Source organism: Lonchura striata, chromosome 23 (assembly GCF_050655825.1).
Source record: "Lonchura striata isolate lonStrDom1 chromosome 23, ASM5065582v1, whole genome shotgun sequence".
NCBI lineage: Eukaryota > Metazoa > Chordata > Aves > Passeriformes > Estrildidae > Lonchura > Lonchura striata.
In genome coordinates this window covers 6,213,222-6,495,483 of record NC_140725.1, presented here as the reverse complement: position 1 = coordinate 6,495,483, position 282,262 = coordinate 6,213,222, and the positions used below count along the sequence as shown (strand labels likewise).

Genomic DNA, 282,262 nt, shown 5'->3' with positions numbered 1-282,262 from the left:
AGATTGTAGAAAGTCTCTGTCTTTCTGCCCCGCTGCCAAAGCAGAAGCCATAATTGGTCTGTGCTGGTTTCCAGGTTGTTTATTCTGTTTATCTCTCACATGTTCTGCTGCCCTGCCCAGCTCTGTCCTGCAGGGCAGCGTGTGGTGCTCTGCCCTCAGTGGGATGTTACAAACATTAAATACCAGAAACTCCCTGGGCTGCATTTACAAGAACGTGCCAATATCTGTCACCTACGTTGGACAGTGTGTCCCCAGCCTGAACCAACAGAAAAATGCCAACACCACAGTGAGACATGGAGGGCATGAAGAAGGAGAAAAAGGACAAGGCACACCCAATTTCCTCCATCTTGTCCCCTTTGGACCCCTCATCTAGAATCCTAAAATTTTACTTTTGCACCCGTGCCACACTTAATTATAACTGATATCAAACACTCAGAGCTGGTAATTCATCCTGTAAGATTGAAAACTCTTTTCCATGGACAGAGATCACAGCCAGTGTCTCTGGGGTCTCTGTCCAGGGGGGTTCCTGACCCCTGCCAGGGTCCCAGACCTCCCAGGGCAGCCAGAGGGAAGCCCTGGATTCCCACAGGTGCCCACAGGGGCATGGGCTGTCTCTTGGCATCACTGACTCAACCGCTGTGATGGGGCAGAAGAGAGTCTGGGTTATCAACTTTGGCTCATCATTCACTCTGATTTTACTCCACTTTAAGGCTGTTGTATTAGCCAGGAATACTGGAGCCTGCTGCCTTCAGAGCCCTTCTGCAGGGGTTGCTGGAGGCACAGGGATCTGCAGTGCTTACACATCATTAGGGATCTCATACAGCTCAATATGAAAAGAAAAAAAAAAAACAACCAACAAAACCAAACCAAACAATTTAAGCCTGTAGCACGAGGAAGAAAGCTGCCTCTATGCAAATATAGCCAAAAACTCCCCAGACCATATTCCTGGAGGCACTGCAAAAGGTGGCTGAACATAAAAGCCGTGGTTCTCTTCTTCCCCCTTCTCAGTGGTTAGTTTTGTGTGGTTGGGATTAGCACAGCATTGAACACATCAGTTAGGTACAAAATGGTTGTCAGCACTAGAAAAATCACTTGCCCTGTGGAAAAGCTTACTGCACAATGAGCTGCTGTGGTGAGGGCACAGATTCAGCATGTCCAAACACAGGGAGCTCCAAGCACAAGAGCTCCTCTCTGGGATGAGTGAACTACAACCAACACACTCCTGGCTGAAGTGCCCCAGAAAGTTTTGTCTCACTGCAAGTGGAGATCTGATTTACACTGATAAAAAACATGACACTGAGTGTGCACAGAGCCCTGGGCCAGTGTCAATTTGTCTTTCCCAGTCCACGCTCAGCACCATCACATTAGTGCTCCTCACCAAGATGTGGTAACCTGATTGAGAGGGGAAAAGGGCAGCAGTGAACAGATGCCATCTGCCAGGGAGCTGAACCTGAGCCACTCTGCCCTGGAATAGGGACTCCGGTGTCAGAGCAAAGCTCTGCTTGCAGGGATGAAACCAAGCAATTGACCTTAAGGTGACAGTTTGCAGGATGTCAGCTCGAATGACACTGTAAGGAGAGGGGTGGGTGTTATTAAAGTATAAGATACCACCCACAAACAGCAAAATAACAAAATCCCCCTAGGAAAAAAAAAAAAAGGCCTGTGATTTGTCCCTCCCCATGTTAGACTTCTTGGCTCACTGCTTCACAGATCCTCTATTGGAGACAAGAGCTTATCACCAGGATACCTGCATTTCTTATAAGAGGTAAATTGCCTTTTAACTCCTCCCCATTGCTTTATAAGCATCCTGCTTAAACCTAATGATGTGCAGAAGTTTAGAAAGCATTTTCCATGACCTGCAATGCTTGGCAGCTTGTGAGTAGAGCAAATAGCTTAGCTGGGATAATAGAGAGGAAATCCACTGAAGAGCTCAAGTCATTAAGATGTTTGCATTTGATGAGACAACCACTACCAAGGGCCAGAGCAAAAGAAATGAGCCAGTGGTGATAATTCGAGGTGTTTGGAGGCCTTTCTGCAGCCATTACCCCTTCCCAGCACCACCAGAGCTGCTGGCTCAAGTCTTTTCCCAGTGCACCAGCTTGATTGCTTTCTGCCCAAAATCTTGACATTCGAGCAATTCTACACAAGGAAATAAATAACAAATTAAATCCCACAGTGACAACAACTGCATCACTCCCAAAACTTTGAGGAGAAGGGCTGAGGCAGCAGGAACTTCACTGGAGATCTCTTTGGGAAACTTCATCAACCTGAAGTTATAAGGTGGAGTTAAATACCTCTTTGTTCCAAATCTCCATTTCTTAGCTTTCATTTATATTTTAAAATTTTAGGGAAACTGGGTTTTTGGTTTTTTGTTTTTGTTTTTTGTTTGTTTGTTTGGTTTGGTTTTGGTTTTTTGGGTGGTTTTGTTTGGTTTGTTTGGTTTGTTTTTTTTTTCTTTATTGATGAGTTAAATGCATCTTTTCCCCCAGGATTAACTGGGAGCTGCCTAGAGAATGGGGAGGACCATTGCAGGAGGACAAAGTGTTGGCACTATGAACTCTGAGGGGTCAGGAGGAGGCTGACACAGGAGCCCTTTGGACTCTTTTTGGCTATGTCCATTCATGCCACACACCTTGGAAAAGGAAGCTGAGGCAATAACAAACACCTTATGAGCATCAGATGGAAAGGAGGATTTCATCTTTGTCAGCCTCAGGGACACACTCAAATGGAGGCAGAAGGGATTCAAGGGAAGCAAGTAGAAAAGGTTTTTTCACACTGATGGTTTCTATGAGGAGGCCAGGAGTCAGAACCTTCAGGCAATGTGGTGCACAGGACCTTGTCCCTGCCCAATTCTGAGCCCTACTCTGAGAGACCCTGTGGTGCCATCAACTCTTCTGCCCACTTGTTCCAAGACACTTCACCTTCCTCCTCTGTCTCCTACTAGGTTGTTTTCTCACTGAAGAATCCAGTTCCAGGAGCACAAACAACCAGGGAGTTTCCAGTGCCCATGTGGGGGATGTCACACTGGGGCAAAAAAATTTGTTTTACCCAAACTGTCAGAACTTCACTTGAGGACTGACACTGGTGGTTATATCTGAACTAATCTAGATAAATCCTTGCTTTTTGCCTCCAACTGTCTGTGGCAACTCAGCATGTCCAGGTGCTGTCTGGAAGGACAATGACCCCCCTTGCAGAGGGATGTTAAAGTCATCCCTAATTTGGCTCATTATCCTCTGAGTCCCTGGGTGTCATTTCAACAGCTCATGAGAAACAAATTACTTCAGAGCATTGTACATTGCACACAGTTGCATGGAATTCTTTCCCAACCCTTTTTCCTTTCTAGGAATCACAAAAAATGCTGGGCTTTTAATGACTAAATGAACACTGTGACAGCAGCAATTGTCTGCCATAAATAAATGCCAGGACTAATTAGATTAGACACAGGTACAGCGATGAAGTCCTCAAAATCCACTTTTCCATGGGGTGTCCTCTTGCAATCTCACTCTTTCAGACGTGACCCTCTGCTGACACAGCACAGGTGCTGTCCCAGGGCTATGGAGTTCCTTTCCCTGCACCAAAACACAAATTTTTCAGACAGGAAATTGCTGGGGTTCACATAAAACTGTGTTAGTAACAGTTTCACGGGTGCTTAGTGGATGCTGGATTTGCACATATCCCTCCCGCCTCACCATTCATAAATATATGCACAAGCGTCATTTTATTCACACAGATTTTGGCAAGAGGCCCGTTGAATTCAGCAGAGAGAAGTCCATTGACTTTGGTAGACTTTGCACATTGCGGGTGAGAACAGATGGAGGCTCCATTCACCAGTTGCCACTCGTTAGTTAAAGCTTATTATTGCTGCAGAGTTTTGTTAATGCTTTTCCAAATGGAGCATGAGCCGAGTGATGCAACCACTGCTGAGTGCTGGAGAGCAGCAGATGTGCTCTCCCAACACAGTGGAGGAACAAAGGGCACCCCTGGATACACAGGGCTTACAAACTGGACTTTACTGGCCCACTCTTCTCTCAGCCTTCAGAAAACAGCAAACCTGCAGCCAGGCTCACAAGGAAGAGGCACTGCCCAGCAGTCCCAGCGTGGCACAAGGCAAGCAGAAACTGTGAGCACAAACCTTCTCTGCTGTCTGAGGAAGGTCCCATGGGTTTGGGCAGTGTCAGAATCTGAGGTATTGATGATTCCAAGATTGTAGAAAGTCTCTGTCCGTCAGCCCCACAGCGAAAGCAGAAGCCATAATTGGTCTGTGCTGTTTCCAGGTTGTTTATTCTGTTTATCTCTCACATGTTCTGCTGCCCTGCCCAGCTCTGTCCTGCAGGGCAGCGTGTGGGGCTCTGCCCTCAGTGGGATGTGACAAACATTAAATACCAGAAACTCCCTGGGCTGCATTTACAAGAACGTGCCAATATCTGTCACCTATGTTGGACAGTGTGTCCCCAGCCTGAACCAACAGAAAAATGCCAACACCACAGTGAGACATGGAGGGCATGAAGAAGGAGAAAAAGGACAAGGCACACCCAATTTCCTCCATCTTGTCCCCTTTGGACCCCTCATCTAGAATCCTAAAATTTTACTTTTGCACCTGTGCCACACTGAATTATTACTTCTATCAAACACTCAGAGCTTGTCATTCATGCTGTAAGATTGAAAACTCTTTTCCATGGACAGAGATCACAGCCAGTGTCTCTGGGGGCTCTGTCCAGGGGGTTCCTGACCCCTGCCAGGGTCCCAGGGCAGCCAGAGGGATACCCTGGATTCCCACAGGGCAGGAGCTACACTGAGCCCTTCCACAAGCTACAGTCATGCAGAGTGGAAACTCTCCTTGCTTTATGAGGGAACAAGAAATTACATTTCCTGAGCACAGTCAGGGGAAAGGATGTCTTCTAGAGGAAAAAAATCTCCCTAGCTTTGGCCAAGATCTTTCCTCCTGGGACCCATGTCATTGTGCTTCTCAAAGCTGGATCTTGTTTCCATGGAGCTCCACAGCTCCATGTGGCAAAGGTAAGGTGGGGCTGCCCAGTGGCTCATGGGCAGGCACTGCTCTGCAATCAGCTTTTGCAAAAGGCAGGAGAATTTACATTGCCCATGGAGCCATAACAGCCTTAAAATCATGTGTGAGTCTCAGATTCAGTCCAAGAGGGAAACTGAGAGTTTCTATCCAGGCAGAAGCCTGGGAAAGAGTTGGAAAAGAATGTAAATAATTCTCTATCTCTCTTGTTGTTCACATTGTTTGCAGTTAAGTTCTACCACTGTGCATCAAGCACTTTGCACCAATGCTGTGCGTTGTTTTCACTTCAGGACCAATGGAGTTGGTCCTCACAAAGCTCTGTATAAAAGAGCAGGGTATTTTGAATAAATCGGAGTTTTACTCTCAGCAGCCTTCTGATCAAAGTCTCTTCTTTCCCATCCTGCCTCGACAGCAACAATCATGTAGTGCCAGGATGGCTTGGGTTGGAAGGAACCTTAAAATTCATCTCCTTCCACCGTCTGCCATGAGCAGGGACACCTTCATATCCAAGTTGTTCCAAACCCCATCCAACACTTCTATTTGGACATTTCCAGGGATCCAGGGGCAGCCCTGTGCCAGGACCTCACCACCCTCACAGGGAAATGTGCCAGTAGTCTGGCTGGGACAATGTAGAGCTGGTCATACAGCTCTCAGTAAGAGCTGGCTCCCCAGAAAGCTCCTCATGAGGTGTGGATGAGCCAATAAAAACTTGTTCCAGTGGTCAAGCACTGGCACAGGGGCCCAGAGGGACCACAGAGGGTCTGTCCTTTAAGATTTGCCCAACTTGCCTCGACAAACACTGAGCAACCTGTGCCAGCAGGGCAGTGAGATCTGTCTGATCTGTGCTGTGATTTTGCACTCTCCATTCCAGGGGTGCTGGAGCACATCAGAACTGAAATCCTTGCATGGAACAATGCCAGAGTCACATAAAATAAACAAAACCTGCTCTTTCTACACTTCTTAAAATGGTTCAGGGAAGAAAGTGAACATATATGGGTTATAGAGGAACTGAACCTCCCATCCCTGCTTTCTCTTTCTGCTTCAGGGCTTTTTGTCAAGGCTACAGGAACAGCATCTCTTGGGGCAGAAAATGGCTTGAAGGGCTTATGTTGGGTTATTTTTTCCATCTCACACATATCCTTCCAAGGCTGAACTTTGTGTTGTGTGGCCTCAGTCATGGTTAATGAGCACACTTCCATGGAGCAGATGTGTGTGAATGCCTTTTGTACAATAATAGAAACGTGGATCTCTCAGGCAGACTGTAACTAAGCTCATCCTACAACAAAACTTTTGTATCTGGGGCAAGTTACCTTCACCTCAAGTCTCTTCAGGAATGAGCTCTTTTTACAACATCTCTTTTAACCATTTGGCTTGACCTGCTGCCCTCCCCCTGTGCTAACCCACACATCCTGCAGCCCACAGATGCATCTACACACATCGTGCTTCCCCATATGAGCCACCCTGGTGAGTTTTGGAGTCTCTGTCTTGCTTTTTTCACATCTGTGGGCAGGTCCGAAAGCATTACTGAGAAAGCCATGAATTTCTACCCAGGATTGATTCATATGCTCAAAAAAAGGCCCCTCCTTTGGTCTCTGAGGCCACGTCTGGCCCAGGACTCTCTCCATCACATGTCCCTGTGCTCTTCTGCACCCAGTGCAGCTACTCAAAACACTCACTGGTATCCTCCCAATCAGCTCCTGAAATAAATGCAGAAGAAAAACTGTTTCTTCTATATTTCAATGCCAATTCTTCATAAACAAAGCATACAGAAATTCTCCATCCCAGTCCCATCAGTGAAACCAGTTCAGGCAGGAGAGGGCCACAAGCAGCTTTTCTCCCAGAAGGCATCATTGTGCCAAGCTCAAATCCAAGTAGTTCTCAAGTTGTCAGGTTTTGGGTGGTTGGACTTAGTAAACAAAACTTGAAACTTTCTGCTACAAACAATTACCATAAAAACCAAGGTGAAATCAAACTCCTGCAGTTTTGGGAGAAAATGCTGCAAGCCAAAGATGGCAGCTAATGGCTGTGCAGAACCAGCCCTTCTCACCCAGGTGCCCTCCTGCTCCAGCACAGGGGGCAACGTGGGCAGGGATGACGCCCAGGCACAGTGGATGTGGACTGGCACAGCTCCTGGGCTGGGCAGGAGGGTCACATCTCCATCCCCACCTCCATACCCATCTGTGAAGCCAAAGCAGACCCAGGGAGCACCACTGAGCCAGGAGTGAGGCTGAGCAGCTGTGGCTGCCTGTGGAAGAGCAGCCTGGTATCAGTTAGTGTGTGCAGAGCCTAAAAATAGAGACCCTCTTCTCTCACAATGACTCAGAGATGCAGAAGGGAAACCCACAAGCTCAGTGCTTGGCTGTCCCCTGAGCTGACTGAAAGTTTGCATCTAAAACTTTGTTTTGACACCAAACGGCTTTTTGAAAAACAAACTAACAAAAAAAAAAAAAAAAAAAAAAAAAAAAAAAAAAACCAGAAAAGAAAAGAAAAATAAAAGAAAAACAAAACCTCCTGTCTCTCCACCAGAGTTGCTGGGAGTTCTTCTCATTTGGTCTAAGTTTGGAAGAGGTCCTGGCCAGTAAAACATGACATTTTGTAGTTTTTAAATGCTAGCTGGCATACCCCCTGCAAGTATTTACTTGCTAAGCTCTTTCTTGGCAACCTTTGAGACCAGATAAAATGGTGCAAGGTGTGCCAGTCCTCTGGAACTTTCATGGGCATACAATTCCTTTTCCAGACAGCTCTGGTTCCAGCTCAGGAGGAACACATCCACCAGCTGCCTTGCTGAACCCCATGAGGAGGGGATCCTTTAACTCCCTGTCCATCTCATGCACAGGGTGCTCCAGCCAGTGCCACCCAGGTTTTGGCCATGCTGAGGGTGATTGTGGCCTGGAGGGGAGGCAGAAGGGATCCAGGGTCCCAGGGGAGGTCCATCACTGCTCCTATCCTGCCCATGATAAGAACAGGTCCTTCCTCCCCTGTGTCTGTTTATCTGCCCCATGGGCACAGGTCATTTTGGGTCTGGATGAGCAGCTGTATATAGTTATGGAGATGTAATCCACAGAGATTTTCAAAATTGCTGGACAAGGCTAGGAACATCCTGCCCCATCTTTTGTGGGAATCCAGAGCTTCCCTCTGGCTGCCCTAGCAGGTCTGGGACCCTGGCAGGGCTCAGGAACCCCCCTGGACAGAGCCCCCAGAGACACTGGCTGTGATCTCTGGCCATGGAAAAGAGTTTTCAGTCTTACAGGATGAATTACAAGCTCTGAGTGTTTGATAGAAGTAATAATTAAGTGTGGCACGGCTGCAAAAGTAAAATTTTAGGTTTCTAGATTAGGGGTCCAAAGGGGACAAGATGGAGGAAATTGGGTGTGCCTTGTCCTTTTTCTCCTTCTTCATGCCCTCCATGTCTCACTGTGGTGTTGGCATTTTTCTGTTGGTTCAGGCTGGGGACACACTGTCCAACGTAGGTGACAGATATTGGCACGTTCTTGTAAATGCAGCCCAGGGAGTTTCTGGTATTTAATGTTTGTCACATCCCACTGAGGGCAGAGCCCCACACGCTGCCCTGCAGGACAGAGCTGGGCAGGGCAGCAGAACATGTGAGAGATAAACAGAATAAACAACCTGGAAACCAGCACAGACCAATTATGGCTTCTGCTTTGGCAGTGGGGCTGACAGAGACTTTCTACAATCTCAGAATCATCAATACCACAGATTCCAACAATCTTTGCCATGGGAGGTTGGATTCGTGACCTCCAGGGATCCTTCCAGGCTTGGTGTTTCCACAATGTCTCCTCTCAGGCTCTCTCAGCTGCTGGAGTTGAGCAGGCACAGCCTGAGAGCAGAGGAGCAGAGCTGGCCAGGCCACCAGCACAGCCTCTGAGCCTCCTCTGCTTCCACCTGAGCCACAGCTGGGCCCATTTGGTCCTTGCCTGCTGGAGGTGAGGGAGAAGAGGCAGCACTGAGACACTCCACACAGGGCCAGGCCCCAGCACAAAAAACACTTGCTCACAGAGGTGGGCCCTGTGTCTGCTCTGGCAGCTCCACCCCTGCAGAGGACCCGGCCACCAGCCAGGATCTCCATCTCCTTCTGCAGTCCTGGAGGGCCAGGTGGGCTCCGTGGTGGAGCCGTGCTGGGCTGTGGCTCTTTGAGAAGCTCATCCATCCCCATGGCACACATGGGGCTGCAGAGGTACAACCCAGCTCCCTGCCATGGCCAAAGAGAGGGGACAGAGACCTGAGCTCACAGAACTGCTCCAAAGTTTATTCTGTGGGAGATGTCAAGCATTCACTGGGCAACAGCAAGTCATGGGTGTCCATCCTGCCCTTCACCCACCCTGGGACATCCTCGCTGCCTTCACTCCACTCTGTTGTACCTTCAGCTCCAGCACACACACCCCAGCCCCAAGCAGGAGCCCACGAGCTCACACACCTGCAGGAGGTCTCAAAAATGCTCCATTAAATCCCTGCACTGCCAAGAACTGAGGGGCACCACAGCAAGGGTCTGGCTCAACCCCTGTGAGGGGCAGCCCAGATGTGGCACCAGAGCCAGTCTGGGCAGCCCTGATCCCCCAGAAAGCTGTCCCAGCAGGAGATAAGGTGGATCCAGCACTGGAACACCCTCCCAGCTCCCTTGGGAACACCAGCACATCGCCCTTCCTCAGGCACCTGTGACAAGGGCAAGGGGAGACAGTGAAAAGGAAATAAACCCACAGTGATGAGCTGCCAGTAATTCCCACAGACAGCTCGGAGGAGAAAGACCTCAGAAGCCTCCCCCCTCCCCTGCCAGGATCAGCCCTACCTAAACTAATGGACCATCTGCCTGCTGGCTTGGCCTGTGACCCCAGCAGGGCTGCTAGGGATGGGAGGGGAATAGTTCCTGCAGCTCAGTCCAGAGCTCCTGTTGTAAATGCAGGTAAGCCCAGTGGGAAGAAATTATTATGCTTGACTCCAGCTCAGAAGGCTGAATCATTTCTTTATTGTATTATAATACATCAATATTCTATTTAAAGGAGATACTAAAGCTACAAACCTACTTTTCTAACTACCATATCTAACTAAAAACTTGTTACCCTCCCTTGAGAGTCCAGCCCCAGGTGGGTTGGATTGGCCATCAGGTTCACACAATCCTCACCAGAATCCAACCAAGCACTCACCCCAGGTAAACAATTCTCCAAACACATTCCACATGGGAAAAACAAGGAGCAGAAAGAGAAATTGTTTTCTCTTTCTTCTCTCTGTGCTCCTCTATGAAAAAATCCTGAGCGAGAGAAGAATGTGCCTGCCACAAGCTCCCATGCTTGGCACCAGGAGCTGAGATCTCTCCACTGTTGGTTCCTGCTGGGCCATTCCCTTTCCAGAAACCCATTCCTGCTTTAGTCACCCCTGGCTCGTGTCCCAGGGAAGGTGATGGAGGCAGCATGTTGCCCCTTGTCACCACACACAGAAGTTTCCCCTTGATGCCTCAGGTTTAGTTTTTCTATTTTTCAGGTTCTGTTCTGCTTTAATGTGCAGGTCTGGACTCACATTACGGGATGGTGAGCTCTCTGCACAGAACAGGGAGACAAAACAATTCCTGCTCCAGCTGGGCACCAAGGACAAATGATCCAAATTTCAAGCCCAAAAGCAGAAACAATGTGGGCTGGAGAGAGAAAAACAAGCAGTATGGGACTGCCTGGGCTAAAGCTGGAATGTGATAATTAACTCCAATATGCAAATGGAGCAGAACTTTAAAAAGTGAGAGATCCTATGACTGGTTGTCCTTTTTTGGGGACCATTTTGGCTCATCTTGGGTGCAGCCCTGGCTGGGCTCTTGTGCTGCCCAACGTGGATCCATTGAGGCATTTTAATAAATCCCTGCTTTATTCTTTAACTCCATCCAGCCTCTGTCCTAGGTCAGCATCACCCTGTGTGGCAGTGGTCACTGCTCCCATGACTTTGGTGTGGGCTTTTCCATGTCCTGCTGAGCTCCACCTGGAGCTTCAGCAAGCCTGCCAGCAATGAAATGGCCTGTCCTGAGCTCACCTGGGAGCTGACACTGCCACAAGCTCCTGCCACTGAAGGAACAGCATGTGGTGACCCCAGCTCTGGCTGGGGAGCAGCTGCAGGACCCGTGGCCACCCTTCAGCTCATTTGTGTCAGTGCCTCACAGCCAGGACAGGCTCCAGCCCATGCTACCGTTGGTTTGTGACTCTATCAATTAAATAATTGAACCAGAAAATTATTTCATTTTCAATTCAGATCTAGTCACTTTTATATTCCCTTTTTCTGGCCAGAAAAGTGCTGTGTTTGAGATTAGTCAGGAGCATTTTGTTCCACTGAAAAAAAAAAAATCTGCTTTTATGGCCTCAGTACCAAAGTGAGGTCCTTGGCCCTTGGAGGGTTGGTGCAGTTCTACGTGAGAGCCCAGGGCTCAGGCTGCTGTAGGACACTGGCCTTTTGGGCTGGGCTCTGTCCCATGTGTGGCTCCCTCCTACATGGCAGCTTTGGAATCCCTCTGGGCCCCTCACACCTCTCTCCTGCAGAGCCACCATGGGCTGACTCTCACAAGCAGGAGCAAGATCCCTGCCCCTACAGGAAGGGCCATAACCCCCAGGACATCAAGATGTTCTCACTGTCCATGGGCCACTCAGTATTTCATTATTCTTCACAGAGCAGAGAGGACAGGCCATTTTCCACCCCTTGGCTCTGCACACCCACACCAGGACAAAGGCACTTCACAGCCCAGCAGCTGTGGGAGTCCAGCCCCAAGCATCTTACTCAGACCAAAAGGTCGTGTCCAGTTTCCTGTGACTATCACTGGCATTTCCACGAATGCCACACACTCACTGAGAGAAAAGTCACTTTCTGTTAATAACGATACTTGAGTTGGTGGAAAACACTGGGAATTTCTCCCTTGTGAGATGAAATGGTATTTTGTTTTGATCTGAATCAAGATCTTCTTTTAATTTTAGTCTGAAAATTTTGGAATTCATGGCTCTGTTACATTCTCAACCACTTGTCTCTTCTTTCTCTGAGTTGCCATCCCCCAAGGTATCTTGATTAAGCTTTGGAAATTTGTCAATACCGGCAGGATTTGGACTGTCAGTTGCACTTAAATGCAACATTTTTACAAATAACCAGAATAGATGTGTGAGGATCTGCTCTGAAATAGGGCACTGGGACAAAGAGGAAAGCACAGTGTGCCCAAAGTGTTCATGATGAATAACAGTGCAGAAATGTCACAGCTCCTACACAGCAGCCCATCATTAAATACTTCCACTTTAGTGAAATGGCAAAAAACCAGTTGATGCTTCCAGCACAGAACAAACCAAACTCTATCCACATCTGCCTTACAGTGTCAGATTCATGCAGGAAGCAGAAGTGTTCCTGTAAGATTATCATCTCTGACTAGAACATGCTTGTGAAAGGTGAGAACACAATGCCAGCACAGTGCTATTCCTGGGCATTTTAATAGTGATATCATTGTTAAAATGAGATATAATGATCTTTAGTTCCCTTAAAAAAAAAAAAACAAAACTGACTCAAGAGAGTTTCTAGGCACTTGCTCAGAAATTTATTCTTCCTGGACCTTAAAATAACCCTTCTAAGTCAGTCCTTCCAGACCACAGAAGAGCATTGCTGTGTGATTGTTAATGCCCCTTTGGTAGCACTCAAGGGGTTTTATTCTGCCACCACATTTTATCTAAACTCCCACAAAGAAATAGTGAATTCCAGCTCTGAACAGTGCACAGTGTGAAAGCTCAAAAACTTGAAAAGTCTGCTTATTTTTAGGAGGAGAGGGTCCAAATTTCCCAACTGCAGGAAAAGGAATCTAGGAAGAGCAGCATCAAGGAGAGAAGTCCTTCTTTCACCCTGAGAGACCAGAGGGGCTGTTCTGCCTCTCCCACCTTCTCCTCTGGCTGAGGGCAGGACCAGGACCTCCTGGGGCCACTGATGTCCTTTTTGAAGGGCATAAGTCAGGCTCTCACCTTTCCACCATGGCTTGAGGATAACTCTCCTCCATCTAAACTCAGTGGTTGAGAGGCCACAGTGGGACATGCGGAATTTGGGATGATGTAGAAACACTCATTTCCAAAGAGCTGCTCCAGAGTTTTGGCCAGGTGGGTGCCCTGGAGTGTCTCAGAGCTCAGATCTCACCACTCTCTCTGGTGCTTGTGGCAATAGCAGAGCCACGAGCACCTTTGGTGGGTTTAGCTCCACCTGCAATGGCCAGGAAGGTGTGCCCAGAATCAGAGAAGCTGCTGTCCCATGTCAGTAATCAACAGGAGTACCCAAGGGGTTGACTCCATGTCTTGCATTCTTATTCAGGCATCCCCTACCTCCCTGGCCTGGCTGTCAAACCAAACCAGTTTTAGTCTTTGCAGATCCCCAGCACTGGGCATAAGGAGAGACCTTGGATTCATCCTCACACATGAGATGCAGTGTGGGAAAAGCCAGGGGTGCCCTCCTGAGCATTCATCACCTCAGACCATCATTTGTCTCTTTCTTAGGCTGCCTCATGGGAGATAGGAGAGAAAAGCACTTATAGAAGATATCCTGGGATTAGTTTAGGAGCCATAGATATTTTATCTAGAGCAATCAAGTGGGTTAGGGAGGTATTTTGGTTTTGTAGGCAGCATTCATGGACTGTGCTGCCAGTTATGGTGCCCGTGTTTCACAACAAACGTGGACAAATTAGAACTTGCCGGGTATTGTTGGATTTCTTTGAAAACTTGCAGCAAACTTTTGTTTTTTTAATCCTGCATTCTTTTTCCATAAGAAAAAACAACTTGATGTGGCACTCTGACGCCTGCTGAGTGGTAAATGACCTGACTTCTTGTGGCTTTTCCCCAGATCTGCTGGTGACTCAGTTGTCCCACACATGCCAGAAAGGACAGCCAGCCCTGAACTCCCTTCTGTGCTTGGCTGCCCTGCTAAGCCCACTGAGCTGGAAAAGGATTCACTGGGAAGCTCCTGAGTGCTGCTCATCCAGCACCAAGCAGTCGTGCTGGTCCCTCTGCTCTGCTCTTTCCATCTCAGCACCACAACCCCAGAGGAAATGGGGTTGCATCAGCCCAGAGGAGCTGAGATGATGCAGCTTGTGGCCAGCCTGGCTGAGCAGGGCAAGTTCCAGTGGCATTTGGCCACATCCAATGGTCACAGCCTGGCACAGAGTGTCATTGGCTCTACCATTTCCATGACCTTCACTTCCATCCATAGGCAGCTCCTATATTTAGTAATTCTGTTGGTGGCAAAGGCCCAGCCTCCAGGATGTTGATTCAGACACCCAGACACTCAGCCACTTCCTGTTTGGATGCACTAAAATTATTTGCATCATTTAAAAAGTTGTGTTGGTTAAGGGAAACAAAGTGTTATTGTCAGAGGAGGCTGAGCTGGGTTAAGTGGCCATGCACAATGGAAAAAAAATCAGAACAAAACACCTGCATCTCCCAACAGCAGCACACTCAGACAGTGTGTCCTGGGAGCCACTTCCACCCCTCCTCTGGCCCCCTGGCACTGCTATTGCCACAACAGTGCAGCAAATCATTGGGATCCCCTTCCCAGCCTCCTCCCAGGGTGACCCAGCACCATCTGTACCTAAATCCAGGAGCAGAGACATATCCAGGAGCTGTGCTGTGTGCTGGAGCAGGCAGCAGAAAGCACCTGCTTGCTCTGCCACCCAAGCACTCACAGCTACAGACAAACCTTCCCACTGCCACCCCTGGGCAACCCTGGGCATCAATGTGGCACCCAAGATCTTCCCAGACTTCTGGTGACTTGAGGACCACCCTGTGGGTGGTGGCTGTGCCTAAAGCTGGACTCAGCTCTGTCACCCCTGTGCTTCGTGTTTTGCCAGGGCAGCTGCTGAGTGAAAGGCCTGACAGGACTGACTGCTGCTGGGTGAGGGGTGATGGGGTGTGGGAATCCAGAGCTTCCCTCTGGCTGCCCTGGCAGGCCTGGGACCCTGGCAGGGGTCAGGAACCCCCCTGGACAGAGCCCCCAGAGACACTGTCTGTCATCTCTGTCCATGGAAAAGAGTTTTCAATCTTACAGGGTGAATTACCAGCTCTGAGTGTTTGATATCAGTAAGAATTCAGTGTGGCACGGGTGCAAAAGTAAAATTTTAGGATTCTAGATGAGGGGTCCAAAGGGGACAAGATGGAGGAAATTGGGTGTGCCTTGTCCTTTTTCTCCTTCTTCATGCCCTCCATGTTTCACTGTGGTGTTGGCATTTTTCTGTTGGTTCGGGCTGGGGACACACTGTCCAACGTAGGTGACAGATATTGGCACGTTCTTGTAAATGCAGCCCAGGGAGTTTCTGGTATTTAATGTTTGTAACATCCCACTGAGGGCAGAGCCCCACACGCTGCCCTGCAGGACAGAGCTGGGCAGGGCAGCAGAACATGTGAGAGATAAACAGAATAAACAACCTGGAAACCAGCACAGACCAATTATGGCTTCTGCTTTGGCAGCGGGGCTGAAAGACAGAGACTTTCTACAATCTCGGGATCATCAATACCTCAGATTCTGACAATGGGGGACCCCTGCCCAGCTCTGGCAGGGCTCTTCCCCAGGGCCAGGTGTTGTGGTGTCACCCAGAGCTCAGCCCAGGCACCTTCCAGGCACCTGGAGACATCCCCTGCCCTTGCAGCCTCTCATCCCAGCCTGTGCCTGCAGCCACTGCAGCTTCCCCCCTCCCAGGAGAAAGCCAAGAAACAATTTGCAAAATATTTTTAGGGAACACTTGCAAGTGATTCCTTCTCCACTGCCTGCAGACCTGCATGTCTGATGACGCCCAACTGCTCCCTACTCAGCTCCTCACAATCTCCCAGCCATACAATGCCCCCAGACATTTACATGAAGGGAGTTGTCCTGGATGCTTCACATCCCATCCCCAAAATACCATCAATTTAGCCGTTCTCCTGTTTTTTTTAAGCCTTACTAAGCTATTCCCAGTGTCTAGGAAGGCTGATGACTCAATATGTTTTTCCACACAGAGTCTGGACAAGCAATCTCTTGGCAAGGATTGTTTATGACTTAGCAGATGGATTTACCTATCCTGCCTTCTTTTTAGCAGAGATGCAATTAGTCATATGCTCCAGGAACTTTAAAAGTAAGTGGGTATCTTAGTGCCTTGACTTTCATCCCCACATTAAAAACACCCAGCTGGGCACCTAAAAGAGAAGGTAATCCTGTTTCACTGTCCTTTCTAAAATTCTTTGTCAAAGTGCATTTTCTAAGCCCAAGCCAGGTGAGTGCACTGTTTAAGCTAAGGAAAAAAAGGCAAATTACAAATAACAAATCTCAAACAGTAGGTTCTGAGTCACCCTCAGTCTGTGACAGCAGCTCTGCAATCAGCATTTAGGTCATAACTGCATTGCTATTGTATGTCCAGGAATATCTTCTGGCACCCACAGCAGTAGCTACGTTGAGTCAGCAAGGCAAACAAAAATCAAATATAGTTAAAGTTACTGGATTTAGCAACTGTTTCTGACAATCTGTCACAGCAGAGCAAACCTGCAAAGTCACATCCCTGGATTTCTCAGAAGAAAGTTGCAGTTTGATTGTTGCAAAGTATTTTAAACCTCAGGTCAAAAGTTCCCAGTTTGTGGCATCCCAGAGCTCTTCAGGTTTGAATACACTTTTTGATTTTAGCATCTGATAGCAAAATGTCATGTAAGCACTGACCATAACAGAAACTACCAGAGTGAGAAGTCAAGGTTGTTTCTCCAACACGAGACCTGGAGCAGGGCTTGTGCTTCCCCTGCAGCTTCAGCTGGCACAAACACGATGTTTGGCAATCCTGAGCAAGCCTGGTACAAGTCAGGGTGTTCACCTGTTGTAGTTGAGATGGTCACAATGCAAAGAAACACACTCCATTTTCAGAAGGCTTCAAACCTGTTTTTATTATAGCATGCATGCTTTTTATATATTCTTACATGATGTTTCACGTTTGAACTTTTCTACTTTTCAGATTCTGCTCTGCTTCAGTCTGTGGGTCTGGACTCACATTATGGGATGGTGAGCTCTCTGCATGGAGCAGGGAGACAAAACAATTCCTGCTCCAGCTGGGCACCAAGGACAAATGATCCAAACCTCAGCCCAGGAGCACAAACAGCGTGGGCTGGAGAGAGAAAAACAAGCAGGATGGGACTGATGGGCTGAAGCTGGAATTGGACAATGAACTCCAATATGCAAATGGAGCAGAACTTAACTAAAAGTGAGAGATCTCATGACCGGTTGTGCATTTTGTGACCATTTTGGGTTGTGCTGCCCAAGGTGGATCTATTTGAGGCCTTTTAATAAATCCCTACTTCATTCTTTAGCTCCATCTAGTCTCTGTTCTAGGTCAGCCTTCACAAGGTATCATACAAAACTCCTGAGTTTACACTTTACTCATTGGTCACAAGAGACAAGCAAAATACTTATTGGAATTGGCAGTTGCAGGTTTCTCTTATTTATCCTTCTTTCTTTCTTGGTCTCTGTGTCAATGACCTTGGTAGGAAATTCTCTCGGGGTAAACAGGAATCCTCTTATCAAGCTTCTCTCTGGCTCACAGCAGTCGCTGTAAAACCTCTCCCACAGTGGCAGAAGGAAGATCCTGAGCTCTCTGCACACAGAGGGGCCCTGTGCCCCCTCCCTGGGACGAGGTGAGCACTGCTGCCCTTCCCAGGCCCAGCCGGGAGCAGATTTCCCCAGATCCCAGCACTCAGGAGGTGTGACAGCTCAGAGAGGTGCAGTGTCCAACCTCAGATTGCCACATCCACCCCAAACAGGCCCTGAGAGCTGCCTGCACGTTTCCCTCTGCAGCGATCCTCTCTCTGTGGGATGTGAGACTTTGTTTTCAGCTCCATCTGCTTTGCCTTCTCCTGGCACACACTGGAGCTGAGAGCATGCAAGCTGACCACGCTGCTGAACAAAGATAAGCCTTTGGTTACAGCGTTGAGAATAAAGTTAAAAACATGAGAAAATAGAAATACAAGGACACAAGGCCAAGGTCATTGCTGGTTACTGCCCAGACTGCGTTCTGGGGGATATCCCAGGCTGTACTCCAGCTGCCATGCACCTGGAGACTGTCTGCACGAGCAGGAACCTAGAACACCACCCTGCTGCTCCCATCACTTCTCTTTTATTAATTTCCTTTCTGTTTGGCTCGTTTGATGCCAGTGCACAAGGGACTCCTTTTTCTCCACTCAAGTCTCCCTGCCCTTGCAGACCTCCTGATTTCTCTGCTGAGTTCACTCCTTCAGGCTGAAAACACTTTATTATTGCCTGCAGGACGGTCACATTATTTAGTGACTCTCAAGGAGCCTGCAGCACTCTCAGCATCACTCCAGGTTCCTCCAGAGTTCTTATCTGCGCCCACACAGCTGCATCAAAGGCAGCTACACCAGCCAAGAGCTTTTTGTCAAACAGCTTCCCCCTCCTTCTGCCACTTTGGGGGCCCTGCTCACACATTCACTCCCCAGCAGGCTCAGGATGGAGGAGCTGGGGATATTCCTGTGTGTTTTGAGCAATTAATCCAGGACTCCTGGGCTCAAGCAGCCCAGCAAGAACAGCACAGAGAGGCCAGCCAGGCTTGCCAAGCTCCCACAGGCAGTCCAGCAGCTCAGGCTGAGAGCTGGGGAAGGAGCTGGGGTTGGACAGGACCTGGGGAGGTGTTGGCTGTGGGTGGCACAGGCACTGGTAGATTTGTTTGTTGAAAGAATTTGCAACGACTGCAATTGATTAAGAAATGGAGTAATTGTGAAATCTGCTGATTACGGAGAAAGGGTTTATTAATGCTCCAGACAGACCTGCTAAAGGCCCCGTCAAAATATTAGGGAAGATGCTGTAAGGAAGAAAAAGGGCATGTTGTGCTAGTCACACCATACCTGACTGCCAGCTCTGCTGCACAAAGGATTAAACTCATTCAGCACCTGATTTGATCCAGACACCCCCTGAGAGCACTGGTTTGGGATTCATCTCCCTGAGGGAGAACCACACCACCCGAGGGTGGTGCAAACCATGGTGGAGTCAGCTCACCCCTTGAGCCTGTTAAGAACTGGGCTAAATCTGATATTTAGACTCCGATGTGCCTGCATCAGTCAATGGAGTTTAGGGGAAGCTGGAGATGCCAGCTTCAGGGTGAACTGACCTTCTCTTATATCTCTGCTGGCTCTGAATTAATCAGAACCTCCTGGCTGATGGAAGAACCTCTTGGCTCTCCGAGAACCTCCTGGCTGATGGGAGACACTCACCCTGACCCCTAGATGTGGGTGTGATCACAACTTGAGTCTGATCCCAGATGTCATGGGAGATGAAAGCACCTTCCCAGCCTGTGTCTCTCCTGCCCTTTTGACTTTCCCAGACCCTGAGATATGTTGTCAGCAAAGCTCCTGTTCTCACCAGCAGGCACAAGCTCAGGGCAGAGGTGCAGGCTGACTGCTGCCTTCCCCTGAGCCTTCTCTGGCTGTTTGACACCCTTCCTTTGGCCAGTCTCTCCAGGCAGGAGCAGGGATGCTCAGCTAGAGCCCCACAAGCCCCAGGCTCCCTGGGTGCAGGCAGAGCATCCCCCATCACCCCTCTGCCAGAACGACTTTGTCCTCAAGGCTCACACAGCACTGGCTGCTCACAGGGACCAGGAGGCACCTGAAGACAAAAGGAGAACCCAGAGCCACCCTGGGGACATCCTGAGTGGCTGAGGCATCTCCAAGTGCTGGCTTTAGCCAGCACTGGGGCATTATCCTCCCCTGAGCAGAGCCTGGCAGAGCAGGGCACAGCCTGCCCGGTTAATCTGTGCTCAGTTCCTTTATCCTGTCTGCCTGGATTTAACCTCCCTGCAGCCACCTGCAGCCACGGGCGGGGGGAGCACATGGCACGGCTGGGGGAGGGCAGGGGGGACGTGCAGGGAGCACCTCAGTGCCAGCTCAGCTGCTGGGCACGGCTGGGAGGTGAGGAGGTGTGAGCAGTGCCACGTGCCTGGCCACAGAGGTCAAAACTGGTCACACCTGGTCACAGAGGTCACACCTGGTCACACATGTCAGCCTGGTCACACCTGGTCACACCTGGTCACAGAGGTCATACCTGGTCACACAGGTCACACCTGATCACAGAGATCACACCTGGTCACACCTGGTCACAGAGGTCACACCTGGTCACAGAGGTCACACCTGGTCACACCTGGTCACAGAGGTCACACCTGGTCACACTTGGTCACACAGATCACACCTGGTCACACATGTCAGCCTGGTCACACCTGGTCACACCGGTCATACCTGGTCCCACCTGGTCACATGTGGGAACCCAGCACATCCCCCTGGCTGCCCTGGCTGGCCCAGACCCTGGCAGAGGGCTCAGAGACCTTGGCACAAAGTCAAAAACAACTGTGGCTTCAATTTTAGCCCATGGGAAAAGCTGTCAACTCTGGATGAGGAATTACAAGCCACAAGGGTTTGAGAAGTGTGGTAGTTGAGTTAACACAGGGTGAAAAAGTAGATTTTTCGGGTTTTAAAATAAGGGGTTCAAGGGGACAAGATGGAGGGATTTGGGTGTGTCCTGACCTTCTTCTCCTTCTTCTTGTCCTCCATGTCTTGGTGGGATGGTGACACTTTTCTATTGGTTTAAGGTAGACACACACTGTCCAACATAAATGATAGATAGTGGCACAATATTGTAAATATAGCACAGGTAGTTTTTGGTATAAAATGGTAACACCACCCCTAGGGGGTGGGAGTCACAGACTGACCTGCTGGACAGACTGCAGCTCCTTGAGAAAGCATGTTGTATATAAGAGAAAATAAACCTTGAGAAGCCGACCCTGCACATTCCGACTCCTTCTTTGGCTACGAGACTGGGAGAAAAAGACTTTTTACAATCTCGGGGTCATTTCAACCACCAGACCCCCGAGACTCACACAGGTCCCACCTGGTCACACCTGGTCCCACCTGGTCACACAGGACACACAGGTCATACCTGGTCACACATGGTCCCACCTGGTCCCACCTGGTCACACGTGGTCACACAGGTCCCACAGGGGGGACCGTGGTCTCCTCTCCTCCCCAGGCTGGTTTCAGTGGCATTGCTCAGTCTGGGATGAACCATGGACAACGTGGATTTGGCATTGGGGACAGTCTCAGAGCAGGATGAAGGTGGAATGAGAGATGCAGAGCACAGGGGACTGGGGACACTTGTAGGGGTAAAAAATCCATGCAGACAGGAGATTTTTCTTCCCACAGAAAAGCTGGGAGTGACAGTTTGGGTAGAAATAGAGGTTGTGATGACCTGGCAGGGAACATTGATGGAAACTATCCCATTGTGGTACTGCTGGGCAGGACAGAGGGACACCCGGGCCAGGCTGGGCAGAGAGCGTGGCTGGGGTGGGATGGGGGAGGCACAGGTAGGGATGGGTCTCCAGCCTGGTGCAGAGGAGGAACTGGGGTCCCACAGCAGGATATGAGCTTTCCTCACCTTTGCAGGCCCAATGTCCAGTGCAGACCAGTTTGGATCCTTGCCAGCTGCCCACCTCCCACTCCAGCCCCCACCAGAGGCTTCGTGGCACACACTGCTGAGAACCAGCTGGGAGAAAGCCTCTGCTCCCAGGGTGCTTCCTGTTGGAGGAAGAGGAAGAGAAATGACAGTTCTCCCTGCCGTCAAGATGGAATTTTAGGAAATTCCCTTTCATCCTCACAGACATGCTTTCTATTTAAATATTGATCCTCCTGCTTTGAATGTGCTCTGTAATCACTTAGCCTGCCCCTCTGATAGACTTGAGACAAAATGCTCAAGGCTCATCTCTTAATATGCTTTAAAAACCCCAAACCCATGGTGCTCCTTCCCCTGGGTCCATCAAGGGAGGGGAAGGTGAGGCAGGGGAAAGGCACCGTGGGTATCTGGGAGCTCTTGTCACAGCCTCACTACAGACCACAGTGGCACCAAATCTTCTTTTCTTGCACCAGGATTCATGTAGGGTTTGTGCTGCTGGTTTAAATGAATTTCTAAAATCCAGGCAGCACCAGGGGGGCTTGGTGTGCCCATTCTGACAGCCCTGTTTAAAGTAAAGAAGGTCTAAACTGCAAATTACCCTCACAGCATGGTAATTGCTCAAAAGACAGGAAACCCACCAAAACTAAAAAAAAAAAAAAGAAAGAAAAAAGAAACAACAACAAAAAAACCCAAACTAAAAACCACCAAAAACAAACAAACAAACAAAAACCCCAAACCAAAACAAAAACCCAAAGAAAAAATATGTATTCAGATTCTTTGGAGATCAAAAAGTTGAAACTTTCTCTATAAGAATCACTTCCTGGATTACCCTCTGGTGCAAGCAGGCATCTCCCCTTAAACAACAATAAATTCATGGGTATTATATTCAAAGGAAAATAGCCCATTAAACTAAGGAAAATAAATCAAAATTCTATAACCAAACACAGTGCTGCATCCTGCATCTTTTTCATCATTCATTGCTTATTCTACCAACTACAGAATTGTAAGACTTGCAAAAAAAATCCTGTCCACTCAAATCTACATTTTTGTCTTTGCTTAAATCAAATACTTGACAAGTGGAAACAACACAGGTTTACAAGTGGTCAGTGAATATTGTGCTTGTTGCAGTAATTTATTTTAAAGCCATTTCACATGAGGCATTTGACATCCTCTCCCCTCTTAGGTAAAATTTACATTTGCCCTTCCTCAGTCCTGCAAAGCCAAGACCCTCCAGCCTGATGGGATGCAGTTGGTCTTTGTATTAAGGTAAACTGGAACACAATCCTATTTAACTCAGGGACACTCAGATCTTCTGGTGGCAAGGGCTTATTGCAGGGGGATTTGTGGAGTTTGACACAGATAGGAGTTCAGCTGGAGGGGCAGGGAGGGGGCAAAAGGGCCAGGCAAACAGGATGGATGTCTGTTGTAAGTGCAGGTGAACCCAATGGGAAGAAATTATGATGTCTGACTCAATTCAGAAGGCTGAATGATTTCTTTATTATAACTATGTTAAAATACATTAATATACTATATAAAACGAGGATGTTAAACTACATACTACTTTCTCTAACTCTCCCACCACTCATGACCCTCTCTCTAGTCCAGCCCCAGGTGGGTTGGATTGGCCATCAGGCTCAAACAATCCTCACCAGAATCCAACCAAGCACTCACTCCAGGTAAAAAATTCTCCAAACACATTCCACATGGGAAAAACAAGGAGCAGAAATAGAAATTGTTTTCTCTTTCATTTCTCTATGAAAAATCCTGGAAGGGAGAGAAATGTTCTTGCCACAGATGTCCTGATTGTGCCCTCGTGCATCTGCTGGGGATGAACCAGAGGGTGCTCAGACACACAGCCCCTGCTCCTGAGGGGGCTCACACACCCCAGGCTCCCTGCTCTGGGGAGAAGGAGCCTGGAAGGAACCAGAAGAGGGGTGGAGGGGTGAGGACAGCTGAGTCTACCTGACAGAGAAACTAGTGAAGGGGATGGGGAAAAGCAGGAGGACAGGAATACCCAGGGCTTCTGCAGCAGCAACAGCAACCTGGTCTCAGTGCTTGCTGTGCTTCTTGCTGAGCAACTTGCCTTGCACAGTGAGCACTGAGCCCAGGAGTGCTGGGAGTAACAAGAAAAGCAGTGGCAGTGCTGCCCCAGCAGTGCTGGCTGTGCTTTGCTGGTGGGTCTGGTCTCAGGAAAGCGTGGCAGGGAGCAAAGCCACGGGTACAGACTTGATGTTCCCCCCCTCACACAGCCCTCTGAATATCAGGCTAGCCCAGAGATCCAAGGCTGTGAGGGGAGGAATATCAGGAGATGGCAAAGATTTCCAAAAGAGGCTCTTACCCCAATATATGTTGGTCCAACTCTCTTTATTCTGTGATGTCCATGTGGAGAGTGGGGCAAAAGAGCAGAACAGGAAATGTCAGGGGTCTGTACAGACTTTGGACAGGGTGGGCTTCCCTGGTTCTCCACCAACCCTGTTGGGGCAGGAAGGAGGGTCCAGGGTTATCTGATCAGAGTCACAGGGTCCCAGGGAAGGGGAAATAGAGTGCCCATGAGCTCACTGTAACACAGACTCTGCCCCAAATCTGAGGGCTCCCAAACCATCTTCGCAGCTGCTGGGCCTCTCCAAATGCTCCCAACAAGTGCCAAAGCCTGGTCAAGAGGATTGGACCATCACCTAGTCCAGGAAGACCTGTCCTGGTCATCACATCCCAAGGTGGAATGTTTGATCTGGTATCTTTTTCATTATTCATTGTTCCTGAGCATAAGATAAATAGGATTTTGTTCCAGTTTGCCTTTATACAAAGACCAACTGCATCTCATCAGCCTGACTTTCCTGCTCCCTGAGCACCAAGGCAGGGGGCAGAACCTGTGCTTCCAGGAGAGGGCTGGGACATGCACTCATCTGAGCTGCTCTGGTCGTGGCAGGAGGACAGGACCTGGTTCTGTAACAGATCCTGGTCACGGCTGTAGATTTTTGATGAACTACTGATGATCTCGCAGAGACACCTCTAATCACCAGCAGGATGGAGATGAATGCAGGTCAGTGGTGGCTCACCACAACTCAGATAGCTCACAGAAAGCAGAGGGCAAGTGAGGAAGCCAAGCTCTGCAGTTCAGCTGAGCTGGGGCCTCCTCTGCAGAGATGAGCACTGTGCTCCCCAGCTGCTGCCACAAGAGATCCCTGTGCCAGGAGCTGAGCCAGGCTGCCCTGCTCTGGACATGGAGGATGAGGTGCATTATTCATGGGCTCAGAGCACACCCCTGCCTCTGGCTGGGCCACGTCTGCTTTTGTGGGAATCTCTGTGCACAGCATTCCCTTCCCAGGGTGAGATGGGCCAGCACCAGACAGGAAGAGACCCTGCACTGCTCAGAGGGGTGCAGGGTGGATCAGAGTTACAGAATCATGGTCCCTGCAGGATGGGCTGCAGGGCTTTTATCACAGCCACATTCCAGGGACACATCCCAGGACTATCTGGTGCCTGTGCAGCCAGAGGGGACAAAACACACCTGGACAAACCACAGCAGGATAAACCACACCAGGAGAAACCACACCACACCACGACAAACCACACCTGGACAAACCACACCACACCTGGACAAACCACAGCAGGAGAAACCACAGCAGGACAAACCACAGCAGGACAAACCACAGCAGGACAAACCACAGCAGGAGAAACCATACCACACCACACCAGGACAAACCACACCTGGACAAACCACACCACACCTGGACAAACCACAGCAGGAGAAACCACAGCAGGACAAACCACAGCAGGAGAAACCACACCAGGAGAAACCACAGCAGGACAAACCACAGCAGGACAAACCACAGCAGGAGAAACCATACCACACCACACCAGGACAAACCACACCTGGACAAACCACAGCAGGAGAAACCACAGCAGGACAAACCACACCAGGAGAAACCACAGCAGGACAAACCACAGCAGGACAAACCACACCACACCTAGACAAACCACACCACACCTGGACAAACCATACCTGGACAAATCACACCTGGACAAATCACAGCAGGACAAACGACACCTGGACAAACCACAGCAATGCTCAGCATTGCTGTGAACACACTGTGCTGTGCAGACACAGGGAGGCAAATTATTTCATATTAGTGCTCTGAAAGTTGCTGTGCCCCATCAGGAAGAGGGACAACTCCAATTAACTGCATTGGTCCAGCCTCCCCACTCCCCACATGCTGCATCAGGCCATGTCCCTGTGGCATCCACATCATCCTACCCTCCTCTCTTTAGGACATTCTGGGAAAGGAGAGGTTTGGTTATTTCTGATAGCCCAATCCTTTTTCTTGCCTTTCAAGGAACCCACCACCACCAATTGCCTCCACAGATGCAACCAGGCAGAGCTGGCCATGGATCTGTGGCACATAAATGGCTTTGCTGACTTTGATGCTTCAGAATTTACAGCCCGTGATCCACACAGTCCCAGGACAGCCATTCTGCTGAGCTCACTGATGTTAAATTGTTAGACAGGCACCTTGGGAACTGACACAAAAATGCCTTTGTGGTCCTGTCCTCCTGCCACAACCAGAGCAGCTCAGATGAGTGCATGTCCCAGCCCTCTCCTGGAAGCACAGGTTCTGCCCCCTGCCTTGGTGCTCAGGAAGCAGGAACGTCAGGCTGACCCATGAGCAAGTGCTGTGAGAGGGTTAAGCAAGAGGTGCTGATGGCATCTGTCCAGAAGGCAGCAGGTAAGTCAAGAATTTCCCCAGTACATGCCTCAACCTCAGAGCAGAGCAAGCCAAAGTGTTGTAACACCTCCTGCAAGCTCAGGAGACACATTAAAGGAGTTCACAGGATGGAGGCACTTCTAGGCCTGTTGCATAATCCAGATAAGTAGATAAGTCTGTAATATTTGCACACATCATGTCCCTTCCTTGGCCTTGTTACTGGTCTCGTTTTGCAGGACTTAATTCAGGGGATCTGATGGATTGAGGACATCTTTCAGGTCTTCAATTCCTTGGGAGGTGACTGTGACTCAGCTCTAGCATTGTGACACTGTGAGCATTAAAGGGACAGGGACACCTGGACTTTGTGCTTTGCAAAGGCATTTTGGAATTGCACCATGACACCCATTGGGAAGCTTTTTGTGGAAAAGACACTGGTAGTGCAAAACCATTGCGGAAAAAGAAAGGTGTCCTGCCAAGGATGAAATAACCTTTACATAAACACACAAATACACCCAACTTGGCATATTCACAATCTATTCACTTGACCCAACGGGTGCAGGATGTAGGAGTTGAGCAGTGGCAGGACTCAGGTGCCAGGGAAACACTGCTGAGTGCATTGACTGAGTACAGACATGGTCCAGAGCCTGCTGGGATCTGTCTTGCTTCAGTACCTCCCCTCTCTGGGATTTACCAGGCAGCCCGAGGCGAGGGCACAGTAGCATCTACTCAGCTAATGAATGGCATCACCTTGCACTTATCTTGGGACTGTGGGTGCAGGGAGGATGCAGGCAGCAGGCTCCAGGGACATGCCCTGAGCACAAAGGCACAGAACTGAGCAATCAGCACTCTTATCTGGGCACTGCACAGTCCTACAGCAGGACAACAAGCAAGGAACAATGTTGTGCCAAATGCCAGTGCCAGCCTTTCCCCCAGGAGCTTTCTGCACACCTCACACTGGGAGGGACTGGGAGGTCAGAGCAGGAGGTTCAGGGCCCTGCTGATAACTGCCCAAGCCCACACACTGTGCACAGCTAACAGGCTGAGGAGCAGACAGAGCTCCATGTGCAAACTTTCTGACCCAAGGACCCCAGCCTGCTTTCAGGTCACACCAAATGGATTTTCACCTGCCAAGTGAAAATCTTGTTCAGAGCCTGGGATGATTTGTTCTTGAGTGCAGATGATCTTCTCCAGGGGTCCACAGCATTTCTAAATTGCTGCAGGATCCCAGGAGGGACCACATGGCTCCTCACATTCTTTTCAGACAGATTCCCTGTGCCTGTGGTTATCCCAAGGCCACCAGCCGCAGCCCAATCTCACACCCTGGGGAAGATCCCAGCCCCTGCTGTGCTCTCACTCCTCTGGTCACCTCATGCTGTGTTGAAGACCACCCTAGGTCACAGGGTGGCTTTGTGTGGTGGAAAAATCTCCTCCAACCCGAGCTTCCAAAGAAAGGCTCAGCAGTCTCTTGTTGTTTGGTCTCAAGGCAGTTTATTGCAAGTTATCTAAAAGATTTTCTTCTGGGGCTGCTGTGGTTTGCTCACAGCTCAGGCAGAGGCACACACACACCCTGACATCCTCTCTGACCCTGACTGCTTCTTCTCTCCAGCCCAGGGCTGCTGCTGTCTTTTATATGGGACATTACGTGTGACATGGTTACAGTTTTCCCCAATGCCTGTTACCTATATTAAATGGTGCTTTTCAATCTTTTATATGGTACATTACGTGTTACATGTTTACAGTTTTTCCCCAATGCCTATTACCTATATTAAATGGTGCTTTTCTACTCTAAACCAACCTGTGAGTGCCAACCAAGAACATGGAGGTAAGGAGGAAGAAAGAGGAAGGAGGGCAGGCCCAAGTCCCTCTATCTTAAAAGCTCTGACCCCCATGGACAAAACCAAAAGCCCCCTGCACAAGCATTAAACACCCCCGTATAACACTAAAAAAATTCTTCCCTCTACTTTGTAACTACTTCTACTATAATATCTAAACTTTTGTGACTTCTTGTTCTTCCTGCAAGGTTGGTAAATCGTTCCATGGTTCAAACCCAAAATCACAGCTGTTTCCAGCTGCCTGCCAGGGTCTCAAATGCTTCTGACCTGGGCCTGGAACCTCCAAAAATGTCTGAGGGACATTCTGAGTTCCGACAATGCTGGTTTAGCAGTGGAGTTCTCCTCTCTCTCAAGGGTTTCTTGGACTCGTTCTCAGGGCACAGCCCTCTGTCAAAGTCCATTCAGAAATTCTCCCTGGGGTGCTCATGGGGCTTGCAGGGAAAACAGGCAGCACACTCAGGATCCCAGGGTCGGGAGTGGCAGGGCAGGAGCAGGGCCAGCAGCACCCCTGAGCTCCTGGCCCTCTGGGCTGAGCCACCCCACACATGACACCAGTGCCAAGGGGAAGGCAGGGACACCTGGCCCCGGGGGAGGGTTTTCCATGTTGTGCTCCCTGCCTGTGAAACCACTGCCCCTGCCCTTCCTTCCATATCCTAAACATGAAGCCCCTCTTCTCCTTGCCCTGTTGCCCACCTCAGCTTGATCCACCTGCCATGGGCACAGCCTGATCCTGGAGAGATGTTCTGCCCTCTTCAGCTGCAGGAGATGGAGAAAGGAAGCAACAGAGCTGCCTCATGGTGTGGGTGCAGACAGCTCAATATCTTCCCCAAAATCTCTTCCTGGGGCAGTGCCAAGCAAAGACCAGACAGGAAGAAGACTAGAAAGAAAGGAGTTGGCATAAGTGATGGCAAAAGACTTTCCACTTGTTGCTTTTCCTTCTTAGTAGGGATTGTAGTGCAAAAGATTGCAAAATCTATGCTTGGGATTTTTTTTAAATGCTAATTCTGGATATCCAATCTTGAGCTGGGCAGGGGGCCACACTGAAATAATAAAAACCCATTTGTTTCCCTGAGGGGGAAACTAGAGGCTTGTTTGTTTTCCTTCCACATCAGAAAGTCAGATCTTGTGTGTCTAACTTTCTGAATATGGGATGAAAAAAGGCAGGTGGTTTTGTAGCACCAGATGCACCAAGAAAACATAGTCCTATTGCTTGAGTTGTGACAAAATGGTTAAACATGTCAATCATTGTTGTTTGCTTCACTCAATAACTAAACAAACACTGGGGGAAAAAAGTTAGTCCTCTTAAGTTTCAGTGCTCATCAGTGAGGGTCAGATGAAGCTCATTTTCTGCATGTGGGCCCTCTAACAAGCTCTACAGAAAACCCAAAAAATGTCAGCTGTGACCTTCCTAGCAAATGAAATGTGAAAAACAAGGAAGCCATCCTAGGCAGGCTCTTTAAGGAAGTAGAAAATGGGCACAGCCTATTTATTTTTCCTCAGCAGATCTCTCTGAGGTCATTATACTCCTGTAAACTACATCTCAGTTTGGCTGATAAGAGAATTGAATACTCTGTGGCATTTGTTGTGCACGGGTCTAAGTTCATCTAGAGGAGAGCAGAGCCTGGAGAAAGAGCCATGAACCTGTGTTTGGCTGTGGGCAGCTGTGGTGGGGAACTGAGCATTAATCACAACCTCCTGGTCCTTGCCTCATCCAAACCCAAAAGACAGAGTGTCTGGGACTAGACCCAGTTAAAAAAAAAAAATACAAAATACTTATGTGTTCAGAGGAGCCAGAGGTCTTTTATGGCTCCCCCATTGTGAGGATCCAGCTCCAAGCAACCTGGCAGAGGGGTGCAAAACTGGGTGTCCTGATTAACTGCCCACATTGTCTCCCCTTTCGGCCATGTTCCTTCTCAAAGCCTCCAATGTGTCAAGATGCTTTGTGGTAATTAAAGTTGTGGCAGTCCCATTCCAGATGTAAAAAGCCCAGAGGGACTGTCTGAGTCACCCCTGAACCACAAAACAGCCAAGATGGGCACAGAGGTCATGGAGCCAGTGCAGGAATCTCCGTGGCTGGTGCCTGTACCTCAGGGGTTACTCGAACTCCTGTGGTCACACAGAGTGTGGGGCACTGAAAGATGTGCCCAGCAAGGGAGAGATGGGCTGTGTCCTACACTGCCTGTGTTGGGAGGCTCCCAGAACCTCAAGGAGAGCCCCACTTTGCCAAATGAATCTCATGTCCTGCGTGATGTGCAGCCAGCTTTCACTGCCAGGACACAGCGTGGCTGCACTCTGCCTTTGCCAGCTTTCCTCTGACTCCTACAGCTGTTGGCCTCATTTTCTCCTGCTGGGATTTAGCAAGAACAGTTGTGAGGACCAAATGTAGGATTCCTGCAGCTGGAGAGGCTGTTGAGATAGACAAGCAGTGGGAAAACTCCCTCACCATTGTGAGCTCAGCCCCAGGGGAACAGAGAGCTGCAACAGGAGCAGCACAGGCACTGCCTGGCACAAAGGAAGGGTTTGCATCCCCACAGAAAGAGAGTCTGCCTGGCACGATCAGCCAGAACCAACAAATGACCAAAGAGGAGGGAAAGATGCAATACAAGGATGAGGCAGGAAGGAAGAATGGTGCTCTGATATCCAGTAACACCAAGGCCTGTTCTCAGACCCATGAGGAAAATTGCATCTCTTCCATTTGGGAGCATGGCCAAGCCAAGCCTGGAGGCTGGGACAGTACAGCTGTACCAGAGGAGACACTGGGTGTGGGAATCCAGAGCTTCCCTCTGGCTGCCCTGGCAGGTCTGGGACCCTGGCAGGGGTCAGGAACCCCCCTGGACAGAGCCCCCAGAGACACTGGCTGTGATCTCTGTCCATGGAAAAGAGTTTTCAATCTGACAGGATGAATTACCAGCTCTGAGTGTTTGATAGAAGTAATAATTAAGTGTGGCACGGGTGCAAAAGTAAAATTTTAGGATTCTAGATGAGGGGTCCAAAGGGGACAAGATGGAGGAAATTGGGTGTGCCTTGTCCTTTTTCTCCTTCTTCATGCCCTCCATGTCTCACTGTGGTGTTGGCATTTTTCTGTTGGTTCAGGCTGGGGACACACTGTCCAACGTAGGTGACAGATATTGGCACGTTCTTGTCAATCCAGCCCAGGGAGTTTCTGGTATTTAATGTTTGTCACATCCCACTGAGGGCAGAGCCCCACACGCTGCCCTGCAGGACAGAGCTGGGCAGGGCAGCAGAACATGTGAGAGATCAACAGAATAAACAACCTGGAAACCAGCACAGACCAATTATGGCTTCTGCTTTGGTTGTGTGGCTGACAGACAGAGACTTTCTACAATCTCAGAATCATCAATACCTCAGATTCCGACACTGGGAGGCACTGGGAGCTGCCTGCAGAAGCCCAGCACCATCCTCCCTCCTGCCAAGGGAAGAGTTAAACTGTCCCTCTCAGCAAGAGCAGCTCACAGTGTGCCCTCTGCTCTCACTCCCATGTACAGGGCACTGCTCCCTTTCCCATTTATTCCCATTTATTCCCATTTATTCCCATTTATTCCCATTTATTCATCTGGGTTGTTTTTTGGTTTGTTTTTTTTTTTTTTTTTTTTTTGACAAAACCAGAGCTGCTGAGATCCTGCACCATGCAGAAGGGTGCTTGGGGCATTCCCAGTTGTCTTGGTTTGAAAAGACAGGAGTCTGTGAATGAAGGCAAGAGCCTCCTGTGAAATGGAAAAGGTAAACCCCCTCCCTCCCAATTACCACAATTTTAAAATTAAAAGGCTCTCAGGCAAAGATATGGGAATGGGAATGACAGTTCTTTACCAGAAAAAAAAAAACAACAAAAAACTAAATTTAAAAAAATGTAATTAGTACAAACAAAACTAGTGATAGAGTCAGAAACCTGACACCCTGAGGAGTCAGGGTGTTGGGAACAGTCCAATGGTGGCTGCTCCTCCTGGAGTGGCCACATCATAAACAGCACAAACCCCAGAGCCATCCAAGACACCCCAAGAGTCTGCACTGAACCTGGCCAGCTGAAATGTGTTGTTTTAAACAGGCATGAACAGGAATTGCCATTGCTGGAGGGCAACAACCCAAGCCTCACTCAAAATATTTTTTAAACGACCCATTGTCCTAAAAAATAAAAGCATTCATTAGTCAAAAATATCACTTTTCATGTAGACCTTTCTGGCAATTTATACTTTAAAAGATTTATTTTTAAAATATATATATGCATTAATATATTATATAGAAATATATAAAAATATATAATCATATCATATCATATGTCATGTCATATCATATATATTATTTTTATATAAACATATGAATAGATAGATAAAATATGTCTAAATTATTCAAATGAAATGTATATGTTAATTCAGGGCAAACCAAATCTTTCTTTAAATGGCCTCTGTGATTAAATTTTCAATGATTTGCCCTAATTCAAGTAGGAAACGGTTTCAGATACTCATGAACTATGGGATGGGAAGTGAGAGCTAGTGAAAATCAGCTGATAATTGCTTGTCTAAATCACTTGGCAAGGCCTTGTGAAGAACCAAGTCAGCAAAAGGAATGAAGATGGGCAAGGCAAGGCCCAGCACTGCTTTCACAAGGCACTCAGGATGGATTCTGGCCTGCAGAGGCTTTGGTGACTCACAGGATTTCCTCGTCTCCTCTTTCTGGCTCATGCCAATCCAGTTTGTGGTCTTTCCCCTGCCCAGGGTTTGTTCTCTGGAAGTTCTGGCTCTGCAAACAGCAGGGCCAGTTCCTGCTCGGGCTCTCAGAGCTGAGGTGGTTGCAATGGGGACAAGCAAAATTTAGAAAGCTGAGGCACAAAGAAGAAGCAATGGGGGCAGGGAACACTCCTGCTGCTGGTTTCCTCTGTGTCTCATGAAAGGAATGAAGGATTTGTCTTTACACACTGTAGATCTGCTGATAAATAAAACTGGATACTGGGAGATTAAAGAATCAATGGGAAGAACTGTTGATTCCATAGGAATTCTGCTGATTGGCATCAGGAAAAGAAAAAGGGGGGTTTACATTAGAAAGGGGTCTGTATTAGGTGATTTGGGAAGTCTGTACCTCTCAAGTACCTCAGGCAGTGGGGAAAGAGAGAGGGAAATGTGGCTGGGAAATTGGGATAGAAAGGAGGATGTGTGCTCTAACAATCTGGGAAATGCCCCATGGCCTCTCCCTTTATTCAAATAAAGTTACAGGGCACCCCTGTTTCCTTTCTGGATACAAACCTCTGGTGTTTGTGGATTAATTTTCCTGATACTCATTGGGCAGAGCACGGTGCTGGTGGGGCAGAGGGAGCACTGATGGTGCCAGGAGATCCCTCACTGAAGGGACACCTTGGTGGCATCCCCCACTGCCCCCATCTCCTGCTCCTCCTGCTGGCCCATCATTCTCCTTGGATCCCCCTTGGAGACCCCTTCCCATTGCATTTTCCATCTGCAGACTACAATCATTTCTGCATTCACTTCACAGGTTGGGGGTGAATTTCTTCTAAGGAAAAACAGGCCAAGAGATCCCAGAAACCCATTTAACCTCCCTGCATCCACTGCAGAGGTACTTGAGAGATCCCCCTGGCAAGGTGACCCACTGAGACACCGTGGCTGCTGCCTTGGTTTGCTATCCCTGGCAGGGTAACTCTCCCTGCTGGCTGCTGGGACCCCCTCAGCTCTGTGCTGAGTGTTTTACAACCCAGACATTGCAGCAGGAGAGCTGTGCCCAGGAGCAGAGCCTGTGCCAGGCAGGGCAGCCCTGCACTAGGTGCCCTTGTCTCACTTAATCCAAAACAAAGCAGAAAGGGAGCTTCAATGGGTGGCAGGTCTTCAGCTACAGCCTGCCAGCTCCCACATGGAGGTTTCATTCCCCACCTCCACCCTGGAGTTCCACAGGGAGATTTTAAACAGTCCCAGGTATTGACCCAGGGCATTGATCAGCTGGAGGTGGGCAGACAAATTCTGTGCCATGATGCTGAGCAGTCACAGATCTGACACTGAGACCCTCATCCTTCAAATCCTGTCCTTCCAAGAAAAATAAACCACAGCAAGAGTTTACATGACAGTACCTCTGGTTTAAAAAGCCAAACCATAGATGGGATAGTGGCTGAGAGCAATGAATTTTGGTTAATGGTTGGATTCAGTGATCCTAAAGTGGTTCTGTATTCTATGATTCTAAGATGTGCAGAGCCCACAGGAGTTTGTTCCTGTGTACCTCCTGGTTCCAGTATTTTTCAGTTAATTCTATCTACAGGGGATAGGAAACAGCAGAGACATCTGGGCACTGCATTATGTGTAAAAATGAAACTAATAAACCACATGTTTTTAATCAGAGAGTAATAACAGCAGGTGAAAACAAAACAGTTTAAATCTCCTTTGAGACTAAGGAACAGAATTTGCAGCACTGACACCTGAGAGACCCAGAGATGCTGGCTGGCATCCAGTGATCCCCATTTCAGGGGATGCAGACATGGACAAGCTCCTCAGGCCACAGCACAGCAGGCAGCACCAGGTGATCCTGGATCATTCCCAGCTGGTTGGAGCTCACAAAGTCCTCTGGTTTCACAAGGAGAGGCAGTGGGCTGTGCCTTACCCACCACCATCACCTCACACTTCTGGTGGAGATGTAGAACTTCAATCAGTGAGAGCCCAAGGTCAAAAGTGTAAAATATTTGGCATCATCCTCACTGGGATGAACTATCCCTGCTGATCATAGTACCCCTCACTGCTCTGCTGGTGGGATGGGATGGGGGGGTTTGACTGACTCTTTCCTTTCTCTCACTGGAGAGGGAATATTTGTCTTGCTCAGCAAAGAAAATGCTCAGCTCTCCGAGGTAAGTAAATCTCAGAACTGCACAGTGAAAAGGAAAGGGGAAAACCAAGCCAGGAAGTGGCAAATTATTTTCCTGTGTCTCTGCAAGTCATCAACAGACAGAGGGGAACATCACTGGCCAGTGGCCAGCACAAGTGGAACTGCTCAGCCCACCAGCTGGAGAACATCCACATTTTTCAGAGAGGCAGGACTCAAACCAGGCTGCCCAGAGCAGAGCACAAGAGCTGCTCAGCATCTGACAAAGCAGACAAGGTCAAGCCCTGTGTAGGGGCAGGAACCTCAGAACATGGTGAGTGTCAGTGGAGCACCCATGGCACCAAGGAAAGGTTTGTGCACCAGCACCCCTGAGAGCTGCTGGCCTGGGCACTGCTGGGGTGAATGCAGGGTGGGTGGAAGGCAGAGAGCCCCTCATGTCTGAGGGGATCTGGACACTGGAACTGTGTGACAGCAGCCCTGGAGGAGTATCTGGGGAGGAGGAGGCTGTGAGGTCCCACTGGGGTGAGAGGGCTGAGCTGCCTCTGAGCTGAGCTGCTGCCTGTATGGCCCAGCTGATCAGAAGAGATGCAGCTGTGTCAGAGCACCCATGGCAAGGTGCCCTCAGGGAGGAGCCAGGACCAAGCACTTTGGGATGTTGTCCATGGGATGGAGAAGATTCCAGCAGTCACAGGAGGACAATGATGCTGTTGTCCATACCACACTTTCAAAAATAAGCTGGATTTCAAAAGCTCCAAGCACTTGTCAGGATTCATCTCCCTGCACTGGTGGAGAGGGGCTGCCTGGCTCAGTGCAAGAGCACTGCTGGTGCTGCTATTGCCCTTTCCCCTACTTCTAGAGTTGCATAGAACACAAAATATTAAATAAATACATAATAAAGTGAACGTTTTCATCACAGGAAGAGGACAGTGAGGGCACATCTGGTACCAAATATTTTTCTGAGCCTGCTGTGTCACTACAAGTTGGGGCAGGTGCATTTAGAAAAACAGAACCCGTATTTGTGCACTTTTTAAACTGTCATTGAGCTGTGTTTAGGACTCAGCAGGAAACTGAAACTCCTTTTTCTGATGTGGAGGTTACAAGTGTGTAAGTAAACCACATATTATCTAGTTAATAACATCAGAGCCAGGGACTCCAGGTAAGTCTGGGTTAAACAGTCCAAACAGCAATATCCATTTAATTACTATAACATTTGTTGATGTCAAGATCACAAAAATGCAGGGAGGCTGCACGTGGGTGAGGGCTGTCTCAGAGTAAAGAGGGCACAGGGGTGCCTTGGACTGCAGGGAGATGCACCAGTTACCCCAGCAGAGACACCAAAGGTGTTGGAATCTGTGGTATTGATGATCCTGAGATCGTAGAAAGTCTCTGTCTTTCTGCCCCGCTGCCAAAGCAGAAGCCACAATTGGTCTGTGCTGGTTTCCAGGTTGTTTATTCTGTTTATCTCTCACATGTTCTGCTGCCCTGCCCAGCTCTGTCCTTCAGGGCAGCGTGTGGGGCTCTGCCCTCAGTGGGATGTGACAAACATTAAATACCAGAAACTCCCTGGGCTGCATTTACAAGAACGTGCCAATATCTGTCACCTACGTTGGACAGTGTGTCCCCAGCCTGAACCAACAGAAAAATGCCAACACCACAGTGAAACATGGAGGGCATAAAGAAGGAGAAAAAGGACAAGACACACCCAATTTCCTCCATCTTGTCCCCTTTGCACCCCTAATCCAGAATCCTAAAATTTTACTTTTGCAACCATGCCACACTGAAGTATTACTTCTATCAAACACTCAGAGCTGGTAATTCATCCTGTAAGATTGAAAACTCTTTTCCATGGACAGAGATCACAGCCAGTGTCTCTGGGGGCTCTGTCCAGGGGGGTTCCTGACCCCTGCCAGGGTCCCAGACCTTCCAGGGCCACCAGAGGGATGCCCTGGATTGCCACAAAAGGGGTTTAGCAGGCAAGTTCCCTGCAAATCCCCATCCTGCTGCACGCTGGCAGTGAGAGCAGAGTGATGCTGCCTGGTGGGACATCCCCAAAGCCCACCCCAGCCCACAGATGAGACCCCAGCCATGTGCTGGCAGAAGGGGCAGGCACACAGCCACATTCTGGCCTACCCATGCAAATACATCGTTTTATTACAGGAAACCCTGGCCAGCTGAAACTGGCCACAAACCATTTAATCTCTGTGCCCACAGGGTGTCAGTTAATGCCTCTGTCCTGAGCACCCATGGGAAAACACCTTCCCTGCCAAAGTCCTTTGCAGCCTGCCCCGTTTCCTGAGGTGCTGGAGGACATGGCTAGGATTGTGGCTGCCCAGAGCCAGCCCAGCACTGCAGAGCTGACCCTGGGGGGCTCAGGCTGTCCTCTGCAAGCATTGCAAAGCCTTTGGGCTTTGCTGTACCACCACTAATCCCTGGTGCACCCTACCTGCACCTGGGGTTATTATCCAAACCAAGTCAGACTCCAGCAGCACCCACGGGGCCAGAGCTGTCACCTGAGTCCTGTAGAAACACAAATGCAACAACCACAGTGAGAAACGGCCCTGGAAGTCACTGCAGAATGCACAAATTGCAGTTGCAGCAAGAAACTCAATCCAGGATCGTCTCAAGAGTGGTTTTTATTTTTGACAAAGGTGATTTTTTTTTACTTGGCCTCTCCCAGGGTTTTGCTCACTGTTCCTTCATGCTCACATACAAGAGATGTGTGTCCAGGCAGCCTGGCCAGGACCACTGGAGGTGACCCAGGACATGAGGGACACCAGCTCCCAGCTCCTCACCCACCACGGTGGGTTCTCCTCAGCTGGGTGGCTGTGCTCTGGCTCTCCATGCTTCTTGTACCCTGTGGGAACAGACCTGATTGTCATCTTTAGCCTCTTCCCTCAGCCCTGCCTGTGAGTCATGAGGAGCAGCTGATTTACTCAGCTGGTTGGGCTCCTTGGGGTGTGATCTCTCCTTTGTTTTAGGCTGTCCTTTGTTTTAGGGCTCTCCTTGTCCTGGGAAGCTCAGGCCAATTGCTCTGCTCTCCGGACCTGCTGATCAGGCAGATCAGCACATGCCATTCCTTTAACCCTTCCTCTCTCTGTGCCTCCTGCTGCTCTCACACCCGGACACCTCCACCCAGGGCAACTTTTAAGTTTTTGTTATAAATCTGCACAGCCTGAGCTGGATTCCAAATTGCTGACACAACGTTGCAGAGACTCCTAAAAGCACAGCAGGCTTTGGTCTCTCATTGTGTTGTTTCTACACACACACACACACACACACCTCCCTCTTGCCATCCCCTTGGAAAGCCTCAGCAGCAGCATTAAAAACTGAATTTAGCCATTCATTCTCTCTGCAGAAGGATGGGGGGCACTGAGTGTACCACAAAACTGTCTTGTTTGCCAGGACATTTCTTTTTAAATCACTCCTTGTACCAGTTCAGTAGATTCCTGAAGTAGTCCCACATTTTCTTTGCTGTATTTTCTTGGAGCCCTGCAGCTTTGAAACTGGATCTCCTTCATGTTCAGTTGGATACATGGAGGGACAGGGAAGATCTCGTTTATTTAAAAAGGATGAGATCTGACACAAATCTTACATCCAGGAAAGGCTCTGAAAGCTCATTTACAGCCTGTTCATTAGATTAGGCTTTTTCTGTGTGACACCTCCTCTCCTGTCTGATATCACAGAATCATAGAAAACCAGGTTAGAAGGACCTCAAGGATCATCTGGTCCAACCTTTCTTGGCAAAAACAAGGTGTAGACAAGATGGCCTAACATCCTGTCCAGTTGAATCTTGAAAGTCTCCAGCACTGGGGAATTCACCACTTCCCTGGGGAGATTATTTTCATTGTGAAAAATTCTCCTCATACATCCAGTCAGATCTTTAAGGTCCCTCCAATCCAAACAAGTCTGTGATTCTGTGATTCTGAAAAGAGGAGGGGCTGGAATATCAGCAGAGGAAGGGTGTTCACTGGAGGAGAGGCAGGGCTGTAAGAAAGGAGCTCACAGGATGCACCAGGAGATTGAGGCTCATGGAAGGACACCCTCTCCTCCAGCTTTTTAAGGGCAGAAGAGCAGCAGTCATCAGTGGGCCAACTCAAGCCCCATCAGAAGAGCAGAGAGCAGCTCAGAGCTGCAGGCACAGCACCCTCCATCCCCTGTGCCCTCAGGGCTGGCACAGAGGTCAGGGGCTCTTTGATCTTCCTTTCTGCTTGAGAGTGGAGACACGGGACTGCCAAGCCCATAGCAAGGTGGTGGATCTCCAGGGCTGGTGTCCTCAAACTAACAAAGGGGATCCTTAAACCAAGTTCTCCCTTGAACCTGACCTGGCCCAGTGCTCTTGCAGCACAGCCAGGGCATCTCTGCTGGTCTGAGCAGCACAGGGACCGTGTCTGTGCCATCAGCAGCTGCTGCTCACGGAGCCACCGAGGGCCTGAGCAGCTCCCACACCTCCAGACTGAGCCAGAGCTGCCGGAGCTGGTCCAGCAAGCCAGCCTGGGTTGCAAATCCACAGCTGACAGGACAAGCCCAGAGCAGACAGGACAGCATTCCTGGGCTCCAAGCAGAGCCTCTGGCACCCTCCATGAGCTGTTCTCCAGGAGATTATGCTTGCAAATGAGCTCAGCAGGCTGGGACTCCCCACACAGCCCCTGTGCAGCCACGGGAGCATCCCCTGCTCCACTCCCAGCATTTGGAGACTTCAAAGGGGGCTGTCACAACCAGGAAGATCCCACCCTGACCCCTGCTCCCCTGGCCACAGTCATGTGATGGGTCTCACCAGGACAGCTCTCCTTCCCTGCCAAAGAGCTTTGCTCTTTGCCTCATGTCAGGTGCTCACACAGCTCTTTCAAGGGCAATTATCTTGTTTTTTTTTTTTTCATTAAAGATTTTCCTATTTCATTTAGAAGTTCTCCTGCTGCCATAGAACTTAGAGAAATGGGTCTCCTTATCTGCAGGCATGAGCTGATAGCACATGAACTCTGGCAGCTCTTCCAGGAGGGTGTGTGCAAGGTGATTTCAGCCATAAACCCATTGAGGGTGGGGTGGGATTTTTTGGTTTTTTACCCTTCTCATTCTCCAGTTAGAAAGTTGCACTGATTTACAGATTCTCAGTGCCCCCGTGGGTTTATATGTGCTGAGGGACATTTGACTGTGAAAGCACATGCTCAGAAGGGCTGTCCTCTGCAGGGTGCATCCAGTGACTTCAACTCCATACAAGCAGCCCTGCATGATACTGCAATTTTCCTCCCCAGGCATTGAGCCTGATGCTGTGATGAGATGGGGGACAGGGATGGGGAACCCACCATCCCAGGGCTGTGGAGATGGAGATCATGAAGACCATGGAGATCCCTGCTGGAGGGGCAGGGTGAGCTGTGCTGAGCAGGACAATGCAAGGGGAGGGCAGGAAGGCACCAAAGAGCTTTTTTTGGGGAGTGAGGGGTGTGAGGATGGGCTCTGCAGGGTAGCAGGAAGGGTCAAGGCTGCTTCCTGCAGAGTGGGAGCTCCAGCAGGGCCGTGGCCACCCAGACACCCCCTCTCCCCCTCAAGAGGATGGCTTTGTGCACAGTTTATGCATAATAGATCTTCAGAGGAAAGAGATACTGTCTCCTTGCTCCAAATACAATTTCAATTAGATGAATAGCAGCGTAATCCCATAGAGGCACTCAGCTGGGAACTGACCATGTGAGAGGCAGCCAACCCTCCCCCAGCCGAGTGGTGAAAGGGGATCCCCCCCTCAACCTGCTGGCAAAGAGGCCCCGAACCCTCCAACAGGGACCATCTGCTCCGGCAGCAGCCCCTCCTCCCGCAGCCCCAGCAAGAAAGAGCCAGGGCTGCCAGTGCCTTCTGAAACAAAGGCAGGCTGAGGGACCGCTGCCTTCAGCCCCACGGGACCGAGGAAGAGGAGAGGGAGAGCCCCAGTGGCTCCCTAGGAGACCCCCTTGCTGCAGCTGTTTGGGCAGGTAGAATTGGAGGGAATGCTCCAGGAGAAGATGGGACACTGGAATGGGGAGAAGTTGTTGTCCCCCTGCAGCAGATGATGCCAGCACAGGTGAAGAGGAAAAGGGAAGGAGGACAGATCACAGGGACACTCCAAACTCCCCTCCTTTCCCTCCTGCTCTGCCCCTGGCACATCCCAGGGTAGGGACTTGCTTCCCCTGCCATCCTGGCCAAAGGGCAGAGCTGCTGCACCATCTGCCAGCGATGAGACAGCAGCAGTGCTGCTGAGCACTCTCTTCCCTTTGAATATCTCTGGGCTCTTGGAGGGAATTTCCTCTTGCATCGAAATTTTCAGAGTTGTCCCTTAATGCCAGAGAGGTAATTTGGGGAAAGTCTTGAGAAACCCTTCCCAGTTGTGCAACTGGGAGTTTAAAGATATTTTCAACCCACAAGACAACTGACACCAGTTTTGTCAGCAACTCTTAGCAAAGCCCTCTGTTACAGCAACCCCTTCCCAAGCAGGAATGCACTTCACTCCCTGCTCCACAGCAGATGTGCTCGCTGGTATCAAACCTCCAGACCCTTGGCTTTGTGGAGTCCTACTCCACACATCCCAACACCCTCCAGAGCAAATCTCCCTGTCAGGGATGCCCTCCATCTCCCTGCCTCAGGACAGATGGGAGAGCAGTTCTGCAGCACATGAAGGAGCATCACTCAGCAGAAGGGGCAGCCTGGCAAGCTCCGCAGGGCAGCAGCAAGTCATTTTCTTGCTAAAGTCAACAGCTCAGAGCCTGAATACACACAGCTGGGCACAAAGTGGCTGGAGATCACATCTGCTGAATAAGAAGTGGCCATTGTTATGCTTTGTCACCCGTTTCAGAGCAGATAGCACTTTAAAGCCATTTGGTGTTGCACTCTGAATAGTTAAAAAGGTCAGGCTCTGAGCATGGGCAGTGGGGTGTTTTCCCAGCGCTGGAGCGTGATGAGAATATTCCCAGGTGCGAATATTTGTCTGAACATCCGCTACCTTCCCAGTCCCTCCGCTCAGGAGGGGAGAGCTTTCATCTCTTCCCCAGCTGAGACCTGGAGCACGTTGTGCTTTCTCTGTCCCCACTCACCCTCCCTGCAACCTGTTGCTGCGGAGCAGGATAAAGGCAGGACTAAATGCAGGACTAAATCAGGACTAAAAGCAGGACTAAAGGCAGGACCAAAGGCAGGACTAAAGGCAGGACTAAATGCAGGGCTAAAGCCAGCACTAAAGGCAAGACTAAAGGCAGAACTAAAGGCAGGACTAAAGGCAGGACCAAAGGCAGGACTAAAGCCGGGACTAAAGGCAGAACTAAAGCCAGGACTAAAGGCAGGACTAAAGCCAGGACTAAAGGCAGGACCAAAGGAAGAACTAAAGGCAGTGACACTGAACACAGCTCTGCAGGAGATACATGCAGGCAGACCCCGGGTCCAGCAGCAGGTTTAGCCCAGCCTGAGCCTGCAATGAATGCCTTAACGTGCTCTTGATGCGAGATACAGCAGAACGTGCTCACAAAAGGCCGGTTCTTGGCTGCCAGTGAAGGGGGTGCTGCTTTATCCTGCTTTTTGTGTCCCGGGATGCTGCTGGAAGCACCCAGGGCTGGCCAGGCGTGCGCCCCACCACGCTGCTCCCACAGTGCAATCACAAACCCAGACATAAATCGTGGTTAACCTTTGCTCTCTTCTCCTATGTTTGTCCAGAGGCTACAGAAATATTGCACAAGACACGTGATAGCCAGAGAAACAAAAATAACATTTATTAAACTGTCCCAGAGTGGGAGCGGTGGGGAAGCTTTTGGTTAGCCAATGCTTCTCAGAGTGAGGGAATGCATTTGGGAAAATAATGCAGAGCAGGTAGTCCTTTATCAGCAAGCAAAGGTATGTGTTGGGATCTCAAAAAGGACAGACCCCTCATGACTCACCTGCGTTTTACTCTGGCTCTGACTTTGACATCTTTGCTAAAGCAAAACAACTTCTTTCACATCAGCTCAGCTCCTTCCAGCTACTCTGGCTTTAAAAACTCCTGCTAATTCCATTTTTCTTCCTTTCTATCACCACTGCAAAACAAAGTTGAACACATCCTAATGCCTTGTTATGACTGAATGACGCAGGATTAACCAGAAGAAGAGAACCTGATTTTGCAAAACCGACTGAGATTTCAACTGCCAGAAAAATAAACACCTTGCTGTGCCCAGGACAGAGCTGACTGCGAGATGTTTGTCTACCTGCAGAGAGAGATATCACCCAGCTGTGCGTGTATTTGTGATGCTAAAACTGGCGTCATAAAGGCTGATAATCACGGGAAAGAACATTCCTGTGGGCTGAAACCCATGAAAGCACCAGAAAAGGTGGTAGAAAAGCCGAGTGAATATCCAGGCTGGGTTTATAGAGAGGAATCATCTGTGCTAGAGCATGCAAATACAGCCTCATGCAGCTTTTGTATTCACTTGCCACAAACCTGCGACTGAATGAGTTTTACCAGCACAAATGTTGGAGGAAAGTGAAGTTCAAAGCTGCACGCATGAGTAACCATGGAAACAGAATTTTAAATTTGCACATGCGAGTATTTGTATCCAAAGTACTTTGTAGGGCTCGGCCAATGCGGGAAAAGGGACAAGCCCATGTCACAACTGGCCAATCGCGACTCGGAAACACGGCTTGAATTTCAAATATCACCTACTTACAGCAAACCTCCGTTCCGAGTGGAGAAAAAAGGAATGTGAAAAAACCTGCCTGGAATTGCCATCTGCTCGTGAATATTCCACAATTAGCAGGGACGGGATTCATTGGATACATTATTCATTGTGGATTATTCGCCCAGATCTAACAGCAACAGTGCAACGGGCATTTAAATATTGTGATGAGGAGCCACGGCAGACAGAGAAGGTGTATGTGACTGTCCCCATGTATGAATATGGATGTGCTCCTCTCCTCCAGGAATTTTTGGGAACAATAAATGTGTGGCAAATACCTTGTCTTCTGCACCAAGAGAAAATCTAGAACTCGGTGATAAATTGCATTTTTTTGGTTTTGATCCATTTTCCTGCTCATTTGTCCTCTGCCTCAACCACTCCTCCCTCAACTGGGCTACTCATGCCCCCAAAATCCACTGCTGTTTCAGCAATAAAGGCACTTGCTGTTTCCCTTGCCGTGGCTCAGGCTGTGGAAGAGGTTTGGTGAGACAACATTTTTCCCATTTGCTCCCCAGCCTTCCAGTACGGCCTGTGTTAGGCTGTGAAAATCATAAAAACAAAACAAAACATAAACCTCCAAGTTCAACATCATATTTGCACTCATGGCTTTCCCAGGAAATCTCCATGAGCTGCCTTGCAGTTTGCACTGGCCACAGCACAGATGGGCTTTGGGACCCTTTGCAGGTTCAGCTTTTACAGAACAGAGCCAAATAATCTATCGTCATCAGATTGACCCACGCAGACCTGTGTGCCAAATCATGGCAAAACAGACACCCCAAAAATCTCCTCAGCTGAAATCGATGACCAGCAGGCACAGAAAGAAACAGCCTTGGGAGTGGGACAGGTTTGGAGGGTTGTGTGTGAGGCTGGAGTAGCACAGAGCTGCCACACCTGAGCTGTGCCAGGTTTGCTTAAGTAGAAAAAACACAGAGAATAAGAAAGAGGAAAAATGATAAGAAAAAGGAAAAAAAAAACCACAAAACATACAAATCCAATGAGAGAGTCCAAAGTAGCAAAGGATGGGGTTATGCAATTTCAATTTGTCCAGCGCTGCTCACAGACAAACACTCCCTGCAGCAGCAGGGACTTGTGCAAGCGAGGGTTGTGAAATGCCCATGCCCTGCCAGCTGTTGCCCAACGCTGCTGGGGAGCAGAGCAGCACTCCAGGATAATCCAGGATCCTACCAACACCACAGCAAGGCCCTGGCACTGTGCAGCACTGCAGTCCTCTGCCTCTGGTGGGGTCTCTTGGCAATGGTGCAACCATCCTGCAGGAAGAGGTGGTCAAGAACAGACAGGAGAACCTTTCTGCTGTTTTCAGGAGCCACTGCCAGGCTGCTCCTGATGAAGTCTCTGATGGGCCAGGGCTCCCCATGCAGGATGTCTACAGATATCATACACAGGCACGAGGTGACTCCCCAGGTGATTATTTCCTTCCCCATTACCAAAAAATTGTCTCCTGTGAAATCTAGACTGTGAGAAACTCCCATCCAAAAGTTCTGTAATGTCCAGAACTGCATGCTCAAAGCTGGCAAGGGACCCAATCTTCCCTGGGGTGCACAGGTACATCAAGGCTAATGTTTTGGTCCAAAGGGTGAGGCAGAGGGTTGATCTTGGATCAGTGCACAGACATCCAGATTTAAAACCTTGAACAGGATCTACTGAACCCACACAGGCCAGATAAGGATCTGGAGATGCTCCTGTGAAGGCAAGCATGTAAAAATCTCCACAGAGGGCTCCAGGAGCTGAAACACTGCCTGGGGGTTCCCATGGGAGGGCTGCTGAGTCTGGGGCTTAGTTAAACCTTTGTACTTAGATTCTCATGACTTGACTGGAAGGGTAATTCCCAAAGGGAGCAGCAGCTCCACATCTTGCCTGGTCCTGCTCCTTTTCCTCTCCAGTGCTGAGGTCTTCCCAGGTGCTGGTGGCATTTTTTGCTTCTCTTTGCTCACCAGCCAGATAAAACTCCAGATGATCTAAAAACAGCTGTAACATGCCCACAGTCTAGGAGAACCTCTCCAACACAAGGGCAAAAGGCACCAAACCCATCACCCCTCACCACCATCCTGCTCTGCCTAAGCTGCAGCTCCAGAGCTGTAGTTCATTTGAAACTGGGGAGATAATTACTCCATCATTTTGTCCCCCTCTTGGACAAAAATCTTTGACCACACCCATGAAGGTAAAGTGTTTGGGAAAAAAACAGGAAGAATGATGAGAAAAGAAACACATTCCAGAGAAGTTAAAGGAAAAAGAGGAAAGAGTGTGAGGGTGGGAGTGATGGGTTCACTAAGCACCACCTGAACTGCAACCACTTTCAGAGCTAGTTTAGGCCATGCCAGAGGGTGGACAGCAGTGAGTTCCTGTCTGAGACCTGTTCATCTCAATAAGTTTCCACTAGAAATACAGTTGGTCCAAAATAGAAATTCGTTGTTGGAATGTGTCAATTTAGATCATATTTTCTTCAGGAAAAAAGTCAAAATGAATCAGTACATTTTTTAATTCTCATTTCAGTGAGGTAGAAAGTTTAATTTGACTATGATTTATTTTATTTAAACCTTTAAAGCTAAAAACCTCCTGCACAAGAATAACATACATGAATCAGCATTAGATATTCACCATAATCTTGCTGCAATGAGCCACCAGTACCAAATTACTGAGTTCTTCATTCTCCTACACTTCGCAACTACTTTTTCCTTGAGGAAAGCTCCCAATTTGTGCACTGATGTGAACTCGTGTATTTTCTTACGGCTGAAGCAACCTTGTCTAATAGGATCTATCCTAAAACCCCACCAACGTGCACTTGGGATTGGATCACTTGATGGGCCTCCAGAGTGAGCAGCATTTGCAGGAGTTACCTGTGATTCAATCACTCCCCAAAGGCAACAAGGCAAAGACCCAGCACATAAAAAGGTTTATCCTTATTAATCCATCCTGCTCCAGTGCAGACTGAACCAGACTGGTACACAAATCACAGTTAATATCCTCAGAACTCTCATGGTATGCAAAAAGAATCTATTTAAATCTGGAACTGCGATTTGACTTTGTGGACAAAGACTTTCCAAGCCTTGGGAAGAAAAGGGTTATTGCTGTCTTGTAGGAGACCCTTTCCTTTGCTCTTTGATCCAGTTCCTCACCCATCCATGCTGCATCCAGCATTTCTGGGGCAGCTCCTCTCAGGGCTGTTCCCTACAAGGAGTGCAGAGGAGTCTGCCCCAGGTTTGGTTCTTTTTGCTGTCACTGTCTCAGACACAACCTGACTTGTCCTCCCTCACCCTCAGGAATTGCTGTGACTGTCCTGTCCCAAGCACATGCCCTTTGGGACTAAAGTTGTCTTTTCATGTGTGTCTGTACAGCACCTACCTAGCACAATGACCTGGTAATTATAACAGGAGCTAAATTACTGCTAAAATTAGGTGCTTATTAACATTATTGCCTCTGGGCACCACCACAACACTTAATAATGCTGCAAGTGTAAGAGGAACCCAGGACCCATCATAATCTTCATGAAAAACTGTCCTTAGGGACAGTATTTCTGTACCAGGTCTCAGTTTTCCATTAGGTCATATTTTACTCATGGAAAAAAATATCTGTTCAACTGCCTGAGGATTTCAGTTCAATAATTTCAACTGCAAGATGAAGGCATGCATGTGTTGTCACCTCTAAACTTTACTTTTGGTTGCAAGCTTTTAGTTACAGGTTTTGAGAACAGTTTGGGGTTAAGGGACTTGGACTCTGGCAGGTCCCACACGCCACCCCACACACACAGAACTGCAGAATCAGCAGCACAGAACCAAAACCAAGCTGTGTTCTCTCCTCTCTAGTTCCCACAGCCTTTTTCCTATGACCAGGACTCCTGGTGGGGTCAGGCCCAGCCCCAGGGTGAATTTAGGACCATGACTGGAATGAAGCAGAGCCAAACTTCACTTTGCTGCTGAATTTCAACCCAGTTAACGGAATTGTTGAAGATGAAATGTGGTCCACGGCGAGTCCCTCAGGAAATGCTGAGATGAGACCAAAGCCAGCTTGTTCAGGTGCCACGTGCTGAGGCAATGGGCAGGGTGAGCTCAGTATGCCCCAGGGTTGGAGGACAAGGAGGAAGAGTTTGGGGGCACTTCTTGGGTCGCAGAGATGTCACCTGAACTACACAGCCCCCTGGAGAGGACACAGACATCCCAGCAGGGACTGTCTCTGTCTGGAGATGCAGAGACAGGACTGGAGCAGAGACTGGGACAGACCTGAGCACCTGCTCTGAAGATAACCCCAGCAACAGCCTGGTCAGCTCTCTGTGTCCCAGGTAAAGTGTCTGAATCTGTGGTGTTGATGATTCCAAGACTGTAGAAAGTCTTTGAGCCCCGCAGCCAAAGAAGAAGCCATAATTGGTCTGTGCTGGTTCCAAGGTTGTTTATTCTGTTTATCTCTCACATGTTCTGCTGCCCTGCCCAGCTCTGTCCTGCAGGGCAGCGTGTGGGGCTCTGCCCTCAGTGGGATGTTACAAACATTAAATACCAGAAACTCCCTGGGCTGCATTTACAATAACGTGCCAATATCTGTCACCTACGTTGGACAGTGTGTCCCCAGCCTGAACCAACAGAAAAATGCCAACACCACAGTGAGACATGGAGGGCATGAAGAAGGAGAAAAAGGACAAGGCACACCCAATTTCCTCCATCTTGTCCCCTTTGCACCCCTAATCTAGAATCCTAAAATTTTACTTTTTGCACCCGTGCCACACTTAATTATTATTGATATCAAACACTCAGAGCTTGTAATTCATCCTGTAAGATTGAAAACTCTTTTCCATGGACAGAGATCACAGACAGTGTTTCTGGGGGCTCTGTCCAGGGGGGTTCCTGACCCCTGCCGGGGTCCCAGACCTTCGCTATCACTATCATTATCAATATTGCTATCACTATCGTTTTCACTATCGTTATCACTATCTCTATCACTATCGCTATCTCTATCGTTATCACTAATGTTATCCCCCCCACACCTTCCCTGCCCTGATCCATGAGCCTGGCGAGGAGGCACCGGGAGCCTCCTCCGGGCTCTGTCCCCTCACGAGCACCCCCACAACCACTCATATTATCTGTATCAAGCACATTTTTATGTAAATGGCCCAAGCATCCCTTTCAGAGGTACAATGGCAACCAGACTAAGCCCCTGAATGGCTCCGGCACATTTCCCGTGCCTCAGCTGCTGGCCCAGACAAACAGAAGTGTGGCTCTCCACAAAGGCCCATGGTAATGCCGAGCCGAGGAGGCTGAGGGGAGGGGGCAGGCAGGGGCCACAGCTATTTCAATGACAGAAGAAAAGCCCAGCTCCGGTATCTGGATGAGTCAAGGAAGGGACAGGCTCCACAGATGGATAAATGGAGCCCCACCAGGCAGACGGCTCAGCCTCCCAACAATGCCGCGGCTCTGGGCCCCGGAGCGTCGCTGTGAAGGAGGGGCTGCACTCCCAACCTGGGGTCTCTCCATGGAAACAGCCTACAGGGCAGGGAACGAGGGCATGGAGACACTGAAGGACATCACACGATGTCCCCAGCCTCTGCACGTGCTGTAGGGAACAGTCCAAGGGACAAGAAAAGGGGCAACATCCCACACCTCATCCCACCATAACTCCTTTGTTCCCGCTGTGGTGTTCTGCTTCCCCTCATGGGCTGGGGGTCACATCCAGCAGCTCTGCCTGCTCGAGGTGTGCAAGGGCCCTCACTCAGGGAACAACTGTTTCCTGAGAAGAAACCCATGTTCAATGAGAAAGCTTTGAAAGCATCCATGGACACCTCTTACCCCATGCTGGAGGCTGGTGTGCCCAAGAGCTTTTGGACACACTTTTTCTACCTTTAGACTTTGTAGCTGTAGCTGGTTCTAAGTTCTCTGTTCTTACTGTTTTTAAGGTTTGTTTATTCTAGCTTTCTGAATATCTCCTTACCTTTGCTATTTCCCAACACCCACCCAACCAGAGGGACTTTCTAGCTTTTCTCTACAGTGGTTTTGCAAAAAACCAGGTGCTATAACACATAGGTTGTACTTTCCCAACCATTAGGAACAACTGCATCAGAATCCTGATCAAAGGGAGTACCAGAGATGTGGCTTGCCTTGGCCTTCCTGTGTGATCCATCCTGTGCTCAAAAAATCCTCTATGGGGACAAGCCAGGATCAGCAGGGGTGTCCTGATGTGCATGGGACCCTCTCTCTGTTGTAGGGCCCAGGGTTAAGCTGAAGCTGCTGCAGAAATGCTGCAATTATGAGACACAGCAAACAAAACTCCATGGGGAATTGTCTGTGGGTGAGGTGGGTGTGGGAGGGTCAGCAAGGAGCCAAGGACAGATGAATGGACACCTGGATTTGACATTTCACCACCGCTGGGGCAGAGCCCTGAAGATGGGAATATGAGACCAATGTCTGTGCACAAATGGGACATTTTGGGGCAGCCCAGGTGTCTCACACCAATGTCACCTGACTCACAGGGCCAGCTCCACAACACCATCTGCGCTCTGCTGATGGACAGCAGACACACCAGACCTCATCTGGCAAGATCTTCTCCCTCTGCTGTCCTCTGCTGTCACACATCCCAATCACTCGCATCAACTGTCCCAAGAGAAACTGGGCAGGTTTGGCAGGGATGAGGGGCCAACACAGCATGGCTTTCCCAGCATCACTGCAAGCCAGAGCACTGAGAAAGCTTGAGAAGAAGGTCAGGATCCACGTGGAAAGCCCTGGGCAGTGTTTCCAGCTGCTTCTCATGTACAGAAATCCAGGCAGCACATGGCCTTGTTTTTGCTGCCAGCCAAGCCATGCACTCAGTGCATTAGTCTCCCGCTGCAAAACCAGGCCAAGGGCACACAGATATCCTTTCCATTGATTGTTCCACTCTGCTCTGGCAACTCACCAATAAACTGGAAGGAAGTTTGCAGTGAGAGGCAGGGAGAGCTGTGGGACACCCACTGGATCTGGCCCCGTGTGACAGGAGGGGCTGGTGCAGCTGCAGACAGGGCCAAGGGAAGGGCAGTGCCACATCCCCGGGGCTGCAGTGCCCGTGGGCACCGTGGGCACCACTCGTGCCACTCCCATGCAGCTTCCTCCTGCTCCACCAGCTGGGTGAGCTGGACCAGCCTCGCCCTCCTCCAGCTCCTCCAACATTTTTTATTCCAGCCAACTTTGCAGCATCTAATGCCCCACCAGCAGGACAGAGCAGGAGAGACGGGGCAGGCCTGGGTGTGGGAAGGAGACCCCAGGGATGAATCTGGAGTGGGGCTGAGGGAGAAGATCAGGATGTGGCAGCCTGGGTCTCTGGGTCCTGCTGGTGCTAAACAAGGGCTAAAATAAGCTTTGTGATTGTAACTTCCCCCTCACTCCCTCCAAACATGGAGTATCCTGGTGTTCCCCAAATCCAGGGCTTCATCCCACCAGGCTGGGAGCTGCAAACCCAAGCAAAGGGCAGCTGAGGTTTGGGTCAGCTCAGCAGCTCTGCCCTGCAATGTGGGCTTTGCAACAAACAATTATGATAATTGCCAGTGACCAAAACAGGCAGAAAACGTTTGTGTCATGGCAACTCAGGAAATAAACCCAGAGCAGAGCCTGTGTCCATCAGCCACTGCTGCCAGTGCAACTCATGCTCCATGCCCTGTGTTGTCTAACAGGCTCTGTCCCCACTGTGCAGCCCCTCAGGAGCCAGAACGGGGTGGGTTACACCATCCCAGAGCTGTCCTGACCTGCAGACAGCAGACACAGGGACAGTTGTCACTCATACAGGGATCCCTGCAGTGCTCAGCCCCACAGAAATACCCCAAGCAGAGTTAATCCTCCAAAATGGAGTGCGCAGGTGACCTCACAGGGAAGAGCCACTTTGCAAGCTGCACTTGGGGGTTATTCACCTCCTGATGGACACAGACCTCTCCCAGCCTGGGTGCTGGAGGTGCCTTGTGTCCCACCCAGCTCAGGCCTTGCAAAGTCCATGATGTCCAGAAGAGAAGTCCCCTCCCTGCCAGGGCTTCTGCAGGACACCAGGCATGTAACTCCCTGTGGGCCTGCCATCCCCAACCTGCTGTGCTCCCCTTTCTCCTCACCCCTGCTCATCTTTTTGCATAGTCATGACTGATGAGAATTTCCTCCAATTTCCCATTCTAAAAAAGATAACATCTGAACTGAGGCCAGAGAAATAAAACTTCAGCTCTACAGGACAGTGATTCAGCAGAGTATAGCCAGGGTTATAATTGAAGCTGCACTTACTCATCTGGTTTGTGTGCTGGCACCTGCTCATGAACACCAAACCATGTGTGTCAAATTACAAACCAGGGAGAGGGCAAACCTGGCTGTTCCTGTGCCAAAATCCTTCATCCCTCGTGTCCTCAGAGGCCAGCCATGCTCTGTGCTGTGGCTCTGCAGGGCTCACCCAGGCAGGGAATGGGCCTGGGAAAGCTTCCTCCTCCTCATAAACCAGCAGCATCCTCACCATGCTCCAGGTGCAGTCAGGCCTGTGTGGTTACCAAGGTGGATTCTTGTCACCAAGGATGGGCAAGGATGTTGTTTCAAAGGGGATTGGTGGCATTGATGTGACCTGCAGCATTTTTACTGCCACAATGATGCGAGGGAAGCAGACAGCAGAGGTCGTCTCTAAGATCCCAAGCTGACAGGTAGAAAAGATGGTGTCCCCTGCCTTGTTTGAGCTCCAGTCACAAAGTCCAAATATTTTAATTTCACTCTGTTTTCTGTGGAATTTGTGAGAATCTGGATATGTAGCTCTGCAGCTGGCTGCTGTTCCCTGACCCCCACAGCCCTGGGGAGTTCCAAAATTGCAGGTGAAGGTAACAGGGGGCCACATGTGGAGCAAGGGGAGGAATAGTGCCTCAAGGCACATTTGCTCATCAGTCTGGCTTTGATGCCAAGTGAAGGAGCAATAGGTACACCACTCTGTTAGCAATGAATTAAAATAGAACAATATAATTAGCACCAATTACATGGTTGTACAGAAACGGATTGTGTCAGATTAGCATGGTACTTCTTGAGGAGATTAAAAGATTGGATGATCATGGAAAAGAGCTTTTAGGTGAATTTCTGACAGAGGTGTCTGGGTTGGTGCCACTGAAACACTCTCAGGGACCAAGTGCAGAAGCCTCTTTGTGCACCATGATGCCAAATCTGGGGGTAACTTTGCTGTTTTCCAACCCAAGACTCAGCTTTTCACTTCTTTTGTTACCTGTTTCCTGAAAAAAATCAACCAGCAGAAGTATTGCCAGTGACAGGGGACCTCACCCATGGCTCTGTTGAGCAAAATCTTTGGAAGGCTCTAAAAATCTCCCACAGCAAGAGTCTCTGGAGATGTCTCTGGGCAGTGGGGCAGAGCTGGGCTGTGACAGGAGCTGAGCAGTCACTATGGACACTCTGGAGAGCCCATGGACTGCTCCTGGATAAGTACACGGGTCTCTGGACAGGTGAGGAGCCTGTGGAAACCAGGGCACAGTGCTCAGCCTCAGCCACGTGCAAGGTTTTCCCTGGCAGCAGGACAAAGCAGTGGAAGGTTTGGCAGAGGTGACAGGATTGCTGTCCTGGTGTTTACCCCCCACCATGGAGAACAGAATAAAGCCCAAAACATGAGAGGCAAACGAGGGAAAACAGAGAGCACTACAACTGGGAGTGGTCTCTGGTGGGCAGGTGCAAGGGATTCGGTCCATGGAAGGACTTGAAGGTGAAGAAAAACAACTTTTAGCTGTCAGAGCAGGTGGGAGGGTGTGGGGAAGAACGTGAGAGAGGGATTAGGCAGGGAAGCAGCAGGAGAGCAGGGTCCTTCACACACTGATCTGGGTAAAACAGGCAGGACAGATGACTGAGAGTACCCCAGTACCCAAGATGGTGGAGAGTAAGAGGAAGTGATCTTTGCTTTGAGCTGGCAGCTGATCATCCCAAGTTCCCAGTCAAGGCCTTTGGGACAGATCCAGCTTCCTCCCAGTGAGAGGAAGAAACCAGCACCCTGCATCCCCATTAGCTGCTTACAGCTCATGGGCCCTGTGAGAGCACAAGGTCCAGCTGCTCAGAGAGGGCCTCTCCCACCCACATCAGGGGAACAGGAGGGAAGAGAAGAGGAGCAAGAGGAGCTGCTGTCCATTAACCTCTTGCCTAGAGGGCAGGGAACGCTGCAAGGAAAGCTCCATCCCAGGGGGTGCAGCTTGAGCCCACCTGCCCCAGAGCTGGGCAGTCCCTGTGCAGGTGCCAGACACACCAGCAGTGTCATCTGCTGCATCCCCACTGCCCTTCCAGGCTCTGCTCAGGTGCAGCCACCTGCACGAGCTGCAGGTGAAGCAGGGCTGAGGAAGGCACCTTCAGCCCTGGTCTGAGCCACCCCACAGCTCTCAGACACAGCCCTGGGGCCAGGTGTGGCAGCAGAGGTGCCACTGAGGTCTGGCTCTGCAGGCAAGGGGGTGTGTGCAGCCTAAGGGTGCTGGTCCCTGACAGTGGCAGATGGGATGTTCTGAGGTACAGGCTGACTTAATCTCAGGGTCTGTGGTGCTGGGATGACCCTAAGAGTGTAAAAGTCTTTGTTTCTAGCCCGTGCAGCCAAAGAAGGAGTCACAGAATCACAGAATCACAGAATAATGAGGTTGGAAGAGACCTCTAAGATCATCAAGTCCAACCTATGCCCTAACACCACAACTAGACTATAGCACCAAGTGCCAAGTCCAGTCTTTTTTTAAACATATCCAGAGATGGGGATTCCACCGACTCCCTGGGAAGACAATTCCAGTATTTTATTATTCTTTCAGTGAAACTTTTTTCCCTAATATCCAACCTGTACCTTCCCTGACTTAGCTGAGGCTGTGTCCTCTTGTTCTGCCAGTTGCTGCCCGGTGGAAGAGACTGACCCCACCTGTGCAACCTCCCTTCAGGAGCTGTAGAGAGCAATGAGGTCACCTCTGAGCCTCCTCTTCTCCAGGCTGAACAGCCCCAACTCCCTCAAATGTTCCTCGTAGGGCTTGTGTGCCAAGCCCCTCACCAGCCTCGTTGCCTCCTCTGGACATGCTCAAGCATCTCAATGTCCTTCCTGAACAGAGGGGCCCAAGTTGGAATGTATAGGGTGCCTTTGCAGGGTTGTTTATTTTTCCTTATCTAGAACATTCTTTCTCTGACTTGCCGAGCTCTGTCTAGCAAGGAGGCCGTGGCATTCTGAGTGTCGCCTCAGGTGGAGTTTACATTTTATATTCAAAGCTATGTGTACTGTATTTACAATATTGTGCCAATATCTATCATTTATGTTGGACAGTGTGTGTCTACCTTAAACCAAAAGCAAAGCGTCACCATCACACCAAAACATGGAGGGCAGGAAAAAGGAGAAGGCCAGGACACGCCCAAATCCCTCCATCTTGACCCCCTGAATCCTAGTTTAAAAAACCCTAAAATTCTACTTTTTCACCCTGTGTTAACTCAACTACCACACTACTCAAATCCTTGTGGCTTGTAATTCCTCATCCAGAGTTGGCAGCTTTTCCCACGGGCTAAAATCGAAGCCACAGGTGTTTTTTACTTCGTGCCAAGGTCTCTGAGCCCTCTGCCAGGGTCTGGAGACAGCCAGGGCCGCCAGGGGGATGTGCTGGACTCTGACAATTTCATAGCAGGGCCCAGCACATCCATCCCAAAAAAGAGGAGACAACACCAGGAGAAAAGGCAGCTGGGCAGGGCTGAAGAAACACTGACTTCACCCCAAAGTTTTTTCACTGTAACATCAACTGAGCAGGAAACATGACAAAAACTCCAGGGAATCCCAAACACCTCTGGGATTTTCCCTTGCCAGGAGTCAGAAGTGATTCCCAGGGCAGAAGCAGTGTTGCAAAGGCTGGCAGCCCAGATGCTGAGTGGGGCTTTCACTTCCAGGACTTGCTCTGTGCCACAGCCTTCAGTAATCCAAACCCTGCACAGCAGGCACTTCTTCCAGCCAGCAAAGGCAGGAGATTTTCTCTTATTACACTACCTTGCACTGACAAAGGGAAAGGGATGTTACTCTCCATGAGGCTTTCAGCAGGGCTAAGCAGCCACGTGTTGTTGCTCACAAAATGTGGTTTTATCCCTTGATGTATGTTTATGGCCCTGCCCTGATGCAGAGGCTGAAACAGTTAAATCAAATCCTGAGGGGAAAAGGACATATCAAATTCAAACTGAAAAGGTAAGTTTATTTTCAGCACTACCAAAAAACTTAGACGTTAAGTGTATATTTATTTCAAAAAAACCCCACAATACAGTAAATGTAATTTATTGCACTATTTTTTTCAAAAATACATTTAATTGTCAGTACTTACGTAGATACATTTTGTGGAGAAGTGCCAGATTAATTAATTCCCTCTAAGATCTTTCTCTAGTCTACTGATTTGCTGTCATGGACTCAGACTGACCCTGTATCACTTATTTTTGTAATTAAATAGGATTTCATCCTCACTATTTTTGGGTTTGACTCCTGTGCCTTTGTCCACTGCAGACACTCACCCATTGTGCAATTCACACCTGCATGGGAAGGCACTTGCATGGCACTCCCATGCACTCACACATCTGCATGGCAAGCCACAGGCTAGGGGACATCCTTGGCCTGAGGAGAATGTTTTGAGGAAGGCTCCTAGTGTTCTTTTAGCTTTCCTGATGACTATGTCAGTCTGGAAAGCCCCAGAGTCACCCAGTTGATCAGCTCAGGAAATTAACTCAGGGATTTGAGAGCATCCAGGAGTTGGCACAAAGGGTGTCTGGAGGTCTTTGTCCAGCTTGCTGTCACCAACCCTCCAGCTTTTCCTCATCAAGCCCTGTGAAAGCCCAGAACCCAGCCTGAACCTCACCCCACAGCCTCGCTCACACCCTTTCCCCCACACTGTCCCCACCCTGGGGGGCTGCACAGCCAGGACCTGCCTCTCCTCTGCTGTGGGGAAAGGGCAGGACACGAATCTGAGCACCTTGTGGGGCAGGAAGGTTCATGGGTTCATGCCCTGCTGGCAGAAAGCACTGCCCAAAGTTCTGCTGTGCCCCTGTTGTGTTCCCCCAGTTCAGAGGATGCTCACACCATCATGCAGAGCTCACCCCATCCCTCGGAGCTCACCCCATCCCTCAGAGCTCACTCCACCCTGCAGAGCTCACCCCAATCCTTCAGAGCTCACCCCAATCCTCAGAGCTCACCCCAATCCTCAGAGCTCACTCCAACCCTCAGAGCTCACCCCAATCCTTCAGAGCTGACCCCATCCCTTTGGGCTCACCCCATCCCTTTGGGCTCACCCCACCCTGCAGAGCTCACCCCATCCCTCAGAGCTCACCCCAATCCTCAGAGCTCACCCCATCCCTCGGAGCTCACCCCATCCCTCAGAGCTCACTCCATCCCTCAGAGCTCACCCCAATCCTTCAGAGCTCACCCCAATCCTCAGAGCTCACTCCATCCCTCAGAGCTCACACCATCATGCAGAGCTCACCCCATCCCTCGGAGCTCACCCCATCCCTCGGAGCTCACCCCAATCCTCAGAGCTCACCCCAATCCTCAGAGCTCACCCCACCCTGCAGAGCTCACCCCATCCCTCAGAGCTCACCCCAATCCTCAGAGCTCACCCCACCCTGCAGAGCTCACCCCATCCCTCAGAGCTCACTCCATCCCTCAGAGCTCACCCCATCCCTCAGAGCTCACCCCATCCCTCAGAGCTCACCCCAATCCTCAGAGCTCACCCCATCCCTCAGAGCTCACCCCAATCCTCAGAGCTCACCCCATCCCTCAGAGCTCACCCCAATCCTTCAGAGCTCACCCCATCCCTCAGAGCTCACCCCATCCCTCAGAGCTCACCCCAATCCTCAGAGCTCACCCCATCCCTCAGAGCTCACCCCATCCCCTGGAGCTCATCCCATCCCTCAGAGGTCACCCCAATCCTCAGAGCTCACCCCAATCCTCAGAGCTCACCCCATCCCTCAGAGCTCACCCCAATCCTCAGAGCTCACCCCACCCTGCAGAGCTCACCCCATCCCTTGCATCTCCCCCAGAGAATCAGGAGCCAGCCAGGCCACAGCCAACAAGTGTGTTTTAGCTTGGGCAAGCTGGAAACTCACTCCTACCCAGAGCCACCCCCTTGCACCCTCCTCCTCAGCCCCAGCAGCCCCACTCGTGGCTGAGCCCTGCAGGGCTGTGGCACTGGCCACACCACGCTGAGATGACCTCTGCCAGCTCAGATAGCAGTTCAAAAGGCAAGCAGCCTTTCTCCTCACTCTCAGGCTCCCTCTCAGTTTCTTTTAAGCACAAAAACGGCATCCCAAAAAAAAAAAAAAAAAAAAAAAAAAAAAAAAAAAGGGAGGGGAGGAAAGAAAAGAAAGGGGCGATTTCCAGCCAGGCAGTAAAATGCCATCTGTCTCCAGACGGCTCATGTGACATTGACAGACGTCCACTGCCAGCCAGAGCCAAAGGCTCGGCAGCCCGTGGTCCCTGGGCCCTTTCCCCAGTCCCCAAACACAGCAAGGGCTCCAGAGGAGGGACAGAAAATGAACCAGGCTCATCCTTGGTGTCCTTCCCGCGGGATGATGTGCCCAGGGCGGTGGTGGAGGAGGCAGTGTTGGACTTTGGAGCGGGGCTGTCTGTGTCTGATGACTTCTCACCAGGCTGAGATCCCCTTGCATCCACCTGTTTTCCTCTCTAAAGCAGCTCCTAGAAAACAAAGGAGATGAACAGCAGGCACCCCACCACCCCCACACCACACAACTGCTTAATTGCCTCTAGGAAAAGAGCCTGGCTGACCCCGGGACCCTCCTGGGCCGGGAGGGCAGAGAGCAGAAGGGCTGCACAGGACTGCCCTGCTGCCCCTGACCAGCCACAGGCTATGCCTGCCCACACTGCCACAAAGAGGAAAGCTGCAGCTCTCCTTTCCTGGGAGCACAGATGTCTCTGGATGACACAGCCACATCCCACAAAGAGAGATGCACCTCAGGGGGGATGGCAGGGAAGTCCCTGTGCAGTGGGTAGAACAGGAATAGCCCCAAATGTTCCTGGTTTTCCTGTATTTCCCAAGAGTGATGGTTTCAGCAGAGCAGGAATGAGGTGGGTGTTGGAAGGTGGAACCTTCTTGCCTTACATCCCAGGCATCTGTGGCTTTGCAGAGCAGCACAGCCCCTGGGAAGCTCAGCACCCCTGAATCCTGTGATGGCACCAGCTGAGCAGCCCTGGCCAGGCTGGGCACGAGCCACACACCTGCCTGTGGTAGCCACCCTCGTGCCAGCCAGGCCAGCAGGGCTGGCACAGCAGCGAGGTGCTCAAACTGCCCTTCACTGGAGCACCAAGGAGCAGCAGGAGCAGCAGGACAGGCCAGCACACACCTCCTTCTGCAGGAACCTCCTGTCCCCACCCTGGGTGGCTGCACAGCCAGGACCTGCTGCTCCCCTGCTCCAGCTGGGATGTGGGGAAGGGGCAGGACAGGGCTCTGAAGGGCTTGTGACCAGGACCTGACAGGGCCCCCTGACAGGGCCATGCCCACCACTGATGGGTGGTTCTGGGGAAGTGTTGAAGGTGTTGTAGAACCTTGTGACATCATCCTGCTGGCCCTTGGCAGGAAGGGGAAGCCACCTCACCTCATCCCCCCAGCTCTGTGTGTGGCTAAGTGGCTACTCCAGCAGCTCTGCTCCCAGCAGGCAGGTTTAGGATATGAGCAGCTCGGCTCTGAGATGGACAAGGTCTCCTTGGACAAGGTCCTGACATGCATTGGGTGGTGGGCAGTGCTCTGGGCATGAGAAGGAGTTAGACTCATTGATCCTTGTGTCCCACTTCCATGAGCAGGACTCAGCATCCTGGCAGTGCTGCCAGCACTGTAGCCCTGTCAGGTGAAGCCACCAGAGAAATGACACCACATTTCCCACTGTGTCCTCCCTGCTGCCTGCAGAAACAGCCTTGATCCTTGGCATTGCCAGAGGGGTGAGAAGGGCTGAACATGTGGCTGTTCCTTAAGGATGAGCAAAGAAACAGCAAGGTCATCCCAGGGCAATGCCAGGCCTTGGGACACAGTGCCAGGGCAGCAGCTCTGTCCTTCACTGGCTGCAGTGGGTCAGTGCTGCCATCAGGAGAAAGCCCATGAGGAGCTGCTGCAATGATACCCCCAGAGCACACCCTGAGCTGGGGCTGTGAAGCCTGGACCAGCCTGGAATACCACCCAAGATGTGCCAAGGAGATTCCCAGCATCACTCCCCAGCTCCTGGGCACAGGTGTGCATTGTTTCACTTGTTCCTACACCATACCACCCAGAGATGGTTCTGTTTGACCTCTGCAGCCACCTCTGACCCCACAGGTGACTCCTATCCACATCCTACTCCCCTCCTCTGGGTTCTGCAGTTTTTCAGGAGGATGCACAAAGGGAACCAGGGTTCTGGGCTCTCTGGGGGATGGAGAGAACATCAGTATCTGAACAACCTTGAGCCAAGACAACAATGGTCACAGGATGCAAAAGGTCCTGCAGAGCTATTGTAGAAGTTCTAATTGTGTTGTGAAATGGTGGTGTGGCATTTCCTCAGCCTGCAGGATGGAAACAGGCATCACTGCAGGTGGGGCTGGCAGATGTGGGGCTGGGAAGTGTGGGGCTGCCTCCAGCTCAGCCCCACAGGAGCCACTGTCCAGTGCTGGGTGCAGAGAAACGCTCTGAAGCATCCAGGCCCTGCTGTGTTTAACCTGGCTAATGAGTAGCCAGGCAGGATGTGGCCATTCAAGGACACTGGATGACAACAGCCCTTCTGCCTCTGTTTACACAGCACACACAGCTGGGCCCTTCCCACAGCCCAGGATCCTGCCTGAAGCCTGCACATGGCTGCTGGGATGAAGAACTGCTCTTGGACCAGGCAGTGACTCCATCTCTGCAGTGAGAGAGCATCAAAACCTCTGAGAGAGCACAGTGTGGCTGAACAGATCCCTGCCTACCTGAGAAACAGCCTTGCTAAAACCCTATCTAAAGCCACCTCTGACCTAAAGCTGAAGGCAGCAGGTTCTGTGCTTCTCCCAAGCCAGCAAAAATATCAGGACCAAGAGGCAGGAGGAATGGAGAGAGTGCCTTGCCTGAATGCACACTTGCTGCACGTGGGATCACAGGGCCAGAGAACGTGGGTGTGAACAAGCAAGCACAGGAGACCAGGCTTAGCTGCTCCGGGCTCCTGCTCTGCTTCACATGGACATGTCCAAGGGACTCACCTCAGGAGCCATTGCACAGAATTCAGAGAATTCACAGAATCCACAGAATTCACAGAATTCACAGAATGACTAGGTTGGAAGAGACCTTAAAGATCATTGAGTCCAACCAATTTAGAAGGAGCAGTTCAGGATTTGTGGTGCTGAAGAAGGAGGGAAAATCTCCCAGTTTTTGAGACTAAACATAGGACGTGTCCTCTGGTAGGTACTCATGACACTGGGATAGACACACAGCGATGGGATGGACTCTTCATCTTCAGAGAATTTCAAAATTTTAATGGATTGGGCCTGAGAAACCCATTGCAGATTTTAAGCCAGTTATGCACAGAACAGGAGGTTTGACCAGGAACCTCCAGAAGTTCCTCCTAAATTAATCCTTACGGTAATTCTGTCAGGTCCCTGAACTTCTGATCTTTGCAGACCAGCCAAAAAATTTGGCCTATCCATAGGTTCCCACCTATGGCATGTTTGGGTGAACTCAAGAAGTGGATTTTCTTGGGTGTAAGTAGAGTTGGGTTATTCATGGTGTTTGCTTTGCATTGCTCTGGGAAAGCTAAGGCTTGACATGTCTCTCACACATGCCTCCCACTCAAGTTAATATTATTCTTCTTGTGAAGAGGAAACCACTTAAGGCTCTCACAAGTGCTTCTCATCAGCTTAAGTGAACAGAAAAGTGAGTATGAACTGATCTTAGGTAAATGAAGTCCACTTCAATTGGCAGTTAAGGGTTCAAAGCCATTTCATTAATACATTTCAGCTCCACCTCCCTGTACACAGACCCAAAGAGACACCTCACACCCACTTTCAGTGCTGTTCAGCAACTAACACCCCTACTCGATCCACAGGTACTTGGAAACCTTGGTGAACCTCACCTAGGTGCAGATCCAAAATCCCCCTCTGATTCAGCAGGACAATTTCCACCATTTTCTAGCCCTGAACTTTCCTTTCCTTTTCCTTTCCTTTCCTTTCCTTTCCTTTCCTTTCCTTTCCTTTCCTTTCCTTTCCTTTCCTTTCCTTTCCTTTCCTTTCCTTTCCTTTCCTTTCCTTTCCTTTCCTTTCCTTTCCTTTCCTTTCCTTTCCTTCCCTTTCCTTCCCTTTCCTTCCCTTTCCTTTCCTTTCCTTTCCTTTCCTTTCCTTTCCTTTCCTTTCCTTTCCTTTCCTTTCCTTTCCTTTCCTTTCCTTTCCTTTCCTTTCCTTTCCTTTCCTTTCCTTTCCTTCCCTTTCCTTCCCTTTCCTTCCCTTTCCTTCCCTTTCCTTCCCTTTCCTTCCCTTTCCTTCCCTTTCCTTCCCTTTCCTTCCCTTTCCTTCCCTTTCCTTCCCTTTCCTTCCCTTTCCTTCCCTTTCCTTCCCTTTCCTTTCCTTTCCTTTCCTTTCCTTTCCTTTCCTTTCCTTTCCTTTCCTTTCCTTTCCTTTCCTTTCCTTTCCTTTCCTTTCCTCTTTTTCTTTCTTTTACTTTTTCTTTTCTTTCTCTTTTATTTCCTAATTTCCTTCTTACTTTCTTCCCTTCTTTCCTTCCTTCTTTTTCTTCTTCCTTCTTTCCTTTTTTGTTCCTTTTCCTCTGCACTATTTGAATGACAAAGGTTTCTGATTACAGTCCTCCAGGGGAATCAAACACCAAGGCTGCTGCTCATTCACTGACTGGCAGATTAAGATGGATAAAGGGAGAGATTTGTATATTGACTCTGTGTTTATGTAACTCATGTGCAAGGCCTGGCCAGAAGTAAAGGGGGATCTGACCCACATAAATAATAACGAGCAGCATTTTTAAACTAAATCATCTGGAAAATTCACAGACGATTCCATCGGTTCCTTCTATTGTGTCACCAGAGGGTCATAAATAATTCAGCCTTGCTCAAATATTTATGGAAATCAATTTAGCCCTCAGTCCAATGCCACCTCCCTGAGAAACAGTTTTCTTTCCTATCACAAGTGCAAACTGACTGCCTTCTGTCCCATGAGGCTTCCCAGGGCCAAGGGCACCTGTAACTCCCACAGCACATCCAGGCACCAGCTCTGGAGCCACAGGACAACAGGGAAGATGAAGCTGCACATGGTCTCCCAGGAGAGGAGCAGGTCACCAGTCCAGCTGTGACCACCCTCAGCTCCACTGTGGGCATCTGCCCTGTCGGAACTAAAAATGTCCCTCAGACATTTTTGGATGTTCCAGGTCCAGGTCAGAAGCATTTGAGACCCTGGCACAGCTGCAAACAGCTGTGATTTTGGGTTTGAATCATGGAATGATTTACCAACCTTGCAGGAAGAACAAAAAGTCACAAAAATTTAGATATTAGAGTAGAAGTAGTTACAAAGTAGAGGGAAGAATTTTTGAGTGCTGTACAGGGTTGTTTTAAGTCCTGCACAGGGGGGTTTTGGTTTTGTACATGGGGGCCAGAGGTTTTAAGATAGAGGGATTTGGGCCTGCCCTGTCCTCCCTCTTTCTTCTTCCTTACCTCCATGTTCTTGGTGATGTTGGCACTCACAGGTTGGTTTAGAGTAGAAAAGCACCATTTAATATAGGTAACAGGCATTGGGGAAAAACTGCAAACATGTAACACAGCATAACACAGCAGCAGCCCTGGGTGGGGAGAGAAGAAGCAGTCGGGGTCAGAGAGAATGTCAGGGTGTGTGTGTGCCTCTGCCTGAGCTGTGAGCAAACCACAGCAGCCCCAGGAGAAAATCTTTTAGATAACTTGCAATGAACTGCCTTGAGACCCAACAACAGAGACTGCTGAGCCTTTCTTTGGAAGCTCAGGTTGGAGGAGAAGCTTTTCCACCACACGGAGCCACCCGTGACAGAGGGTGGTCTTCAGCACTGGCCTGGCCCAGGGTGGCTGTCAGCTCCAGAGTTGAGGAGCAGCTTTGGCAAAGCTGTGGGCACATGGAGAGCAGCTCCTGTGCAGGTGACAACTCGAGTCAACAACTCCTGCACAGGAGACACCTAGATGAGATCAAAGGTCACAAAACAAGCTCCCACAGGAGCCAGCAGCCCAGGGGAGCTCCCTGTGCCCACTCCCAGGGCAAGGTCCATGGCTGTGCCATACCCACCGAGGAGCAGCTGCTACACAGCCTGAGCCGTGACCTGGCACTCGCTGCCTTCCTCTCGGGCTGGCACATGGAAGGACACTCTTGCCAAAAGCAGAGCGGCCATGTGGGCTGCCCATCATGACCACCATCCCATGGTGAACCCATCATGCTCCTGAGCACCTTACTGATCCTTGATTGAAAACCCTATTTCCTGGGACCTGTGAATCTCTTCCGACAACTTTATTGCACACAAACAGGTCAAATTCCTGGGCTCCAATACATGCGCACTCTTTGGGGGTGCAACACATTCAGCAAGTAACTAAGCCACCACACAGATTAGGATCAAACCTTCTCCCAGCTCAGCCACCAGCATAGGAACTGGGAGCAGCCACACACAGCCCATGACCATACAGATAAGTCACAGCTCCTCCAGCCTCTGTTGCCTGAAATTCCTGATCACCCCTTAGCAGGTCATTTATCTGGCCTCTCTCCAAGTTTCTGTGCCCATTTCTGTCCCCAGGTGCACTTTGCCTGGAACATGCAGAACTGTGCAAAGGCACAATCCAGAAGGGTTCCCATGGCAGACAATGGGACATGTTCTCCTGTGGGGTGCCATGTCTGTCCCAGGCAGCAGTGCAGTGAGCTGGGCACACACTAGCTGTCGATGACATGGGCATCTGAGGAGACATGGACATGCTGCAGTGACCAGGAGCCCAGTGAGGGAGTGTTCTGGTGGTTTGGGAGAGATTATCCTCCTGTTTCCACCACAGGGGCATCTCTGCACCAAAAGCTCCAGTCTACAAACTTTGGCTGTGAGTACCTGGGGCAGGAGACAAGGCTGGTGGCGAGCTCAGGGCAGGGGTCCCAGAGTGTAACCAGGGTTACTGACAGCCAAGAGGTGAAACAGGAGTGCTCCTTCCAGCCATTCACACTGTTTGGGGCTCTGCAGGGTAAGGAATGCTCCGTGCTGCAGGACGAGGCAGAGAGAGGGAGTGGCTGGCAGTCAGAGGGGCTGCAGGAGCTGGCGGCACTGTGGGTTAAACTCTGCACCATCCTGGCTGAAGGAACAGCAGAGGCACACTCCAGTGTGTGAGGAGCTTTGTGAGCTTCTCCAGCACAGGAGACTTCCAGCCAACTCCCTTCTGCTTTCCAGACTCGCTTCTTTCACCCCGACTTGTCACCATCCCTGGAGGATTTTAAGAGCTGTGCAGATGTGGCATTTGGGGACATGGTTTAGTACTGGCCTTGACAGTGCCAGGAGAATGGTTGGACTTGATGGTCTTAAAGGTCTTTTCCAACCCAAACAATTCCATAATTCTACAAATCTCCTTGACACAACTGCTGAGGCACCACCAAGGCCCATATATAGCCCACATCTGTAGATGTCTCTAGATGAGAGCACAGCTGGTGCTCCCACACAGAAAAGCACCAGTGGTCCACGAAGGGGACACTTGCATGGGTTTACATGTGCAAAATCTTTACTGCAGGTGACTCTCCCAAAATCACCTCCCACTCTCTCTGCACACCAAGGAGCAGCAGGATGCAGTTGGCTTACAGCTCCCATCACAGGGGACTGTAAGCACAGTGCTTCCCCAGCACCCCTGGGCATGGGAGAATGGGAGACAAAGGATCATCAATATTAGTAAAATGGAAGAGCTTCACAAAGGGAAATAATTTGCCCTTGTTAGGAGAAAATCCTGGGAAAAAGTAAAGTAGGATCCTTTTCTGGTTTGTATTTTTCTGGTTTTGGTGGTTTTTTTTTTTTTTTTTTTTTTTGGGTTTTTTTTTTTTTTCCTCCTCTCTTGGCAAAGTCCCTCTCCTGTCCAGCATTTGTGATTTAGGAGCTTGGAAAGTGTGCTTTTCCTTGTCAGACAGGTGATTCATCACAGACTGGGATAAATGGATGTTCCTGGGCTGCAGGGCCCTGAACTGCCCAACATCTGGGATGCCATCTAAACATTACCCTTAATTCATAGTCTGTTGTACGAGTGTCTGCCTCTGCAGTCAGGGCAAGGACATCACCTGGTCTCTCTGCAGAGCTGTTTCCTGACAGCATGTGCATTAGTTGTGTTTTATTCAAAAAGGGGTTAATTTGTGCCCTCTTATCCCCCAAGCACAGGAACACAATCAATCTCAAAAGAGCTGCTTGGCTTTTTCCTCCCTTCTCCAGCCTCACTTCTTGGCTCTTAATAAATTATTCAGCTTTCTTAAATATGCATAGGGATCTCATTAACAACTAATTTTGCTTATTTAAACCAACTGCATAATCAAACCACTATAGTGTTTCCCCTTTCTTATAGCCATGAATTATTCATGTGCTGGGAATCTGCATACAAATTTATTGATTCTTAAAGGGTGCCTTTTTCTCTGCCTGGAAAAAAGGAAACCTGGTTATTCTGCTGTCCAACATTTTGGCCCAAACTCCCATGTGACAAATCATATGGTATTTCCCTGGGAACAGACAGCAGACTAACCCACAGCATCACCAAATGCACCTGGAATTCCTGAGTGCAAGGAAAGGGAACATTTCCAACACTGCAATTAATCGTTTGCAGAATCTCAAATTGCAGAGTGTGAAGGGCTTATTGTTGCAGCATCCATTTCACTCTGACTTCCTGGTGCCTTGGGGTTCTCCCACACAAGGCTGAAAAACACCCAGATAAGAAATGGACATCTTGCAAAGGCCTGCCAAGCCACCAGCACCCCCAGCCAGAAGCTGGGCTAATCCCACAAAGGAAGCACTGCAGAGGAAAACATGCAGAGGATCAAGAGGGAACATGGCCCAGTGTGTGCTCAGCCCTGTCATGGAGGGGAGCAGGGCTTTAGGGACCCACACATGGCCCTGCTCATGCTCACCCCTGGATTCTATACTGGCCTGGTACATTTGGTCTCATTGTGAAGCTCTTCTGAAGAGCTGTTTTTGGAGATCCCTGAGGAGGTGGTCCCATTCTGCTCTTAGGTTTACAGAATTACAGAGGAATTCAGGTCAGAAGGAGCCTCTGGAGGTTTCTAGTCCAACCTCCAGCTCAAAGCATGCTCAGCTGTGAGATCAGACCAGGTTGTCACAGCTTTACCCGGTGTTGTCTTGAGAATTTCCAAGGGTGGAGACTGCAAAACCTCTGAGGAACCTATTCTACCACTTGACTGTCCTCATGAGACGTTTTTCCTCCTATCCATTCTGAAACTCCAGTTTTCAATTTGTGTCCATTGTCTCTTGCCCTTCTGTAATTGATTGACTCATCTTTCCCAAGTGCTTCTGGCTATCATTACTCTCCAGCCTTCAAGGCCTGTCTGAATCTCAGGCTGAGATCTGAAGGAGCAATGTCCATAATGACAACCACAGCACAACAAAGCTTCTACAAACATCTCCTCCTCAAGAAGAGCATTTTTGGAGAAGGCTTTTACAACCTCATCCCCTGAAAAGCCAATGTCAGAAATGGAGCCATGAAGCAGTGACCTTCAACTCATTGTAGAGAAAGGAGGATTTGGAAACATCTGTGCATCTTCTTGTAGGTACCCCCAGGTTCTCAGTCCCTGCTGGTGGCTGGGACAAAGGAGAGGTGAGGAGTGTCTCCATGTTCCCCAGCTGGAGTTCTTGGTATGAGCCCAGCACAGACAGCTCCTTCCTGAGGTCTGCTAGGAGCCCAGCAGCAGGTCCAGAAATGCCAGGCACAACCCCAGGGACTGCACACTGCTGCTGCTTGCGGGGTATTAGCTGTGCTCCCTCCACAGGAGCTGCAGGTGGGTCCACCTGAGCAGCACTTGGAGCTGCAAGAGCTCTGATCCTGCCTGTGTGGGGGCACTCCAACCTCTGGACAGTGCTCACACCTGCAAATCCATTGCACCTGCAAAGAGCCCAAGTGGCTGCAGCAGTGTTCACAGGGAGTCTGGTTCACCACAGGATGGAGATTTCAGCTCATCTGCTCCAACACTGTCACCAGCATCAGGGCAGCAGCACACACAGCCCAGGGACATTGGCAGTGCTGCCATCAGAGAAGCCTCCCTGGCAGGGCCATCCCTAGGAACTGTCCCTGGCAGCCTTTGGTTTGGTGCATCAGTCTGATATGTCTTGCACAGGGCAAAGCTGCACCTCTGTAGCCACATCTCTCTCCAAGCCTCTGCTGACCAAGCCATGGCTTGTCTGCCCCACAGGCCATCAGTGTTTCTGCACTGAGTGAACATCAGATGGTTCATGCTGTTTGTCTTTTGAGAACTGGTGAGGCTCTTCATTTGCTTGCTTTGTAAAGGAGCAGGTTGTTGTGTTTTAATTTGTCTTCTTGCTCCTTCATGATAAAAAATAACCCTAGCTGTGGGAGGAACATGAATCTGTAAATGTTCTTTTATAACACAACAGAATCCTGACACAAAATCTCCAATTTTTTCCTTTCCCTGAGCCTGCATTGGTGGCTGGCTGGTTCTCTACTTACTCACCTGCTCAGCTCCAGCTTCTGAGTGTCCTTCAAAGCAGCCCCGTGTGGAACAGCTTGAGGAGCTGATCCAAATCACAATTGGATTTAGCCAGGACTTGTTCAGGGAGGACCTGGTGGTAAATCACAGAACCATTTTGGTTGGAAAAGCCCTCTAAAGTCATCAACTCCAACCGCTACCCCAGCTCAGCCAAGCACAGTATCCAGAGATGCAGGATGGCCGCTGCGTACCCAAATTTCACACATTCAGCTCGAGGCAGTGGGGTGCTGACCCACCCTTCAGCAAGGGAATGGATCTGCTCCTTGCCAGCCCTGTGGAGGTGCCAGCACAGGTGTCACAGCAAGGTCACCCCAGAGCTGGCAGGACAGCACACACTGCTGTGAGTCACCCGTGGCTCTGCCAGAGCTCCTCACATGGCATTTGGAGAAGGCAGTGGCACTCAGGGTTGTGGCAAGCACATTTCTCTCCCTCTCAGGATTTTTCATAGAGGTGCACAGAGAGAAATGAAAGAGAAAAAAAAAAAAACAATTTCTATTTCTGCTCCGTGTTTGGAGAATTGTTTACCTGGAATGAGTGCTTGGTTGGATTCTGGTGAGGATTGTTTGAGCCACATGGCCAATCCAACCCACCTGGGGCTGGACTCTCAGAGAGGGTCACAAGTTGGGTGAGAGTTAGAGATAGGGTCAGAGAAAGGAGTATGTAGCTTTAGTATGCTCCTTTTATATAGTATATTAATATATTTTAGCATAATTATAATAAATAAATAATTCAGCCTTCTGAATTGAGTCAGACATCATCATTTCTTCCCATTGGGTTTGCCTGCATTTACAATACAGGGTGACCTCTGCAGACCAAGGCACTGAGGACATGGCAGGAGCTTTCAGGCTCATGTGGGTGTCTCCTCAATGAACCCACATTGCTGTGCACCCAAAAGCCACCTCTTCTCCTCACAGCCTGTGACACCCCTGATCACAGCCCCACTGCTCTTCCTCAGCCCCGTGGTCCCAGAGGTCAAGACACGGAGAGCAGGGGGGAGGAAGGGCAGGGAATACTGAAAGCAGAGATGGACAGGCACTGTGAGGAAAGGGCAGGAGAGCACTGGTGAGATGCTCCTCACAACCACCAAGCTGAAGCAGCTGAACTGGTTGTTTGTAAACCCAGCTCCTCCAAATCTTTGGAAAAGCCTTCAGTAGTTGACTGAGAGAAAACCTGCACAAGACAGAGCAGCTATCACCCCTATTCTGATCAAGCAGCTGAATGAGGAGGAAATTCGTTTAATCAGAATGACAAAAATCAGGAACTTGACAAAAATCCCAGCTGGGCACCAAGGGCCACATCAACCCAGCCACTGCTGTGGCCAGCAGGCAAAGCCCTGCAACCCTGGAGCAGCTGCATGGACACCAGCAAGGCTGCTTGAGGCACAGATGAATACATGTTCTCAAGAGCTAATTTTGTACACACAGCAGTCCTGAAATAGCAGCTTCTGGGAAACATGGCCAACAGGCAGGGAAATGAGACCGTGCCAAGGGTGCTGAAGGAGTTCTTGGCAGTGTGGCAAGGAAGGTTTGGTTACTGTTGAACCAGAAAGTTTGTGCTCTTGTCTTTTGCTCAGAGTTCTGAACCAGCTAAGGGGCATCCACATGGCTCCAGCTGGGAGAGTGCTCTGGTGGGGATTGCAGGATGAGCCACTTGGCAGAGGACAATCCATGAGCCACATAGATCCTATCCTGCTCCAAGAGTCCCACTCCTCTGTGCAAAAAGCTTCTGGGTCAAAGAAGTCACATTCACTACCTTGAGATTGAAATCTGCCTTCCATGGCCCCTTTTCACCTTAAGAGGAGAGGGGAAAGGTGCCAGCATGCTGGGTTCACACTGCTGCTGGGCACCAACAGGGAGTATCATGCAGAAGTTAACATGCCTCCAAAAAATCAACCTGCATACATTTTATCAGGGACAGTTGTCTCAATGTAACTTCAGGCACATTCCTAGAAAAACTCAGAGCTTTTCCTCCTCTTTAAGATCAGGCTTCTTCTTGTCTGTGTCTCTTCAGTTAGCCTATGTTCCTTTGTTCACCTGCACATTATAAGAGCTAAATTCATCCTGTGATCCTGCTGGTAACCAGGATGCCTGGGAGAGTGGAGAAGACAGAAGACACTGTCCTTGACTTCTCTGTGAGCATGAATCAGTCACCTTCTTCTTGCAGACCTCATTTTCCCAGCTGGAGATGGTTCTATTTACCCACACTTGTCAATACAGTTTTACAACCTGGGTTAATATTGATTTCCAAGGGAATGCATTAAACCCATATCCAATCCTCAGCACCCGTTTAGAGCTCCCCTCTTTCCCAGCATCTCACAGGTCAGCTGCAAAGCAACTCAGATGCATTGAGAAGCTTCTAGCAAAGCACAGCTCTTTGCTGCAGCTGCTCTTCAGAATGATCCCTGGGACAGACCCCTCACACAACACCCAGGAAGGAGATAACCTGGCTTCTCTGGATGCATTTTACTCATCACAACTGTGCCTCCTGGCAGTTATTCCAGATCTGCTCCTCAAAAACAGGTGGCTGACCTGCTCTTGACAGTGTGTCCAAGCAGAGCCCAGCACACATCCCCCATTCCCCCCTACCCATGGTTTAGCAGCAGCAGATAAAATCTGAAATGTTGTGAGAACAAATATACAAACAGCTTATGTTTTGTTTACATCTTTGCACATGTCTGAGCAGCTCTGCTAGGCTCTGTGGGTGTGTGCATGGTGCTGTCCCTTCCCAGCCCACCTCCTCTCTTGCCCACAGCCATCGCTGCCCTCTCTGCCTGCCCCGTGGAAGCAGGGAGTGGCACAGAGAGTCTGGATTCCATAAGAAGCTGAGATCCTCACATAGGCAGCATTAATTGCAACTTTTAACCTTTAATTATAGGTTCCCTTGGTTTCCACTGTGTATTTTCAGCGGATTGCCTCTGTGTTTCCATAGCTCAGATGTGAACTCACACTCTAGCAATAGCAGAAGCACTCTAAGTGACCCAGGCCAGTTTGTGACCTTAATGATCTGTCATCCATTTATGGGCACCTGGAGAGAGCCCAGGTGAGGATCCCAGTGTTTCCCACTGACTTCATCCCCTGTCAAACAATATGTCCCAAAAATGGCCTCATATGGTTTAGGAGAACAAGAGTTTCCTTCACATCAGCAGAGTTGGGGAGTTGAGCCTTTGGGGCCAGCAATCCACAGGGAAATTGGGATCTTCAGTCACACAAGACACTGCTCCAGTGGAGCTCCTTCTAAATGGACTGCCAGAAAGATTTGATCATATGCAAAAATATGCAGATTGAGTTGATTACTCTGAGTCACACCCTGAGTGCTTCTCCCAATGCCCACAGTTTCACAGGAATGTGTGCAGCAGGGACAGCACAGGGACTTACCTGTGAGAACTGAGTCACATCATGGCATGTCCCATCCACATCCCCTCCCTGCTCCCTCCCCAGTCTCTGCTGTATGGAGCTGCCCTAGTTTTGGGGTGATACAAGCTCCCTGTGGAACAGCAGGGCTCCAGGCCTGGAGGGAGCAATGGCAGGGCACAGCAAGAAGGGAGCATCCTTGTTTCTGCACTAATCCCAGCACTCTTCCAGGAAGCTGGACCTGCAGATCTGCTTTAATTAGGACTTCAAACACCCCTGTGAGCTTCCTTCAGCTGAATGATGGGTTGTGTGACCCAGGAACAAGAGCCCGTGGTTTATTTTATAAGATCAACCATTTTCCCCCGAAGATCCTCCCTCAGAGCTTGCCAAAGGGACAGGTCTGACTGGACAGGAGGCACCTGGCCATTCCCAGAACCAGGTGTGATCTGTGTGAATGTGCCCTGTCCTGCCCTCCCAAACACAGGCAGAGCCACTCCCTGCCTTCCCTGGAAGGGAGCGAGCTGCCATGGCCAGGATGTGCCCGTGGGTGAGGGCACAGGAGCTCCACGCTAGCAAGGAGCTGGATCCACCCTCAGAAGGCAGGAAGGAGCACCCGGCCTCACCCAGCTCCCCGGGCCAGGCCCTAGCCTCTGTATGCACTGGGCATCACAAAATCCCCTCCAGATGCTTCCTCCAGTCTTTTCCCAGGGGTTATGTCTTGGAAACCTCCTTCTATCTTATCTCATGCACAACTGGCTCGAGGAAAACAGCAGCAAAACAGCCCAGCTGCCCATGCTCCTGACACGTGTTCCTAGCCTGGCAACCTGCTTCCCACAGCAAGACCCCACAGCAGCCCTGGGACTCCCGTTCCTCCCAGAGCTGCTGCATTTTTTAGGGCAATTTGGAAAGGGAAAGGACATGGGAGCTCATCTCATGGGGCTGAGTGCTCTGTGGTTCTGGGCCCCTTGAGGCCTGCACATCCCAGCACCAGGAGTTATAAATATGGCCTCGTTTCTTTGAGGGAAGGAGGAGGATACGCCCAGCACGGTAGAAATGTGACCACTCCCTGCTGCACTCTGCCCTACTTGGAGACAGACAAGATAAATCCCACTGATTCCCAGTTCCTTCTCCTGCTGCCCTGAGTTTGCTCGGGCTGGCACACAGCAGGTCTGCCCTGCCTGCTCACAGCTGCACGAGGCTGGCCTCAGAGGAGCCACGAGATCCCTGCAGCCTTTACCTCAACTACCTGACACACCACACGAGGACCCAGCCCTCCCCAGATGGCAGAGGACGAGCCCCACCACTGGGGATGGAACAGGCTCAGTCATGGGAGTTGCCAGAGTTGTATGCTGGTTTAGCCCTGAGCAGTCAGGAGTCCCTGAACCCCTTCAGAGGGGTCTTCTGGCAAAGACAGAAGCAAAAGCTTGAAGGGTGTCAGACACCGCCCACCCAGGACAGGTCAGGTCAGGCTGCCCATGACTGAGGGATTGAAAATGATGGTTGAGCTGGGGCCTGTCCCTGCCCTGGTCAGTGCTGTGCATTTCTGAAAACTCAAGGACAGTAAAAAAACCCCATTTTCCTGCACCTCACTGGTGCCTGTGCTTGCCAAGAGGCTCATGTCTCTTCCTAGCTTCACCTGATGAACAGCTGCCCCTTCCCACTCTGCTTCTCAGCAGCACAAGGACAGCAGGTGATTTGTAATAAAGGAATTAAGGACAAGATTTTTAAGTGAGCCAGAGGGAATTCGCAATCCACAATCCACTGCAGTTCAAACCTGTTGCTTTCAAGCAGAAAAGTCCTTTCTGCAGCACCAGCACAGTGTCTGACTTCACTCCCCAGTGAGGAGAAGCCCTTTGCTTTCCCCATGGGGGTCAGTCCCACCACAGCTACGCCCCAGCTGTGCAATTGGGGTTCAACCTGTGCCCGACTTCTGCCAAGTGCATTCAAAACCCACATGATAAAAGGTTTAGATGTCATGTTCTGCTGCATTGCATCACATTAAGTCATTTGTTGTCACCCCACACTATGTCAGCTCAGAAAGCAGCTGTGTCCTGGTGACTCAGTCATTTAGGCTGAAATACAGTCCCCTCTCCCTGCTTCCTCTCATGTCTGGCTGACACCTGAAGAACACATAATATTCCGTAATTCTCTGAGAAACTGTTTTCTAGGTGCAAAAAGGAAATTTCTGAAAATTTACAAGAAAATTATTAGCACATGAGATAACATTAATGCAGAGAATACCCATGATAAAAGTGGTGTCAGGGAGCTTGTTCACCACTGATGCCATCAATGAAGCAGCACACAGTCTCAGTCTCTGATACAGATTAAATTCTCTAAAATCTCAGGGAGACATCACATTTCAAGAATACTTTCTGAGCAATAACAGGACTTTCTGCCTCTAGCACTCTGGAATTTCCTCAAGCAGCAGCACTTGCTCCTCCTGACATTCACAGCTGTGTCACTCCTTCTGATTCTCAATTGGCATGAAGCCATGGCACTTTTATTAGGAAAACTCTTCTCTTGGAAGGGTCACTGCAATTTAAACCTAACTTTGGCCCTGACTTTCCCATTTGCTACAACTGAATATAAATAACTTCTGAAAATGTTTTGCCATTAATTTTTGAATCTGGGCACCCCATCTAAGCAGACTTTCCTGGTTGCTCCCCATCCAGAGGTCTTTACACCCCTGCTGTTTGCTCTGGCCTGTGCACTGCTGCCTTCACAGGTGGGATTGCTCTCTGGGTAGGTGAGAGTTGCTCATTTTTCACATGTCTGAGCACAGCCAAGGACCACTGGCACTGCTGATGAGCTGGAAAAGAGTCACAAAGCTGATTATAGTCTGTCAGCTTCCCTAACCACTTCCAGCAATTAGATATAAGGACTTTCTTACTAAATTTGCAGAAATTGCTTCCTTTCCTCCTGTTCCTCTGAGCAAAATGAGCAGAGCCTGATCCCAGACCTGCCCACTGGCATTGTCAGGACAAACAGTCCCACTGCACCCTGGCCAAACCAACCTCCAGACTGCTCAGGCAGACCCAGCACCAACTCCCCCAGGACCCTGACCTTTACAATAACCCAAGAAGAGAGAAAAAGGATATTTACCTTCAAGCCAGGTGCATGTCATTCAGCAGCTGAAGGCAGTGGGTGCTGGACTGGAGTCAGGACTGCTTGGATTGATGCCAGCCAAGTCTAGGGATCTGTGGACTCATTTCTTCCCCTTTCTTCTCAACCCCATGCAGTCAGTCTTCCTGCAATTTAAACCCCTCTAATTGTGCCAAGGCAGGACCTGCCTTCCCAGCCCAGTGAAACATCCCTTTCCCCTGCACCAGGCACTGTCTCTGGCCATGCAAACAGCCATCACACAGGGCTGACCTGGCCCAACACAAAGCACATTTGCAAGGTTATTTTTCCCCAAATTAGCTCAGCCAGCTCTGGCACAGGGGCAAGCAGGAAAACACCATCAAGGGCAGGAGCCCTGGCAGGGTCATGGAAGCCTCTACTCAGATTAGCTCCAGCCATGGAGTGAAATGGATGCATGAAAGAGAAGATCTGTGTAGGGGACAGTTCATCCCCTCCCTGCCGCACTCGGTGTTCCTTCCCTTCCCTCTGTCCTTGGCATAACACAAGCTGTGCCTTTCCACTGCAGAACACATATTTTTTTCCTCTTGCAAAGAACCAGGCAGCCCTGTGACACCAGGCAGGAGGCAGGAACTGTACCAGAGTCCTTGTGTTTCCCAGAGGGTCCATCCCCAGGAGACAGACCAGCTGACACCCTGCAGGAGAGTGCAATCCATGGTGTGTCCTTTGCATGTCACACACAGAGAATGAAGAAACAGAGCTTCCAGAAACATTCCCAAGCCACAGGGATGGCAGAAATCTACCCAGGAGCTTTGGGGACCTTTTGGGCTAGAGAGAATGGGTAGAAACCTAAAGGTCTGCCCTCCTGCTCAGCCTTCTCCCAAAGAAACCTTCAGGCTTAACAAAGCTATCTCTCTGTTCATCCTGTTTCTTCAGGGAAAGCCAGGAGTGATTTCTCATGCACTGTTTTGCCATTAGCTACTCTGCAAAGAGGAGACAAAGGATGTCTGAGAAATGTGGCTGTATGTGCAGAGTGCTGCACCCACATCCCAAAAGAGAACTCTAGCTGCAGCAGTCCTCATTATTTGCTTTTTAGCTGTTTTACTTAGCACACATGTCCAGCTGGCAGGAAAGCTCTCCTGCTATCACAGAGTAACTTCCCTCAGTGATGGGCTCAGAAAATTTCCCATCGTCTGATCCAAACACAAGAAAAGACTCAAATTGCCCTTCTGTCTCTTCAGCTTTTCCCTCAAAAGGAACTTGGTCAGGGGAAGGGTTCTGGATGTTTTCTTCACACCTCCCTGGCTCCTGTCCCCATCCTACACATTTTTCCTTCTTCATGGGGGAGCACAATCAGGCTGGGGATAGTCAAGAGTGAAGCCCCAGCACAGGAGCTTTCTCCCCATGAGGGCTATGCTGTGGAGCAGCTTTTCTCTCTCCGTGCCACTTCCTCACATCCCCTTGTCTTAGGAAATGCAGTACTTACAATTTAGAAACATTCTGTCAATACATATCAATTTTGGCAATTTTTCAATTTAAAAATCTGTCACCTCCCCCCACCCCCACCTCACCTGATCCCTGCTCCCATGTCAAGTCTGCTTTTTAGCTGTAAATACAATGCTGCCACTTCCAGTCAAACAAAAATATCCTCCATATCCTCAAATTGGCTCAAAGATAATTTAGAGCATAATTTTTTAAAATGATGGGAAAATTAGCTTGGTGTACTTTGCCATCTATTCTTGAGCCTGAAAAGGTTCATTTCTGTCCAAGTGTCTCCACCCAAGACCCTTTTCCAAGGTGATAGCTAAGGCTCAGTGTGGCATCTGCTCTGAATGGAGCTTCCCTGGGGACCAGAGCTTGCATGAGTACAGATTTTGTTTTCCAGCTGAGCCCTGGGTCTTCCCAAATGCAAAATCTCTGGCAAGTTCCTCTCACTATGGCATGCAACATCAGCTGGGTGCTTCCTTCTGACTTGGGCTCTGCCTGATGTAGGAGAACCCAGAGCACACCCATGCAGATGTGGCAGACCTTGAACTGGAGAGCAGCAGAGATGAGCCTGGCAGGCTGAGGAAAGGGATTGTCTGCCCTGTGTGGAGCTACACCTGGGATATGGGGAGCAGTGGCCCTCAGTTCAGAGGGACGTGAGGAAACTGGGGAGGGCCAGGTCCCAGGAGCCAGGGCTTGAGGAACAGGCTGAGTCAGCATGGCAAAGAGAAGGCTGAGGGCAACCCAGCAGCCCACATGGAAAGAGAGATCTTCATCCCATCCTCATCTCAGAATTTTTCAAAACTAAGTGAGACACAGCCAGCTTCAGCCAGTGCTGTGACAGTCCTGCTCCAAGTGTGAGGTTGGGCTGAAGACCTTCAGACATTTGACACCAGCACTTGAGTGATTCTGCAAGCCTCCTTGTCCCTGCTCTGAACCACTCAGAAAAATGCCACTAAAAAATGTTAGAGAGGAACCCAAGCAGCTGTGTCCCTCAAAATGCTGTCAGGATTGTATCAGTCCCCCAGGCTACAACACTGCTCAATGGGTACAAAACATTGTGCAGGAATATTGGAGAGGCATGAAGAGTACAAAAACTTTTTTTGTGGTGTCCACAAATGGACCAGGCGCATTTCCCCAGTCTCTGGGGGATGAAGGGCAGGGGAGATGACTTGAGGAGCCCAGGTGCTGCCCACAATCCCAGCACATGCTCACCTGGGCAATGCAGCCTGAAACACCCACAGCAGCAGCACCATGGGGACAGGGCTCTGGCCAGTCCTTCTACCCACCCCATTTCCCTAGAGAGAGATCCCATTTGGACATCCCCAAGCATGGGTGGCACAGTGGGGCCCAGTGCCTGCCCTGGAGTGTGCCCACCTTTCCCAGGCTGCCCAGAAGCAGGAGAGCTCCTCCACAGAGGCCAGGGGCAGCAGTAACAGCTTCCCCTGAGACCCCAGGTGGGCTGCTCTGGCAGCCAGGACATCACTGTAGAAACAGCTGTGCACAGCCAAAGAGCTGGCAGCACTGGAAGCAGACAGAGGAGATGGCAGAGACTGTCCAGACCCTGGATAGAGCCTTCATGGCCCTTCATAGCCTTCATAGTCTGCTGAGGGCAGCCCAGGGTGGCCTGTGGATGTCTCACCAGGTACTTCCATCACCAGTTTGTAGGCTGGGAACAACCACCCCTGACAAATTGCCTGTTCCTGGCTGGGTGAAATGCTTCCTTGAGTGCTGTCAGAGATATCAGCAAGCCAAATGTGGGAATCCAGAGCTTCCCTCTGGCTGCCCTGGCAGGTCTGGGACCCTGGCAGGGGTCAGGAACCCCCCTGGACAGAGCCACTGTCTGTGATCTCTGTCCATGGAAAAGAGTTTTCAAGCTTACAGGATGAATTACAAGCTCTGAGTGTTTGATATAAGTCATAATTAGTGTGGCACGGGTGCAAAAGTAAAATTTTAGGATTCTAGATGAGGGGTCCAAAGGGGACAAGATGGAGGAAATTGGGTATGCCTTGTCCTTTTTCTCCTTCTTCATGCCCTCCATGTCTCACTGTGGTGTTGGCATTTTTCTGTTGGTTCAGGCTGGGGACACACTGTTCAACGGAGGTGACAGATATTGGCACGTTCTTGTAAATGCAGCCCAGGGAGTTTCTGGTATTGAATGTTTGTCACATCCCACTGAGGGCAGAGCCCCACACGCTGCCCTGCAGGACAGAGCTGGGCAGGGCAGCAGAACATGTGAGAGATCAACAGAATAAACAACCTGGAAACCAGCACAGACCAATTATGGCTTCTTCTTTGGCTGCGGGGCTCAAAGACTTTCTACAATCTTGGAATCATCAACACCACAGATTCCGACAGCCAAACCCTCTGCAGCCACCCTAAAACCTCTCTCCAGGAGTGTCACCTCCTGCATCAGTCAAAGCATCTTCTCACCCAGCACCCCTCAGTCAGACAGGGGCTGGGACAGCCCCCAGCAGAACCTTGCTGCCAGTTCCTGAATGCTCACCCTCCTCCCTGTGCCTTGACTCCCAGAAAGCCCCCATGGCTTCCCCAAGTGCTGCTTTCTAGAAATGCTGAAATATGGCCAGTCCAACGTGGAGCAACTGGGTCTGGCTCTGCCCCTGGGCTGGATGGGAGCAGCCAGTCCTGCCTGGGGAAGAGGGGGGCTCTGGCACAGTGTGCCCCCTGTCCCTGCCCCCAGCACACACACTGCCTGCACCCTGAGGCTGCTGCTGCCTCCTCCCCAGCGGGGAAACAGCTTCCTCCTCACAGAGCCCACAGGAAGCACCGTGGTATTTATAGAGCCCTGAGAGCGCCGTGCACAAACCCGGGGAAAAACCTACACTCAGTCAAAAACAACCTCCTGCAGCCAGAGCTGCACTGGGAGCTGGTGCCTCAGGACCTTTTCCCAGGCCCACAGGTCCTGGAAGGAGGTTGTAGGACTTTCTTCATCATAGAGATGAATTGTGGAACCTTTCCAGGACTATTTCTGGCCTTCTCCTCTGTCTCCTCCTCATGTGTCTCCTTCCATCTCCCACATTCTTAGTCATGTTCCTCCCTCTTCCATCTTTCTCTTCCTTTCTCCTCATGGTCTGTGTGATCAAAGCTGCTCCCACCTGGCCACATGCACTGAGGAGGAAAAGCAACCATCAAAACACAGAGAACACTGCTGCACAGGAGAGGAGAACAAACCTGCTGCCCTGCATGGGGTGAAGAAAAGCAGAAAAGCCAGAGCTGCTCACTGACATGTGCTCATCTCTCTGAGACATCTCTCTATAGGTGGTACAGAGTGCAAGGACCCCTTCCACCAGGAATTTCAGGATGTCAGTTTGATTTTCATCTCAATTTTTTGAAAACAAAATTTTGCATCTCCGTCTCAATTTTTGGAAACAAATTTTTGCATTCATTGTTTTTGAGAATTCCAAGTTTCTGTTTTTGTTCTGAATTTGAGATCATTTTCTGCTATCACAAACAGCAGGAAAACATTGAGATTTCAAAATATCCACTTCAAAAGGAAACCTGGAAGCGTTTCATTCTGAATGAGCTCTGAAAAAGTTTCAATTACAACCCTGAACTTTTCTTTCCTGAATGAATTCTGATTCATCTGGCCCAGTTCCATGACTTCTTAGTAAGTTTGTATAAGCTGAAGCAACAGCAGTTCCAGGAAATTTTTCCCAACCACTTTTGGCCCTAGCATGAAGTCCTTTTCCAAGCCCAGTAATGTTCATTTCCACCTGAGCTGGAGGTACCCTTGCCCTTAGCTGTGTCCTGCAGTCAGCCCTCTGAGCAGCCTGAAGACACAATGGGTGATGATCTTCCTAAATCTCACTGCAAATGACCCCACCAGTGCTTTTGCTCCCCTTCTCTCAGTCCTACAGCTAGCCAAGCATGCCCAGCAAAGCTTCCTGTGTCTGGGAGAGGCACACAGCCAAGATTATCCACCTTCCACTCCTGAGGGATACATGGTGTCTTAGTTTGAAAAAACAGGAGTCTGTGAAGGAAGGTAAGAGCTTCTTGTGAAATGGAAAAAGTAAACCCCCTCCCTCTGAATTACCACAATTTTAAAATTAAAAGGCTCCCAGGCAAGGATATGGGAATGGGAATAACAGTTCCTTACTAGGGAAAAAAAAAAAAAAATGTAATTAGTACAAACAAAATTAGTGATGGAGTCAGAAACCTGACACCCTGAGGAGTCAGGGTGTTGGGAACAGTCCAGTTCAATGGTGGCTGCTCCTCCTGGAGGGGCAGATGGAATGCTGCTGGAGCGGAGATCTGGAGAAGGGTGGAGTTTTCTCTGAAGGTCTGGGGATGGAGTAGCTGGGCCTGGTCTTCCTCTGGGGATCCAGCAGAGAAGAAGCTGCTCCTCTGGGAATCCAGTGAAGAGGCTGCTCTGATGTCCCAAAAATGCTGATTTTATGCAGGTAGGAATGCTTGGCTCCTCCCTCTGGGCGGAGCATCTCACCATGGGCTGATGGAACTTTCCCAGCCATGCAGGGAGTCATTAATGGCCCATTAACAGAAGATCTCTCCCCGAGGGAGACATTGTTCTTGGGAGAGATAAGAAAACTGCCCCACCTCCAACAGACGGTGAACAGAATACATGCTGATCTTACAAGCCAGGACACAGGGGTATGCAGAGCCCAGGCTGGATGTGCTCAGAGCAGCAGGGCCCTTGCAGGAGTTGAGCTGCTGGACCTTTCCCAAGGCTGTCCCTCACCGAGGAAGCTGCGAGCCAGAGGTGACCCACTGGTAGCTGGCTGGGCTGAATCTGAGCCTGGAAGTGTTGCTGTTACCTAAAAATCATGTCAGGGAGCCAGTGCTGCCTCAGGCACAGGAAAATAGAGCCTTGCTCCATCACTCAGCCAAGGGCAAAGAAGTGGTTTCATTCCTTATTCTACTTATTCCTTGTTCCTCCACCATGAATGTGGAATTGGCTCTCCCAGCTGAGCTGGGAATGGCCAGCAGAGGCTGGGTCCAGTGAAGCCCTGGGCCTTCCTAAGCTGTTCCACTGCAATCAGACCCATTTTTAGGGACAGGCAGGCTCTCATGTTTAACAAACCTGCTATGGCTGAAAATTCAGTCCATCAGAAAAGTGCTCTTTGCTTACCTCTCCTGTGTCCCTGCTGCAGCAGCAAAGGGAGAGCAGGAAGCCCTGAGGCTTGTGCTGCTTCAGAGAAAGGAGGTGGCAGATGACACAGTCCATCATCATCTCTCCACTCATCCCATCCCATCCCATCCCATCCCATCCCATCCCATCCCATCCCATCCCATCCCATCCCATCCCATCCCATCCCATCCCGAGTTTCAGGTGCACAAATAAGGAAACCTAGAAGAACTACACTAAATAGCATTTTACTTTACAGCCACAATGCATGAAATAGATATGAAATCTGTGCTACAGCTCCATATTCAGGATTTTTTTTTTGATTAGCAGAACCCATTGTCACAGCTGCAAGGGGTTGTCAGTTCCAAAACACCAGTAGGGGACATGGAAAAGATTTTTGATGTGACAGAACTCAAACTGGCATGGATTTTGCCATTTTGCTAGTACCATTCCTCAAAGCTGAGCCCACAGGGACTGGCAACAAGCACACCATACACCCTCCTTTAGCCTGGTGCCCTTCTCTCTGTGTGTATGTGCAAATGTGTTGTCTGAAAACTCCTGCTTGAGTCTGGAGCTGCAGAAGATGAAGCCCTGGAGAGCAGGAGCAGCTTCCCATGACCCCAGGTTGTGCTGGCAGAGTGCTGAGATGATCCACCTTTGCCTGTAAACCATCCTCTCTCCACCCTCTCTGGGAGGCCCAAGCTGTGGCAGCGCCTTGGAGATAACTTCTAACCCAGGAATATTTGCACATCTCTCTCTCCTGGAGCCAGGCCAAGCTGCCTGTGGTTTGTGGCCAGCAATTACAAACGTTACAGCAGAAGACAGTATTTATTTAACTGCTTGTCCTGTCAATACTGCAGCTTGCAAAGCCCAATTGCACAGCCAGAGCTGGCAACATGTTGGAAATCATCTGTTCTTGCACAAAAGAGTAGGGGCTGATTTCACTGCTCTAGAGAGCAAGGGGGATGGGATGGGATGGGATGGGATGGGATGGGATGGGATGGGATGGGATGGGATGGGATGGCATGGCATGGCATGGCATGGCATGGCATGGCATGGCATGGCATGGCATGGCATGGCATGGGGGTGTACCTGCTTTTCTTTGTCATGATGCACACCATGATCATGGCAGAAAGATCCATCCTCCACCTTCTCTGTGGATTTGAAGACTTCTGCCTTCCTCTGCTGTCTGTTCTCCAGGGTAAACTTCAGCACCTCCAACTGTCAGGGCTGTGGCGATGACTGCACGTCTCAAAACACTCTCCAGCCCATAAGATCCATATCTTTCCTGAAGTGCTGGAGCTTCAGGAATTCTCTTCCTGAGGGCTTCCTCATTCACAGCCATCCCGTCAGATCTGCTCCTCTGTGCCAGGACAACACTGAGCCAAAAATCCCCACACATGTTTGGGGGCTTTCAGCACTGCAGCACAGTTTGGCCCAGGTTCATACCCAGAGCAGGGAAGGAGCAGCACCCAGAAGCTCCAGAACAGGGCTGAGGCACAGGGTGAACACTGAGAAAACCTTCAGCAGACATCCCTGCACTCATTTCAGCTCCTGCTCTCTTGCTGATGGTTTCCTCAGCATCTGGCTGAGGTACAACACAGATCCAGATGGAATGTTATCCAGTGGTGTTAGCACAAAGCTGAGAGCCCTGGAATGGCACAGGGTGCAGAAGCAGAGGGAATCAGAAGCCGTGTGTTTTCTGGTGCAGCAGGTGTGGCAGGTAGCTCTGTCTGTGCTAGGATGAAGGTAGGATTTCTGGGGGAGCTTGGGAGTTCAAGAAGCATTTGGACAACACTCTGAGGCACAGGGTGGGATTCTTAGGCCTGTCCTGTGCAGGGCCAGGAGTTGGACTTGATGATCCTTGTGGGTCCCTTCCAGCCCAGGAGAATCTATGATTCTAGAAGAGTTAAGTGAGAGAGGCAGGCAGCCCCTGGCAGCCAAGTCCCTGACTCTGTACAACACTTCCATGGCCTGCTTTGCAGCCCAGTTCCCCTTTCCTCTTTGTGAATAGCTTCAGGTTTCTTTCTGTGATGGCTCAAGTTCGTTGTGAACCAGAATCGAAGCGTTGAGCTGGTCAAGCTGCTGGTTTCATTGCTCCTCAGAATAGCAGCTCTATTTCTTAAGCCTTATTTATAAAATGCTGCTGTTTGGGGTTTTTATGACAAAGATAGTGAGCTCAGGAAATCAGCAGTGGTTTCTGTTATCTGGAGCACAGCCACACGAAAGAGGGAAGAGCGTGTCATACTCCAGGAGCCTATTCATGGAAACTAGTATCTCACTGCTTTGCCCCTGGAGAGCCAGATATTTATAATCCCTCACACTTCCTCTTCCTGCTCCTTGCTGTCACCAGCTCCAAAACCTGCTCACACTTTTCACCCCACAAAAGGAGTAGTGGGGAAGGCCACCTCTCTTCACTTCCTTCACTTCCATGTGTAATTCATTGCTCACACATTGCACAGAACAACACAGAACAGTTGCAGCACCTCAAGTTGTCTCCAGTGGACCTTCCCACCTGCTGGTGTGCTTTCTCCTGGCCTTGGGAGTCCCCCCATCGACCCAGGCACGCCTCATGTCACTGCCCAGGCGCAGCTCAGGTCCACAAAAACCCTGACGTGCCCCAGACTCCTTGGGCAGCTCAGAGCCCAGAGCAGGAGGGTGCAGTGAGGAGCAGTGGGTGGATGGACAGCCCACGGGGCACCCCAGGGCAGGCAGACCCCAGGGTCATGGTGGCTGCAGCACAAGGACATGGGCACCCATGGGGGCTCCAGCTCCCTAGTGCAGATTGCAAAGATAACAGGGAGACATCAGCAGTACAACCGTCCAAGGCATTCCCAAAGGTCCTTGGAAGCCCAAGGAGATCTCAAGATCACTGAGGAGCAGTGCCCAGAAACTGCTGCACAAGAGAGAAAAGACGTGGAGTTACTGGAGCAGACAGGGCCAAAAAATGAAGGAGTTGGAGCATCTTCTATATGAGGAGAGGCTGAGAGAGATGGGACCCTTCAGGTCCAAGAGGCACAGAGCTGATGAGGACAGATGCTCTCCTGGCCCAAGAGAGGAGCCCATGGAGGCAAAGGACAAGGCAGGGATGCCACAGCAAGGTTTGTCAAGCTGGATGACTTTAGAGCTCACAGCAGGCTGCCTCTGCCTGTGAGACCTGTGCTCCCAGTCCTGCCATCACAGCCAGTGTGGGCAGCCCCAGTGAGCAGGGCAGACCTTTGCAGTGATTCAGACCTTGATCTGCAGGTTTGGAGCAGCTTTGTTCTAACACAATGCTCCGGCCAGACCACTCCAGGGTGCAGCCACAGACTTTACCACATCCCAGGTACAATATCTTAAGGCAGCTGCTCTGGGCACAACACCTGAGTGGGTGCCCTGAGAGAGCAGCAAGTGCTACCAGAAAAGCCACCTGTGCACAGCCCCCCTCACCTGCCTTGTCCTTGTCCTCCCCTTCCCCCAGCACCACCTGGTCCAGCACACACCCAAAGCTCAGGGACCCAAATGCTGCACAGTCCAAAACACGGGCAACACCTGCCACATTCCTGGGCAGTGACACTGGGCCACCAGTCACAAGCTGAAAAGCATTCCCCTGTGGCCATGGAGCAGAGGCTGTGAAACACATGCCCAAATCTAGGTGAGCCCGTGGAACACATGCATCTCCACATTGTCCCCAGTGAATGGTGATCATTCCAGGAGCGCCTGCAACGTCTGTGTGCTGTGTCACCTGCTCCCACACCTTGAGAAGGAACCTGCATTGCTCATATGACTTTGGGAAAGGGGATCTTTGTGGGTCTCAGATTCAGTCAAAGAGAGAAACAGGAGTTTCCAGCCAGGCAGAAGCCTGGGAAAGAGCTAGTAAAGAATGTAAATAATTCTCTATCTCTCTTGTTTTTTACATTGTTTATAGTTAAGTTCTATCACTGTGTGTCAAGCACTTTGCACCAATGCTGTGGGTTGTTTTCACTTCAGGACCAATGGAGTTGGTCCTCATGTATAAAAGAGCAGGGTATTTTGAATAAACCAGAGTTTTACCCTCAGCAGCCTTCTGGTCAGAGTCTCTTCATTCCCGTCCTGCCTCAAAAGTGACAGATCTTAGCTGGGAATGCTGCAGAAACCTGTGCAGCTTGGATCAGCTACTCATGTGGGGAGAGTAGCAGCAACTCTCTTGGGTTAATTTGCAGGGCCCACCCATCTGGACTTGCCAGTCCTCTTGAGTCCAAGCCCACTCGAAATCCTCCTTGCTGACAACATCCAGCTGAAAACGCCCAGAGGAGGTCCCAGACACTGGTGGGGCTGCACTGCCCTGGACAGTTTCTCCTCCTGGTTGCTCCAGCCCAGTGCTCCTCTTTGCTCAGCCTGGGGGAGCTCAGCTCCTGAGGCATGAGGCCCTTTGAACCTTCTCATGGAGACTCTGAAGCACAGCTGGCAGGGGACTGCAGTGCCACCAAAGTGGAAGCTTAAGGCTGGTCCACATTGTTCTCCAAGGTTGAGGGTGCATCATGAGATAAAGTGGACCAGATTCATGCCATATATCCATAGCTAGAAGGAGACCTTGCTTCCCAGCCCAGAGCCCTTCTTTCTTGTTTATCAAGAGCTCCAGCACTAGATGAGCTCCTGTGTGTGATGCTGGAAGTCCCTAAAGCATCAGAAAACTACACCAGTGAGAAGCAATTCAGCCTGCAGAAATGCAGCCATGGAGCACAGATCTAGGACAACAGTAACACAGCCACCTCACCCCAAGACAGGAGAATGTTTTCAAAGTTCTGCTGAAAAGTGCAGCACAACCAAGCCAGAGCTTGGAACACAAGAAGAGTTGTGGTGGCCAAAATCTCACCCAAAACCTCCAACATTGTCCCCAGTAAGAGGCCTGCAACTCCATGCAGAGCTGTCCCCCAGCCTTACACTGCTGTCTCCCAGGGACTGCAGTCTTTTCATGTGGATTTTTCCTATTTCTTATGCTCAACTTTTCCCTAAACTCATTTCATGCTCTCAACTGTAGAGCCCAACTCAGACCTTGCCGAGGCCAGAACTGGCAGCACTTGAGGTCACTGGTGTCAGGAAATGAGATATTTAAAGGATGCCAACATATGACTGGCACCATCTCATGCCTCTGCTGGGTGCATCAGGGAGACCTCAGTGACAGGAGAATTTCAGAGTCTAGCCTTGGTCATTTCTTCACTGAGATGCACAGGAGAACCCCTTGAGACAACCCCACCATGTACAGCCCTGTGCATAGATTCAGCAGCAGACACGGATGGATGGGGTAGGTGGAGGAGGGTGGGAGAGGAGGGAGGGATGCTGCTCCCACCCCTCCTGCATCCCCTTACCCATAGCACCAACGCTCCCAAAACCACTGTCCCTGAAGCCCAGGCAAGAGCACCATGCAGAGTGTGGAACTACCAACACCTTTCACAAGCCCACAGCCTGGCCGTGGCAGCAGCAGGAGCGTTTCTCTCCCCACCTGGCAGTCATCTACTTTCACCAGCTTGTTCTTTACACAACAGATGCCTTCAGTAGTCAGTGTTCCCAAAAAGGGCAATTGAGTTTTAATCCTGACAATGGCAGCAGCAACATGAGCTGTTTTCCTAACATCACATATGCCAACAACTCCCATGGATTTCAGTGGATGCTGGCCAGCAACGTGCATTTTTGGATAGCACACATTTTCAGTTTACTCCCAATAAATGAATAATTCACTTAAGCGTCCAGACAATTTTCTTTATGCAAAAAGAAAACCTGTCCACATGAGATCTGTCCTTCCTTTGGCCACAAACCCCTTTGCTCTGGCTGATGTCTACGTGCACTGCAGCAGGCCAGCAGTGCTGCTTGAGCCCCTGACACGCTGCCCTGGTGGCATGACAAGATCACTAAAGCTCAGGCAGGGCTGCTCAGTGAGATAGGCACAGCTCTGCTCCTCTCACCACAAACACCAACAGATGTTTTCTTCTGTATTTCTAAGATCACAGGCAGCTCCTGTTCCCTGTCAGCTTCTACCGCGATAAAAAGGAGAATGGATGACGCAAGAAGAAAAAACTGTTTATTTCTTCCACATAAAACAAATATTTTCATGGTTTGCTATTAAGCAGAAAGTTACCTATCAGTGAAATCCCTGGTTTAGCTGGCAGGTTTTTCTGCTGGAGTTTGGCATAAGAAGAAATGTCCTGCTCCAGAAAGACGTTGTTGCAAATGAAGGAAACACCAGAAGGCCACCAGAACTTTCTCCCCAGAACTCTGCAGCTTCCTGAGGTTGTTCAGGCTCTGTCAAGGGTCCTTGCACCAGCCTGTTGCCAGCTCTTTCTTCTCTCTATGCAAGCAGCAGTTTCTCACACAGCAGTGACTCTGGCCTGTCCTACCCCAGCCCCGTGGTGACTCAGGGACCATCATCAGCCTGAGCCAGGGGCCAGCAGAGCTCACCTCTGATGCAGGAGGGGACCAGCTGGAGAGCAAAACCCAGGGGGTTTTGTCCCAAAGCCCAGTAAAGGGTCTAAAGGAGAAGTAATATGAGGAGCAGCTGAGGTGACTTGACTTGTTCAGCTGGACCCGAGGAGGCTGAAGGCAGAGCACACTGAGAGCTACTCACGAGGGGCAGTGCAGGGGCAGCTCCCATCCCTGCCCTGGGCCAGGGACAGCACCAGGGCACGGCTGGAGCTGGGCCAGGGCAGGGCAGGCTGGAGCTCAGGGAAAGGTTCTTCCCCCAGAGGTGCTGGCACTGCCCAGGCTGCCCAGGGAATGGGCACGGCCCCGAGGCTGCCAGAGCCCCAGGGATGCCCAGGGTGGGGTTGGTGGGGGTCTGGGAAGGGCTCCATCATCTTTGGTCCCTTCCAGCTCAGGATATTCCATGATTCTACAACCCTACACTATTTCTATTCTCACTTTCCCTCAGCATCCTGAGCGTGGCACTGGAACAATGACAGCAAATCCTAAAGGAAAAAGCCCCATGGATTATAGGGCACACAGATCCCAGCTGCTGTCATCACATGTCTACAGCCCAGTCCGGGGCACAGGGATTCCAGCTTTTATTTCTATTTTCTGGGCAGGGCCTGGGGTTGGGCTTCATGATCCTTGTGGGTCGTGAGTTCTATGAAGTCCCTGCTGCAGGCTCAGCCCTCACCACACACAAAACCCAGGCACACATGACAGGGTCTGAAGGTCTCCTCTGCCAGCAGAGGCTGTGGGGCTTTGCCCTGGCTTTGGAGGAGCTGGTGAGGGGCAGGTCCCCAGGCAGCACCAGGGCTGCTCCAGGGGCACAGCCCAGGAGGAGCAGCCACGGGACTGGCACAGCTGGACATGGCCACAGCAGAGATGGGATCCAGCCACCCAAACAGGCTCCCCACGCCGGACACTCTCCACCTCTGACGCCTGTGATGCCAATCAGGTGACAACAACACGATTTGTTTTCAGGAATACTGAGCTAGTGAATAACAAATAAAGGAACCTGACAAACAGGTCCCAGCGACCTGGATCCCAGGCAGCTCTCCCAGGACAAAACTTTCAGTTGCCCTGAGTCACCTGCCCTGATCCTCCCCTGGCCACGCGAACCAGAGCTGCCAGCACCCAGCCCATTCACAAGCTTGCATCTTCCCAGGGCTTTGCTGTAGTCCCTGCTCATTTATGGAGTGGAAAAGTACTTGGGGATCCTAATACAGTCAGAGAAGGGCAGGTGTGACACTGGATGTTACAGCCACGAGGGTCTGGAAATACCAGCAAGAGTGTTGTTGCTACATCAGCCCTGGAAAAACAACCACTGCCATCTTAAAAGGAGGTTGCATAACACGAAGGAAAGAGAAGGCAGATAAACAGCAGCAGATATTCCTGATGATAATGAAAGAAACACCATTCTACAGCCCCTCCAAAGACTCACCACCACAGCCCCGACTAGCCCAAACTCCAAATGAAGTCAGTTGCATGAGGCAACAGCCGGGCAGAGAAACCGCCACAGCTAATCTGCCCCAGCACAGCAGCAGAGCAGGTGCCTGGAGATAAGAAATAACCCAAAGCCTCTCTGGCTCCCTGCCCCAGAGAACAATGGCTCTCACAGGAGCAGCACTGGAGCGAGAAAGCCCCACTGCTGTCCATCTCCACTGACCCCACCACCACACCAGGTCCTGGGAGGAATGAGCAGAGGGACAGGGGGACCCAAGAAGAGGCAGTCGTGACCTGTGATGAGACAGGACACAGTGGGCTTCTTGCTAGAGAAGCCACAGCCCTGCTCTGTCCACCTGTGCCTCAAATCCAGCCTGAGGGAAATCATGGTGATCAGCACATCCAGAAGGGCCATGCAGGGATGACCACAAGCCTGGGCAGCGACGTGAGCCAGGCCTTGGGCAAAGCCTTCTTACCCCAAAGCCAATCTATGGGTCACTCACATGAGAAGATTTCAGAATCTGAGGTATTGATGATTCCAGGACTGTAGAAAGTCTCTGTCTTTCTGCCCCGTTGCCAAAGAAGAAGTCATAATTGGTCTGTGCTGGTTTCCAGGTTGTTTATTCTGTTGATCTCTCACATGTTCTGCTGCCCTGCCCAGCTCTGTCCTGCAGGGCAGCGTGTGGGGCTCTGCCCTCAGTGGGATGTTACAAACATTCAATACCAGAAACTCCCTGGGCTGGATTTACAAGAACGTGCCAATATCTGTCACCTACGTTGGACAGTGTGTCCCCAGCCTGAACCAACAGAAAAATGCCAACACCACAGTGAAACATGGAGGGCATGAAGAAGGAGAAAAAGGACAAGGCACACCCAATTTCCTCCAGCTTGTCCCCTTTGGACCCCTAATCTAGAATCCTAAAATTTTACTTTTGCACCCGTGCCACACTAATTATTACTTCTATCAAACACTCAGAGCTTGTAATTCATCCTGTAAGATTGAAAACTATTTTCCATGGACAGAGATCACAGACAGTGGCTCTGTCCAGGGGGGTTCCTGACCCCTGCCAGGGTCCCAGACCTTCCAGTGCAGCCAGAGGGAAGCCCTGGATTCCCACGAGAAGGGTTGACTCCTTGGCTTGTCTTTAGAAGGGAAAGAACATGCTGGGGGGCCTGGACAGAACAGCCATGGGACTGATGGTACCGTGCTAGAGCAGAACCCCATGACTTGGTGAGTGGACAGTCCCCTGGGCACCAGAGGCAGCTCGTTCGTAGCCTGTGGACCACAGACTCCATAGAGAAACCTGGAAAACTCCTGGCTGGAAAGGAGGAATAGAAGTGGGAAACACCAACAGAGCACAAGCAAGGCCTGTGCAGGCTGGTGGCTCAGCTGTGGCCAGCACAGGACAGGGTCAGTGCCTCAGTTTCCCTGGCTGCAGCAAGGCACAGAACTGTGCTGGGGAGGGGTGACAGCACGGGGAAGAGGTGAGCGGTGACACGTGCACCACTCCTACTGAGGCACGAGCTGGTGACACTCACGGCCCTGCAGCATGGCAGAGGCTGTGCTGGCAGACTGCTCTGGCAGGCTGCCTGCTCCTGCCTCGCTCGGAGCAGCCCCTGGAGCCCTTTGGGCCAGGCTCAGGCTGAGCAGTGCTTGGGCTGCCAGCCCTCTCCAAAGCAGGACACATTTTGTGTTGGCAGACCCAAGGAGGTCCTTGAGGGCTTGAGGGAATCTCTGGGCAGCCCTGGGACAGGCAGCTGGCTGGGGCTCAGGTACCACACCACCCATGCTGGGTTTGACTCTGCCACAGGACAAGAACCCCTGTGGGCCTTTGAGGCTGAAGTGCAGCCCACCCCAGCCATGGTACAAGCCTAAACCCAAAGCAGCTGCCCTGGAAAAAGTCAGGATGCAGAGCAGGAGCTCACCAAGTGGCAGCTCCACTCTGCAGGGCACCAGTGAGGAGAGCCCAGAGCCCCCTGCCCCTTCTGCTTCCTGAGGCATCCTAGTCCCAGCCCACAGGGACATCCAAGGTATTGCAGGAAATTTAGGACTCTTGAACCACTGACTAGTATCATTAAGTAGAAGTTGTTGATTGTTTACATTACACATATATTTATAGATTTTACAAACTGCTAAGTACACAATTCTTGATTAGTGCCTTTGTCTTGTTCACTCGTTTTCTGTTTGCATTTCTCAGAGTATATGATTTAGATGTTTCATAGTTTTCTGTTATTTAGTTCTTGTGGTCTTGGTATTCGGTTTCTCAGCCTCTTCTTTCTTATTTTAATACAATTTATGTTCTAATAGCTGTGACAAATTTTTGATGCTTTGGTAATAAATTTAGAAGCAGGCTGGCTGGTGCACACTATGGCCTAACCCTTGCAAATACATTACAACAACAAGGTGGTGCTGAGTTTGCTCTGGTCACTGTCCATGAGATCAGGAACCAGAAGCAGTGAGCAGAGCAGGAAGCAGGCCCAGAGGAAAGCAAACAAGAGAAAGCAATTGAGGAAGCTCGTGTCTCATTCATGTGTATCTCAGCCAAAGTCCAAAGCAGGAGGCTCTTGCAAAGGACACTGGAAAAATTCCAGTGATGTTATCTGCCCCCACAGAGCAATATTAGCCTAGAGGAAAAAAAAAAAAAAGAAGTAAAGTTGTTTACAACCTGGGCAAGCCAGCTTGGTGGTTGGAGCACACGGGGCACTGGGATCAGCTGTGTCTGCCACTCCTCAGGGAGCACCAACCCCTCCTGCCTGGCTCTGCCTCAGCCACCTCTGCACCCTTTAGTGGCCCTGGCAGGTGAGATGCTGCTGAGGAGCAGGTGGGCCCCACCAGTGCACACAGGAAGCATGTGCAAGGAGGTTGCACACCCACCACCTGCACTTTTGGCAGGCTCCCACAGAGCTGAGAGGAAGCACAGCCTTCCCATCCCATCCGTGGCATCCCAGCAGGGTTCATGGCTCCCCAGAGCTGGCCACTGGCTGCAGAGCAGCCCCTGCACCCACTGGGGCTGTGGGGGCTCAACCCACCCTTTGTCCCCTCCCATGGGCTGTTTGCACCCCTTGGCTCTGCCTAGCACCTCCTGCTTTTTATGAAATGTTTCCATCCAAATGCAGATGAGAATTATGAGAATTACAGGCTAATTCTGCTGGATTCTGCTCTCCTGGAGGACCTTTTCACCAGACAGAAATCAGGGAGAGGAGATTTGGGGCTGCTGCTGGGTGGAGCTGCTGTTCCTGTGCAGTTACTTGTGCCCAGAGAGGAGCCACATCTGAGCTCTTTGTTTTTCCTCCTTAATATTCTGGGTGTTTTTTCAATCTTAATGAAAAGACTTTCCTGCTGCACACCCATAGCTGCTCACAGAGAAATGAGAAATGAGAAAACTCACACTCATCCCACCTCTCTCATCTGAGAGGCATTTGCTCAAGGAAGCTGGCACGAGCCTGTTCCTGCCCCGCACGTACTGAGGGATGGCACCGTGACTGTGCTGGGCAAAGTCCTTCCCTGTAAATCACCTGTGGGGTGCCAACTCCACAGACTCATCACCAGGCAGGCAGTGTCTGGGGCACCTTCCCAGGAGATGTTGCTCTGCCCTGCCCACAGCCCCCAGCGAGCTCAGATCCTCCACACCTCCCTGCTGGGCCATGCTGGCACCCATGGAACCACAGGCTCCCCACATCCTGACCAGTGAATGGCAGCTGTCACCTTAATTGTCCATGTCAGACCCATCTGAGGACAAGAAATAGGTTTAGGGTAACAGGGTGTCTCAAAGAATTTGCTGTTGGCAACTTCTCTTTGTCAGAGGCACGTGTAAGTGTAAACTCAGTGCAAAGAAAATTAATATTTCATTAAACTTCTAAATCTTGGCTTATTGGCATACCTATTTAAAGCCAAACTGAAGAAATTCCATCAGAATTTGCTCCTGGTTCAGTATTGATAGCACCATAGTCTCTCACCTTCAGAGTTGGGGTTTGCAAACTGTGATGGTCCTTAAACAAATGAAAAATGACAGTGCACTGCACTTCCTTCTCATCTCCTGGTTGTCAATAAACAAATCTGCTGGGAAAGCATTAGATGTGCAGCAGAGCCTCCCTAGGATCCTTCCAGATCTGGTATAGAGACCTTCAACAGCTGATAGTGACTATTTGATCAAAGTGTATGTCCCAAGATAGTCAAACATTAGGTAGAAAAACTTCCAAGCCCTTGGCAGTGCAGGGAGAGGCAGCAGATGTGTCCTCAGGCAGGACTTGAGGAAAAGCAGACCCTGTGGGGTGGGCAGTGTGGGCCCTGGAACCCTCCAAATCCAAATTACCCTCCCTCTGCTGGTTCGTGGTCCCTCTTTCTTCCCAGCAGCCTGAGCCTCCAGCAAGGAGCTGGCTATGGGCTGGGGAACCTTGCAAGGTGCAAGTCTTTGCCTCTGCTTACAGAAAACCCACACCCATGCACCTCTCATCCCTGGGGAGTTTGGGGGCAGGAGTTTGCACTGGAATTCCACTGCAGCTGCACAGTCAATGCATGATGAGCAGGCATCAAACGTGTGGAGGGAATTCCTCACCTAAGCAAAATCATAGGTGACACAGAGCTGTGAATCAGGCTGCCTCCTGAGAGGGAAAAGAAAAGATCTGCAACGTGCTGGTGGCCAGATCCCTGAATTTCTGCCTGCCCACATGGATGCCTCGACCTGGGACAAAGACCCATGGGCAGTGCTGCCACATCCCCAGTCACACCGAGGCAAACTGGTGTCACTGGAGCAACAATCTGACTAATCCCAGCCTGGGGAATGCACCCTTGATAACACAGGGCTGATGATACCAGTACAGTAGAGACCTGGGTGTCTTGGTTTGGAGACAAATTTAGGAGAAAACACTCTGAAATGAGTGTTTCCTCTAAAGAGAAGGGCTCCAATGATCCCTTTTTCCAATGAGAAATGAATACCAGTTGGTGAAAGTGAAAAAACCCCAGCAAAACTGTTTATTAACAAAAGAAAAAAGCCAACCGAAAAACAAAGGGGTGCCTGCAAGGCACAGAAAAGGATTGAACAAGTGCTAAATATTGAAATTTCAAAACCTTAACCCCCACCCCTCCCCAGACCGTGTGGATGGCAGCTGCCCCCCTTTGTCTCAGAGAAGGGAGGGAACAGGAGCTCACACAGCACTTGGGTAGAATAGATGAGAACCTTTCTGTTGTGGGTCTCCTCACAGCAGGCAAAGCTGGGTTCTAATGTCCCTTCTCGTGTTGGTTCATCTTCTCCAAGTTCTCAGGTTCAGGGTGGCTCCCTGCCAGCTCCCCAAACAGACAAAAAAAAAAAAAAAAATCAAAGCCAAAACAGTTCAAGGGAAAAAAAATCAAAAAAGCCATCAAGAGGATTCCCAGTACAGCCTCCAGCCTAGGGGAAGGGGGGAAAAAACTTCTTGCTTCAAGCTAGCAGAAACTCTAATCCAGCAAATGAACAAGGTAGTGTTCTGCTGCACACCACAGCCCAAGCACACTGGAGAGAGAGGATTTGAACCAAAGCACACAGGAGCTCAAGCCTCCCCACCCCACCCCAGGTCCATCATAAAGCTACAGCAGGCATTTCTGGGCATAAAACAAACGATCAGGGAATAAAGTATCACCAGAAAATCACCCCAAGACACTGGGGAAGCGCCATGCCAGGAAGCCATGGATGACACACTGATGGAGGTGGCTGATGTGGTGACTCCAATCTGGGCTCACTGACCAAGAGCCCAAGGGCTGGACCTGGCAGTTTATCTGCTTTCCCAGAAAGGCCAGCCTGTCCTTGGGCTGATGACAGATGGCAGGGCAGAGACACAAGCCTGGGGTTAGATGGGTCGCACAGAGTGTTTGTCAATATGGCTGCAGCAGTTTGGGTCCTTAATCCTCAAGACCTGAGCACAACAAGGACCCACTGGTTGTTCTGGGCCAAGAAGAGCAGAGAGAGATGCTACCAGAACTGGTCAGCCCTTTCCCAGCTCTGCTCTCCAGCCACCCGCTGGGGCAGTGTGAATTGCAGCAGGTTTGTCTAAGCTGGTCCCTGTAAAATAAAATATTACTGGTTCAAGAACAGGGAGCCCTCACGACACAGAGCACAGGAGATTGGCACACACATTGCAAACATGGAAGCTGTTGATCTCCAGACACCTCTGCCCCCTTCAATGCCTCCCATCATCCCATCCCCTGTGCCAGTCCCTTTCTGCAGGCACTGGTTCTTCTCAAACACCCCAGGTCATGCTGGGGAAATATTTTGGGACAATGGCACAAGCTGGACACAGCTTTATTTCTGGTTAAATTCTTCTCAGACTGGATGAGTAGCTGATTGGTCTTACCCTTGCAGGAAAATGGACATGAAGGAGGACAGGGATGGAGGTTCTGTCATCTGCTGATTTGTTTCCAAACTGAAAGGCAATTTACCACCTTTGGGGTCTTCAGTAATGCAAATGCTGCAGAGAGCCCTTTCCCACCTGTTACTCCTGTCCAAGAATTCCTGCCCCTGCCCAGGTCTTACAGGACACACCACACCTCTTCTCCAAGTGAGAGATGTTTTCATGGCTGGGTGCCTCTGAAAACACCAGGGCAGACACTCCCCTAGCATTTATTCCTCACCTGGGTGTGCATCTCCATGTGAACTTGTAGGCAGGCTGGTATATGTATGTGAGCATGTGTTTATTAGTACTAAAAAGGCATTTGTCAAAATCTCTAGAGTTAAAAAACAATCATTACATAATTATAATGAACAATTAACCAACTGATTCATCAGCTAGAGGCTCACCAACAACACCTGAAACCTATCCCAGCCGCCTAACAAGGCAGAAGGTGGCACAAACAAATGTAACACCCAGAATGTCCTGGAGATTTATGGCCCTGTGCTTTCTCCAGGTAAGAGAAGACACTTTCCATTCCTGGCTGCTGGCATCTTGGAGCTGAATGGTCCCAGGTGTTCCCTGCTCTGAGCTGCTGGTTTAAAGTGTTTTGATACAGAAATATTCCTTAGAAGTGACCCTTAGGGTCAGTATCATGGCTAAGAACTCCCTATAGGTGCCCATGCTGCCTTAGACCTTTCCTCTGCTCACAAGGGTCTGCAAGTACCATGAATATGCAGAACACTTAAAACTCCACAAATAACCTGCTCCAAGCCAGCAGAAAAGTCCTGTCTGTCACTACCAGTGCCATGGTCTGTAATGCTGTGGTTAAGAGTTGACTGGGAGAGGACAAAGAATGAAGTTGGGGAAGCAAGTTGAACTATGTCATACTGTGCCTTCCAAGCAGGTAAATATGCAACACTAATATCTTTTAAAAAGAAGTCTCTAGGTTCCTTCAAAACACAAAGCAGACAAGGAAGATCACCTCTGCTCTTTCCACAATTACTGGAATGCACCACGTCCTGAAGAGAGCACCAGAGCTGCTGCAGTCTATGCCCATGGTGATATAATTTGGCTACCAAAGCTCAGCAGGTGGGCACGGGAGACAGAGCTCACCTCAGAGCTGAAAAAGACACTGCTGCAGTTACATCAGCAAACGCCTGCGTGTACAACATCCTCAGTAGCATCTGTGCTTGGAAAGTTGGAGCACCCTTGCTAGGAAGATACTTCCTGTTGGAATCTGTGGTATTGATGATTCGAGATTGTTAAAATCTTTGTCTTTTTGCTTCGTTGCCAAACAAGAAGTCGTAATTCATCTGTGCTGGTTTCAAGGTTGTTTATTCTGTTTATCTCTAACATGTTCTGCTGCCCTGCCCAGCTCTGTCCTGCAGGGCAGCGTGTGGGGCTCTGCCCTCAGTGGGATGTGACAAACATTCAATACCAGAAACTCCCTGGGCTGGATTTACAAGAACGTGCCAATATCTGTCACCTACGTTGGACAGTGTGTCCCCAGCCTGAACCAACAGAAAAATGCCAACACCACAGTGAGACATGGAGGGCATGAAGAAGGAGAAAAAGGACAAGGCACACCCAATTTCCTCTATCTGGTCCCCTTTGGACCCCTAATCTAGAATCCTAAAATTTTACTTTTGCACCCGTGCCACACTTAATTATTGCTTATATCAAACACTCAGAGCTTGTAATTCATCCTGTAAGACTGAAAACTCTTTTCCATGGGCAGAGATCACAGACAGTGTCTCTGGGGGCTCTGTCCAGGGGGATTCCTGACCCCCTGCCAAAGTCTTAAGCCTTCCAAAGCAACCAAAAAAAACCTCTAAATTCCCACAACTTCCGACCGAGTAACCAACACAGCTGATGCCACCAACTATTCTTGACCACCAACTCAGCCCTGGGAGCACCTGACAAAGCATGAAGAGGGAGCTCAGCACAAGCCCCGCAGCGGGACCTGTGACAGCGCGTACAAAGACTTGTGCAGCGGCACTGCGAGGAGGAAGGCAGCGGAGCGGTGACTGCAGAGAGCTGCTGGCAGCGTCAGGGGGATGCAGTGACGGGACTGCCGAGCCGAGCCGAGCCGAGCCGAGCCGAGCCGAGCCGAGCCGAGCCGAGCCGAGCCGAGCCGAGCCGAGCCGGGCCGGGAGCGAGCCCGCCGCGCCTCCCTCGCTGCCGGCCGCGGGGCCGGGCCGGGGCCGCGCTCCAATGGGCGCCGGGGCCGCCCCGCCCGCCCCGCCCGCAGCGCTATAAGTGCGGGACGCGGCCGGGCGAGCGCAGCCCGGCCCCGCCGCGGAGCTGAGCGCAGCTCGGGAGCGCAGCCCGGCTGCGGGAGCGCCGGAGCCCCGGAGCGGCGCGTTCCGAGCGGCGCAGCCCCGCTCCGCCGGCACCCGGCCCCGGCTCCGCGCAGCTTCCCCGCCGGCCGAGCGAGCGGAGCGGCGCCTTCCCCCCGGGCGGAGGTGGGGGCTCGCCCGGATCGTCTGCCGGAGCCGGCTCGGCGGGAGCGGGACGCGGTGCCGTCCCCGGGAGCCGTGGCCGAGCCGCCGTCGTCTCGCAGGGACCTGGAGCCATGGCCGAGCATATGATGATGCCGATGAGCCACGGGGGCGCCGGGCTGCAGAGCTACCGCATGGGGGTGAGCGGGCTGCAGGGACCCCCGCAGCACGGGCAGCATGTGCTGAGGACGCTGCCTGCCGCCGCTCAGATGATGCCCTACGGAGGGGCTGCCATGGACGGTGCCATGAGGCCAAGAGCCAGCCTCAGCGGACAGATGGGCCACCACCAGATGCAGAGCGCGATGATGTTCAATGGCCCGGGTCAGCAGCAGCAGTACGTGGGGCCGGTGGGCACCCAGCAGCTCATGGCCAGCATGCACCTACAAAAACTCAACACCCAGTACCAGGGCCACCCGCTGGGCATGAGCAACGGGCCCGTGGGAGCCGGTGCCCAGCAGTACAGAGTGGGGCCGGGCCAGCACCCGGGCATGCAGCACATGCCCCCGCCAGCGCTGACGTTGAATGTTATGGACACTGATCTTATAGACGAGGAGGTCTTGACATCCCTTGTCCTGGAATTGGGGTTGGATCGGATTCAGGAGCTGCCAGAGTTATTCTTGGGACAGAACGAGTTCGACTTCATTTCAGACTTTGTTAGCAAACAGCAACCCAGTGCCATCAGCTGCTGAGGGGCTTTGAGCTCCTCCTTGTGTCTGGGTGGTTTTGAGTTTGTTTCTAACTTTTCCCCACCTGCCATCCTCCTCCCTTCCCCTGCCTTGTCCTGTCCTGGATTCCTGCCCTCCCCAAAGGGACAATCATCGGACACTGGCTTGCAATGGATTGCTTTCCTCTTCTGTGTGTTTTTCCTGTGTGGGAGTTTCTGGAGAGGGGGTTGGTGCACCCCAAACAGAGAGCAGATCAAGAGCTCCTGCTGCAGAACTGCCTCTAAATGACATTAACAGGATTTCTGGCTTAAGTAGAAATAATGGACTTAGGACTTTCCTCAACTAGCTTGGAGCACAAGCAGCGATAGGCAGCTGGCAGCCCTGCTGGTAGCTGGATTTGTTCGTGGATTCTGTGGTGCCAGTGGAGTTGAAGGATCCCGAGAGAGAATTGTCTCCCTGGTGCATGGTTTGAACCAGTTTTCCCTTGCAACCATGGGTGGGGTTAGTTATTTTTTGGGATGTTTTACTGTGACAGTAAGTAGGTCTTCAGTCATGTCTGTTCAGCTCGGGAAGCGGCACTTCCCCATAGCAGGCTTTTTTCTAACTCGCAAAAATAAAGTATGCCTTGGGGAAGGGTGTGCGTTTGTGCCTAAATGTTAATCTCCGTGGAACTTCAGATCTCGGACCTGTATTGCTAATCAGCTGTAAAATTTACCAAGTGTTTGAGGTTGGTTCAGGCATGAGGCTTAAAGCTGCAGTCTGGCTCCACTTTTTTTCCACCTCTGAAACCAAATAAAGACCATGTAACTGTATATTTCAGTTCTAATCTTATTTATTTTCCTGTGATTATTTATTTGCAAGGGTTTCTTTTGTTATTTGGCTTTGGGACTGCTGGGAAAGATGCCTGGAGAGTACTGCAGCTTTAAGATGCTGGCTTTGGGAAAAGCAAGCCTGGGATAGTTTTCAAGCTGCTCTGCAGAATAGTTACTTCAACTCGAGATCGTTATGCTGAACGCGCAGGACTCTAAATCCAACACCTTTCCGAATGTGATAAAGATGACTCGATTTCCAATTCCCTTGCTCAGAGAAGGGGAGCTGTAAGAGCCGGCGGGGTTTGGTTTCCTCCGCTGGCTCCTGTTTCCAGGGGAGCTCCGGTGACTCTGGGTTGCTGCTGCCCCCTGGTGCTGCCGGCCCCTGGCAGCTGCCGCTCGGCGAGTCGGAATGTACAGATGGGCTTGCGAATAAAAGCTGAAATATCTCCCGTGTGCGTTTGTTGGGTGCCCGTCTCCGGACTGGTGCGGCGCGGACCGCTGGGAGAAGCGCTGCCCTTGCTCCTGCTGGGGGGCTGTGGTCACTTGTGTGCCCCACCTGAGTGGGAAGGAAGGATTGGGTTTCTGGTTCAATGCTTGGAACTAAGGCCTTGAAATGTGGCTGGGAGGATGAGATGCTCCTTTTCTGTACTGAGAAGAAATTACAGACATGGATGGTGTTGCTCTGTTGCAGAATAGCTGCTTTTGCTGGCTGAGCCAGGTGATAGAATCATAAAATGGTTTGGGTTGGAAAGGAATTAAAGATCATCTAGAGTTGCTTGGATGAGTGGGTGGTGACTCCTTCCAGATCAAGTGCACCTCTGACAGGTGGGCTACAGCTCTGCTGCAGTCTTCTGTACCACAAAGGCTCTAAAAATCAAGGCAGCTGTTGCTCTCCTACTCCTACGGGGCTTGGATTTTCCTTTTTAAAGGATTTCCAGCCAGCTCCTTTGCAGAGTAGGAATGCACCCCAGTGTTGCTTTCCTGCCCTGTAGTAATGGGGCTGTGGATGCTGGTATTGCAATGGCTGAACCACTTTGAACTGTCAATGTCCCCTGGTCCTGTTGTTGCACAACTCAAGACCAGTTGTTGTGGTTATGCCTGTACAGCCTGGAGACCTGGCCAAAAAATAACTGCTGGGGCTTTTGTTGAAGGTGGGAGAGCCCTGCTTAGGCTGTCAGCTTTGTGGCAATGGGCTATTGGAGATCTAGAAGAACTTTGTGTAGCTGCAGGTTGTAGGTAAGTGAAGAGTTGGCAACCTCAGAATAAAAGTAATTCAACCACAAGAAAAGTATGTTCTAGGCTGACAGTTCTTGTTGGGGGGTGTAGGCTCTGTGGTACACACCACCGTGACCTACAGTGTTCCTGTTACAAGTGGGGAGCTGTGTCCATCCCACAGATGAGGACTATCAACTCAGCAATTTCTGCAGAGCTTCACCAGGACCAGGTGTCTCTGTGATAAGCACTTTGCACTTGATGGCCAGAGGAATGTGTCTGTACATCCTCTCCAAGGGCTCTGCACTGGGAAAGGTGCTGTTGATTTAAGTCAGAGTACAGGAACTGCTAATACCAGAGATGTGGAGTGACTGGGGGTTCACAGTCAGGATTTCCTTGGGAGTCTGTCCCATCAGGCTCAATTGAGACTATTTTAATGCTTCTCGAGTATGTCACCCCCATTCCACAAAAGACCCTGTTAAGTGTGGTCAGTCTGTGATTTTCTAGAAAATCCAGGTCAAAACTACTATCATTTCTGCTAGAAGCCTGGTTTTTCTGTCTGGGCTGGACTGGCCAAATGCTATGATCATTTCCATTGAAATGCTTTCTTAGTTCAGGTGGAGTTTGCCCCCACACCTCTGTGCTGCAGGCTCTGTATGCTTTGTATCAGGCACACAGGACCTGTACAGCAGCACAAGCTGCAGCTTGGACAGCTCAGGTCTCCCTCTCCACTCACCTGCCTGCCCAGGTCCCCTGGCAGGGTGACTGTGAACAAAGGTGCCAGGTGGCACAATGGGACAAGCCAGCCACCTGGGTCTGCAGGTGAGGTCCTCAAAGGTCACCAGGAATATAACAGGGCTAAATTCTGCTTTTCCCATGCAGCTGACACTGAGCTTTCCATCCCACAGCAGGATGACCCCCAAAGCTCTGGTAGGGACTGACAGGCTCTGCACACTGCTGCTGAGTGACAGTGCCTGTCAATTTGGGAGCTTTGAGGTCAAATAAGTAAACTCCTCACATGGAGAGCTTATTTACAGACAAGCATCTCTCCTCTGAAGTACCAGGAGATTATTTTCTGTATTGTGGAAAAAGGGAGTCTCTCAAACCCCACCCTATGCCCTCACCTAGGCTGGATTTTTTGTAACTTTCCAAATAGGTTTTGCAGCTGTTTTTGTAATGGCTAGGGCTTGAGGCAGCCTCTGGGAGCATGTGAGTGTGAAAGCACAGAAAGACAAGGCCTTTTTCCACATGCCTGTCTCTGACCATGTGCTCTTGGGGTGATGAAGTTTGTTGCTAGCTCAGGGTGATGTAGAGTTGCAAAGGTGGAAGTCTGGTGCAGAGCTGGTGAAGGATCTGCTAACAGTGAGTAGCCAGGCAATAACATGAGCAATGCCTGGTAAATACAAAATGATGGCTAGAGGGTTAATCCTCCTTGACTTCATGCGGTGCTGGGCTCTAAACTAGCTACAGCCACTCAGCAAAGATCTTACTGTGACAAAGTTTCTATGAAAAGTCTCAGCTTGCTGTTCAGGAGGAGCCAGACCAGCAAAAGGAAAGCTAGAAAATCATTAGAAGATGAATGAAAAGTAAAATCAAACAGTGAATGCCCTACAGAACCAACAGACAATTCAGACCCATGATGGTGAACTGTCAAAAATTCTGGTCTGTTTATAGAAAAATGATCATGTAAAACTAGAGAAATGGTAGAACAAGAACAATCAACTGAGGTGGAGTAATGTTTTTCGAAAGAAGCCACAAAATAGCTTGGGACTCCTCAGCCAGGAAGAAGCTGGGCAACAGAAGCTTATAATGTAAGTGAAAGGAGAAGGTGACAGGGAATTCTTTTTCCCAAGTGTGATGGGAGATACCTGCTGATCTCTGCAGATTTAGCAGAGGCCAGGGTCAAACCCGAGTGAACTGAGGTGTTTCTGCAGGCAATGTGTAGCTCACTGAAGCTCTTTTTGACAGTATAGGAGATACATGGACACTTGGGGATACCTGAATGTTTCTGTAAGTCCAAAACCACTCATCTGTGCCTCAAAAGATCTCCTGAAACAAAGGTTCCTGACTCAGAAACAGGATGTTTGTTTTGTTTTGGGTTTTTTTTTGAGGGATATCTGGGGGTTGTTTGTGAGGTTTTTTGTTTGATTGGGCTTGTTTGTTTATTTTTAATTCATAGATACATTTTCCTTCAGTGATGTCTTGTGCCAATGAAATCCACAGGGGAGAAATCAAGGTCTTTGTAAGAAGCTTAAGCTCTCTAAGCTCCTCTTTATTTAAACCTGCCACCCCCTCACTTTGTTCAGTGTCCCGAAATTCCCAATCATTTCTTGTCCATCTTCTCCACATTAATAATGATTTTGGAGCTCCTGAGATGTTCCCCCTTGAGTATCTCCCTGTCCAAGAACCACTGTGTGTTGTAGGTTGCGATCACCTTTTTCTGCCCTGTTTCTAGCTTTATGGGATGGGGGAGGGAACAGCTCTGGTTTAAGCTGTAGATGGATGTGTCATGGATTTTGCCAATGCTATAATTAGGTCTGCTTGTTCTATATTTCAAACATCCATCACAGAACCACAGAAATATTTAGACTGGAAGGGACCTTTTGAGGTCACTCAGTCCAGTCCCCTGCTCCAAGCAGGACTGCATTCAAAGGCAGGGCAGCCTGCCCAGGGCTTTGTCCAGGCAGATTTTGAAAACTTGAGGGGATGGGATTTGTTTGGAACCTTGTTTTAGCTGTAGGGCTCTGTTCCTTAATTTTTTAAAACCTGTATTGCTGGGTTTGCATTTGCCTCAAAAGTTTGGAGTGAGGGGTCCCATCTGCTCCTCTTCCTCATGCTGCCATGCTGGGACCTCATCGTTTCTGTCTCCTCAAGCCTTTAGAGAAAATACTGAGTTTCCTTGAGCAGGGGTAGGCTTTGCTCTGTTTCTTTGCAGCACACTTCTGGGGATGGTTTGTTCCTACTCAAAACAGCCAGAGTAAGAATACGGTTTGTTCTTGTGACATCTTGACTTTGCCCAAGAATCCTCTGGACTACCACAGGGGTGAGGAAGAAAGGGGATTTTACAATTTACCTCCCCCTAAAAGTCCAAAGCACAGTTACTAATAAATATTCCAATAGCTTTCACGTTCTTGGCTACAACAGAACTGTCTCAGATGTGGTTTTCTCCTCTAGAAAAACTGGAGATGCTCCTGGTCAAATACTGACAACTTATAAAAATAAAACTATGGCTGTGCCTGATGTCATCCTGTGCAGCTCCCAAAACAAGTCACAGCACCTGCCTCCAATACAAGCTGGCTGCTAAGGATGCCCATCCCACACACACTGGCGCCTGCAGCAGAGTCCAGGGAATGCTCCACACATCAGCTCCAGCCCTGTCTTACAGGTAAGTCCCTCCCTGTGTCCCACACTGCTCCTGGGGTACATGGCAAGAGGCAGAGGCAGGTGTCAGCTCCCAAGGAAAGCATGACTCCACCACCTCTAACTCCATCACACTCTGAATTTGGACAGCGCTGAGCCCCTTGATTATTGCTGTTAGCATGGGCTCCCTGACAATCACATTGCCTCACTGCATTGCCAAGGAAAAGGAGCAATTTGGAGTCAAGAAGCCAATGGCAAAGACAAGACAAAGAGTCTTAGAGCTGCTGCAATGAGGCAGAACGCCTTCAGATGAAGGGAGCAGGTACCAGGTCCTTTGCTGATCACAACAGAAACCAGAGTTATGTCTGGCTGTGTCATGTCAGAAACATCTATGTTGTTGCCTCTTCCAGATCCTCATGTCACAAGCACTTGTTGCTGAGGAGATCTCTGAGATCCTACATGTGATTTGTTACAGCTGGACTCTGCTCGAGTGCCTCTGCAGCAATATCTGAGGATCCCACTGTGGAATATTCCCACTTTGCTGAACCCAAGTCCCTAGTGCAGCAGGGATTCCCAGGAGCCTCCACATGTCTCTACATGAACAGGGATTAGGGAAAGCAGCTCTTTGCCAAATCCAAGTGATATTCTGGAGGCAAAGGACTAAGCCCATAGTAAAAGCTGTGCAAGTGACTGCTTTCGCAAGCATCTGATCCCAGCCCAATTCCCAGGTCAGCCTTTGCCCTGAAGAAGAGGGAAAACAGGGATCTGCACCTCAGTCTTTGCTAACATGCTGTTGTTTAGAAAGCCAGTGGTTGCACTGTGGTCCATCTCAGCAGTATTTCCATGCTGAGGGGCTCTTCTGGGGCATGTCCTTGTCGAGCACGTTACAACACTCCCAATTTTCAGATACTGGTTACAGTCTGCCGTTAGGTTGCTTCATAATTGCTACACCAAGGTATGGACCAAGTCCTGCTTTTCCTGTTTCAACTGTAAATACAAAATTCAGTTGATTGCAAGGCACTGTAGTGAGTTGAGGAAAGTTTTGACAAGTCAGCCAAGTCCCGTGCCTGTTGTATGTGTGCAGCTCAGAGGCAGTGGGACCTTTCCATGTGCAGGGGCTGTGCTGCATCCTGCAGCCTCCAGATGGATTATTATTTCCTTTCCAGATTTGCCAAAAATATCCCTGAGTTCACATTTCCAGGGAATTTTGAAAGTTCAGCCTGCTACAAACATTCATGACCTGCTCATGACCACTGAAATACCAGGGGGGTGAAGAGACCTCAATTCAACAGTTTTCTGATCTCCCACGCTGCTGGCTCTGATCCATGGTCCATCCTCACTGCTTCAGCTGCAAAAAGAAAGCAGATTTCCTCATGGAAATCTGTCTCTGCCTTCATGGCTGAAGAGTTGTGTCTGCCCCATCCTCTCCCCATCCCTCTGCACACCTCTGCCTTTCTTCAACAGCACAAAACAAACTCCAGAAGGGGACAGAGGGTTTTATTTAATTCTTTAATTCTCAGCCAAGCCCCTGTGCCAGGTGTTTTGCCAGGCACACTTCTGTGCCACAGCCACAACCAAAAGCCATCACATCCCTACAGATGGGAGAAAACAGGTAATGCTGCAGTACTGTGAGCAATGCCAAGAGCAAACCTGGTTTGTCAAGAGGGCACAGCTAGGTAAAGAAAGGAACAGTAATTTTAATAACTAAACATAGCTGTAGCTTCCTCAGAATTTCTGGCAGGGTTCAAAAGAGGATCCCAGTGTTCCTGGAGGAAGAGGAACTCAGCGCTGCCCACAGAGCCACTGGCCTGCTGGGGCAAAATACAGGGAGGGAGGGAGAGTGTTGCCCAGCATCCCAACACAAACTGGCTAAATTCTAAAGAAAGGCATTTCATGAAGATGAGATTTGAAGGTGCCTATTTCTCTCCTTTCACAGGTGTTGGGAGGAATGGGTTAAAAGATGACTGGTGAGGAGGATTGTAAATGCTCAATTGACCTTGCAGCTGGGAATAACCCTTGATAAAGCAGTGTAAGTAGCAGACCTGTGTTCCTCCAGCATGGACCAAGTTTGTGTACCTCTGCCTGGGTGTTGCTTTGGGGATTCCTGGGATAGCTTGGTAATAGGAATAAATCTACTCTTTGTCCTTGAGCAACGGGTTTGTGGCTGTCCTGCCTGCCTGTGCTGATTCACACAACAAAGAAGCAAAGCTAGCCAAGGCTCCAGGGCTGTGCTTTAGACCTCTTGGAGCAGCCACATCCCAGCTCTGCTGTGCGTGGATGCAGTGAACAAAGACAGAGCTACAAGTGCTTCTGATTTCTGCCCTTGCACCACGAGGATCTGCCCCTTTGGACAAGCCCAGCTGCTTCACACATTAAAGGCACAACTGCCACAAATGGCCAATTTCTCCTGCAAAGCCTTTGTAAGAATTCAGGCCTGTGAACAGCACCAACTGCACAGCCAAGGGATTTAGGGCTGAATTAGGTACTCAATGGAGTTTGACATTTCCAAAGAGTTACTACAAGCTGTTGGTACTGGAGCATGCCTCCAGCAGATGGGCAGCAAGACCTGCTCTATTCACTCCTGTCTGAAGGATCTCTGGGTGAGCTCAAGGCAGCAAAAGAAAAGCTGCAAGAGTCCCTGCCCCCCTGCAAGGGAAGGCTCTGCACCACAAGCTGTTTATAAATAGCCAGTTTCAGGAAAAGGCCCTTTCCGTTCTGGTGTCAGCATGCTGTAAAGAATAAACAGCTTTCAAAGCTGAAAAAAGCCCTCCTTATCTTCCCATGCAAAACCTGCCTCCATGGTCTCAGCAAGCTCCAGCATTTAGGGCACAGTTGGGGTCCCCTCAGCCATCGTGGAGGCAGGCAGGAGACCCTGAGTCCCATCCTCCACAGAAATGGAGTTTGGGGCAGTTTTGACGTGGCCACCAGGCAGAAGGCAGGCTTGTTAACACAGGATGTGCAATCAGGGCCCTCACTTCTGGACTGCTAGCCTGGGTTATGCTCAAGAGGGGTTGAGCATACTGGAATAGTGCCCAGGGTGTGAGGGCACAGCCTCTCATTAAAGATCATAACAACACTTCCACAGGACTACAGGTTAAATACATGGTATCCCAGAGGAAAAACAGGTGAATGCTCTGGCAACAGAGAGCTAGGAGCAATGGGAGGGAGCCTACAGCTTCTGCTCTGAGCACTGGGCAGCTCAGCCCAGCCGAGCCCCATGGGAGCTTCATTATGCACTCATCTAACTCAAAATAGTTCTCAGATCTCTCTAGTGAAGACACACTTTCTGGAATCTTGGCCCTTTCTGGACAGCACATCCTGACTTTTCTTTTCATCTTCTTCCCTGGGAACCCAGAACTACTCTGATGCCCAGTGCAAAATTGGAAGGGACAGAAGATTGCCTTTGGTAGGGGTGGAGGGGAAGAAAAGCCCTGTCAATAGCTGGGTCCATTGCCACCGCTGGATCTTGAAGTCAGCTCTTTGGAGTAGCCAGTGTAAAGCAGAAAAGAGTACAGATAAGAGTGCGATCAGCCTGTCCTCCCCATCCCAGCGTGGCTGTCCCCAAACGAGGAGGGACACTCAGGTGCTGCAGAGTGGTTGCTTGGGGGTCATCACTGGTGACCTCGCCCTGGTACGGGCACCGCTAATCAGCCGTGGTGCTGATAGAGCCGGCGTGGGCAGGAAGGGTCCCCGGCACCCGGGGCCACCCACGGCCACTCGGGGCCCCTCGGGGCCACCCGGGAACTCCCGCGGGGCGCTGCTGCCCTCTCGAGGCACTGAGCGAGAACCACAGCCCTGTTCGGCCCCGCGCTGCGGGAGAGGAGCGCGGGGAACGGGGAGAGGAGAGCGGGGACAGGAGTGCGGGGAACGGGGAGAGGAGGGAGAGGAAAGGAGTGCGGGAACGGGGAGAGGAGTGAGGGGAACGGGGAAAGGAGTGAGGGGAACGGAGAGAGGAGAGCGGGGAGAGGAGTGCGGGGAACGGGGAGAGGAGTGCGGGGAACGGGGAGAGGAGTGAGGAGAGCGGGGAAAGGAGTGCGGGGAACGGGGAGGGGAGGGAGGGGAAAGGAGTGCGGGGAACAGGGAGAGGAGTGCGGGGAACGGGGAAAGGAGTGCGGGGAGCGGGGAGAGGAGAGAGGAGAACGGAGAGAGGAGAGCGGGGGACAGGAGTGCGGGGAACGGAGAGAGGGAGAGGAAAGGAGTGCGGGGAACGGGGAGAGGAGAGAGGAGAGCGGGGAGAGGAGTGAGGGGAACGGGGAGAGGAGTGAGGGGAACGGGGAAAGGAGTGCGGGGAAAGGAGTGCGGGGAACGGAGAGAGGAGAGTGGGGAAAGGAGTGAGGGGAACGGGGAGGGGAGGGAGGGGAAAGGAGTGCGGGGAACAGGGAGAGGAGTGCGGGGAACGGGGAAAGGAGTGCGGGGAGCGGGGAAAGGAGTGCGGGGAGCGGGGAGAGGAGTGCGGGGAACAGGGAGAGAAGTGCGGGAAACGGAGAGAGGAGTGCGGGGAGCAGGGAGAGGAGAGCGGGGAACGGGGAGAGAAGTGCGGAGAACGGAGTGCGGGGAACTGGGAACGGAGTGCGGAGAACGGGGAAAGGAGTGCAGAGAAAGAGGAGAGCGAGGAGAGGAGAGCGGGGAACGAGGAGCGAGTGCTGGGAGCGGGGAGAGGAGTATGGGGAACGGGGAATGGAGTGCGGAGTGCGGGAAGCGGAGGGAGGAGTGCGGGGAGAGGAGTGCAGAGAACAGAGTGTGGGGAACAGGGAGCAGAGTGCGGAGGAGCCGGGTGAGGGGTGCCAGGTTCTAGGTACTGAGCACTGGGAGTGTAGCGTTGAGTGCGGGGTGTCAAGTGTGGGATGTGGGTTGTGGGGTTTGGGGTTTGAGGTTTCCAGGTGCTGGGTACTGAGCGCTGGGTGTGGGGTGCTGAGTGCAGGGTGTCAAGTGCGAGATGTGGGTTGTGGGGTTTGAGGTTTCCAGGTGCTGGATGCTGGGTAGGGAGTTTGTGGGCAGAGCACCAAGACCTAGGTGATGAGTGCTGAGGGTCCTGTGGTTCACAACACCCGGTCCCTTCTGAGAAGCAGGTGCTGGCCCCATCCTTCCCACAGCCATGCTGTTTCCTCCAGAAATGCAGGAACGTGTGGGAAATGTGTAACAGTGGTGACATCGTCACACTGTGCACCCTCAGAACACAGAGCGAGAAGCCAGAGCCCTGGGAATCCTCCTTGCTGAAGCAGAACACACTGTAAGCACAGCAGCACCATGGGGATCCCCTCAACAGCTACTGCTGTCACTTTAAATCCTCCTGCAAAACTCCTTTCCTGCCCCATAAGCTCCCCTGTCCCATCATCCCACTTCCATTAATGTAGCAGGTTGGTATGAGTGTGAATCCCAGAGTGGCATCTGGGTGGGCAGATGGGAAAGTTTACTTTTCAGGGCCTCACCACCTTCACAGGGAAGAATTTCTTCCTAATATCCCATCTCTCCCTGCCCTCTGACAGTGGGAAGCCATTCCCCTTTGCCCTGTCCCTCCATCCCCTGTTCAAAATCCCTCTCCAACTTTACTGGAGCCCCTTCAGGCACTGGAAGGCCACAATAAGACCACCCTGGAGCCTTCTCTTACTCTATTACACAAGTTTCATCCACGGCCCTGCTCCCTATTTACCATCATTTTGACCTGATGTGGATGCTTCTGAAATTAGAATTTTTTTGTTGTAACAAGCATTTTTTAAAGAAATATTTACGCTCCTACTTTACGCACACATACACTAATTTCTTAAGATCATACAGGGCATGACCCCAGTTTTTTTATTCAAAGATTGGATGTACTTTCCTTAAAATACTACAACTCCTGCAGCAGGGAGCAGAAAGGGATCTTCTCTTAAAATCCTTTACATTTGCATTATTGCTGGTGGGATTGCTCAGTGCTGGAAGCATGGCTCTTCCTCACCCTAGGCCAGGCTGTCACAGCAGCCCTCACCCTGGCAGGGCTCCTTTTTCCTGGACCAAGAACCCAGCAGGGACAGGGAAGTGCCTCTGCTGGGCTGCCATGTCCTAAAAATCTGAATGGCACAGGATGTCTCCCAGACTAAACCTGCCACCATCTACAACTCGGGCTGTCCTGGCAGTGCCAAGCACCTCCTGCAAACTGACATCAGGAACCTGGGATGGTGAGTTTAGTTTCCCATGGAAAAAGGTCGGTGTTCGTGTCCAGGGGCTGTGCCCTGAGTGTGCTGCCACCTCCTAAAGTTCCAAACAGCACAGGATCTCTCCCAGAACAAAGCTGCCACCACCAATAACTCAGGCTGCCCTGGCACTGCTAAACGCCTCCTCTAAATGGACATCAACATACTGTGGGGTGAGTTTATTTTTACAGGGGAAGGAGCAGCATTTGTGTCCAGGGGCCCATGGCTCGGAGTGGGCTGCCACCCTCTAAAATTCTGAGCGGTGCAGGATTTCTCCTGAAATTCCAAACGGTGCAGGATTTGTTCCAGACCCAGCCTGCCACCTGTGGGAATCCAGGGCTTCCCTCTGGCTGCCCTGGCAGGTCTGGGACCCTGGCAGGGGTCAGGAACCCCCCTGGACAGAGCCCCCAGAGACACTGGCTGTGATCTCTGCCCATGGAAAAGAGTTTTCAATCTCACAGGATGAATTACCAGCTCTGAGTGTTTGATATAAGTCATAATTAAGTGTGGCATGGGTGCAAAAGTAAAATTTTAGGTTTCTAGGGGTCCAAAGGGGACAAGATGGAGGAAATTGGGTGTGCCTTGTCCTTTTTCTCCTTCTTCATGCCCTCCATGTCTCACTGTGGTGTTGGCATTTTTCTGTTGGTCCAGGCTGGGGACACACTGTCCAACGTAGGTGACAGATATTGGCACGTTCTTGTAAATGCAGCCCAGGGAGTTTCTGGTATTGAATGTTTGTAACATCCCACTGAGGGCAGAGCCCCACACGCTGCCCTGCAGGACAGAGCTGGGCAGGGCAGCAGAACATGTTAGTGATAAACAGAATAAACAACCTTGAAACCAGCACAGACAAATTATGGCTTCTTCTTTGGCAGCAGGGCTGAAAGACAGAGACTTTCTACAATCTCGGAATCATCAATAGCTCAGATTCTGACAGGCACTGCCTGCAGCTCTGGCTGTCCTGGCAGGGCCAGGCCAGGCGCCGGCACTCAGCCTTGGTGAGGCCACAGTGCAAGCGCTGCGTTCATGTCTGGGCCACTCACTCCAAAAGGGACATGCAGGTGCTAGAGAGTGTCCAGAGAAGGGCAACAAGGCTTGTGAAGTGTGAAAAATGCAAATTTTATGATTGTCTTTTCACAAATATTGAAATGAATATTATATGTGTAATGTTAGAAAGTTATGCTGTATTAATTCTCTTAAGTAGTGTGTTAAATGTAGTTTCAAGTTCCAACATAATGTTAAAATAGAGATTATGTATGTGGGGGAAGTTTTTTTTTTAGGAATGAAATACTCACTTTGAGGAACACCTAAATCTTCCCAAGGAGAAGAATTTATGGCTTCTTATCAGAAGAAGCTAATTTGTTCAGGTCCTGCTCAGACTCAAAGACACCATGGGGATTAAAGGAACAGTTGACATACAACAGAGTTTCTTGTTTTAAATAGAATGTATAACCATGAAGGATATATGAATATGCAACAAGTGTATTGTTTTAAGGGTGATTCCTTTGTTCACAAGTCATGCTTGTCGTGACTTAGTGTGAGAGCATCCAGATGTCCGTAATTCTTTGCTTTTTATTGTCTTGTAATTGTCCTAACTCTAAACTTTATTACTCTAATTGTATTATTATTTTATAACCATTTTATTATTATTAAACTTTTAAAATTTTAAAAACCAAGTGATTGGCGTTTTTCACATGAAGGTTCTAGAAAAATATGTCTTACGAAGAAGCGGGTTTGCTTAGTCTCGAGGAGACTCAGGGGGGATCACAAGGGGACTCTACAAGTCCCCAAGAAGAGATTGTACTAGGTAGATACTGGTCTCTTCTCTTCTCTTCTCTTCTCTTCTCTTCTCTTCTCTTCTCTTCTCTTCTCTTCTCTTCTCTTCTCTTCTCTTCTCTTCTCTTCTCTTCTCTTCTCTTCTCTTCTCTTCTCTCTCATGCCTGTAGTGAGAGGACAGGAGGAAATGGCCTTGAGCAGAGACAGTGAAAATTCACATGAGATACCAGAAAAACCGTTCTTCCAACGAAGGGGCTGCCCATGGAGATGGTGGAGTCACCACTCCTGGAGGTTTTCATGAGGCAGCGGAATGTGGCGCTAGGTGATGTTTTAGCGTTTGAAGGTTACAATGGCAGTGATGGTCGGTGGGGCAGGGTGAGCCCCGGGAGGGGCCGGGTGAGCTCCATGTGGGACAGGGTGAGCTCCATGAGGGGTTGGGTGAGCCCCGGGTGGGGCAGGGTGAGCTCCATGTGGGGCCGGGTGAGCTCCATGTGGGGCTGGGTGAGCTCCATGTGGGGCTGGGTGAGCTCCATGTAGGGCTGGGTGAGCTCCATGTGGGGCTGGGTGAGCTCCATGTAGGGCAGGGTGAGCCCCGGGTGGGCAGGGTGAGCTCCATGTGGAGCCGGGTGAGCTCCATGTAGGGCAGGGTGAGCCCCGGGTGGGCAGGGTGAGCTCCATGTGGGGCTGGGTGAGCCCCAGGTGGGTCTGGGTGAGCTCCCTGTGGGGCAGGATGAGCTCCAGGTGGGTCTGGGTGAGCTCCATGAGGGGCCGGGTGAGCTCCCTGTGGGGCAGGGTGAGCTCCATGAGGGGCCGGGTGAGCTCCCTGCGGGTCTGGGTGAGCTCCCTGTGGGTCTGGGTGAGCTCCATGTGGGGCAGGATGAGCTCCCTGTGGGTGTGGGTGAGCTCCCTGCGGGTCTGGGTGAGCTCCCTGCGGGTCTGGGTGAGCTCCCTGCGGGTCTGGGTGAGCTCCCTGCGGGTCTGGGTGAGCTCCCTGTGGGTCTGGGTGAGCTCCCGCCGCGCCCGCGCCCTCACGCCGCTGCTCTCCCCTCACAGCGGCCGCCCCCGGCGCGCAGGCGCGGCGGCCGCGCAGGCGCGGGCGGGCGGGCGCTGTCAGCGGGGCCGGTGCTCGCTCCGGCCCGGCCATGTCGTACGGGCCGCTGGAGCTGCGCGGCCCCGGGGCGGCGCCGCCGCCCCGCGACTTCGGCGGCATCATCCAGACATGCAGCGGCAACGTGCAGCGCATCGCGCAGTACAGTGAGTGCGCGGCCGGGGAGGGACGGGGCGGCCCGGCCCGGCAGCGTGAGGGTGCGGTGGGGGCCGGGATGGGCAGAGCCTCGCCGGAGCGGTGCCGGGCCGGGCACACGGCAGGCACCGGGTGTGGTGATGCCCAGCCCGGCTGCAGGGCGCGGTGAACGCTCTCGGTGGGTGTCTGTGCCTGCCGCCGAGCCGCCCCTTCCCACCTCGGGCAGTCCGGCCGCTCGCTGGCATCGGGTGCCCGCAGTGAGGGCTCCGGGGCAGCGCCGGCTGTCACCGGGCTCGGGAGCAGCCGCGGTCCCAGGGATCTCCAATGGGCGTGGAACGGGCGGCTTTCCCCCTCGCTGTGCTGGCAGCGTCCTGCTCCCGGCAGGATGTCCCTAAGGACACAGGTGCACTTTTCCTGTCATTAGAGAAAGTTACCGGTGTTGTACGATAACTATAGAAATCTCAGTACTGCTCACTGAAGGCAGTAACATCCAGGAGAGTCTTTGATGTAATCCTTTCTGAAGATACAGGCTTTGCTAATTGTTCAATGCCCATGCTAGATCAGTTGAATATGTTGGTTCCTCAGAAAGCTTGTGACTTCTCTGATGATGCAAACACATTTATGTTACTGAAAATGTTTTGCTCAGTCATGTTCTTTTCTCCTTGGTGTAGACATTGCTGAATTGTTGGCCAAGTAGCATGGCTTGTTGAGGTTTTTTCCCTTTTCCCCCCTTTTTATTTTTTTCCTTTACACTCCTTCCTTCTTCCTTCCACGGGATTTCTTTGAGCCTCCTGTTCTAAGCAGCTCAGCTTCTCTCTCTCATGGGACAGGCTTCTGCTGTCTCATGACCTGCAGCCATCCTATCTCCGTGCACTGTTATCTCAAGTTAAACAAATAGCCGTACAGTTTTATGGAGGTGGGTGGGAACACTCAGAACATCTGACTTAATGTTACAGTAGTTAACTTCATTACACACCGAATAAAAGCTTTCCATTCAAGCCAAGAGAAGATGCTGTATTGAAGCCTTAAGGCTGTCCTCATTTCTTCTTCCCCTGTAAGGGAAAGAGCAGGCAAACAGTGTGCACAGCTGAGTATTACTCACTTCTTTGGGGAGTCTCTGGAGTGAGCATTTCACACAACAGAAAACTGTACAGAAAACATGTACAGAAAACTGGTGGCAAAGCTGGCAAAACTGTTGTTTGCTCAGGTAATGTAGCAGACTTGCAGCTAGAGGAGAGATTGAAGTGTTTCAAGAAATTTTAGCTGTCACATAGTAAGTATGAGGAAGGCTCTACAGCCTGAAATTAAAAGGGCTTGGAGATGGAAAGCTGTTGACTGAGGGGCTCTGTGTGTTGGTGCATACCCACTGTCCAAAGAATAAAGAGCTCCAGCCTCTTTCTTCCATTTCCTAGACACTTTATTCATTTTATTCTTCCTTCCATTTTCTAGACACTTTGTTTTGCATAGACTGTACGTGTTGCTGTTGGCTGAGATAAACTAAGCAAAGCAAACTGCTGAACCTGGCTCAGGGCAGGACAGACTTTGCCTGGCTTGGAAATGGTGCTGTGCAAGAATCTCCCCATGCAGAGAGAAATAAGCCACAGAATGTCTGGACATTATGGCACAAATGCTGTTTGCCAAGTCCTCAGCATCCGCACACAGAGTGCAGTCCTTGTGCTGTTTGTCACCAGCTTGACTGAATTTTTCTGACCTTCCTGTGTCTGACAGAACTGTGAAATATGTGCAGACTTGCTTGCTGGAAGCCAAGCTCAGTATATGAGGAGCTGCCAACAAACTCCTCATTGTATAATCTAATAGAAATCTGAAGTCCTAGGTGAGAATACACTTGGAGAATGTAAAAGCTAATTACTGGCTAATTACTGATTAACTCGTATTGCAGTCTTAGCTGCCCTTGTAAGCGATTGAACATCCTTTTAAAATAAGTGGTCATTGTAGGGATGTGATGCTTCTCCAGCAACACATTTAATCAACTGCAGAGACTCCAGGCTGAAAGCAGAAGTTAAACAGGAGGGTGTCTCTGAATTGGAAGAAACTTGTTAAACTCATGGGATAATTCAGTTCAATTCAGTTGCCTGTGGAACTGTATAAAGGTGATTCTTCTTGGTCTTGCTTCTCACTGCATGATGAGATAGCTTAGATTTCATGATTGATTTGGATCAATCTTTATACTGCTGTTTTAAGTGCTGAGCCCAGCACTTCAGTAATGATAAAATCTGTGCTGCTGCAGAATATAGGGGATCAGCTTCTTGATCTGTCAGAAAATAATTCTAAGGTAGAGGGACTGGGGAGAGAAAATGTACTTGCTTTTCAGGTAACCTAATGGTTTGATGTGATTCATTGTGTGGTTTCATGATCATGAGTGCCTACACAAAGAAAATAGTGGGAAAATATCAGAGATAAGGGAGAAGGAGGTCAAAAATACCTTTCTGTGCTACAACAAGATTTCAAATTGACAAAGGCAAAATGTGAGGTGCACATTGCTATCTGTTCTCGAAAGATCATTTGTGCCAGTATTGTGAAATCTTTGGACTATCATGAGTAGAAAAATTCAGGTCTGGGGCAGGGGGTTTTGAAACTAATAGCAACACTTGGCATTTTCTTTTTATTTTTTTTAAACAAAGCACTAATAATTGAAGTAACTTTAAAACAATGTAAAAGTGGCAACACAGCATAATGAAGTTTTTCTGCAGCAGTGGTAGCTTAAGATACTGAAATAGCAAGGTTGGTAGAAACAGCTCTGTTAGTCTAAAAAGGCTGAGGAAAAGGAGTGCACAAGCTCTCAGCACCACTGACTTCTCTTGAGGGTATCTATGCCTCACTGTCGCTTTCTTGTCTGAAAGTTAGTTTGTTAGGCTGGGTCATGTATAGGTGGGGATTTTGCATTTCACAGAACCCCAGAACTGTTGGGTTTGGAGCGGACCCCTGGAGATCACCTGGCCCAGCCCCTGCTAAAGCAGGTTCCCCTGAGCAGGTTGTGCAGGAGGGCATCCAGGCAGTGTTTGAATATCTCCAGTGAAGGAGAATCCACAGCTTCTGTTCCAGGGCTCTGTCACCCTCTCAGAAAATGAATTTTTTATCATATTTAGATGGAACTTCCCATGTTTCAGTTGTGGCTGTTGTCCTGTGTCCTGTCTCTGGACACCAGTGAGAGGAGTCTGGCCCCATCCTCTTGGCATCCACCCATAACATACTTGTATATATTTAAAGAATATAAGCAAAGAATGTAAGTGTTGCCTTACTAGGTTAAGTCGGATATTGAGATAAAGTTAGCTTTTAGCTTTCTTTTGGGGAAAGCTAAAAGAATACATTAAAGAAGGAATAAAAAGTTTAAACTTGTCTTACTAACTCATCTTGTGATCTCTTTATCTTTAGCTGCTCAAATAAAGAATTTGATGAGCCAGCTGGGAACCAAGCAGGATTCCAGCAAGCTTCAGGAAAATTTGTGAGTATTAAATGAGCAAACATTGGTATAGATGTTCTTTCTGTCTGTGTTCTTAGGGATGTGGGTTACTTGCTCTGGGGAGATGCTTTATTAGATAAATTTAATACAGTCCTGCAAACTCAGAATTACTAGCTGCATTAAGTAGTTTACTGGACAAATTAAGGTGTTTGTGCAGGACTCTGGAGAAGCCATTCAAAACTGCTGGATAGGAACAGTTCTTCCTATATTGTTTTTCTATATAATTTTTTAATATTTTCTTTTAATAGTAATAGTACCTCAGCCATGCATTAGCATTTGCTGTCTTCTGAGGAGCACTCATACTAGCTTCACACATGGTTCAGAAGAAATGAATGCCATACCAGGTATTTGGTGCTCCCATGACACCAGTAAGGAAAACCAGTCAGGGAGCCCCATAACTGGAGCAAAAGTAGCTTGTAGTACAGATGGATTTAGTCAATAGAAGGATTAGCAATCGTATATGGCAGACAAAATGTCATATGGATGACATTTGTATACAGTATGTCAGATGTAATTTCAGAATAATAATGTGCCAGTGGGGGACAATGTAGAAGACATTTAAACAGCTGTAATTCAAAGTGACCCCTGGAGAGACTCTACAGGCGCTCTCTGTGTCTGTGCATCTTTTACAAACTCATAAAACATAAATAGCACATTATGGAAGGAATAATTTCTGAGGTCATCAAAGAAAACTTAAAAGTACATTCTTCCACTCTCTCTTCATGCAACAGTACCTTGAATCTCTGAATGCACAATTATCCTGGCTTTTATAATAGCAATTTTTGGATAAGTTCATGACTTGTGGTGGAAGATACACATAGCACATTTGATGAGATCAGAGTCCAATTGGGAGAGAAAGGGATTTGTTTCCTTGAGCTGCTCAGTTGCCTAAATCTCTATTTAATCAGTAGATTAAAGAATTAATCACTGATGACCAAACAAATGCCTTCCCATTTAACGTCACTGCATAATCTCTCCTCTTCGGGGTGAGAGTGGCTGCACCCCACAAATTCTCAGCTGCCATACCAACTTGCCAAAATGCATGGATGCTTTGTTTAGTTTGCATATACAGCTTATACAATAATGGAGCCTGAATGCCTCAACTGTGTGTCCATTGGCCATGTAAGTGACTTTCACTTAAGCATCCTGTACCTGTTGAATGCAAAAGAAAGTTCTTCTGGTTTTAGTATTTTTTCTTCCTAGTTTACAGTATAGGATTTATATAATAGTATTCGATTCTTCACAACAATAGCTTCATATTGCAATGTTGTTGGAAAACATAAAGGTTTAAAGGAAAGCCTTGCAATTCCTGAAGCTGGATTGTTCTTCCTTCTGATCACTGTTTTTCACAAAAATTAGGATTTTGATATTAGAGTCCCTGTACTTTTATTAAATGTACATTTAACCAATGGAATTGGTGGTTATTCAAGTGTTAGATACTTATTGGTACCATAAGGAATTCACCCTAAAAGTGGGATTATGTTCACTCAATAAAGTTGTTTCTCTCTTATGCCATTGGAGACGAAGATATTTTTTAAGCACTGAATTATACTAGTTAGCAGGGAGCAAAGAAATTATTTTAATCTTTTTTAAAAAATGTAGTCCAGAGTCAAGTTGATTTTAAAAAATCAAAGTACATCTCTGGATCCTTTAGGTTGAAAAAAACCTATTGTGAAGCTGTGTGACCTCAGAACCTCTATTTAGTCATTATTCTGGGTGCTAAAATGATCAGTGGCTGCTTTTTAGGTAGATCTTGTGTAACTGCTCTTGAATTTCTGTTTCAGACAACAGCTGCAGCACTCTGCAAACCGCCTTGCCAAAGAGACCAATGAATATCTCAAGGAGTTGGGGTCTCTGCCACTTCCCCTGTCTGCTTCTGAGCAGGTAGGCAGGCAGAACTTTCTGGACATATTTCCAGATCACTCATTTCATGAAACTAGGGTAGACCACAATGTCACAAAGCCTGAACTGGCACAGCTGAAGAGATGCAATGAGGATGATGGTGAAGTTGAGAAACTCAGTAAGCTGGTGCATCCTGACTGCTTATATGACACTAGGGAAACCATGTTTCCCAGGAGCAAATAGGTATAAAACTTTCCCACATAAGAATAAGAGGCCCTAAATGTTTGGGGGGAATTCAGTATGCAATATTGGTTTTCTGAGTAAATTTCTGAAAAATAATCTTGTTTACAAAGTGTCTGGTGGTGCAAGGTAGTGTTTTAGGATAAGAATTTAGAGGAAACTGCCTATCAGTATGAAATGTGAGCATGCCAGAAAGCTTTCCCTTGCATGTGATTTATTATTGGTGGTGGTGGGGAAGCTGACTCACTTTGCTTATATTTGAGTAAAGCAAAATATGATGAGGCAAAGATGATGATTTTCTCTTACCAAATAGTAATTCATGCTCCCTGTGGGAAAGGGAGGGGACAGTCCTCTGCTGCTAGTGTCTATTCACCACTGCCTGCTTTTGGGGTGCTGTTGTAGGATGATCTGGGGATGTGGATCAGCAGATGTTGTCTTGGTCTTATTCTGTATTGAAGGTCTATATCCCAGTTGGAAGCATGGCCATGCTTTGCTGGCTTGTTCAGCAAATATTTTTCTGTTAATCTTCTGCGATGAACAAAATCCTGTCACGTGCATCTCACTGAATGCAGCCCAGGGAAAATTCAGTCAAAATCTGCAGAAGCTGGAATCAGCATGCTGAGGATCTGCTCTGGAAGAAGGGTTGTTGCTTCCAGAGGGTTCAGATGGAAGCTTCAGTGTATTATGAGGCTGCTGTATGGTTTGTTATAGAAAAAATATAATTGAAAATGTTTTTTTTTTTTTCCTTGAAGTGATTGTTGAATTGGTACAAGCTCATTGCAGCACTGCAGTCCTGGAAATCCCACAGTTTGAGCCATCTGTTGCAAATCTCTCAATCAGAAAACATAAAAACTGACCTAATGTTGTCCTTGGGACCAGCTTTTTCACAGTTTCTTATTTCCCATTGCAGGAACATCACAGCACTCCTCAGATGTCCTGTGGAGGCTAAATAAATTGACATTGTAAAATGAGGATGAAAAGGATTATTGGAACTAATGTATTTGAAGAAAAGATAAACTGAAATAGTTATCAGGACTAAGGATGTTATCTGATGTAAAAACAATAGGCTTATAGTGTGGCATGATTGGGAGAGACACCTTAGGAGATTAGGATAGTGGGTATTATCATTAGTTCTGGAAGTGTGTGGCTTCCTCTTTTTGAGATTAAAGTGTGAATTTTTGTGTATTTTGTTAAGTACTGTGAGGTTTGCTAAGTGAAGGAATGGAGGGAAAAGGTATTGTAGATAACTGAAAGATATGTAGTTAAATGTGGTGAATTACTGGAATGTAATTAGAATAAAAGTAATGGTGTACCTCAGGCTTTAGAACTAGATTGAAATTGGAGGGTCTTGTTGGACAAAGCTGTTCTGCAGTTGGCAAGGCATGGAGCATTGGTGTAAGGAATTAAAACGTGGTGGTCTTTTTGTTCTGCCCAGCACCCCAGACACTGGCACCAAAAGATCACTGAATGCCAGTTCATTGTTGTTGTTATGATGGTTTTTAAGAGTCTGACAGTCACTTTATAATGAATGGGAATGTCTGAACTCTTGCTTGTGTTTCAATTCCTCAGCGCCAACAGAGGCTTCAGAAAGAGCGATTAATGAATGACTTCTCCACAGCCTTAAACAATTTCCAGGCAGTACAGAGGCGAGTGTCAGAGAAGGAAAAAGAGACTGTAGCAAGGGCAAGAGCTGGCTCCCGTATTTCTGTAAGTATTTATGGGAATTTTGGAGTGATACAGTGAACTGTGAGACTTCTGAGAGATCTTGTACTTGCCTTCCAACCCCATACTTGTTTACTGACACCTTACTGAGTGAAGCTGATGCCTTGCTGCAGTAGTTTTCTATTCCAGATGTTGGAAGTAATCTCTCATTTCAGTTTACTCCAGTGTAGAGGAGGGAAGGAATCCTGGTAGTTGCAAATGTTGCAGGTGAGATGGGGAGTCAAAGCATAGTGAATAGCAAATTATTGTAGGCTGCTCTTCCCTTCATATCAGCCTTATGCTATAAAATTTAAGACTTACCACACCTTTAAGCTTACCACACCTTAAATTACATCTCAAATCTCACACTGTGTTGCTTTATATTCTTATAATTTTGTCCTGCTAATATCTCCAATGTATGTTCACTGTTATGTTTTGACAAATCCCTGTGGCTACTAAGAATTCATAATAAAACGGCCAGTGAAAACATTTCTCTCCTCTTGCCTCAGGAGTGCCTTCTTGGCATACAGTCTTAATTTCTGCAAGGGAACACATTTATCCATTGAATTATGCTCTTAAATTTTTGCTTCATGTTGGGAAATGAGGTTACAAATATTGACAGCTGATCCAAAAACATGGACTGGCGGCTTTTGATCATTCAGTTGCCTCTGATTTGCAGAGATAATCTGAATCTAAAAATTAAATATAAAGATGAAGCTAAAACTAACCTGAGCTAAATCTGAGGGCTGCAGTTTTTAGCATTCAGGAACACACATAATCATAGATTATCATTATATGCAGGTGCTTTTATTGAGAGCTCTGGGAATCAGGGGTACAGACCCAAATCTGACTCCGACACAGCTTTCGAGCTGAGCATATTTTATATTCTATCATTATATAACTTACATATTAATTATTAAAGTTATATTGTTCTATTGTATACATTGACTTTATTCAAGCACGAGTTTCTCGTGATCATTCTTTGGCCTCTGACCACAGTTTCTCATTATTATTCTTACGATTAAACAGTAATTATATTTAATTACTAAACAATCATCACATCTAGCAATTATATAATTTATCATGTACTACCTACACAGGTGCAGTTCTAGCAAGGTACAAGGCCTCCATGTACCTAGGGTATTTATTTTTTTTCAGGGCCTACTAAGCTTAATTTTCCTTTTAACCCTAAATCCCCATGATTTTAAAATCCTTTTACTATCCCAGTGACAGTGGCATCTCCAAGAAGTCTCTGGATAGTATATGCCTTGGTCTACAAGATACTGCTGGTGATTTTGTGCATGGTCCTGGCTGTCTGTGAGAGTAGTGACTCATTTATCTCTTCCAGGCTGATGAGCGGTTCAGAGAAGAACAGCTTGTTTCATTTGATAGGTAATGACTTCTTATACTCCTGAGGTTTTCACTACATAAAACTTAAGTTTTTATGGTGTGATACATTACTGTAACTTGGGCTCTGCTGGCTGAACACAAAGCAAAACGAGTTGAAAAGCAACTATTACAGCACGTTAATCTACTATGTAAAATCTGCATATGACAGTATTTTATCCTCCTTAAGTACAGATTGTGTGATTATTACTCTGAGGGGAATAGTAGTGCCCTTAGGATGTGGCAGCTGGAGCTCCTGGTGTTCTGGCTTGTAAACACAAGATTACCAGACAGGATTTCACTCACTGTGACTCTTTCCACAGAGAGCAGCATATTTATATCATGGGTTTGGATGTTCTCTAGCAGCCCAGTTGGAGTTACAGCAGAATTGCAGAGGAGGCTGCCTAAAATTCAGAAGTCCTGGACATTGTGCACTGGCAAACTAATCCTGGAATGTGCACAAGACAGCATTAGTGTCACCTGTCAGACAGTTGTACTGCTTCTGCAGTAACAGTGTGCCTGTGTGCTAGATGGCTTTGTAAAATGTTACATCAACTCTGCAGTGTGGTAAAGAGAGCCTGAGCCCTCCAGAAGTATCTGTGATTAATGTGTCAGCTGGGCTGAAATCTGTTGGCCCTGTCTGTATCAATCCTTTCACTTTCTGAATCAAGGGATCTTCTTTCCTGTCTCATCCTCTCTCTGCAAGCTGCCCTTCATCTGCTCAGCTGCTTGGTAGTGTCCCTTCGTTAGCCCTGGGCTTTCACTCTGTGCCAGAGGTGAAGCCCCAGGTGTTCAGTTATGCAGGGGCTGGGATGGCTTTGAAGGCTTGCATACTAAAGCAGTGGGACCCAGAGATAAAAGATGATGGCACACAGCAGCTATTCCACAGTCAAAGCTGTTCTTGTGTGCCATGTGTCAGAAACTTCTACTTTTGAGATTTGCAAACCCTATGATCATCTCAGAGCTGAATTACTGGAATGGTTAGCTGAGTCTGACCTATTCATGTAGTTTATTTTCATTGCTTAAGGCACTTTTAAGACCTTAAAACTTACTACTTAGTGTTGTACCAAACACTGATAACAATGTTTTCTGGCACACTTCTCTATTGAAAAGATGGAGATGTTGCCCTTGAAGAACATTCTAAGCTGAACATAGAGGTGGCTTTGTATTATAGATGCTGGCTCTACTCTTAATTGATTTAACTTCTGCAGCAGTTGTGAAGAACCAGCTCATCAGGAGAGAGGTAGACTGGGATGAAGAATTACTTGAGTTTTAATATCTCTTCTGGTGTGTAATTTAATTCAAAGTTCCTGCTAGACTAATGAATTAAAATACTAAAACACTTTAGTCTTATCTCCAAATGCCAGATAGGCAAGAGGCTTTGAGTCCAGATGCTTTTCAGGTGTTCTTCTGTTCTGTTAATATGCTTGCAGGCTGCTCTCTGTCAGAACTTTCACCCTGGTTTCTCCCTTTTGGAGAGATGGTAAGAAAGCAGGGATGGTACAAGTATATTTTTTTTTTTTTTAAAGCAGAACTGAAATGGGCAGTTTCTTCTAAAATGGTGTAGATAACTGTTATGTTCTAGAACAGGTGTGCTATGCATGTAACTGCTTTCCAGTGTCTTCACATTGCCTGATCTGTCCTTTTTTTCAATTGTTTCAGTTTGTGATTCTTGTCACAAATTGGTCTTGTCCTTGTACACAGTGACAGGCCAACAACCTGTGGGTTGTTCTGTAGGGAAGTCTTCAACTTTAACTCATTTTGCCATAAAATGCAGCATGGAAGTACCTATGCTCAGAGAGATACAGATACTGACTTTCCTTCTCTTTCCAGTGGTGAAGATTGGAATCAGATGCAGTCTCAGGAAGAAGATGTGGCAATAACCGAACAGGACCTTGAGCTCATTAAAGAAAGAGAAACTGCAATCAGGCAATTAGAGGTGACCAGTCAATCCTGCACAGTTAACAGCACCGGGAGATAAATCAAAGGATGCAGTGTTAATTAATGGGATGGGCTGAGGAGAGCTGATGGTGGAGGAATAGAGTTCCTCTTAGAGAGGATTGATGCCAAGATGATCTCCCTGCTCCTGGTGAAGGAGGCATATTTTCCCTCAGTGTTGGCTGGTGATCCTTCAGATATGGCAGGAGCAACCCATGTTACAGTGTTCATACTGTGCTAATTGCTGGTGTGATGAAACAAATATTCAGTAGCTGGAGCATTGTAGGCTCCCATGCTAATCCCAAGTTGCACAGGTGGTAACAGCAAGTCACCTCAGTGAATGGTGGTGCCTATTCTGACCCTTTGAGTGATGGAAGAGGTACTAAGAGTGAGGATTAGAAAATATTGTACCCAGTGTTCATTGTAACTTCTTAAACTGTTGTCTTCAGGCAGACATTTTGGATGTCAATCAGATATTCAAGGATTTAGCCATGATGATTCATGACCAAGGAGATATGATTGGTAAGTGTATTTGGGTAATAAGTTTTTTCTTGGTAGAGTTACTTGTTTTGCAAGTCATGGATTAAAATTTTCAGTACTTTGCATTAAAAGTATTATATTTTTAGTTATAATTTTTAAACACTGAAGCTCTGAAATATTTTGCAATGAGTTCTCCTGTTCTTTCCATAGATAGCATAGAGGCAAATGTGGAAAGTGCAGAAGTCCATGTGGAAAGAGCCAGTGAGCAGTTGCAGAGAGCTGCCTATTATCAGGTAAATTCTGTGTGCTTGCTTGATTGTCAGTGTATGGTTGAGCACTAATGAAACAGGCAGAGCAAGACACTGAGGACTGCAGCACACCAGACTGCTTATTAAAACCACTCATGCAAGCTGGCATTTATTCAAAATTGCCTGCAAGGAGTATATAAAGCACTTGAGTCAAAAACATGGTATTGAAATTCACCTTCTACTTTAGACTAAAAGAGTAGAAATAGGGTCTGGCCCTTCACACTCTGCAAGCCTAGATGTTTACCTGTCTTTGTTGTTGTTAGGAGTTAGCAGAAGAAACAAGAACAAATTCTGATATCGTATGCAACTTTTGAAGATATCAGCCAAGACACTGACATGCAAAAATCTGTGCCCAGACTTAGGTCTGGTCACTCTGGTGACCAGGATTTGCAGCACTCCTATCCAGCTGCTGAGCTTCTATCCCATAGTTTGTGCTCCATCAAATCTCTTGCAGTGGCTCTCACTGCTGTATGGGATCCAGTGTTTCCTGTAGGTTCCTGTCACCATCCTTGTCCCTCTAGCTCCAGCTTCTGTGAAGGGGTAAGGGTTCTGCTTTAGTCAGTCCATTACTGCTGGGACTTACACAAGAAAATACTGGACTCTTCCAAGCTGTTAAGTGGGAGGTACTGGAGGGCAATAAAACTCCAGTGCTGTTGAGTGCAAGGGTGGGAATGTTGCTTTTACCATCTGGCAGCATGTAGTAGCAGTCTCTCTCCATGGCTTCCTTGCCAAAGTTCTGAGGTATTTATAAATCTAAGTTTCAGAGCTGTTGGATATGTTTTGCATGGGATTTTTTCCTGGATGGAGAAAGAAGTGGTTATATATCAAATCCTTAGATGCCAAGTTAAAAATATTTGGTATATATGGAAGGCCTGTAGTTTCCTGTGATGAATAAAGTGAGCAAAGCTGTAAAATCCAAGTTCAGTAACTGTACATGAAATAATTTAAATTGTAGAAATGCAACACCAAGCCCAAGTGGCCAAGGGGAGATTGTATGTGAGAACTGCTTAGGAGTTTGATTAGGAAAAAATGTAAATAGCTAGAAAGGTTTGGCCTTCTCTGAGGCTTGTATTTTCATTAAGAGAAGCAAAACCTGTCAAATTTTGACTTAACTGCATCTCTTAGACCACTGCACTCCTAAAATTAAAAACATTCATCTGTAGAATCATGGAGTTTAAGGAACATGTAAAAGTGTTCAGACTACACTGGTTACTTCTCTCTAACTGTGGGGGTACCAAGGGCTCTTGTTCACCCAAGTTAGTAACATGAATGGTAGCCTTGCTTTTTCCTCAAGTGTTCCTGGTGTCAGTGGCTTCTTTTTTCTTCTCTTATTAGAAGAAATCCCGTAAGAAGATCTGTATCCTGATTCTTGGCCTTGCTGTGGCCTGTGTAATCATAGGACTCCTTATCTGGAAGTTGAACTGAAATCTTCCCATGGAAACCAGTCTCACAGCTGAGATTTTTTCTGTCAGAGCAAACAGGCTGACTGGTCTTGGAGCTGAATTGACCACCCTGAGAGAGCAAAAGTTGGAACTACTTCTAATAATAGATATTAGCAACTAACGTGCAGGTAACTAGTATTTGGAATTAGTAAACCATGGAGACAGTATTTATCAGTTTATATACAAATTATATTGTTTTATGTAACTAAAATCTTGTGGTTTTGCTTTCTGTAATGTGTTCTTCCCTGTCCCAGCTGTATGCTGAAATGTGATCAATAATTGGAGAGGTCTTGTTTTTGACAAGTCGCACAACTTCAACATTTTGTACACGTAGGTAACTTTGTTGGACTGGAATGCAAATGCCATTCAAAGACAGCCCACCACCAAGTCACATTATGTAAATCCAGCAGTTTCTAAAGTCTCCAGTATCTGCCCCATGGTTTTATTGTCTCCAAGTGGCTGTGGTTCTAGATTCTCTTGAAGAAAAGGATGTTGTCACAGATTTGAGAGGCAAGGAGGGTATGTGTGGATGATGATTTGAACATGCTGGTCAGTTTAGCCTTGAGACTCATAACTGTGTTTAATTTTTTGGGTGTGGTTGGGGTTGTTTTTTATTTCACAAAATGCACTTGAGGACAGAATGTTCTTTGACTTAGAATAACAGTGCAATCTCCTTAGACAAACTAGCTGGTTGCTTGCTAGTGGACAAATAAATCTCTTCCAATGCTGACTCAAGCACTAAATATAAAAAGTTTAGCTGCTCACTCCCAACTGTTTTTAGAAGCTTCCAGGGGAAAAAACACTTAAAAATGAGGAAGTGGGCACCTAAGTTTACAAGCTAGCAACATTAGTGAAGAGTGTTAGCAGAAATCTTGATTCTGAAGAAGTGCTCTTGAAGTTCACTTGTAGTGTTCTAGTAAATGTTATGTGTGGCTTGTGAACATTTGGTATTTTCAAATCTTTATGAAATAGAAAGTGCAGAAACTGGCTGAGTGAAGTGCTAGGTTTTCCAGACTGGGGATGTGTGTGCAAATGAAAAGGGTTGCTGGTTCCAGCTCATAGGGTTGGGCAGAACCAGCAGCCACTCCCCACTTCAATGTAGCTCTGAACTGACGTGCACTGGGAACAGTAATCTGTCCAAAACCCGGTGGGGGTGGTAAATGCAGTATACTGACCCATTTTGTATTTAATCCTTATTCCATGTCTCGTCTATAATAAAGTAAACATGAAAGCTGGGAAGAGTGTTCTCCCAATTGCACAGTGGTTTGCACTATTGCGCCGTCATTCCATCCAATAATTATCAATAAACACTTTTAAAAGCCTCTGTCAGAGCTCATTTCTCTTGCAATTTACACATTGGCACAGGTGTGTTTGCAGAGTAGAGGACGTTACATCAGCACAGTAGTGTTTCCTGCAGCTTTAATTCTGTGGTCCCTGATTTTTCAGAATGAAACTCCCTGAAATAATGAAATTAATTTCCAAGGACATACACAATACTTCTGTGCAGAGTCCTGTACAATAGGTGATCCCAGAAAAATGAATCTCATACCTCAGAGCAGCATTGGGTCAGCTCTATTTGCCTTTTGCTAGAACTTGAAGCCATTTGCAAGCCTGTATGATAAATTCTGACTTGAAAGCATGTGACCTTTGTGTTGTTCTGCTCCTTTTTTAAAGTTTTCCTTGGAAATGGTAGGAGCTATTGATTTGAAACCTATTGATTTGTGCATGCCTGCTGCCAGACAGAGTCCTTTGGGTGTCACACTGCCATAGAAGAACAAAAGCACTTAGCTTTAGTTTGTTTGTTAGGTCACCACACCTAAACAGGAGCATTATTTGTGTGCTCCATCCTTCTCCTAGCCTGTTTTAGTCCCCTGGAAATTGGAATTGAGGGTGCAGGGTGCTGAGCTCAGCGTTTTTGTAGCTGCTTGACTCCTTTCTCCCCTACACAGAGGAGGGAGCTGAGCTGTGTGCTGCAGAGCCCGGGCTGGCCCTGCTCACAGCCGGCAGTGCCGCACCTCTCAGCGGTTCGCGGCGCTACAACCGGTGATTTTAACGCTCTCGTCTCACGTTCCCGAGCCTGAAAATCCGTCTGGAGAACTGGAACCTCCCGTGCTTGTTACTGCAGCGTCTGGCTCTCGGATGAGCGTTCGACCCCTCCGAGAGTTTCGGGAGGCGTTCGGGGATCCCGGCCGGCCGTGAGAGCCGGGCAGCGAGCGCGGCTGTGCCAGCCCGGGGCGGCTGCGGGCCGGGGCCGGCCGGGACAGGGGCAGAAAGGCCGGTGTGCTCGTACGGGCCGTGCCCCGGGTTCTGCTCGGACAGAGGCGCTGTCCCCGCGGTACTCGGTACCGGCACTGTCCCCGCGTTCCAGCGTCGGTACCGGGGCTGTCCCCCTGTCCCGGGTCGGTACCGGCTCTGTCCCGGGTCGGTACCGGCTCTGTTCCCCTGTCCCGGGTCGGTACCGGCTCTGTCCCCCTGTCCCGGGTCGGTACCGGCTCTGTCCCGGGTCGGTACCGGCTCTGTTCCCCTGTCCCGGGTCGGTACCGGCTCTGTTCCCCTGTCCCGGGTCGGTACCGAGACTGTCCCCCTGTCCCGGGTCGGTACCGGCTCTGTCCCGGGTCGGTACCGGCTCTGTTCCCCTGTCCCGGGGTCGGTACCGGCTCTGTTCCCCGGTCCCGGGTCGGTACCGGCTCTGTTCCCGTGTCCCGAGTCGGTACCGGCTCTGTCCCAGGTCGGTACCGGCTCTGTCCCGGGTCGGTACCGGCTCTGTTCCCCGGTCCCGGGTCGGTACCGGCTCTGTTCCCCGGTCCCGGGTCGGTACCGGCTCTGTCCCGGGTCGGTACCGGGTCTGTTCCCCTGTCCCGGGTCGGTACCGGCTCTGTCCCGGGTCGGTACCGGCTCTGTCCCGGGTCGGTACCGGGTCTGTTCCCCTGTCCCGGGTCGGTACCGGCTCTGTCCCGGGTCGGTACCGGCTCTGTTCCCCTGTCCCGGGTCGGTACCGGCCGGCGGGGGCGGGGCCAGCCTCGGGGGCGTGGCCCCGCCAGGCCCCGCCCAGCGCCGCGCGGGGCACGCCGGGATCGCCGCGCGCCGATCGCGCCTCCCATGGTGCCCCGCGCCGGCTGAATGGGGCAGAGCCAAGATGGCGGCGAGCGCGGCCCCGGCGGGCGGCGGGTCCCTGTTCGAGTGCCCGAGCTGGTGAGCGGCGGCGCCGAGGGGCGGAGGGGCGCGGGGCTGCGCTCCCGGTGCCGCAGAGTGCTGGCCGGGCCGGCGGGGTCAGGGCGCGGCCCTCGGTGCCGCCATCGACAGCGCCGCGGGGGTCCGGGCCCTCCCTGGGGTGCCGAGTTTTTTCCTCAGAGCTCAGGCAGAATCCGTGGTGTGGTAGGAACTAGATATCCTGTTCGGGAGATGTGTCCGGTACATCTGTCAGCTTGGAAGTAGGCTGGGGTTTTTGTTAGCTTGAGTTCAGCAGTCAGGGCTGAGTGGAGTGCTGGAGACATCGCGCCCATGCCTTGGGCTGGGTCAGGGGTGGGAGAGCCCTCGCTGGAAGGGATCTCTGAAAACGTCCTGCCGCACGCCCCTGCCAGAGCAGAGCTTGGCATCAGGGTGCCCTTGTTCGTTTGTTCTATGTTTTGGTCATTGCTGAAGAAATCTTGGCTCTTCTGCCTTCTTTGGGTGTCGCAGCACTGGGATGGGAACGGAGGCACTGGGATGGGAACGGGGCACTGGGATGGGTACGGGGCACTGGGATGGGAACGGAGCTTTGGGATGGGTACGGGGGCACTGGGATGGGTACCACAGCACTGGGATGGGTGTCACGGCACTGGGATGGGTACCAGGGCACTGGGATGGGTGTCACAGCACTGGGATGGGTACCACAGCACTGGGATGGGTACCAGGGCACTGGGATGGGTACCAGGGCACTGGGATGGGTGTCACAGCACTGGGATGGGTACCAGGGCACTGGGATGGGTGTCACAGCACTGGGATGGGTGTCACAGCACTGGGATGGGTGTCACAGCACTGGGATGGGTGCTGTGGTATTTTAAATCACACAAGCACCCCATCCCACCCCACCTGAGAGCTGGAGTTGTGTGCTCCAGCCCTGCCTGGCCCTGCAGAGCCCAGGCTGGCCCTGCTCACCCAGCTGTGTTGCACCTCTCAGTGCTTTGTGACAGTGCTCAGTGCATGAGTGTGTTGGCATTTAGACCAGGTTTTTAAATACCTGCTTTAGTTGGTAAAGCCATTAAACTTCTCATGGAAGAGACTTCCTCATGTATTTTAGGGTCTTATTTGTGCTGAACATACACAATAATGATCATCTATATGAGACAGGATGGTGTTCCATAAGATGATGACACAATAAACCAGTTAAAGTCAAAGATTATTCTGGATATTCAACTTGAAATTTGAAGTATCATCCATTTTTTTCCCCCTAGTGTTTTTATACAACAGTGATCACAATATACATTATATTCCATGTAAATTTGAATTATTTGTACTTTTGAAAGCTGTAGATGGAGGAGCTGAGAGAACACAGCTTATAAAATGCTCAGTCTCAGTGTCTTGCATGCTATTGTAGAAGAATTCCTAAAGAAATCCCATCTGGAGGAGAGAACTGTAACACCTGTAATTGTGAGGGCCTCTTCAGATATCTGTTTTGTGTCTTACCTGCAGGGCAGGATCTGACAGAGAGAGTTTCCCTTTTTCCTGCCCTGGTTTGGTTCTGAAGCACAGTCTGTTTTGCTGGATGAGAAATGAGGTGGAATCTGGGAGATGATCCAAACCCAGTGGTCAGGGGGGCATGTTTGGGTGCCAGGTCCTGTTCTGTTCTCACATTTTTAAGATTTTTTTTGTAATTCACTTACTGCAACCTGAATCTTCTTTTACAATAATATTCCAAAATAGTTTTGGATACAGCAAAGTTCCTGTCTGGACTCTCTCCTGATACATTGTGAGGAAACTTTTTATTTTCTCTTGGACTCTGTTGTATCCTTACACATTGTAATGGTTTTAGGGACCCAGCTGGGCAATTTGTGTGTTTGTAGCTGTAAAGTAAAGGAGTGCCTGAGACAATTTGGTCTTGTCCAGTTGGCACATGCAGACATGGCAGCTAACACCACTGAAAGCTTTGTGTTTTTCCTTAATGTTGCTTTTGAAGCCCAAAAGCTGTTTGATAAGAGGAAAAATAAAAAAGTGAGCTAGCAGGAAGCCAGTCTGGAGAGCTTCCAGTCACAGTGCTTGTGTTCTGAACAGTGAACCCAAAATGGGAAGTGTTAGGTGATGTAGACTGGTGATAACCATGGCCTCATCCCTTGGTGGAAGTGGGGAGCTCTCCTACCAGCTGGATTTATTTATTTCTGTTTACTTTTCTGTTCTGCAAAATAAGTAGAGTATATTTGATGCTAAAGCTCTGGATGCCTTCTGCTGATATTTCTGAGCTGCAGCTTCCAGCTCATGGTTTTTAAGTATTTGCTCCTTTCAGAGCCAACCAAAGAGCACAGATATGATGTGGAATCAGTCTGGGTCTTTCCCAGGTAGGATTCTCCAGGCTGGAGGTGGTTCCAGGAGCAGGTTTGGATCAATACTGGTCTTATTGAAAGCTCTGGTTTAGGAGGATATAAAGGCACCCTGCAGGAAGCCTGGTCTTAAACGAGCACCAAAAAGTCTCCTGTGAAGCATTGTAGGGCTTCATTCCAAGAGCTTTGGGTGACCAAAAGTATGGAATTGCAGAGTCTTCACAGTCAGAAGCAGATTCTTCTGTAATAAATTATCTTCCGTCTCCTCAACCTCTATCAAAATCAAAATCAAAATCACAGTCTTTACCTAAATGTTTATTTTCCTGCTTCTAAGGAAAGCTGGCTGGGGCCTGTGAACACCAGTCATATAAGAAATACACCTTAGATGTACATAATCAAAAAGAGTAGTCTTTTTCCTGGCCTTTAATTTGTTGCCCATGCTTTTGAGGTTTGCCTCTATCATTTTACCTCTTCTTCCATAACTTGCATAGTATCTGAGTACTCCATTTCCAGAAAAGACTTCTGCACTGAAACTCCTAGTTTTCATCCAATTTGTGGCTTTGATTTAGTCTTTTTGCTGTTAAAAGTTGCTTCTTCATAATCATACAATACTTATTATTTCTTTCCTCGTGTTTCCAGCAGCTAAACTTAAGACAGATGAAAAACAGTGGTTGCCACCTGAATAATATTTGCTGATGCCAGAACATGTTTATGCATGTACTGTAGCTCCTCTGTACCTGTTAGCCAAGATTTGGGCTGTGCATTTACAGCTGGCATAAAGGGGGTGCCACTACTTCTTGTAGATTAAAATTCAGCCATTCCATGAGATCAGAAAATGTCTTTAGATAACAATTAGACATCTTAGTTTGATTAAGAATTTTGCAAGCTTTCTGAGCTGGCTTTATGTAGTAGAAGTGATTTCTCTGAGGTACAGGTTATCTGGTGTATAGTTTTGAAGTGACCATCAGATGTTTAGTGGATACTGCCTGCCTGTCCTTTAGTCCTAGTGTAACTTGTATTTGGAATTGTGACTCTTTCTTTACTCTCTTTGAGACATTAGTAGTGGGGATGTCAGGTTTGTCCTGGAATGGACATACATTAGAAATAGTTTGTTTGAAAGCAGCAATTGTTTATCTTTAGCTTCTTTGGCCAAGAACTGGCTATTCCTGGTGATGCTTTCACACAGATTTCTGGAGAGAATGAGCTCCAGAATTCTGCAAATTCCACCCTGTCCTTGAAGTTGAACATGAAGGTGTATACATGAGTCACAGAGGCCAGGATTGGTAGGAAGTGCCTAAATTTAGGTTCTGAGTCCACGTTTTGAAACCCAAATAATTGACCTAATTTTAAACTAACACAATAGAACTATGGCTGTCCTGTCTATGTCCTTAATGCAACAATTCCAAAATTCTTGTAGTGACTTACATCAGTCAGGCTGCTGAGTTTCAGCTGGATATAGATATTATAACCCTGCTGGCAGTCAGCATTGAATCTGCACTGTGGAAGAGATTCTAATTTGAAAAACTTCAGTTCTCTTACTTGGCACATTCCAAAGTGTTCATGGCCTTGTCCTTCTTTTCCAAAATGCTTTATCTTTGTTAAAGAGACATAGCCTGGCCTGTGGAGCATGAAGTGGAGAAAACAAGGAAACCCAATTTTCTGTTTCTAGTACAGAAGAAAGATTTTGTTGCTTGTAGGTATTTAAATATTTTAAAAACCTTTGCTGGAAGCTGGTTTTATTCAGTGGTATCCCTTGTGAGTATTTACTGCTGATCATTGTAAGCAGTTGATGCCTTCTGTGAGGCCAGCAAATCCATGTGTGCAGCTGCTGTGGGAAATCCCAAGCTGGGAATGCTCCTGCTCTCCTTGCCAATCAGCTCTGTTAATTCCCTGGAAGGTTTCACATCCCCCCCAGGAGTTTCAGGATTTGGGGGGCAGTCAGAGCATCCTTGGGTCTCAGTCAAACTCACTCAGCTAGTGACCACACAGTCAGTGCATTTGCAGGTGTTATTTTCGGGTCACTTGCAGGGTGCAGCCCTGGGGAGGCACTGGGGACTGTGATGCACCATCTGGAAGGTACAGAAAAAATTCCTTCTCATTTTCAATCACAAGCACTTGTGCTGGAGCCAAGGTGTGGTAGGAGAGCGTTGGCCTTGGGGCAGTGCTAAGGGCTCTTTGTGTTCTGTAGAGAGAACAATCTGCTGGCCTCAAGTAATTCTCCATCCTTCAGAACAGTGCAGGAAAATCAGTTTAGTGGATACTTTAGCACATAGTGGAATTAGTTTAGTGGAAAAGGACTTTTTTAACATTGGACATAAAATAGGGAAAAGCTGCTCTCCTGTAACAGCATAAGGCCAGCTTTCTAACAAACTTTCTTCTAGCAGATTTTTGCAAGAGATTTCCTTTCATATTTTACTCTTTGATCCATGAGGAGAGAGGTCTGATGGGGCAGAGCATGTGAAGGGTGACTGATACTTCCAAATCCAGGCATTACTTCTGATCTTTGGTGACTCTGGAGCTAATTGGTTTTGAATATAATACTGAAAAATCTTCCTACTTTTTTCCTTAAAAGGCTTTTCAGGTATCTAACTTGGGCAGCCTGAACTGTGACATTGGCTTAAAATGTTCCAAAGAACTTTTCTGTCAGAAATTACTTCTGTGAATTTGTTTTCATGGTACCATAATCAGTATTTACAACCTTCCTGTGTTCAGTGTTTTGCAGGAATAGGTAGATGGGGAAGTCCTGCCTAGAAAGGATTATTTACAGTCCAAAAGAAGCCAGAGAATAGGTAGATTTTTCTAGCACTTTAATTCATAGCTGAAGGCACTGCCTTGTAATACTGCTGGGCTTGGTTTATCTGTTGGAAATAAAGTTGAGGGTAGAGGCAGAGTAAAAATAAGATCAGGGTGAAACTAAAGGTGAAGGGGGCAGTGATAAAGCAGAGCTGGTATATAGCAAAAGAAGACCATCAGACAGGATTCAGCTGTGCTGGAGCTCTTGGGGGCTCTCCTGTGACCTGACAGGTACAGGGAGGAAGTTGCTAAAATGTGTTAGGACAGGCTGACCATTGAGTATCACTGGAAGAGATCACTGGAAAGGAAAAGCAGAGGCTAAACTGAGTAAGAAGTAGACTTGTAGTATGAATTTGTTGAAAGGTTGACCTATTTGGAAAGAGGAAAAAAAAGTTGGGGAAGTAGCTGTTGTTGGATCAGAGTAAGGCTGGTGTGTGAAAATTACCAAAAAGTTGGGTTGCAGAGTAACCAGAACTTGGCAATTTCACAGGAAGGGGGGAAAACAAGTTTTCCAGTGCTCAGGGGCAGAAAGAGGGAATGCTGAGAAGTGGACTGGAATCCATGAAAGGAGCCTGTGTTTCAGTGGAAGCTGAGCACTGAGATCTGCAGGGAGCACAGGAGGAGACAGTGCTCAGGTGTAGCCTGGCTGTAAGCTGCTCGAGCAGTACCCAGGAGGAGCTTCCCTGGCTGTGCTGGAGGAACTTCAGCTCATCACACAGACTGTGTCCCACCTTTGGGAGCATTTCTGCTTGGTGCTCTGTCCCCCACATCACCATAATCCCATTTCACTGGTGAAGTCACCACTTCAGCAAATCGTGCTGGAGTTTAGCATCTTCTGCTTTTGCTGCTGTTGTTTTTTCATCCCAAACAGTAGGAGTCAGTATTAAACATATACTTGTTAGGGTGGTAAATCCACAGTCTTTGAGAAGGGCCTGAAAAGAAAACTTGTGAAAGTCCCAAATGGTCAGTTGAGAAAGGGCCAGAGCAATCTGGGCAGGATAGTGTAATGGCTTGGAAACAAGAAAGGAAAATGCCTGGGAAAGAGATGAAGTAGAAATAACAGGAGACTGTGTTCTTTCATGAAATTATTGAGGGGAGCTGACCTTGCAACACAGAAGAAACCAATAAATGTAAGGCACACCCCAGAAATGTGAACATCTGTATTTAACCCCTTCAAACAACTTCACCTACCAGACCTTTCTTTCTTCTGCAGCCACCCTGACAACTGCCCATTGTCACTCTTCCCTGGGCTGGCTCCATGCACTGAGCAGAATGGGAACATGATCTCTGCCGAGTTCCTCAGCAGGGCAGCCAAGAACTAGGTCACTGCTGCTGCCTGGAAAGCTGGTCCAGCCTTAGAGACAAGCAGCAGAGATGTTACTGTGAGGAAGTACTAGAGATGCATATTCTGAGATATCTGAGCAGAAAAAGATCCTTTGTGCCCAGAGCTGAGGGATCCTGTGTGGTGCAGGTGGCACAGCAGGGTCCTGGCTTTGAGCACTGTAGGTGCCCAAGATGTTCCTGCTACCCTGTGAGAAAATGATGGGATTTTCATATTTTTCCCAAAATACTTCTGCTTGCATTGGTGTAGGTTTGTTCTATAGCTCAAGCAGCTCTAATACTAATAAAATTTCTATTAAGTATTTTGATACTATATTTTTCCTTTATTTTCCAGGGCAGGGAAACCACCACCTGGCTTACATCTGGATGTAGTCAAAGGAGACAAACTTATTGAGGTATGGAATTAGTGCACCAGTAACAGAACATTGCCCATCATTTTCCACACTTATTCATTAGTATTTCCTTTCCCTCATGTATTCATTACCTTCAAATCAGTTTTGTTTCCTCTGAAACAATGAACGAAGTGACTTTTCTTTTGTCTGTGCAAAGCAGCCTTGTGCCATGCAGGGCTTCCATCAGTTAAAGCTCTTCCCTTTGTACTGTTTGTTTGAGAAACCTGTCTAGTCAGTTAATTTTTTTATTTTGCATTACAGTCAGATTAACCAGGCATCCTGTATTTTGCAAGAGTGCTGCTCTGTCCTACAGGGTGAAATACACTTTGATTTGATTTTTCCTCCCACATTCAGGATCTGTGAGCAGTGTTGTAATCAGCACAGATACAGCAAGTTATTTTTATTACAGCACCACCTCATTCTCTATTTCATATTTTAACTTACATCACACTGAAAGTAATAAATAAAGTCTCTTTACCATTGTTGACAGAAAGAACCAGAACCAATGAATGTATTTCTGCTGTGGAGAGACTCCTAAATTGAAGCTGTCTAAAACAGAAATATTTCTGGGTGTAGTGGTTTGACACTGGCCAAGTACCAGGCACCAACAAGTCATTCACTTATCCTTTCCTGCTACAGTTGGGCAAGGGAGAGGGAAAAAAGTTAATGAAGGGCTCATGAGTTGAAATAAGGATTGGGAGAAAAAACCACTCTAAGGGCAAAACAGGTTCAAATTTAAAGGTATAAGGTAAATATATTCTTAAAAGAGTCAGAGGAGGCTAACAAGAAGTAAAATAAGCTTTTTTTCCGCCAGCCCCTCCCTCTTTGCCTCCAACAGTGCAGGGAGATTTGGTGGGGGTGTGAGGGTTTTGGTCAGTTCATCACTTGACATCTTCTGTTTGCTCAGGGAGAGGAGTCATTTTTCTGCTGTGCCATTGGGTCCGTCCCATGGGCAAGCAGTCTTCCCCAAACTGCCGTGGCATGGGTCACTCATCCATGGGGTGCAGTCTTTTAAGGCTGGGCTGCTCTAGTTTGAAAGCAAAAGGCCCTCTCTATCCATTGGGGTCTCCACTGGATCAGAGCTTTCTCTGGCATCCACCTGCTCCAGTGTGAGCCCTTTTCCCACGGGCTGTGGGTGGATCTCTACATCCCCCATGGATCCCCACGGGCTGTGGGGGGATCTCTGCATCCCTTGGGCATCCCCCATGGATTCTCACAGGCTGTGGGAGTATTTCTGCATCCCCCGTGGATCCCCACGGGCTGTGGGAGGATCTCTACATCCCCCGTGGATCCCCATGGGCTGTGGGGGGATCTCTGCATCCCCCAGGAATTCATGGATTACAGGGACACGGCTGTTTCACCATAGTCCTCCCCACAGCCTGCAGAGGAATCTCAGCTCTGGCACCTGGAGCACCTCCTCCCGCTCCTGCTCCACTGCCCTTGGTGGCACCATATTGTTTTCCTTCATGTGTTTTCCTCAGCTCCTCTTCTCTGTCTAGAAGAAAGAAACACTGCTTTTAGGTACCACTGCCAACAAATCCCACTAATTTAAAGATTCTTGCCAGATCCCATAGCACCGAGGCAAGCAGCACTTGGATGTGATCCTTGTTTCCCTGTCCAATACAGAGAGGTTTTCAGTTTTGTCTTTTCTGGTAGCCAGCAGTGACCAAGGAAGAGCATTGTAAAATCCTGTGAGGTATTGAGCACTTGATACTAACCGAGCCATCGGTGTCCCAGCCTCGTGCAGAGGCCTGAGGTCACCCTGTGATCGCTGGGTCTGCAAAGTGCAACAGCAAAACAAGCCATGCAGTGTTTAAGCTCAGTGTGTGAAGGAAGACACTGGGTTATAGCTCAGAGGCACAGAACATTTTGGAAACAGTGTTGAATTGAAGGCAATAAAGCTGTCTTCTCTGTTGATGATCTGTTGCAGTAGCTGCCATGAATTTGTGTCTTTGCAAAATCTCTAGGAAGTGCTGCCCAGTCAGGGCAGTACTGTTTGCGTGTAACAGGTGCAAATGAAAACTTACAGGATGCTTTTGGTTTCAGCTGTGGGCAAGAAGGAAAAATGGTTTGATCCGTTTTTATGGTAACTGAAATTGTGAGGTAACTGCTTGCAGAGCTGATCAGTGTTTGTGCAGGAATTAGCTTCCACTTGATACCAGAGCTGTGTTTATATAAGACTTACTTTCAAATTTGCAATAAAAGGAAAAGTTAATACTCCTCTGTTTTTTTACACTGTGGAATCATAGAATTCACTAGTGCAAAGGTGTTGAGCATGGGAAGAGTCAGAGTGCTAAACCAAATGAGTAAGGAACTGCAGAATATGGGATATAAATCTAATGCTGGGAAATTAAATCCTCAGAAAACCTAACCAGGGTTCCCCAAAAGATGTGATGTAACGAACAGTTATGTTGTTCTTGGATCAATATCTGGATGAAACAACTCTAATCTTAAGGGAAAATATCAGTAAGACTCATGAAATTATGGTCAAGAAATGCAAGGTAAAGCCTCACAAAGGCATTCAGGGAGGAAGTGGAGCGGTCTGTTTACAGGTGGAATTAAAAAATTAAATAAAATTCAACCAGGAGGAGACTACATACTAGTTCAAGCTCTTCATCTGTGGCTTATACTTGGGTTAATTTGGAGGTCTTGTGAAAACCAGCATTTGTGAAGACACAGAAAGTGATGATAAAGTGGCCATGTGAGAGCAGAACCCAATAAACTCAATATAGTGATTTCTCATGGTTTTAATCTGAATATTCTGAGGCTTTGAGATGCATTGCTCTGCACCAGACAAACCAATTCAGGGGAGACACCTGCATGTTTTACATCTCTCAGTTGGAGGAAAATCACTTGCATTTTGCATTTGCACTTCATCTGTCAATAGACCACGTATTTACACATGAATTGCCAATTGAGCTGTCATTGTTGCCTTAATAAATGAGATGTAGACTCACAGAGATTTTCTGGGGGGTTGAAATCTAAGTATTGGCACTCTTTGGGATTTTCTGCCAGCCTGTGTATCACTAAGGGGATTGATGGAGTTATCATTCTGTCTAGCTGTTTGTTTCTACAGAATTGCTAGAAATTTAATAATCTTGTAGTGCTGGTTGAAACTGGCCAGAGGTTTAGAAGTTACTTGGTTTAGTAGGGGGTGTTAGAGCTGATAAATATGCACACCTTGATCACCTAAATGCTCTTTTTTATAAGATGGCAGGCCAAAATATGTTAGTTAGTAGATTTCACAAAGCAGTTACTGTCATGAATTGATGCTTTAATTGTATACCTTGGGTTGGGGGGAATAAGACATTTAACAGAGTATTATCTAAGGGACCAATCAATCATAAAAATGTCATGATGCATACAAGTGTGGAGTCAGGTTGTTCAATTAATTCTTTTAAACATGCATAAATAAATGCTTATTACTGAATAGCAGATGATGAGAACTTGCAGCATGGGGGCTGACAGATAATTCAGTAGAACTCTGGAAAATCCAACCTGGAAAATACACAGCATGTGTATAGGGGAAAAAATCAGAAAAAAAACAGTGGGGAAGTGGTAAAACCATAGCTGGTAGGTAGGTGAATAGATGTGATTGACAAGGTGATCTGCAGTAGAAGCTGAGGTCCATGGTGGGATTTTTGTCCTCACAGATAAGACAAAGGAGTATAAATACTGTTCTTATTCCAGTCTGTCTCCTTGTTTTCTGTATGACTTGGTGGTGCCCCAGGGCGAGTGACTGTGTGGGTGCTCCTTGTGTCATCTGGCAGCTCAGGAACCCCCAGCCCAGCCCCCTGGGCTGGCCACACACTGGCTGCTTGGAGCTGAGCTGTGCCTGGTGTGTGCCTGGCCAGGGGAGGAGCAGACACCTGCCTGACTGGAATGCTGCTGCCAGAGAGGAGATCCTGGGATCACCCACCCCGTGCCTGGAATCTGCTGCTTCCGTGGAGCTGCTGGGACGTGCAAAGGCAGACTGATCCAGCCCCCAAACAGGGGAAGATGAACACAGGGAAAAAAAGGCTTTGCAAGCCAAAACCTTTGCTCAGACATGTGGCAGTGGGATCAAGGAGGGGATTGAATAGCTGGGAATGCAGGGAGGCAGGGGGAGAAATCCAGGTGCTCAAGCAGGCAGGATGTTAGTTCATCTCAGACCACCTCTTGAAAGCAGTGTTCTTCTGAACCAAGATGTGGAAGATGTATCAGCATTCCCTGGATGATGCTATTGAAACATGTTTGGGCTTTGGAAAATGTTTCAGAAAGCAGGAGAAGCCTGTTAACAGATATGTAACATGCAGCCAGCCTTTGCCTTGTGCAGCTGGAACAGGAAAGTACAGATTAGATGAAGTTCTTGGGATGCAGTGAGAAGGTTCTGCACATGCTTCTCAGTATTGCAGCATTCAGGTGCAAGTGTTCATTTAACAACACAGTTTGGTCACTTGAATACTGTAGGACTTTGTCAACATCTCCCTCCCTTTATAAAGATGTTTATGTAACTGATATTAAGAGTTGTAAGGTATTTTTTAAAAAAGATATTAGAACTAGGATTAATAAAGAAGAAATACCTGAAATTAATGGTTTACTTGAATAGACTAATACGGATTCAGATCACAGCACGTACTCAGTATAGTTTTGTCCTTTTATACCAGAGGTCTGAACTCTCCTGTAGGTCCATTTCTGTTCAGAAGTATAATTTTGATGTCCTGTGTCAGACTGGAGATCACCAAGCACCAGTTCCTGTCTTAGACAAAGCCTGAAGTCATCCATGGAGGAATGTGTTAAAATCTCTGGGAGCAGATGTCAGAGAAAATCTCCTGTATGAGGTAGTCTAATGCTTTGAAGAGTGACTGTCCTTCCCAGAATGTCCAGTGTTGGCTGGTAAAGAAGGGAATAACTGGTACTCTCCCATATTCAGCTGTTCTGATTTTATAAAGAGCAGACTTGAGTTTATGTATTTAACAGTGCCAGACTAAACTGAAATATTGATGAGCTGTTGATGGTTTGTCTTGAATTTGCTCTATTTATACATTTGTTCTTGAATTTTTTTCAGGAAGATCCAAAATATTCTAGGAGTCTAATATTCTTCTCTGTTTGATATTCTGCCTCAGAAACTCATCATTGATGAGAAGAAATACTATCTCTTTGGGAGAAACCCTGATCTGTGTGATTTTACCATTGACCACCAGTCTTGCTCTCGGGTCCATGCTGCCTTGGTCTATCACAAACATCTCAAGAGGGTTTTCCTCATAGATCTGAACAGCAGTAAGTAGCGTGGCATTTAACCAGACAGAAGAGCTATACTTGAGTGCTTAAACATTCTGAATATGAGACACTTTTTCCTTTTCCATTGTTGTCTGCACTGTGGGCAAATGGATATAATTTGAATTTGCATTGTAGGGAAAGACAAGGGTTAGGGCAAAGGAGTGTTTGCTCCAGTCAGCCTACAGTTGCCTCCCTGGGTGTTTCAAACATTTCTAACTTGTAAAAGGCCAAAAGAGAGTAGGAAAGTGACTTGACCTTCCCATTATAATTTTAGAATCCTTGTCTTCTGAGGGTGATTTCCCAAGCTCTAAAACCTGTCAGGTGTTTTATTGCACTGTCCAGACAGTACATTGGAATACAGAAAGTAAAAGGTGTTTGTAGTTTATTTCCAGTGATTTTTTGAGGATTTCTGGTGTGTGTTATCTCAGTTTGTGAGATGGTAGGTCTATATAGCTGATGCTTTCAGCAGTACCTCAGTGCCTTGTACCTTGGAACAATTGTTACAGTTTCTGAGATTCTCAAACTTGAACTGCAATACCATGATCCCAAGCTCAGCAGACTATTCTGCATTTTGATGTCCTCAGCACATGGCACGTTCTTGGGCCACATCCGTTTGGAAGCTCACAAACCCCAGCAGATCCCCATCGACTCCACGGTTTCCTTCGGAGCCTCCACCCGCGCGTACACTCTGCGGGAGAAGCCGCAGACGCTGCCCTCCGCAGTGAAAGGGGACGAGAAGATGGGTGGTGAGGATGAGGAGCTGAAGGGCTTGCTGGGGCTGCCAGAGGAGGAGACAGAACTGGATGTGAGTATGATGGCACACTGCCTTGATGGCATTTCCAGCAAGGACAGCATTCCCTGCTCGTTTGCTTAGTCATGGAATCATTTAGTGCGGGGACGCTGGACTCCAGGACGGTTTGGTTGGATGGAGACCAGAGATCTCTGAAGGCTGCTCTTAGAATATCTGGTTTATTAGAGAGGGTGAAAGGCCCTGCTTGGAGTCACCAGACGTGACCCATGGCAGGCCCCAGGGAGTGGGGGCAGGGAGAGGCAAGGGGTAGAGGGAGATAAGAGAGGATCCCAAGAGGATGTTCCAGGAGAGGGGCAGTTCCAAGAGAACAGAAGTTCCAAGAGAGCGTCTGGCTCCTCAGGGACTCCTTGTCAGGGGCTTCAAGGTGGGCTGGAACAAGACTTGGGCCAATGGGGTCACAGACTCCTGATGCTTCAGGGGAGGGTTACAGGTGTGGGATGACCCAAACATTTTGGGGAGTGAGATAGAACATTCCATTTGACCTTTGGATCTATCTGTAGGCAAGGGCATTGTTCAACCAGAAGCGGGGATTGTCTTCATCCTGGCTGTACTCTTGTTTTCTACTTGTTCAGTAACTAAGCTTTGGTATCTCAAAACTTGTTACCATCTCAATCTCTGTATTTTCTAAATCTTTTGCCAGGCAATCATATTTATAAGGCTTTCTTGTTTCATCTTCCCCAACAATTTAGGTTGGAAAAGACCTTTAAGATCATCAGTCCATAAATCTAACGGGGAGGTTGAAACTAAACAGTGTCCTGTGCTCTTCTGATGTGCACAGTCATGTGATTACATCAGACTTAATACATTAGTTGCTTAAACTCTTTCATTTCTAAATTTGCTGTTAGAATCTGACAGAGTTTAATACAGCCCACAACAAAAGGATCTCCACGCTGACCATTGAGGAAGGAAACTTGGACATCCAGAGGCCAAAGCGAAAACGGAAGAACTCCAGAGTGACGTTCAGTGATGACGATGAGATCATCAACCCGGGTAAGGAGTTTGCTTTAATCCTCAGCTGATGCCCTTCAGGACTCCTTCCAGCATGCTCATAGGGATTCCTCATGGGTGCATATGGATAAGGAGAAGATAAATTTGGCAGCCAATATTTGGGATCTGCTATTTCACAGAATCTGCTACCACATTTCACTGAAGTCCGGGACCTCTTTCTGTATCTTCTGTTCTACCTGAAAAGTAACTGCAAGCTCTGAGCAGGATGGGGATATCAAACTCAGCTTCATTGTTCAGTACTCTGTCATACTGGAGAAATGTCAGGGGTCCAAATAGAGGAAGGTGGTTCACATCTGTTGCCCTCTTTAGAATCTCAGTGGGAACAGAACTTGTTTGCTTTTCACCTGTCCTTTAACATTTTCTTTTCCTGTTGCCTCTGGGATGTCTTGAGCTTAGAGAGTTTTTGCTACTTTTCTGCACATCTAAACCAAGGCATTTCTAATCCTCATTCAAACCGATGCATTTGAAGATGTATCCAATTCCAAATTAATCTTTTTTTCTCCCTTAGCTGTTCTGTATTAAGGGCATTCTTATCAACCATACTTTATTTGGATAATATTCCTGTTAATAAGAGCAGCTAATTAGTAGGCAGGTATTCTGAAATACAGTGTGGAGGTGGTTCCTTTGGCACCCAGAGCGACCATTTTGGTTTATAATGTGATGCAGTTCAGTGCTCAGAACATCCTAATGCAAACACCAATCATTCTCATCCCAAAAAAAAGATAATTTTTCCAGACTTTCAGAGGCTGCTTCTGACTCCTGCTTCAAGGCCCCCCAAGGACTTTAGGGACCAGCTGCTGTGCCTGTAGCACATGCAGAGCCTTGTCAGCAGCAGATTTCAGCCCAAACGCCAGCTTGTCTGATCCCAAACCACTCATCCAGCTGCTCCCCTTCTCCATTGGAGAGAAAGCCAGGGTGCCTGATGAGCCACCTGGAGACAAAGCCACTGGATGTTCCTCCTTTTATTTGCTCACACTTCTGCTTACTGGGAGGTGCTGGAGTGCTGGCTTTGGGAGGAGGAGGTCTGTTCCAGCTTTTCATACAGATTCCTTTACCCCACAGAGGTTGTTTTTCCCATGTGCTCACTGATGGCATCACTGGTGGCATCCCTGGTGGTGCTCTCTGATCCATCACTTTCTTGCTTTGCAGAGGACGTGGACCCGTCTGTGGGGCGGTTCCGGAACATGGTACAGACAGCAGTGGTCCCTGTTAAGGTACGGTGTGACTCCTGACTTTCTCATTAGCACATTACATTGATGAACTCACTTCATGATTTATGAATTGCACCTTAGAGTGCTCCCACATGGGAGGTGTTTCACTGTGAAGCAGAAGTCATGTTTGTGTTTCACAGTTGTCTTTTTTAGCAAATTTGACCGTTTCCCTTTGAATCCAGCTTTAGCTTTTTTCTTTAATAACACATGGGATCAATGGTGATTTTTTTTTTCCTCCCAAAAAGAAACACTTTCTAGAAATTTAGTGCATTAGTTCCAGGTGTCAGGTAAAACTGTGGGAAATGTGGAAAATAGAAGGGAAAAATGAGAGTTTGTTTGACATTTCATAAGTTTGTGTACTAGAATAAGCAGGTTTGGGCTTTGCTCCAAGATGAGTGTTCTGCCAGTGTTCTATTTAATTGGAATATGTAAGGAAAAAGAAAGATCTGCACAACTTCAGTGCAGCTAAGCCACTGTGTAACAGCAATTTCACTTGTTGGTGGTATAGACTAAATAACATCATGTGGAAAAGGATTATATTCCACAAACCCAGACTGCAGGAGAAGATTCCAGTGATCAGGAGCAAAATTACCCAAGTGGTCTAGAAGTTGCAGTTTCTTTCTGTGGGGGAGGGAAGGTTTGTGTTATAATGCTCTCAGGCACAGGGTGGGACTTGGAGTGTTGGGTGCAGGGCCAGGAGTTGGACTCAGTGGGCTGGTGGGTCTGTTCCAACCCAGGACATTCTGTGACCTGCTCGGTCCTTGTTCAGGATGGGGACTGGCAGGAGTGTAAAGGAGGTGAAGAGGTGCTCAGACTTCATCTAAGTTACATCTGAGTGTCAGCTTTTGTCTCCCTTCCTGCACTGTGCACCTCTAAGAGTTATTGTTGTGGTTTTCAGGAGAACTAGAACTTTCAAGGGAACTTTGTAGGACAAAGACTGGGACTGGTCTGTTGGCACTTTGTAGCAGATTTAGGTGCCTCTTGCGGGAGGTGGTCTTGGCACCCAGTTTAAACATGCTGATGGTTTCATGCATTGTGACTGATTCTTGAACTCCTCCTGCCTGCAGAAGAAGCGCCTGGAGAACGCGGGCTCGCTGCCCACGGACGAGTCGGCGTCGCGGCGCATGCAGAGCTTCCCCTACAGCGGAGGATTGTACGGGGGGCTGCCCCCCACCCACAACGAGGCGGGCTCGCAGTCCCACAGCGTCCACGGCACCGCGCTCATCGGGGGGCTGCCCATGCCCTACCCCAACCTCGCCCCCGATGTGGACTTGACTCCAGTTGTGCCCTCCACAGTGAACATGAACCCCGCTCCAAACCCCGCTGTCTTCAACCCTGAAGCTGTGAATGAACCCAAGAAGAAGAAATATGCCAAGGAGGCCTGGCCGGGCAAGAAGCCGACCCCGTCCCTGCTGATCTGAGCTGGGCTAGGGAGGGTAGGAGTTACCAACTCCAGAAACTTTTCATGTGCGGTATCGTCTTTTTAAAATTTCAGTGTCCTAACAGATGTAATACCAAGATTGGAGGAGTGAAATATCCTTTAAAGATCTGTCTTCAAATGTTTTTATATGTCTGTTATAAAAAAAAAAAATACAGCTCCTGTCTCCTTTTGAACCAAAACCCCTACAGCTTTTTCTTAGCCACCACTGTCCCAGAGGTCTCTGTGCGGAGTTTGGATCCACGAGTCAAAGGGGCAGTCACACAATTTCATTGTCACTTACGGCATGACCCTGCAGGTCCGTGTATTTCAGTGCTGGGCTCACTGTGGTGACACTGTTCCTGCTGGACATTCTCACAGCAGGGCAGCTCTGTCAAGAGGAAGTGTTTGTGGGGCCAAGCTTTGCAGAATACCATTGGAAGGAGTTGTAAAACTTGCAGAATATAGGTCAGCTTTTATTTTTTATATTTTCAAAACCCCACCAGTGTGGGGCATTGTCTTATTATTATTATTAGTTCAGCTAGAGCTTGTTTTGATTTCCACATAAAACACTAGATCATCCCATGAGATGAGATGGATAAGCAGGGAAGCAGGTGGGTTCCTTAGCTTTGTTCCAGTGCTGCAGAATAGGGTATGTGGGATGGATACAGGGTGCAAATGGTCGGGGTGTCCAACAGGATCAGGCACTGTGCCGTGGAGACTCCCCTGGATAACTCAGGGTGAAGTTAACACAGTGGAGTTTCTTTGAGACTTGATGGCCCCTGTCACTGAAATAGTTTCATTTTTATTTGCAAATGGAACTTTAGAGTATATGAGATTCATCAAGACAAAAAGCTGGGAGGATTGGTGTGTTCCCCACACCTAACATTTTGGCTGCTGGGAACTGCAGGAGAGAAGTGAGTGCTACTGAGAGCCAGAATAGGAATTCTCAGTGGACTTGGGTTATTGCTCAAGCCCTTTAGTTCCTTGGGTTTATATTTCAAAATTATTCACATACTCAGATATATTGTGGCTGTACTTTATGCAAGGTAAGGCCAGAGCTTTGTACACACTCTAATGCAGTTCAGCTACAAGTCACATTCCTTTGCTGTTTGGGGATCCAGGAAATGTGCACCAAAATGAGAGCATGTACCTGGCTGTTCCCTGTGTGCAGGACTGCAGCTGTTTGGGGAGGTAGGGGCAGGTTGCTGGGGCAGGGCTGTTTAGTGAGCTGGGATGCTGGATGGTGCTGGATCAGTGCTGTGTTCCACTGAGATGGGATGCCAGATGCACCAGACCCGTTTCAGACAGATGCCCCAAAATCTGAATTCTGCCCCACAGTGATTGCTTCTATCATATCCCTGAGGTGCCAGCAGGCAGCTGCCCAGCTCACAAGAGCCATGGCTTTAGAGACTGTTCTGTTCCCTCCCCACACCATCACATGCAGCTCACACTGTTCCTTGTGTGGATTCAGCACCTGCTCCATGATCCAGCTGTGCTGCTCTGTGTTTAAGTTGCCATTGATGATACAGCTGTTGGGCATTTGTTTGCTTCCCAGTGCTCCCACAATGACTCAAAATTTCATCTATTTAGTCTGGCCTGTATAGTTTTCATTTCCCAGCTAGTTGCTTTCTGAAGGCAACTCTTTAGAGTAAGATTAGTCAGGACAAACAAAAGTTGAGCAGGTTTCCTTCTTTTTATTTTGGGGTTTTTTGTTTTATTTTGGGGGTAAGAGGGTTGGGGGTTTTTTTGGGATTTTTTTTCTTTTGCAAGTGGCTCTTTGCAAGATTTTTCTTGACAAGGGAAACTTCACTGCTCATTTTTTTAAAGCTCTTCTCCTCTCAGACTCTGAACCAGCTCTTATTATTTCAGAGCTTAGAAGCCACAGCTGGCCACGAGGGGACAGGAACATCAAGGAGCTTTGTACAGACATTTGTACACTTGTGTAATATGTAATAGGCCTTTTCACACTTCTGTTGAGCTTTTTACCTGTAACCTTTACTATGTTGTAAATTAAATGCAGATTTTGCCAGGTTGGAGAGTGTAGTGTGTTCATTCCAGCGTGCACTGGTACAGCTGAGCCTGCATGTCGTGCTGTGGCTCATGGGAGGATCCTGCCATGGCAAAGTTCCCTTCTCCCTGCAGGTCTTGTCCTTGGGCTGCCTCAGGCTGCAGCTCCTAAAGCTGCCCCAGCTGTGACCTGCTCTGCTGCCTCATGCTGCACTTCGGTACACAAGTGACACCTAACAGTGGATTTTGAACAGTGGTTGCTTTTGTTTTGAGTCGAGTTTTATCTGGTTCTGGCACAATTCTCTTTGTAAGTTTACTCCAGAGCCCAGCTCTGCTGCTCCCATTGCTCCGCCTGCTCCTTCAACAGAGCGAGGCCTTGGGCAGGCTGAGGCACCGTCCCCTGCCACAGGCTCTGCAGCCTGCCCTGGCCTCTCTGGGCTGTCACCCTGCCCCACCTCGCTTTGCTGTGGAACAAAGCCACCACAACAAGACTTCCAGAGTCACCAGCTGTGCAGACTTGCCAAAGTGTGTGCCAAAATAAGAAATGCTGGCAGCAGCCTCTGGAACATGTGGCAGCTCCCTGCTCTCACCCCTTGCCAGTTCATGTCCATAGGGAGACTTGGTCTTCATCTGACTTGTGAGGCTGCCCCAGCAGTCCTGGCAGAGGGGAGACCCTCCTTGTTGCAGTCAATAAGGCTTTCAAAAGCATTACTCTTCACACATCAAGCTTCTCTAGAAAATTTCAAATCACACAGCTTTTAGTAAACATTGCCAATTTTGTCCTGTTTTCCAAGCAAATTCTCAATGCCAAAATCACCAATTCACATGTAGTGTAGTGTGATCTCATGCCCTCCTTTTCTCTTGCTGTTGGCCATCACAGCACTCGCTGAGGACTGAGAAATCCTACGAACACGCAGAAAACCAAAAGCCAAACACTGCTGGCAGCAGAGGCAGAGCTGTTGGTTTTCACACACTCATCATACTTCATAAAATCGACTTCCCTGATGGCACACAGGTGATCCACACGGCATTCCTGCTGGCAGGGCTCCAGGTCATACCTGGCAGAGTTAAACTCATAGTACAGCTGCAAGTAGTGGGGGTCCCTGGAGAGCCTCTGCAGCACCGTCTGCATGGAGTGTGCAGAGCCATCAGGGACCTGGAAGGCTTCTGTCAGCCTGTACTCTTCTTCCCACTCTGGGAACTCTTCCTGCCATGCTGAGGCCATCTTGTTGGCATGAGTAAGGTTCAAGTAGTAAGTCACCATATCCTGAGGGAGAGAAAACAGAATTGGGGAGACACCGGGACAAGATGGCTCTGGAGTGAGACACTGGGTCAGGCTTGGCCCCCCCTACCCCAAGGGCCCAGCTGGCCTTGACAGGGCTTCCTACCCAGATGGGCACCTCCAGAACCCACCCCAAATGGAGCCTGTTTCCTAAGGAGTGAAGGCGTGGCTTTGCTCTGCTTGACTTTGACCTCCAAACATCAGAAGCTTTGAGCCTAGCCTGCTTCAGACATGAGTCAGTTACTATCAACAGTACCCAGCAGCAGAAGCAAGGGCTTACACGAGCAGTTTCCTTCCCAGCTGTGAACAAACTGAAGAATCAAGTTTTTCACAGCTTCTGTTCTCTGTCTCTTTGCCCTTTTTCTCTCTGCTTCACTGACTCCCCAGCCTTGCACAGAGTAGTTTAGCATTCACTTCTATGCTATAAACATGTAAACAGAGCAACTGTAGAGAGCTTCATCCACTACAAAGGAGGACATAACCACCCATCCTCCACCTCTTGGCAAACAGATGCTGTCCCTACAATTCATCCTCAATTTATATCCACTCCAAATGCATCATTTTAGCAAGTAGAGGGACACAATTTTTCAGATGGTTTAAAGGTTTTGAAGGGGGTCTGACAAGTTTGTTATTACTCAAAGAGTAGTTCTGTGACCCATATTATCCGGGGAGCAAAGCAAGTGTCAAATTAAACTTACTAAGACATGAAGAACACCACAAAAACTGTCTGACCCTGCCTAGGGAAACTCATCCCAGCAGGATGCACTGGCTGCCAGGGCCATGCTTTGACTCACTGATACTCTGACTAAATCTTTGTGCCAGACACGAGGCTGAAATATCCTCTCCCACACAGCCACTCAGCTTCTGTGGACTGAGAAATCCTGAAAGGCCTCTTCTGACTACAGGGGGAATTCAAGTTGCTCAGAGCTGCAGTGTGGTGCACACAGGATTCCCTACCAAGACCTGCAGGGTGTCCTGATCATAGCTGACCACCCGAATCGCAGGGTTGTTGGCTCCATTGCTCACTCCAGGTAATGTTGTTTTCCAGGGAGTCACTCCACGGGCCAGGAACATGACATTGATTGGAGTACCTTCACAGAAATGCAAAGCAAACTGTGACTGGAGACCACGGCTTGTCCCACACCCTGTCCCCATCACAGTGAGCCCCTGGAGCAGATTGCACTGCCAACAGCACCTTTGTCACCAGCTCCCAGCACCACCACACACACAGAGATTAACACATGGAACCATGCTGGGGACTGAGCACAGGGAATGGGCTCTCCAATGCTGGCAAAGCCTCTTGCAGTGAGGGTGGCCAGGGAACCACACTCGGCAAAGATGTTCGCCCAGAGCACCCCACACACACACAGAGATTCAGCATTGCTCCCTCAGCAATGCCCAAACCCCTCAAGAGGGAGCAGGCAAGAAGCTGCCAAGCATTAAGGCAAAATAATATTTGAGGGTGAATAGGAAGGAGGGCAGGAGCTACAGACTGGGGGTAGAGATGAGAACCACTGTTGCCTCTTGTTGCCCAAAGCATGTCAGATGCTTTTGCTGGCTTCTTAGCCGCTTTTAGCCAACAGCCACTAAAAGCCCTGATGGACAGTGATTGTGAGAGCTGTCACACAGGTGCTCGGGTGACCAGAACAGGTACCTGTGGGGCTGTAGAACATGCGAAAGCTGTCGGTGTGATGGTGCCCAAAGAACTGGGCAGCAATCACACTGTGGTGCTTCTGCACAATGCCCAGGTACCGCTCGTTAAAGCCCCTCCGGAACCAGGGCTTGCCCCGTTTCTTCTCGAAGAAGCCAGGGGGGACGTGTCCCACAATGTAGACCTACAGAAGCAAGAGCTGCCCTGAGCACAAAGCCCACACCACCCATGGAGCACCAGCCAGCTGCAGCTGCACCCAGAGGGAGCAGAGCAGGAAGAGCTTCCAGGCTGGGGAGAAGCTTTATTTTTTCAGTCTTTTTAATACCATTTCATCTGCTCTAGAGGCGTTGGTCAGTGTTTCTTCCAGCCACTGGAACTGCCCCCCAGGATCCTCCTCACCAGCTGTCTCATCATTCTGGTCATAGTACAGGTTGGTGTTGAGGACAACCATCCGTCCCCTCATCCCTGGGCCAGGCAGCTTCTCACTGTAGAAAGCTCCTTAAAAATGAAACCAACAGAGGAAGAGCTGTAGATCAGCTCACATGGGTGGCTGTGAGCCCAGATCCCATTGTTTCCACCTCTCTCTGTTCTTAGCAACAGCCACAGCAGGGTCACTGCTTGGGACGGTGCCCTGACCACTCCAGGATGTGGATTTGGAGTGAGTCTTTCCTGTGTGTCTCCCCAAGTGAAGGGAGACCTGAATGGGTACAATGGGCAGCACCAGGAGCTGGGCAGCTCTGGAGAGCCCCAGCACTGCCTGCACCAGCTGCCACCTTTAAAGATATTTTTCCTCCCTTTGCAGGTCACCACTGCATTCTTTCCAGTAACTTGATAATGGCAGAAGAGACTAAAGTATAAAATAATTTCTCTTCTTGCAAGCAGAGTTCCAAGACAGAAATCAGCACTAAATTGGAGCCTACCTCTGCAAATTTTCTATGAATACTGCTGCTCTGAGCATAGAAACAAGGAAAATCGTTCATGGTATTCTCCTACCCCTCCTCATATCCCCAGCATGCTCTAAACACAAGCCAGTGGTGCCAGACCTGCTCTGAAGAGAGGAAGAGAGGCATCACTCAGCCAGGGCTGCCACAGCTCTGCTGTTTGTTTGTAGATCCTGTGCTCCTTCCCAGGAAACTGATTCTTGGGGTGGAAGTCATGATTGCCCATCGCTGCATAGACCTTGGTACCTGGAGACAGAGCCAAGGAGGGGCAGGAGGTCAGTGGTGCAGAGCTCCTCCAAGCTCCCCGAGGCACTCCCAGCCTTGGGAACAGAGCTTTGCCAAGGCAGCCATCCTCTGCCCCGGGCTGACACTGCCCAGGGCACCACATGGCTCTGACCCACCCCTGGGACAAGCCACCCAGAGCCAAGTGACTGAGCTGTCACCAGCAGTAATGCTCCTTGCCCCCTGCTGACACAGGTTATGTCTGAGAGTTTCCTGCAGCCTTTTTTGCCTTCATTACTAACAACAGAAACCCTTCCTTTCCCCTCTCCTGAGTAAGCTAACCTGAAACATGAGTGTGCATCAATGCTGTATGGCACAGCAGAATTGAGGCCACCAAACAAGTCCCACTGACCACAGCCCTTTCCCTGTCTCACTTCTGTCATTTCTCCATCCTGGTTAACCTTTCCCATGAGCTTCTATGCTCCTCTTCCCTTCTCATCTCCTCAAATCCTACCTGGAAATGTCTCTTTTATCAGAGAAGTCAGATTTGCTATTATGTGCAGAACCTTTTCTTCTCCGAGCTCCTCATTGGGGACATGGGGAGTGTCATCTCTAGAAAAAGAGAAGCAGCACAGTCACTGTCTGGGACTAACAGGGTCTGTGCTTACAGCAATGAGCAGGCACAGAACTTGCCAACTCCTCTCTGTGCCTCCTAGAAGAGAAAGTTTAAGCTTTTAGGTGCAGAAGTCAGTGCTATATTGACTGGCCAAGACAATGAGGGAGTTTCAAGAAATTGCTCACAGGGAAAATGAGCTCCACTCTAAACTTGCCAGAGTCAAGGAGTGCTCAGACAACACTCTCAGGGATGCACAGGGTGGGATTGCTGGGGTGTCTGTGCAGGGCCAGAAGTTGGAATCCATGATTCCTGTGGGTCCCTTCCAGCTCAGGCTGTTCTGTGATCCCAGGATTCGCTTTACCTTAAAACTCCTGTGCAGAAGGGCGTGAAGGGGAGGCTCCCTCCTCCTAGGCAGCACTAAAGCTGCCTGGAAACACTGCAAGGGTCAGCACTTTGCAATCTGAGGGCATTTGATCTGCAATAATGAGGCAGAGCTGTTTGCACAGCTGTGATCACCATGAAACAAGGAAATGCCTCTAGTAATGCAGCAATCTAGGGCTGCTCCATGTCTGTGTCTGTACAGCATTTGTAGATGATGCTGGACTGTCCACAAGCCCACTGGAGAGAAAGAACATTCAAAATCATGTCAGAGGGCTGGGGGAAATTGCTTGAGGGAAAAAGAATACTCAACATAAGGTCACAAGAACCAATAACTACATCTAAGTAAGAACAGGCATCTTCAGGGACAGAAAATGAAAACATGAGATAGGTGACAGCCCTGCAAACTGGAACTGGAGATTACAGCAAGTTGAGACTGCACTATCAGAAGAATGCTATCTACACAGTCACTATGCAAAACAAAACTTTTACCATCTGCAAATGCTATTGGGGCCTCCCAGAGGACAGGGGACCCACCCCTGGAACCCATACTAGGAGAGAAACATCCTCCACTGGGGAGGTTCCTCTGACTCCTGAAGCAGAACTGTCCCTTCAGGTCTCCCAGCCGCCTCGCAACCAGAAGAAACGCTACAAGCTGGTTTACAGTGCTCTCCTCCCACAGCTGCTTCCCCTGGGCATTCCAGATGCTACGACTCACTGTGGGATCGGACAGGATGCACAAAGGACGGACAGCGTTTTGTCATCTCACTGCCACGAGCGTCTCGTCAGCGTCGAGCGCCCTCGCTGGGGTTGTGCTTTCCTCTTGTTTCGCATTACAAGGCACGCTCTCCCTTTCAAAGCGGGGACCGCGTAAAGAGCCCCGACACACCACGGGCTCCGTGCGGGCTCCGCCGCCCCTGTCCCGCCCAGCCCCGGGGTCCCTCAGGCGGGCCCGGCCCCTCTCACCCGGTCCAGAGCACGAAGTCCGGCGCGGCCAGGCGGCGCCGCATGGCGCGGGCGGCCGAGCGGAGCAGCCTCCAGGGCGCATCGCACAGGTAGCTGCCCCACGGCCCGGCGGGCCCGGCCCGACCGCCGCCCGAGGGGCACGGCCGTCCCGCTGCCGCCGCCGCCTCGTACCCGGGGTCCCAGTGCAGGTCCGTGAGGTGCCAGAACCTCCCGGAGCCGCCGACCGCACCGGGCAGAGCCACGGCCAGTAGGTACGGCAAGGGCAGCAACAGGAGCTCGCGCGTGGGCTGCATGGCAGAGACCGCCACGGGCACCGGGGCTCGGCCGGCACCACAATCCCGCCCTCACCGGGACCCGGCCGGCAGTACAATCCCGCCCTCACCGCAATCCCGCCCTCACCACAACCCCGCCCTCACCGGGACCCGGCCGGCACCACAGTCCCGCCCTCACCAAAATCCCGCCCTCACCGGGACCCGGCCGGCAGTGCAATCCCGCCCTCACCACAACCCCGCCCTCACCACAACCCCGCCCTCACCGGGACCCGGCCGGCACCACAGTCCCGCCCTCACCGGGACCCGGCCGGCAGTACAACCCCGCCCTCACCGCAATCCCGCCCTCACAGGGCCCCGCCCCCTCATCCGTGCCAGGCCGGGCAGCGCCCGTTCTCAAAATGGCGGCGGCGGCGGCTTCCCCGCGCTCTCCTCCTATTGGACAGAGCCGGAAGGCGGAGGGATGCGATTGGCTGCCGGCCGGCAGAGCGGCGCTCCCGGATTGGGGGGCAGGCGGCGGCGCGCGGGGCCCGGCGCGCGGGCGGCGGCGGCGGCGGTCCGGAGCGGAGCCATGTGGAGCGGGCACGGTGCGGGGCCGGGCACGGTGCGGGGCCGGGCACGGCGCGGGGCCGGGCGACCCTCCAGGGGACACCCCCTCCGAGGGCCCCGCTTCCCGTGATGGCGGCAGCGCTGGGAAAGGGGACCGTGTCCCCGCCGCCGCGTCACGTTCCCTCTTTCTCCCCCCGTAGGGAACTTCGATGGCGGCTACGGCAGCATGGGCGGCGCGGGGCTCCCGGGCGGCTACACGCAGTCCCCGGGCGGGTTCGGGTCGCCCGCCGGAGGCCAGGCGGAGAAGAAGCAGGTAGGCCGGGCGGGGCCGGCGGGACGGGGCCCGGGGCCGGGACCGGCTCTGACGGCCCCTCCGCCGCTCGCAGCGGAGCCGCTCGCAGAACATCGTGCCCTGCACCGTGTCGCAGCTGCTGGCGGCCGAGCAGGTCGACGAGACCTTCCGGATCTGCGACGTGGAGATCTCGCAGGTGGGTGCCGGGGCGGTGGCGGCCGCCAGCAGCCGTGGCCGGCCCGAGTGACCGACCCTTCCCTCCCCCGCCGCAGGTCACCGTGGTGGGCATCGTCCGGCACGCGGAGAAGGCGCCCACCAACATCCTCTACAAAGTGGACGACATGACGGCAGCCCCGATGGACGTCCGGCAGTGGGTTGATACTGATGTAAGCTTTGGATTTGCTAGGAACAGGCTTCTTGAGCAGCTCTGGGGAGCAGTGGGTGGACAAAAGCTGTAGAATTATACAGTGTCTCGGATCATTGATGAACACCAACTCCCTACTTCTCACAGAGCTTTTTGAACCCAAAAGGTGTGGCTTTTCTGGAAAGTATTTTAGGGATAACGTGTCCCTGAAATCAAAGGGAGGTCCTGCTGCAGCAGAGATCACTGGCGGTGTATATGACTGTGCCTGTTTAGTATAGCTGAGTTCACTTGAACAGTTTTGGGAGGGTAGCCAGGCAGATGTTCAGTCTTACTGCAAGTTTAGCATGACATAGGAATGCACGTTGTTTGTGCTTGCTTGAGATGAGCCTTCCTTGCTAAGTTGCTTCTTGTGACTGTTGAGAAATGGAAACAGGAAACAGCAAACCTGTTTTTCCCTGTCTGTTAGGAGGCAGGAGGTGAGAATGTTGTGGTACCTCCAGGAACTTACGTTAAAGTGGCTGGTCACCTTCGGTCCTTCCAGGTAAGAGTGTATGTGTACCTGTGTGTGAATCTTGTAGCACTCCATGTGGCACAAATATTCAAATAATGGTGTATGTGCATTTAGGGAAGGTGCAGATAATTCCCAGCTGCTTAGAAAGAGGAGTCACTGTCTCCATTGTCTTTCAAAATCACATCTCTCCCCCACTGCTTTCTTGCTTACTCCCAGTAGGATGGGGGGAATCAGAAGGGTCAAAGTGAAAAAACCCATGAGTTCAGATAAAAGCAGTTTAATAAGTAAAACTAGGAATTCATTCCACGCTTCCCATGGGCAGGCAGGTGTGCATCTTCCTCCTTCTTTCACCAGTTTTTTAACTGAGCATGACACTGGCTGGTCTCTCCCGTGGGGCAGTGGAGGTACCAGCTGTTTCCCTCACAGCTCCTTGTCCCCTCCCAGCCTAATACTGGTAGAGTTGTGTGAGATGCAGGAAAGCCCTTGGCTCTTTGCAAGGGTTGGTGAGTAATGACTAAAACATCCCTGTGTCACCAACAATGTTTCCAGCACAAGTCCAACACCAGCCCATGTTACTAGCCCAAACCAGCACAAGAGGTGTGTCAGAACATTTTGGATGAGCTACATACAGAGAAGGTCTTTCCCCACTGCTGTCCCACCCTCCTGGAGGAAATGGCTGGGTTGGCTGTTAGGCATCGTCATGTTGCTGTGCTGTAAATTGTTTTCTTTGTTTTGTGTTTGTTTTTTTCCTCTGAAAGAATAAGAAGAGCTTGGTAGCATTTAAGATCATGCCTCTGGAAAATATGAATGAGTTCACCACACACATACTGGAAATTGTCAATGCACATATGATCCTCAGAAAAAATCTTATGGTACGTACAAAGACCCTGATTTTATTGTGGCCCTTCCTGGGTGACTGGTGATCTCCCAAAGAGGGACCTTTCACTGGGAAAATTCCTTCATTTTGGGGCTGGAAAGCTTAAAGCCGAGCAACGCTGAAGGTGTAACAGGAGTCCTGGCTTCCTTGGAGAGAGATTGCAATCCACTTCCATAAGAAGCTATTTTTACTTACTGGCTTAGAAATAACAGTGAGTCTTTAACACTGCGGGCTTGGGCAGCCTGGGTAACCACAGCACTTTTGTTCTCCTAATTCCAGTCAGCATCAAGAGGGCCACAGTCATTTTCCTCCACTGGGATAAGTGACATGGGGGGCTACGGAGGAGGTGGCAGCCTGCCAGTGAACGGGCTCACGGCGCACCAGAGCCAGGTGGGTGCCAGCAGCTCTTCTGGGAGCACAGCAGTGGCAGCAGAGGCTGCTCCAGTGTGATCTAGTGTGGTTCTTGCTCATCCAGGTGCTGAACTTGATCAAAAGCTGCCATGTCCCAGAGGGAATGAGTCTACAGGACTTGAAGTTCCAGCTCCACAGTATGAGTATGTCAACGATCAAGTAAGTGTGTAGAAATGAAGGATGCTATGGAAATCCAGGCAGTCCTTCCAGAGGCAGAGAACAGTGGACAAGTCCAGACACTCACCTGTGAATTAGGGTGGGTAATTCAGGTGGTCCCAGCAGCACAGGAGCCAGAGCTGTTGAAAGATTCACTGCCCTGAATGAGCTGTTGCCAGTTGCTTTGCTCCTTGTTTTCAAAACAAGCCTTTTATCAGTTCAGTGGCAACGTACTGCAGTGCATCAGTAGCATTTCTCCTGTTCAAAGACTACCTTGCTCTCTGCACACTGATAAAAATCTAGGAATAGTCTCTCCTATTCTACTTCACCATCTCTTACAACATCTTCTTGAGACTTAAAAAAGTAGTCATTAGCTTCCATGACCTTTGTATGTGTGGATGCCAGCCTGGTCAGGGAGAGAGAAATGGCAATTGTTTTTCTCACAGTGGCTTGTGAGAATTTTTAGAGAGCCATAGGAATGTGATAACTTGTTGGTCTAAACAATGTTCAGGTAGTGTTTTTCCACCTTACTTTTCTGTTCTTCTCAAGGACAGTGTGTGAGAAAGATGTTTTTATTAATTAGCCAGTCAAATAGAATGTGTCATAGGGTCTATTTAAGCTGAAGTTTCCCTTTCATTAAGGCTTTCTTTTATTCCTTTTCACACGATGTCCTCATCTGTTGTGTCATTCTTGGGCCAAGGGTGACATGTATGTTCTGTTCCCTCTGGAGCAGAGTGGTGGTTGCTGCCTATGAAGTGCAGAGTGGTGACTTAAGCAGAGCCTGAGCTTCAGGGGGAGCACACTGCCATAGCTTTGGAGAAATTTCCTGTGTCACACCACCCACAGCACACACCAAGAGCTTCCCTTGGCAGAGGGAACTGTGGGGATATGGGGTCTGTAATGGGAGTCACTTGGCAGAAAGGTGGTGACTTACTTCCCTTTGCTAACTAATTGCTAAGTAGTTACCAGCTGTGGGGTTTTTCTTCAAGGCAAGCTGTGGAATTCCTCAGCAGCGAGGGACACATCTACTCCACGGTGGATGATGATCACTATAAGTCGACAGATGCCGAGTAAAGTTCCTTCTGTGTGATTTTAGTTCCAAGCAAATGTTTATCCATGTTTCAAGATACCTTGCTGAGCTCTTTGACATGGAGGATGACGTTTGCTCTTTGTGGGAAGTTTTGGTTATTCAGTGAATGCCAACTCCTTGGAATTCAAGGATGAGCAGAACGTATGATTCTGTAATTGGACCTGATTCTGTGCTGTAACCTTGTGACTGCAAGCATGAACAGACATAGGAAAACTGAACTCAAAGCTTGAGAGTTTTCACTTTGTTTTGTCTCCTTAGAGAGTGCCTGTTAGAAAGAAGAGCCTCATTATCATTTGTCCTTTATTTTTAGAGCTGTTTCTCCTAACTCAGCTTCTGTTCCATTTTCTTCACAAAGTGGATAGCTAAGAGTAATCTTCCACTAATGTACAGCAATCATGAGAAGATGTTTTTCTTGTTTAGTTTGTGCACTTAAATCTATATTTGTACTACAGCTGATCTTGTTAACTAGAGCTTTTGAACTTTTCCAATAAAATGTTAACTTGAGGCACTTTGCATCACATTTGACTCTAGAGGCCTATCTGCCTTGAAGAAAACTGCTTGACAAAACCTGGGGATAAAAGCATAGCTCATACTTTCAGTTCACCTATTCTTAGTTTTTCCTTAGCTTTTTACTTTGAAACTTCAAACTGAAGTGAATGTCTGGCCAATAAGAAATTAAATAATTGTACTACTGAAGAAAACAATGTGTATCAGTGTTCCAGATAGGGCCAGAACCATTTCTGCCAACGAAACAGATTCCCCAGGGAAGGGGTCATGGCCCCAAGGCTGCCAGAGCTCAAGAATTGTTTGGCAACACAGTCGGGCTCAGGCTGGGATTGTTGGGCCAGGAGTTGGACTCGGGGATCTCTGTGTGTCTGCTCCAGCTCAGAACATGCTATCCTGTTTCATAAGACATGCATGCTGCACTTTTAGCTGAAGCTGAAATGAATTACACCATGTGAAACAAGATTTTATTATCTAAACCATTTTTTAAACTTAACAGAAAAACAATTAGGATATAGGTTGATAGTGGTGGTGGATTGAGATGGAGAAAAAGGCAGGGCTGATGCTCCAGCCTGTCCTACCCTGGCTGCCCCAGGAGCACAGCCCCGGTGTCCCAGCCCGCCCTGACCCTCCGTGGCGGGGCCAGAGCGAGCGAAGGAGCCGTGAACCGGGCGGAGCAGCCGCAGGCAGGGAAGAGCAGTGTCCGAGCAGCGCTCCCATTCCGAGCGCCCCCGCACCTCCACCCCGCTTCCCGCCGGGCCGGGCGGCTCAGGACGGCGTGGGCAGGGCTGGGGAGGAACACGCGAGTCCGGGGCTGCAGGGCTCGGGGAGCAGCAGCACCGCTGCGGGGGACGCGCGGGGCTGCGGCCGGGGGGAGCGGGCCGGGGCGGTGCTGCTGCCCGGGAAGGGGCCGGGGAGGCGGGAGCGGGGCCGGGACGGGCGGGGCGGGCGGGCACACGGCTCCGGGCGGGCACACGGCCCCGGGCGGGCACACGGCCCCGGGCGGGCACACGGCTCCGGGCGGGCGGGCACACGGCTCCGGGCGGGCGGGGCGGGCACACGGCTCCGGGCGGGCACACGACTCCGGGGCGGGCGGGGCGGGCACACGGCTCCGGGCGGGCACACGGCTCCGGGCGGGCACACGGCTCCGGACGGGCGGGGCGGGCACACGGCTCCGGGCGGGCACACGGCTCCGGGCGGGCACACGGCTCGGGGCGGGCACACGGCTCCGGACGGGCGGGCGGGCACACGGCCCCGGGCGGGCACACGGCTCCGGGCGGGGCGGGCACACGGCTCCGGGGCGGGGCGGACAGACGGATCCGGGCGGGCGGGGCGGGCACACGGCCCCGGGGCGGGCCCTGTCCGGGAGTGGGTCCGGCTCCTGCCGGCGCCGCCACCGCCGGTTCCGGGCCCGGCCGTGGGGCTCCGATGTCTCCGCGATCCGCCCCGCCGCGGTTCGGGCCGCTGCAGCTGGCGCTGGCGGCGGCGGGCACGGCGGCGGCGACCCTGGACCTGTGCATGGACGGCTGGGTGGCGGCGGAGTACGCGCGGCGCGGCCACCCCGGCTGGGCCGCGCTGTCGCTGTCGGTGCTCGCCGCCGCCTCCGCCGCCGCCCAGGCCTGCAGCTGGCTGTGGCTGCGCTCCGACCCGCCCGCCCTGCGCCCCGCCGTGCCCGTGCTGCTGCTGGCCGCCCTCCACCTGCTACAGCTCGGCTTCTTTTTCAGGTACGGCAGCCCCGCACCGAGCTCCCCGCGCGTCCCCGGGCATCCCCCGGTACCCGAGGGTGGGTCCCTGTGTCCCTGTGCCCCCAGCCTCCACCCTGGTACCCGAGGATGGATCCCTGTGCTCCCGGGTACCCGAGGGTGGGTCCCTGTGTCCCCGGTGCCCGAGGATGGATCCCTGTGCCCCCTGGTACCCGAGGGTGGGTCCCTGTGCCCCCGGTGCCCGAGGGTGGGTCCCTGTGTCCCTGTTCCCCAGCCTCCCCCCGGTGCCCGAGGATGGATCCCTGTGCCCCCGGTGCCCGAGGGTGGGTCCCTGTGCCCCCGGTGCCCGAGGGTGGGTCCCTGTGTCCCTGTGCCCCCAGCCTCCCCCCGGGTGCCCGAGGATGGATCCCTGTGCCCCCGGTGCCCGAGGGTGGGTCCCTGTGCCCCCGTCCTTTCCCCTGGTACCCGAGGGTGGGTCCCTGTGTCCCTGTGCCCCCAGCCTCCCCCCTGGTACCCGAGGATGGATCCCTGTGCCCCCGGGTGCCCGAGGATGGATCCCTGTGCTCCCGGTGCCCGAGGATGGATCCCTGTGCCCCCGGTGCCCGAGGGTGGGTCCCTGTGTCCCTGTGCCCCCAGCCTCCACCCGGTGCCCGAGGGTGGGTCCCTGTGTCCCTTGCCCCCAGCCTCCACCCTGGTACCCGAGGATGGATCCCTGTGCCCCCGGGTGCCCGAGGATGGATCCCTGTGCCCCCGGTGCCCGAGGGTGGGTCCCTGTGTCCCTTGCCCCCAGCCTCCCCCCGGTGCCCGACCCTCGCCGCTGCCTCTCGGCCCCGCAGCCGGGGATGGCGGTGAGCGGTGCCTCGGTCGGCAGGGCCAGGAGGTCCCGCAGAGCCCGGAGCGGGATGAAGAGCGCCGGTGGGAGCGAGGGAAGTTTCCCTCGGGCTCTGCTCTGTCTCCCGGTGCTGTTGCCCTCTGAACAAACGGAGCAGCGCCCCGAAACCTCGTCACGGCCTCGGCACTCCCGGCAGCTGAGGGGAGCAGCGAGGCGGGACCGGGGGAAGGGAATAATCCCGGCAGGTCCGCTGAGATCGATGCTCAGTGTTTTACACTTGCACTTCACCCACAGCTGGGCATCGCGTGGCTGCTGTGGCGTGTGGTTTGGGCAGGGGGAAGGAGAGGTTTGGACACAAATCAGTGGGGTTTGTTGTCCTGTCAGGAGTTCATTGAGCTGTCAGGGCAGCGTGGGGACCAAGGTGTGCGCCTTGCATGGCCCCTCACCACAGCTGTCCCCACACAGGTGCCTCTATGCCCTGAAGGTGGGCTGGAGGGTGTGCTGGGCCAAGGCGGAGGAGGAGGAGGAGCAGAGACACATGGCCTTCCTCTCCCACGACATCAGCATGCTGCGTCTCTTCGAGACCTTCCTGGAGAACACCCCGCAGCTCACGCTGCTCCTCTACATTATCCTGCGGACAAACAAGGCTGAGCTCTCCCAGGGTGAGGGGTCTGGGGCCAAGGGAGTGGGATGCAGGGGGGCAGGCTTGGGTGGGGCAGATCAGAGAGGCTGTCCAGGGGCTGCAGGACCCAGCAAGACACTTGCAGTGTCATTCTGCTCCCATATCACTCCTTCCTTTGACATGTCATGCTATAGGATGGACTCCTGTCCTGCACTCACCCGCCCCAATGGACCGTGCTGGTCCTGGGGTGGGGGGATTGAAGCTGTGGGATCACTGTGGTCATTCTTCTGTGTGCCCCAGGGGAGGCTGAGGGTCAGGTGAGAAATCAGGCACCTTCTGGGGAGTAGGGAGGTGCTGATGATGGTATGGGTGAAGCACAGGCTGCTGAGCAGGGGTTGTGGTGCCCTTCCCAGGGTGGGGAGCAGGTGTCACTGCAGAGGAATGGGGAGCCCAGCAACATGGAAGCCAGCACTCACCTGCCTGTGTGACTGAGGGCTTCCATGCCTGGGAGATGGGCTCTGCAGAGCTGTTCAATCCCAGCATTTCTTCCTCATCTTCTGAGCAAGGCCAGGCACCAGCTTCCTTGTCTTCAGGGAAGGCAGAAGGCCAGGTGCTGATGGTCTGACCCTGACAGAGCTGCTTTGTGAGCTGGGGGGAAACTCATTTTAGCAGTGGCGGGCAGGGAGAGGTTTGAGCCAGGCTGGGCCACCCTTTGATCCCCCCTCAGCATTTTCACCTCTGTGTTTGCAGGCCTGGGCATGGGCACCGCGTTCCTGTGCGTGTCCTGGTCTCTGCTGGACTACCACCAGTGCCTGCGCTCCTTCCTGCAGGACAAGTACGAGCTGAGCCAGGCCTCTTCCGTCATCTACTTCCTCTGGAACCTCTTCCTCATCTGCCCCCGCATCCTGGCGGTCGCCCTCTTCGCCCTGCTCTGGCCCTACGGTGTGGCTGTCCACTTCGTGCTGGTGTGGCTGGCCATGTTCCTCTGGGTCAGCCTGCAGGGCACGGACTTGATGGAATCCCCTGGCCCCGAGCAGCTTTACCGGGCCATGGTGGCTGTGATCCTCTACTTCAGCTGGTTCAATGTGGCGCAGGGGAGGACGCTGTACCGCAGCATCATCTACCACGGCTTCATCCTGGTGGACAGCACGCTGCTGGCCCTTGCCTGGTTCTGGGGCCGGGCTCCCTCTGAGGAGCACTCGTACCTCCTCCCCGTGGTCTCTGCAGCCCTGCCCTGCTACCTGCTGGGGCTGGGGCTGAGGGTCACCTACTACAAGTGGCTGCACCCCAACGTGCGGGTGCAGCAGGAGGGCGGATACGACGAGGTGGATGCCAACGGAGGGAGTGATGGGGTGGAGTTCCGCTCGTTTTTGGAACCAGACCTTGTCAACAGGCGGATGCAGCGGCTGGCCCAGATCCATTTCTCCTGGTCCCAGCCGGCACAGCGGCACATCCTCAATGGGGCTGCTGCTGTGGAGTCTGCTGTCTGAGGGCAGCTCCTCTAAAGGGACACGATGGGGAGGTGGACTTGTTGGTGTGCCCCTGGTTGTGCCCCCCAGGCTGTTGTTTTGGACAGCTGGAGGGAGCTGCCAGAAACCAGGGGTGATGTGGAAACACTCGATGAGTCCCATGGCACTCAGCATGGCTCTGGCTGTACCCTCAAGGAAAGCCACAGTGCTTGTGGTGAGTCCAGCACATCGTGGCATATGGCTGCACTGCTGTGTCAACTTTTCTTTTATTATTTATTACTAGCTTTTTCAAAAAAGAAAAATTAAAACAAGAGCACTGGTTTATTTTCTCTGTGCCTCTCCTGTGCCTGCTGCTGCCATTGCTGTGCTGGGATATGGGTGGTGGGGCAGGGAGGACTTGTTTCCTCCATGGTTGTGGCTATCTGACCTTCCTGTTTCCAGGCAGGATTTTCCTCCTTGTGTTAGTTTTGGTGTTAAGGTCAAAGCTCACCTGTTATCACTGTGCTCCGAGAGGGCTGGGGAAGGAGGCCTGTGCTGGGAGGAGTGGCTGCAGGGTGGCTCAGGGTTTCCAGCTTATTAGTGGACGCCTCATGCTCCCTTGGCTGCCATTCCCAGCACCACAGCCTGGGCAGCGCTCCCAAGGCCATGACCAGGCTGTTGTTTGCCACAGCATTTCTCAGCCATTGGTGGCTGTTGGTGTGGTCAGTGTGGTCAGAGTGGGGTCAGTGCTGTGCCAGCTCCCACCACTCCCCAGGTGGAGCTGCCTCCACCCAGCTCAGTGCCCAAACCCAGCCAGGCCCCAGAGCAGCCCCTGCCCTTTGCTGTTGCCCAGCTGGCAGCTGTGGCACATCCTGGCTGCCCACAGCACTGACCTTTGGCTCCTTCCCCCCATCTCCATCACTTTCCTCCCAGCAGCCCATCCCAGCAGGAAACTTCCATACCAGGGAAGGCTTTTGGATGCAGCTGGAGTATGAAGCTCAGCCCTGCTCAAGGCCAGCAGCACAGGTTGGGATAGGGGAATTATGTTGTGCAAAAGCAAATGGGAAGGGAACATTTTGTGCAGGAAGCACCATGTGCCTCCCCTGGGCACCTCAGCAGGGCCCAGGAGGAGGTGCCTGCTCCACTGGCTCCCCAGGAGCATGGGGGCTCTGGTGGCTGCACTGTGACCTGTGGCACCCTGAGTGCTCCTGGTGCTGGCTCGGGCTGTCACAGGGGCAGGGACTGACACAGGGGCAGAGAACAGGCTGAAGCACTGACTATAGAAAATAAAGACTTTATTATTTTTTTCCAGTTCACAGGACAGATCCCACTACAGACCATGAACAGGCAAAGGCCCCACAGCCAGCAGCACCTGAGATCACCCCTCGTAGCAGGGCAAAAGAGGTGCTGTGGGCTCCAGGGGTCCTGCTGCTTCCCACCAGTGCCAGCACAGGCATCTCCCCAAGGGCTCTTGGAGGCAACAAATATTAGTGGATCAGGTGGTTTTTAAAGCCTCTCTGGCTGTGTTGAAGCTGAAGGGGAAGCCAGCAACACCCAGGTGAGCTCAGGTGCTCTAGTCCTGCAGGCTGACTGTCCTTCAGGTGTTCAGGTTTGCTCTCCCATTACCCCTGACCTGACTGTAGCTGAACTGGTGACAGAGACAGGAGAAAATCAATGCTTGGATAGAGATGCTGTTCTTGCCTCAAAAGAGACAGGAAAAGGCTTAAATTCAGCCAGTAGAGGAAAAAATAAAATAGCCAGGTCACCCCTTTATTAACAAACACAGAAATGTACCATCAACCTCCTGTTACAAAAGTACTTTACATACATTCAAGGAAACATCATATAAATACCAGTATGAAATGTCAGTGGCTGCGAGTTCCACACTCAGCTAAAATTTTACCAACACCTTAAAATTTCCTTAAAACATTTGAAGTAAACAAACACAAAGCACAGCCAGCTGCCAGGCAGCTCAGGTCCAGGCCTGCAGGTCCAGCACCTGCTGCCAGTGCCTGGGCAAACCCAGCCCCCCTCCAGCACGGCTCTGCTCAGCTGCTTCCCATGGGAGCAAAGCACTCGGGCTGCTCGGCCGTGCCGGTGGTGCGAGGTTAAGGCACAGGTTTTAATCCCAAATTCAGCCAGCTGGAGTACAAGATAGGCTCCCAACAGGCTGCTGCACAGGCTGGGACAGCTCCCCAGCCTGCCCACAGGAGACCTTTGGGTGGGCTGAGGGAGGTTCAGCATCAGCACAGACTCTTCTGTGACTACAGCTGAGTCCTGATCCTCTGGTGACGTTTCCAACCCTGGGAGCACTGAGGCTGCTCCTCACCACAGCTCTGGCACTTCACAGGGACCCCAGAGGAACTGGACTCTATGGACCCAGCAGTAAGGGAGCTGCAGCTGCCTCAGAACAGGTGAACACACCTTGGCTGTCCATTTGGTGTAGACAGAGAACATCCCTGGGTCCTGCTCCCCTTTCCAAATCCACTGCTGAGCACTCCCAGCACAGCCTGTTTGCCCCCCAGGCTCTGCTGCTCCCTTTCCCTCTGCTGAGCTGCCTGGTGACACCCACAGCAGACTCAGATTTTCCTCATGGGATGAGCAGCTCCCACCCAGCATGTTCCTGCTGCAGAGCTCCTGGGGAAATGCACAACCCCAGTGCCCACCTGGGATCAGAGCACAAGGCTAACACCTGGCAAGGAGCTGAATAGAAAGATTACTCCTGACTCCAGTGACCACCCTGGAGAAGGAGAATCACCTTTGATTCCAATTTAATTAATCTTAAAAAAAACCCCAAAACAATCAAATCCAAAGGGAAACTGGAGCTGGTACATGAAATAGACCTCCCAGGTCCAGTCCCTGAGCACGAGGTATCCAAACCCCTGGCTCTAGGCACCTTCTGCCCACGGTCTCTGGAGCTGGCCCAGGAACAGATGTCCCCAGGGCACAGCAGAGCCTGTGCAAAGCTGGCCCAGCAGCTCCCCCTGCACTGATGGAAGTTAACCCTCAGTAATTAAAGCCATGAAAGGAATGCAGCAAACACATCCCTTCCCATATGGGCACAGCAAATGGGTCAGTGTCCTCCCTGCAGTGACAGACTTTCAGCCCAGTCTCCCGATGGCTGATGTGGGGCTGATGACCACGATCTGGAGGGGTCTGGGTGCAGCCACAGGTCTGGCTCTGCAGGAGCAGCAGGTTCTAGGGCACAGCACACACCTGTCCTCAGGGCACCTGCTGATCTGGTGCCATCATCAGGTGGTACATAGGGGAGACCACCAAACACAGCCTGAGCTGGCACAAAACCAGCCCTGTGCCAGCCCCAGTCCCAGCTGGCTGTTCCTGGCCAGGGGAGCTGCAGGGCACTGACTCCAGCCTCTACTCTGAGACAGTTGCAGAAAAATCAGCATCACCATCCCTCCCAAGTGCTCCATGCTGCCAAGTCACAGTGTCTTAGAAAATTAAGTCCCTCTTCACAAGGCATTTGTTTGTCAGTATGTAGTTAGGCTAATGCAAAGAATATAAGAAAATTGAATCTGATTCTACTAAAAGGAACTTAAAAATAGGGTCAGGAACACAGAGGTGAAGGTTATACCATAGCCAGAGCCTTCTCTGCAACATTCATGAGGATTTAGGAATTAGATTATTCCTAGTTTAGGTGAGGACTCAGTTCACATCTGAGCAGTCTGCACCAGTCTGCTGTACCTGATGTTCACAGGCAATTTCATCTTCCTTTGCAGGGAAAATCTGTGGGATCTACAGTCCAGACCAAAGCTGGAATCCAGTGACCTCCTGCTGGCTAAAAGGGCTTCTGCACACATTGACTAGAAGCCACTGGGATCAACTCAGAACACCAATAATTGCCTCTACAAGGAACCACATATCCCAGAAACATTCCCTTAACCTTTATATTTTCCAGTAATCCCACACTGAGGAAATAACATAAGGACATTGTAATAAATTAACTGTTTTGAACACCCAGGGAAGGAGGACACATTTTACAGCAATAGAGGTATTTTTGACATTTTCATTAATATTTCCTATGAAAAAAACCATAGCTCTTCGGCTTTGCAAAACAAGGGAGGTTTAAGCTCTGCCATCAGCGTTTTCCTATAAAAATAAAATTTTTGTATTCACTTGGGTTCTACAACTAAGCTGAATAGAAAGAAGAAGGCTCTTACACATAAATCTGCTGTTTTATGGCCCCTCCCTCTGGAGGCAGCTGCCAGAGGCATTCAGCTGGCTCTGTAAGTCCCTTCTGCAGACAAGCTCTAGCTCTGCTGAGTCTAGGGCTTCTTCACAGCACACCTCTGGACTTGGCAGGGCCTGTGCTCCCGAGGAACAACCTGCTGTCATATTCCATTGTACAGTTTGCGTTAGGTATGTTTTCTTCATCAAGCTGAAAGGGGAGTCTCCAAACACGTGAGATTTCTGTACCCCCCAGTAATGGAGAGGGCTGGCGGGAGCTGCAGTCACATCTTTGCTCCAACTTCTTACAGGAAGTCCAACTCAAGGGCTTGGTGAAGGGACACGAGGTCGGCGTGATTTGTGATCCTCCAGAATGGCATGTTGTGCTGTAAAGAGAGAGGACAGCCAGGTTTATGCAGGGATTTTCAGCTGAGGTGGAGCTGGGCTGTGCAATGTGGTGGTTCTGAGCACACCACTCTCAGGACACACCTCAGCCATGTGCACATCTGTATGTGGAGCCCATCTTATGTGCCCAGCTGTGTGTGACAGCCAGCAGCACTGACTGTCAGCTGCTCACGATGGAAACCTTGGCTGTGAGGTGCTGCTGCACCCAGGAATGCCTGTCCTGGACTGACAGCTCTGGCACATGCCAGAATGTGAGAAGCCTCCCAAGTCAAAGTCCTGACAGTCATCTTTGCGCTTCACTACTAATTAGCACAACTGATCAACCCATCCAGGCCTGTCCAAATCAAACTCTTTGTTCCTTGTTCGTAATCCAGCCTAATGGCAGGCGCTGTATTGTTCCTGAGCCCTGACTCCTGCACACTCCTGAGAACTGCAATATCCTGATAGTCACAGGCTATGATCAGCATACAGAACCAAAGAATCATCAAGGGTGGAAGGGACTTCGAAGATCACCGAGTCCAACCTTTTAACATGCTACATCCAACATGCTACACTACAACACTGCTGACAGGGACAGTGACATATGCAATCCTAAACAACAGTAAAAGAGAAACTTTAAACATCCAGGAGCCAGAAAATTGCTCATCTTAACAAAATGGAAGATCTCTTGCATCAAAGGCAAACTTTGCTCCTGACTGCCCTGGCCTGAAGAATTCAGCCTTGGAAGAAGAGTCCTTGTAGGGAAAGCCTGGCAGCAAGTTCCCTTTGCATTGCCCCAGCTCTGCAGTCAGACCTGCGGGGAAGTTGTGCTCCAGGATGGTTTGGGTGGATGGAGACCAGAGATCTCTGAAGGCTGCTCTTAGAATATCTGGTTTGTTAGAGAGGGTGGAAGGCCTTGCTTGGAGTCACCAGACGTGACCCGTGGCAGGCCCCAGGGCGTGGAGGCAGGGAGAGGCAAGGGGCAGAGGGAGATAAGAGAGGATCCCAAGAGGATGTTCCAGGAGAGGGGCAGTTCCAAGAGGGTGGAGGTTCCAAGAGGGCATCTGGCTTCTCAGAGAACCCTTATCAGGGGGCTTCAAGGTGGGCTGGAACAAGACTTGGGCCAACGGGGTCACAGACACCTGATGTTTCAGGGGAGGGTTACAGGTGTGGGATGACCCACACATTCTGGGGAGTGAGATAGAACATTCCATTTGACCTTTGGATCTATCTGTAGGTAAGGGCATTGTTCAACCAGAAGGGGGGATTGTCCTCATCCTGGCTGTACTATTGTAAATCTTTTGTCAGGCAATCATATTATTCATCCTCCCCAGCACAGACCCACCTGCTTGGCTGCGACCTCCTCGTCACGTCCATCTCCGATCACCACGTAGGTGACCTTCTTCCCAAACCGTGACACGATCCTCTCGAAGCAGCTCTCTTTACCTGCCAAAGACATCCCCTGTAAGGAGCCTTGGGCACAGAAAAATAAAGGCTGAACAGGCCTCTTCCTCCCAGTACAGAAACACTCTTGTCTTACTGGGCAGAGTTCAGCTCCTGAGGCCAGAAGCATTGACCAGGTGGGCCACAGCAGGGAACTGCTCAGCTGCAGAAATGGCATTTCCCCATGCAGAGATCACAGCTAATCCTCAGCAGATGGCACAATGCCATCTTGGCACAATCCCTTACCTATTTTTGTAGCACTATAAATATTTTCAATGGGAAACACCTCGCCCAATCCATACAGAAGAACTTTGGCAAGAGCTGGCATCAGTTGGGTGGTTGTGATCAGGATGTTCTCACAGTTTTTTCTGAAAGAAGAAAAACATTTTTAAAAGCACATCTATAGGCAGTGGTGCCAGGACCGCTCTGGGCAGTCTGATCAGCTTCCCCAGGTGCCATGTGCTTTGCTATCCTGCTTTCAGGAGGCATTTTAGGACAAGGTTTTGCAATTTTTGCATGTTTGCTTCTGGCAGGATTCCCTGTCAGAAAAATCATTTGGTGAGCATGCAGACCTTGCTATCTACAGGTGCTGCAGCAGAGAAATAGGTGAAGTTCTTGCACTCAGTCAGTTTACAGCAGTGTGACACAGGCAGTGCCCAGCACAGCGCTGCACCCCAGAGCCAGAAAGGGCTGAGAAAGCCTCACATGCACTTCCAGGTTCCATACCTGGACTGGATGAGCAGCAGGGATTTTAATGCAGTTTCCAGCCAGGAATCTGTCAGCACTTCTATGTCAGTCCTCAGTCGCTGCAGAGCTTCTCTCTTCTGTGGGCTAAGCAGGCCTGCAAGGTGAGGAACGTGTTTGCCTGGCAAGCCTGGCACAGGGAGGGCTGTCCCCCAGTGCACCAGCTGCCTGCTCTGCAATAAGCAATAAATAACACAACTGAAGGTCTCTGGCAGCTGGACTGTCTGTCAAAGCAATGAAAGAAACCAGCTCCCAGTGACATGAATGAGCCCAGACATCCATGCAGGAGTCTGACCGTGGGGAACTGGGCAGAGACTTATCTGCAATTATTTCAAAGCATTTCTCAGGATACAGGCAAAGGCATTTCTCTTGTACAAGCAGTAGCAGGGGTCCAAGGCCACAGAGCAGGGGAAGGAACTCCTACAGTCACCCTCTCTGACTTTCTGCTTTCCAAGGAGCCTTTCCACTTTAAGCCCTTTTACTTTTTTTTTTTTAGATACCCCCCCCTTCTTTTATTCCTATGCTTGTAATTGCTTTTAGATATAATTTTCTTCAAGCCTCCAGTTTTGAATTAAAAGCAGACAGAAGTGGAGCCCATTTCTGCTCCTGACAGTAAACACAGCAAGAAAGGAGCACATGGAGTCCGCACATCTCTCCAATTTCCATCCATGACGTTTGAGTCCCCCTCACTTCAGCTTTCTGCTACACCAGTCCTCTGCACTGAGGCCACAGAGGGACACACAGCAGGCTGCCCTGACAGCTGCTTCATCATGTAGCTTTCCACAGGTCATGAAAAACTTTGCATCCAGATTTCCCAAAAGCAAAATACAAAATCATGGTCTCACCCCCCCTACAAAAAACCAGGTAACTGCAACACACTGAACTGCAGACCTGTACTGGCAGATTTTTAAAGCTGAACGCTGTAGATTGAACACCTGGCTTTTAGAAAATATGTAAAAAAAAAAAATATTTTTCAAGGTTTTTGTGTAGGCAAAGGGTACCCAAGCCCACAACCAACCAGGCCAAGTCACCCTACCAGGTGAAGCTGCTCCAGCAATGGGGATGGCAATGCCAAGATTCAGACTTAACAGAAAATTCACCTCCATTTGCTCACTATGGTTTGCATGATTATGACTGCTTTGGAGTTGAAAGGGAGGCAAAACTAGAAGGCTTTAAGTGACTTTGTGGAGAGAGAGCAGAGAAGTCATATCAAACTGTGGGCCTGACAGCTCAGGGGTGACCACTGTATTTCTTGATAATGGCATGACCAAAGAGAGACTTTGTGGAGACATGAATGAGACCTCCTGAGCATTCAGGCCACTGCTGAGCAGAGTGCCAGGCAACCTTCCATACCCAATCAGCAAAGGGATATTATTGGCACCAAAACCTTTGCCTCTAGGACTGAATGCCCATCCTTATCGCCACGACAAATCACAGCCTGCCCTGGCACACTGTTCAGTTTGGAAGACGTACCCTCTTAGATTCCATGGAAATTTGACCCCAATTAGCACTAGGAGAATGCTTTACTTCTCATGTCCACACATCAGGAAAGCCAAAGCTCTGAGTCTGGCCCCACAAGCTGTGTTCAGTGCTCAGCCCTCAGTGCAGGTGACCACTCACCTCCAACATTCGTTTTGTACTTGTTGTAGATCTCGCGTACCCTGCGGTAGCGGAAGGCCAATTTCCTCATCCAGTCCACTCCCTGCACGCCCACCGAGGAGCTGTGGTTTGCATTGCTGCCCGAGCCACTGAACCCATCCGTGGAGAAGTTGTAGTTGCTGTTCCAGGAAAGCAGATGTGTTAGGTGTGCCACAGCAGCAGAACCACTGCAGCATCTCTGGCGGGGCAGCGCTGGCAGCAGCTGGAGAACACCTCAGAGAGGAGCTGCACAAGCACCTTGGCACCTGGAGAGCAGAGCCTGGCTCCTGTGGGAATGCTGACATCCAGCTACAGCTGCTGCTGGCCTGAACTACTGCACTGATACAACTCCTTTCACACCCTCTGATAGTAAAAGGGTTTTAAAATAGTGAGGATTTAGGGTTAAAAGGAAAATTAAGCTTAGTAGGCCCTGAAAAAAAATAAATACTCTAGGTACATGGAGGTCTTGTACCTTGCTAGAACTGCACCTGTGTAGCTAGTACATGATAAATGATAAAACTGCTAGATGTGATGATTGTTTAGTAATTAAATATAATTACTGTTTAATTGTAAGAATAATCATGAGAAACTGTGGTCAGGGGCCTAAGAAAGATTCCGAGAAACTCATGGTTGAATAAAGTCAATGTATACAACAGAACAATATAAATTTAATAATTAATATGTAAGTTATATAACGATAGAATAGAAAATATGCTCAGCTCGAAAGCCATGTCAGAGTCAGATTTGGGTCTGTACCCTGATTCCCAGAGCTCTCAATAAAAACACCTGCATATAATTGTATCCCATTATTATGTGTGTTCCTGAATACTAACACCTCCACTACAAAACCTTCCTTTACTCTTTGGTTGCTCACTCTTCTGCCATACAGTGCATCCTTCCCACTGACCCCTTTCTCATCCTGCAGCAATAAACCCCAGCACATCATCTTCCAAACAGCATCCACGCCTTTCCATCACAACTGCAGCTCCACAAGCAGACCAGCTGCTTCACCAGTTTGTAACTGCAGAAAGCAAGTCCTGCTTCACCACCTTCCCTGAATTTCTTTCTCCCTGACAGATCTTTCTCACACTTTTTCATGAGCCAGTTCAGTTCAGCAAAAAAACCTTCCTCCCCCTGTTTGATAGTGAGCACCATTAAGCTCTCAGAGGGATGCAAACCGCAGGGGGACTTTCAAAGCTCAAGATCATAAAAACAGAGGATGGTTTAAGTTGGATAGGACCTTCAAGATCATCTCATTCTAAACCCTTGCCACAGGCAGGGAGTTTTTCCACTAATCTAATTAGAGTAACCATTAGATTAGGTTAGTAATCTAATGCTGTCATCATGAGATCTGAAATGCTGGTTCTCCATTCCTCACTTGTCATTGAGCACAGAGGCAGCATTCAACAGTGGACAATGTAATTCACAATATAATTTCAAAACTCTTAATGCTTTGTAGGTCTTCAAAGAAATGCCCCCCAGCAAACAAACACTTTGCCAGGTTTTGTCCTTGGCACAATGCTGAGCTGCAACCCTTAACCCCATCTGCATTTGAAGTCTTCACAAAACCTGATTAGATCAGCAATACATTTCCTGCATTCATCAGTACAACACCTTAGATCCTGGCCATTGTCATCAGATGCCACATCTTCTATGTGTACCTGGTCACACTCCTGTTAAAGACAAAAAAAAAACCAAAAATAAAGTCATGTTGTGGTAATCCAGAAACAGACTGACACTTGCAGATTAAAGAAACTGTGACAGAAAACAATCCCTTCACACTTCCCAACAGCCATGCCACACTGCTAAGTGCTCACCAGTCCAGAAATGCAAATACAGGATGGATCAGACATCACTCTTTTTATTTGTACAGGTTCAAGCAAAAACCCAGCAGAAACTGAGAGAGCTCCTGACACTAGAAGGCTGCAGAATGCCTGTCTCAGTTCAGAGTGCCCCCTGATTTGGCTGTGCTTGTGTCAGTAAGGGGCTCTGAAGCACAGAGCCCTCACAGAGTGAAGTGTAATTCTGACGTGGTAACGTGGAGTTCTGCCTTTCAAACACATTTGCTATGTACCTCCAAGTCATTGAAAAACAAGTGAGTATCAGCAACTTCAAAAATCATCTCCTCCATGGACAGACCTGAGCCAATCACTAGAGTTGGATCCTGGAAAAACACAGAAAAAAAAGTGTAAATGCACTGTGGATACAGGCAGAAGGGAATTGTCATAAATCTCTCATCAGTTAAACTGCACAGTTTTCCACTGTATATCAAACCTGGAATAACTCCAGCTACATTCAATGGTGTGAACTACAATTTCCCTAGTATTTCAAACAACTCAATTAAAAAAAACAAAACAAAAAAAAACAAAACAAAAAAAAAAAAAAAAAAAAACCAAAAAACCTAACACTTCAATGCTCCCCAGGGGAGACTGAGAAATTTTCACAGTCAGCATATACAAAACATTTAAAAATCTACAATGTATTTTGAAGGAGAAAAATCACTTCTTCCCCTTATGTGCAAGGACCTCAGTTATTCCCAGTGAGGATGAAACCAGTTTGACAGACTTATATTGTAAGAAGGGGCATGCTGGTGATGTCCACACCCTAACTCTGTATAAAGCCAAATTTAGTTCTTTCCCTGCCCCAAACTGCCAACAACTCAACAACTTAAAAATACCACCATAGAGAGTTTAAAAAAAAAAAAACAAACCCAAACTATTCATTTTCCAAAGACCAAAATTTAATTCTGCATGACAGAAACAGGTTTTCTTCCATGGAAATGACAGTATTACCTTGCCATATTTTTGAGCATATGACCCTGTGAGAAGAGAATGGAAGATGATGATGGTCTCATCCAGGTCCCAGAGAAACACCCGCTGCAGAGAGAACAAGAGTAGGTTAGAGCTGAGGTATTCCAGGCACTGAACTGCAATAAAGGAACAAGTTTTAATTTTGTGGCTAGCTACAGTATGCTCTAACAGGTATGAACAATCTTCCAGGCTGAACACATTCAACTCTTCAGTTTATTGCAGTGGAGTTTATTTACTCCCACAGAAGTACAATTCAGGCTATGGCTGTTTGGTCAAACTATTTCAAAAGCTTCTCTTGCTTTTATGGTTATGAAAGTAAAGCTTAGAGTGCTAATGAATTTTAGAACCCTGCTGAGGTAAAGTGTACTTCCTGTGATCTGGAGAGCACCAGGTGTATTGGTTATTGTCAGAGAAACCTTTGTAAGGCAATGGGCTGCCATGTGGAATGCCAGAGTTTTGGTACAGAAGGATTTTGACACTGAGAGCTGGGCCAACACGTGGGGTGGAATAATCCCTCACACTAGTCCAGGCTGAAGGAGCTGCAGGGCAAACTGGACACCAGTACAAGCCAGTAGCACTCTCTCCCTGTGCAGCAGGTGACCTTCCTGCTGCAGTGTGCCATGTGTGGCAGGAAGGAGGTGCTGCCTCAACCTATTTGGCACTGGGAAGGCTACCCCAGACTGCATCCCTGGTCCCAGAGATCTGTGAGGAAATGAGAGTTGCCACCAAAATGCTATTGAGATGGTCAGCAACTCACAGGAGAGGCTAAGGAAACTGGGATGGCTTCTCTTAGCAAAGAGGAGACTAAGGGACATCTAACACGAGACCACAACTAATTGAAAGGGAACTGCAAAGGAGATAGAGACAAATTCTTTTCAGTAGTGGTAGATGGAAAATTGCTGTGGAAGAAGAAGGGGAAATTTGCAGCATGGGAGATTCCAAGTGGAAACAGAAAACCTCCTTCCCTGGGTGGATGTAGTAGTGCTGGGACAGATCACTAGGTACAGGATCTCTGTGTCTAGGTACAGGATCTTCAGCCTTGGAGGCTCTTGTGGCTCAGGCAGACAAAGCCACAGCCCCAGTGCAGGGGACAGCCCTGCTCTGAGCATGAGCCTGTACTGGAGACACCTGGGCTCCTAAACCACACCACTAGGATTCCCAAGTGTGTTTAAGTGATGCTTTGGGTTTGAAAGGGACTTTGAAGACCATCCAGCTCCAATCCCTCTGCCATGGGCAGGGACACCTTCCATTAGACCAGATTGCTCCAAGCCTCATCCAACCTGGTCTTGGACACTTCCAAGGATGAGGCAGCCACAAATTGCCTGGGCAGCCTGTGCCAGGGCCTCCCCACCCTCCAGGAAAGACATTTTTCCTGGTGTCTAGTCAAAACCTACTGTCAGTTTGTACTTAATAGGGACAGACCTTTTAGGAGGGCCTGTAGTGATAGAACAGAAGGGAAGAGTTTTAAACTCAAAGAGAGTAAATTTAGACTAGATGTAAAGAAGACATTTTTTACAATTAAAGTGGTGAGACAGTGGCACATATTGCCCAGAGAGGTGGTGGATGCCCTATTCCTGAAAACGTTCAAGACCAGTCTGGATAGAGCTCTGGGCAACCTGACATCTAGTTGAAGATGTCCCTGCTCATTGCAGGGTGGCTGGACCAGATGACCCTGAATGATCTCTTCAACCCAAACAATTCTATAATCACCTTCCATTTCCATGGAGAAGGAATGAAAAAAAGGGAGGAGAATTTTCACCATCACACTATTCTGCAATGCTACCTGTAGAAAAGATCACTATTTACCTCCAGTTCACTGTCCTGTGAGGAGGAGGTATCTGCTTTCCTCTTCCCTCTGTTCTTTCCAGGGATGTTTTTTCTTGCTTGCTCATCTAGCTCTTTACTTGCTGTTGCTCTTGGTAGCAAAGGACTTGTGGATGCATCTCCTGGAAGAAAGAAATCACACAGTTCTCAACCCCTTCTGTCTCAAAACAAACACCAATACAGCACTGGCCACAAACCACCTTAGCAAAAAATAAGATGTAACTTTACTATGTGGATGCAGTAGTCGAACATAAACCGTGAGTTCTTTGTCCCATCATTTCAAAACAGCTCTGTCTCCTCAATTTAGTCCCCCAGAACTATTGCAAGAGCCACTGCCTGCAGAGCAAAGCCAGAGTAGAGACCCTCCACCCTAAAGCCTGGAACCCTGCAGTCATTTCACTACCCTGGAACTACTCTATTACTCAACTACGTCTACTTTATTTAATAGACAGTTGAATATAAAAGAATAACAGTGATATGTTGGCCCTGAAGACACAGCCTTGGCCAAGCAGCATGGCCTGACAGGGAGATGTGATGGAGCCTGTTCTGCTACTGCTAAGAACACCCTTCTCAGGGAAGGAGAACATCACCTCCTGCATCTTTCTCTCCTGCAGCCAGGTGTGCAGAGTACTCCCTCTCTCTGGGGCACACAGAGTAGTGCAGGGTGCCCTGAAATGGCTTCTGATACGTAAGTTTGGCTGGCCCACCACAGTACTCAGCACACCAGTGAGGCCAGGAAGGAGTGTGGAAGATTCTGACAAGGAAGACAAGTGTCCCATTGGGCCCAGCATGACAAGATGCTGCAGGTACCCTCTGGAGATGTTTCCCCACACCTGCCCCTGCACTGTTTAGCAGAGGCATTTCCCAGACCCCGCCTCACCAGAGGAAGGTCTCTGCACTGCCCGTGCTGGCACCAGGGCGTTGGGTTTCTCCTCTGGGTACGTGCTCGTGGCTAATGCCAAGCTCTCCGTGCTGCTGTCTGCTGGTGGCACCACTCCAAAGCCTGAGCTCGGGTAGCAGCTCTGGTACTGACTCTGGCCAAGGATGGTGTAGGTAGGATACTCCTGTTGGAGGAAAGAGTTAGTGATGGTAGGAAGGATACCTCATTCAGAAAACACTCAGAATCAGGTTGGCTTTTTTATTAGAATATCCTGTCCAATAAACATCCCAGCAAGAGCACAGTCTGACTTGATGCTGTTTCATTCTGCACATGAAGGCATTCCCAAAAAGGGCTGACAGCTCTGGCTGCCCAGTGCCCCCTGCACAGGCATGTTTTGCAGAGGAGACCAGTGATCACAGGGCCATTCCTGTGCTTCCAGTGTCTGCAAAAATTAATTCTCAATGAATGAAGTGACAGTAGCAGGAGAGCTGAGTGGATGCCAAGACATCAGTGCACTCTGTGCTCTGGAATGTGTGGTTTTGTCTTGCATTTGACTTCCTGCATTTGACAGTGACAGAACAGTGACCTCGGGCCTTGCTGAGGGCACAACTACAGAATAAATGGCCCTTACTCATGTCCTGACTTCATCAAGCAATAATTCTGCATGCTGGAAGGTATCCATTTATGAAAACTACTTAATTCATTTAGGAGATCACTCAGCACCTGGAGCTGTGCTTGAGGATTTTAACTTCTGCTACTGACAGTAAAAAAGTAGCAACCCCAAATGTCACATCACACTACTGTGGTACACAGTGCTCTCCTGATTTCCTTGAAGAGCAGCCTGGGTTTGTGAACCAGTACCTTGGTCTGAAATACTGAAAGAAAATCTTTTTTTACCCTTATGGTTCCAAACAAGCTTATGTTTAAAAAGCAACAGCATAAGCACAGAGGGATTTTTGTGCATCCATTGCATTTTCCACACTTCCTGTATTCTATTCTGAAAAGCTGGACACTGAAGGCTTCCCCAAGTACTCAGAATGTCAGTTAACCACCCACAGAGGAAAAAGGCAGGGGGAAATGGTCTTTGTTAGCTTGCAGGGCTGTCTCATTTGTTCTAGTCTACCATCAGAATGCACACCCCACTTTTTTGGGTTGGAGTTTTGTTTGTGTACAACCTAATTTCCTATTTTTGCTGAGGGAGAACAAAGGTGTCCAAAAACATCCAACTCTAATCCTCCCTGCAGGTTTAGTCCTCAAAATAGCTGAATTGTTTCTTCACCTTCATCTTTCTTGCAGAGATCTCAGCTTTAAGACTCACCTCACAATTTGCAGATGAGGCAAAAGCCTTGAACACGTGAAGTGAGTTTGTTGGAAAGGCCAAAGGGAGAAACATCATGGTTTTAAAGAGCCAGCAGGAGTGATTTGGTGACTTTGAGTTACACACTGAGCCCCACAGCTCCAGCACCACTGTGCTCCATTTGATGTGACATTTCCACGTTAGTTTTGAGCAACATGTTAAACAAAGGCAAAGGAGATGGTGCACATAAATTTACCAAGGAAGTTTTACCTGTGAGATGCTGGCTACTGCTGATGTGGAAATATTGACAACAGTTGAGGATGTAGAGACTGGACTGGCATTGGTAGTTGATGCTGTAAAATTGAGAATTACTGCATTAAATATTCTAGAAAAACATAAGAAATGAGACGTTGTGAAATAAATACTTATTAGGCAAATGTGCAAGCATTTGTGCTTCCAGCAGCACTCTGCTACTAACACCCAAAAAAGTACCAAAATAACCCCAAAAGGTGTATTTTGACACCAGTCACATTTCAATTGGGTTTACAGGAAAGGAGAGCTAATACTTCTTTAAAAACAGTCCTTTCCAATGGTTCAGAAACCTTTTCCCTCCATGACTGCTAAGCAATTGGTGTGGAATTAAAAAGGCTTTATATCTTTACTACATGTTTTGATAAGACAACAGTCCCATTCTCATGATCAATCAGTAGCAGCTGAAAACGAATCCGAAGAAATCAAGAAAAGGGACACGAATGTGTTTAAATCAGTTCTGCTTTAAAAAAAAACTGCATCATTTTTAGTCTAATTTGATTTAAAATTTAAGCAAACATTAAGAATATTTGAAATAGCAGAAAAAGAGTGTTTCCTTCTGGAGAAAGTGAGCATCTCTCCCAAAATCCCTGTGTCTAGAGCTGCTTTTTGGGTATGACTTTCTGAAATAATCTGTCAACAGCTCCTAGGATGAATTCTTAGGGATGTGTAGTTGTTGGCACCAACTTGAAGATGTTTTATAAGCTTTGTCTCACTGCACTCAGTTCTCCCAAAACACAGAAGAAGCTGCTAGAGCATCACTTGGGAACACCAGTGGTTTAGCAGTTTTGGGGGGATTGCAGCCACAGGGTCACTCCATTAAACATTCCTCAACATGGGGTTTTGGGACTCACAAGGATAACAACAAATAATTAAATCAGCAGGAACAAAACCACAATGTACAAAACCAGGTGCCACCAAGAACTATTTTATTTTCTACACCACATTCCTCTGCACACAAATAAAACTAAAATATCACTTTTGGATGCTTATATAGACTTGCAGAAATTCACAGTATCCCTTATCTTACCATCACTCTGAGAAAAACCCTTGATTTCTGCAAATATCACCACACAAAATTCACCCCAAGAATTCAAGCTTGTGAAGGCTTCAGTACTGCTCCCCCAGGGAAACTGCCCCACCATGAACTCTGAATTAGTATATGCTGTGCTATGGCAACCACCAATACTACCTTGTGCCTCCTGGAAAGAGGAATGGATCCAAAATACGCCTCAAAAAAGTTAAGAAAACAAAAGAAACAGATCTTAAAAGATGTGTAGAAATACACAGGATTTACAGGAGATGAGAAATGTGAAGGGTGACATCTCTGTGGAAGCAGAAACAAAAGGAAGTAATTAGCCCCAGAAACATTTAGAAAAAAGCAAAAGGGCTGCACTGAACAGCAATAATGGCAGTGAAGACACTCAAGGACCCAGAGCAGTTGCACAGCTACTTAAAGCCCAGCAGAGTGAGCCAAGGAATCTGTCACAGACACTTCTCATCAGCAACTGCTCAAAAAGAGGGGCAGTTTCCAAATAAAGCTCCTTCCAATTATACACCATGGAAACTATCAAGGCTGTTATCACCTTAAGAGAAGGTCCCTTCCTAGGCCCTGTGAAGCCCAGCTCTCCAGAAAAGACCCTTGCTAACTGAGCAAACCTGCCATGCAGCTGGGGTAGAGCAGCTCTCTGGAAGACAGACCATTACAACACTGCTCTCAAGACTGTTATGGAGAGGAAACAAAGTGATTCTTATGTGCAGTGTTCTGTCAAGGCTGCTTCTCCACCGAGATTGATTACAGAAGTTTAGAAATGAGAAAAAAGATTTGGCATTCCCTCACGTGAACTTCATTGTTTATCTTAACTCTGGTCTTCCTCCAACAGGTCTTTTTAATAAACCTCTATCTAAACATTGCTACATACCAGATTTTTTCAAACACTTCCCACCACACGGATGAACCAATTCTTTCTGCACTGTGGACCACTTCCTTTTACCAATGAATGGGCCAGAACCATACAAAAATATTTGGCAAGGATTTGCCAAACATGACCTCAAGGGCTGAGGTTTAAAGACCAGCAAACACAAGGACTGTATTAAAGATGCCATGACTGTTTTCCTTTCTTTATCCTCTACTTCAGACCTCATCTCAGACATTACATCCCTGCCTCCTCTACCTTATTAATTCCAATCTGCTTTGTTTCAATCATTTTCAAAGAGCCAAACCCAGAACCATGCACTGAAATTCCCCTCCAGTGGGTCAGTATCATTGTGCAGCTGTGTCTCACCCTGATTTGAGTGGAGAGAAAAGCCAGATATTCCAGGGTTTGCTATTGAAACAACTCTGCCCATCCTTCCAGCTCTGCTCTCCACCACCTCCCTGGCACCAGCCCCTGTACTGACCTGAACCCTTGGTGGGGTGCCTGAGAAGGAAATGTAGCAAATCCAAAAAAGGAAAAGTTTCCTGCGAGTCTGCAAGAAGTTTTTTTCCCAAAAAGCAACAGCATTTGCACAGCTGGAGTGATTTTTGCACACTTTAGGGTGACTTGTGCACACTTTCAGAGAGCAGTCTGCAGGGCAATTTCTCACATCACACATTCTGCCAGCAGCACAGATCAAAATCTTTCTCCTGTGTGAAACTCTGACCAAGCTGGGGTTGAGCAGTTTGCAGAAGAGGAGACTCCAGGGAGACCTTAGAGCCCCTTCCAGCATCCAGAGGGGCTCAGAGGGAGCTGGAGAAGGAATTTGGACAGGGGATGGAGTGACAGGATATGGGGGAACAGCTTCCCACTGCCAGAGGGAGGGTTAGATGGGACATTGAGAAGGAACTCTTGGCTGAGAGGATGCCCAGAGCAGCTGTGGCTGCCCCTGGATCCCTGGAAGTGTCCAAGGCCAGGCTGGACAGGGCTTGGAGCACCCTGGTCTAATGGAAGGTGTCCCTGCTCATGGCAGAGGGGATGGAAGTGGATAATCTTTAAGGTCCCTTCCAACCCAATCAAGTCTGTGAGTTTAGAATTCTACAGAGCAAGGCCTAACATGGGTCTGTCACCTCAGCAACCCCAGGGATCCACTGCTCCCCATGGGACATCACTGGGAAATCTGGCAGGGGTCACATTGTGCAGAACCAGTCCTGACCCTTGGCAATTAAAGCTGGTGCTGTGAGACACAGTAAGTCATTCTGCTGGTGGGACTGTGGGAAGGAGAGTTATGCTGGAAGAAGGGAGTAATTCCAGTATTGATTTCCTTGTGTTATGAATGTGAGAAGTGATTAAGGATAAATACTGCACTGGGCCACTGACTCAACAATGCAAGCTGAGCAAACCATTAAGCAAACATTAAGAATGTTTAATAATAATTTTGAAATTTTAAGAATGATCCTCCTTTTCTTGACTCTCATGAGACCACATCTGGTTGTGGCATTCAGTCTGGCCCCTCAAGCACAAGAAACATGTTGATAAAATTCAGTGGGTCTGCTGAAAAGACACCAAACCAGCCAGGGATCTGGAGAACATATTCTGCAAGGGACATTTCAGGGGAAAGGGACTGTCCAGCCAGGAGAGGAAGTGGCTCGGGGGACTTGATGCAGCCTGCTGGTACCTGCATGGACATTAGTGAGAGGACAGACACAGGCTCTTTTTGCAGGTGTGCAGCAGCAGGAGGAGAGAAATGGTCAGAACATGGAAGAGGGAAAGCTCCAAGTCAACAAAAGAAAAAACATTTCATCATAATGACAGCCAGGTTCTGGAACTGGCAAAATTTCCATCCTTGGAGGTTTTGGAGATCTAACTAGGTAAAGCTCTGAGCAATTTGGTTCTGAATTCTGTATCAACTACTCTTTGAGCAGGAAGCTGAACTAAAAATTTCCTCAAGTGCCTGAATTATTCTGTGAAAATATTACACAAGATGTAGATTACAAATTCCTGAAATGCTTTATAAAATTTCCAGAGAAAGAGACAAATTTTCACCATTTGTCACCAAAACATAAATGGCAAATTCCAGCCTAAAGAAAAGGTATCAATTTGCACGTATGTGCCATAAGCAATAATATTCCATTATTCAGCTATCCGGCACATTCACCCCTACAAACTTCTGTGGAAGCTGGTGAAATTCAGCACATGCCTTCTTAGATGTGGCACTTCCAGCAATTATAATATTTGAATGGTAGTTCTGTACTGAGAAATTCACTTCCTAGCAGATCTACCAACCCAGTGTCTGTGATATGCAAGACCCTTCTACCTCCAGAAGCAATTGAAAACAAATGTTTAAAAACCTCACTGCAGTCAGCACATTTCCTGACATCAAGCTAAAGAACACAAAGAGAAATGCAAGAGCATTCCCAATAAAGCATGCAGGAACACAACATTCTCCTTCCCCTTCCCATTTGCTCTTCATCCTGTTCAGCCCAGCAGCATGGCACCACCGAGCCAGCCTGGTGCACACAGGTGTGAGGCAAATCCAAACCCAGAAACACACAGGCACAAAGAGAAAAGAGGCAAAGCATGAAGAAGCATGCACAAACCAAGGACAAGCGTGCAAACCTCTCTAGTTTGGTATCTGGATTCAGTTAGGTGGAGAGAGATGCAGATAAAAACCATGCCAAGTTACCTTCAATGGAATAAGAATAATGTGCTGGGCTGGGCTGGCTTGTGGTTAACCCTGTAGTGCAGGTAAGAACACTGTGCTGACTTGTAGATGGAGTCTGAATTAAACCACTTTCAGGTTTCATACCTGGCCACAGTGCACCTGAATCAGATAAATTGGACCAGTTACAAACAAATATGCTGAGACCAAACAGCATGCTCCTCAGATTAAGATTTTTGCTCATCATAAAAGCAAGTAACAAATGACACATGGAAAATGTTTAATTTCGGCAATAGTAAGTGCTGACTGTCAGGCTGTGCAGGGATTAGAGCTGGTGACAAAATGGCTGAAAAAGAGAAAATTAAAAGCACCAAGAAGACTTGGTGGGATGAATATTTTATACCAAGCCACAAGTCAGTAATTTTCCTAGACTGACAACAACAAATATAGAGCTAAAAAAAAATTTTAAAATCGGAATGTTTTTTCCAGACTTCCTGTTGTTTTGGAATGCTTTTGTAAGAACCCTGGGCACAGCATAGAGAGCAGAGTGATTATAATTATGTGTACAGGGCACAGTCAGCATGTGGCTCAGCTTGGGTGCTGTTATGGTCTCTGCATTGATGGATGCCAACAGTGTCCAACTGAGGCAGCTGCTCAGCTCAGGCCTTGCTCTTCAGGGCTCTTCAGGCTGTCATGTGAGTGCCTCCAATTCTACAGCCAAAGTCAAAGACAGTTCTCCCTGGCCCTGGTTAGGAAGCAGAAATATTTTGAGAGGATCTACTTACAAACAAGCAGGAGTGTGCAAAGCAAAGGGACAAAGGACGTTCGGAGCTTGACAGAGATCAGGGCCATCAGAAAGACCACCTTCTTTTTAAACACCCCAAAAACAGTACCAAGGCTATGGAAGCCACCTGCAGCCCTTCACCCACTCCAGCAGGATTGAGCCATGGGCTATGAGCTCTAGGTTTCTTACCTAAAAGACATGGGAGACTCCATCAAACTGGATATGACCAGCAGCTTCAGGAGGTCGCTCCATGCTGCTGCTTTGTCAGAATTAAATTTTGCAATGGCCCTCTGATTTATTTACATATCTGATCTCAAACTGACACCTATAAGTCAACTTAAATCACTCCCCTCTGCACAGTTACCCCAGGGTTTGACTCTTTAACTCTCAAGTTGTCTCTTTGTTAAGGTTTCAAATCTCCAGAACCTCAATAATTAGCAAACAAAAAGGAAAGGCTGATTTAAGAAAGACTATAGATACACTGCAGAAACTCCAGAACAAAACATATGGGAAAAAGATCCTCCAAGGAGAGTGGGAGCAGCTGTGTTTGTTTAGCCTGGAAAGGGAGTGCCACCATCTCCAAACGGGTGAGCAGCTTTCACAGGGGACAGTAACCAGAAGCTCCTCAGGGCACAAGACAGAGGGACAAGGAGCAGTCAGCAACACAATGAGATGCTCACATGACATGCAGAAGTGCCAAAGAACCAGACAGTGAAACACAAACCCACCCTGGATGCCATGGGACCATGAGCACACAGGGAGTGTGGCAGCAGGTCAGACACACACAGAGGTGTTGGCAGTGCTGGCTGGTGCCAGTGCAGGAGCTGATTCATGTATGTGCTAAGGCATCTTTCAGCCCCTGCCTTCCAACACTGTCTTGCTGTCACAGGCATGTCCTTTATACTTCCTACACAGCCAGGCACACTCCTGGACTGGTGGCATATGTCCTTCCCCTCTCATTCTGCAGCAGCATTATGAGCTAGCACAGCCTCAAGGATGATGGAGGAGAAGCTGTGAGAGGGGGAACAAGACTCTTCCATGTCCAACAGCAGCACTTATGTCACAGAATGTCACAGCACACATACATGGAAAGGCCCCACACAGGATATCCCATCACCTGTAGTTTTTTTTTGAGTTAATGTAAGCCATCACATCCATGGCGCTTCTAAAACCAGCTTACAGCTACACATATGCAGCCTGGATGTCACTACTCTTATTTTAATGCTTCTTTAATAAAATCTCTTCAGACCACAAGGGCCTCCCATGCAGAACAATGCACTGAACACCAAAAGGGGCAACAAATCAGGAAGAGCAGAGATCATCCCTTCTCTCAAAGGAGCATCCCGACTTTAGCTGCCTCCAGACTATGCTTGTGTTTGTCAGTTTGCTTGAATTTCATGCTGGCTTGTTCCAGTTAGATAACCCATGGTGCCTTCTTTCTGGCATAGAAACAAATACACAGTTGAAAGACACTCCAACCTCTGTAACAAGCCCTCTGCTGCTGGCAAAACCAAGTTGTTGGCCCTCATCTGCTCATTGGAGATTTTATGAGCAGAAGCCATTTCCAGAATTCCCTCTGCAGAGGATTCCCTTCAATCCTCCACCTTCTACCTCTCCATCAAACCATGCCAGGTCCATCTTCTCAGCATGACTCAGCAGGTACCACTCCACTATGATTTCCATTACTGGAAATAATGACTTTTAACATCTTCCTAACACTTGATTTCACACTAAAAAAATCAGGTGTTTAACAACAGACCTGAAAATCAACATCAAACATTTCAGTAACTGATGACATTTTGGATAATTTACAGACAAAAGCTCCTTTGAAGTCAACAGAAAATGCAGATCTCCTTCCAGGTCTTCAGAAGAATTTCTAGTGTTACATTTAGACTGTGATATTGAAGCAGCTGAGCACCCCTGCAATCCAGAACCTTTGGCTTTAAAAAAACAAACACTCCCCCCAAATATAGCCACCACTACTGCAACCAACATCACACACAAACACACTAACAAAACCCCCACACCTTCCCTCCCTCCTTCCAAAATTGTAGAAATCTAAACCACTGTTTTAAACAACTTCTCTGGAACACTTCACATATTTACAAATGTTTGCCTTTAAAAACACCAACATGTGACACACTAAAACACACAACAGCACACAAAGCAGCCTCAGTGCACCATGCACAACACACTATCAATAAGCACCAAATAAATGAAGCAAACCATCAGATACAGCAAAAAACAGTGCAACAAGGCACTGAAACCAAAGTTCTGGCACCCAGTGAGGAGGAGTATGTTCCAGCAACCATTAGTAATCACAGTATTAGTAATTTAACTTATGTTTAACAAAGCCAAGTCTGGATTTATTATCTTTCCTACACCATCTTTCAAATATATAATGACAAATCAATTGTTTTGTAACCTTTACAAAAGCCCATGTTCTGTCAGCAGCTAACAAAAGCCAGAAATTCAGCTGTTTTTATTCAAAGACATCTAATTCTTTAACTAAAGAAAAATTCATCCTTACACACATCAAGGTACTAAGATTTTAGCATTACAGATAAATCTGCAAGAGGCTCAGTGCACATGGTTGTGCAGTACAACCACAAGCCCCAGAGACATATACTTAGAATCACAGAATGGTAAAAGTTGGAAAAGACCTTTAAGATCATCAAGTCCAACCATTAATCCAGCACCACCATGTCCACCACTAAACTATGTCCTCTCACCACTTCCACAGGCAGCCAGCGTGCTCCCCCAGGTTCCCTGCATGATGGTGGGATGTTCCCCCCTCTTACCAGTGTTGTAAGCTAAGGGATAAAACAGCCTCTGCTCCCTTCCATTTTTTGGGAGCTGCATTTGCAAAGACTGGAATAGCTATCAAAAGGGCTCAGTTATTAGAGCAAATTAAGCAAATTATTTGCCTAGTAAACTTGGAGACATTTTAGCATGAGCTCTCATTCAGTGAAAGATGAAATAAAAATGTCTTAATCATGTTCAACAACAAGGAAAGGAGAAAGGAGAGAAAGGAAGGAGAGAAAGGAAGGAGAGAAAGGAAGGAGAGAAAGGAAGGAGAGAAAGGAAGGAGAGAAAGGAAGGAGAGAAAGGAAGGAGAGAAAGGAAGGAGAGAAAGGAAGGAGAGAAAGGAAGGAGAGAAAGGAAGGAGAGAAAGGAAGGAGAGAAAGGAAGGAGAGAAAGGAAGGAGAGAAAGGAAGGAGAGAAAGGAAGGAGAGAAAGGAAGGAGAGAAAGGAAGGAGAGAAAGGAAGGAGAAAGGATTTGTGGATGGGGTGTTGTGTCACTTTACTAAGAAGGAAACTGCATAAACACAGCTATACCACAATTAGAGACAATTATGATCCCAAACCAAGAACCATATGGCAAACTTCATGGGGACATCCAAAGTAACAGCTTTGTAAAAATCTTATTTTTTAAGTTGAAGCCCCATCAAGAGATCAGTGCCCATCTACAATTTAAGCTATGTACGTGCTCTCCTACAAACTCTTCTCTCCAACACACCTTAAGCTTAACACTGGCTTTTTAATGAGACATAAAACAGTAATTGCAGGCAGGGAGAAGTCTTTGAAAAGTCACTTTTTACCGAAAGGAGGTAGTCCGTAGGTCTGGGTGGTCTGGGGGTAGATGGTGTAGGGCTGGGACTGCTGTAGTGCTTGGTACTGAGGCTGAGCAGGGTAAGGGCTCATTGTTTCCGACACTGGTACAGAAAGGATATGTGCATATGGCCTTGGTGAAAAGAGAGAACAAAAGTCAGAAAGAACTGTTTACATTATGCATCTTTTAGCCTTATTAACACGTTAAAAAATTGCTCCAGAAAGGAGAAACGACTCAGACTGACGTGTCCTCTTAATGCAATAAGCTCCTTGTGCTTCCCAAGGCAGGCTCTTGAGTTTATAGATGCTGCCAGCTTCCTGTGGTGGCAGCAGGGAAACTCCCTCCTCCACAGTGCCAGAGCCCCAGCGCTCATCCAGGACTGGGAGGGACACACTCCCCATTCCAACAGGCATGAGCAGTCAGTCTCACTAATCATGCCTTACCATACCAGACCCTGAAGCTACTGCTATCTACTGTAAGAACCAGTGGGACACACACAGAAACTACACAAAAACAAGCAGCAGGGGTTAAAGCATATCCTGCTCCAACAGGAAGAACTACAAAGATCCATGAACACAGTGAATGATGAGAAAATCTTACATTCCCCTTACATTTATTTATGTTCAACTTGTTTATTTGACAAATATTATGTGCATTATTCTTACTTAATTACTTAAAGGACTTCATTTATCTTTGTGAACATAGAACAACAGTCACTAAAGCTAAAGGCTGAATTCTTTAAGTTCAGTGTCCTCAGCAATGAGTATCTGCTGCCAGTAGTGGGATGTACTGCACTAGAGAAATGCATAAAGATACAAAAATATTACTTCAGAGAGGAGTAAGAGTTACAGAACTCAGTAACAATTTCTTGACTTACTTTGTAGAATACATTTGTGAGGTATAATCATTTGATGACCTTGGGATATAATCAGTGCATGTCATAACTGAAAAAAAAATAGTTTGTGTAATTATAGAGGTGCTTTCAAAATGAACAAATAAAGACAAATATCAATACTAATGGTACATTTTAGTCAACATACAGTATTTATAAAGAGTTTTAGCACCTGAATATCTGTTTGAAAGCAAATTCTCAAAAACACACTGTTAAACTGGCAGAAAAATGTTTTGCCAGCTCTCAGCAGGTAGATCAGTCAGTCACATTATTAATCTCTGTGAAAACAGTGCTCTTTCTCTTTATCAGCTGGTACTATAATTTTTTGTAACTATCATAAAAAAAACCTTTGATTTCAGTCCTCCCCAAAACCCTGCATATTTGCTAAAGGGGCTTCATCTGCACCAAGTGTAACATTTCTGTGTCCTGGAGCAGAGGCCAAACCCCTGTTTTGCCAAGCTTTCCTCTGCCCCTACATACTCTATGCAGCAAACAGTCCTTCCTGCAGAAAGGAACAGCTCCAGTTCAATGAATGTAATCACACATATCCAGTGAAGCACAGCTGCAGTGCACAAAGCTCAGAGATCCCTCTACAGTAATCTGGTAGTTACATGTAACCAGATGTTGTCATTTTTCTGCTTCAGTAAATCCACAGCCATTGCACTCCGGAACTGGTAAGACAGAGCGGCTCAGCTGGCAGCCCAGGAAGGAAATGTTTTAATGTTCTCAGTCAGCACAGCCTGGCTCTGGAACACCTGGTGTGACAGAGCTGTTACAGCACTCCAAGCTGGGCTGGAGATGGGGGTTTGGGCTCCTGTGGCTTAATCCAAGGCCATTAAACACCCCCTGGATTCAATTCAGCTGATGAAATACTCAGCTGTCCATCAGACTAGGAAAGCAGCAATGGGAGCAGGAGCCCAGCAGAGAATTTGGCACACGCCACCAGCACGCTGCTGGGAGCTGGGACTGGCCCTGCTGCACTGGCTCCTTGGATTCACATCAGCTGATGAAATACTCAGCTGTCCATCAGACTAGGAAAGCAGCAATGGGCAGGAGCCCAGCACAGAATTTGGCCCGTGCAGCCTGTGTGGCACACGCCAGCAGCACAGGGCAGCACGCTGCTGGGAGCTGCTGCAACTGGCTCTGCACAGCACGTGGCTTTATCAGCTCGGATCTGTGACCCAAACCCACAGCAAACACAGCTGCACTGCTGTGCATCCAGCTACTCCCCTCTGGAAGGAAAGCACCCAGGGCTTGCCCAGGAGGTAATCCAGGCTAACAGTGTATCCCTTGTGCAGGCCATGGGACCCTGCTCCCTGAAAACTACCACTACAAGAGACCATATTCTCCCTCTCCCTCTGGAGTGACTCAATTAACAGCCCTCAAAATGGTACAGGGTCATGGATAACAGCATACTCTGGGATTTGATCCAAATGCCAATAATGTGCTCAAAAAAGTTGGGTTTTCCATATTGGACCTGTATTATTGCTCTTGTATGACCACGTAGTAAACTCCCCTGAGTTACACTGTGGAAAGCAAGACAGTGTCACAGGCAACTCTAACCCTAATGTTCATTCTTATACCTCAATAACGTTCTCTTTGTGTAATCTGAACACAAGCTGAGAAGTATATACCATCAACCACATGTGCTGAACCTCCCAAATGATCCATGAATCACCATCCTCTGCTCCTCAATGTTTGCCTTTACTCATAGTATGCACAAGGATACAACAGGAAACACAAACTGGGAACTTTTGGACCTAAAGTCCTTCCTCTAACACTTGTCAGTTCCCACATGTTTAGGATTTGTAGCAGGATTTTTTAAGAATTTCAATATTCATCTGAATAGTTATGTAGTAATGATATTTCTAGAATTCATATTTATGAAATTGCATACAAAGAATTAGGCAATGGTGTAAAAAAAGAAAATAAATCCCACAACAACGCTGCATGCGGTTTCTAGGATTTGTAAATAAGTTTATCCAGTTAGGCAGCAGGTTTTGCAGGATGAAATTTCTCACAACTTCTGCAACACCACAGTACGTGGATTAAAACAGCAATGATTAAATCAATTACAATGGAAAGTTACACCTTACACACTCTTAGCTAAGATGAACTGACTTACACTTCGAAATATGTATTGGCAGTAAAAGGTATTCCACACAGGAATCTGACTTTCCTAGTAACTTCCAGCCCTCTTTTTCCAAGAGAAAGGATACACTCCACTTTTCACTAAGTATGCAATCTTTGTATTCCCTGCCTGTTTCCTCCCTGTTTATTTCCTAAGAGCTTTTGCAGAAATTCAATACAACTCAGAGTCTAAGATGAAGTGTATGCCATATTGCTACAGAGGACCCAACCAGCTGCATAGAGATAATGATTTATAAAACATGTTTACTATAGGCATCACAATTGATATTGACTCAACCCTCAAGAAGAATCATGTCTTAAGCAGATAAGACACAGCAGTACTCAGAAGCACCCAACAGCCAGCTGAGAGGCAGCGACACAGAAATGGTTATTAGAAACAGATATTTCCTTACCATCAGGCATTAACAGTTTGTAAACACTACAGCAAACTGATACAACTGATAGTGAGAGCAGGATTACAAGGAGGAGACAAATCTTGTGGTTGATGAAGCATGGTACCAGGAAAAGACAAGAGGAAAGACAATGGGAAACTCCAGAGATACTCACTCTCACTGGATATGGGAAGGTTTGAACCAAGGTTTGTAGATTCACTTTTCTGATCACTGACTTCTGTGCTGCTCACATGACTGCCAGGACAACAGAGGTTCAGGATTAGCATTATGAACTCTTAAATTAACATCCTTGGGCATCATAACCCCCTTTCTGACCAAGGCAAACTAACTCTTCACAAAACCTAGCCCTAGCTCTTTGCTATTTCATGAAGAGATTCTGAGAGAGATCTGCAACTGGAATTAGACATCACACTATCTGGGGTTTGAGTGGTCAGGGTTTGGTAGAAGGGGACTGCAGGGGTGGCTTCTGTGAGAAACACCTCTTGGCATCTCCATTCCATCCCCTCAAGCTGCAGCAGCCAAGGAGCTGCTGCCAGCAGTGGTGTGTGACCCTGCTGTCACAGGCTCTCCTGCCCATGGGCATTGCCTCACTGCTGGATTTGTCCCTGAAAACCAGGGTTGAAACATCCTTGAACTGGGGGTCACTTCTGTACATAAATATTTGCAGGTTACTGGATTATTTTGGATTTGTCCCACATTGTTTCAGTTCCATGTCAATGTTACTTTGCTCTTGTATAGAGTAGGAAGTACATGTAATTTCTGAAAGAAACTGTTTTTTCCTCGATTATTGCCTTCCAGGCTTTCATTTTATTATTGCTAGTTCTGCAAAACAGCTTTTCATGAGGTTTTGAGCCATTTGTGTGCTGTTCTGACATTCTGAAACTGCAGTTTATCAAGGTGAAGGAGCCAAAGGAACTGTTTATTGCTGCTGAGAGGGACTTCCCCCCTTGTAGCTCAGATGTGCACCAAGCATGGTGTCTCTGCCTTCCTCCATGACCCGACTCCATTCAGCATCCCAACAAAAAACAACGGCACAGTTTTGTATTAGATGAGCAAATTAAACTCTCAGGAAGAGCCTAAAGGTGCCTGAGCTGGACTACACAGGGAGCAGGAGGCTGTATGAGAAATAAACCCAAATCTTGAACACCTTCCCCCACCCATCCCTGCTTTCTGGGCTCAACTACACTGATTTTTTCTCCCTCCTCCACCTCCTGCAGTGCAGGGGACAGGGAGAAATAAGTCCAATAAATTATTTTCAACTAATCCATTGGTCAAACTTAAAATCATGTATAGCTTTATCGAAACAGAGCTAAAATATTTAAACAGAATATTTAATCAAGTTATAAATGCAACTTTATCCTTCATCTCTCTTCTGTTTTTAAATACTGGATGTTTAAACTTTTAAAATATAAGGATGTGTACACTTAAATCTTGAGCTCCCTGTGCCCATAGGGAAGGTGTGGTTGTGCAGAAGCAGGGTGACACAGAGGGAGAAGGGAGAGCCCCCCAGCACGTTCAGACCTGCCCATGCTGCCCTCTCTACCTAAGAGAGGGAAAAAACCCTCCCTTGGATCTGATTTCTCTGACCTCAGATGGGCCAGAAAGGGAGCTTGATTAGATCAAAATTCTAATTTTGAGAATATACCACATCCACTCCTACAGAAATGGTATTTCCTCCTTGCTCTTACTGAAGTGGCAGAGACTCCAAAAATGAGTCTTTCCTCATGGTATTGTAAATGCAGGTGAACCCAGTGGGAAGAAATTATGATGTCTGACTCCAGTTCAGAAGGCTGAATGCTTTTTTATTTTAACTATACTATAATATATTAATATACTATTTAAAGAAGATACTAAAACTACATACATACTTTTTCTAACTACCAAATCTAACTCCCTCACAACTCCTGACCCTGTTCTCAAGAGTCCAGCCCCAGGTGGGTTGGATTGGCCATCAGACTCAAACAATCCTCACCAGAATCCAACCAAGCACTCACCCCAGGTAAACAATTCTCCAAACACATTCCACATGGGAAAACAAGGAGCAGAAATAGAAATTGTTTTCTCTTTCTTTATTCTGTGCTCCTCTATGAAAAAAATCCTGAGAGAGAGAAGAATGTGCCTGCCACACTCATAGTATTTGCTGCTAGTCAGAGAAGCAGAATAAATCCTAATATAGCTATTCTCATTTTAAGTAGTAATAATAAGAGTTAATTCCTAAATACAATACCCATCAAAAAACATCTACTGAGGCTAAAAATAGTATCACACAATAGCTTTAAATAGGAGAGGCTACAATTCAAGAGTTTCACTTCTCAAAGCAGTTATCCATAGAGTCTCACTAAGAATAGTAGTACAGATATTATTAAAATATCCTGAGTCTCACCAAATTACATGCATGCTATTTCAGTCTCATTCTGTGAAAGAGGGGTGTGCTGATGCCATTAAGACTCTTTGTGTCCACTTTTAAAAAAGCTTTATACCATAGGGCTAGTTAATTATTTTTTATTGGGAACTTAATCAAAATTACACCAAATCCAAATACAACTATATTTTCCATAGCTCTGTAAAAAATAAATCAAGAGGTGAATTTCTAAAATGAAAGCTTTATAACTGTAAAAGACCATAAAGAACTGTTCCACACTAAAATAAAATTTAAAATCCTGTACCTCAGGCTCTGTTCTCTGGATTCCTGCATCTTGGCTTTTTTCACCTGCAAAGACAAAAATGTTCAGAGCTACAAGTAACACAAGCTGGAGGGTTCACAGTGGTGGCAAAATACACAGCTTTATCCTGCAGTCCAGAACTCACCAGAGTAACCACGGGCTCCTCATCTCAAAACAAGGCTTTTCCTCATTAGAAAAGAAGGGCTAACACTGGATTTTGTATAGCAGAATTGTCATGTTAGTTACATTAGAAACAGCTGCTGAGATATACAGCCACAAAAATGGCTGGTAAGGACAATTTTGTGGAAATTAAATCAAACAGTCGTAAATTTTAAGAAAATCTTATTCTGCACAGATTCAGCACTACAGCCACAAACTTTATTCTTTTTCCCCTCTATTTTAATATTGCATAAAGATAGGAACATGAATGCTTTTTCTGTAATAAATCAGGAGTTTTGACTCCTGACTAAAACCAATACAGCACTTTCCCTCATTTTGTAGGTGCCAGCTGGAACCTGTTCCTGTACAGGGTATTACACCACAGACAGCACTGGCTTGAACACAAATTTGGTTTCTGCAGGCTACAAACATTACTGTGAACCTCTCAGAAGGATGCCAAGGTGAGTTTCTCCTGCAAGAACATGCCATTACTACGTCACTCATTCATTATGATCCATCTAGTCTCATATTCTGTTGCAGAATGACTGACTGGTATCATGTACTTAAAAGAAATTACCAAGAAAATCTTGAGCTGAATATTACAGCAGAATCTGCTTAAAGGACACACCACTGAAAATTAGCTGTACCCTATCTCTCATGCCCTAAAGAATAAAGACAGTTTTCATTATATTAGGATGTATTTAGAGATATTTCCTTTTTTAGTACACGCAATTTTTAAACTCCTCAAATACCTGTAGTACAAACTATATGGTTTTGCTGCTTAGTTTCACATTTTGTGGATATTACTCAGGCCCATCATCTGCAGCTTGTGGCAAGCCAGGTTCTGAATAATTTTACATTAAATGGAAATGTTACGTTTCCATTTAATTTGACTTTGTTCATAAGTCATAAAATTGCATAAATGACATTACAATGTATTTTCTAACTAGTTTAACTGAAGAATATTAAATTCTCACATTAAAAAGGGATCAAAATCTTTTCAATTACAACACACCCAAAGTGCCCTCAAGCACATTATTCTGTTTCTGCGTGCATTTGACAAGGTCTCCAAGATTACAAGGATCACTCCCATTGTAACTTGGCAATTTCTTGTTGGAATTTGTGCCAGGTTTATTTTGGGAACAGAACGTTAATACAAACATTTCTGCTTAGTTCCTGTGCTATTATGTTTTAGATACACAATTTAATTAATCTCATACTGTATTGCTAATGCTCTACCCAAAACTTCCACACTGTGTCAATATCAGTTATTGATAATGCAAACACTATTGCAAATACTTTGCATACATGTAGCAACTTTAACCTTCAGACATGCTTCCCTACCCCAAATCAGTCATTTAAAAATGCCTTCCACTTGTGGAAACCATTAATCACAGGATCTTTTCAAGATCTTAAGCAATATCCAGCATGCTGAATTTGTCCCCAAAACAGTGAATTTAATTTTCTCTACAACAGGCTTGACATAAGTCTGGTTTTCTGAGCATAATAAATAATCATTTTGCATAGAAACATCATAAAGTTCAAGTACATATAACTATTCCTTTATTACCACTGCCTGTACAATTATAGTATATTAAATGTACAACACATTTTACAAACAACAAAAAGCTTTTTGTCCTCTTGATAAATACACTAAGTACAAGCCTTCTTTTCCAGTATTAGTTAAAATAACTGTATACCAAAATTGTGAGATCACTAATTGGTTTTATATTTTCATTTTCAGCCTTTTTTACATGTACTTACTGGTTGCTCGGGTAAGTCTTGTGGCTCTTCCATGGGTATTACTATTTTAATGCTTAAATGATTCAAATCGTGTGTTCCTCAGCAGTCTTCAAGCCCTGTTAAAATAAGGTGTTCATGGCTTTATGTACTTTTTGGGGGCTTATCATGTAGGCTATCAGAGAATATTAATTGTTACATACTCCTCCCATAAAACTCATGTGGCCATCTCCCAAATAAAATACAAAATTCATATATGGAAGATTTCATAAACAAGGGATTTAGCTTTAAGCTTTGAAGATACAGATTTTTCATGCACATGGTACATTTCTACATCATTTACTCGGACCACACTGACCGCAGAAGCTAACACATTAATCAGACACGTGCACCATGATTTCAAAGACACTTTAAATGATCAAGTCTGGTCTACTAGGTCAGTAAACAGCATGATTCAATCTAACCTGTTTTAATTTAGACCATTTATATAACCATCAAAAAAAAAAAAAAAACCAAAAAAAACCAGGACAAAACAAGACTGTACACCTAAATGCATTTACACACAGTGCTGTTCCCCACCAAATTCACAAAGCAAGTTCATTATTTCAACTGCACCTTTCAAAAAGAGAAGTTTGATGAAATCTTACAAAAGAATGTTTATTTTACAAGGATTTAGAAGAGATATTATATACTACATCAAAAAGCTGCTGCCTTCCAGTGGCTTAAAATAACGAAAAAGAAATTTTGCATAATATTTTCACAACCTGATTAACTTTTGCAGTTTGCTGGGCAAAAGAGAAAAGCCTGTGTCATCCTGATTTCCCCCTCTGCCCACCTGATGTGCATGAGCAGTATGATCTGTGTTTTTGTTCTTTGTGCATCTCATTTGTGCACGAGCAGTATGATCTGTGTTTTTGCTCTTTCTGCAACTCATTTTGGAGCCATTTATTAAAACCAACCCCAACCTCTTCAGAGCAGCTTTTCCTGAGCTGCCTCCTCTGCCACATGCCCACGCAGCACAACTTCAGGGGACTGCAGAAATTAGAAGAAATGCTGAAAAACACTTAGGGGGTTGAAGAAGTTAAATCCAGCAATCCTGTGTGCTGAGGTACAACCTATTCCTGCCTCAACAGCCACAAAAGTCTAGCTCTAAGTGTCTGTGGAAATGTGAAAGGGCTATTTTACACACCACTCCTTCCTCTAGGATTTTCTGTTTATCCACCCTGTCTGGAGTATGCAGGCACCTTCAAACCATGGGATTATCTCCACACAAAGTGACTGAACTAGTTTACAGATAAAGAACTTTCTGGCCTCCTGAAAAGGACATCTCTGTGCCCTGCCTGGCTCCTGCCAGACCTACTTACCCGGGTGGCACGTGCCGCCCGCCCGCAGCCCGCCCCACGTGCCAGCCCCAGGGATGCTGCGCAGCCTGGCATCATTTCACATGAACCACCACAACACAAAAGGCTTCTCCCTCATTTGAGGGCAGGTCTTAAGTGCCAGGGTGTATTGTATGTGCCAGGATAACATTTCATTGAGGGTTTGAGGGTTTTGCAAGGCTGCCACCCCTAATCAAAGCTACTTACCCTTATTGCCTGAACTCTAAGTCAATTGAATTCACAATTAGTCTTTTCCATAATTCAGGTTCTTTGGAAACAACCCTTTTCACAACAAACATGTCTACAATACAAAGCACTACTGTCACCTTTACAGTTGTTCCTCCACCAGTTTCAATCAGTTTCATTTTAAATATAAATCTTACTTATTTTTTGTAGAAATAACAGAGAAATTAGGACTGAAGAGAAACTCTGCCACTCAGATATTATACAAAGGAGTACAAAATACAGCGGCCAAGAGCAGGAAGATTTTAAATCCATACCAAGAGGTCCTGTCCCTTGTCCTACCCTTGTTATTTAACATTGTTTTGCTGTGTAATTTCATAGAAGAATCCCAAACAGAACTCTTCGTATGGAAAAATATTTTACAATCCACTGATCCGTACAGCAGTAACTTCCCATGCCATGCTTTGCTTAAAAGCTGTGAGTAGGGTTTAATTTTGTGTGGGAGTCCAGGGCATCCCTCTGGCTGCCCTGGCAGGTCTGGGACCCTGGCAGGGGTCAGGAACCCCCCTGGACAGAGCCCCAGAGACACTGTCTGTGATCTCTGTCCATGGAAAAGAGTTTTCAATCTTACAAGGGTGAATTACCAGCTCTGAGTGTTTGATATCAGTAATAATTAAGTGTGGCACGGGTGCAAAAGTAAAATTTTTGGGATTCTAGATGAGGGGTCCAAAGGGGACAAGATGGAGGAAATTGGGTGTGCCTTGTCCTTTTTCTCCTTCTTCATGCCCTCCATGTCTCACTGTGGTGTTGGCATTTTTCTGTTGGTTCAGGCTGGGGACACACTGTCCAACGTAGGTGACAGATATTGGCACGTTCTTGTAAATCCAGCCCAGGGAGTTTGTGGTATTTAATGTTTGTAACATCCCACTGAGGGCAGAGCCCCACACGCTGCCCTGCAGGACAGAGCTGGGCAGGGCAGCAGAACATGTGAGAGATAAACAGAATAAACAACCTGGAAACCAGCACAGACCAATTATGGCTTCTTCTTTGGCAGCAGGACAGAAAGACAGAGACTTTCTACAATCTCGGGATCATCAATACCTCAGATTCCAACAATTTTGGTTTTCAGGATTTAAATAATTACAAAGACAAAAAGATTCTCAGAGTCCCACTGGAATATCTTATATGTGTGAAGAAAACACTCTTTCCAAATAAGCTGGGCACCTTGTAGCACCTGGAAGCAAACTGGACCAAAATGACTGGACCAAAGCAAACAAACAGAAAGTGCCTGCCTTAGCAGCAGGCAAAACTTGACCTCTGGTGGTTTCATGCCTTCTCCCAGGGAAGTGAGAATTCCAAGTGAGAACTTGGCCTAGGGTGGCTTCATGCCTTCCCTGGACCTCCAGAAAGAGCAGCAGGGGCAGAGGACATCTCACACTCGAGGTGTGCTGTGGTTCCTCAGACCAAGCAGCTGGGTGAAATGGAGGCACTGAGCTCCACGTCTGAGGGCATCCTCCCCCAGCCAAGGGCAGCAGCAGCTTCCAGTGTGTGGGAAAAGGGAGAGCTCCTGCCTCTCCCAACCTCCTGCACCCCACTCCTGCCTGCCAGACACTCCCTCCCTCCTGGCCACCACAGGCCTTCCACAGCAGTCTGGATGTAGGATGTGCCAAGGGAAAAGAAAGAAAAGAAAAACCAGAGAGACACAAGCAGAGTCTTTCCGTTAAGCTGATGCCAGGAAGATCAGCTCTGGCCCTGCACAGCCCTGTTCCAGGGGAGCCAGCAGGATGAGGGTCAGGAAAAACACACAAGCAGAGCAGCAGGATGTGTCCCTTTTCAGCCACAGCCATGATAAATGAAAGCATAATTTTATCATCTGCTTGATGCTCCACTTTGATGAAGCAAAGACATGACAGTGATAAACACACAACGGCCTTTTCACCTGTGTCACCCACCCCGCCACCAGGCTCTCACGCAGAGCTGGCACACGTCTTCTTGTGGCTGGGAACACCAAGTCCCTGGATCATGGCATGGCAGGAACCTTTCCCAGCCTCTCTCCTCCTGCACTGAGAGGCTGAGTGAAGCTGCTGGCAGCTCCAAGGCTGAAGCCACCAGCAGGATCCAGGGAGCAGCTGCTCCTGCCCCACTCATATCCCTACCAGCCCTGTCCACCCCAGCGAAGCCCCAGCTGCCCTCCAGCCAGCCCCTGGTGGGTACCTGCCCCAGGGCACCCCCCAGGTGCTGTTGGACACCTCCTCGCCCAGTATGAGAGGTCTGAACCACCCAGAGCTTGGTCTTCCCAAAAATCAAACCCAGCATCTTGCACTTGCTCAGCCTGAGCTGCTTCAGAGGAACACACTGAGCCAGCAGCTCACCAGCGACAAAGATGATATTTAAAAACTGAAAATACGCAATTGATTTTTTTTTGTTGGGTTTTTTGGGGGATTTTTTTTTGTTTTGTTTTTGTTTTGGCTATTTTTTTTGCATGTCAAATCTCAAAATTAGATTTTAACTTGTATAAGACTCAAGTTAACTGCACTTCAGGTTTTACACATTACTACAGAACATTTTTAAACGCTATATGAATACAACACTAGAGGTATCAAAGATTCAGGAGGTGAGAATGCTCCTGTGGGCCACTGGATTTGTGAATGAGAAAAACAGTAGAAAATGGAAGCAAGTGTGCAAGAAGCCATTAAATGAGCTGCTGCAATGAAAGAAATATTCAGAAAAATTAGTCCATTGTTCTGCTTCTGGAAACCAGCAAAGTACCACACTGCTTTCCTTTTTGGGACGATTTTTGTTAATTACCTGATGAAAACTATTCTGTAATATGTGAATTAAATACCAGGTTTTATTTGATCTAGACTTGTTTTGAATAAGCATCCTGTTTAATTCCAACTTGCATGGAGCACCAACAATGCAAAATATTAAGAATTGGGTTTGTGTGTCATTTTATTTTGTTTGCTCAATTTAAGGAGCCACATTATCTAAACTTCAAACCAGGAGGCATCAGAGCAGAGGTATGGGCTGCAGAATCTCTCTCAGCAGCTGCCTTCTGCTCTGCATATCTTGATGCTAATAATTCATCATTAAAAGTCCTGGCAAGTGATCTCCAGTTTCTTGCACTAAATCCTATTTTAAAAATTCTAAAATACAAAGCCCAGCTTGGTCAGACTTTCTTAAACTAGATACTCTGGATAGAATTTCTGAAAGCTGCCTGCTATGAGCAGCACCTGGATAGACAGCTATTTACTTTGAGATTGTGCTTTTCAAGTCCATCTGCCTTGGCTTTGAATATAAAGTTTCATGCAAGAAACAGTTCTCCCAAGCTGCAAATAATTAAAGTCAGGATACTGTGATAAAACCAACATGCAGTAATTATACTGATTAGGAAAAAAAGCTAATTGACTATGGTTTTATATTACTTTAAAACAGTATTTCCCTAAGAACAAAGTTTTGACTGGGGTAATGAAATTACATCTATTAAAGAGAGTTGGAATAAAATCATAGGATCATTTACTTTGGAAAAGACCTTCAAGACCATGAGGTCCAACCAACAGCCAGCACTGCCAAGGCCACACTAACCCATGACCCAAGTGCCTTGTCTTTTAAATCCCTCAAGGGATGGTGACTCCACCTCTGCCCTGGGCAGCGTGTGCCAGGGCTGGACAACCCTTTCAGGGAAGAAATTTTCCCAAATATCCAATCTAAACCTTCCCTGGCACAGCTTGAGGCCATTTTCTCTTGTCCTGTCCCTTATCCTCTGGCTCCATCCTCCTGTCAGGGAGTTTTGGAGAGCAAAAAGATCCTCCCAAGTCTCCTCTTCTCCAGGCTGAGCCACACCAGCTTCTCCAGCTGCTCCTCATCAGACTTGTGCTTTAGCCCCTTCCCCAGCTCTGTTCCCTTCCCTGGACATGCTCCAGCCCTTCAGTATCTGTACTGTAGTGAGGGGCCCAAAACTGAACCCAAGAGGGGGACAATCACTTCCCTATTCCTGCTTGACACACCATTTTTCACAGAGGCCAGGATGCCCTTGGCATTTTTGGCCACCTACACACATGCTGGTTCATGTTCAGCAGCTGTCAACCAGCACCCCCTGGTCCTTTCCTGATGGGCTCCCTTCCTCCCAGCCCGAAGTGTTCCATGGGATTGTTGTGCTTAGGATGCACTCCATTCCCTTGTCCAGAACATTGATAAAGATATTAAGCAGGACTGGTCCCAGTCCTGAACCCTGGGGAACTGCACCAGTGCCCAGCCCTATAGGGATGCAGCTCCATTCCCCTTCACTCTCTGGGCCCAGCCATACAGAAGTTTTAAACCCAGCAGAAAATACACCTGCCCAAGCCCTGAGCAGCCAGTTTTTCCAGGAGAAATGGAGTCAAAGGGTTTATACTGAGGTTCAGGTAGACACATCCACAGCCCTTCCCTTATCCATGATGCAAGTAACCTTACAGAAGATCAGGATGGTCAGGCAGGATCTACCTGTCCTAAACACATGCTGGCTGGGACTGACCCCTGATTGTCCTGTATGTGCCACATGGTGCCATGGGAGATGGTCTGTTCTCCAGCCTTCCACTCCACTGAGGGCAGGCTGCAGCCCCCAGATCCATTTTCTGACCCTCCTAGATGGGCATTACATTTGAAAGCATCCAGTCAAGTGGGACCTTCCTGGTTAGCCAGGAAGGCTGGGAAATGGTGGAAAGTTGCTCAGTGAGCACATCTGCCAGCTCCTTCAGTGCCCTTGACTGGATCTTATTTGGCCACAGAGACTTGTCTAAGTGGTGCAGGATGTATTTATAGAAACGTTTTTTACTGTCTTTGACAGCAATGGCTGTAATGTTTGGTACAAGTTTTTTGTACAAGTCACCTATGCAGTTATTTTCACTCCTCAGTTATTCAAGGACCACCACCTTACAATGAATAGCAACAAAAACACATGAATTAGGCAGCAGAATAGTATAGTGTTCCCATATTTTCTACTGGGGTATCTCATGACAATGTGCCCCATGCTGCTGCATTACACACACACAGCATCAGAGCATGCAGCCAAAACAATCCAAGACATCCCTCAAGGGGAGCAGAGCTTTTCCTTACAATGTTTTCACTCTTTGGCACTCACCACATGACAGCTTCTGACAGAGAAGCAGAACTTGGCAAAGTGCAGCACGGCAGATCTACCCCTCTTTCTTTTTTCAGATTTAATTAAAACAGCCAAATAAAAACCAAAGCAGAAGAGAACATATTGACATTACTGTGCACTGCACAATGCAGCAAAGCTCACAGCAAACACTGATACTCCACTATTGGCTTTTCTCATCCTCCATACACACCCACATGCCCCTAGGTACAACACACATAGGTATCTGCAAAATACTGTGACAACCAGACAAATAAATCTTTGGGCTGAGTGCTGCTGGATGATTCCCTGCTCTCTCTCCATGCTCTTTCTTCCCTTCTTTATCAGCCAGGAAATTTCAGAATTAACAATGTAAAAGTTACAAGGAATGCATTTTGTATGCCTCATTTATGAAGGTACGGATGGTCATGACAAGCCTGCAAATGCTGTCCTGTAGGACCAAAAAATCATGGTTTGATTAAAATCTCATAACCTTAAAATTGGAAAAAAAAAAAAAAAAAAAAAAGTGCCGTGAGAAATAAAATAAGAAATAAACACAGTGAGAAAATAACTGAAATCAAACATGGAAATACAAATCTAGTTTTCTCCTAAGCAATGCCTGTTCCACTGACAGGAAGTTCCCCCTGATTTTTAGATCCTTGAAGGGCTATCAGTGTTCTGAGTGGCTGCAGCTCACTCTGCCTGAATGATGACACATGCTTGTTTTCCCAGTTCTTATGCAATGCTTTTTCAATTTGATTTTGAAACATAGCAGGGAAAATTTTAATGGGGAAAAAGAACTGTTTTCACAAAAGGAAGATTTGGAAAGAACAACTTCATCCTCAAGAAAAACAACTCCCACTGAGCCCAGAAATCATGTGGCAACTCCTGCTAGACAGAGCCAACATGCATCATTCACAGGGCAGGAGAACACAGAACTGCTGCTACCTTTCAGTGACAAAACCAAAGCACAGTGTTTTACAGAAATATCAGCCAAGTAGAAGAATTTATTTCCTCTTCCCTTCCTGAGGATACAACTTGTAGTGACACCAAACAGATTTTCCCCTGAAGACCACACAGAGTGTGGTACCTGAAATCTCACAGGCCATAAAATGCTGTTTGACTTCCATGGTATTAAAAACAAACTTCCTAAAACCAGGACACACTGCCTTTATTTCCTAAAAGCCATTTCAGACATATCCTAATAGATTAGGACATTTCCTAAACAAAAGACTGAACATTTTAAACTTCGCTCAGACAGCAAATCTACATCACATTAACAACAAAAAGGTATTATTGACATTATGCAGTTCTAAATTCCATTTTCAATAAAAGATTTTACTCATAGAGATCAAAAAGTCACATAGACTAGAGGCTAGCTATGTGACTTTTTGATATGTATGCACCTATACTTCTATTAGAGAAAATCGTGCAGTACTCAACTGTACTCAGTTCAAGGTCCCAGGAGAAGTGAAGATGACACGTAACTGTTGGAACCCAGAGCTTCCCTCTGGCTGCCCTGGCAGGTCTGGGACCCTGGCAGGGGTCAGGAACCCCCCTGGACAGAGCCCCCAGAGACACTGGCTGTGATCTCTGTCCATGGAAAAGAGTTTTCAATCTTACAGGATGAATTACAAGCTCTGAGTGTTTGATATCAGTAATAATTAAATGTAGCATGCATGCTAAAGTAAAATGTTAGGATTCTAGATAAGGGGTCCAAAGGGGACAAGATGGAGGAAATTGGGTGTGCCTTGTCCTTTTTCTCCTTCTTCATGCCCTCCATGTTTCACTGTGGTGTTGGCATTTTTCTGTTGGTTCAGGCTGGGGACACACTGTCCAACGGAGGTGACAGATATTGGCACGTTCTTGTAAATGCAGCCCAGGGAGTTTCTGGTATTTAATGTTTGTAACATCCCACTGAGGACAGAGCCCCACACGCTGCCCTGCAGGACAGAGCTGGGCAGGGCAGCAGAACATGTGAGAGATAAACAGAATAAACAACCTGGAAACCAGCACAGACCAATTATGGCTTCTGCTTTGGCAGTGGGGCTGACAGAGACTTTCTACAATCTCAGGATCCTCAATAGCACAGATTCCGACAGTAACAAAATAAACAGCTTACAGTTTGTTCAGAAGGCTGATCTGATCTGTACAGTGCTATGTAGGGCCTGAAGAGGCAATGTTTGATCATCAAGGACAGCTTCCCCAAGCACAAAAGCCCAGTCCAGCCCAATTGGCAAGAAAATGAGCAAATGCAGGGGGAGGACAGTTTGGCTGGACAGACAACTTCTGACAAAGCTCAAAAAGGAAGAATGTGGGAGGTCAAGCAAAGACCAGGTACCTGTGAGGACTTCACCAAAACTGCTGAAAGTGGCTTCTTTAGGAGGAAATGAACAAGATCATGAAGATATCTTCATTGCTATAAATATATTCTCTTCAGACCTTGGCAGTGGGATGTTACAGACATTAAATACCACAAACTCCCTGGGCTGGATTTACAAGAACGTGCCAATATCTGTCACCTACGTTGGACAGTGTGTCCCCAGCCTGAACCAACAGAAAAATGCCAACACCACAGTGAGACATGGAGGGCATGAAGAAGGAGAAAAAGGACAAAGCACACCCAATTTCCTCCATCTTGTCCCCTTTGGACCCCTTATCTAGAATCCTAACATTTTACTTTAGCATGCATGCTACATTTAATTATTACTTATATCAAACACTCAGAGCTTGTAATTCATCCTGTGAGATTGAAAACTCTTTTCCATGGACAGAGATCACAGCCAGTGTCTCTGGGGGCTCTGTCCAGGGGGGTTCCTGACCCCTGCCAGGGTCCCAGACCTGCCAGGGCAGCCAGAGGGATGCCCTGGACTCCCACAAGAATGAATTTCTAACTGGATAACAAACAAATCCCAGTAAAACCAGTGTTGCATGTCCTGGAGTGCCTGATGACCACAGAACATCTCAAGCACAAGATGAATGCAGGCAGATGAAGGACCTGGTCACTGCTTTACTGACAGATCTGTAATAAGTTGACCTGTAGCCACTGATAAGATTGTGCACTTTCATTTCAGCTGAAATTAAATTTCAGCAGCTGAGAGGTGTCACATCATGCAAATTCCTGCACTAGTAATCAAAGCATGTTTAACCTGACACTCTGTTAAGTTACAGCCAGTTTGATTTAACAGCTGGGACAGGTGAGAAGCAGGGCACAACTCATTTCCACAGCTCTTGGGGCCTGGCAGCTCTGTCACCTGTGACCATGGGCCTGTCCCCAGGGGGCTCTGGAAGAGTGAGGAACAGACTGAAGTGTGGGCAGAACCAGAGGCTGACACACACCTTTGGGCTGAACCACAGCCCAGGGGATTTGTGTCTTCTTGCTTGCCATATGTACCAGGTAACCTTTGTGAAAGAAGAGCCCACAGCACCTTCTGCTGCCTTTTAGCTCTGAAATCTGTCAGGATCAAGACCTTACCCAAAGGGCTGTCATCTCTGATTTACGTCTAGTCCACTTTTTACTTCCCTCACTGGAAAAAGAAGCTGCATGACATAACACTGGACTCTGCCAGTAATTCAGTGAAAACTATGCTTTCAGTAAAGACCTGTTATATTTGGGTTTTTTACAACTGCAGCCACAAAAAAAAATAATTTCATTCATTAGAGAGAGATGACAACTTGGTGCTGTTTTTCATTCAGCATAAAGTTAAATGCTTTAGGTGCTGGACAGCTATCATACACATTAATAATTCACAGAATTACTGTAACTACTTTTGCTATCTTGTAAAATGCCACCCACAGTGATACCATTGACTCATGGGGACTTTCTGGCTTTCCTCAGGTCAGTCAAGAATGAATATTTTGTACCTTCTTTTATTTTTTAAACCAGAATAATTAATTTTTGCTCATATCCAGAAACATTAACATAGCAGGACACTTGGCATGTGAGCTAACTACTGGATAGAGGCGGGGGGGGGGAAACAATAAGAATTAAATCTCATGTGTCTTTGTGTCTTTCAGAATACCAGTCAAGCTAAAAAGAATAGAGTGTCCCTGTTAACTCTGAATCACATCTTCTATAAAGGCCAGCTCTCCTTCCCATACCCGAAAAGTTCTGGATGGGCAGGAAATGGGGATTTAAAGTACACAGGAATAATCAAGGCAACAGCTTCTGAAATTTCAGGAGCTGTTATAAAGGCAGGGAACAAAGCACCAGATATATCCTGCAAACAGGACCTGACTTGCATGTGAACTTTCAAAGTCCTGAACCAACAGTGCTGTTTTCTGGGACAGTATTTTCCCCAACAGGCATATAACAACTGTGCCTTTACTAAAAGAGCAGCATGAGGAAATCTGAAGTACAGAAACCCAGTATCACTGTTTTTCTACCCAAAACACCTCCATGTGGTTTTGAAAACAGCTGCCATACTCTTTTCTGTTCTGAATAATTAATAATCACCTGGTCCTGAATATTCATTTTTCTACCCTGATCATCTTAAGTCCATAATATTTAAGGAAGAATTTTTTTAAGCTCTCTCAGAAAGAACAAGACAAAAAAGTGTCACAGGAAAGACACTAGTATGAGACTGACTTGTAAAATCCCAGAAATGGAATTACACATACTAGTTCATTCTGTATAGAAATAGGAGTCATCACCCAAGGTTTAAAGCTGCCACACACTTTATGTGATGTTCCAGCTGGTGACTCTCAGGGAAACAGCACTGTCAGTATTCAAACACAACGAAAAAACATTTCAAGACACAGCAGGAAGTTCCTGGAATGCAAGAATAGTGCCCTGGTCACGTCTTAACTCAGGAGAGACCCACCTGCTGCAGAATTGAACTGTTTCATCACCTCTGAAATTAGGCTAGACATACCCTTAACCCCAAATAAAAGTCTATTTAAGAGATGGAAAGAGTCCCCATGACAATATTGTATCCTTTTTCTAAATACAAAGTTTTTGTTTTTTTAGTTAGCTTGTTCAGTTATAGGACTGATGGGTGACAACCTGGAAAAGACAGGGCAGTGACTGGTGTGAATCACAGCGACACCATACCCTGAAGAGGCTGCTGTGCCCTGCTGTGTCACAGCACTCCCCTAAACATCACGTTGGGTATCAGGAGGAGATCCCAGCCCTTGCAACATCACCTTCACTGGGGCTCTGGAGGCAGCTGCAAGAAGAAAGAAAGGATTTGAAGTTACTCCCTCAGGTACTGGAGTGCCTCCAGTCATGGCATCTGCACAAACTATCCCAGAATCACTGCTAGAGAGGGGCCACCAGAGAATACTGCTGAAGAGATGCTGGCTTGCAGCCCTTTAACCAGTTAAAGGAAAAAATTCTAGACAAATCAGGATGAAATAAAGAAAATAAATTAAGGGTACAACAAAGCAAGAAAAAGCTGAAAAATACCATCCTCAATGTATAACCAACCAGTGAGTGATGCTGGTCATGGTATAGGGGCAAAAACCACCCCCAAGTTTCTGTAAGAAGACCCTGTCTGGGGATGGGTGGTCTGTAGACACTGCTTGGTGCAAGAACATACATAAAATACCAGTTGTTAAGTCCTGACATAATTCCACTTCAGGCTCAAAAGTTTCCACACCTCTCCATCCTGGCAGCTCCTCTTCCAATCACAGGGTTTCGCAGACCCAGTAAAAAGTTTTATTAAACATCCATTTTCTAAGAGTAGATTTCAGGGGAAAAGAGCAGAGACTTGCCAAGAGAGGAAAAAAATAACCCTATTTCTGCTAATTGAGAGTACAGGCATGGGGCTACTCACATCCCAATTATATACTATCTGCTTTATGCCTTGTGTACCTTGTGTATAGCATTGCTTGCACACAGGCACACACTACTTGCCTGACTTTTAGTTCAATCAAAGTATTTCAGTATATTTTACCTAGTTTTATGTTTAGCCATCTATAACCACCTTTTGGTACACAGAAGATAGGAAACGGTACATTAATCTTCTGTAGAGAGCTCCAACTCATTCATACAGCACATGGAAACCCATTTATAGTGTCTTTTGAACATATTCAACTCAAAATTCATTCGATATCTGGAGATTTCCAGGGAAAAGTTTTGAGAAGTTACAAATACTTCCTAAGTCACCAATTACTTGTGAATTCCTACAGCTATTGCATACATCTGTGACAGTTTTTAGAACAAATTATTTGAAAAGCAACAATTTTTCAATCAGATGTGCTGCACAACCCAACAATACACAGTTCTCCAAGTGCTACAAGTACTGCTGAGGGAAGAGCTGAGAGGGAGACAAAAGTTGCAGGCAAACACTGCAGGAATTGCAGTGTTGGAAACTTCAGGACCTCAAGCTCAGCACCGTTTCAAACAGAGCAGGGACAGTGTACCAGCAGATCACTGCTTGTGTGGCAAAAGCTGGATGGCAGAACACCACAAGTAAGAGAGATCACACCATCAGGTGAGAAGGAAAATCCCTCAAACACAGTAGGTTCAGCCCAATGAGCCTCTAGGTTTGCAGGCTGAGAAAACTACTATGTTCATGCATTTTTAAAAGTAACTTATTATGAAACCACTTACTTGAGGCACACGAATTGTGATTCTCAACTACACATACGTTATTCAGCTTTCAGAGTTTAAGATAATCCACAACAGATAAAACTGAAGGAAACCAAACAAGTGGCAGATAAAACTTTCGCGATTATCATTATTTTAATCAGTATGTTGACTGTCAGTTACCAGCTGGAGGTTACTGCACTACAGATTAAGTGTATCACAGAAGCAGAGCTTGCTCCATGCTGAAAGCAAACCCCACCATGCCTCTTTGTTCGATGCTCCATCAGAAGGACTACAGCTATGTTCCACCAAGGACAAGCTCTAATCTGGAAACCATTCAGCCACAGCACGCAGCCCAGCAACCAAACTAACAAGGCATTCTGCGCTGGACCTGGCTGTACATAAGGCTCCAGCAACTCTGCACAGCATTCCCAGAACCAGGAACACCCAGCAGAGCCCATCTGGTCCAACCTCGCTTGTGAGGCCCAAATCCAGCCCAAACATCCTACTAGAGTGCACAAGCTGCACCACAGGCAGCTAAACCCACCCGAGAGCGATGCAGCTGTGCTGAACCGTGCCCTGGGGAACCCGCGCAGCCTGCGCCCGGTCCCGGGAGCCGCGGTCCCTGCCGAGCATCCACCGAGCCCGGGGCAGGCGGCGGGGCCGGCTCTGCAGCCCTCTGGCCGCTCCTCAGAGCCCGGCCGAGCCCCGGGAGCCGGGCAGTGCCCCCTGCCCCTCCTGCCTTTCCCCCGGCTCTTCCGCGCACCGGCAGCGCCGAAGAAGCCGAGAGCGCCGGGCAGCGGCCGGACGGGTCCGGTGCTGCCGCGGCCCCTCGGGCCCGCGCTGCGGCGGAGGCAGGGCGGCAGCACACGCTGAGCACACGCGGCGGCCCCGCCGCCCCGGCCCGCCGGGGGCGGCCCGAGCCTGTGAGCAGCACCGGGGGCCGCGGGGCTGCGCAGGGCCCGAGCAGGTTCTTACCGAGAGGCGGCTCCGGAGCCGGGCCCGGGGCCCGCAGCGGACATGGCAGCGGCGCCCGCGCTCCCCGCCCGCCGCCGGAACAGAGCGCGGCGCCGGCAGTGGCGTCAGCGCCCGCCCGGCCGGGCGGGGCCGCGCCGCTGAGGGGCCTGAGGGGCCCGGGCCGGTGCCCGGGGCCGCCGCTGAGGGGCCTGAGGGGCCCGGGCCGGTGCCCGTGCCGGCCGCCGCCGCTGAGGGGCCTGAGGGGCCCGGGCCGCTGCCGGTGCCCGTGCCGGCCGCCGCTGAGGGGCCCGGGCCGCTGCCCGTGCCGGCCGCCGCTGAGGGGCCTGAGGGGCCGGGCCGGTGCCGGTGCCGGCCGCCGCTGAGGGGCCTGAGGGGCCCGGGCCGGTGCCCGGGGCCGCGCCGCTGAGGGGCCTGAGGGGCCCGGGCCGGTGCCGGTGCCCGTGCCGGCCGCTGAGGGGCCTGAGGGGCCCGGGCCGGTGCCGGTGCCCGGGGCCGCCGCTGAGGGGCCTGAGGGGCCCGGGCCGCTGCCCGTGCCGGCCGCTGAGGGGCCTGAGGGGCCCGGGCCGCTGCCCGGGGCCGCCGCCGCTGCCCGGGGCCGCCGCCGCTGCCCGGGGCCGCCGCCGCGGGCCTCTGCGCTGTGGCGGCCCCGGGTCGCGCTCGCTCACTGTCCCAAGGGTATTTAAATAGAGAAGGGCCCGGCCGGGTGCACCAAAGCCGCTCCATCACCGCCCTAAGCCGGGCAGGGGGAGAGCAAACAGAACGAAAGGCTGGCGGGGCGAGAGCAGGGCGGGAGAAATCTCTCACCCAGCACCCCTACGGCACACATGGCCCGGCGGGAGGAATCCGTTTAATTTATTTTGAGAGAAATCACAGTAGGGTAACGAGAAATAAACCCACATCTTAATCCGCCACCGCTCCGGGGTGTCGGACTCGGCTGTATTCGCGATTCTCGCCCTCCTCCCCCAGCGCTGAGGAGCAGGGCATCCATCACACGCTCTCTCCCTCCCTCAAGGGTCGGGCTGCTCAGAGTTTTCCCCGCTCCAGCGTGGGGTATTTCCCACGGCGTCAGTCTTCCAGGGACAGGCAGCTGCGGTTCGGGTCCCCCATGGAGTCACAGCAAACCTCCTCCCTGCGCGGGTCCGCAGGTCCTGCCCGGCCCCTGTCCCAGCACGGGCTGCCCACGCTGCTCGGGCATCGCCCTGCTCCGGCCGGGGGCTGCACCCGCTGCCCTCCGTGGGCTGCACATTCCCCACCGACGCTAGGCTCTGCAGGGCTGTTTCTCACATATTCTCCATTCTCTTTGGCTGCACATTGCTCCTGTGCAAAAAACTGTTTCTCCTTTTTTATTATGTTATCCTAAAGGTGCTGCCGCCATCACTGATGGGCTCGGGTCTGCCCTGGAGCCGAATGGTTTTGGCTTCATTGGGCACGGGGATAGCTTCTGACAGCTTGCCACTGAAACCACCCCTGCAGTCCTCCACACTCCTCCACTAGCACAGCCTGGCCCTGCAAACCCAATGCATTAAAATGGTTTGTCACATCGCAGCCACACAATTGGTCTGTATAAATTTCCCATATGCAGGCCAGAGAGTTCAGCAGGGTTTGTCTGGTTGAGTTTTGGAGAGCTCCAGCAGATTTTCCCCCTTCCCTTATAGCAGGTAGAAGCTTGCTGAGCCTTTAAGTTCACCCCTCCCCCCCCCCAACAAGAGTTCCTATAATAGTTTAAAAAAAAAAAAAATGCATTGAAGCTATTTCTGTATGGTACCAAGGCTTTCTCTCAAGTATAAATACAGAAAGATGAGAAGGTGGGAAAAGTTAAAGGGCAAAACACATGGGGAACGCACTTTATTTAAAATAACTTTTCAGGATCCATTTTATTGCAAGGTAAAGCAGAGTAATGCAACATTGCAGTAAGAACAATAAAGTATTTCCAGGAACAGAAGAAGCAGCTCAGCCTGTTTATTAGAAATGCATTTTTACTGACTAATTAGCATAACATCTCCTGAAGTGGCCTTGGGGCTTTTCTCTCTGCTTATCCTTTTCCTCAGATGCAAGTTTATGTTTGTTCCCTGTGCCCACAGTGCTTGTTGTGGAATAAAGCCTATTACGTACCCATGGTAAAGAGCTAAACTGTAAACTCTTGAAAGCTTTCCAAGAATCAGTGGAAGATCATGCCAGCTTTCCATGTAAAAGTCTTTTCCATTTCCTCCAAGAGTTTCCAAACTCCATCTCTCAGGGCTTTAGGGTCTGTGAAATGAGAGCTCCACTATTGCTGGGAGCCAAGGGGGAAAAGCAGGTCCCCCTCTCTTCCAGCTGTGAGAGCTCCTCATCCAGAATGTGCCCACAGAACAGTGCAGAAACAGAGACAGATTCTGGCTTTTAAATTACAGAAATTGCTCCCTTCCTGTGTGCTGTGGCTCTGCAGATTCAGGGTGCAGCTCTGAACGTGTCTGAGGAGGATGAGGTACTGGAAGTACTGCTCCGTTACTGGAGCAGAGCCCAGGACTAGGAGGGAGATCACTCTTACTGTGATCAGACTCTTTCCTCTGGCACTGGGCCTGAAGTGCAGGGCTGGCCCTGGCAATGGCCTTAGAAAAATAAACATCTTAGTTCTTTTCCTTACTGGAACAAATAAAGACAAAAGCTGCCTGAGGAGCTCCAGAGGATACATCTGAAGGACCTGTATCTCTGCTAGGTACAGGCAAAGCAGTACAAATATTGGTCCTGTCTTTGGAAATGCTTGAACTTATCTCTCCTGTTCTTGGGCAGGTGTGGGAGGGCTGCTGTCGTGGACATGAATAATTGGTGTCACAGGTCAGATATACTCTTCCTGTCATCAACAGACAGGGAACCAACAACTGTTGTGAAAACAAGTAAGTTCCTTTCCCTGCCCAATTTCCTGTGCTGGATTGAGCAATTTGGGTCAGAAAAGGAACCCCAAGTGTCTCATGACTGGTAACAGAACTCAGCACCCACGGAAAACCACTTTGCCCTGGGCCCCAGTGGATTGCATCTGGCCCTGGGCAAGGGGCCTCCTGTGCTGTTGGAGTATGTGAATTATGTGTCTGTCAAGTGTCCTGACCTAACACTTCACTTGCTGTAGATCAAGAACTGGTCAGCTTTGAAAGGATGGAGGAAAAAAATAATGTACTGGCTATAATTCTAAATTAAATAAGTAAGTACAAAAATACAGAAGCATTTTAAGCTTTTTTTCCTTATCATAATGCCCATGCTGACACTGTTATCTGGAGCCTCCTGAGCAAGACTGGGTGTCTGCAGACACATGCAATCAGTCAGAAATTACTAAACTGAGTGCATGAAGCTGCTGGCTGGCCAGTTCTGCTTTCGCACAGGAAGCCAGGGCAGACCATAGTGCCCTTTGGCAATAATGCTGATCTGGTGGAGGGAGTGGGAGAGGTGTGCTGAGGGACTGCAAATTTCCTTTCCTTCCTTATTTTACTGACCCAAGATCTGGAAGCAAAGATTCATAATAGCTATTCTCAGACATCTGTCAAGTTTGGATCCCAGCAGACCACATGAGACACTAAGAAGGGATGAAGGGATCGGAGGTGCAGATCTCTTTGACAGCAGTTGAGGAATTCCATGGGCTACGTCCCTTACAGCCACTCAAGAGCTTTATTAGCTCAGACTCTCTTCACCAGACCATGTAAGCTGCTTAGAAGAGGCACCCAATGATACTCAGAGCTCAATCTGTTCTTCCAGGTCTTTTAGAAGTCCCTTACAGCTCTGATACTGGATCCACTGCGAGAGCTGGGCAGGCAGAGGAGCAGGGATGGTGCTATCTGGACTGACACAATGGGTAACTTTGGCACACTCAGCTTCTAACTGCTCACTGCAGAGGCTCAGTGACACACTGCTTTCATGTTAAAGCAGTCATCTGAGCTGTTCTCAGTGCCCATGAGAACACCAGCCTGGACAGATGGAGCTTTGCTGCCAGATTACTGCAGGTTCCAGTTCTGCCCATTGCATGTGACAGAAGAAATGAGCGTCCATTCTTCTGTCTAATTGGAAAACGAAAATGTAAAATCCTGGTCCTCTGTTGTGTCCTGGTGCCTCTTCTTGAGAAAAGATGAGTGAATAATTCACACCTTTCCATGTGCAACCAGAAAACACTGAGTGGCTCTAACCGATCCTAATGGCATCCTCTTGGTGAATGGTGCCCTCAATCATCGTATCAGTTGTTTGCCTGGAGCATTTGCGACTCCCTTTCATGCTTCTCAGGTTTTCTGAAACATGCTTCTGAAACTTCTTGGTGAGGAAGCAGTAGATGATCGGGTCCAACACACAGTTCGTACTCAAGAGGCACAAAGTCACCTGGTGAGCATCGTTGAGCTGCTGGCGCAGCTGACAGTTTTCCTTCTTCCACTGCTCCAGAACCGTCAGAGTCCAGGGCAGGTGCACGATGTGATGGGGCACAAAGCTTATGATGAACACAGACAGCACTGTGCACACCATCCAGAGGGCCCTCTGCTTGACATGAGCGCTTTTCTTTGGATGCACTGACTTGGAGAACAGGGTCCTGATAATGACAATGTTCCAACCTAGTATTAAAAGGAAAATGATGTAGAAGAGGATGCAGATGATGACATGAATGGCGAGAACAGCTGAAACACCACTCGTGGTGTCATAGCGCTCAAAGCACCGCGTGAAATTCCTGGAGTCCACCTCCTCCTGATTCGTATTATTGTCAAAAAGGTAATACAAAGAGCTGCCCACTATTATGATCCAGATAGCTGCTGATAGGTAGATACCTCTTCTCTGGGTGGTCAGCTGAGCAGCTTTAATAGGATTAGTCACAGCTTGGTAACGGTTGTATGTGATGACCATCAGAAAGGCAACAGAAGTGTAGGTATTAACGAAAAATAAACAGCCAGCCACGTTACAGAGGAAGTCAGGCATGATCCAGTCTCCATGGTGGTGGTAGTAAACAATCCACATTGGCATCGTAATTAAGAAGAGCAAGTCAGCTACTGTCAGGTTCACCATGAATATCTTGATTTCATTGAGTTTCTTGGTGGGGTAAATATGGGTGAAAATCCAGAGAACATAGCAGTTGGCAACAAAGCCTAGAATGAAGATAATGCTGTAGAAAACAGTGAAGAGGCTGTAGCGAAACTCAGAGTCTATGTGGCATGAAATGTAGACATCAGCACTGCCTTCTGCACCTCCTTTGCCTTTTCCAGACATCATGGTGTTGAGTGGCTATGTCTGAAGCTCAGTTTCCTGCCACAGCTTTTCTTCTCACCTAAAAATAGACAGCAGAAATCAAGCTGGTTGGTTTGGCACCATTGCTAAGCCAAACTTCACCTTTCTTTATCATTTGTCTATGACCATAGGAGTTCTGCTGATGCCTTGGTTCCAGCCAGACACCTGCCCTGCCTCCTTGGTCCTGTCTTTGAGCCCATTTCCACAGCACACAAACCTGTGTGTCTTCATCCAGCATTGTTTGCTGCAGTGAGGTCTCAGATCACTCATCTCTAATCTTAAAATACTTCCCTGCATGAAAGTTCTTAGATAACAGTAATCTGTTACACTGCCCTATCTCAAGCTTCTTAATCTTTTACTAGAATCAGGAGTGTTTTCTATGACTAATCTTCTCCTTGCATGTGGTTCTCCTTTTTACCCTGCCACTTCCCCCATGCCCCTACCTCCCACCATGGTTCCTGATATTTTTAACTTCTTTACACTTAAAGAATTCCGGATGTGAAACAATATGTGGTAAAAACTTCTCACAGGATCCCAGAAGAGTTTGGGATGGAAAAGACCTTGGGAGCCCACCTAGCCCAGCCCCTGCTGATGCAGATTACCCTGAGCAGGTTGTGCAGGAGGGCATCCAGGCAGGGTTTGAATAACTCCAGGGAAGGAGACTCCACACCCTCTCTGGACAGCTTGTTCCAGGGCTCTGTCCTCACAGCTAAGAGGTTTTTCTCATATTCAGTTGGAACTTCCTCTGTTTCAGTTTATGCCTTGTGTCCATGTCCTGCTGCTGGGCACCACTGAAAAGAGTCTGGCCCTGTCCCCCTGACCCCCCCCTGCAGACACAGACAGACAGGGATGAGGTCCTCTCTCAGACTCTCTTCTCAAGGCTGAACAGCCCCAGCTCCCTCAGGCTTTCCTCCCCAGAGAGATGCTCCAGTCCCTTCATTAACTCTACTGGACCCACTCCAGAAGCTCCATGGCTTCCTTGAGGGGTTTAATTATAGCTTGAGGAGCCCAGAAGTGGCTGCTGCACTCCAGATGTGGCCTCACCTGGGCTGAGTAGAGAGGCAGGATCACTTTCCTAATTTGCTGCTCCTGAGCAGGTGCCCTCCTGCCTCAAAACCTTCTGGATCCTCCCCAGCAGCAGGCAGTGCCAGGAACCCCCATCCCATCCTCTGTGGGCTGGGTCCCCCCCGGGTGCCCTTGTGCTGTTGTTCCTCATTTACAAATTCACTTGTTTGCAATTTTCCTCTGCAAATGGGGAAGTCAGCTGGAGCTGGAGCTTGCTTCCCCAGTTTCCCCAGAATTGCAACCCTCGGTACTGCTCTCCAGTCGTTAGGAGAGGAAGGCAGCACTCATCTTCTTGAGGGTCCTGTCCTTCCTTACCCCTCCCAGGTCTCTTAAGGACACAACAATTACAGGATTTGGGCCTTCCCAGGCAGCTGCATGTTGGGCAGTGCTGAGTTCCAAGTGTCTTCAAGCTCAGTTTTCCAGGCATAGTCCGAGCAGAATGGACACGCAGTGCTGGGAGCTGGCCCCAGGTGACACATGTGTTTCTCCTCATTCTCCTCATTCACCTTGACCTCTGCCATGCTTCTGAGAGCCCCTGATCTCCAAAGAGCAGTAGATTATTCAGGGCTTCGTCACAGGAAGTGTAATGTTTGATACACTAGTCTGACATTAGAGTAAGGAATAAAAACCCTATATAAATACCTAAGATAATTGGAGAATTTTTTTCCTTTTTTTTTTCCCCAAATATGCGCCATAAATTCACACTGCTGTGACTATCTGCAAATAGTCACTGCTGTGACTATCTGCAACACCAGCAAATAGTTCTGGTGCTTAGGGCTGAGATCTTTGCAATGAAAAGTGGTCTATTCCTGTGGCACCAGACCTGAGTATACCAAGAGTGAGAGGAAAAAAACCAGGTAATGCATCTCTCTAGCAGGATTCATGAGAAGTGCTTATATCCAACACATGGGCACAGCTGCTGATCACAAAGTCCCTTTAGACGGTGCCCCAGGGCACTCTCCACCCACATCTCCATTTCTGGTTCTGCACAATGGCATGGTGGCCACCAAACTTTGCCCAGGAGTTCTGGAGAACTTTACTGGCTGCAGACTGCACACCAGCTGCCAGATTTAGCAGATGGGGTGGAAGGGAGAGTGAATATGCATGTCCTCTCCATGGCAGAGTCCTGCACAGAAGCTTGAGCCACAGGGCTGTGCTCTGAAATGGAGGGGTGAGTGTGAGAACGTGCTCTGTGACTGCTTCCAGTCTGCTGAACTCTCTGGCAAAGCTGGTCTGTGGGAGATGGCAGTGCCATCTCCTGGCCCCAGCACCACCTGGTAGACCTCACCTGTCTTGGATTAGAAGCTGTGCTGTGCCAGGGTCCTGCAGGGAATCACAGGAGAGGCGTCCTTTCCTTCCTATGAGCCAAGTGAGATGTTCTACAGAGCACAGCTAGAACATAGCACCATTCCCCACAGAATTTACTTAAAGCCCAATTCCCTCTTCAGCCTGAGGAACCCAGGCTGATGTCTCTGTACATTTGTGACTGTCCTGAGCCCTGGGGCTCTCCTCAGCCTGTCCTGCTGAGGCAGTTCCCCTTTCTCTGAAGCCCGTTCGTGCTGTCTGTGCCAGCAGAAGGGTGAGCAGGGGGCTGTGGGTCCTGTTCCCTGCTGCAGCAGCAGCCTGTGCTGCCAGGCCAAACCCCCTGAGACCTCCAGCCCAAGCCAGTGCCTTGTCCACAGTCCCCCAGGCAGTAAGCCCAGGTGGTTTGTACCATCAGCTGCACTGGATGCAGGGCTGAAGGTGGAAGTAAGCACCTGCCCATCCTGCTCCCAGTCTACAGACTATGCCATGGACTGTGCCCTCCCAGTCAGGATTTACTGGCTTATGGATGCAAGCAAGCTCTGCCATCAGCAAGAGTATATTCCAAGAGGAATAGTACTAATAAAGCATATTTTCTGCTTACCAGAGTTGAAAAAAAATCAGCACAAAATGTCCATCTTCAGCCTCAATAGCAGAGAGGGGTTCACTGAGGATGCTTGGTTGTCTCCCAGATGTTATATTCCCTGCCCTGGGGCTGGACAGTCTCTGCACTGGCAGCTCTTAAGAACAAGGCACCAGAATGGAAGCAACTGTAACATGACTGCAGAGTCACTAGAGGAGAGGAAATGTGTGACATCAGCTAAAGGAAATGAGAATAAAATAAGCAGTAAAGACAATTAGCCACAGCAAAGTCCTTAAGGCTTTTTCCTCAGAGTATCTCTGCTTCTGATGATCATGAAAGAGAGCAAAATTGGGATTTTCCTCTAAAGGCAGAATAGAAATCAATTCTGTGTCCCCAGTTAGATTTGGGAATAGACAAACTTTTGGAGCATCTTTCTCCCAAACATATAAGTGGCAGAAGAGCCTCAACTTAATAATTTCCAAGAAAGGGATAGGAAACTCATATATGGACAGATCATTTCCTAGCACTCATCTTCACCTTTGTGCTGGAACTAATTCAGGAATTCCACTATCCCAAGTATCCCTTTATCTCAGGGATATTCAACAGACAGAGACACCACAGCAGGGCAGATTGTTACCTGTCCCATAGACCATCACATTATGGCCACTGTTACCTGTGGCAGCCTGAAGATCACTCAGCATGGTGATGCTGATGGTGGGGTGCTCAGAGACACCAGTGATGAGCAAAGCTGCACACATGTCCCAGCCAAGCTGCAAATCCCAGGCTGTAGCTCCCATGGCCACAATTAACCTGCCCTCCATGCTTGCCTCTGTTCTTACATCTGCACACAGCACAGATGTGAGCTTAGAGCAAAAACCTCTCACCTGAGACACCTACAGGAACCAGAACCCTGAGTCTGGTGCTTGGGGGTGCTTGGGGTCACTGTGAAACACACTGGAATAGCCACAGAGTCCATCACCAGGACAGAGGGGTCTCCAGCCTGCCACAAGGCTGCTGAGCAGTGGCAGGGCCCAAGCAGCAGCAGCAGAGCCCAGTCTGCACTGGAGTTCCTCTGGAAAGGCTGGGAAAAGCTCTCCTGGTTCTTCTCAGGAAATGTCCCCTGTGGCAAACATTCCATAGAAGGTCCTGGCCATGTCCATGCTGTTGGGGCACCAGAGACTCATGGCTTCATGTCCTGGGAGCCACAGGGACAGGCTGAGGGTTGTGTGCCCTGGGTCTCACCACGGAAGACACCAGCCAAACTTCTCCAAGAGCAAGCAGCTGGCACAGACACTGGGACACTTTCAAGTCACACTTTTGTTGTTGGGCTGGTGAGTCCCGAGCTGTGAGCTGGAATATGGCAATTTCCTCATCAGTGAGGGAGAAGGGTACTGACAGAGGGGCCAAGGTGGACAGCAGCAGTGCTGCTCTGTCAAAGCGCTGGCTTTTGGCTCACCTGGCCTCAGGAGCCCCAAGGTTTTGGGCAGCCATCTCCATTCCAGAATCCACCTACTGTCTGTGCCAGTGCCTGGATGTCCCCAGCCAGGGGCAGGCAAAGCCCCAGCACCAGTCTGGACTTCTTTGCCTGGGTTGGCTCTTCCCTGGTTCTTCTCCAGAGGGTGCAGGTGGCCTCTCCCAAGGCCACTACAGAGGGAAACACCTGGCATGCACTTCAGCGCAGTGCTCTGAAGGTGTGCATCCAGGTGCCAGGCAGCCCCCAGGATCCCTGGGTGAGCTCCAGCCAGGCTGGAGATGTGCAAGTGCTCTGCAAACTGCAGGACAATCCATGTCCTGCTGCTCTGAACCCCTCTCAGGGAGAGCTCCAAGACAACCAGAAGTCCATGGGCACCACAACTGGCACAACAGCACAGATGGCCAAGGTATTTGGAAGCTCCTTGAGCAGAGTGGAACCCCTGCAATGTGAGGGAGCCCCACAGCAACTGCACCACATGGGATGGAAGCCTTGGCAGGGTGGGCTGCACCTGGGGCTGGCATGTGGAGCAAGGGACAACCAAGCTCTGTCAGGCCACATGAGGGTGAGCTGAGGCTCCTGCAGTGATGCCCCAGAGCTGTGCTGGCATGGAAGCTGCAGCCATCTCCTTCCCTCTGCCACCAGACATCCTCCCTCCTTTCCCCTTCCCATCAGCTGCTGTAAGGATGAAGGACCCTGACCCTTCATGGATGAGACAGAGCCCCAGCTCTGCCCTTTAAGCTGCTCCTGGGGGTTTAAACTTAAAACCAAACAAGATCCTGCTACAGAGGTTGGCTGACAGCCAGCCCAAGTCTCTGGGAAGAGCAGCCAGCAATGTCAGGGGCAAGGGGAGTGCTCGTAGGGGATGAAGCAATACTTGACAAATCTTGGTTCACTGTCCTGCCACAACCCAGCCCTTAGAGGAAATGAAAGCCCAGGGGGTTTTGGGCTGGGGAGGAACCTCCTAGAGTCTCCATCCTTCCTCTGCTCAGCCCTGCAGCATGGCCATTCTGCATCAGCAGGTCCCTTTGCCCCTATACAGTGCCCACAGCCACCACCTCCCTTTTACTCCCTTCCCACCTGGGGACCCTCTTTCCCTGCTCTCCTGGCCCTGCTGCCAATTGCTGAGCACTCCAACATTAAGATGCATTTTGCCAGAGGAGGCTGGGCTCGTTCAGAACTCCTGGCAGTCTAGCTGCCCTGTGCTTGACACTATTTCCTGCTCTTCCTGCCCAGAGAATGCACACACCAGCTAACAGCTCTGACAGCTATGCAAGGCTGAGTTGAGAAAAAAAAAAATCTTGAAATAGCCTTTATTTTCATCAAGCCAACTTGCAACCTAATAAAAGTACAAATAAACTTCTCTTACTCTGATTCCCACAGAGCTGTTAAGAAGCACTGATAGTCCTTCAGGTTGTTGTACATGCTGGATCCCAGAGCAGCTGTTCCAAATTCCACTCTCTGGGGATAATCCCACTCAGGCTGACTGGGGAGCAGTGGCTGTTTCCCATGGGTCTGGCACCCAGCAGCATTCTTGTGGCACATGGCAGATGCCCAGTGCCTCCTGTAAGCCCCACCTGCCTCTGGCATATGCCCTTGAGGTCGTTTCCTTATTAGATGTAGCCTGGTAGCAACAGACTCACTTTGGATAACCACGTGTAAATTTTGGAGGGGTCGGAGACTCTTTCTTTTATAAGCAAATATCCAGAGATTTCTTCCCAAGAGCAAGCTACACTGCGTAGGCAGAGAAGAGCTCTCCAGGGAGTGTAAATGGGAGCAGCATTTCAGCTGATGGGTCTCTGACTGCCTGTCAGCAACACAAGCAGCAAACAAGGACAAGATGAAATACCAACATGAAGCTTGTGACAGCACCAGCCATTGGCACACGGGTGAGCTTGATCCCTGCTGGTTCCAGTCCCCAGGACACATTCTTGAGTACCAGGATGGATCTTTAAAAAAGCATGAAATTCTTTTGGAGCTGCAGCACATGCTCAGCTGGTGCTGAGTGTTACTGTCTGTGAGTTCCCACTGCTCATGTAACATTACTACTCATGTAACACTGCTAATTTTCTAATGCTTATTGCAGGCTGAGCACAGCCTGTCCCCACCTCGTTACCAACCCTGCAGGAATGTGCCCCGGAGCTGGGCTTGCTCGGCAGGAAAACACACCAACCCATCTGCCAGAAGCCACTCCTGAGGCAGTGGCACTCCCTGGGTCCCCTCTGACAGCTAAGGCAGGGCATGGCTTCTGCTGCTGGCTGTGCCACAGGGATTGCCCAGACTGGCAGAGAATGTCACAGCTGGTAGCTGGCCAGCCTCCCCAGCAGTGGGTGAGGCAGGGAGCAGAGCAGCCTCCAGCTGTTTTTGGTTCCCAAGCCCAGCCCTGCTGCATGGGGCAGAGGGGTGAGTTCATGGGCCACTGTGTCAGGATTTGTGTGCTACAGCCCCAGGCTGTCACAGCCCTGCTGCTCCCAACTGCAGCGAGCCACCTCCTGCCACAGCTGCTGGCTTCTGCCCCATCTGCCTGCCCAGCCTGGGCAGGGGCTGTGCACAGGTGGGATGAGGGACCTGCTTTCCTTGAGAGGCTCCAAGCACTGCCTCCTCTTCCTCGCAGGAGTAAGGCCCAGGCAGGGCTGCTCACCTTGCTTCACAGCATTCAAGCAAATCCGGGCTTGGTCACTCAGGGGTGGAATGGGACCAGGGTGAGAGCAGCCCATCCCCACAGCCCCAAAGGCAGCAGCAGCACGTGCCTGACTCAGGCTGTCACGATGCACCTCATCACCCCATCCCTGCTTGCTGGGCATGTGGAACAAGGAGTGTCCTCCCACACCCATGCCAGGGGGATGAAGATGCTTCAGAAGCCCTTGGTGCTGTCTGAGATGCCACAGCTCAGAGATCCATGGGGGATGTTGAGCCAGCCCATGTCCTGAGTTACCCAGACACAGAAGGAGCTTGTGGAGCTCGGGGAGGTAGCCTGGGAGAGCAAGCAGAAGGGAAAGGAGTGTCTTACCTTGGGGTAACAAAGCACCTGCTCCAGCTCAGTCACAGACCCCAGCCCACCAGGTCCTTGCTGCAAGTGGAGAGACCAGCAGGGCCGGGCTGTGTGTGTGCTCCTGCCTGGGAGGAGGCTCTGACAGGAAAGAGGGTGAAGTGCTGGCTCCCAGGTGAGTGACTCACTTCCCTTCTTGGCACTTTGGACCTGCTTAGTCGTGCCCTAGTTGCTTGACACCAGTTCTTCTGTGGTCCTTCCTCAGGCAGGCAGTAGAAGGGACACAGTGGTTGAGGCTCCATTGATGGTGAGGGGCTTGGCACACTCCTGTGTCACACTCCTGTGTCACTCTCCTGTGGCACCTGGTGCCTCACAGGCCACAGATGGGGTAGCCCAGCCCTGGAGCAGCTCCAGGTCAGGGGCACTGCCTGGTTGGGCCAGGGGTGCAGAGGTGGTCCCAGCTCAGCAAGGAGGGGCCAGTACCCTCAGCAGATCTGTCCTCTGGGCTCCTCATTTCCTCCCAGGTCCTGGGGTCAGGAGGCAGACCAGTGAGTTCTTGTTCCAGGGCTTCCATGATGGGTGGAGATTCATCAGGCCAAGTACCAGGAAGGGCCCTGCTCTGCTCTGGGAATCCCAAATCAGAAAACCTCAGCCAGAAAATACTTCAGGCAGGGGCAGCTCATTCCCTTTGCAGCACTAGAAGCCCCCCTTTGTCCTTGTGCTTCTTCAGCTTGGGAAGAAAAGGTGGTCTGGGACATGGGGGACCCACTCCACTCCTCTGCCCAGATTCCACATGGGGGTTCCCCCAATATATTCTGTGGGACTGGCATTGCTCAGGTCATGGGCACAACATCCACCTGAGTCATTTATAACAAGTAATCACATGTGTTTCTGTCTGCTCCCTTTACGCCCCATGGGCTGTTAAACAAGGAAATGTTGTTGGGGTTTCTCTGTTGGTAAAAACTGGCTCTTATTTTGGCAGGAAAGGAAGTGTGAGGTTTTTAAGACAGTCCTGAAGGACAGGACAGTCACTACCCATGCACAAAGCACTGGTGCCACAAGGAACTGGCTGGCTGCATGCCCTGGAGCTCCCCAGGCACCCAACTGCAGAGCTGCAGCAAACATCCCAACTTCCCAGCCCAACAACCAAGCTGAAGTATGGCCTTTCCCAGCCAGGCTGGAGATTAAGGAAGCCAGGATCAGCCAGGAGCACAGCCAGAGAAGGACAGTTAATGCCCCTCTGCCTCCAGGCTGGTGACACTGCACTTGGAACAGTTTGGGCAGCTTAAAAGGGATGTGGAGAACTGGAAAGGCAGAGAGCTGTCACCACAGTCTGAGCTTGGGGCACAGGTTGATGCTGAAGAGCAGCACTATTGCAGTGACAGCACTTCATTGACACTCTCACTATTACATTTTTTAATAATTCCAAGGGAAAACAAAACAGTAATTTGGGTAAAAATTTATTTTACATACAGACCATTGCAGCTTAACTATTAATCAAGAGAAGTTATTTTCCTTTATAGGAAGTGACCAGCTGGTCTAGAAGTCTAAGCCTGAGAGCTGGGATTTTAATTTGGAAATCAGATTTTTGGGGCAGGTTCCTTCCAAGCACCACTCAATGCAGTGAGGAGCTGCAAACTGCAGTCCAACTGCACTGCACAGTGCTGGAAGCATATTCCCAGAGTCAGTCCAGATCCTTCCCAAGCTGAACTTGCTGAGAAAGATTGTGCCTGAAAGGGTTTGGATGCATTTCCAATATTTTGTTCAGCTCTCAAACTAGAAAGAGAAGTGGTGAAACAGCACAGTCTGTGAAGTACAAAACACTGAGTTACAGGGCAGCAGACACACAGGACAGCAGGAATGGCAGGGACTCTCCTAAGCCAAGAGTTCTACGTGTAGCGGGGCCCTGGCCGGGGTCATTCTCTGGCCCTATTTCAAACAGACAAGAGTACAAAAAATACTTCGACTGATAATTAATTGTACTGAAAACAAACAGTCTACTAAAAAGCAAATCTTACTCTAGGTGCCAATGAGTCCTTAAAAGCAGAGAAGGGGCTGAGGAGCTGCACTTGGGCAGTGTTTCCAGGATCATTCACGCTGCTCCATTTTTACTTTGGGAGGTCTGAGGAAGGTCCTGTTTTTCTTTTCTTTCTTCCCCTTTGTATTTGCCTGGAAATTTCTCCAGCTGTCCACACGACCATCCCGACTTTCCTGGGAACAAGAGGGAGGAAGTGGTGAGTTAACAAGTGCAAGAGCCAAAGCACAGGTAGCACATACCAGTTTCAGGAAATCAGTAGCATTTTCCCCTATCCAGCATGCAGCCCCTGACAGGCAGGACACAAGGACACTGGGAAGAGCCAAAGCAGCACAGTGCATTGGAACTACAAGTGAGCTTACACATACCAGTATAAGCATTGTGCTGGATTCCTGTTTCAGAAACTACCAGATTGGGCTGGGCAGTCCTTACTCTCTACAGAATGCTCAAAGGAAACAAGAAACCTCTCAAATAGAGGTTCGTAATCTGTCAGCCCAAAACATGGCATGTCCTTTCTCTCTCTCAACTCCTCACTCTCCTGGTGCTGCAGATTGGAGGCAGGGAGAACAGAGAAGGGAAATGTACTGCTGCCTTCTCTCATGCTTCTTGCTCACAGTCTCATCACATGAGCACAATGAGAAAAAAAGGTTGCTGGTGCACTCCTCCCCTCCCACTGCCCTAACTGCTGAGCAGCAGAAGCCTTTCCCGAGAAGAAAAAAACCAAACCAAAAAACAGAACCCACATAAAAATACCCTAAACACCCCAGTCTCCCCAAAAAGCCAACCTATGATCTTTACAAGCTGAAGATTTCACAGCAGGCCAGAACAAGTCCAGGAAGGATCCCCTTCACAGCATGTGATCCAGCCACTCCAGGCTCATCTCTGCAGTACCAGAGCTGCAGATGGGCTCTGGCTACAGCAGCTGTCTGCTTCCCTGCCCCCTTCCCATGGCAGGGTGGGAGAGGGCCCAGCACTAGCAGGGATCTGGATACTGGGGCAACCAGACTGGGAAGTACCACAACAGTCCACACAAACACTTTCCAGATTAGGTTTTAATGGTCACCAGTGACCTGGGATAAGCAGCAATTCTATTTTACAACTAGAGATAAGAATGAACTGCTGACAGAGATGAAAAAATAATATACCTCAATTTACCAGACCTGTTTCTGCATAGGTGATACCAAAGCCCTATTGATGGGCTCTTCTCCACACACATGAGCAAACCCCAGGCTGGTGCAGATCTATTAAATTATCTTACAGACTCACATACAAAAGGTCTCTCATCTCTCTAGGGGCATTCCCTGCAACATGGACAAGAATTGCTGAGGTCTATTCTGTAAGTTCAGCTGCTGAATACCTCAAAGTTCTTCTGCCATTCCCGTTCTCGTTTAGCTTTCTCTTGTGCTTCGATTTCCTCTTCCCTCTGCCGCTTCCTAGAAGGCAAGCCACAAAAGTTATGAACCCACAAGCATCACTTCAGAAAGCAAGCTTTCAAAACATATTGGACAGCTCCTCTAATTTTTTGGCAGATTACAGAAGAGATAAATACACACAACTAAGATAGCACAGCAAATACAATTTGGTTTCAAATTTGGAAGAGCAGCAAGCGGAGAAGATGGTTTGGTCCCACTGATAACAGGCATACAATTAAGGAGGTGGCTTCTCTTGTCCAGCAAAACAAGTTGGACTTCTTCATCCAAGAAGCTGGACATCACTCTAATGCTAAGTGTCTAAAACTGTTGAGGGTACATGTTCTGAGAAGTTAACCACTTCAGCATGCAAAGTACAAATAATACAAATACTTTTCACCTGTAATCAAAAGCAATGTCCTGCAGCCATCTCCCACCTCACTGACCAGCACAGAACCCTGCTGCAGGAAGTGTATTTGCAGTGAGCACTCAGGCAGCATGTGATCAAATCACCTAAAATAGTTCAGGATCACACATGCCACAGGGTATTTCTGGCATTTAAATAAAACTAAAAATCAGTTCTCTGCAAGCTAATAGCATGCAGAATTGTGTTACCATTTCACTGTTGTGGCTGGCCTCCATGTACACATAAGAGAATACAACCATCTAAAAATATATTAACATCTTTAGCACAAGAGGGCAAATTTCCTGTGTGCTTTTCTCAAGTATAGGGCTGTCTCTGGCTAACCAGAGAAAAATCCACATTGTTGGAAATCAGAGTGACAGGACCCTTGTTAGTCTAATCCTAGGTCCTGCTTTTAGCAGGAGGTCAGACCAGATGATCTCCCGAGGTTCATTCCAATTTAGACTATTCTAAGACACTCTGACCCCATATCTTCTGTAAAGAAGCATGAGGTGGAAGAAGAGCTTGAATTGCACAAGTGGAATGTCATTTATACCTTTCATGCATTTCTTTTGCTTCTCTTTCTTTCCTCTTAATTTCCAGTTCAGCAAAGAGCTTCATTGTCTGTTTGTATACAGCTTGTTTGAACTGTAAAACACAAATCCAGTCTTAAAATAATGCCTATGAACACAGTTAAAGTCTGTTTTACATACAAATGTATGAAGCTAAAAAGAAAGCAAACTACAGGTACGTCCACATAACCGCTATCCTGACAATAGCAGCAGGACACAGAAAGGTATAAACCACTGCTGATTAAATTCTGGCCCTAGCACCAGGAAACAACTGCATATTAACCTCATATTAGTCTCATTTTAATTTGTATTCATGAAGCTGTGCCTAAACAGAACTGTTCACTTCAAACCCTCTTATTCTTGGGTTAAGCCTTGCATTGTTACATTTGACAAAAAAAGGCAAAATGGTCACTGTTTTAGAGAGTAATTTTCCAGCAGATCTTCTTGATGTGTTGTAAAAATCTAGCATTGGCTTCCCAGTAGGAAATCAGTATGCTTAAACCAATCTTAATTACTAAAGTAGAGCAACAGACTTCTGAAAAATGAAAAATAGGATGGTTATGGGGTTACTGTGGTGATACCAACAGGAAGAAATTACTTTCCAGGAAAAAAAAGGGCGATGAGACTAATGAGGTCAATGTCTGGCAATCACCTATCATTGTTACAGCCTCTCATATGGCTGCAGTTCTCCAGACTAGAACCCAAGTAAAAAGAAATAAGTTATGCCACGCCATTTCTAATACAAGTGGTTTGCTGCAGAACAGCACATCTGTCCCTCACTACTACAGGAATGAAACAGCTCTCATTAAAAAGTCAGACGCTCATTTTAGCCAGTCTGCAGTGAGTGCTACACGTGCCTCTGACAGCAGCAGCAATGCCACAGCTCCAGCAGTCAGAAGACAAGAAATGCAATTCAAAAAAAGAGTGCATGATGCACAAGCAATGAAGACTTGTTTTGAGAAAAGAACAGGGTATTTTGATCTATATAATCTCACAATAAATTTACTCTTTATACTACAGTGAAGCTATTTTCCAGGTATCACCTGATACGATACTCTACATTGGCTAAGCAGAATTTGTTCTTCTGTAAATGTAAGGAATTACAACATTAGCAAGTCTAATTAATACTTCTGTACTGGCTTTCAATCTTAATTCCTCAAAACACATTTTGTACTCTCCAGTTTCTCTGAACATAGAATGACTTACAACTTCAGGATCATCCTCCTCTACAGTTGGAGGTTTTCCATCCTTCTTCAGCTGCTTCTTTTTTTCTTTCACCTAATGATTAAGAACAAGAATAAGAGCCTTAAAAATTTAATGGAGCTTACATAATTTTATCCAAGTGGTTCTGCATTTCTATTCCAATGTACAGAAAGTGCTCTGTTCTTGATTGATGTTTTGTTTTGCACGAAACCCTCCTAGGCCCGAATACATACAAGATTACTATCACATGAACTGTAGTAATTAAAAATACTGTGTTGGATACTATTCCTTCAAAATAATCCCTTTTGGTTTCTTGATCTATATATTGAATATATCTTGAATATATTCTTATTCAATATACACCATCCAAACCAGCAGGAAGTTTATTTTGCTTCATGATATTCAAGTGACTAACAACAAAGAGAACATCAAGTGTTCCTTGTGTTAAGAGTATCTGAGTTCTCTCCTATCATCTGTTTCCTCAAGCTTTCTGTATTTTAATCCACCCACATCACTCTAACTTCTTGGCCAATGCAATCCAAGCTCTTTTTCTTATCTTATAGGTCAATATCCCCCAAACTTCTCAGTCTCCTGCTGTCACCACCTATTCTCTTCCACCTACACATATCTGAACTGCATCATTCATTCACAGACTTGGAAAAAAATATTTAGGTCAGATCATGTGGTCTGACCTGATTATTTTAAGTACTGAATTTCACTGAATTATCTTGCACTAAGCTCAACAGCAGTCCTGGACACAGCAGGCTTGTTTCTGCTGTGAAGAGCTTGCAGCCCACCTGCACAGTGCCATTACAAGGTTTGCTCAGTTTAGTGGCCTAAACATGAAGCAAGTGTACCAAAAAAGCAAAATATGAATTATTGATTACCACTCAGTCCCAAGTCTGGACATTCCCATAGAATACTCACAGTGTGTTCCACATATTCTTTTCCTGCCTGTATCACATCCAAGGCTCTCTTCTTTTGCTCCTGATCTAGCAGCAGTTTGTAAGCTTTATCTACAGCTAACAAAAAACATCAATATTAATAGCACCAGTAGTCATGTTCACAAGGCATCACAAGACTGCTACTTGTTGGCATTACTAATTTGCTTCTAGAATTTGTGGAGGTCATTTGTTTGGCAGTCTGTTTTAGTTGGTTTTTAATTTTTTTTTTTATTAAATACATCAAGGAAAGTGGTAACACAATTAGTTGAATTAGTTTTGGGGTACAGTAATGGCAGGAACTGTCTGATACCTGCTGGAGGGAGCAGGTGAAAGCATCATTTCTCCCAGCTGTAGATATGGGCATGAAGACCTTATCATGATTATCTGACTGCACAGCATACACCTAAAACTATCACTCTACTTCAGTCCTATGGTCTTTGAATAAAATCTAATGCACAGAATAAACAGTTTTTCTTGAACAATCCCAAAACTCCACGGAGATGTCTGTCCCTGTTGTGACACAGCAATGGCATTGTTGCCACCTAGTGCCACCTGCTGAAACGCCACCACCTCACACAGTTGCTGCTACCACAGCTGCTTTTGCCCCAGCTAAAGCACCTCTGCAGCAACCCCTCTGTCCCCTCCACCCCATAAATTCTTAAACCAGTGCCAGAAAAGCTGCAACTAGTAACCCAGAGCAGGCAGAGAAAGAGTATTACCTTCAAACGCCTTCTGAGCTCTATCTGCATCATCTTGGTTTTTGTCTGGGTGCACCAATATTGACAGCTGCAAGAAAAAGGATCTTGCTATCAAGATCAAGGCAAAAGATGAAGAGTATTTCAGAGATTTTTGAGAGAAAGGAAATAGAAAGAATCCAAAGAGATCATATTCATTTGTAAATGGACAAACCAGCTGACCACATGCAGGAGTATGTGCCAGTATGAGCTGACAGAACAAACAATCCCTGTAACAAACAGGCTGCCCAAGAAAAGCTGCAGCTTGTGATGAGAGGAACAATTTAACACTCCTCAGCTGATATGAACCCCTTGGTCATCAATGATATGTATCCTTGGTCTTGACAAGAAACAAACATAAAAAGATTATCCTCAACCAAAGTCTCTCATAAAGTTCTCCAGCATGGCCAAGGCTGTCCAAACACCAAACGATTTAAGAGTGGTCATTTTTTCCTTAGGCTACATTATTGAAAGTTAAGAAAACTCCTGCCTGTACTCTACCTGGCAGAGACAGGAGATAGATCACTACCATCCTGAGAGCAACCTTAGCTGGGCTGGGAACCACATCCTCCACATTCCATTTCCAGAAAGTTATTTCAAACTTTCCCCATATGGCTTATTTTTAATTGTTTTTCATATATATAGACATTTTATTTTTGCCATTGCTGTACAGAGCAGCAACTGAAACTGCTTTAGTGTTGAAGAATACAAAATAACTACTTTTGGAACTGTACAGCTGCCAGTTTATAGCTACCAGGAAAAAGTTTGCCTTCAGTCCTGAACAGATTTACTTCAGCCAGTGCTTTTTTCCCCCCTTTGTTGGCTGTTCCACATTCTGCACTTGGGTGTTTGATTTCTTCAATGCACAATTCCATGCACATTTTTCATTTCATTACCCTGAATTCAGAACATCTCCCTGTAGTGTTTTACCAGCCAAAAGCTGAGAATATCATACTTTATTGTCTTGCAGAAGTGAGAAGCCACCAACAGACCACAAAGTTATCCCTCTCACTTCCCACATACAGGAAGAGCCCATATCCTGTTCCTCTGCCACCCAGCATCCTCCTATCTAAAGACACTCACACCATGAATTCAGGTGGAGGTTTCAGCCCTCCAAACACTATTTCTTTGTTGTATGCACTGATTAAACTCAAAATTTTTCCTGCAGGTCTGTCAGCAGAGGCAGGCTGGGGTAATGCTTCCTGTGCTGCAGGGCTGCCTCTTTCCCAGGTAACCGAGCCACTAAAAATGACGATGGAAATTCTTAAAGAAACCTCAGAGAAAACCTGGATCCAAGTCCATATATTTGAGAAAAATACCTTTTGATCTTCCTTTTGAACTCAAGTTCAAGAGGCTGATTATACATGGCTATATCAGCTGGCAATAGCCCCATCACACATGGCACTGGCAAGGCAGCCTATCATGCTTGTACCAGGGACACTGCTGCAGCTCTCCTCTTGTTGATACAAGCATTGTTCTATGCATTTCTGCCAAAAATAGACACTCCTCTACCCAGATACAGCTTTACTACCATTTTTCTTGTGTCCACACCCAGCTGCACAATCTCTCCAGCACTTTTAGCTCCCCTCCACAAACTTTTGAGTGCAAAAGTTGAATACCTGTCGGAATCTTTTCTTTATCTCTTCATCTGTGGCTTCAGGATCCATCTGCAGCACCTAAAAGAGACCATGAAAGCAGAGCAAGTTTGATGCTGCTCTCCAAGTTTCAGGGTCCTGTCAGCAAGCTCGAACACTCTCATGAGGAGTGGCTGAAGTCACTTGGTTTGTTCAGGAGGCTGAGGGGAGAACTCAATACACTCTTAAACATCATTCCAAGGGGCAGCTCAGGGGCAGGTACTGACCTCCTCACTCTCATGATCAATGACAGGACATGAGGAAACTGCATGAAAATTAGTCAGGGGAGGTTTAAGTTGGAGATCAGGGAAAGGCTCTTTCCCCAGAGGGTGCTGGGCACTGACCAGGCTCCCCAGAGAATGGGCACTGCCCCGAGGCTGCCAGAGCTCCAGGAGTGTTTGAACAGCACTCCCAGAGATGCACAGGGTGGGGCTGTTGGGGTGTCTGTGCATGGCCAGGGGTTGGACCCAAGGATCCTGATGGGTGCCTTTCAACCCAGCATATTCTGTGATTCTGTAACACTTGCTTCACTGGCACACACCAGAAAGCTTGCCCCAAAACTACATGAATTTTCACCCAGTAAAACAAACATTTCACAATCTTGACATTTGTGACACTACTTTTAGCAATGCTAGATTCCTCTGGCTATGGCAGTGTGCTTTCTATGTTCAAGTCTTGTGCAGACAGCTACGATCCATAAATTGGTCTGAGCCTTCAACCAGTCCTGCAGCAATGCTCAGTCTGACAGAGACTAAAGCATATGGTGGCCTGGGGACAATGTCAGGTCATTCATAACTTAGAATGTTGGACAGGAAACATACTACTTTATAAGAATTTATTAATTCTATTATTTTGAAACAAGACTGTAGAGTTTTACTGTTTGGTTTCCATGAGTGACACCACTTGTTAATTGAACTTTACAGATGTGGCAGAGTTTAGGAACTCCTCTGTGAATTAATTTCCTGAATACAAGATTTTAGCAACAAGTGAGCAGATGCTGGTCTGATTCTAAGAATCTGTAAATAAAAAGCAGTCTCCCACAGGAAAGCTACAGTCTACTCTGAAACAGCTTTCTAAATTTACTCTTTAAGTACTAAGACCTATACAAAACTGATCATTGTCAAAGTGAACCTGCTGACCAGCCCTCAACTGGGACTACAAAAAGCACCTGAGGCTTGAAAAAGGCAGCAAAGATGACACCAGGAAGGAAAATGACCAGGGAAAGCCAACTCCAGATGAACGCAATATTGTTTATTTACTGCCTTCCTCAGGCTTTCCTACTTGTTATGACTTTATAACTGACAATGGTTCCTCAAAGACTACTCACTACTGTGACCACTGAGACCTCTTCTTACTCTATCCACCATACAAGTTCAGTGGGATGAACACTCAAAATAAAGCACACAACTACAAATGCTGAATTAAGAGAGCTATGACCAGAACCTGCCAAGCTACTACCTTCCTCTTCAGAAAATACCCATCCAAATCTTCCAGTGCTGCTGTATGAGGGAAATGTGACAATGTACAGTTTGTCCTGCCATCAAACACTGAGAAAGAGAGTGAGCACATATACACCATCCTGCTCTCCTCTGCAAACCTTCTGCACAGTAATCTGTACCCAGAGAAATTTCTTCTTTCCTTATAAATACTCAACAATCAGGAAACTCACACATCAATTCAGAAATGAGGATAGAATGTTCAAACTAACCTCAAAAGGGTTCAAGTTGAAATATGAAGATCCAGGTCGGGTCAGCCGGTCAATTTGGTTTTTTGATGTTAAAACAGAGTCTCGTTTTTCAATTTGCTTTACCTGAAGAACAAGAGAGACCTGTATCAACTGACCATCACAACCTCTTTATTTATTCCTCTGTACTACAGCTCATAATGCCCCTTGCTTACCCCAAGCCTATAGTTATTTTCTCAAGCACGAGCAGCACATATTTTTTAGCCCTTCCTACAGCCAACAGTATTTTCAACATCACATTTTACCTATAAAAAATACTGCAGAATAGTTCTGTTTATTTCTTCTAAGGCCTGCTCTACAGCTGTGCCTTCCCTCCTCTCCATGCACCTCCAGCACTTCCGTCGCTGTGATTCCTTGGAAACCACGGCATTATTTTAACCCGTTGTTGGCAGTGCAGCCCTTCAAACACGTTAAATGACACTGATGCAGACACACAAATCCGCTTTACTTTGACTACGGGTTATTCAGCTCAGTTTTTGCCCTTCACAGTACCACGCCGAACCAAAGCATGCATTTCTACTTAACGTTCACTTTTATTTGAAGAAACATCCAGCGAACTCGCACGGCCTCAGAACCCCCGCTCAGGCCGCACCCCGGGGCCCGGCAGCCGGAGAGGGGCCCCGGTGACAGCCTGCCCACAGCCAGGCCGAGCAGGACGGGAGCGCACGGCTCCCGCCGGGCTCAGCGCAGCGGAACGAGGGCCGACCGCGGCCCCGGCCCCGGGCACCACCAGGGCTGAGGGAGGGCCGGAGCGAGCACCAACCCACCCCGACAGCGGCTCCGCCCGTCCCGCCCGCCGGCGGCCCCCGGCCCCGCGGCAGCCCGTGTCCGCGCGGTGCCGGGGCCGGGCGGTACCGGGGGCGGGCGGTACCTCGTTGTAGAAGGTCAGGAACGCGTCCTCGGCCGCGCCCGCGCCGGGCCCCGCCGCCGCCATCGCCACCCACACGTGACCGCGCCGTCACCACACGTGACCACGGCGCGCGCCGCAGCGGTAGGCCCCGCCCCGACTCGTGACGTCACACGCACCACCCCGCCCCCGCGGGGCTCTGGGGGCGGGAGGAGGGCGGGGCCGCGGCCGCGCAGGCGCGGCGGGAGGAGGGCGGGGCCGCGGCCGCGCAGGCGCGGCGGGGCGGGGCGGGCGCGCCCGGCCCGTCCGGCGCTCCAAGGGCAGGCGGCGATGGCGGCCGTGGCGGCGCTGGCGGCGCGGGGCGGCCTGCGCGGGGCTCTGCTGGCACAGCAGCAGCGCTGGAGCTCGGGATCGGGCGCCGACCAGGTGGGTGTGCCGAGAGTGCCCCTTCTGCCCTGCGTCTGACCGTCCCTTTGTCCGTCCTCCGCTCTGCCCTTCTGTCTGACTGTCCCTATGTCCCTCCGTCCGTCACTCTGTCGCTCTGTCCTTCCGCGCTCACCGCCGTCTCTTCCGCAGCTGGGCGAGCTGGGTAAAGGCGCTGGGAAGGGCGGCGGCGGCGGCGGCTCCATCCGCGAGGCCGGCGGCGCCTTCGGGAAGAAGCAGGCGGCCGAGGAGGAGCGGTACTTCAGGTGAGCGGGGCCCGGGGCCTGTGCAGCCGCTCCCGCGGGCCCGGGGCACGGCCCGGCCGGCCTCTCCGAGCCCTCGGCTGCGGGGCTGCACCTCCTGCCGTCCTCTCTTGCAGGGAAAAGGAACGCGAGCAGCTCTCTGCCTTACGGAAGCACCACGAGGAAGAGATCCACCACCACCAGAAAGAGATTGAGCGTCTGCAGAAAGAAATCGAGCGCCATAAGCATAAGATCAAGCAGCTTAAAGATGACTAAGCTGGTGCTGTTGTTGAATGTGCATGGCCAATACTGATCATGGTGTAAAACAGCGTGAAGACTGTATTTTTTGGTCAACATAATCCAAATCCATACAATTATGGTCTGCAACAACATCAAATAAACTACTCAGTCTCACTTTCTTGCCAGTAACTGTTCAATGAAAACAAAAACAACCAACCTCACTATCTTGTTTTAAACTTCAATTTTTTCCAAAGTAAGGCTGCACTCTTGAGTAGGCAGAACTGAGCTATTGTTTTTTTAGATTTGTGTGAAAGAAATGACCATTTGTGCCTGGTGGGGTAACTTTAAAACAAGAAGAGTTGGGGGAAACGGTACCTGTGTAGCAATCCATTGGCAGAGAAGTAACTTTGTTTCAAGTAAAATGTCTATGTGGCATAGAGGGCTGTTACCCCACTGAACTAGCAGATCACAAAAAAAAAAAAAAATAAGGTTCACTTGTTGCACTTAGTGTTTAGTGCCATAAAGTGAAAGAGGAAAATAGTATTCATAAACTGAGAGAGCAAAATAGCATTCAAAGTTATGCTGGTGTCACTTGTGGCCCTAGTCCCTGGAGCAATACAGCTGAGATCCTGACTTCTTTGTGAATGTTCTTTTCCACAGCGACTTTAAGTACCCAGTAGATTAGTTTTTTTTACTGTTTCAACTTCTGTGTTCTTTAGTTAAGTCTCTTTCCAACAAAGCATGGCTTAAGACTAATTTTATGCAGTTTCAATCACTTTTGCCATTTTAATGTAGGAAGGAAACTCATCATAAAATACCCAGTAAGTGACCTGAAACAATGTGGCCTTACTGCAGTAAGCACTGACAAGAAGGGGACTTTATGTATCAACAGGCAGGTAAGAAAAGAGTTTTTCTGTCATACCTGTTATGTCTGTAAATCTGCCCAAACAGGGTTAATGTGCAGCACTGGTGAAAGCTGCTTGTTACAGTCAGTGAAGGGTGGCAGTGACATTGACTGGGTGGGTCCGTGCCTGGAACTGCCCTGTCTGAAAGTGCAGGAGGCAAATGATGCCTTTGATGTTGAAAGTGGTTTACAAGGGTGTGACTGCCTGGCTGAAGGTGTCCCAGTTTCTCCTGTGTTCCCTGATACATCCCCAGCCAGCTGCTCCCTTGGGGCTGCCCTCACCTGGTGAATATTGCAGGTAGTGGCACATTTATCTGCAGAGTGAGTGACACCACTGTCACTCTAATGTCCTTAAACACTCTTCTTCAATGAATATGTCACCCATGTGATGAGCCCTGGAAGAGAGGCTATGGAGTGTCCTTGCCTGGCCATGCTCAGTCTGTGGTGTGGTGAGTTCTGCCAAGGCTGTGTGCAGAGCTTCCTGTGGGCTTTGTTCCTTTTATTTGGGGCTAATTAACAAATTACAAGCACCCTCCCCACCTCTCTGAACCTGGTGAGATGAACTGAGTCATGAAAAGCAATATACTATTGGGTTTGGGTTATAACTATTTAAAAATCCATTTTTTTGCCTTTTTCAGAATGTTTTTCCAGGGTTGGCTTCCCCAAAAGTTGCAGAGTCACTAGTGAGAAGTTTGGCACTAACAGCTTCAGTGAACTGTGGAGAGCTGACATAAATATTAGGCCAACTCTGTATTCAGAAAGGAACAGATGAGGGTTTAAATTCACATCTCTGGGTTTTATTCTGCATTTTGGTGTACTAACTATGCCATGTAAACTCAGCCACAGAGCCTCTGCCCAAGCACCTGTAAGGGGGAGGATTTGCTATGAGACTGGGAATGCAGAGATTTGGACCTTTGTACCACTGCTGAATTCCCTCAGGGCTGCAGTGTGCAAGTCAGTACCTTGCTACACCACAGAGCTTTCTTGCCCACCAGCAAATGACATGAACATTTAAATGACTTGCAGCAAGCAGTTTGGGTTCACTCACCACTTCCAGGGCCTGTGGATGGAGAGATGCCAGCTACAGACTGTTTGCTGCAGGAATCCAGAGCAGGAATGCCGGGGAGTAAAATAAGATTATACCTCAGACTGGGTGGTTGCTGGGGAGTTAAAAAGGCACAAGTTGTCAAGAGACCTTTCCAGGATTCCCCCTCAGTCTGTGCAACCTGGAAGACAGGGCTTAGTTTTCTTTTGGAAAGCAACAAACATCTGCCATCTAATTCTGGTTCAGAGCAACCAAAACCCAAAGCTGATGTTTGAAACAGGTAAGGCTGCAAGGATAGTGCTGAACTCAGATCACAGGCCACAGAGGGACTAATTGTTCTGGGTTTCCTCAATCACTCTGGAATGGCTGATGGCATGACTAGTCCCCTGCTTTGTCCCCCAGGCACAGGGGTACACAAAGGAAGGGATTCTTCTCTCTTTTCTGCCAGAACTGGTGCATCTTGATTATTTGCTAGTTCTTCAGGGTTGGATTGACCCTATTCACAACACCCTGACTTCCCATAGCCACCTACAGTGCAGCTCCATGAAGAGTTTCACTTCTTGGAGCAGATACTTATCCTTAACACCAGATCCTCTGTCTGTACTGTGCTTCAAAAGATCACAGCCCAGCACTGCTTAGCTACTGCAGGAGAAAGAAAAGTGCAATTTGTTTTCAGCTAAAACTGAGCTGGTGATTTTTGCTGCAGCAAACAGAAGCTATTTCCCAAGTTGCTTGGTTTCTGCTGCATCCTACACAAATGTGATGGAAATTGCCAAGAATCCTTGGCTCAGGGGTGGGGGAAAAAAATGAAAAGAAAGGAACGTGAGATCCAAGATCTTTAGCAAGCTGGTTTTAATGCAAGGCACCCAGGTAGCCCAGTCTGGTCTCTTTGGGCCTTTTTGTCACACTCAACCTTCCCACTCCAGAGCAGATAAAGGGAAAGAGGCAAGACAAAGACAAAGCACATGTGTGTGTTTTCCTAAAAATCAACTACACTGCCTGTGTGAGGCAAAATAAACATATGTGCACAGGGTAATAACAGTAGCATGGCCTCTGCAGGCAGAAATTTTTCTGAGCATTTCCCTGTTGTAGAGGTCGTGGAACACACTGAGGGCGCTCAGAAAGTTTCTTACTGATAAATAAAGCTTGAATATTTTTAAGACAGACCTCCCCTTGAAAGCCTGGGATTTAGCAAACATGTAGGAGCTGTTCTCTGAGAGCTCCAGAGAACAAGGTATTTACTGGAGGTGGGCACATCTGTAATATATCATCCATTATATGCTGCACACTAATGATTGGTCAGGGTAAGAAGTCTAGAGCATCAGGAAATGTAATATTCCATCTATAAGTTAACAGCTCACCTACAAATTACATCAGATTCAACTCTGTCATCTTGCCATTGATGTGGAACACCCAGGAATTTCAGCCCAGTGTGGAAGGGAAGCGACAGACTGATGGGAACACGCTGAGCTTCAGCAACCTCTGGCCACTGAACACAGGAAAATGCCAACAAGTTGTAAGTGGAAAAGCTGGATCCCTTCACTTTGCTCTGTCCCCAAAGGGGTGCTGAAGGAGCAGAGCAGGGCAGCCTCCTTGCCAGGCAGGCTCTCCCTCTGCATGGTCAGGGCATCCTCCCCTCCCAGCAGCTGAGATTAATCCTCTCCTTGGTTCCAAAACAAATTTATTTTGTCTTGGCCCAGGACTAAATCAGATCTTGCATGTACCTGTTCAGCTCCCATCACAGAGAGCTGTAACTAGTCGCATTCTGGGATTTTCTAGCAAAGATTAAAATTGAGAAATCTATCCAAAATTTAAATTACATCATCTCACAGCATCTAGGGCCTCCTCTCAGGCATTGCTTGCCGTCTGGCACTAACCCAAATACCTGCAGGCTATAGCTTCTTCCTGGCTAGAGGTGTCAGATCATTTTGGGCTGAGGCTGTAGTGTGTAACATGAGACCAAAGAACAAAGCAGTGCAAAGCACACATAACCTAGGGTGGGAGTTGCTAGAGATATTCCGGAAATTATTCTCAAGATACATTTTGCTTATTAGCCTCATCATGTTCAGTTGCCAGCTGACAGGACATATGTCATTATACTTCATTATTCATTCCTAGTTACTATATTATAAAATATTTAAGAGCTTTACAGGACATTTTTAAGCACCCCTAATAATGTTAAGTTCCCTCAATTCCTCTCAATATTTGTATTGTGAGAACTCCTTTAACCCATCATTCTTAACTACCAGAAAAAAACACTGCAGTGAACTGGGATGGACAAGGCAATGAATGATTACCCCTCTTTCCATCTCTACACCACAGTAGACCCAATACCCAGCACTGAAAAGCTGGCTCTACTGCCAGATCTCAAGAGGGAAGTCACTGAGGCACTGCCAATTCTACAAGAGAAGCAGCATGTCTGTCACCAGACAGGTTCAGCAAGACAGACTGAACACCTCCAGAATCTGTCTCCAGCTTCTGACTTGGAAACATTGGACATAACATACCACATTTCCACAAGTCCCACATCACCAGTGGTGGGACATCACACATACGATAGTCACCACACAGACACATGCCATCTTTAGGAAAGTAATTTTGGGGTGAAAGTACTGAAGATCCTTCTCTGAGAATACATGAGCTGTTACTTTTGTTAGATTCCAGAGGCACAGTTGCATCTGCACCAGATGCGACTGTGGTTTGCACAGATTCCAGCCGCACAGTTGACATGACCGTAGGAACACCTGCAGGTGCTCTGGGTTTAGTTTGCCACAGCACTCTGGGACTCAGCCTGACCCAACCCAGCACACATTGACTTCCACGTTATGCAACAGCATGACAAGCACGTGAAGCCGGCCCAACACCATCGGTGCCAACAGGCTGATGTCTTCCTCACTTATCTCTTTATTGTGTCCAGCCGGCACTCATCAAGAGCCTGATCAAGAAAATCTGGTGAGCAGGCAAGTAAGACTTAATCTCCGGTTAATTACAGATTAGCAGCTGTAGAGCTGTGTCCTGAGATAAGCCTGACCCGTAGCTCCCGCAGCCGCATGGCTTCTCCTCCTCGCCTCGGGCCTGGAGGGCATCGCGGCCAGCCCCGGTCCGGGGGCTCACACAAGGCAAAGGCTCGGAGAGAGCGAGAGGCCGCAGGGGCGGACAGGGCCGCGCCGGGGTCCCGGGCGCGCCGCGGGGAACAGGGGCAGCCGCAGCCCCGGGCGCACCGCGGGGAGCAGCCCCGGGGTCCCGGGCGCACCGCGGGGAGCAGCCCCGGGTCCCGGGCGCACCGCGGGGCGCACCGCGGGGAGCAGCGCTACGGGCAGCCCCGGTGTCGCCCCCTCAGCCCCGGTCCCGCCCTGCGCGCGGGGCGGAGCCGAGCGCAGCGGCCCCGCGCGCTCCCTTTGTTCGGGCCGCGGGAGGCGCTGCCCCTTTAAATGCCCCCAGTCCGGCCCTACCGGCGCGCCGGGTGGAAGGCGCCCCGCGATTGGTTACGGCGCCTCCCTCTCATTGGCCGCCCGGAGGAATGGCGCGTCCCGCCTCTCGCATCTCATTGGCTCTGCCGGCTGCCCGTCCGCAGCGCGGGTTTCTGAGTGGGCGAAGCAGCGGTCCCTGGAAACAGTTCCGGGAAACCCCGCGTGCTGCCGGGGTCGCGCCGCCGTCCATGAGGAGAAGGAGGAGCGCGCGCCATTTGCCGTCGCTGCTTGGGCCCGAGCTGCGCCGCGCCGGCCCCGCTCCGGTGAGTGCCGGGGCCGCCCCGCGGGGCAGGGGCGCTCCGCGGCCGCGCCGAGCGCTCCTGCGTGGGCCCCGCGAGGGGACGGGCGGCGCGGGTTGCGGGCAGGCCCGGCGCGGGCGGGGACGGGCCCGGGGAGCTGGCGCGGCGGAGCGAAGGGGGGCGGGGGCCATGGCGGGGCTGCTCCACGGGCAAAGCGGGCGGGCGCGGGCGCGGGAGCGGCGCCGGGGAGGGGCCGGGGGCGGGCCCGGCGGGTGGGGGTGGGGGGCGGCCGGCCCGCTCCGCCCAGCCGTGCGGATCAGGGTTGCATGTGACGGGCGGCCGGGACGCGCCTCTCCCGGGGCTGTGGGTCGGGTCGGGTCCCTGCTCGGTCCCTCCGGGCTCTTAAAGCCGCAGCGGCCCCGGCTGTTGCGGTTGTGCGCGGTCCGCTCTGTCCGCGGGCGCAGAGGAACGCTCTCAGCAGCGAACGCGTCGCTGTCGCAGCGCGCCCTTAGATCTTGGGTAGCGCATGATGTGCTGGAGCCGGCAGGGACAGCTGCGCCCACCCGCAGCGCTCGGCTCTGCGCTTCCTACTTCCACGGAGGGAATAACGCTTGTCAAGTGCTTAAAGGGGAAACTAGCCAAAGTTTTGTTGTTCAGACGTTGTTTTTCTTGAATTAACTTTTGTCGAAAGCCTTTACTAAATCTTGAGAAGTTTTGTTTAAATGCATCATTGTTGCAAATACTTTAAAAATAAGACTTTATTTACTCGGTCTGAACAGCCTTGTTACCTGTCAGTATTTGAACATGCTACTTAAGTACATAAGCTGTGCTGGACTACTCTTTTTGAAACAGTGTGTTGGCTTCCCTTTCCCATGTTTATGGCTCTGAAGGATCTCACCGGCACTTCGTGCTGCAAAGGACATTAATGCTCATGAAGCTGGTGCTTCGGTTTTTTGACTGGTTGGGTTTTTTCCCTTTGAGACTACACTTTAGCATAGTTTTTTGTTTTTTACTTGTAAAAGTAATCTAATGAATTTTGCATCTCACAGTGTTAGGTGTTTTTGTAACCTGTGTAAAATGTAGTGTTTGCAAACGAGCAGTGTCTGCTTGAAAATTTTGCTTCCTTGAAATTGTGTTTCCCACAAGCATTGCATGTCCTTATTTCTCAGTTTTTCTAAGTGAACACTGTTGAAATGATACTCGAGTCGCCTGCTGGCACTTAAGTTCCTGGTTGAGTCAAAAATCCCAGTATTCCCTGCTTTGTTAGACATCTGCAAAATTCTTTAAGGATAAATTCTTTAGAACAAAGCTCATTTCTTTTGAAGTGTTGCTTGGAACTGGAGTACTGAGAGTGTTGTTTAGTACAACTTGGACAACCAGATGAGCTATGAATAGCCAACTCCAGTGAGAAATGAGCATGGGCAGACGGTTTAGATTAGCAAAACAGAGGAGCTATTGGTGCAGTCAGTGTTTTTTAATGGCACTGATGGGCGCGTTGCTAACTTGCTGTGCTAAAGTCATCTCCCAGTCATAGTTGTGTGGGTACTGGAAGCAGAGTTTGTTTCTCTCTGGGCTGTGCTGGTCCCTTGCTTGGCATTGTACTGGAGGTTGTCAGATTTTTCCAAGGGGCTGTGGAGTGAGCAAGGCTGAGCTGGAGAGGTGAGGGTGCCAGCTGCGTTTTGGCTTACAGGTAGTGAGAAATCCTGGCTATTGTGTGAAGGTCTTCAGGCTGTGTTTACTTCAAAATAAGGTTTCATGTAATTCATGCCAAAAAACACCTAGCATATCATAATTAAGTTATTAAAAATGTGCTTTCTGTGTTTGAATAAGCTATGGTATAAAAGAAATGGCTAAAATGCCTTTATGTACAAAATAAAGGGCCCATCCTTTTGTACATGCCTTTGTGTACAGAAATATTTCTGAACAAGTGAGGTTTTAATAAAACCCCAGTTCAGATTTTAAATGTGAATTCTTATTTTCCCCCCACTTGTATATTTATCTTCCTTGCTTGACAAGAACCTTCTTGATGTGTGAGGCATAACTATAGGGACTGCATTTGTTCCCTTGTGGTCAATTAAAACAACAAAACCAAACAAATGTTCCTCAAACTTCCTTCAGTGTTATTTTTAACATGATTTAACTTAACTGCTTAACACAGATAGTGTATTGATTCGGAGTAGCAACATAAGCGAGTGGAATGACTTTGGTGCAGAGTTTTTATGGATGCATTGGTTGGCTTCCTGTGCACCTGAGCTAAGCAAGTCCCATTCCTGCATGAAACTAAGCTTTCAGCAGCAAAACCAGTATTGATGTGTAATCACTGAAGTTTGTTGTGGTCATTTTAGATATTGTCCTCTTGCCAGAAATTTTCTGTTCCTTCTCAATTAAGCTGCTCCTAAGCATGTTTTGAGTTAACTAGACTGAATTTATAATTAATTGGATGGAGTTATACTTAGATAGTCTGTAGGTGGCAACCTCTGTTAGAGGCATGGTATAAGATAAAGGAAATAGTAACATCATGGCTGTTTATCCAGTGATTGTCAGATTAAGGCTGTGATCAGGTATCTCTTTTCAAGATGCCATAAACCTTGAGGACCACACCTCTGTTAATTTTTTTGTTTTCCAGAAAAATAACTAATTGAGCCATATAAGTTATGAAACACTGGAATCGCCTGTAGTTTTAACTTCCTACTTGTCATATGAGAGCTTAAAAAGGGGGCTAGTAATTTTGTAAATTACTCTCAAGATGCAGGAATTTTGGATGAAAGATAGTGAACAGCTAAAACCATGCTTTTTATCATGAAGTATTTACAGTTTTCAGCAAAGCATTGTTTGCAACAGCAGTGTGAAACTTGAAACAAGACCTCTCCCGGTGTGCAGTTAGGAGGTGTGAGGGTAGGCAACATCTTGGGCAGGAGTGAGAAATCTCCTTGCCTATGTAAAATTGTCCCCAATGCCTATTCATAACTTCTGCTCATTTGGTTTTGTGTACACTGTTCTAAATTCACCCATTTCTGCATGTGTTAAAAACAAATATATATCCCACATGTACTTATACATAATTCTTTACTTATAATCCACCCTTGAAGCCTTTCTGGTTCAACCACTCTCCCTCTTTTCTAGCTATTTTAATATTTAGTGCAGATGAAAAACTGAGTGTATGCAGGTGATCCTCTGCATGGCCTGGTCTGTCATAGGCTGAGTCACATGGACACACTGCGCATGCAAACAGAGATGGCACTCCTCTTTAACATGCGTTTAATATCTTTTAGAGCAGAATAAAAATGTTAAAGTAATCATTGTGTGCTTTACTTACTAGATAAAATTCAGTTAAAAATATTTTTCGTGTTAACTACAACTAACTGATGATACCTAGAGGGAGAGCTAAACTGTCTTTTTCAGCTATGACTTTCACCCACATATCTCTGCTGAACTCAGAGGGAAGATTCAGTGTTATAAGAGATGCAATTTTGCTTGTTGGTGATTGTTGTGGAAGAAAAATCAATTTAATCTCAGATTTCAGGCCAAGCTTGCCAAGCCATTAGGGGATCTACTGCTATATATGTGAAAAAAAATATTTGTCTTCTGGATGCTCTTGATACCCGAATATTCTGGTAGCTGTGTCACTTCAGAATTTTCCACAGTGTATTTCTTTAGGAATACTTTTTAAATGAAGTTTGTGTAACAGGAAATAGCTAAAATTTGAACCCAAACTGAACATGCATTGCATTTGACTTTAGTTCTTTATGAACTAAATCTTAAGCAAAATAAACAATACAGCTAGTGAATTACAAAGCTGAGTATTAATTTAAATTGCCTAAAAGCATACTTTAAAAAGCCTTTGAGCTATGGTGCTGTGCAGTAATCTGATTCTTAGGGATTAGATATTGCTCCACTGGTACATGCTTGTGGTGAAGGCTGATATCTTTTTGTGCTGCAGATCTTGCCTGTCAGAAGTTTGAACCGCTGTACTCCAGAGGAGGTGTTTGTACCTGGGCACAGCATAGCTTGTCAACCTTTTGTGCACTTATAGGCAACACTGAAAAAAGTGACTCTTGGGTATGTGACACTTGGAAAATATTCTGGGTTATCAAAAAATTGTCCTGAGTGTCACCATAAGCCCTTGTAGTTCAGAAGGTCATAGTAATTGCTTCAATAAAATTTTCTGTATTTATGTGTTGCTGTAGCCTCTCAGTTCATTGTGGTTTGGTTTTATTTTTCTGTGTATAGAGAAGACAGCGTATGTGTAATTAAATTATTTTATAGGGCAGTAGGAAGGTGAACACAAAAATGCCCTCTTCTTTATTGTGTCTCAGCTTGTGAGTTTTTGAGAAGAGAGGTTGAGAATGGTACTGTACCCAAAGCATTTTTGGTGTAATTAAACCCCCTCTGCCCTGCACTGTTTCAAATTTGAGATCTTGCCGAGGCTGTCTAGCAAGCAGACGTGTAGCTGAGTTTTGCCTTCTGTGATGTTCATAACCTACAGAAAATTGATGTTCATTAGTGTTTTGATAGCTAATACCTGTAAGGGTAGGTAAGCATTATTGTAGCTTCAGGTAGCTTTTTTTTTCTTCTGTAATTACACTATAGTTGTTTTGAAGTAAACGGAATTGGTTAAAAAGTAATTTTTCTTTGTCAAGTAACAGAATGTGTGTGTATATATATGCCATGTAGCTATGGAAAACTTCCTTTCTTTTCCACACTAATGGCATAAAGAAGTGGCATGTGACAGAAACAGTGTAAGGCTGCTTTATATATCTCTAAAATTGCCCTTCGAGATAAGACAGCTTTAGTAAAACCATTACTGTCTGAAGAAAAATGATTTGGTTTTTTCCTTCCCTTGCTCTAGCTTGCAAATCTTCATAGGATATCTTCCAACCAGTTCATGAGCTGTAGTCTGGAAGGGTTGGGTGTTCAGGGGGCTGTTAGAGGTGTGCTTATGCTTGGAGACTTGTTTTGCAGCTTAGTAAATAGCTTGAGGCCTCAGCATTTTTTTAAAAAAGCTGTTCTTGAATCATCTTCATACCTGTATTCCAGTACTTAATTGCATTGCTCCAGCCATGCTGCATTGTCTACCTGGTTATCATTTTGCTACTGCTCATCAACTTCTGCCCTCTCATTTAAAGCCTGAGGCTCGTTTCATTTCTGAACCTAACAGCTGATCATCCTTATGTTCTCCGCCGGGTGGTTGAATTGTCTCTCGTCAGCCTTTTTATTTGAAAGCATTGAATATCAGCTGGCTGGCTAATTGGGAAATTGAAACAGTCTTTAATGAATTGGGCAAAGCTCACTGGAATTGTCTGAGAAGATAGATGTGCATTTTTCAGTGCACGTATTTGGAATCAGTTTGTTAATTCTGAAAGCAAGTACTTTTATTAATATAAAGAAATGAAGATGCTGCAGTCATGCCTTCCTTTTAAACCAATAAGGTATATATTACTGAAATAGTAGCTGTGATTTGTACAGCTCCTATTTGAGGGAAACTGAAAGCATGGAAACTCTTGTGTTGCAGCTTCAAATGACAATGTCCATCAAAGTGCAATTTCTCTCTTTCTGTCCTCGAGTTCTGACAGCGTCGTGAGAAAGCGTGTGGCTAGTCTTGTGCAGCATGTTGGGTTTGAAGGAAGACATGGCGACAAGCCAAGCAAGTGGAAAAAAGTATTAACAAGAAACAAGTATTAACATTTTTATACCTTAAGCTACCCTGCAGGGTTACGTGTTCACTACATTTTAAACGATTGTTTTAAAAATAGGGGATTGGGAAATGGAATTAGCACTAGATCTTCTGAGTCTTTGCTGAAGGATGTTACTGCCGTGTCCCCATACATTCTAGCTGCTATGGTAACCAGTTAATGACAATCAGTAGATGGAGTTTAGACATTGTTATGTACATGAAGTACATTTTTAAAAAGTTATGTAAATTCTTCCATGTACATTTTCCACAGTATTAAGGGTTGTACTTTCTTTTGAAACTTAGACCAGCTGCATCCAAAAAGTATTAATTAAAACTTGATACAGGTGATTTTGCAGCATGTATACAAATTAGTTTAGATAAATCATGCATTGTCCTACAAACTAGTTATTTCTGGCTTATTGTAATATAGCTCCTGAATTTTTTCCAGCAGCATAATAAAATGGCTAATCAGGTGAATGGTAATGCGGTACAGTTAAAAGAAGAGGAAGAACCAATGGATACTTCCAGTGTAACTCACACAGAACACTACAAGACACTGATAGAGGCAGGCCTCCCACAGAAGGTGGCAGAGAGACTTGATGAAATATTTCAGACAGGTATAATATGCATTTCTTGTTTCTGATTGGTTATGAAAGTGAGGGCATACCATTTTCAAATTTTTATAGATTAAGATTTAAAAATTCATTGTTTTTGATCTGTGTAGCTCTGAATGTTTTGCTACTTTGATTTCCCTAAAGGCAAATTGGGTTTGACATTGACTAATTACTTGACACATCCTTGGAGTTGTATGTGTTATCTTAGTTGCTTTAGGGCACAGAGCACTAGATTCTTAGACGACAAATGAAGATGTATGTTTCCACATACTAAACTGTACATTTTTTTTTTCTTCAGTCCGAATCATCATTTTGCTTTTATGTTTCTACTGTCACTGTCACAGTGATTCTAAAACACTCAAAGGCTGGATAGGTGACTTAGTGAGGGAGCAACTAGCTTGTCTTGCCTGGGACTACATTTGAATTGAGTCTGCCTGTGGATTTTTTGTTCTCTCTAGTTCTGAGTGGACAGTTCAATCCATGTTGGTTATTACACTGAAATGTTCAGCCTGACACTAACAAAGTTGAGGACTAAGCTATCTAGCAACTCGAGTAATACCTTGCTGGTAGCAAGTGGTCTCTGCAACTTCTAAAGAGGTTTCTTCATATACAGAGGTTTTCCTATTTTGTTTTTATAACCACCCTATTTTATCTTATAGACAGAGGCTTTCTTTTCCTTTTTAGAGTGTGTTCTGTGAAAAGTTTTACAAGAAGCAGTAGAACTGCTCTATGTGCTTATCTTGAATGCCTGGGTGGCAAAATGACAGTTTTTGTTGAAAAGAGTTAAAATTACACTGATCGAGTGAAGGCAGTTCAAAACCAATACCTTATCAATCCTCAGTGTGAAACTGGCTCATGTGGGTGATGTCTTTTGGAAGTCATTCACAGTGAGCTTTCTTCAAGCCTTTATCAGCTTTTATTGGCTACAGAGATGCACTTTCCAACTGTGGGTCATGATGACATGCTCTTGATGGTCTGAGAGAAGGTGTAAATAAATACCTGGGCAGAGGAACTCAAATACCTGGGCTGAGGAACTCGTGGGGTTCTAACATGTGTTGCAGTTAGGGTGTGTTGTAAGGAGTTTAAAAGCTTTTTAGCTCAGCACCTGACTACCTAGTATAATTTCACTGCATGAGTAACCTGAAAACATTTATTTACACTTCATTAATGCCACTGAAAATGTTTGCATTGTGGAGGGGTTTGTCAGTGAAGCAAACTATAATAGACACTTGACCCAAATTTGGGGTTGAATTTAGCGATTTTTTAATCTGTTGAAGTCTTCTATGAAAGATACAGGTGCCTTCCAATATGCAGGATCACTTCTGAAATGTAGTCCTTGGGCTTGGCACTGCTGTGCATTTTCCAAATCAAGTAGCAGTGAAATAATCTGTATATTTTGGAGATCAAGCTGTTGCAGAGTGTGTGGAGTTTTAGTATTTGTCCTAAATTCGGATGTATGATTTTAAAAGCATAAATCTCAACCTATATGTCTGACTCCACAACTGATGCAAGTGCATTGCAAAAGGAAAAGAAAACAAACCTTATAAGGTCCTTAAAAAGAAAATGCTTCAGAACTGGTCCAGTGTTTCTTGGGGGAGTCTGTACCTGTAAAATTAACATTAGCTTTTTTGGGTACATAGCAGGGCTCAAAATAATTCCTTTTTGAATTCTGGCTCTTGGAACAACAAAATGGATTTTAAAAACCACAGACAGTGTTTAAGATACCCATGAAGTCCACTGACTTTTTTGAAGCTGAAGGAAAGAGTGAACAAATAATTTTTGCTTCCTAATATTTTGTGGGGTAGAGCTTCCAGGTATTTGCTCATCAGTTGGGTAGCTCCTTTTTCCCATACAATATGATACTTATAATGTTCACCTGTCAGTTTACTCTAGAACAGCTTAACTCAAGAGAAGGAAGTGTGGAACTTAAAATGAGGGATAAACAAACAAAATTCAAATTATTAAAAGCAAGCCAGAGTTTATTGTTTCAGACCCTGGTGTGTAATACTGCTTTTATGCAGCATATTGCATTCCTGAATGCTAGAGAACTGCTATACATGGGATATAATCTTGCACATCAGTTAGTGCTTAGGTATATACATTTTAATTTAACTTTTTCATTGTACTCATATTCTTTCATATACTTGTGTAGGAATATATAATTAAATGTATAATTCTGTTGCTATGGAATGTAACTTTTTGACTTTAAAAGCAAATTGCATAGTTCTTAGTTTGTATGAAATTCAATAGAAATCTGTAACTTCTTTATCTTTAACTTTTAGGCTTGGTAGCTTATGTCGATCTTGATGAAAGAGCAATTGATGCTCTTAGGGAATTTAATGAAGAAGGAGCCCTCTCTGTATTACAGCAATTTAAAGAAAGTGACCTGTCGCATGTACAGGTAAGGTGAGAGCCCCAGGAGTGTGAGCACATAAGTATAAATAGTGTTCTGGCACCACTGGCAGTAGAGCTGTAACATAGAAATTCACTGATGTTGCTGTTTAATACTTCAAACCCAAATAACAAGTCTGCTAAAAATTGCCTTAAATGTGTAGGTATTTGAGCACAAAGCAAAACCTTCCAGATAATAAAAATATCCATGCAGTTCAGAAAATAGGTTAAAATGCTGTTTGGAATCTGATAACTTTTTCAGTCTGACAAGTTTGTTCAATTAATTATTGTATTTTCCTGAAGGATTCTTTTGATATTTGATTTATTTCATTGACTTGGAAGTAGTGACTTCATGGTATGGAGTGTAAGATTCAGTGGATTCCCAGGGCCTGTCATACACACAATTGAATTATTTTGTAAATTGTATCTACAGAACAAAAGTGCATTTTTATGTGGAGTTATGAAGACCTACAGGCAAAGAGAGAAACAAGGCAGCAAAGTACAGGAATCAACGAAGGGACCAGATGAAGCAAAGATTAAGGTAACACTTAGAGATACTGGCTATTCTGTAGTGGCTGATGTATTACTTGTACATGGACTGAATATGAGCTCAAAATGCATCAATGCCACCTGGATAAGTATATTCACACTAGGCTTTAAAGAAGTGCATGCATGATAGAGATTCTATAGAGAAGGGCTGTTGGAAATGCAGCTCTTTTTGATCACACAGTTGCCAAAATTTAACTCTATAAAAGCATTGATATCTGTTTAAGAGTTGTGTCTCAGTTGTCCAGTGTTCTGCTCTTCTCGGGGTGCTACATATAAAATGGAAAATAAGAGGAAAGGCAAGTAAGTTCTTTCCAGCAACCTTGCAATATAAAACAAATGCTGGTGTTTATGATAGCTTTTTAAACCCACAAAACAACAGGTGTTTTTGTAGGTTCTATCTTTTCATCTATACCTTATCAAGTGTGGCAAGGAGCAGATAAAGTATTGCTTATCTTGGAATGCTTTTTTTATTCTGTAGATTTTAACCCACTGCCCTGTCTCCTCTAAGTAGTCTGACTGTTTTTGGTTGGTTCTTTTTTTCCAGGCTTTGCTAGAGCGGACTGGTTACACTTTGGATGTAACTACAGGACAGAGGAAATATGGGGGTCCTCCTCCAGATACTGTGTATTCTGGTGTTCAGCCAGGCATTGGAACAGAGGTTGGTATATACAGACTAATCTGATAATTGCTTTGTATACTTATGCAAACTCATAAATAGAAAATACTTAAAAATAAAACATATTGCAAGTTTAATGTATTGTAAAGCAAAATAGTCTTCTTAGTGTGTCTTAATCAGTCTTTCTTACTCTTCAGTATTCTGCAAAAGACAGGAAGATAGGTTAAAGTGGAGAAAAAAGAGGTGGAATATACTAAAAAACTGTTCCTTTTAAAGGTAAAAGATAGTTGGAGGAGTTTCAAAGACTTTAAATTTTTTTTTTTTTCCTTCCAAAGGATGAAGTTTAGTCTGTAAGCAATTATTTGTAAATTTAAGGTTATGACTGACCCTGTGCATCTTCCTTCTAGGAAGGAGGCTGTGAGCACACTTAGGTTTGGTTATGAAAATGCTTGAACTGTGCATTTCTTCACTTAGCTATTCTTCATTATTTTAGTCCCTAGGAGGTTGTTTTGTAATACACGCGCAATGCTTTAAATACTGTCACACTGCTGCATGTCTGATACAGGAGTTCTTTCAGAGATTTTTCTATAAACCACCAGACTAGATTTGAGGAAACGATCAGTTTCTAAGCGTAATGTCTTTCAATTTATAGATAAGTTTTCCATTCTTTAAGATGCTGAAGCTCTTGTGTTTATTGTCAAGAAGATGTCAAGAAGTATCACAGTAAGGATTGTTTCTGAAGGGAACGTTCATATTCCATGAAGGAAAATTAATTTTGTGGTGGTGATATATAATTAGAATGAGTCCTTGTACTGAAAGATAGTAAATGATGTATAACTTCTCAAGCTCTGCTTGGGTCTGTGTGCTCTATGCTTATTGAGGTTTTGTCTTTAAAAGCTGCAAATGAGTTAGAATTAAGTGTTCTAGAAGTAATGACAATGTAAATATCTATCTAGAGGAATACCTTAAGCTTTCTAGGGAGATGGTGGGGAAAACCTTTTGGCTCTTCCATTAAACTTTCACTTAGTGTGATGAATCAGTTCCTTTCTTTTCTCCCCGGTAAGTAATGTTCAGTCAACATTCGCACTGAACTGAGAGAGGCTAAGCTTTTAAGAAATGTTCTGGAAACTGAATTTCAGGAATATCTATATAGCATGAAGAATCTAGAAGTTCTACCTTATTCCATGTTTTGCAAGTTAGTCACATTCTCCTCATGAGTTTATTATTGTGGTGCTTATTATGGGCATGCTGAGTGTCTTTAGTTACAAAATTCTGCTATGCCTTCATTGTGAAGTACAGTTATGACAAGGCCTTACTGAGAAGGAAAATGTTGACTCGTAGCTTTTTTTTCCTACAAAAAATATTTGAAGTTAAAATAAATTTATTTTTATCTTAATGGGTGTTTGGAACGTTTTGCTTGTATTAACAAGGAAGAGGTTTTGAGCCTTTGGAGGAGAGCTGCAGTGATTAAACAGCTGGGGGCTCTTTCTAGAGAGACCTCAGCTAAAGATATTAACTCCTTAACAAAACTTAACCCAAGTTAATTGTATGGCACAAAACCACAAGAACTCACAGGTTTGCTTAAGTAAATATTAAACATTCAGTTGGTGGAAGCTGAAAAGAAATGCAGATGAGAAACAAGACTGTATATTGAAAGTGGAAAACGTGCATCATGCAGTTAAAAGGAAATTATTATTATTATTAAATTGTTTCTCCATCTCTGTAGCTTTCCAAGGAAGAGTAATTTACAGAATGATTTGAAAATACTGCAAGAGCAAGGAAGTGCTTGGGCTGCTTTAACATATGATACCCAACTAGATAGTCTGTAAGGTCTTAGTTTTTAACTGCCAAAATGAAAATCAGGTAAGAACTGTTTATCTCTTTAGCAGGGGAAATTCACAGCCTCTTCAATATAAATAGCAATCACAGGTTTCCTGTGTGTAAAACCTCATACAGATGGCAGGAGGATTAGAACACTTGGGACATACAATAACATCAGCTGCTGTGGAGGCTGCACTGGTGACTGCAGTGATTCTACTCTGCTGTTTCATCTGCATTGTTCTTCCTTTCTTAGGAATTTCCAAGTGTTAAAAAGAAGCTTGTATTTCTGAAAAAGCTTTGTTTCAAGTATCTTTTTCCTTTTTAGGTTTTTGTTGGTAAAATTCCCCGAGACCTTTATGAAGATGAATTGGTACCACTCTTTGAGAAAGCTGGTCCAATTTGGGATCTGCGTCTCATGATGGATCCTCTTTCTGGTCAAAACAGAGGTTATGCTTTCATTACCTTTTGTAGTAAAGATGCAGCGCAAGAAGCAGTCAAACTGGTGAGTTAACTTCCTTCCAGACAGGTCAAGAAGACAAAGTAAACAGCAAACTTGATGGTAATTTATTAAGTAATGAAGTTTTTAAAGCATCCATTGACAGAGTCAAAATTTTACTTTCTTAAAAATTGCCTCCTGATTGCATGAGTAAGTATAGATATTTATAACTTATAAGACTGTTATCTGCTGTACCTTACTGTGGCTGATCAGGTGATTGTTAGGAACCTACTTGATTTCAGCTAGAAAATAAATTTTTTGAGCTTCAGTGTGTTTTAAGTTTCATCACCCTTTCTATTGTAAAGAGCTAATTAGAGATGCCTTGTTTAGCTGCTGCTGCCATCGGGAGGTCTCTGAGTTAGTTCCTTTGGTTGTTTCCAGTGGCTTTCTGTTCTTTCCAGTGATGCTTGGAAGCTGACATGCATGCACCTAGACAACTTGGGAAAGAACACAGAGCAGTAGGGAGTTAGAGACAGAAGTCTGACAGAGGCCTTGCTTCTACTTCTTCCTCACAAGCAGAATTAGGCAGATTGGGGTGTGTCTCCCAAGATTTTGAATTTGGCTGTGAAATACTGTATACTTTGAACCAAAACAGGTGAAATGCCTAATCTCAATTGCCTTAGTGGAATTCAGCTCATCCTGAATGAGGGATGAAGAAGAGGGGTAAAATCTGAGCACCTTAATTAAGCTGGTAGGGGCAGGGAAACCTGAAACCTGGAGAAACTTAAAAGCAGTTAAAACCATGTGGGCTTTCTCCTTGTGTTGGCAAGGCATCAGTGGGAATGGGATTAATCGTAAGCAAAATGGTTTTGGATAAGATGCAATGTGGAAAACAGATTCAGGTTAATAAGTTCATGGCACCAGAACAAAAAGTTTTACTTTGTTAAGAACTGCTTTAGAAAGTGAAATTCTGAAGTGCTTTTGTCATCCTTGAAGTGATATTGTTTGATAGTCTGTGGTACCTTAATATTTTTCTAGAGTATGAAGAAGGTTCCTGAAGGTCTTGTTGTCATTTTCAGGGCTTATGTCACAGCTGGATTTAGAGTGGCTAAAACCCTGCTTTTAAAGAATTGCATGAGATTTTCAGAAGCTGGCTGATGATGAAACATCCATCCTCCTTGCTGTGTTTGAAAATCCTGACTAAAACAAAGACCATGTCTGTGTTGATATTTTTTTTTTTTAAGGCTGAATTCTTGTACCTTTAAAGGTCTTTTGGGAGTCTTTGTTTTCACAGTAATCCAGCTGTGGGTACAGGCATGAAGCAGTGGAGTAGATATTTTATTAATGGAATTTTTAAATCTTGACGGTAAAATTTTTTAATCCCATCATGTACATAGTCAAAAAAATGCCTGCTGTTGTGGGTGGGGTAGAAGCCACGTCACAGACTGATTTAGAGTGTTGATTGTCTTGGCAAACCTTTTCAGTGTTCAAAGCTATCCAAGGAAAGAGGAAAAACTCCCAGTATCTTTAATGCCATGTATTTGCTTACTGATAACAGCAGCAGCAGTTCACTGACAGCAGAGGAAGCAGTAACCAGTTGCTAGAAAGATCTTTCAAGTCTCAGATAAACAGTAGGTGAATAAATTTATGCAGTGCAATTTGTATATGGACCCATATTGTTGCTGTTACTGCAGGTTTTTTTGTAGCTTTCCATTCAACAAGACTTCTGAAGTCTGTGGCACTCTTCTTCTAAGCTTGGCACTCTTCCCAAGTGAATGCTGACACAAAAACAGCTGTTCTAGGAATTCTCTTGCAATGCCAATTCAATATGCTATGTATAAAAATAGTAGATGATGAAGTAAATAACTGATATTATGACTTGAGGATATTTTTATGGATAGTATTGTGGATAAAGCAAATCACTGGCTTTGTTTTTTCAGTGTGACAACTATGAAATCCGTCCTGGAAAGCACCTTGGAGTATGCATCTCCGTGGCAAACAACAGGTTGTTTGTTGGGTCAATTCCAAAGAACAAAACTAAGGAAAACATATTGGAAGAGTTTGGTAAAGTCACAGGTAAGACTTCATGAATCCCAGAACACCATTTAGTCTCTGTTTTGTAGGTTTAGTTGTTTGACCAATGTGTTCAGATATCATTTAAACTATTTTCAAATTTGATTCCAAGTTAGAAATTTTATATATGTTAGAAATTTTATATATGTACTTTATCTTAAGGTGGAGTGTAAAGGGATTTGTGTTTGCTTTAGTGCTTGTTAAATGAATGATGATGTAACTTTACAATTAGAGATGGAAACAGCTCGAATGAACTCAAAAACAAGCACACATGAACTCTGAAGAAAATGAAGGTTCCAATTCTGTTACCTGTTTTAGCTTTCTGTTGAAGACTGTGATTTGTTACTGGATCTCCGGGAGGTTCTGCTGACAACATGGAGAAGTTTTTTGGGGAGCCTGAAGCAAATGTATTCCTGAGTAGTGAAGGGGAGGAGGGAGCACCAAGTTGGTTTAGAGGGAATATTACTAGAGAAAAAGTTAATAACAGACTCATTTTTTTGTCCCAGTTTTTCAGCATTCTCCAGTATGTGCAGCAAGTAGGAAGAAGAGAAGTCAGCTCATCAGTAAAAGGGTGCTTCTGCCTTAGATAGAGATTGAGTCACTTGCTCTTGTTCCTGTAGGAGAGCTTTAACCTCCTGCTTCTTTTTTAGGATTGCTATTTATAAGTACTTCAGGAAAGTGGTGAAAACAGAAGGTGAATATTCATTTAGTTCTCTCTCCTCTTTTTGGAGAGATGTGGAAGATGTTCCTTCTAGGTTCTGCAGGAGGCAAGGGAGAGGTCATATGTTAGTGCTGGCTGCCTTTCAAAGATGTAAAAATTATTTTAAAAGTATAGAAAACTTAAACTGTGTGAATTGTTGAGGTTGGTGTTTTGCAGAGCCTATTCTGTGGAATTTCAATTGCTAGGTGACATATTTCTGGGTAAACTGGCTAGATATCTTCTATTTGTTTTAGTTTTCTTGTGCTCCCACCCCTTTCAGGTGTAAAATTCAAATTCACTACAAAACATGAGTGAAGGCATTTTAGGGTAGACTCTAGATTCTTACTTTTCTTTTGAAGCTCAGTACTAAAGATATGTTTTTCAGAGGGTTTGGTGGATGTAATTTTATATCATCAACCTGATGATAAAAAGAAGAATCGAGGATTCTGCTTCTTGGAATATGAGGATCACAAGTCAGCAGCACAAGCTCGCCGACGCCTGATGAGTGGGAAAGTAAAAGTCTGGGGAAATGTTGTTACAGTGGAATGGGCTGATCCAGTAGAGGAGCCTGATCCAGAAGTCATGGCAAAGGTCAGTAAAGACTTCACTGGATGCTGTTGTGCTTTGGGAGGAATTTCTTTATGCCATAGTGATGGAGATTTGTTTCAGCTGAGCAAGGCTAGTTTTGAGGCACAAAAAACAATTGGAGGGTGTTTTCACAGTTAGCTGTGCAAATGGCCTGGTCTGAGCACTGCAGATGAGTTGCCATTGCAAGATGTTGGAAATGTGCTGTTACTAACTGCTGTTAACATATAAACTAGTCCTGTGCAGGGTTATCCTGCTGGATTGACGTGTAAGGGTGTGCATTTTCTGCTTTAGCTGTAATCAATACCAGGTAGGTATTGTGTAAAACTATTTTCCAGAGTGAGATAACAGTGAAATTCAGCGTGGGGAATGATGTGCGTTTTATTCCCGTGTTTTGGGGTAACTTCTTGCTGTCCTTGAGGTCTGTTAATAAAGTTTTGCTGGGATTTGTGGCATCCCAGAAGCAGAAAATCAAAGCTGAATATTCTTCTGGTTATGGAAGGGAACTGTGGAAGGAGAGAAGTTGTAGAAACTTCATACAGGTAACTACAAGGCACTTTATTTTTTTTTTTTTGTCCCAACAGATTCAGAATTAGTAAAGTTACCCAACTTTCTTAATGCAACAAAAAAGGGAATTATATCTTACTAGTTGATTGTTTCCTTTGAGGTTTGACTTTTAAAGATTACAGCTTTTTTCTCGTTTTTTTAATCAGGTAAAAGTTTTATTTGTAAGAAACTTGGCCACTACTGTGACAGAAGAAATTCTTGAGAAATCCTTTTCTGAATTTGGAAAGCTGGAAAGAGTAAAGAAATTGAAGGATTATGCGTTTGTTCATTTTGAGGACAGAGGTGCAGCAGTGAAGGTAGGTTAATTATTTTTTCCTAGTTAAGTTGGTGAGAGCACTTTATTTTTTACTAATGGTTTTAAGAAATTTCTTTATGGTAAATACCTCGGTAAGAAAAACCATAGAGCCCATTTAATAAGGTTCCCATTGTGAGAATTTTAATGCTAATAATTCTGTTGCGATGATTTCAGTAGCTAGGAGGATGTGAAACTTGAAAGGACAAGAATGTAGCAAGTTAACAAATACACTGGAAAAGAGGTGTAGAGCAATGCAGGAGACTAGAGGAGGGAAAAAAGAAAAGATCAACCTAGACAATTTTTCTGAGGAGACACTGGCAGAAGGTATCAGTTGTCTCTCAGAGACCCCTATTTAAAGGCTGTGTGTAGTTTTGGAGTGACAAAAATATCAAATAGAAATTGGGAGGTAATAAAAAAATGCTTTGTGAAGGACAGGAGAGTAGTGTTGGCAACTCTTTAAGCATTACCTGTTTTTAACTCTGCATGCACCCAAGGTTGCTTCTCAATAATTTGTTAAATATTGAAGATCATTAGCTTCAGAATTCTCTTCCTTTGTGTCCATGAGCTGTTGAGAAGGTCATTAATATCTGCTGTCTGTGCTTCAGTATATTGAATTCAGTAGAAATTACTCCCATCTGTTTTTTAAATCCATGGTTCATGGTGGGAAGGAGTACAAAGTAGTTTTTGCATTTGTCAGTCTTGAAGCAGATATATCGTATGTGGCTACATGGAAAGTTCAATGGCTCCATACTCAATCTTCTTAGTAATGATTTTGTAGCCATTTAATTGCTTAGGTTTTTACTACACACAAGATTAGTTTTAAAATGCTCTTAGGTATGGCTTTAAGATGAATATCACTTGTACTTAAAGAGATTGAGGTTGGTTTGGATAGGTTTAGACCATGTCCGAGGGAGGACAGGAAATTGTTGAAATGAGGGGTAAGTCAGCAACACCTCTGGATGTGGTTTTCTGTAGTATGTCTGTAAACACTGTCCAGCCCCATCCCAGTACAATTACCTGCTAAATGCTCTGTTCGATTTCAGCAACTGGAAACTTGCAGCAGCTGAGAAAAAGACAGATAAAATGCATCACTAAAGCTCATCTCAAGCTAGAAACTACCACATCTGGCCTATGTGACTGCTTCATGGCCACTAAATTGTCTTGTGAACTTTGTGAGATATTTTTGTGCATGGATGTGTTTTGGCTTTCAGTGAAATTGTGGTATTTATGTGTGGAATGTATGGAACTGGACATTGACTCTAGCATGTACTGATTTTCAGCAGTAATAATGTGGAAGTAAATTGCCACAATTTCTGATGTTTTTGAGGCATGTAGGTGTACAGACACAAATATTAATACCCAAAAGAGTTTAATACAAAGCAGATAATTCCTGGTGAGGAATTGGGGGGTCTAGTCCTAATTGTACTTGTGTATTAAGTTCTCTTTGTGGGTGCGTTTGATAGTAAAAAATTGTGCATTAATTTTCTGGAGGATTCAGGGCTTGCTTGATGAGATCACCAAGTTTCAGTAATCTCCTTTGGTTTTTTTCTCCTCAAGTGTGTGTCCTCATAACTACTTGATTTTCTCAGTCACTTGATGCACATTCAGCTACCTGGGAGCCCCAAATGTAATAATTCATTCTCTTGTATGCACATGTTCTACCAGGCTTAAAAGTGCAGTGAGTGTTTTATGTCAGTGTGAGCAGTGAGAACTTGTTTATTTCTGAAAGGTTTCTAGGAGATATGGGAACATAAAAACTAATGGTCCTATGTCTGTCTGACTTTATAAAAATAATTCTTAATATGTTTTAATCCTCTTTTTTTTTTTGTCTTATTATAAAAAGAGCATATTTTAAAAAATTACTGCTTCCCTGCAACTGGTGAATAAAGTGGGTTGGAAAAGTGATGTGTAATGTTTTGTTTATGTAGCACAAAAGCAAAGCACATGGCACAGCTCAGCCTGGAACAGCCCTGCTGTCTGGTTTCTTGCAGTAAGTTTCAGTTCCTTTTGAATGGAAAAAAAAATTTAGTTATTTTTCTTTTAATTTTTGTACAGGCTATGAATGAAATGAATGGGAAAGAGATAGAAGGGGAAGAAATTGAAATAGTATTAGCAAAGCCACCGGATAAGAAAAGGAAAGAACGTCAGGCTGCCAGACAGGCCTCCCGGAGCACTGCGTGAGTGTCACCCTCGCACCGTGGTAATGCTGCAGAGTGGAGTTGTGCTGTGAAACAGGGGGCTGCTCTAGAAAAACCTGAATGACTTGACTTGAATTTTCTCCATGTTGTGTGTTGTTATCAACAACGGCAGATATATACTGTATTTTGGGTTGCTTTTGGAGATAAATAATTCTGTGCTTCTCTTTCTTACTAGGTATGAAGACTATTATTACTACCCTCCGCCTCGCATGCCACCTCCTATGAGAGGCCGAGGCCGTGGAGGAAGAGGTGGATATGGCTATCCCCCAGATTACTATGGCTATGAAGATTATTACGATGATTACTATGGCTATGACTATCATGACTACCGTGGTGGCTATGAAGATCCCTATTACGGCTATGATGATGGCTATGCTATAAGAGGAAGAGGAGGAGGAGGAAGGGGTGGGAGAGGTGCCCCTCCACCACCTAGGGGGCGGGGAGCACCACCACCAAGAGGTAGAGCTGGCTACTCACAGAGGGGGGCACCCATGGGACCGCCGAGAGGAGCCAGGGGGGGGAGAGGGGGCCCTGCGCAGCAGCAGAGAGGACGTGGTGCTCGTGGAGCCAGGGGCAACCGTGGGGGCAACGTAGGAGGCAAGAGAAAGGCAGATGGGTACAACCAACCCGATTCCAAGCGCCGTCAGACCAACAACCAGCAGAATTGGGGCTCCCAACCCATCGCTCAGCAGCCGCTCCAGCAAGGTGGTGACTATGCCGGTAACTATGGTTACAATAATGACAACCAGGAATTTTATCAGGATACTTATGGGCAACAGTGGAAGTAGACAAGTGAGGAGAGATTGAGAATATTGGAAACATAGAATTGGCTATAGCGCTACATCTTTCAAAAAAAAAAAAATTGGCTTAATGTTTCATCCTTCAGTAGCGATTGGCTGCCATTTGTATTGGGCTGAAGAATCACTCTATTGTGTATATACTCGAGTCTCTTAGTTTTCTTTTTTCATAAACGCACTTGGACATTACTGGGCTTGCAGAATTTCTGAACTCCTTATTGGGGTTTCAGTGCTTTTATCATTTTAGGCTTCACTTTAGCAGTTTAAAAGCAGGAATGGCACACTGTTCAATCATGATTTTGCAGAACCTCTGGTTTTGGACAGTTTATTCCTTTTTTTTTTTTTTTTTTTTTGGATTTGGGATAGACTACATAGGAGTATGCTGTACATAAAAGTAAAAGCTAGTGCTTTGTCTTAGTAGTTTTAAGAAATTACAACAAATTAAGTTTTCTTGTATTGAAAATAACATGATTGTATGTTTTGCATTCCTAGAAGTAGGATAACTGTGTTTTTAAATTGTTATAACTTCACACCTTTTTGAAAATCTGCCCTACAAAATTTGTTTGGCTTAAAACGTCAAAGCCGTGGCAATTTGTTCCTTGATGTGATTGTATTTCCAATTTCTTGTTCATGTAAGATTTCAATAAAACTCAAAAATCTATTCAAAACATTACCTATTTCAAATTCAATTGTGTCCTAAAACATTATTTCATTGGTAATTCTTGTGAAAAATATTGTTTTCAAAGTATAACTGCCTATGTGAGTGATCAAATTCGTGCAAAATTTCCTGTGCTTTCCAACATGTAGCACTGTGGACATCAGACTGAAACCTAGGAGAAATTACAGACAGCCCAAAAAGCACTCACTGTTTAATTGCTACTCAATAATTTATCAGCATCTAATTTTGAAACTTTTTTTCCTATTTAAAAGTGTTGAATTGTATCCAAGCATTCACAGAGATCTAATTTAAATCTAATTGTCTAATGTATTGTGGAGAAGGAAGCAGATCCTACAATGGTGTTAATTTTATTCCTTTGGTGATGTCCTGTGGAGTCCCTGTGGAGGCTGTTCTGGTAGGATCCAGCCTTATTGTGTAATTGAGCGTACAAACACACAGGGAAATTATTTTGATCTCAAGCATCTTAGTCTAATCTCAAATAATATTTGACTTGGATTGAGAATTACAACTTGGGTGCTGTGGCACACTAAATTAATTTCTTGCTACGGATAACACGAACATACTCTCCAGATTCTGCTTATTTCTATCTTGACGTTTTAATTTGATGTTCTGCCATGATGAACAATTTGCCTTAGAATTCTCCTGCCTTAAAATAAAGGCTGTTAAAGAGTTTAAGACTTTATCTTTTGAGGGCATTGCTAGCTACATTATATTATATGTTGCTTTGACCCTTGTCTTGGACATTCCCAGATGTCAATTTTAACTGGCAAATCATGACATTACTCTTGTGTTGCATCTAAGCCATTCTGTACCCCAACGAAGAACATTTGCTTCTCAAGAAAAGAGAGAAACAAACGGATTTATACTTTCTCTAAAGAAAACTATTGCTGGACCTCTAAATATCCAAATCCAATACATTGCTCATACTTGATTTACAGCATTCCAAACACAGACTATTGAGGAAGTTAAACTTCAGTGGTCATACTCCTCCCTTTGTCTTCTATTCCTGTCTGGTGTCTCAAGTGTCAGAATATACCCAGTAAGATGAGCCTCCCCACACTGCTATGGATCTGGAATGGGATTGCAGGGTTTGAGTTGTGACCTGAATTGAATTGTAGATGTCTATCTGCTTCTCAGAAATGGGTTTGCCTGTGTCAGGCTTTTCCAATTAATAGAATTGGTCATAAGTAGCTTAAAAGTGCTTTTTAAAAAATCAATATCTAGTATGTTGGGGTTTGGGTTTTTTTTCCCCCACTTCATAAAGTTAATGGGGCCAAATCATGTCCTCTCTGTTTCTTACTGAGCAGTGAAGTCAGAGGGCTATTGCCCGAGTATACACTTCAGGCTTTTGCTTGTGATAAGGATATGGTTTGTAATTCTGTTCTAACACCAAGTTTTGCTGCCCCATCCGTATGACTTTCTGGTAGTTGTACAGCTCTTGTAGTGCTGAGCAGAACCCTGTAGTCCCAATAAGTATTGGCTTTTCAATATTCGTTGTAAAGGGCATCTTGTACAAGGAGCTTAATTGGAATCACGTTTCAAGTCCTCTCCATCTTGGAAGAAGGTAGTGTTCCCATATTGCACATGTTAGCCTAGGAGAGGTGAGGTGCTAGTAAATGCTGTGGGGGGAGTGGGGAGGAAGTTAAACACCTCAGTTACAGTGGTTACAAAACAGCTGAGAAACAAAAATGTTAAAATTGTCTTCCTCAAGAACTGTAAATTTGCATCTTGTATTTACTTTTCCCTCTAATAATAGTTTATACTAGTAGTTTTATCAAATATGAGGAGTGAGCTATTAATTTTTATAATTGGAAATCATAACACTTTAACTCAGTAGAAGTTTATATTTGCAAGATATACCAAGTTCTTTGATTTACATGGTTTATGGCTACTCAAATTCACCTTTTAAATTTGCAGTAGTACTTCTATTTAATCCTTAGATAAGGTGTGCTACAGCTTACTTGAATAGTGGTGTGTGCTGAACTTGAAGAACTTAATGAAATGATGGAAAAAAATTATCAAGCAAAGATACTGTAGTACAGTGGAAAACTACCATGCCTGACTCGAGGGAAGAATTTCTCAGCACAATTTTGACATCTAGTTAAAAAATAAATTTAAATTTACTCTTGTGCATTTCTTTTGTTTCTTCAGTATAACTTAGCAAAAATCCTCTATAATATGTTGAAAATGGATTTCAACTTGCACACCAATATTCAGCTTTTATGAGTGTCCTGCTGGCATTGGAGGAGGAGCCATGAAATGGAGTTTTAATGATTATTTGATCACTCATTTATAGCAGTTGCTTAAATATCTGTATTGATAAGGTGTTTGACTTAAGAAGCAAGCTACCAGATTCCTAGCAGTTCCAAAACTTGAGCAAAATACTTTTACAGCTACTGTACTATTATATACTTAATTTTACTTTATTAACAACTTAGTTTACTAAGCTCAACTTTTAATTTTACTATTTCATTCAACATAGTTTGCATTTTTTTAAAGTGTTTTCTAGCAATTGTTTATTTTTAAATCTCAGCTTCTGTAGTCTGATTATTAAAGAATGACAACTGCATTGCTTAAACCTTTCCAAAATAAACTCGAAGTAGAAGATCACCGCATGATTTTGGTGACTCTGTATAAAAACCTGACCACTTTTTGTCCCTTCTATATTTGGACATTAAGCCCATTTCTATAATTTGAGCTACACAGAAAAAAAATACACAGGACACTCTTATTATAAGGCTAGGAGAGAAACAAATGTGAAGTGCTGAGCAAAAAGTCTTAAATCTCTCAAAAATAATTGGTATCAAGACTCACAGACCCTACTGAACGAATGTATTTTCAGCAAGACTTAATTGTTATCCAAAAGTGCTGGTGACCCATCCATAGAACAGCAAGGACCTATCCTAGAGATCTGTCATCAGCAGTCTTTGATCATGCATGACTTGAGGTGGAGTATGTGTGTGATTAAAGATTGCTTGTAGGGTGGAGGTTGTCAGCAGAATTCTGTCATTCATGTGAACTATGTGAGTAGCTCAGAGCCTTATAGAAAGAGTGTACTATGTTGTGTTTCTGTTTTTTCTAAAACAACAACAAAAAGAAGTTAGAGCTTCTGTTAACTTAGAACTTGAATGAAGCTGTTCTAGTCTATTGGCTCAAATTGTCCTTTGAAACCCAGAGCAGTTTTGTTGAGCATGTATTAGTTGATAAAATGTATAGAGCAGGGAGAAAAAAAAAGTCACTTGTACCAAAGGGAAACCATAAGCTTTTGGTCTCATTCAAATAAAATAGTCAAGATGGATCTGTGATACTTGGTTATTGATCAGGAACTTCTGAAATTTTAGAACAGGAGAATCCCTCTGAAGAAATGTTGTTTTAACAACCTGGAGGTTACCAGAAGCTCTGAAAGGCAGTTCAGAATATATTTTCTGATGTCCAGAAATCTGCAAGTGTCAATTTTGTATTTTAACTCCTTCCTTTTACCTGACTATCAGGGAAGCGTGATTGAGGCTGACCTGACATGTCATGATGTCGACTTGCTAGGTGGGGTTCGCAGGGGACATTAACCTTGGAGTTATAGGTAAGAAAACTTTCTTTCTCATTTCCTTCAGTAAGGTGAAAGGGTTGGTGTGGGAGGAGGGAGGATATGAGCTCCACAGACCTGAGGACTGGAATAGCTTTCAAAATCTGCCATTACCGTGAAGAGATTGCAAGTGTGGAAGGTAAAGGTTGAGGTTGAATTTGCCCATGTTCAAGAGAGGTATGGCATAGGTTCTTGAAATTAATTTGAAAATAAAGATGACTTGCACTTCAGGAGAAAGGTGGATGCTCTTTTAGGGGTGCTGGAAGCATAAAATATTTTGAACATTTAAATTTTTCCTCCCTAATTAAATCCAGGTATGGGTTGGATTTCTTTCCCCACCTATGGAAAAGCAAAGAATTTGCAGCACACTTCTTCAAAGCTTAAGAATGCTGTTAAGAAAAGTGTCCAAGTAGATCTCTGGAAAATAATAAAATTTTGCCTTGGAAATAACAACACTGGCATATCATGAGTCTGAATCATTTATGTATTGAACCTGATAATGCTTAGAAGGCACTAATCAAGAGAGAATGGCTTTTGTACCAAGGGACAGTTGTACTTGATCCCATGATAAAGCCCCACTGGATTTTAATAATCATCTCTTTTTGTGGAGGGCATATGTTGATTCTAGACAAACAAATAGCAAAAGCTGAAGAACAGGTTTGCAAATCAAATACTTGGATATGTTGAATTCTTCATGGCACCTGCTCATCTTGCACCTTTCCTCAGCCAGCAGACTTGTCTTTTCCTGCTTGTTCATGCAGTACTTGGAAAGGAGCAGAGAAGTTGGAAAAACTTACTAGGCTAGAGGAGCATTCCAGGTGCAGTCATTGTTTACCGTGGGACTGAATAGCATGCCTGTTCTGACACCAACTGCAGAAGAAATGTGCCTGGTGAGTACAGGTATTTTGTAAGGAATTTTCAGAAATGAAGTATTTGTTTCATTCCAGATCAACCTTCCTTGGCATACCACAACTTGAGAAGAGTTACGATCACACAAAGTCATCAGTGTTGTTTCACTTGAAAAGTTGTAAACAGAAAAAAGAGGATCTCTTAATTCTGGATTTTCCAATCTGCATGTCCCATAGAGCTGCTGATAGTGTAGTAGGATGTGTTGCACATGCTCAGGTGGCCTATCTCTGAGAAGGGAAGCAGATGGCAAGGCTCTTACAAGAGAAAAAGCAACTTAATGGATTGGCTTTTGCATGTGTGGAATTTGGAGATAGCTGGAAATAGTGGGAATGGGACATGCTCCTTTCATAAAACATCAGTCTCTTATTAGTGAAGTTGATGAGTTTAAAACTCAATATAAGTATATATTTATGTGATCATAAGCTGCTAAATTGCATTAAATGAAAAAAAAAGAAAAAAGAACGAAAAGCAGACCAAATTCCAGTTCTGCCATCCTTGCTTCAGATGCAAGCTTCACTTTTTTCCTTCTTTAGCACCAGTGAGCGTGCAGTCTTCTCATTTGATTCTCCTGTTGAACTTCTGCAGAGTTTGTATAAGTGTAGGATACACAGTTTTTTCTCTCTGTTTTTAAATCTTAGCAGCAACCTGATAGAAACAATTGTATTTACGTTTTAATTTCAAGGAATGAGCATCCATTGTACCAGCACCTGTTCACATGACATTATTCTTTCTGACATACCTCCAGACAGTTCAGATTTGATGTGCAGAAGGTGCATACCCATCTGGAATTTCAGAGAAAATGTGGTCTAAGCAATAATTTCAAGATAGGAAAGGAATCTAATTCTGGAGACCATTCAGCTGTTTTAGCAATGGATACTTCTTTCTGTTCTAGAATTCCCTGCTGTGCTGCTTTAACTGCTGCAAAAAAAGAGAAGTGAAACACTGCATGGGCTAAAAGTCCTGTGATTAAAAATAGTTGCAGTTCTAAAAAAAGGCTAAAAACAACCAAACAACCTTTATGAAAAACCTAAAGTCCCAATCAAGGAAAGACAACATGACTATGGCCACAGCACCCTGTGGACTGGGCACCTTTTCCTTCTCTCCCTGGGAAGGGCAGAGGAGTTGCTGTAGGGTCCTTGCAGGTAGGTGGTAGCTGGTCAGGTTTGGGAAATACCCACTAAGGCAGCAGTTCAGGAACAGCTGGATCATTTTTCAGTAAACCTGAGTTACTGTCAGGGATGGCTCTAGACTGACATCACATCTCTGGGGCCTCTTACCAAAGTTGGCTGTGTGCTGATCCAGGAAGAGGAAAAGAGCTGTGAATTCTTTTTGCTTTCTCTTGTTGCTGGTATGACCACTTTTCAAGTATTTTATAAATCTATTTGTGCTACAGTGGGTGTTCTCTTCCCACCTTGGAAGTGTCCTTGATGCAGTACCAGGAAGGTCAGGGTTGAAAGGGCTGTGGTGAGGAGTTAATGGAACTTTGCTGGGAATCAAGAGATCTTGTACAGTGCTAAAAATTAAGCCAGGAGAATATTAGCACACTAGCATTCTGCAAGTCACTTTCAACAGGGTCAAAAACTGGAGGAGTGTAGATCATAAAAAGGTCCTTTAGTAGCCAGATAGCTGAGCAGTAGCTCATAAATAAGAACAGCCATGCTTACCTGATTGTGCTTACTCCAGAAAGTTGAGCAGCCACCTTTATTCTTCTCTTTCCAAACAGTTCTGGATTCAATTTAAAATTTTTGGTGAACATGGCTTTAAAGATGACTCTTAACCATAACCATTTCTGTCAGATTTGGTTTTCTGCCCCACCAATTTTCTTTCAGCTGTTATTTAGGGTTCACTACAAAAATTCTATTAATTAATAACTAGTCGGTCTTTATACCATACATGTTTTTGATTTCTGTAGCTTTGATTTTCAAACTGCTGTACATTTGCAGGATGCTAATATATTGCATTACATCTAATAAGCAGTCTGAAGGCCTTTTGATAGAGCACTGCTGAGATAAACACAGGTCAGAGGCAAAATTCAGTTTCAGGTTGAAGAGTGAGTCTGTAGCAGTTCTCCAGGTGAACTTGCCAGCAGGATTTCTCAGCTGCTTCTCATTCAGATCCAAAATGATATTTTACCATCAGTGCTGTTCCCCTTACAACAAGGCTGCTCTCTGGAAGCAGTTTTTGCTACTCTGATACTGCACAAACCAGTAATGACTAGAGACATTGAATTTAAGGCTCCTGAGAAATGAGGATGTTTAAACCCTTCATGGTAGCATTGTAGCTTCTCGTTTCTATTCTTCCTTTCCTCTCCCCTCCCATTGTTGCTTGGATGTTCACCTGTACTTGTCAGTTTATGTAGAGAGAAAGAGGAGAAAAGTGTTCCCTGCAGTGTCTTGGGTCTGTTGAACCAACAAGCTCCTGGTGCAGATGCAAAGCCCTGTTGCAAGGTTTGAGATTTTTTTGAGTGGACCTTGGTGTTTTTCAAATTATTTTTTTATGTAGTCTGTAAAGATAAAAATACTGCAGGATTCTTCAGATTTCTTTGATAATATTGCTTACCTATGTGAAGTATGAAAACTTGAATTACTAATTTTGTCAGCATTTTTAGATGCTAGATGTTGCAGAGAACTGTAGGCATGCGCTTAGAAGCTAATTTGCTCATAAAATAATTTTATGCAAAAAACCATTCATCATCATGTTTGGGAAGCACTAGAACATATATTTTCTTCAGTGTTCTGGTAAACATTAGATCTTCACTATGTTTCTTTCATGACAGTTCATAGAAAATAAATGTGCTTTTTTCCCCCTGTCCTTTTTTGCTTGACTGACTCTTGGTTGTAAAGTTTTAACATTTTCTGTCATGTCAAATAGATGTTTTCTTTTACATCCCTTAGAAGTGGGTTCAGAAGGGTTTGCAGTGTAGCATGTAAAATCTAAAGGTCACAAATGAAATCAATTTCACCGGGCTGAAATGTGGTCCATGCAGTGAAGGCTGCACCTTCCCCACTGTGGAAGGCCAGAGAGGTATCTCCACCAATGTAGGTCATCTTTTTTCTTTCATTGGAAATAGCTTGAAAAATCCTTTTAGCAGGCAGGCTGAAGTTTAAAATAGAAGTAGCTAAAGAACATCAAATGTGCTACTGTATCAGTAGAAGTTGTTTAAATGAGATACAGATATGCAAGTATTTGAGTAGCTCTTTGGGATTTTTCTGTATGAGATGTTTGCAGTGTGGGGTGGGCGGAGTGTTTGTTTATACATATGTAGGAACACTAACAAGGTTGCTCAGCTCTTAATTGCTGTGATAGCTCCACCCCTTCTTTGACTGCGGAATAAGTAGTAATGGAAATTTGCATTTCAGGAATACATGAAAAGCATGGATTGTTTTCTGTTACAGCAAAGTCTAGACTCTAACATAAAAGTTTAGAGTCCAGTTTTGTGGTGGGAGTAATCATCCTTCTCAGAAGCAACACTTGGAATGTTTTTTCCTTTAACTTCAGTAATTGTCACTTGTTTGAACTTTCTGTACTGATTCCGTGATTTCTGTTCTCTAATTATACAAAGGCCATATATTTGAGTTCTTGGGATTCAGGTGTGATATCCTGACTTTCTATGAAGATTATTTCTTTGGGGTAGAGTTTTTTGGCATTCTGAAGAAAATTGGTCTATTTTTTGATAGACTTCTCTTGTTTGAACTGTCAAGGCAACTGAAAGCATGTGTCTGCAGATACGATCTTCAGAGCAGTTCCTGCTGAGAATAGGCTATTTTCAGTGTTGCTTTTATGTGAACAAAGGGTGGAAGTGAATTAGCTCAGAAAGTTTTCTACTCTGTATTTCTACAGAATGACCTTGGGAAAAAGAGGGGACATCAGACATTTAGGAAAGCAGTTGTACATTAGACCAGTAGAGGCAGTCTTTTTCACTAGTGCATGAAATCCAAATCCAAAGCGTAGCAACTTGCTGGGTAGCCAGGAGAGGAGTAGGAAGTACTAACACTAAATTATATTGGTGCTGTCTTCTGTGGCTGTTTCAGTTTGAGCTCCTACAAGCTTGAAATGCAAAGAAGTTGTGTGTTTTACATCTTTTTAACCATTGTGTATTTCTTGCAAAGCCTCTAGTAATAAGTTAATTAATGCAGGACACATCACAAGGATGTTTGGTTTAACTTTTTTTTAAATTTAAAAATACATGTTTTTCAGATACTGAGCTGGATCTGACCATAGAGACTGTGAGCTTTGCTCTTGTTGTAACAGAAACGTGGGGTATATAATTCACATTGATTCTCTTTTGTCATGTACTGTGTTGGTAGGTGAAAATTAGATAATGATGCCTGAATTGATTAATCCCCTATGCATGGAGGAACTGCAGTGTATAAATATGTAAGAAGACTTCCAGGAGGAAACGTGGGATTGGCAGAGCCAGGTGGATTTCAAGCAAAGACAGACTGCTTTCTGATGCACAGAGCCTCTGCTTGTGTTAACAAAATATTCTTCTCCGTTCCAAACTGAGACCACAAAACCTTTAGTGAGGAAAAAAAACCACAATCAGACTTTATTACCAAGAGCCTGAGAATGATTGCAGTTATGTACAGAGATAGGATTGCTTGATGAAAATTGAGATGTAAGCGTGATTAGATGTTCATTTGCTTGTTACACTCATGGTTCAGTCCTGTCATTAAAAAAGTTCAGCCAGTGCAGGTGTCTTATGGCTGTAAGAAGATGGCTGCTGGCAGAATGAAAGGAGAAGAAAAAGCCTATGGTTGTGTAAATGTACACTTTTGTTTTCTATTAGGTGTCTAAATAAGCTCTTTTACAAACTAATTATTAACAGCAATCAGAAATCAGGCTCTGAAGAAGTTAAAACTCATTTTTATATCTTAGTACACAAGTGCCTAGACCCTTTTATCTACTAATAATGTTTTAGCTTCCATTCTTGTCTCATAATTCCTGAAGAACATTCATGATGCCATATGAATTGAGTTAGTAAGTTGCCTCTCCTTGTATGTGTGGAGAAGTTTGATTGGTGGCTTTCCTGAGAGGATTTCAGGACTTCATTTATGACACCTGGTATTATAGCCTCTGCACACACACTAGGATACTAAAGCTGTGGCACAGTATGAAATGAGTTGGAGCCTGGATATACTTTTAAATTTACAAAAAACTAGCAAAATTGCTATTTCCCTGTAGATGATTCTTGGCCTGTGGCAGTGTTCTGGGTTGTAGCCTACAGGGCAGTGCTGCTCTTCACTGCCTTGACTGATGCAGCTGCTGGCAGAACAGGAAACAAGTGGAAAGGGATTACTAGAGCACAAGTATCAATCACATCCTGGATTCTTGGGCAGGGTACCATGCTCTTAAACTCGTTAGAATAATACCTGGAATAATCAATATGTGCTCCACTACTTAAATCGAGTTTATTTTTAGCCCAGTGGTTTTTGAATTGAAACTGCTCAGGCAAAACTTGTGTTTGAAGTATTTATAATTGCTTCTTACAGTGTTGCAAATAAATTTCATCTGAATATGGACTGAAGGAATTTGGGCATACCAGTAGATGGCTTCTCAGTGCCCCTTTGCAACCTTACAGTGGGGGAAAAAAATAAAAAAAAAAAAAGGGAAGAAGAAGAAGAAATAACTTACAAATAGAGACGTTGGACAGAAAATTATATGGGTGCCTAGTATATTTTCAATATTTATTACTTTTTTGAATATTTTTCCTTTTCTAGGTGTTTTCTACATTTCCTGGACTTAGGCTTTCTCCCTCTCAATCTCTTCTGGTTCATCATGCACCAGCAGTCAGCAGGGTCAGAAGGCTTGGCTCATATTTACCTCACATTTTAGAACTCCTTGCAAATGTTTAAGAAGGGAAAAAAAAAAAGAAAAACAATTTCACATCTTCCTGGTTTTCTATATTTTAAATTGAAGCAATTAGGAAGCTGGGTTTTAATGAGCTTTTAGTAGAGGTGAGATAGAGAAATGTTTGTGTAGCTGCTCATTATATTTGTCTGAAAACTTTTTGAGTGTCACATGACTCAGTGCCTTCTCAGGTACCTGCTGCTTTGCAAAGTGGAATATTTGTGACACTGACACAACAAGAGAGGCAGAGGAGGATAAAAATCAATTGTGTTCTCAGAGGTGGAGCTCAATGCCTGCTTTTTTCATGTGTGATTTGGGTTGGGAGAAGAATTGAACCAAACAGTTGTGTTTTGTCCATTGAAGAGCAGCACAGAGCTGCATGACCTGGCTGAAGGAGGGCAGCCCATGGGAGCTGGAGAGAGGTAAGGCTTTGGTGCACCTTTTCCTTGCTCAAACCTTCCTGTTGTTGTGCTTGACTGTGCCTGCAGCCTCTCTCTCTTTGGTCACAAAGGTGTCAGGCCCCATACACCTGCATCCTTTCCAGTTTCTCTTAGAGAAGTTCCTGGTCTTACCAAAATCCAAACACAAAGTGTAGCTTGCCTGCAGTTTTTCAGTTTTTATATGTTTAGCCATGGAGGTCTGTGCTTATCTATGTTTCCACTTCATGTGTGACCCTTTCTCTTTGGGCTTGGACCTTTTCCCCTTTTCATGATGGCTCTTCAAGGCTTGGTCTTCCAGCCTCCTACTTGGCTTACATTTACAGTAAGTAAAATATTTTCAGTTTTTTTGTTCATTTTGGCAGGTTTTGTCCATGAATAGGGAGTCAGAGTCCAGGGTAATGTCTGAGGTGTGGCAGTATTAGATGTTTAAGATGTTCTTAGAGGTGATTCCGCTTCATTGACTCTGAAAACCTTCCCATTCCATTGAGGTGTTCCCATCTCTAGTACTGCCTTCCTGGCACTGCTGAGTTGGAAGAGTTTCCATCTTCCAGAGCATTACCGGAGGTAATGAGATCATTATTGATGAGATCAAGCCTTTTTTGGATTTGTGGTTTTGCTCTGTGGTTTTGCTCTTTGTCTGAGCCCTTTCTGATAGAAATTGCGTATCTTGTAACCCAAGAGTTTTAGGTGAGAAGTCAGCTTGGTTTGAGTGAGCTTTAGAGCTTTATATCTGCACACTGATGGCAGGACCCCATCAGCCTTCGCAGCTCTTGGAACAGTTACTTGTTGGTTGAATTCATTTGAGGCAAGTGATTTTCTCCTGGGTTCTTTGATCTCTGGTCTCTGGCCTGGGCTGGATCATCAGCCTGGCTTAGCTTATGCCTCTTGATCTCTTCAGGCTTCATTCATTTCTTAGAGAAATACAATATTGTTATCACAGTTCTTGAATCTTAAAATCTCTAGTTTCTCTGGAATTGGCTGTTTTGTATTCATGGCTTGTGGCTGTTAGTCTTAGAAAATGCTCTTGGGGAGTGTGGTGTTGCACTGCCTCCTGCAGTAGCACCTTGCTGGTGGCACCTTAACAGGTATCATCACTTACACTTGCAACACAAATCTTGCAGCCTGCTTATTCATCATTCACATGAGTACATCAGAAGTAATTTAGGAATTTAAATCACCTTTTCTTAAAAAACAAGTAAGCAAACACCAGTTAGTGTCACTGCTGCACAATGTTATGAATTGCCTGAGCAGATGTTAGTGAAATGACTTGCTTTTTATTACATCTGCAGGATGTTCAGGTTGATCCATCTCTGAACAGTTTCTCCTTAATGGCCAGTTTGGAAAAGATGATGAACTGTTCCACAATAGCTAGGATTTCTTTTTATTCCTCATGCTTAAGAGAAGCATCTAAAATATAGCAGGAGAAACAGAATTAAAAAGAAGAAAGACTTACTACTAAAGTCAAGAAACATGGATATTCATTACTTACCATGGACCAAACCTCCAAACTGGTATTCAAAAACTGAAGTGTAAAAATAGCTGAAATCAGCTCTGTCAGTCTGTCACATTTCCTTTAGTGAGCTGAAGCAGTAGCTCAGGGGATCACCTGCATTCTTGTTTCCAGATGCAGTCCTAAGTTTTGGCTTACAGATAATTGGTGCAAAGAGTTGTAGCTTATTTTGGAAAAAAACCAGTAAGGATCTTGCCAAGTCTCCCTCAGTAACTTGGGGTGTCTGGTGGCATGTGAAATAGATTACTTTGCTTTACTTTCCTTTGGCTTTATAGAGATGCAGGAGGATGGTGTAACACCTGCTCATGCTCACTGCAGTTCTGTAAACAGTGTGTGTGAGAGTTGATTAAGTATTTGCGTATTAATATTACTACCTAGCAATCTCAAATTATTCACCACGAAGAGCCTTTCCTGAGATTGTCAATTCTATTTTATTCATGTTTGCTGATTTTGTATCTTCTGAATGCCAGCTCTCTCTTTTCCATGGGGTAGGATTGCAGGATCTGTGCTCTTTGTTTTAATAACTTTCTCCTCTTTGAAATGCCATTATTTCTGGTCTGTTTTTAGATGATGAAGGATAGACACTGTGATGGGCACTAAAGCATGGACTTGAAGTGTGCACTCTGGTGGCAGGTACTCCTATCTGGTCCTGATGGTCTGACGTGTCTGAGGAGGGCTTAGGTGCTGTGTGTCTTAGCTGTGGTTTTCTCCATTTATTAATTTCAGTTTTGATTGAAATGTTTGTCTTTATTTATAGCATATCCATGAGCTGTGTTGCAACAGAGAAGGTAAGTTTGGAGCTGGGGGTGAAGGGATTGACAACCAAGCTCTGGATAGTTAATCTGTTTTGGTTTTGTTTTTTCTGGTGCAATCCTTAAAGTTTATAGACATCTGTCAGGTTGATCAGACAGCTGCTAAAACTATTACAAAATGGCAAACAGGGCATTTATTATATATATAATATGGGAAGAAGAGGAGACTAATTTGAGAATTAGATTTTTACCATTCTTTCAGTATTTATTTGTTCTTTTAGGTACAGACACAAATGCAAATTTACCAATCTGTTCAGTGAGATATTCTTCCTATTCATTTTCCTGATTGAGAACTAGGGTTAATGTTGCACTTGTTGCTAGAAGCTATTGAGCTGGTCATGCTCACTTTTCTCTGCTGAGCTCAGTGAGTTTTGCTCTCCACTCTATGATGGGGGGATTGGTGGTTGCTATTAGCTGTGCTTTAAAGACAAGAATTCCTGGGTTTGGTCGAGTTTAGGACATGTTTGTTCTAAAGCCTAATAAAAGCATTAGGTAATATAGATCTCAGTTCTCTGCTATGGGATATAAGGGACTTGCCTGTCAATACATCTGAATTACCTTGTTTTGACTGGTAATTAAATCTGGATCTCTTCCTTAGCTAACAAAGCAAACAGTCTCAGATATGCTTTGCTGGGCATAATCGTGTAGACAGCAAGGTTTTATTATTTGTGAGGAAAAATGCATTATAAGAATATGAAATCTACATGACCTTCAATGAAAACAAAGAAATAAAATTTTATGAGATACAGTATATTGATGCCCCAACTTGGAGGTAGGAATTCCTGAGCAGTGATTTTGTTTTAATTGTCATTAAAGCTCTGTGTGCAATCTGTACTTCTGCAGGAAATGTGAAATACCCCAGGGATTGGCTGGCTGCCTGAAGGACCCCAGGATCTGCCTTTCATGGCAAGTGACTTGAGCATTGATGTGCCCATGGTAGCAGTTCAGGTGGGTGTGTTACCTGTTTTGTAGACTTTTCTTGTTCTCTGCATTGTACCAGAAACTGCACGTGCCTTGTACAATCTGTTTGGCCCTCTTGTAATGTCTGGTTTTCCTAAATAAACATCTTTTGAAGTCTTTGCTTTGTGAATGATTTCCAAGGGTCCAAGTTCCCATGTGTTAGGTACATCCTTCTGATGTTTTCTTTGGATCATGCAGGGAGGAGAAGAGAAACTCATAACTGCTTCCTTTGAATAAAAACCTTATTTGAAGCTGCTGTACCCACACAAGACCTTTGCTAGTAGTTTCTCTGGCAAAATCAAAGAAATTTCCCATGAAGAAAAATTAATTCTGTATGTTGGTTTGGGTGATGATGGTGAAACAAATGGGAAGTTGTGATTTTGGGCTTTTGTTCCTGTGAAGTGCCAAGTCCTGTGGGGAAACTTCAGCCACATGAAGGTGAACTACCTTGTGCTTACATGAATACCAAGAGTTTGGCTTCATCCTGGCTTGCTAGCTTGTATTTCAAAGGAGGACTGAGAAGAGAGTAGAATGCACCCAATGGTGTGTTTTCAATATTCCTCCATTTGGTTCTTTCCAGGGAGGATGGAAGGTAGCCTGTGTGTCCATGCAGATCAGGTTTCAAGAGGTGAAAACTTGTGTGCATGTATATATTGGCTTCAAAATCCCTTTTTTTCTATAGCAGTGTTCTGGCATGTCGTAGAGATCAGTTTGACTTTGTTTTTCTGTTCAGCTGGGCAGACATTACCAGAATCCCTCAGAAAGACACTCTTTTTTCCTATGCTTAATCCTTTTTACATGCAGCATTGTAGTGATCTTGCTGAATAGCAGGAATGTACGTTTCCTAACAACAGCTACTACAGAAGTGTAAATTAAGAAGCTGGCATAAGGTTATTTTGGAGACTTGGCCATGAAAATAGAATTAGAGTTAATCCTATAAGAAATCTGTTTGGCAACTTAAAAAAACACCCAAACACAAACATGTTTGGCAACTTAAAATCCAAAAGTTTTGATGTTTGATTCAGCTCTAACCCTCCTCAAAGAAACAAAATCTTCTGGAATATCTGATTTTGGCACATTGTGGTGGCAGTCCCTGAGCACAGGCCCTGGTGTGGCCTGCTGGCAGGCAGCTTGCCCCCGGGAACAGGGTGGTGTGATGTTAAATTCAATCAAAATTCAGTGAATGTCTCCTGTTATGGAAAAAGTATCCTGTGAATAACCAAGCAAATCACTTTCACTGGGAGAGAAGAGACACTTTTCAGCTAGGACTGACCTGAAGGAATCATTGGCCACAGATGAGGAGCCATCCCCAGCCCTGCGAGTCCACCAGAACAGGAATAAACTTGCTTTATGTTTGTGTTTGATTGTGTGAATTACTGTTTTTTCCAAAGGCACCTGTGAATTTCAAAATGAATCTTGTGTGTAAGTTGTATTTGTGTGAGAGCCCACCTGCAGTGCTGCATCCCCTCTGTGAGGTCCCCAGCACAAGGAGGACAAGGAGCTGCTGGACAGAGTCCAGAAGAGGCCATGGAGATGCTCTGAGGGCTCAGGCCCCTCTGTTCTGGAGCCAGGCTGGGAGAGCTGGGGGTGTTCACCTGGAGAAGGTTTGGGGGAGACCTCAGAGCCCTTTCCAGTGCTTAAAGGGGCTCCAGGAGAGCTGGAACAGAGTTACATTCTCAGCATTTTATCTTTTTTTTTTTGCCCGCGACAATTTAACTTGATCAGCCATAGACAAAATTCTTCATGGCATGCAGTTCTCGCATTTTAAAAATGAACAGGCAGCTCTTTACAGGTGATTTTATTGCCACCTGCTGGAGTTCAAATTAAAAATCAGATTTTTTTTTTTTTTAATATTTTGGTTATCTGAAATATCCTTGGATGAGGCAGGTGCATTAGAGAGAATGCTTAAAGAAATGCAGGCTAGCTTGTGCACTCATTGACTCATAATTTTGTTTGTTAAGATTGACTAGAAAATAACCAAAGGCCAATATTTGAATTTTATTTTTATAAGGAAATCAGAAAAATTTGGCAGTAGATTGAATTGTAAAATAGTGTGCAAATGTTGATGCTGTCATCTGCAGTGGCAGATGTAGCCTGGGCTGCAGCATTGGGAATGGGGACATCACAAAGGCAGGACAGTACTGGGAAACAGACCTGCAGCTCCAGAAACAAATGTTTCAGACAACTGCAGCAGCCTTGGTGATAATTTTGGTGCTTTTTGCATTCCTGGGCCTGCCCTTCGTCCAAGATGGGCTTTGGAATGGAATTGGACAACTCTGCAGTATACATTTGTTACTAATCCTTTCTCCTGAGCTCTGCTGCTCTGAACCCCACAGGTCAGACTGCAGGAACCAATGCTGTTGGCAGCCTGGGTCCCTGCGAGTTGGCTGTGTCGGTGCTGATGATTTTGGGGTGACTGTGGAAGATGTGCCTGGAAAGCTACAAATTAGCTTGTTATCCCATTGTGATCTGGGGATGTACCAGGAAAATACAAAGTTTCCTTTGGCATGGGTGGCTTGGAGGAACCTGACCCACCTATAACTGATGTAAATATGTTAAACTAAAGGACAGCAGGTGACAATGATTGGTTTTGTGTTGATAATGTCATGAACTGTCAGCTGTGATCTAATTTAAACATGTGCCTTGTGATTACTCCCAGTGCTCCAAAAACTTATGCTTGGTTTCTGCCTTAGACTTTACTGTTTGCACTTTTGACTTCTGATGCTTTTTCCTGTATTTTCTCTCTGTGCAGCTTCTTTTTGCTTTATGATGAAATGGATTTCCTACAGAGTCTTTCAAAACATGGAAAGTAATAAAATCTCTTTGGTCATGACCTCCCCAGAGCTTTACACACCTCAGGTTTTAGTGGTAGTTACTAGAGACCCCTCTACCCATCCCTCAGGGACTGTTCCAGAGATGGGCTGGATTGGGTGAGGAGGGAACACAGAGGAAGCCACAGGGATGCTCTGAGGGCTGGAGCACCTGTGCTGTGGAGACAGGCTGGAAGAGCTGGGGCTGTTCAGCCTGGAGAAGGCTCCAGGGAGACCTTAGAGCCTCTTCCAGGGCCTAAAGGGGCTCCAGGAGAGCTGAAAGGGACTTTGGACAGGGGTCTGGAGGGACAGGATGGAGAGGAATGGCTTCCCATTGCTAGAGGGCAGGGTTAGATGGACTATTGGAGAGAAAATGTTACATTTTCACTGTGAGGGTGGGCAGGCCCTGGCACAGGCTGCCCAGAGCAGCTGTGGCTGCCCCATCCCTGGCAGTGCCCAAGGCCAGGTTGGACAGGGCTTGGAGCAGCCTGGAACAGTGAAAGGTGTCCCTGCCCATGGAAAGGGGTGGAATGAGATGATCTTTAAGGTCCTTTCCAACTCAAACCACTTCCAGCCCAACCCAAACTGACTGTATGTGGTACAGGAGCTCTGGGGCTCTCCTGGATGAGGAAGGCTTTTGGAGATTTGGAGTGTGTTGTGCATTTTTTAGGGCACGTGCTGTGATGCAGGGGGGGAAGTGGGACCACATCTGCTTTCCAGGCACACAGCCTGCACCCTTCCTCCATGGCTTCCCCTTACCTGGGTGGAGCTGGGTGTCACTGGGTCCTGCTCAGATGTGGTCCTGAACTTCAGTGAACCCCCAGCACCCCCTCTGTGAAACCACCACATCCATGTGACAGCTCTTCTACCTGAGTATGGTCTGCTGTGATGATCTGCCTCATTATCTGTCTGCCACGGCTGCTGTCAATGCCTCCCACATCTGAGTTCTGTCACTGAGCTCCCTCCCACATCAAACCTTTCAGAGCCTTCAAGGGAGATCTTCATGCTGAAATTCTGTGAAATCTGTGCCCTGGCTGCCTTTTGCTTTGGGAACCTCCAGTCTGGGGATTTCCTGGCTCCTTGCACCCCTGTGCAAACTGGAGCCACCTCCTGTGGGGCAGCAAGTGTCTCTAATCAGATTTGAGATCCTGAGGCCCCTTGAGGGCACTAAAATAATTGGGGATTCATTATTTAAGTATGCAATTGCCCTCATCTTCCTTGTGCAATGTGGGAATGATTTCATACACCCTGTGTACCTGTTCCTGCTGCTGTGGGGGGTTGGCATGCAGGGGAGCTGCTTCCCAGCCCCAGAGTAAATTCCTGCTGGGGCTACTACTTGAGTTTTTTTTTTTCTTTATTAATTGCTTATTAGCAAAAATAAGTGTTTTTCCAGAGGATGAAAGTATGACCTCTGACTGCAGCAGGCTGAGTGGCTGCTGTGGGATCTGCCCAAACAGAAATGAATATATTCATATGTAGGTTTGATGTGCTAAAGGCAGGGAGGCCCCTGTTTCAGGCAAAGCCCAGCTGGAGGCTGTGCCTGAAGAGCTGCCCAAGCCAGGCCCTGCAGGCAAGGATCTCCTCTCCCAGTGTGTTGAACTACAGCTCAACTGTGCTTTAGTTTTCTGTGACTCAGTGGGCTGGATGCTCTAGCTGTCCTTTTATTTGTAGAAGCATGGGAAGGTTCTTCACCTGGGATCTGATTGCTTGGCACATGCAGAAACCTCTAATAGTACAAGAGGTTTACTCTGGATCTGTGTGTCCCCTCAGAGATGTTTCTTGAAGCATGGCCTTGGCATCTCCCTGGTATCCGAGCCCAGGACCCCTGCTCCTGCTCTCCTGGCTCTCCAGGGCAGAGGAGCTCCAGCCCTGTGCTGCCCCAGGCCTTTTGGCTACAGGCTTGGAGGAGGTCACACTCCTGCTTTGGGAGGTTTGTGTGGAACAGAGACGTGTCCTGGAGGTGCCATTCCTGAGCACTGCCTCAGGCAGCAGCAGCTGGGGTTGTTGCTGCCTTCCCAGGCATTTCCACTGAACACTTCTGTGGGGAGGAGAGGAATGGAGTAGGCTGGACACAACAGCCTGAGTCCCATGTTTGTTATCCTGTAAGAACTGGGCAGGACTGGTGCAGCCATCACATGTCACAGATGTTGTCCAGCTGTGACAAATACCATTTACCCAAAACAGTGGGGCTAGAGAAAGCCACCAATCTTGGCTGGTTAGAAATCTTCAATGATTGCTCCTAGTGAGGGGAATGACTTTACAAGCTCCCTAGGACACACATACAGAAAAACCTCTGCAGCCTGCAGCTCCTGACACTGTGCAGGGTGGCTGCTGTGAGGAGCCATCAGGAAGTGACCTAATGCCACCATTGCACTAAGCTAGACCAGTGATGAGGCTCTGTCCTGGAGAGGGCATGAGCCCTGTCCTGTTGCTGCTCTGGAGGCAGGGGACAGGACACCACTGGCCATCTGTGTTCTTGGGGGCTCTCAGGATCTGCAACACTTCCTGCAAGAGTCCCTGGGTCCTCACAGCTTGTGGCGACCACTAACCCACCTGTTCAACTGCTCAAAGGTTGTGAAATTCAGCACAAGCCACTGCAGCTGCAGCTTTTTGCTCTGCTGTTAGTGATTTCTGAAGTCTCATGGTAAATATATATCAGGGTGAGACAGAGCTCAGACTGGCTGCTGGGCTGTGCCAGCTGTAGGCAGCACTAGCTGGTCACTGCTCATTGAAGGCATAAGAGCCTGAAGTTTTGGGTTTTGGTGTAATTTTATCTTACTTTTAAAAAAATTGTACAGAGAAGCTGTAAAATAAAACAGGTATTGTTCGTGTTCATATTTTGTCTCTTGTTTTGATTGTCCAGGTGATTTGGGGTAAAGTGAAATCAGAACAGACGTGAGTTTGGGGGAGTTCCTGACGCAGGGTAGGATCTTAAAATATTTTCTGTGTAGTCCTGACATATTCTTCTCAAATACTGTGGTATAGCATCCTGGGAAGGGTGGTACTGCATATCAGAGAGGAGGAATTTGATGAGTTTTATGTCTACAGGAATAGAAGTAGGACAAATGCAAATGTGCTGAGTGAAAGGATGGTCCCTTCACAGAGTGATTTTGCACCATCCTGGGTCTGGAATGTGACACCTTCCAAAAAGGCACTTCTGAAAACTATTATGAAATGCATTTGCCCACAAGGCTCCTGCTACAGCCATCTTTGGGCTGCACATCTGCCTGATCTCAGGTTTACAGAAACCCTCGGGAGCATTCTGAGGAGCTCATGGAAAGGTTCAGGTGGCCCATGTTAAGCAGCAGATGAGGAAGGCTCTGCCTGAGCTGTCCCTGCAGTGGGAGCAAAGTGGGACTGTGGCCAAGGGGCTCAGGAGCCGCACAGGAAGGCTGAGGAGCCCTGTCCCATGGAGCTGGGCCCTCCCACCTGCTGCTCTGGAGATGGCAGGTTGGCAAACCATGGGAAAGGTGGAGGAATTGATGGGGAAAGCAGGAATCAGCAGAATTAGCTGCAGATGGAACATGAAGAAGCCATTCCCTGCCCTGTAGCTGCTGTGTGCCTCAGGGAGAGGCTGCCAGCTGCACTTGGGCAAAGGAGGCCTTTGCTGTCACTGTCTTGGACAGCTCAGGTGTTCCTGTCACCTCTGCTAGTCCTGTGCCAGCTTGTTCTTGGTTATTGCTCTGGCCATGGGCTTCAGGACCTCAGACTGGCTTTGTGCTGTGAGCAAGAGTCTGTCTGTCTCTTGCCAGGACAGGGACACGTGCAGGGACCTGTCCCCATGTCTGTCCCACTGGGTCAGGGATGCTTGGGTCTGGAGTGCTTTGCTGCCTGGTTCCAGCAAGGAATGGGGAAATTCTGGCTCTGGTGCATACAGGGGTGTGATGGGAGGACAATGACCAAGCTGCCACTGTAGAGACCTTCCAGCAGTTCCTGGGCTGCTCTGCGAGGTGCCCACAAGTCAGGAATCAAATAGCACAGGGTTACTGCATCCAGAGGAGGAGGCTTCTGTATGGGAGGGGAGACAAACTCACTTGGAAGTGGCACTGGGATCCAGGCTGACCTACAGGCAGAGTGAGGAGACAGGAGGTGCCAGGATGGGGTGTGCAAACATGGCACGTGCAGCCCTCCAGAGCCCTCTAAAACGTGCTGGGCCACCAGCACAGTGCTCTCCACAGGACACACATTCTTCACCTTTTATGCCAGTCTTGGTGGGCAGTGGGAGGGCTTTTATCTTCTATTCCCAAGGCATTTCCACCCCTTATGTTTATCCCAGGCAGGTGTGTGTCAGTCACCCTGGGTGTTGATGTTGCTGTGCTGTGGTGGAATGCTGGCAGGGGCTGGGAGATAGAGGAGTGTTTATGATTTCCTGCACTGAGGAATGGAAGGGTGGCTGCAAGGAGGAAATCTCTTGCTGCTTATGCTGCAGAAATTGTCTGCTTTAGGCAGAGCAAGTATGAGGGATCAATGCTGAGGACAAGCTTATGTGATTGTAGCCCAAAGTCAGCCACTGGGATTTAAACATCTTATTTGATTTAGGAGTAGCACTGCAAGATGGCCAGTGGAATGTAGACAGTCACGTGAGGCTCTTGGATAACAGAATCCTGAGTTACAGGAGCTGTCAT

The 282,262-nt window shown here is 47.5% G+C and overlaps 11 protein-coding genes, 1 long non-coding RNA gene and 1 other non-coding gene across 33 annotated transcripts; 8 read left to right on the top strand and 5 right to left on the bottom strand.

Annotated features, from left to right (window-relative positions):
- Window positions 1-15,115: 15,115 nt before the first annotated feature.
- On the bottom strand, window positions 15,116-24,845 carry LOC146765569 (uncharacterized). Its single transcript, XR_014949947.1, has 3 exons — window positions 23,811-24,845; window positions 21,458-21,597; window positions 15,116-21,077 (listed from the first exon to the last, which is right to left on the bottom strand). It is a non-coding gene; the product is annotated as an uncharacterized LOC146765569 (long non-coding RNA).
- A 72,854-nt stretch (window positions 24,846-97,699) lies between these two features.
- CITED4 (Cbp/p300 interacting transactivator with ED-rich tail 4) lies at window positions 97,700-99,801 on the top strand. The gene has a single exon (XM_021554751.3). The coding sequence runs from the start codon at window positions 97,953-97,955 to the stop codon at window positions 98,565-98,567; it is 615 nt and encodes a 204-aa protein (XP_021410426.1). The 5' UTR covers window positions 97,700-97,952; the 3' UTR covers window positions 98,568-99,801.
- Window positions 99,802-112,961: 13,160 nt separating this feature from the next.
- STX12 (syntaxin 12) lies at window positions 112,962-127,256 on the top strand. Its single transcript, XM_021554775.3, has 9 exons — window positions 112,962-113,127; window positions 116,510-116,579; window positions 118,382-118,481; window positions 120,249-120,386; window positions 121,729-121,772; window positions 123,600-123,705; window positions 124,154-124,226; window positions 124,395-124,477; window positions 125,828-127,256. The coding sequence occupies exons 1-9, from the start codon at window positions 113,016-113,018 to the stop codon at window positions 125,915-125,917; spliced, it is 816 nt and encodes a 271-aa protein (XP_021410450.3). The 5' UTR covers window positions 112,962-113,015; the 3' UTR covers window positions 125,918-127,256.
- A 1,796-nt stretch (window positions 127,257-129,052) lies between these two features.
- Window positions 129,053-147,711, top strand: PPP1R8 (protein phosphatase 1 regulatory subunit 8). The gene is made up of 7 exons (XM_021554769.3): window positions 129,053-129,126; window positions 135,916-135,976; window positions 141,079-141,232; window positions 141,817-142,037; window positions 142,889-143,033; window positions 144,201-144,265; window positions 145,330-147,711. The coding sequence occupies exons 1-7, from the start codon at window positions 129,071-129,073 to the stop codon at window positions 145,681-145,683; spliced, it is 1,056 nt and encodes a 351-aa protein (XP_021410444.1). The 5' UTR covers window positions 129,053-129,070; the 3' UTR covers window positions 145,684-147,711.
- On the top strand, window positions 137,675-137,838 carry LOC116184442 (small Cajal body-specific RNA 1). Its single transcript, XR_004149211.2, has one exon.
- On the bottom strand, window positions 147,357-154,134 carry SMPDL3B (sphingomyelin phosphodiesterase acid like 3B). Its single transcript, XM_021554768.4, has 7 exons — window positions 153,746-154,134; window positions 152,300-152,397; window positions 151,666-151,809; window positions 150,948-151,120; window positions 150,626-150,806; window positions 149,929-150,062; window positions 147,357-148,956 (listed from the first exon to the last, which is right to left on the bottom strand). The coding sequence occupies exons 1-7, from the start codon at window positions 154,036-154,038 to the stop codon at window positions 148,564-148,566; spliced, it is 1,416 nt and encodes a 471-aa protein (XP_021410443.3). The 5' UTR covers window positions 154,039-154,134; the 3' UTR covers window positions 147,357-148,563.
- A 412-nt stretch (window positions 154,135-154,546) lies between these two features.
- On the top strand, window positions 154,547-158,772 carry RPA2 (replication protein A2). The gene is made up of 9 exons (XM_021554767.4): window positions 154,547-154,601; window positions 154,764-154,876; window positions 154,950-155,051; window positions 155,128-155,241; window positions 155,686-155,760; window positions 156,489-156,602; window positions 156,887-156,997; window positions 157,083-157,177; window positions 158,164-158,772. The coding sequence occupies exons 1-9, from the start codon at window positions 154,586-154,588 to the stop codon at window positions 158,246-158,248; spliced, it is 825 nt and encodes a 274-aa protein (XP_021410442.1). The 5' UTR covers window positions 154,547-154,585; the 3' UTR covers window positions 158,249-158,772.
- A 1,334-nt stretch (window positions 158,773-160,106) lies between these two features.
- XKR8 (XK related 8) lies at window positions 160,107-163,723 on the top strand. Its single transcript, XM_021554838.4, has 3 exons — window positions 160,107-160,492; window positions 161,769-161,965; window positions 162,676-163,723. The coding sequence occupies exons 1-3, from the start codon at window positions 160,197-160,199 to the stop codon at window positions 163,413-163,415; spliced, it is 1,233 nt and encodes a 410-aa protein (XP_021410513.3). The 5' UTR covers window positions 160,107-160,196; the 3' UTR covers window positions 163,416-163,723.
- A 928-nt stretch (window positions 163,724-164,651) lies between these two features.
- Window positions 164,652-210,128, bottom strand: EYA3 (EYA transcriptional coactivator and phosphatase 3). 11 transcript variants are annotated; one of them, XM_021554881.3, is made up of 19 exons: window positions 210,048-210,128; window positions 207,543-207,705; window positions 195,884-195,978; window positions 193,964-194,007; window positions 191,452-191,531; window positions 188,740-188,806; window positions 187,852-187,994; window positions 183,490-183,627; window positions 178,849-178,931; window positions 177,282-177,465; window positions 176,384-176,523; window positions 174,560-174,643; window positions 173,842-173,931; window positions 173,382-173,440; window positions 171,750-171,907; window positions 170,112-170,226; window positions 169,632-169,753; window positions 169,288-169,388; window positions 164,652-167,944 (listed from the first exon to the last, which is right to left on the bottom strand). In XM_021554881.3, exons 3-19 carry the CDS (start codon window positions 195,914-195,916, stop codon window positions 167,864-167,866), a joined length of 1,722 nt encoding a protein of 573 aa, XP_021410556.3. In that variant the 5' UTR covers window positions 195,917-195,978; window positions 207,543-207,705; window positions 210,048-210,128; the 3' UTR covers window positions 164,652-167,863. The 11 variants fall into 11 exon arrangements, with proteins under 11 accessions (XP_021410556.3, XP_085415977.1, XP_085415979.1 ...); XM_085559851.1 differs by having other exon boundaries at window positions 207,591-207,705; XM_085559853.1 differs by having other exon boundaries at window positions 207,683-207,705.
- Window positions 210,129-211,867: 1,739 nt separating this feature from the next.
- Window positions 211,868-223,985, bottom strand: PTAFR (platelet activating factor receptor). Of its 7 annotated transcripts, none has more exons than XM_085559864.1 (3): window positions 222,705-223,985; window positions 218,245-218,460; window positions 211,868-215,313 (listed from the first exon to the last, which is right to left on the bottom strand). In XM_085559864.1, the coding sequence occupies exon 3, from the start codon at window positions 215,256-215,258 to the stop codon at window positions 214,191-214,193; it is 1,068 nt and encodes a 355-aa protein (XP_085415990.1). In that variant the 5' UTR covers window positions 215,259-215,313; window positions 218,245-218,460; window positions 222,705-223,985; the 3' UTR covers window positions 211,868-214,190. The 7 variants fall into 7 exon arrangements, with proteins under 7 accessions (XP_085415990.1, XP_085415991.1, XP_021410447.1 ...); XM_085559865.1 differs by having other exon boundaries at window positions 218,245-218,432; XM_021554772.3 differs by lacking the exon at window positions 222,705-223,985 and adding an exon at window positions 219,108-219,929 and having other exon boundaries at window positions 218,245-218,432.
- A 141-nt stretch (window positions 223,986-224,126) lies between these two features.
- On the bottom strand, window positions 224,127-234,315 carry DNAJC8 (DnaJ heat shock protein family (Hsp40) member C8). The gene is made up of 9 exons (XM_021554832.4): window positions 234,233-234,315; window positions 233,326-233,427; window positions 231,603-231,659; window positions 229,969-230,035; window positions 229,233-229,327; window positions 228,309-228,380; window positions 227,087-227,178; window positions 226,076-226,151; window positions 224,127-224,894 (listed from the first exon to the last, which is right to left on the bottom strand). The coding sequence occupies exons 1-9, from the start codon at window positions 234,293-234,295 to the stop codon at window positions 224,772-224,774; spliced, it is 747 nt and encodes a 248-aa protein (XP_021410507.1). The 5' UTR covers window positions 234,296-234,315; the 3' UTR covers window positions 224,127-224,771.
- A 186-nt stretch (window positions 234,316-234,501) lies between these two features.
- Window positions 234,502-235,287, top strand: ATP5IF1 (ATP synthase inhibitory factor subunit 1). Its single transcript, XM_021554758.4, has 3 exons — window positions 234,502-234,634; window positions 234,785-234,897; window positions 235,011-235,287. Exons 1-3 carry the CDS (start codon window positions 234,539-234,541, stop codon window positions 235,147-235,149), a joined length of 348 nt encoding a protein of 115 aa, XP_021410433.1. The 5' UTR covers window positions 234,502-234,538; the 3' UTR covers window positions 235,150-235,287.
- A 4,105-nt stretch (window positions 235,288-239,392) lies between these two features.
- Window positions 239,393-263,376, top strand: HNRNPR (heterogeneous nuclear ribonucleoprotein R). Of its 5 annotated transcripts, none has more exons than XM_021554858.4 (11): window positions 239,393-240,022; window positions 246,897-247,062; window positions 249,342-249,460; window positions 249,884-249,991; window positions 250,544-250,657; window positions 252,762-252,938; window positions 254,813-254,948; window positions 256,031-256,236; window positions 256,944-257,093; window positions 259,148-259,269; window positions 259,466-263,376. In XM_021554858.4, the coding sequence occupies exons 2-11, from the start codon at window positions 246,906-246,908 to the stop codon at window positions 260,076-260,078; spliced, it is 1,902 nt and encodes a 633-aa protein (XP_021410533.1). In that variant the 5' UTR covers window positions 239,393-240,022; window positions 246,897-246,905; the 3' UTR covers window positions 260,079-263,376. The 5 variants fall into 5 exon arrangements, with proteins under 5 accessions (XP_021410533.1, XP_021410531.1, XP_021410529.1 ...); XM_021554856.4 differs by lacking the exon at window positions 239,393-240,022 and adding an exon at window positions 240,705-240,795; XM_021554854.4 differs by lacking the exon at window positions 239,393-240,022 and adding an exon at window positions 240,705-240,795 and having other exon boundaries at window positions 246,894-247,062.
- Window positions 263,377-282,262: the final 18,886 nt, after the last annotated feature.

Bases quoted from the DNA above. Each gene is read 5' to 3' on its own strand.
- CITED4 (XM_021554751.3), top strand. From the start codon at position 97,953: ATGGCCGAGCATATGATGATGCCGATGAGCCACGGGGGCGCCGGGCTG.
- STX12 (XM_021554775.3), top strand. From the start codon at position 113,016: ATGTCGTACGGGCCGCTGGAGCTGCGCGGCCCCGGGGCGGCGCCGCCG. The intron at 121,773-123,599 runs GTAATGACTTCT...TTCTCTTTCCAG, and splicing joins CAGCTTGTTTCATTTGATAG to TGGTGAAGATTGGAATCAGA. The intron at 123,706-124,153 runs GTGACCAGTCAA...TGTTGTCTTCAG, and splicing joins CTGCAATCAGGCAATTAGAG to GCAGACATTTTGGATGTCAA.
- PPP1R8 (XM_021554769.3), top strand. From the start codon at position 129,071: ATGGCGGCGAGCGCGGCCCCGGCGGGCGGCGGGTCCCTGTTCGAGTGC. The intron at 143,034-144,200 runs GTAAGGAGTTTG...CTTGCTTTGCAG, and splicing joins CGATGAGATCATCAACCCGG to AGGACGTGGACCCGTCTGTG. The intron at 144,266-145,329 runs GTACGGTGTGAC...TCCTGCCTGCAG, and splicing joins CAGCAGTGGTCCCTGTTAAG to AAGAAGCGCCTGGAGAACGC.
- SMPDL3B (XM_021554768.4), bottom strand. From the start codon at position 154,038: ATGCAGCCCACGCGCGAGCTCCTGTTGCTGCCCTTGCCGTACCTACTG. The intron at 152,398-153,745 runs GTGAGAGGGGCC...CTCTTTTTCTAG, and splicing joins GACTTCGTGCTCTGGACCGG to AGATGACACTCCCCATGTCC. The intron at 151,810-152,299 runs GTAGGATTTGAG...CTCTGTCTCCAG, and splicing joins GATAAAAGAGACATTTCCAG to GTACCAAGGTCTATGCAGCG.
- RPA2 (XM_021554767.4), top strand. The intron at 155,242-155,685 runs GTAAGCTTTGGA...CCTGTCTGTTAG, and splicing joins GGCAGTGGGTTGATACTGAT to GAGGCAGGAGGTGAGAATGT. The intron at 155,761-156,488 runs GTAAGAGTGTAT...TTCCTCTGAAAG, and splicing joins GTCACCTTCGGTCCTTCCAG to AATAAGAAGAGCTTGGTAGC.
- XKR8 (XM_021554838.4), top strand. From the start codon at position 160,197: ATGTCTCCGCGATCCGCCCCGCCGCGGTTCGGGCCGCTGCAGCTGGCG. The intron at 160,493-161,768 runs GTACGGCAGCCC...GTCCCCACACAG, and splicing joins CAGCTCGGCTTCTTTTTCAG to GTGCCTCTATGCCCTGAAGG. The intron at 161,966-162,675 runs GTGAGGGGTCTG...CTGTGTTTGCAG, and splicing joins CAAGGCTGAGCTCTCCCAGG to GCCTGGGCATGGGCACCGCG.
- EYA3 (XM_021554881.3), bottom strand. From the start codon at position 195,916: ATGGAAGAGCCACAAGACTTACCCGAGCAACCA. The intron at 187,995-188,739 runs GTAAGTCAAGAA...CTTTTCACCAAG, and splicing joins TCACAAATGTATTCTACAAA to GCCATATGCACATATCCTTT. The intron at 174,644-176,383 runs GTAAATAGTGAT...TTCTCTCTGCAG, and splicing joins CACAGGACAGTGAACTGGAG to CGGGTGTTTCTCTGGGACCT.
- PTAFR (XM_085559864.1), bottom strand. From the start codon at position 215,258: ATGATGTCTGGAAAAGGCAAAGGAGGTGCAGAAGGCAGTGCTGATGTC.
- DNAJC8 (XM_021554832.4), bottom strand. From the start codon at position 234,295: ATGGCGGCGGCGGGGCCCGGCGCGGGCGCGGCCGAGGACGCGTTCCTG. The intron at 229,328-229,968 runs GTAATACTCTTT...GTTTTTTGTTAG, and splicing joins AGCTCAGAAGGCGTTTGAAG to CTGTAGATAAAGCTTACAAA. The intron at 227,179-228,308 runs GTAAGTCATTCT...TGTGTTTTACAG, and splicing joins AGGAGGATGATCCTGAAGTT to TTCAAACAAGCTGTATACAA.
- ATP5IF1 (XM_021554758.4), top strand. From the start codon at position 234,539: ATGGCGGCCGTGGCGGCGCTGGCGGCGCGGGGCGGCCTGCGCGGGGCT. The intron at 234,635-234,784 runs GTGGGTGTGCCG...TCTCTTCCGCAG, and splicing joins CGGGATCGGGCGCCGACCAG to CTGGGCGAGCTGGGTAAAGG. The intron at 234,898-235,010 runs GTGAGCGGGGCC...CCTCTCTTGCAG, and splicing joins GAGGAGGAGCGGTACTTCAG to GGAAAAGGAACGCGAGCAGC.
- HNRNPR (XM_021554854.4), top strand. From the start codon at position 240,721: ATGAGGAGAAGGAGGAGCGCGCGCCATTTGCCGTCGCTGCTTGGGCCC. The intron at 249,461-249,883 runs GTAAGGTGAGAG...TTGTATCTACAG, and splicing joins GTGACCTGTCGCATGTACAG to AACAAAAGTGCATTTTTATG. The intron at 259,270-259,465 runs GTGAGTGTCACC...CTTTCTTACTAG, and splicing joins CAGGCCTCCCGGAGCACTGC to GTATGAAGACTATTATTACT.